The 288,358-nt window shown below is 50.7% G+C and overlaps 1 protein-coding gene across 5 annotated transcripts; it reads right to left on the bottom strand.

Annotated features, from left to right (window-relative positions):
• Positions 1-94,196: 94,196 nt before the first annotated feature.
• Positions 94,197-282,324, bottom strand: TNS3 (tensin 3). 5 transcript variants are annotated; one of them, XM_079932348.1, is made up of 31 exons: positions 282,232-282,324; positions 275,103-275,214; positions 263,088-263,125; positions 245,032-245,070; positions 221,596-221,648; positions 219,694-219,865; positions 217,836-217,886; positions 216,150-216,296; positions 212,592-212,656; positions 209,874-209,957; positions 200,920-201,032; positions 200,764-200,824; positions 199,849-199,924; positions 188,991-189,120; positions 188,586-188,651; positions 187,543-187,647; positions 167,170-168,429; positions 150,613-150,776; positions 149,499-149,625; positions 149,327-149,410; positions 122,146-122,317; positions 120,253-120,851; positions 119,475-119,561; positions 115,351-115,482; positions 111,794-111,889; positions 111,001-111,078; positions 109,789-109,866; positions 101,193-101,361; positions 98,913-98,981; positions 98,784-98,810; positions 94,198-97,031 (listed from the first exon to the last, which is right to left on the bottom strand). In XM_079932348.1, the coding sequence occupies exons 1-31, from the start codon at positions 282,307-282,309 to the stop codon at positions 96,887-96,889; spliced, it is 4,677 nt and encodes a 1,558-aa protein (XP_079788474.1). In that variant the 5' UTR covers positions 282,310-282,324; the 3' UTR covers positions 94,198-96,886. The 5 variants fall into 5 exon arrangements, 4 of the variants coding, with proteins under 4 accessions (XP_079788476.1, XP_079788474.1, XP_079788475.1 ...); XM_079932349.1 differs by having other exon boundaries at positions 216,150-216,272; XR_013829912.1 differs by having other exon boundaries at positions 96,941-97,031; positions 97,128-98,810.
• Between the last annotated feature and the right edge of the window lie 6,034 nt (positions 282,325-288,358).

Raw genomic sequence — 288,358 nt, 5'->3', positions numbered from 1 at the left:
GAAATAACTCTTAGGAAAACTGGCTCTAATTATTTCCATTTAGAAATCTATTGACAGCAACAATCCCCACGATTGTGCTTAAAAATGAACTGTACAACAAAAGCTATTCCACTTACACAGTCATGTTCAGGAACATTGGCAGCTTGGAGAGTTTTGTCATTCCCTGTAATTTCCCTTCAGTTTTTACATTATTCAGTGATTCTCCCTGCTCTCCCTTGCAAGAGCAGCTGAAAACCATCATGAGATAGTTTTACTTAAGAAAGTTGTTTTGCAATTGCAGGAATCCCCAAATGTCATAAATCAGCATATGAAATGGTCTCAGGCCACAGTCCCTGAGTCCCAGTATTTCTTTGGTCCTTAGTTGACTATGTTAGGTCAGGAAGGGTGACTTGGCTTGGAACAAACAGGAACAGGAGGAAAAGGGACATATTTCCAGTAGAGGGAGGAACGTGGGCAGTGGGATGGAGAGGCAAAGCTGCCCATGAGTTACATAACACCGCAGAGGAGGGTTGGTTGGATACTCTTGGGAGCAGCCTTGAAGAGGTGCCTGGCTAGAGTTTGTACCATATATTATAGGCAACAGGGATCCAGCAAAGTGTCTGAGAAGAGGGATGTGATCAGGCCTTGTTTGTGAAAGATATCATGGCAACTGAACCACTCATCTGCGGAGGGAACATCTACTAGGCTAAAAACAAAACCAAAGGCTTTAGGAGCCCTCCAGATGAAGAGAGGGCAGTGGTAATGAGCAAAGAAGTAGGTAAAACAGGAGACATATCAGAAGTAAAGTGAGCCAAAGTCAGTGAGAAGGTGGGACGTGAGCGTGAAGGCTGTGTTGAGCGGAAGGGATGTTTGCAGTAGGATGGGCCCTTGGGACCAGATGCTGCTGACTAAGATGCAATCACAGGAAAGACGGCATGTTTGTAGGGAGGGCGACGGGTCCATCTGGAGCTGTTGTGCAATGTCCCTGTGGAAATGTCCTGCAGGCACGTGAAAATTTCTAACTGGTGCACACAAGACACTCTGGGGGACAGAGGGATATCTTTCAGTTATGAGTTGAAGGTGGCTGTTGAAGCCAAGAGAGGCTGAGATGACTTAGTCCATTCAGGCTGGTGCAGCAGAAAGACCACAGACTGGGCAGCTCAGAAAAAACAGACAGTGATTTATCACAGTTCTGGAGGCTGAGAGTCCAAGATGAGGGTGCCTGCAGATACGGCGTGTGGTGAGGACCCTCTTGCTCATAGACAGCGCCTTCTTGCTGTGTCCTCACATGGTGGGAGGGGCCAGGAGCTCCCTGAAATCTCTCTATAAGGGCACTAATCCCACTCATGAGGGCTCTGCCCTCATGCCTTAAGCACCTCCCAAAGACCCTACCTCCTAATCCCATCACCTTGAGAGTCAGGAGTCCAACATGTGGACTTGGGGGACACAAGCATTCAGTCCACAGCAATAAACTAGAGAGAATATACAGGGTGGGAAAGGAAGAAGTCCGAAGCTGGAAATCTGAGGACAGTGAGATTTAAGGGGTAGGTGGAGGGGATGGAGAAAAGCAGATGTAAACCAGAACCAGAGTTTCATGTGCCAAAATACAAGAGCTTCATGAAGGAAGGTATGGTCAGAACTGTAAAATGCTACAGGGAAGCTGAATGTGATCAAGGACAAAAAGAAATGGAATAACCAGGGGATATGGGGATATATGTATATGTATAGCTGATTCACTGTGTTATACAGCAGAAACTAACACAACATTGTAAAGCACTTACACTCCAATAAAGATGTTTAAAAAAAATAAAGTGAATTGCAATTTTTACTTGTTAAAAAAAAAAGAAATGGAATGGAGTAACCGGAAAGTCCTCAGTCACCTTTGATGGAGCCTGTCTAGTCACACGGCTCTGCAGCTGGGTGCGGAGATCAGACCCAGTTTAGCTGAGGATTCAGAAAGAAGTCAGTCAGTGGAGGCAGCACGTGGCGGTTCTCGCAGGAAGTTTGGTGTAAGTTGAGGTAGAAGCAGGTTGGAATGAAGTGCAGTCAGAGTAGGGAGACTGCAGCCAATGGCTTGTCCCTTCACCGTTGCCAAAAATATCGTAGGAAGAGTCACTTTTTGCTTAATTGGAACCTCTGATAGATTCCAGAGATTTCCTTCCTAAAATGGTTGTGTGTCTTGAGACCCTCCAACCAGATCTGACTTTTCCTCACTCTGGCCCAAGTTAAATAGGCTCACCAACCCCTGTGTGCGTGTAAGAGGGCCCCGGGTGGTGAGTGAGAGCCAGTCTGGCTCAAAGTTAGTGCCTAGGATAAGTTCCCCCCAACTAATGATGAGGTGTTTTAGAGCTGCGGTCAAGCTTTTTATAAACTAGAGCTGAGACCACACTCTATTAAGTGCAACATGTCTGTTAATAATTACTTCGTGTCCAGGGCCAAGAAAGTATTTCTCACAAAAAGTGTCCTTGAAAAGAGGACCATGATACTGACAACGCCAAAAGCTAAAGGGCTTTCTTGACTAAGCTATGTGCTGAGTATGGACGTACAGCTGAGGCTAAGCCAAGGTCACCTCAGTTTAGAATGAAGGCTTTGTCTTTCTTTATTTCTACTACATAGAACAAATAGTATTTCTTTTCTTTAGCAAGTGAGGGGGGGAGGGTGGTTACAGAATAGATTAATGCTTTTTTGTGACTTTTCTTAATTAACAGCTATTAAGAATAAGTATTTCCATATGTTTAGTGGTCTTTCTAGTTTTATATTACATAGATTTTTTTAAATTTTGAAATTACATAATACATTATCTGTAATGTAAGAAGTATATAAAAATTACTCAAAATCCCAACACCAGGGAAACACATTTTTAACATTGTATATATTATTTTCTGGATATTTCCGGATACAAAAGAAAAACAAGTGAAGACATAAAGCAAAGAGATTTCTATAAAAAATTATTTAATAGCTACATAGTATTTTATTGTTTGGATATTCCATATATTATTTTAATCATCTTATATTGCTGAATATTTAGGGTGAATCCAGTTTGTTACTAGTTTCAGCAATACTGAAAACAATTTTACACATAGTTATTCATATATTTGTATAACATTTCTTTGGCATACCGCTTATGAGATTGCTCAGAGAAATAATAAATGGTATTTGTAAGCACTTACTGATAAGACACGATTCCTAAATTGTATTTTCAATTTCTAAATAGAGACATTTTCAGTCCCTCCATCTATAAAACAAAACAGAAGAGAAGGAAATCATTACTGTCAGCAGTGTGTACTCTGCTGGGGAGGCCTTTGACATATATTCCTTTCTTCAATGGAGTTACTGTTTCCCTTTCTAAACTGCAAGCTGTTTGCAAATCCTGATGATGGAGCAAAGATTTTTGTGAAAGAAATCATCTACTTACCCACTGTGGCTGATCTTGGGTCCATTTCCTACCATGAGGGTCAATTATCAAAGATTTCTATCCCTTACAAAGAATCTCATCTCCACATTAATCTACTCCCATGGAAGTTTGGTGGGGAGAGATAAAGAAAACGTCCACATCCAATGAATCCATGAAGTACATGAAATATGTGCATGTTTTCCTTCTTTATTTGGACTCAGCATCTGGGATTCAATCACGCTCGTGTCCTGCAGAGTTCCCGGTACGCAATATTAACTCCATTTGACCTAATCACTTCATTTGATCATTGTAATAACTTTGTAATATTAGGAAAGGCAGATACTACTTTTCCTATTTCACCAATGAAGATGAAAGTTAGGCAGGGTAGGAATGCAACGAGAGTAATACAGTGAGTCTAAGAAGAAAGGAGACTCATTCTTCTGTAAGGAAGGAACAGAGAATTCTATCTGATTGGAAAAGAAAAGATACATAGATGAGAGCCAGCAGACAGTTGCCGATAAGATGCCAGAAAGCCCAGAAAATTAATTCCAGGCCGAAACGACGGTTGCAGGTCAGACCATAGGTAAAAGCTTTAAGAGGGAAAAGACCCTGAGGTCCTGCCCCAGCTTTGTGTCTTATCCATGCAAAGACGTGTGCGAGTACACAGTGTTACATGGCAGTAGATGATGAGCAAACCTCCTGTCCAACCCGAGCTGTCATGAAGCGTTTCCTCTGATGGTGTGGGTTTTGAGTCAGGTGTAAGGAGGCTCAGAAGATCTGTGCCATGTGCTCAGACACCTGGTGGGAGGCGTGGCTGTAGGGGTGAGAGGTAGACAGAGGCCAAACCGTAGGAGAAACAATGTTTATTTCAGATTATGCAGCCTTTGTAAGCCCCCTGCTCTGCCTCCTCTGCCGTTGTCTCACACTCACTCTTTCTCACGCTCAGTCAGAGGGCACAGGAAGGGGCCAACAGCCTACAGATGGTGGCTTATCAGCAAATATAGGCACTATTAGAGTCCCACGTACACTTATTTATCCCCTCCCCCAATGCCTCCCGCCCAACACTCAAGACAGTAAAGAGGAGATATTAGGTGCCCAGCAATTGGATGCCCTATCACCTGAAAACGCTCTTCCACAGACACGCACATGCACCCACACAGGCTTTCCAACAGAGCACCTGGGACCCTCCACCTGGGCCTATACACACCACCATCTGCACTAAAGGGCAGGCAGTTCCAGGGAGAGGCTGATGACTTGCCTGAAGCCACACAGGGTAACGGCTCATCATCGCACGCTACGGATGTATAGTAAATGACTGCAGTAGTCCAGTGCCACAGGACAACCAACGTTTAATTTGCCTCACATCTGTGGGTCAGCTGGGCAGTTGTGTTCTGAGCCAGGTTTGTGAGCCCCACTCACGTGTCAGCTGTGACTGAAGGTCATCTGTGTGGTCTCCTGATCTTGGCTGGGCTCTCCCACATGTCTGGGGGGTCCAGCGAGGACAGGCGGTAAAAGCGGAGAAGAAAGAGAGAACACAGAAGTGAGCACAGCCTCTTGACGCTGACGGCCCAGAGGCTGCGCACCATCAATTCCTTGAATCCTATTTGTTGTCCATATTTAAGAAGTGGGGAGGGTCACGTGATCTCTGGATGAAAAGGGCTCCAACAGTCACGTTGCAAACAATATGCATACAGGAAAGTGTGGAGAACAGAAACCATTTTTGCAATCAATCTACCACAGCATGAAGCATACCTGGGCTGGTCTACTGGAAGAAGAGCCAGTTGTCCACGTTGGGGCCATATTAGATGAGTCCACACCCGACAATCACCAAGCATGCAAGAGATCCATGTACCAGATGTGAGGGATCCACAAAGCAGAACTTCCCTGCCAAGCCCAGCCCAGAACCGCAGAACCAACAGACTTGTGAGTAACATGTAAATCACGAACACACACAGCAAGTGATTAGATTTGTGCCATATATCTACGTCTTTTTCTTCCCAAACAAATGTTCTTACTCTAAACTATGCTATCCTTAGTAACATATTTTATGTTTTGGCTGCACAGCGTGGTATGCGGGATCTTAGTTGCCCGACCAGGTATCGAACCCATGCCCTCTACAGTGGAAGCATGGAGTCTTAACCACTGGACCACCAGGGAAGTCCCCTTAGTAATATTTTTTGAATGAGTTAACAAATGAAGAAACATGAATCAACGTGAATAACTTAAAGTCAAATTCTAAAACAGTAATTTATAATTCTAGCTTGCCATAATCTCCTCTGAGATGTTAACTCTATATGGTCAGTGATTTTCTGTCCTCAGTACCTAAATCAGTGACAGCCACGCAATAAATATTTGTGTTTCTGTTACAGGTTTACATGAGTGAAATTCTCTCAAAACACATTTGCTTTCATTCTTTTTATTCCAAATAGATTCACATTAAATTTCTCCCTTTAGGAGTTAAGAAGCACAATAACACGTGTAAGGACCACACTCTGAGGACCTCCTGGGTTCCCAGACCCACTAGCACTGCTCCCTCATGCAAGGTCTCCCCCAGGGAGCACAGAATGAAGAGTGGAAACTGACAAAAACCAGGCTGAGTGAACAATGCTCACCTCTTGGCTGTGTGATTGATCCCTAAAAACCTTTTATTGCGAATAGCATGAATTTAGGGGGTCAACCACAAATGCCAACTGTGATGGTGAAAAGATGCCGCGGCTACTACCCCAATACAACAGATGATGAACTTATTTACTTCAATTTTTATTTACTAAGAAGTGTCTCTTAAATTCATTTATTAAAAGGGTCAAGGGGAATCCAGAAAGATTTCCAGGTACTTACTACTTCCATACTTGGTATTTAAGACTTATAAATCTTGGTGAAAGGACAACACTGTTATGACATATAAATGATCACAAACATTGGCATCCTCTTATGTTACCTTTACTTATCCCCACAGTGTAGTAACTGTCCATCAGCTTACTTATCGGTAAATTAGAAAAAATTAAAGATTTTTGTTTAGACACCAAGAGTTTTCATAGCTTCGTCTTTTATGTATAGCAATAAAAATTGTTTTTGACCGCAAAGATGTCCAAATTTCTTTTATTGCCAAACACACACACATGCACACACACACTTGAGAAATGAAAACATAGAGTAAAATTAATACAATTATATGAACTCAGGAATGAACTACAAAAAGGAATGGTATTGTTCCTGTGTAAGAGACTCCCATAATTTATCTAGAATATAAAGTGAACATGAATTTACAGAAATACAGTTTTAGGATAAAGTCCATATCTTTGGAAAAGTGATGGAATGCCTATAGTAGAATGAAATAGTTTGACAGTTTCAGTGTTTACAGGGCACCTGAAGCCCCCTGGGTCCCCACTCACTCTCTCCACCTTCTTGTTAATGAACTTTTGAGTCCCAGACAAGTATAAAAGTGCAAAAGTTACACAGCCCCACGATGACAAACCAGTTCTCAAATCCAGGAAATAACAGTGTGACACCAACTTTGCTGCCCCCAGATCCCATCCTTTATTTTTGTATATCTATTAACAAATGCACATGGCATTTGGGTATAGGCACTACATAGAAGTCATAAAAAGCACTTGGAAACCTTCCAAATGCTACATACCCCAACTCTCATTAGAGTAGCAGTAAAGTTCTGGGAGCTCTGTGCTTTTGGACCTACCATATAGTTGTTAAAAGTCTGACATCCACTGAAATTATATCATGGATGGAAAGAATTTTTCCTTCAGGAATTTAGAAGTCCTTATTCAGGTTCTGTAACAAGACTAATTAAAAATAAAATTCATAAGATCAAAGGGTAAAAACAGCAGCCAGATTTGTTCTCCACTAGAGAACAAATGTTTATGTTTTACTCAGTCCCTGTCCTGGCTCAACATGGTTCTATAGTCCCTGCTTCTTGAAATCCCAGACACTCTCTTTGAAAAGATGGGAAGAATCCCTCCCCTCATCCCAGTGCACAGACACTCCATGGGAGCTGGTGTCCTCCAGAGCCTGGTGCCACACAGGAGAGCCCGCCTGCATCCCCGATGACAGCCAGAAAGGCCGCTCTCAGGAGAGGGAGGAACGTGGGCCCGGGAATCAGGAAGACCTGGGCTGAAGCCAGCTCTGCCTTGCTCTGTGACGTCTGGCCATTTGTGTCACCTCTCTCAGGTTGTGAAGAATAAATAAATAAACCCCTGTGAAGCATTCGGCCAAGGGCTGGTGCACAGTAAAGTGTTTAGTTTTATCACCTTTAAGTGAAGAGCCTGGCAGAGCCCCTGGGGCCCCGAGGTCCCAGAGGAATGGAAAATCCATTCTCAGTTGAACGATGGTTCTGCCTGTTGCTAGTCCATTCTACCTCACAACCCAGAGTGAGCCATTTCTCCTTGGTCCAAACTTTCACCACATCATTTTTGTGGAGGTTTAAACATTTCTCAGACCTTTCTGTTGTTCTCTACTTATAACAGCTTTCCACACATATCTCAACAAGAGAAATAATGAATCATAAAAGGAAATTCAAAAACATCCTTGCAATCTAAATTGTTTTCCTTGTGGCTGACTGCTCTGGACCTCCAGGGTTCTCTGTTGCAGTCATTGAATGGCAACTGGGCATTTGGATGCTCTTATCATCTGTAGAGCAAAACAACAGCCCCTCTTTCAGAGGTGTAGCGTTCTGCATGACAAATATGGTGGAATCATGTTTTGCTATATTCACAGAAGCATATTTTATTCCTGATGTTTCCTTCTTTCCCCTTTTGACATTCGACTTAGAAGATGATATATTTTTGTGCCCAAGAAGTGTTTTCATAGCAGAGCATGGAACACAAAAGAGACAATTCTCAAAAGTCAACAAATAGGGGACGACTCTCCCTGCCCTCCAGAATAGGAAAAATATTCCCCAAGTTGTGGGAGGGAGAAAGAGATGAGGAAGAAAAAGCACAGGAGGCTCGAATATATAATTGACTTGGGGGCTGAGCCCGAGTCCACATCAAGGCAGGGCTAGGATGAGACAAGAAGGGGCTGGAAAGGTCTGGAAAGCCCGAGGGCAGAACCTTGACAATTCATCCCACAGTCCAGCCTAGCAAGGGAGCAGCAGCTTAGAATAGTCTGGCGCTACTTCTAGCCACCAATTATTGCAGAAACGTAAATGGATTCCTGCCTGCCCCCAAAATAGCATGGAAATATAAGAAAGTTTAGCCAAATCCAGAAGACGTTCAGAACCAGAGATGAGAAAAGGGTCACGAACTCTGAAGAACACAGTCGTGACCATGTGCACCTACAGTCAAAGAATGGGCAGAATGAAGAATCCCTCCCTGGCTACCAGCCCAGATAATCTCTACTAAAAATCTTACCTTGAGACCGGGACATCCCCTGGGAAGTAAAGGGGAGGGTGAGGAGATCCTGTGGTGTCAAACATTAAGGTTCAGAAATTAAAGGACTCAGAATAGAAATTGTGTTCAAGGATGCAAAAATACGTTACATTCATCGCACACCAGAATTTGTGGATTGAAACTCATATGCAACATAAGCAGATACATTTCTTTAAACATTGGGATATCAGATAGGCAGTTCTCTCCAAGCACAATTAAGTTGTCCTTTGAGTTCATGAGCATGTGCCTTTGAAAAACCAAGGAGCAGAGGACAGAGCTCTGCTGGGATTGGGCAAATTTTGGCTCCCGATTCTCTGCCCTGACATTCTTGTGGTGCTTCTTCCCTTTTCCACTTCATGTCGTCATGCAGAGCTAGAATGATCTCTTTCTTATCTCCAGTTGTCAGGATTTTGTCTGATATGAAATGCTAGGGGCACAGCAACGGGTCTCCAATAAAGTCACAGTGGATTACAGTCTACTTACCTCATTTCTGAATAGCCAATACGTCATGTTTGCTTTTCAACAAAACAAATACAAAGCATGAAAAAGGCAAGAAAAAACACATCCTGAAGCGACAAAGTAAGCTTTAGAATCAGACTCAGGTAAGACACAGATTTGGGAATTATCACACAGAGAACTTAAATTAACTATGGTCAATATATTAAGTGCTCTCATAGAAAAGTGGACAACACACAACAAATGAATAATGGCAGCAGAGAGAGAGAAATTCTAAAGAAGAATTAAAAGAAATTTCTAGAAATTAAAAAGACCATAACAAATTAAGAATATTTTGATGGGACTCATCAATTAACTGAGCATGGCCAAAAAGCAGTACTCTTAAAGACAGTTCAATAGAAACTTCCTAAATTAAAATGCAAAGAGAAAAAAAAAGGAAAAAATACAGAACATCCAGGAATTTGGGGGCAATTTCAAAAAGTATGACATATGTGTAATTCGAATACCAGAAGGAAAAAGAAGAGAAAATGGATCAGAAGAAAATTTGAAGCAGTAATGACTGAGAATCTTCCAAAATTAATGACTGACTCCAAACCACATATCCAGGAAGCTCAGAGAACAATGAGTAGAATAAATATTTAAAAACTGACACCTAAGCATTTCATATTGGAACTGCAGAATACCAAAGACAGAGGAAATCTTGAAAGAAACCAGAGAAGGAAACACGGTACTAACAGAGGAATAAGGATAAGAATTTCAGTGGACTTTTCAGAAATCATGTAAGCAAGCAGAGAGTGGAGTAGAATATTTAAAATATTGAAAGGAGAAAACACCAACCTTTAGAATTCCAGGTTGGTGAAATTATTCTTCCAAAACAAAGGATAAATAAAGACTTTCTCAGACAAACCAAAATTCACTGCCAACAGACCTGCCCTGTAAGAAGTGCTCAAGGCAGTTCTTCAGGCGGAAGGATAGCGCTCCAGGTCAGAAACTCTGATTTACATCAAGAAAGTGCATCAAAGAAGGAAAACATGGAGGTAAACAAAGCACTTAATTTCTCCTGTTCTCAACTGAGTTAAGAAATAAATGTTTAAAGTAATAATAGTGACAGTGTATCAGGTGATTATAGGCAATTGGATAAATGAAATGTGTGACAGCCATGGCGTAAAGGGCAGGAGGGAGGAACTGGGAATATTCTGTTATGAGGTACCTGCACTACATAAGCAATGGGATACTGTTATTTCAAGAGGGGAATTAGATTAATTTAAAATGTGTATTGCAAACTCTAAGAAAATAATGTAAAAGTTTATAAAGAAGTATAATTGATACACTAGTACAGTAAATAAAATGGATTTATAGAAAATGCTTAATTAAAACCAGAGAAAGAAATTTTTAAAAAAAAGAACAAGTGCAATGAAAACAGTAAACAAATATGACCTATATTAATCCAACTATATCAATAATCTAAGAAAAATTTCAATATACCAATTAAAAGATATTGTCAGAATAGATGAAAAAAACCAAGACCTAACTCGATGTGTCCACAAGAAATCCATGTTAATGTAAAGACTCAGAAAGGTTAAAAGGAAAACAACAGAGGAAAAATAAAGCATGCTAACCCTAAACAAAATGAATCTGGAGCAGCTATATTAATTTCAGACAAAGCAGACTTCAAAACAAAAAAAAAATTATCATGGATAAAGGAGGGTTTTACCTAAATGATAAAAGGGGTCAATTCTCCAAGAAGACATAAAAATCCTAAACATCGAAGTGCCTAACAACACAGCATCAGAATACATGAGCTAAATCTGATAGAACTGAAAAGAGAAATAGATTAATATACCATTATGTTTGTAGAGTTTAACACCCTCTTTCAGCAACTGGTAGATCAAACAGGCAGACTATCACTAAGGATGTAGTTTACCCAAACAGCACTATCAATCAGCTGATTTAACCGACATTTATAGACCAGTCCAGCCAGCAGCAGAAAACACAGTCTTCTCAAGCTGATGGGGAACATTAACCAAGAAGAACCACCACTGGATCATAAAACACCCTTTAACAAATTTAAGAAAATAAAAATTATACCAGACATGTTCTTAACCACAATTGAATTAAACTAGAAATCTATAAGAGAAAGATAGCTGTAAAATACTCAGATATTTCGATATAAAACATACATCTAAATAACACGTGGATCAAAGAATGTCTCAAGAGAAATTAAAAATATTTTGAAGTAAATAACAATTTTTTTAATTATCGAAATTTGTGGGAGGCAGCAGACCAGTGCTTAGAGGGAAATGTAGAGCAATGCATGCATATATTAGAAAAGAAAAAAGATCTGCAATCAATAATCTAAGCTTTTGGATTAAGAAATTAAAACAAGAAGAGCAATTTAAGCCTAAAGCAAGTAGAAGAAAACAATAAAATTTCCAAAGGTATAACTGAAAATGAAAACAGGAAAATAATAGGGAAAAAACAATGGAATCAAAAGCTGGTTCTTTGATCACTGAAAGTGATCAATTTCCATCCGGCTTAATCAAAAAGAAAAGAGAGAGCGAGATAACATACAAATTATCAATATCAGAAATCAATTAGGGATCATTGCTATTGATCCCATGACCAACCAAAAGATAACAGAGGAATACTATAAACAACTTTGTTACTTGATAACTTAGATGAAATAAGCCAATTCCTTGAAAGACACAACAACCAAAACTTACACAATGATATTCTGAATAGGCCTATATCTACTAAAGAAACTGAGTCAATCAATAATTAATAACCTTCCAAAACAAAATGAACACCAGGCCCAGGTAATTGCACAGGTAAATTCTACCAAACATTTAAGGATGAAATCACACCAATTCTCCACAATCACATCTAGAAAATAGAAGCAGGGGGAGTACTTCGTAACTTGCCCTATGTTGGCAGCATTATCCTAATACCAAAACCAAATGAAGACATAGCAAGAATGGGAAACTATAGACCAAATATTTCTCATATGCATAGATGCAAAAATCCTCATCAAAATATTAGCAAGAAAGAAAATATATATTAGCAAGTTGAATCCAACAATGTGTAAAAATAGTTATACACCACAACCAAGTTGAATCCAACAATGTGTAACAATAGTTATACACCACAACCAAGTGGATTTATTTTAGATATAGAAGGCTAGTTCAATATAAAATCAGTCTGTGTAATCCACCCCATAAACAGGCTAAAGATGAAAAATGATATAATCTTATCATTTCATGCAGAAAAAGGACTTGACAAAATTCAACTCTCATTCGTGATAAAGACTCTCTGCAAGGAACAGAAGGGAACTTTCTCAACTTGATACACAACATGTAAAAATACCCTATAGCCAACATCATACCTCGTGGTGAGAAACTAAATGATTTCCCCCTAAGATAAGAAACAAGGCAAGTGTGTTCCCTCTCCCCATCCTTATTCAACATCATACTGGAAGTCCTAGCTAATGCAAATAAGAAAAGAAAATGAAAGCTATAAGGTCAGGAAGGAAAAATTTAAACTGTCTTTGTTCATAGATGATACAATTGTCTATATAGAAAATCCCAAAGGATTGACAAAAGGACTCCAGTAACTAATAATAACAAAGTCAATACAAGTTTAATATACAAAAGTTAATTGATTTCCTATATGCCAAAAATGAATAATTAAAATTTGAAAATCACAAAACAGTTCCATTTACAACAGCAATAACAAAAAAGAAATACGTTGGTATAAACCTAACAAAATATGTACAGGATTTATATGTGGAACACTACAAAATTCTGGTGAAAGAAACCAAAGAAGATCCAAGATAAATACAGAAAAATCCACGTTCACAGATTACAAGACTCAACATTGTTAAGATGTCAATTCTTTCCCACTTGTTCCATAGATTCAGGGCAATCTCAACCTAAATTCCAGCAAGCTGTTTTGTAGATATCAGTAAAATGGTTATGATATTTATAAAGAGAGGCAAAAGACCCATAATAGCCAGCACAACACTGAAAAAGAACAAAGTTGAAAGACTCACTATCCTATTTCAGAATGTACTATAAAGCTACAAAAATCAAGACAGTGTGGTATTCATGAAAGAATAGACACATAGAGTAATGGAACAGAATACAGAGACCAGAAATAGACCCACACAAGTATATTCAACTGGTCTCTGATAAAGGACAAAAGGCATTTCAAGGAAGAAAGGATAGGATATTCTTCTTAACAGATGGTGATGGAAGTGCTGGACAATTGGTGATCAAAGTCAACAGCAACACTGATAAGCATTTGGATAATACGTGCCCTTGATATGATGTGTTGAAAATGATATTTTACCTGTGTAATGTTCTTTAACAGCAAATAAATTCCAGTTGTGGGACATTCCACAGAATACCTGACCAGTACTTCTCAAAACTGTCAAAGTCACCAAAAACAGGGAAAGTCCAAGAAACTGTCACAGCCAAGAGGAGCCTAAGAAGACACTGCAACTGAATGCAATGTCTGTAATGTAATGTCCGGGATGGGGTCCTAGAATAGAAACACTAAGGAAATCTGAATAAAGTATATACTGTAGTTAATTGGTTCATTAATTTGTATTGGTTCATTAATTTGACAGATGTACCATACAAATGTAAGATATTCATCATGAGGAAGGCTTGATACGGGGTATATAGCACTCCATCTTTTGTAATTTTTATATAAATCTAAAACAGTTCTAAACAATAAGGTTTATTTAAAAAGCACTGGAGGAAAAGTTCAAAAGGTTAGAATAGAAGGGACTATTCCTGGATACACCGTTTCCCTGAAAGAAAGCTGAGCCCCAACTATGGGAAGGTGCTTTATCAGTCATGGTATAACCTTACCAAAACACAGGTCTCTCAGTCTCCATCCAGCTCCTTTCCCAGATGCTGCTATATCTCTTTTGACATATTTTTTTTTACTTTTCTCCTTTTTGTACTCCTCTTTCTGACTGCTGGGTTTATGCTGACACATATTTGTTAGAAGACTTACATCTTCAACTGAGGAGGATTTCTTCACACTGTGTCTGAACCAGGCCTCAAAATGCCATTGCTCACTGAAAGCAGTCACGTCTCCTGGAGAATAACCAAGTCTGGGCCTGAGGCAGGAAAATGCACAAGATGAGCCTACAACACATTGTTCTACCAAATAGCAGGAAAGCTCTCAGAGGTGCTGGGGTATGTCAAAAGTAGCCAACTGGCCAAGGATGGAACACTTTGAGAATCAAAAGAAATGATAACTGCAATGGTTACAGCAAATATACGAAAATCCTTGAGTTCATAAACATGCATACACACACAGCTCTCATTGTCACTCCGTGAAGACAGAGAATGAAAGAAAGCAGAACTCGTGATCCTGAAAACTGTTTAAAAATAAAGAAAAATACATTTATCTTGCTTTCTTAAGAACTGTACCTCAGTTGAAAAATTTAAGCCAAAATGTTCAGAAAGAATAGAATTAGACTACAACTGCCTTGAAATTCCTAGTGAAATAGATATGACAACAATTACTAGTGGCTGTTCAAACCCTTAGGTAAACAGCTGGTGGGTCATTTTGTAAAGGATGGATCAGGTGACCTCATCTGTACCTGTGATCACACTCAACATTAGGAAGCAATTCTTCTCCTTCCCACAGTGCCAGGGGGTGTACACAGGGACACAGTTGGCAAGAATTCCTGCCAGCGAGGAACCTGATCTGACCACACCAGGTGGGAACAGACAGGAGGCAGGAGTGTGGCCAATTTGACCAGAGGGATGAAAGCAACGTCCAATACTCAGGAAAGATCACAGGACAAATGATCCAGCTTCTTCAACAAATAAATTGTGAAGAAAAAGAAAAAGAAGAGAGGGAAGATGACCACAAAAATTAGAATAATGAGGACTTCCCTGGTGGCGCAGTGGTTGAGAGTCCGCCTGCTGATGCAGGGGACATGGGTTCATGCCCCGGTCTGGGAGGATCCCACATGCCGCGGAGCGGCTGGGCCCGTGAGCCATGGCCTCTGAGCCTGTGCGTCTGGAGCCTGTGCTCCGCAACGGGAGAGGTCACAACAGTGACAAGTCCACGTACCGCAAAATATAATTAGAATGATGAGAGAAACATGGGTCGGCACAATGTGTGGACCACACAAGCCCACTGAACAGAATGTTGATGAGGCATCTGGGAAGATTTAAACATTGGCCAGACATGTGTTAAGGGCAGGAATTGCTGATAATTAGTTGAAGCATCATAAAGCATTATTTATTCTGTTTAAAAAGACACTTTGTTAGATAAGATTGAAAATGGGGGGAATTCTCTGGCGGTCCAGTGGTTAGGACTCCGTACTCTCACTGCCGAGGGCCTGGGTTCAATCCGTGGTGGAGGAACTAAGATTCCACAAGCTGCGCGGCCAAATGAAAAAAAGACTGAAAATGGGTAAAATGATATGAGGCCTGGGATTCGTTTCACGATAAATGCAATGGGTGGGAAGGTGTGGGACATAGACGGGACAAGACTGGTCCTGCAGATAATTGCTAAGTTAGGTAAAAGAAACCAAAGTTAGTTAATTTGTTGGAATTCTACAACAATCTCAAAACTTGAACTGTACCGTGACTATTTAAATGCATGTTAAAAATATTTTACTGAACAAATAATCTATGCTTGTGATAAAAATGCAAAATAATACAAATAGATATACAGTGAACCATCTCTCTCGAGTGACCTATGAACGCTCTCTTGTGTGTTCTTCCAGAAATACCTTGTACATATACAGGCAAGTAGCATAACTAAAATAGGTAGCCCCATTTTACACAGATTTTTTTAACATTATCCACTATTCTGTACCTTGTGTTATTTTTTACTTAATATATTTGGAGGTTATGCTATTTCTTTTCTTTTCTTTCCTTTCTATTCTTTGGTTCCTAGTATACAGATGATCTGTAAATTATTTACCTTCTCTGTTAGCTACGCAATTCCAAGTATTCTCTAGTCTTCTGCTATTACTGAAATGTGGTCAACACTTTTGCGATTAAGTATTTGCACATGTGTATATCTGTAGGAAGATTTTCTAGAAACAAAAATATTTACATTTTAATTTACATCAGTACTGTCTAATCGCTATCCAATGACTCTGTAATAATTTGACTCAGATATGTCAACATATGACTCAGATTGCTACGCGTGGGCAAAGTGAATGCTGACATGGCCTAGGAAACAGTAGCACACGGTACAGCTGGCTCAACTCTGCATGTATGTGTTAAAAGTCACTTTCTAGTAGTTAAACTTCTTTATATGCTTTGTGTGTACGGGAGTGCTTGTCTAATGTTTCACCCGTTCTCATCAGTGCTAGGAAAGAGGTCATGCTATCCAGAGATCTTCCGTGAAAATAATCACAGGAAACATTTCATAAAATATTGCAAAGATGAAGATGTGAATGAAAGGACAATCCAAATGTCCATGTTGGCAAAGGATCTGAATAGAATTTCTCCAAAGAAGAAGAAGGTATGTATATGGCCAATAAGCACATGAAAAGATCTTCAACAGCATTAGCCACCGAAGAGATGACAAAACCGCAATGAGATATCACGTCACACTCTCAAGGGTGGACAGCATCAAAAAGTCAGATAATATCAGATTGGCAAGAATGTGGAGAAAGTGGAACCCTCATACACTGCTGGTGGGAATATAAAATGGTTCAGCCACTTTGGAGAATAGCCTGGCCGTTCCTCCAAAGGTTAAGTATGCAGATACCACGTGAAGCAGCATTTCTGCTCCTTGGTGTATAGATCCAAGAGAAATGAAAACATGTGTCCCCCCAAAAATCTGTACGTGAATATCATAGCATCATGATTCATGATAGATAAAAAGTGGGAACAGCCCAAATGTCCATTAAAGGATGAGCAGGTGGACAAAAAAGTGATATACCCATAAAATAGAATATTACATGACAATCAAAAGGAAACACACTTCTGACACATGCTACAACATGGTTGAACCTTGAAAACATGTCAAGTGAAAGGAACCAGTCACAGACAACACACATGGTATGATTCCATTTACATGAAATGTGCAGAATCGGCAACAGAGACAGGAGGTAGATGAGTTGTGCCAAAGACTGAGGGTTGGTGCGTTGGAGGGCAATGTTGGGGGTAAAGTGGAGGAACTGCTAAGGGGTACAGGTTTCTTTTGGGGGTGAAAAAAATGTTGTAAAAAAGATCTCATTGGATGCACTACTCTGTGAATACGCTAAAAACCGTCAAATTGCACACTTTAAATGGGTGAATGGGTACGGTGTGTCAACTGTATCTGAAGAAGCTGTCTACAAAAAAGATTAACAAGTGACAACTAAAAAGGTAAGGTTTTGCTTTCTTTCTTCTAACCTTATGAAATTAAATTGGCTAAAATTTTCCCCAACTTTAATCTTTATGATAAATAAGAAAAGGAATACTATTTTCTAGAGGAAACGATGTAACTATCCAATTCTATGCCAAGTCCCCAGGGTAGAATCTGAAATGCAAGTGTTTCTCTCTGACAATCAGAAGCTGTAAATACTTGTCACAAAAAAATTGAACGTAACATCGCGTGCCCAAGGCTGTGGTCCTTGCCATGGTCTGCTCACATCAACCATGGTGTCCTGTGCCTGACACCAAAATCGGCTTGTGTCTGTCTCCCAGTAGCAATGCTTTGCAGCACTGACCAGCACGGCTCAGGTGTGGAGTGCTAACCAGACAAGAGGGACCTGTCTAGGTGGTGTTTCCATAAATAACCCACTTATTGAGGGCCACTGCAGCAGAACCGCCAAGTCCAGCCAAGCAGCTGTCAGGGGCCACTGTGGCCATAAGAATGGCGCCCACTCCCGCAGAGCAGGTGGCCCCGTGTCCAGTATCTGAGACAACAGATCTCACGCCAGTGACTGACCTCACAGGGCATGTTCCCTTCTGAGTAGGTGGGTCTTTATAAGAATCAGGGCAGTGCGGCAATGTGTTTTCCTTCTGCCTGGCTCAGAACTTTCCATCTTTCACAGCTGAAAATCCAAAGGGCTTTGCTTCACTCCAGCGATATGGACCGTTTTCAGTGCCAACGATGGACAGTTATGTTACTAGCCTTTACAAGGCATTCTCGTGTCCATTTTCCTCTTCCTGGTGGCAATGGACCACATGGACTTGCCCCAGACACACACCCCTGGTAGTTGGTGACTCTCCTGAACGTGACTCTGCTTGTCTCTCCCCCTTAGGAGTGATGACCTCAACGGTACAAAGTAAGTTAAATGTATTCTGACATTTCAGGTTATACTGGAACTAATTTATTCTAAAACACAAACCCAAATACGCACGAAAATTTAGCCGTAATATGCCTATACCTCAGTTCTTTGTACTCGAAAAAAAAAAAAGAAGATGAGAATACTTAAGTGCCCAAGAAAACAGACTGCTTAAAATAGAACTGTGATGTAATGAAACTAGATTTGTGTAGCCATTTTAAGTTATCCTGTAAAGGAACGTTTAGTAACCTGGGGACCTCGTATCCCATGACGGCACACAAGCGGCATCAACCCCTTCCACGTCTCCAGGCACTTGAGGGGATGCTCTTCCAGTGCCTTTGATCACGTTCTGTGTCACAGCTCTCTCTTAGCCATCCTTGAGAACTTCACTCAAGGGCTGAAGTCTTCCTATTCCTTCCAAGAGCCCCTCTGCTCCATATCCCCAAATCTCCTTCATAGGAGATATCTCTCCAGCACTTACTGCCTAGAGCTGTGATTATATCTTATGTACCTGAATCCCTCATACACTGTGAGCTCCCAGTCAAGGCCATTCAGGAATAACACAGCACAATGGCTTGCTGGAGCTGCCGTAATAAAAGACCACAGACCGGGGGGTGGGGGGGGAGGGGAGCTTACACAACAGACATTTATTGTCTCCTGGTTCCAGAGGCCAGAAGTCTGAAATCAGGAAAGGCCACGCTCCCTCATACACCAGGGAAGGATCAGCTTCCAGCTTCTCTCCTGGGCTTGTAGAAGGCCAAGTTCTCCCTGTGTCCTTATGTCATCTCCTTTTTATAAGGACACAGTCGTATTGCATTAGGACCCACCTGAATGACCTCACCTTAACTTGATCCAGAACCCAATGCTTTTGCATTTGTTTGCTGCTTTGAACAGGAATAGTTGGGGCCACATTTAACTTCACACACGCAGTCCTACTCAGTCAAGTACACACAACTGAGATGTGTAATTTTAGATATACCCTCAAGTCAAACTTTGTGGACCCCCGAATTTCCCACAATTCCCATTTCATTGTAAGTGCACTGTTGGAGTCACGTCCTCTCCAGCGCCTCCTGGTCAGCCTGACAGTGGGTGACATGTTCCATCTGGCTGTGCTGCAAAAATTTAAGGAGGGAAGTTGCGTGAGGTGTTGCCGTGCGTGTCTCTGTTGCAGACTCAGACATGCTGCTCTGATCCACGCAGGGCTTTGCAAAATATGCATGATTCTGCCCATTTTCCCCGTGAAGCCTGAGGTCCCCCGGGGAAGCAGCTTTCCCCCAGGGCAGCCCAGTCACCCAGGGCCACTCCACCGGCCACCGTGCAGACTTCCAGGTCCTGGAATGAAGGACCACACACAGTAAGGTCGGGGCAGCCAGGACTCCGCGAGAAGGCAGCCAGACTCTTGCCCAGAGCTCAGTCCAGGACCCGAGTGAACGCCCCTCATAAACACAGAGCATGGGAGAGGGCAAAGCAGAAGCAGCTTCCTCTCTCATTCTCTATTCCCACTCGACTTCTCCCCGTGGGCTTTGTTTTCAGAGAGTGAGGCCTGTGTTTTTTGCCCGTTTAGGCTCACTGACTACTGATAAGGACCTCGCGTGGAACAGAGCCCGAGGTCCCCTCCCATCCAGGACAGCCCAGGCTGAACCAGAGACACCGCAGTTGGGGTCCCAGGCGTAGAGGTATCCCTGCCCTGATGAAGGGTTAATCCAGGGAGGGAAACCAGTGCAACAGCACAATACCAAACACACACACGAGAGAGACCAAGAAGACAAGGCAAATAATACGATAGAAAGCTGAGAGGAAAGAAGGCTCAATGACAAAAGAGAGAGAACGGGCTGGAACGGTCCTGGCTGTTGCATCCTTGCATAAGAAGCAGGATGCGTGTCGTGAAGATGGAACGGAGACACCAGGGTCCCCACGGGTGGGGAAGGCCACTAGTTGTGTTTCTCACGCAGGAAACATTCAAAGACCAGCGACTGGACAGAGAGCAGGGTGGATGCTGAGTGCTGAGTGCGTTGCTTGGATTCAGACCATTTTAGTTACGAGGTTAGAGCTGGCACAAGGGCCTGGGACCCAAGACGGAGGGCGTCTTACTGTCGATAGAAAACTTGACCTATTTCTTTGGGGGTGAGGGCAGAGTGCCTGTGGGGCTTCTGAGGCTCTTTCTGGGATTTGGGGACCACCCTCCCTACCCAGCAGTACTTCACACATCTCCCAGCGTGGAAGCAGGACAGGCCGGTCACTGCTTCCCAGCCCATGCAGCTCAGGAGAACTAAGCAGGATGTTTACTTGCCTTTAAACAGGCATTGCCAGGGCTGGTGCCGCTGCACTCAGTTCTTCAGGAGGGGTGCCTCACTCAGCACAGACACCAGCACATGTACTCTCCAACCGTGGGGAGAATGGTCGATGTGAACCAGAGTCCTCACCGAGGGACCTCTGCGTGGAAATGGTCCTTCCCTGCTGCTACGACAGAGTTACAGAGCCTGCCTGCACAGCGGGCCCCCGGGCTGTCACTGCAACTTCACAGGAGAGTACAAATAGACCATAAGTGAGTATAGAGACAGAAGGGGATAGGAGGGGAGGGGGGAGGACAGGAGGGAAGCCCTATGATCCATGGAAGAGCCCGGTGGGTTGAGAAAGAAGCCCCCTTCTCCTGTGACAAAGTGAGAGAGAGGCATGGACATATATACACTACCAGACGTAAACTAGATAGCTAGTGGGAAGCAGCGGCACAGCACAGGGAGATCAGCTCGGTGCTTTGTGACCACCTAGAGGGGTGGGATAGGGAGGGTGGGAGGGAGACACAAGAGGGAGCGGATATGGGGATATATGTATAGCTGATTCACTTTGTTATAAAGCAGAAACTAACACACCATTGTAAAGCAATTATACTCCAATAAAGATGTTTAAAAAAAAGAGAAAAAGAAAAAGAAGCCCCCTCCTCTCTGCTTGTCTTCCTCCCAGGGAAGGAAACTAGCAAAAGCCACCTGTCCCCCAAAACCCCATCAACCCCGCCCTCCCCCATCCCGCCTCCACCCTCCACTGCCACCAAGAGTCCTCAACAGCTGAGAGCATATTCACCAGAGGTCTTTGTTTTCTCTCTGGAAAGTAACCGGACCTCCTCCCCATCTGGAGGACCCAGGCAGAGCTGTGCCAGTAACCGAAAACACAGTGTCTTTTTAAAATTTTCTTAGAAAATGACAAGATGAAAATCAGGATGAATCAGGAGTAGCCAGGCCTTAGATAACCTTATCACCTAGGTAACTTTGAATAAAATATTCCTGAGATGATCTTGAGACGGCAGTGCAGTGATGAATCGGTGAGGAATTTGACATCAAAGGGCATCGTGTTCATTTGGCAGAAACCGAAGAGAAATACTCACATTCAGTCGTGTGAGAGAAAGAATTTCCTCTTCATTAGACAAGTCGTCCTTAGGGGATAATATACAACATTGCCTAATTTGGGTTTTCTTGAACATCCCCAGGAAAACTGCTCTTTATAGGAAGCGGTTTCCCATGGTGGCTGGTCCGCAAGATTCCTGGTCAGAGACCGCCATCTGCTGGACAGAGGATGGGCCAGAGGCTAATGGTTTCTGTTGTTTGGGGCTCTGAGAAGGCAGTGTTGGGAAACAACTACAAATGAGTTACTCTGGAGAAGAGTTTAGACAGATAAATGTGGCTCAGCCACCATCTGATGCCCAGCCGGGAGTTCTAGAATCACCTGAGCTTTCCCCAGGGCAGTGTTGTGGAGAACAAGCCTTCACAACTTTCCCAACCGTGAGCAGGTTGTTAAAATGAAGATTCCCCAGCCTCTCCCTGGACAGTCCATTCCAGGAGGGTTGGTGGGGTCCTGAGACTCAGCGTTTGGAGCACACCCCCCAGGCAATTCCATCATCGCCCTGGAAAGGAAGAGAGGTCATGAAAGGGATGAGGGCTGTGGGGTGGGACCCATCTGGACTCCTGCCACCGCTCTGGGACCTTGGACTAGCTGACACCCCCAGGACAAGGACAGAGATCCAACCCCATCACCCCTCTGCTTTCCCGTCCACTGCAGGAGAAGGTCCGAGTTCCTCAGTGGGACATAGAGGCTCATCTGGTCTCTTCTGCCCACTCTTTCTTCTCCCTTCTCCAGCTAGCCCCGTTCCTCCTCGTGTCCACTGGGAAGACCAAGCCAGGGTGATGACCTGTCCTACACGCTGCCCCTCAGCAGCCCACCTCGACACAAGACACGGACATGCCTGGGAGTCCACAGACTTTGGAGAAAAGAACAAGAAACGGTCCCCGGGCCCCAGAGTCACAGCCCATGCAGTCGACATCAACTTTCCCTTGGTACCTCGAAGAAAGCCCCCCCGGTGATGGTAGATAGGCCAGGTGGAGGCTCGTGGGTGCACCGATCATCACATGTTATATAGGACAGCGGTTCACCGTACACGCGTCCCACGCAATTACTATTAAGGTTCCCCTTTGTTCTCAAACCCAGGGACGGTGAACGTTTTCTGAAGATGGTAAGCATTCAGGCTTTGGTCTACTCCACTGCCATTGCATCAGTACTGGGGGAGGGGGAGGGGGACAGCCCAGACTCTGTGCAGCCGACATGGTTGCATGGCTCTTCTCACAAAACTCTAATTAGGAAAGCAGGTGGGGACCGGATGCAGCCCAGGGACGCAGTGTGCTGGCCCTGACGTAGAGACCTAAGCACACACTGTCTCCTCCCCTACCCTTCTGTCTGTCTCCTTTCACACCTGCTAGTTTTGTGTCTGACGGTCCTTCCTTCTGAGGTGCGGCGTGGATGGAGCAGTGTGGCCAGATGGCCCTGCTGCAGGGCGGGTTCTGGCCACTGCAGAAGGGGATGGTCTTGGCTTTGAAGGACAAGGACCTTGGCGTTACTGGCACGACCATGAGGGATCGGCCTTGGGGTTATCGCCATCACCTGTGGTACTCTCTCTCCGGTTAAGTCAGACGTGCTGAACCGATGAGGAAATTAAGGCTCAGAGAGGCTAAAGCACGAGTGACCTGCGTGTCTGACCTGACAGCGTGCGTTCACCAGAGCCTGAGGCTGAATTCTTCCTGAAGGGAGGATACCTGCCCTGGGAAGAGCACTCTGTCCACTTTCGCTCCATGATTCCTGTGGGCCTGTCCACGTGGACCTTATTTATAGCTTCCAAATATCAGCCCCCCAGCTACCTCCAGGCTTGCCAGGTACTTTCTGAGGGAGAACACAGCTCAGCGTGCTCTCTCGCTCTCTCTCTCTCTCTCTCTTTCCTTCTCCCTCTCTGCCTCTCTGTCTCTCTCTCTTTCTTTCCCCAAAGGCTGTTTCTGTGTCACCAGCCCTTCGCCGAGGGGAAGCTGGGAACACCAAGACCAACGCCAGCAACGTCTTCAAGCCTTAGCCATTCTGAATCCAAGGGCACCAACTTCCATGGAGTGTATGGGATGGTTCGGAAAACTCAACATCTTTAAAAATCTTGCATGCAAGGACTGGCCCTCACTGACCACACATTCAGGGAGAGCACTTCAGTGCCCCACGCAAGTGCTAGGGTACCACCCAAGGATGGACAGACTTAGTGGAGTCCTTCCTTGTCTTACCACTGGGGCATGTACGGCCCTCGTGTTACACAGGATTCACGGAGCCTCGCCCAGGCGTGGACCACAGCCTGGGAGCTGCTAGCACTTGCAGATGGAAGAGGTGCACCCCTTATCTCCCTGCACTGGTGCCCAGCACAGTGAGAGACACAGCATCCTCCAGGGTGCCCGGAGCCATCTGGGATCCACCGAGGAGATGCAAGCCGGACACGGGACAGGAGCGGAAGTGTGCTGCGGCCGGCCGAGGTTGCCTGTGAGGTCCTGCCCAGGTTGGGAGGAAGGAATTCTTCCACATCTCCAGCTTCTGCTGTATTAGCGGATCTGGGGCGAGAGGCCCAGAGAGCCCATCAGAGCGAGCTGATGTTAAGACAAAAGCGGAGCATTTCCTGCTCTGTGCCGTGGCCCACAGCTGGGAACAGACCGGGGGTCCCTGCTGCTCTCCGGCCTCCAGCTTCTCCTGCTGTCCCGGCCCCCAGCACCTGGAGGCACGGCGCCCCTCCCCGCGGGTGGCTCCTTCACATTCCGCCCCCTCAAAGCGTCACTCGATGCCTTTGTCCTGTCACTTCACCTGGCTTTATTTTCCCTGTTGGGCTGGCCACTATCTGAAATGATCTTATTTGCTTCGGTGTTTAATTGTTTACTGTCTGATTGCAACCAGAAGACCCGATTTCTGGTTCGGCTGTCCACACTCAGGGCTTGACCTTGGGTGAGCGGTTTCCCTCTCTGCCCCATCAGCTAGTGTACCTGGCATGACCCAGCACAGTCCTCCGTGAGCCGCCAGGTCTTCCCTCCATTTCCATCACTTCTCTTCCTTCCTTTACTGCATCCCCGAGGGAAGGACGTCCTGAGCAGGCAAGCATTGATAGGGACCAAGTTCATCACTCGGGGAGACATCTGCCGTCTGTTTCTCAGCAGACTCCAGAGAAGAGGAAGCATAAAAATTCATAAAGGAACAGGCAGAACTAGTAGAAAATTTAAACCAAAACCTCTGTGGGTGTGCTGTAGAGTCCAGGACTTTAAATCCCAGAACCCTTCCTTCCAGAAGCAAGAGGGCTATCTAGCTAGAGACTGGGGTACAGTCCATGAGGGACATGGGCCAGAGAAGAATCCCATAGATACAGAGAGAGAGAGACACAGATAGAGAGAGAGAGAGAGAAAGGGGGAAGGGACAGAGAGAGGGACAGACAGAGAGAGGGAGAGACAGGTTAAGATGGGAACAGAGATGGGGAGAGAGCCTGGGGTTGGCAGGGCAAAGGGGTCATGCTATAGAACTAAAATCTGTACAGACTCATCTTTTCACTCACTCACATTCCACTCCTGATTTGTGGCTGGGGTGGAAATCACAGGGGTGAGAGGGCTGCCACTCTGGGTGAACTGTGTAACTCTCCACTTTTCCTCCCTCCACCCAGGAACTGGATTAAAAGAAATGGTCCCACTGGGCCTGGTTTCCTGCCCGCACACCCATCACTGTGAATTCCCCCTGGGGAAGTGGTTCAGTTTCATTCATCAAGTGGGATCTTAGCTTATTCTTCAACCCAGGGCCTCATCCATCCCTCCCTACGTATGTGTGCTCCAGGGCTGCAGCCCATCTCTGGATCTCCCGGAGGGGCCTGTGTGATGACTGGACTCCGGTCTGGCCCCAGGGCAGACCCCGTGGCCAGCACCTCTGGAAAAACACAGCCCACCCTGTGTACAGAGGACCTGCCTCTTCTCTCAGGCCATCTCCCAATCTTCACCCTCAGCAGTAGAGATGTCACCTAAATTCTAGCGTCTTACGTCTAAACTGTATCCTCTACATTCTGTCTTGACCTCAGAAGCAGCACATAGGTTGTCTTCTGCATCGTATATATAAGGAGAAATTTAGTACTGCTACATTAAACTTGGCCCCTAATTAATAGTTTACTACTACTACTACTATTAAATTTGGAAAGCAGCTTTCACGTTGATCTCACACAAAAGCTTTTTTGGAACTTGATGCATGGCATATTGCTTTAAGAGTTTGCGTTCAAAGGTCAACCAGATGAATCCCACCCCATGTGCTGAGACCCTGACCAAATAGCGAGCCTGCCTGAATGTTGGCTAGGCCTCTTATTTATGCTATTGCTATGTTTACTCTTGTCTTGCCTTTATCAGAGAGTTCCACTGGATTGTGACACCTTGCATAGAGCTCATCAGCAGGTCTCTAAATGGTTCTCCTTTCTGTAGCTTTGATTTCTCTCAGTTTCCTATGGGGTTGTTTGGTTTTCCTTGCAGAGACCCTGCAAGCAAATCCACTGACTCACCAGATTCGAAACAGGTGCCCTACCCACCCGTCCATCCCCCCACCTCCACCCCACCCCGCCTGTTGGTTTGGCTTTGCTTCCCAGAGCAGTCAGCCCTGCAGCTGTCCCGTGGCTTGGAGCAGAGCTTCCACCCAGGTGGACACATCTGTTTCTGGCCCGTGAATCACACATTCAGCCCAAATAATTGGCCGTGGAGCATGGCGTTAGCTGTGAAAGCTATGGAGCAAAGGGATTAGTGGCTTCCTACCAGGTGCGAGCTGCCAGCCCCACCAGAGCGCGTGGCACACTCCCTGAATGCCCTCCCTCACAGCGGCGGGGAAGAGGAGAGAGAGACGCAGGGTGTCCTGCGGACAGGAGCCCTGTGCCCAGCACTGGTCCCCAGTGCTCTCAGCTCCACTCACGCTGCCCTGATGATGGAATCGCACGACTTCCCTCCAGCTCCCAGCAGGTTTGCTCAAATGCGTCCTTTCTCCTACAGTGGATCCCGTTAACCCAGTTATGTGGGTGCCCCCTGCACCCAGAGCTGCCCTGGGGGGCCCAGGTTCCGGGTGGGTGTTGATTTTCTATGTGTCAGACACCTGGGATCACCTCCCTCCCCACACTGCCTCCCCTCCCACAACAGTCCTTTATTCGAGACCCCCTCACCACCCTGGCTTTCTAGTCCATCAGTCCCCAGCCATCCAGCATCCGTATCAGCAGTCCTACCTTTCCACACCAGGCTCTGGGTGTGTGAGCTGACACTGTTAGGTGGCCCAGGGAACGTAAGCTGTGCACTGTCTGGGAACATTTCACAGGGGAGGCGTCACATCAAAGCCTCCTGGCAAATGGACGGAGGTAAAGTCTTGGCCCCAGGGCATTTGGTCAGCTGTGGCCAACAGCGTCCTTCCCTGGGCAGCTCATCACGACAGAGAGAGGGCCAAGCCAAAAGCCCAGCGCCCTGGAGTCTGCAACGGGCTGCGACACTGAACAAAGCACTGGCCTCTTCAATGTAAAGGGAGGCTGGCCTAGAGGCCGGACATGGGGGCCAATCCCACTTCTGGGCCAACTCGCATGGTTGCTGCTGTACCCCTCAAGCGCCATGAGCCTAAGAATTCTGTGACCGGATGTGTCCACAGATTCCCAAAGTGTTCAACGTCCAAAAACACTGTCCTCAGCGGGGAGACGTGAACATATATGCAACATAGGCCAGAGATCAGTAGCTGCTTGGTCCTTTTTCTCCCTGGCTGCCATCCTGCCTTCTCTCAAGTTGGAAACCTTCAGAGAATTCGTTTTCTTATTCCAAAAGGCAACATGGTAGAGTAGAAAAACAGAGTCAATAGGGATCAGTGAACTGGGTTTAAATTTCCACTCTGCCACTTTGTGGCCATGTGACGTCAGCCAAGTCTAAGTGAATTTCACGGACTTTAGGAAATAAGTTATGAAATTGACTCTCAAGGCCATTTGCATTCAGGGTAGCTGAAGAGCCCCTAAGACTCTGCAGGTCCCCGCTAAGCCAGACAGTGTGCATTGTGCTCTTACATAAGTTATTATCCATGAAATCTACGTTGCAGTTTCCTTTTACCCACATAAGCCGAAAGAGAGGGAACAGCCCTGGCAACCAACCTTTCAGCTGTCTGGGTGAACAGATGTGGCCAGACACTTAGTCCTCATTTTGACCATATTGGATGGCCCGGAAGCTCCCTAGGAAAGATGGGAGCAAGCAGGTGTCCCGCCTTGTCTGATGGACGCAGGCGCTCCCCAAACAGCCCGAGGGCAGGGGCCATGCCTTCCAAACACCTCATAACCGATTCTGAGTCACAGGCCCAACGACCCTGTCCTCAGGCCTCCCTCTGTCCGTGATGGTCCAGGTTCCGGACAGTCTTGCTAATTTCAACAGTGGGAATTAGATTAGCCTCCTCCCTGCAGCGTGAAGAGTTTCCCCTAAGCTGAAGATGGGCAGGAAGGAAGCAAGCAATTTTAAACGGTCCCCCAGGTTTCCCTCATGTTGGCAGTGAAGGCATCCCTCAAGCAAATTTCTGATGATGGGGCAGGAAGGAGATCTCAGCAAGTGAAATGGCATGTCACACACTCACTGGAAAACAACCGCACTGAGCCACTGATATCTAAGTTTGCCACCTCTTCTTCCTGAAAATAAGTGAAATGCTGCACGTCTGGGAATGACCGATACTGATGCCCAGACACCTCCAAATTTTTTTTTCATTTCTCCAGTCTGGAACCTTCCACCTTAAGGATGCCAAAGGTGAAAGAATGGAAATGCCCCCAAATCCTAACTTGTACTTTTCCCGATGTCCCAGGGGTTTATCACTCCTCTTCCATCATTGAGCACCTGCCATGTGTCACACCTGGGGCTGGACATGTCACGTGTGTTACTTGCAATATTCACAAGGATTTTGGGAGGCCGTGTTTATCATCCTTGTTTCAGAGATGAGAACTGCGAGACCTTAGGGTTAAGGAAGATATCTGAGCAGTGGGGTGTGGGAAGGAGAAGTGGAGGGAGGCTGGAGAGAGGAGGCTCCTGGGGAACAGAGAACCAGGAACTCCACGCCTCTTGTTGCCACAAAGACCACAGGACAGGGACCACCCTCTCACTCCACCCATTGACTTATCCATTAACTCATCTGTTTATTGGACAAATTGTTACTGTCTCTTCCAGAGATGGAGGGACAAATGAAACGTCGTCCCTGCTCTTGACAGCGGAGCTCAGAGTCTAGGAGCCGAGGATGCACGGGACACCAGGAGCACACACCTAGTGGGGCACAGCTCCGGGACCGGGGACCACATTTCAAGAGAACTTTATGTAATCAGTTCCACAGAGAAGGAGCTATGATTATCAATCATCCACATTATTGATGGGTTCTTCATTGGCTTGTTTTTAAAATCCTGATTAAAGAAAAGCATTTGGGGAATTGTTAATAATAAAGAACTAAAAAAAAAAACGCTGGGTCCCAGTTTATAATTTATACTTACTGATTTATACACACAGTGGGCACAGTGAGCATGGAGAAACTTCCAGAACCTGAGGGCATGTGATTCCATTTGTGCTAAGGCCCAGATGCCAGAGAACACCTGATTTCAAAGCTCACCTTACAAAGTATGTGGGCTTGAAGACACAGCGAAAAGGGAGCAGCGAGCCTCGCTTACCCCATGCTTTCTGCTCTGTGTTTAGGGCACTCAGTCCACATCTCCCACCCGGCAGCTGTGGCCTTTTGGGGGTCTTGGAGGACTTAAAAAAGGGACCATTTAGCTTTATGGTCTTTAATTTTTTTCACCAGCAGATGAAAGACAAAAGCTTATGAGAGTCAAACAAGATCCCTGAAATAAGTCTAATTCAAAACAAACAGCTTTCCCAGAGGCCTCATAAGCTGCGTCACTCCAGCTTACACACGAAGATGGACTTCTGATGAATCTCTCCAGGGTTTTGCCTCTTTGACTGAGAACAGGCTATGACTCCCCATGTCAAATATCAAAATTCCACACCACCGAGATTCCCTGCAGCAGATGGGGAGACGTACCACCGTCAGCAATCCTGCTTCACTGATTTGCTGAAGCCATGAAGAAGCTGTGAGACAGTAACAACAGACAGTAGACAGACGTATGTCCCAACCAGAGAGGAGATCTTCTAACCTTCCAAAGGGGGTTAGGAGGACAAGGGCCCGTCCATGCAGACCCGTTAAACTTTATCACAATGTTAGATGGCAGCCCTGAATGCTTTCCTCCGGTTTGGACCTTTAGATCACATATCATTAGTGTTAGAGCTCAAACAATTCTTCATATGATTTCTCAAAGCACATCTGTACTACAGAGCTTACCATCTCACACGGTGATTTATTTTGCATGTCTGAGCCCCTTTTCCACTGGGTCGGAGACACACGCATCATTTCCCAGTTCCAATCAGAGAACTTGGCATAAAATAGACCTTCAAGGAGATAAATGATCTGAGGGGATGGATGAGTGAATACAGAGCTAGGGAGAATTCGAACTTCTTGTGTAGGCAATTCATTGGTAAAAAGTCTTTCAAAAGAGGAAGTCATTTGTGAAGTTGTCACAGACAAGGGCCATCCGCACGAGATCCCCACCTGTCCTGTCTGACCTCTCTGGTCGGGGGTCCTGTTGTCACGCACAGCTTCTCTGCCCTCCTTTCTCCAGAGACACTTTCACCCAAGTGTCCGAGGCCAATCTCACCCACGTGGTTTCTGCGATTTCCCTCTACGTCACTCGGGCTCTTCCTTTCAATCCATCACTTGGTGAGGCAGTCTACACAAATGAAGTAGCTTGGGCGGTGTTATGGACTGAATTGTGTCCCTCCGAAGTTCATATTGCGAAGCCTTAGCCCCCAGTGTGACAGCACGTTGAGATAGGGTTAAATGAGGTCATCAGGGGTTCCCTAATCCAACAGGACTGGTGTCCTTATAAAAAGAGGAAACGATACCAGAGCTCTCTTGCTCTCTTTCCACACACCCACAGAAGAAAGACCAGGTGGGGACACAGTGAGAGAGTGGCCATCTACAAGCCAGGAAGAGAGGTCTCACCAGAAACCAGCCTAGCTGGCATCTCAATCTGGGACTTCCAGCCTCCAGAACTGAGAAAAAAATGTCTTGTCTAAGCTCCCCAGTCTGTGGTGCTCTGCTGTGGCAGCCTGAGCTGACTAATACCGATGGGGAGCGTGAGAGGTGTGGGTTACAAAAGAAATGCTACACGAGCTGAAGAGGAGGACTGTATGGCAACACGTGAGAACCCAGTGGTAGAGCATCCTGTGCATTCTTCTGATTTCTCCTACGTCCAAGACCGTTTTGGGCATCCTTGCCTCCTTCCCCGGAATGCTGGGCTTCTCCGGACTCGCCCTCGATCTTCTTGTTTGCAGGCTACACGTGCTCCCTTGGTGATCTCCGTGTCTCCCACTCTGTGCTGATGACAAGCTATCTATGTATCACGCACAGCCCCCTCCCCCAGCCCCCAGCCAGTGTCTCCAGCTGCTTACTAGGAGTCCCGAGGTATTGAAAACTCAACGCATCCGAAACACTCTAGAGTCCCGAAGAAGCTGTCTTGGGCTGACTGCCAGCTGGATACTTGGTACCACCACCCAGCTGGTGAACCAGGCAAAAAGCACCAGATCATCCCTGAATGTTACCGCCTTGTATGTATGTGTCCTTAATGTCTTTGGTCCTCCCCAGTTCACTCCACCCCATGCCACTCTCGCTGAGGTGGGACAATCTTTAGTGTTATTCTGTGCTCTAATTCATTCCCCACCGGTGATGGTGGTGGAGATTGATGTAAACGGGCTGGAGTGAAGCTGAGAGTTCCAACGATACATTCAAATTTGTCCTTGTCTTAAAGACCATCTTTGGGGATTCATCTGTGTAGATTGTTCCTGTCTCTCTTCTCTCAACCTCTTCGATTGATTTCTTAAAAGTGGTACAAGCCTCCTTTGCTATGGAAGGTGGCATGCTTTCTTAGATGCACTGGGCTATGAAGAGAAGAACTAGTGACTTCTAAACCTTAGGGAGAAATGTGATTCTCTTTGCCGTCTTAGGTTTACCATTTTTCAAAGTCATAGTGTTAAAATCTATAACACTAACACTGGGTGGTAAGCACAGGGCAAGTGGGTGCTCTGAGAGCCACTGTGCTTGGTTTCTCTAATGGGGTCCGTAGCCTCTTCTGTTTCCTGACCACGGGGGTGCCCTTAGCTCCATGTGGCTCACAGGGTTAAAACCAGAGGACCTTATTAGGATTTGGGGCCAAAGCCTCATGAGTAATACATAGTGTATGCATGTCTGACCTTATCCACGAGGCATTTATCAACTCTGGAAAGCTGAGTGACAGTTCGTGGGAATTAAAAACACCAAAGCCATCTCAAGTCATGAAATAAAAATCTGGATGACTTTAGTGTAAGAGCTGTGAATCAGCAAGGTCAGCAGTGCATCTTCTGGCAGGGCTCTGCATTTGTGGATTTGCCCTGTGCCTGGAGACGGCCCATGACTCAGAGACCAGTCGCCCAACCCCCCCCCCCCCACCATTGCCTTGACAACCCAAGCTGTAGAGAAGGACACGAGCCTCCTCCCAACTTTGCTTCCTGGTGCCAGTAAGTGCATTTTTCTATTTCTTTGCCTTTCTGACAGGCCTGCCTGACTCTTGGTCCCCTGAAAAGGCTCTCCTTTTCCATTATGTTCTCTGGACATTTTTGGTAGAAACATGACAAATTTCACATTCCATTCAGCCAAATAAAACGTGGATGAGTGAGAAACAAAACTGAATTTTTTTAATTGAAGTATAGTTGATTTACAATATTGTGGTAGTTTCAGGTGTACAGCATAGCGATTCAGCATTTTTACAGGTTACATTTCATTATAGGTCATTACAAGATAATGTCTATAATACCCTGTGCTTTACAGTAAATCCTTGTTGCTTATCTATTTTATATGTAGTAGTGTGTATCTGTTAATCTCATACCCCTAGTTTGTCCCTCTCCCACTTCCTCTTCCCTTTAGTAACCACAAGTTTGTTTTCTATATCTGTGAATCTATTTGTTTTTGCATATATATTCATTTGTATTATTTTTTAAATTCCACATATAAGTGATATCATACAGTATTTATCTTGCAATGAACATTGCAAGATATGTTGCTATGAACACTGGGGTGCATGTATCTTTTCAAATATGAATTTTCATCTTTTCCAAATATATGCCCAGAAGTGGGGTTGCTGGATCATATGGTAGTTCTATTTTTAGTTTTTTAAGGAACCTCCATACTGTTCTCCATAGTGGCTACACCAATTGACATTTCCACCAACAGTGTACGACAGTTCCCTTTTCTCCACATCCACGCCGACATTTGTCATTTGTAGATTTTCTGATGAAATATTGCACTTACTTTGAAGGCATTGTTGAATTATTTTCACTGTGTATGTAGTGCTTTGATTTGGCAGAAAAACTGGTTTCAGAGAAATGTGTCACAGTGTCTTGTGACAATTTCCTAATTGTACAAGAAGATAATCTGTGTGAGATGCCTGGTGAGAGCACATCATTGCCGGCAGAGTCTCAGGACCTTTTCAGAGCCAGGCTTCCTCCTGGGTGGGTTTGGATGGTCAACCACAGCACGGCCAACACTGAAGTCTATATAAGCAGGATAGATTATCACGTTTGTGCTGGATCTAGGTTTGATTAGATTACATCATGTGACAGAAAGGATATCAATAAATGGAAAAGTGGAAAACAGCAGTTCTAATCCTTACTTCTATGGTCCATGTGAAAATGCTCAGTAAACACTGGGCAGAGTTACGGTAAAGAGATTAGCAACTCCCAGAACTCAGTCTTTCCACACAAGACCTAAGTCCCTAGTTTCTTTTTCGGAATTTCCCACAGGATTAAGATACTTTGTCTAATACAGTTGGCCAACAGGCACATGAAAAGATGGTCTACATCTCTAATTATTAGAGAAATGCAAATCAAAGCTGCAATGAGGTACCACCTCACTCTGGTCAGAATGGCCATCAATAAAAAGTCTACAAATAACAAATGCTGGAGAGGGTGTGGAGAAAAGGGAACCCTCTTGCACTGTTTGTGGGAATGTAAATTGATACAGCCACTGTGGGGAACAGTACGGAGGTTCCTCAAAAAACTAAAAATAGTGTTGCCACATGATCCAGCAATTCCGCTTCTGGGCATATATACAGACAAAACGATAATTAGAAAAGATAAACGCACCCCTGTGTTCGTAGCAGCACTATTTACAATAGCTAACACTTAGAAACAACCTAAATGTCCATCAACAGATGAATGGATAAAGAGTATGTGATATATATATATATATATATATACACACACACACACACACACAATTGAATATTATTCAGCCTAAAAAAGAATGAAATAATGCCATTTGCAGCTACATGGATGGACCTGGAGATTATCATAGTAAGAGAAGTAAATCAGAAAGAGAAAGACAAATACCATATGAAATCACTTATATATATATATGTGGACTCTAATATATGACACAAATGAACTTATCTACGAAACAGAAACAGACTCACAGACGTAGAGAGCAGACTTGTGGTTGCCAAGGGGGAAGGGAGTGGGAGAGGATTGGAGTGGGAGTTTGGGGTTAGCAGAAGCAAAATATTATATATAGAATGGATAAACAACAAGGTCCTACTGTATAGCACAGAGAAGTATATTCAATATCCTGTGAAAAATCATAATGGAAAAGAATATGAAAAAGAAAAAAAAATATATATATATATGTCTGAATCACTTTGCTGTACACCAGAAACTTACACAACATTGTAAATCAATTATACTTCAGTTGTTTTAAAAAAAGATAATTCGTCTGGTTACTTGCATTTAGAATTTTTTTAATATAGAAGAAATAGAACCTAATAAATCATGACAAGTTAAAAAAATTAATATTCATTTTCTCCAGTTTTTCTCCTCTTATTCTTTTTCTCTCTTTCTCTCTCTCTCCTTTCCTTCTTCTCTCCCCTCTCCCTTCCTACCTACCTCACTCTCTCATTTTATTTTTTATGGAGAATTAACATGAAGCAAACTAATCTTAGTGTAGTCCTTCACTAATGTTAGTGAAGTTTTACATATGTATACAAGTGTGGGTACATCCACCCAGATCAAAATTTAGAAGAGCACCCAGAAATTTTCCGTATGCATCATCCCAGTCAATAAGCAACCTCTCTCCACAGCCCACCAATGGGTAATCATTTTTCTAACATCTATCACCATTAATTAGTTTTGTCTTTTAAACATTGAAATCATGGAATATTTTTCTGCATTTTCTTTTTTTCTCTCAACATAAAGACTGCAAGATTCATCCATGTGTGAGATATATCAATGGTATATACCACAAGTATATCAGTACTTAACTTCTCCATTCTTGATGGACGTGTAAGTTGTCTTCAGTTTTTGGTTATTATAAATAAAGCACATATGAACATTTATGTTCATGACTTTTGGAGGAAATATTTACTCATTTTTCTTGGGTAAGAGGAAATGAACTTTCAAGGCATGAACTTTCCACTCCCTTCTAAGAGGGTAAATGAGAAGCAATAGCACCAAAAGCAGTATTACATCTAGGGAAACCACCGACACTAATGCCAGTATGAGGTACCGGAAGGAACCAGGGGCAGGGATTCTTATCACATCCCATTTCACTACCAGTTAGACCTTGCAGAGTCCTGTGGCCCCTGGAGAATGTGCACCATCGAGACGTAACCAGGTGGGGACTCCAGCTGGAGCTGCCCAGGTGTGTTATGGCAGAGTCTGCAGAACTTGATCATCTTGACTTTCCACAAAACAACACACAGCTCCATCTCCAAGATGAAATTCAAGTCACCATACTTCATACACCTACCACGAAAAGAGAGCCACAACGCTTAAGGAGGCAAACCTGCTTTATATCGCAGTCAAAGATATTAGTCATAACTACCATTCAGTAAATCTATGCCGTGCCAGGCCCTGTATTAGGAGTAGGACAGCATTTACCTTTACAATGACAATCTTATTTGCCCCATTTACCCCATTTTGTGGATTAAAACCATGTTCATAAAAGCTAATGTATTCAGGGTCTCACAACTAAAAGCTGTTTTAATTGACTCAGCCTGAACTCCCAGCACTGACTTGAGATCTTTGAGGGCAGGAAGGATGTCTAACAATAATTATAGCAACTGTGACTATCGTATTTCTATAAAGAAGAAAAGAAAGGAAAATCTTTAAACCTAACAATCTATACTTCTCTGCATTCCTATTTTATTTGCAGAACTCACAGAAGAGCGGAAAAGACAGAGAAGTACCGACTACCATGAGTATGATCAACCCTAGAATGGAAGGGTAACTCAATAGCTCAGAGAACATAGAGAATCATCTCTCAATCCCTGAGAGCCATTGGGTCTTCAAAAGAAGAACTTGGCTTTGAAGGTGGACTATTCTTCAAATAGTCCACCTGGACTATTCTTTCAGTAAACACAGTAAAGAAGGTGGCATGTACTGACAAATTCTAAGGTTCAGCGTGAGCAAGGGTATAGAGTTACAGAAGAAAGTCTACAGAGATGATATTCAAAGACTGGTAAGCAGAGGGTGTGTGGCCCAGTGGAGTTGGAAAGTGTTTGTGTTGGGAGTGACGAAAGGAAAAGTAGGCTGGGAAGAAAGTACAAAGTGTCCTGACTGTCTTGCTAAGTAAGGAGTTTATTCAATAAAGAGGAAATGAAGAATAAGGCATGCAAACAGAGTGGGTTTCAGTTAAGTAGCTATGGAGATGGTTACACACACCCCTGACATTTCAACAAACACTGGATTAGTCAGGATAGGCTAGTTTGTACTTGATAACAAATAAGTCCAATATGTCTGTGGCTTAACAGAACAAAATTTTAGTAATCACATAAAAGTGTATTGCAGGTCTGGGCAGCCACTTTCCAGACAGAGACTCTTAAGTCCAAGCAGTGACTCTTAAATCCAAGCAGCTTCCAAAATGGGGGCCTGTCACCCCAGCACAGGACTTCCACAGGTGCCACAACAGGCAAGAGCTCTTGACTGCCACAGGTCAGAAGTGACATCTGGTAATTCTGCTCACAGCTTGTCAGCTTGAAGAAGTAGCAGGGCACCATCTACCTGCAAAGGAGCTGAGAGACAGAGTCTTCCTGTGCCCAGCAAGGGGTGAAGAATGGGGTATAATGGAGCATTAGCAATCTCTACGACAAACACTGAGGAGTTACATTTTTATTTGGTTTAGTCACTGCTGAAATGACTATCAATGTCAAACATTTCTCTATCATTTCTTCCCTTATAATTTTAATTTGTGGTTTTGGTTTCAGAACAAATCCTGCTTTTCACATATTTTGCAACTTAATTATTTGGGTTAGAGAGTGGCCTTCGTTTACTGTTCACTTGGAAGGAAAGAAGTATTTTTGAACTGTAATTATGTTGATTTAGTAGTCACACTGTTAAATTTAAAAAATTGAAACATTCTAAACAAAAAGCTTGCCATGTGGTGTAGATTGCAGATTCCAGTTGGCTTTGCACAGGGAATCTCAATACACAGAATATAGCTCCTGGGCATCTGCAGCCTCCACCTTTAACTCAGCCCACGTGTCCCTGTACCATACACTCACCTGTCTGTAAGGCGAGCGGTGAACACCCCTGCTGCTTTCTCCCCCCTCCAGCTGAGGTTTTTGTCCCTTGGTGCCCCGCCCAACAGGAGCCCAGAAGTACACTTAGCTGCTGAGTCCAAGCCAGCTTCCATGGCTGCCTTTCCAGGCCTTGACTTGGCTTTGCTCTACCTACACTCCCAAATTTTGGAAGGATCTGCCAGTGCCTCCTAGGATTCTACCCCAGCTGGTCACCTGATCGCCAAATTAAGTTCGTTTGGAAGCCAGATTTACTTGCATTCATCAACAGACTCCAGGTCAGTGTGGGGAGTTCAGAGTAACAGTCAACACTCCAAGGAGACTGAAGGAGAAGGACTGAGTACACATCCATGACCAGTACCAGGAGGGCTTCCAGTGCATGACTCATCCCTTTTGTTCTAAAAGAACCCAGCTCTGAGCTCCCCTTGAAGGAGGTTGGCCAGAACACCCATGTCACTCATTCGATCTCCCTTGGGATTCCCACTGGCTGGTTGAAAAACCAAGCCCAGGGCTCACATGTTTCTGAATAGGTGTGATTCTTCCCCCTTGATCATGGTATCTTTACCACATGTCCTTGTTCAAAGTCAGCCCTTCATCATGCCCAAGGAGGGTGAGAGAAGACCCAATCTGATGCATCTCCACCATCCCAGAGTTCCTCTGCTTAGTGGCAGATGCCACAGGCATTCTGTGCAAAGTCCAGGAGTAGCAGGTGGATGTCCAGGACTGTGGAGCCCACCTCGCTGATTCCTCTCCTGCCCAGGAAAGCCCACTTGCCAAGTGTCTGTCTGTGCCCTCTCTTATTTGAAACCCACCAAAGCCTCCTTCGACTGGATCCTTCTTAATTCGCTGAAGGGTCCGATAGCCCTGCAAAACAGAGAAACAGAGGAGTAGTTCTCACATCCACCAGTGATGGCCAAGGGCTGCTTCTTGAGGGAAGGACCGTGAAAATCCAGGTTGAGTTTGTGTGCCCTGTTGTTTTAATTCCTGTTCATCCCACCTCGTTTCCCTGCACCAGGAAAGAAGTCAAAATGATAAGACTCAGTGCCTTTTACTGAGTGCCTTTTATGCACCAAACACATTTATCAGTGTAATATCCGGAATCTTCACAAATGCCCTAAAAGCATTCCCAAGTCACAGATAGGAAAAAAGCTGCTGAACCAGTCTTGGTTCAGAGCTCACACTCAGGCCTCCCCACCAGACAGGGCTTCAGGGCCTAGGACACCAGAACCCACAGCCAGGCTGCACCTACAAGACAAGGCTGCACCTCGTACTTCTGAAGTGCTGGGAGCCTCCGTTACTGATACTTTACGCAGAAAATGCCGACAATAATCCTTATATTCGTTGGTTCTCCAGAGAAACCAAACCCGTAGGAGAGAGAGAGGGAGAGAGATTTTAAGGAATGTGTTCATGTGTTTGTGGGGTCTGGAGAGTCTGCAATTTGCAGGGCAGGTCTGCAATTTGCAAATTTAGATGAGTTGAAGTTGCAGCAGTGAATGTGAGAAACTGAAGCAGGGTTTTTATCTTGCAGTCTTGAGGTAGAGCTCCTTCTTTGGGAAACCTCGCTCTGTCTTTGCTCTGAAGAACTTCAGACTGATTGGATGAAGCCCACCCACGTTATGAAGGGTTATTTGCTTTACTTTCAAGTCAATTGATTGGAAATTGTCAATCACATCTTGAAATACTTTTCCAGCAACATCCAGACAGGAGTCTGAGCAAATTATTTGGGCGCTGTGACCTGGCCAAGCTGAACATAAACTTAACCATCGCTGTTCCTATACTCAGTGCAATACGGGGTTGAAAGCGTTTTTCTGCTCAAGATGGCTTCCCCTGACAAATGCAGGAACTGCCTGGGGTGTCACTCAGTCCCAGGTGCCGGATGAAGCCCGAGGTGAGACCTGTCCAAGGGGCTCCAACCCCGCACCAGGCCCCGCCAGCTGTCCCCGCTCAAGGACAAGCTGAGGACACCCTCCTCTTGCTGGCTTTCAACTCTGAGATTTTTTTTTCTTTCAATTTGTTTGTTTTTGTTTCCTAATCTTTGAGGATATATTTATTCTGTTTTAAAAATACTTAAGCCCTTGTAACTCTGCCATGTTTCATAAATTCCGTGTTTCTGATTTATGCTGTTTTTAATTGCTTTCCTTTTACATTCTTATCCTTTTACCATCCATCTTCCTAATCTTCAAGTTTGCCGATTTTACTTTTTTCCTTTTTTTTTTTTTTTTTTTTTACTATCTCAAAAAGATAGTAAAAGACCAATGGTCTTTTCATGTTCATCAGCTTTTCTTTATAATTATTTTATATTCATTTAGTTATTTTTCAGCCCCACAGGTATTTCTCCTTCCCTCGGTCTCCTAATCCTTTTTCATTCATGATGGATTTCTAGGCTGATTTTCTATTTCACTCATTTTAGTCATCTTTCTTTGCTCTTGTGAAGATGTTTGTTTAGCTGATTCTTATTTTAATTTTGCTGTTTTAACTTTTCTTCCTTTTTGTCATTTGTTTTAGAGCTTTCACTTTACCCACTCAATTTTTAAAGCATTTTTGTTTTAATGATTCTTTTCTCCACCTTTCATTGCCCTCTTGGAGTTTCTTTTTTACTATTTATTTTCACGTGTCTGTCGTCTCGTGAGCGCTGGGACCAGAGTTTGACGGGGCCCTCCTCCGGGTAAGAATCACGGCACAGGCACTGACAAAACCTGCATTTGCTTTTTTCTGTATTTGTTCAACTTAAGTTTGCCCTGTATTTTATACTTTGTACTCGTCTTAAATCACAGATATATATCCTCACGGAAATAGGCCAAGTGTGGCCGTGAAGACTGCCCGTGAAGAAACCATGGCAAAAGTGGACTAGCTGGGGCAGTGTTTCTCAGAAGGAGTTTGGGGAGCATCTGCCTCAGGACCACCTGGGGAGGATGCCAAACACAGCTCTGCCTACACCAGAACCTTCTTCAGAATTTCCCCAGACTGTTTGCATGTACATGAAGCTCAAGACCCACAGACTCGAGGTCCCTGGTTTAAAGGCCCCTTCTTCCCTCCAGCTGGCCTTCTGTCTTCCCATCTGTCTCCACCCAGAGTCCCCCACTTCACTCGGTCCCCCTGCAGCATGGGCATCTCTTTTCCAGGGCATTCCAGGTCTTGGCCCTTGCAGAGGGGCTTCTGAACCACTGAGGGTGTCATTTGGTCTGATCCCCACCCCTGGAAAGAGCTGGACACCTGAACTCCCATCCATTCAAGTCCATGGCCCAGGATGGGAGAGCAGGAGTGACACAGACGCCCACAGGGTGGAGAGTCCGAGGAGAGGCCGGGGCGGGGAGGGCAGCCTCCTGCAGACCTCCCGGCTACTCACCGAGTCCCAGCGCACGAGGCGGGCAAGTGAGGATGTGGCCAGGATGAACGCGGAACTTATGCAGAGGCAGCGGTGCCCCTAAACCCTGACCCAGGCTGTAGAGCTTCCATAAGTGCGAGCAGACCCTGCTCCAACTGCACGGGCACCTGGCCCATCGCAAGGCCGCATCCTCGAGCCTTCAGGCCCAACCTGGGGAGCCGATGGTATAAAATACGTGCCAAGAATGTACTATTTGAACGAAAGGGAGAGGAGGTGAGACAAAATACCCAGGAAGAGATCTTTCTTCCTCAAATTCTAACCTTCCTCAACAACCATGATGTGGGAAATCTCCCTAATTCTTCATAATCTGGCTGTCACTTCCCAGCGCCTGTCAACGTGGACCTGTCTCAAAGGTTAATAATCTTATATCCCCGTGGTAGTTTGCTAGTGCAGCCGTAACAGATACCATGTATTCTCTCACAGTCCTGGAGCTGGAAGTCCAAGATCAAGGTGTAAGCAAGGCTGGTTTCTCCCAAGGCCTCTCTCCTCGGCATGTAGATGGCCGTCTTCTCCCTGTGTCCTCACATGGTCATCCCGCTGTTCATGTCTGTGCCCTGAACTCTTCTTATAAGGACACCAGTCCTATGGGATTAGGACTCCACTTTAGCTTCGTCACCTCTTTAAAGACCCTGCCTCCAAATACAGTCACATTCTGAGGTCCTGGAGGTTACGACTTCAACAAATGAAGTGGGGCGAACCTGACTCAGCCCATAACAATTGCCGAAGGCAAACTCATGGTGCTTGTTCTCTGCCAACTCGGTGTGACGGCAGCTCCCGGAGAGTCTGGAGCGTCACTGTGAGTGGGTGTCATGCTCAGCCCTGGGACCCCTATGAGGAGTCTCTCTGGAGCCTGCCTGGCCCCTCCTGCAGGTACTTTGCTTCCTTTTCTGTCTCCCTTCCCTCAGCTGGTTCCACGCCGCTGGCCTTCTCTGCAGCTCTGGCCTCATCCCTCCTTCTTATCTCGATTGTGATTATCTCAGAAGTGTCGTTTCCTGTTTTCATGTTTTCTTGAGTCTTCTATTATAAAATTCCAGGCCAAGAACCTACAGGGAAACAAAATGATCCCTAACCAGAAACCCTGTTGAAACAGCATACAGTATTCAATTGTCCTGTGAAAAAGTGATCATTACATGAAAAATAGTTTTCAGGTAAAACTCAGTTTGAGTTTCTCACCAGTTGAACATAAATGAAAATAAAACAGAAATGACAAGGTCACATTTTCCGAATGAACAGAATAATTTTGCATCAGGAAACATCTGCACACATGCAACTGAATTCACAGCAGTCTTGAAATCCAGCATCAGGTAACATAGGTGGTAACCCAGAGTGTCACGTCTAGCCTGCTATCCCTAGACGTTTTTGCTTATCATATTTGGAAATTCATTCCCTCCAGCCTTTTCTAAGGAGACCAAGAATAATGTTGCCATTTCAGAAATTCAGTATTAGGGCTTAGTTTCTTATTTCTGGACAGGTGGGCAATGTCTTCATTTCTGTCCTTCCCTCTCCCCCGCGCTGTGGTTCTCCAGAACCCCTGTGATTTCACTGGTCTTCAGTGCTTGTCCTAACCCCTGGTTAGTCATGATTCAAGCATTTTATTCGTACAGTACACCTGCAGTATTGAGGTATTTGTGGCAAAGAAAAGTTGCTACTCGCTAAGATCAAACAGCTTATTAGCGTTGATGGGGAGGGAAGTTGCGAGGCAGTCGTGATCAAGAAAACTGCAGGAGTCCTAAGGACTCAACTGGTGGAGGCGGCATGGTCCAGGTGATGGGGCCTTCCAGCTCTGGCAACAGACGCCTGGGAGGAGCATCCTTTCCTCTTTCCCTGTTGTGTTGCCTAGTTAGCTAACCTCTCTGAGCCTCGGTTTCCCCAACTATGTGTTCATAATAACCTGTACCTCACGATTTCTGAGGGGGAGAGTGTACAGACAGTGCCGAAAGCAGAACCTTCACATTGCAGCTGCTCAACAATCCCCTCATCCCACCACCAATTTCCAAAGAGAGTCGGTTTTGGGTAAAAAAGATGTGGTCTGTGCATACAGTGGAATACCTCTGAGCCTTCAAAAAGAAGCCAGGGACTTCCCTGGTGGTGCAGTGGTTAAGAATTCGCCTGCCAATACAGGGAACACGGGTCAATCCCCAGTCCCAGAAGATCCCACGTGCCACGGAGCAACGAAGCCCGTGAGCCACAACTACAGAGCCTGTGAGCCACAACTACTGAGCCCTCAAGCCACAACTACTGAGCCTGCGTGCCTAGAGCCCATGCTCCGCAGCAAGAGAAGCCACTGCAGTGAGAAGCCTGCGCACCGCAACGAAGGGTAGCCCCCACTCGCCGCAACCAGAGAAAGCCCGCGCACAGCAACGAAGACCCAACACAGCCAAAACTAAATAAATAAATTTATTTTTTAAAAAAAGAAGAAGAAGCCAATTCTGCCATAGGCAACCACAGAGATGAACTTGGAGGACGTGACACTAGGTGAAATAAACCAGCCACAGAAAGACAAATACCTCTTGATTCACTTCTATGAGGAAGCTAAAATAGTCAAAGTCATAGGATCGAAGAGCAGAGCGGTGGCTGCCAGGAAGGAGGGGGAGATGGGGGGTTATTAGTCATCGGGCATAAAGTTTTCGGTCAAGCAAGTTGGGTACGTTCTAGAGATCAGCTGTACAACTTTGTGCCTATAGCCCACTGCACTGGACTGCACACGTAAACATTTGTAAGTGGGTAGATCTCAGGTGAAGTGTTCTTACAGCAGTAAAATAAAATTGAAGAGAGAAAGAGACAGAGAGATCGAGATGGCTGTGTGTCTCCAGGCTGTGTGCTTGCTTCTCCCAGGGGCTTTCTCTCTAAGTAGGTCAGTCTCCTTGCTTCTACCCACTCCTATTCCCTGTTCCTCCGGTGTTGCCAATGTCCCAGCACGCTTACTGCCACGCCTGACCCAGTTACAGCGCTCAGCCGTCCTCTCCGCAGAGCCAGCCTTGGCCCCAGGGGCTTACATCGCCTGAGCCTCCACTCTTAATACTCAGCACCTCAGCTCCTTACATGACAGTGTGTAGCCACCGTGAGGCTGTTACTCTGTGCCACTCACCTCCACCCCTGCCTCTCCACCGTGATACCCATGAGGCAACTTGACCACAGGCAGCTGTAACACATCATGGTTATTTGCAGCAAGACAGAAGCCTGCCCCAAACCACTGATTTCTAGGAACCTCAGTTTAGATTCCAAGAATAATATTTGTGGCAGACACCATGACGATGCCACGATTGCTGGAAGCTGCATGGCCTTGCAGCTCACAAGACAGTGCCGAGGTTTCTACGCGCTGTCCCTAATTAGGTTCAGCCCCTTCTACCATTTAGTAAATTATTTTTATGGTGAGTGTCAGAGCTAGCTGTACTCTGGAAAAATACTTCTTCTCTAATTCTGGCTCTCGCTCTAGCATAAGCCCCCAGCCTCCACCTTCTGTGAACCACTTTAGGAAAGACGGATTGTCCAGGGATGGGAAAGGGAATCTGCTTCTGTCCATGATCGGTCGTTTCTGTAGGACCGAAGCAAAGGAGGGGATTTTCTGTCTTAGAATCACAGAACAGGCTCCATTATTTGAGCCTTGCTTGTGACGTCTTGCCATCAAGAACAAGCATATTAACACGTTATTCAATAAATATGTATTATGTACCTCCAGGTTACCTGCTGGATCTTAAGACCCTTCCCTTGTTCTAGCAGATTTTAATAGAATAAAATAATGAGCAGAATAGACCTTAATGTATGTAAGAATTGGGTATATGTTAAAGGATCCATTAGAAAAAAGATGGGTTATGGACCATTTTACATTAGGAAAATGACTTGTAGTTGGTAGCCAAAAATGATAATAATAAGTTCTTACCTCATATATCTGTCAAAGTAAATTTCCAACAGAGTCAAGAGTTAAATCTAGCATTTGCTATAAAAGATATTACTTTTCTGTTGGGCAAAGGACTTGCTGATACAAAACATTAAAATAAATTAAAGTGGAAACAAAATGACAGATTGGACATTATAAGAGTTTTAAGCATCTTTATGTACCATACTTGAAAATACAAAAAACTTTCTTGAAAAATATATATGCTATTGATATATCAGAAAATGGTGGAAACGCCTCAGAGATTAACTGTGTGGTTTCCTTTACTCATAGAGCTACCTGTTAGATCTGTGGGAAAGAACTACAAGACAGAGCTGCCAGGTAAACTATGAAAAACCTAACAAACTTTTTATCTTAGGTATCGGCATATCCCAATGATCTGTACTGTTCTAGGGTGTGATGGCTGAGGAGTGAATATGATTTGAACCTAATACATTTTTAGAGGGTGTCAAGTTCAGAACCAGGCAGATCCATCTCCTGACCCTAAACATGATCCTAAAGTAAATCGCTTGAGGAAATTGGATCTCAAAGATTACAGGTGGGGAATTTTGAAGTGTGTCCATATTTCATTGGAGATCAAAGAAGCCTAACTGAAAGAACTGTGGGTTGACTCGCATGATAACTTCTTTTTGAAAGAGCTATTTTATCTTGAAGGTTATGAGTTTGGAGGAACTAAGGTGATTGGCAGTGGAAAGAATCAGAACGTGTGAAATTCCTTAAAAATGTATTGACTTAAATAACTTTGTGTTACACATAATAAAAAAAAAACGCTTTACACTTAAAAAAAAAAACAAAGAAAATAGAACACTGATCATGTGGAGAAATCTCAAATAAAATTTATCACAGGCTCATCTTCCAAGAAACAAGCACGCAGGCATGTGATATGAACCAACAGTCAGCAGGGGAGAAAATAGAGAAAGTAATAAAAATATGAATAAATTATCCTGCAGCTATTTCCTCTGCATGTGACACCATCCCTCCTTTCTCCACTGAACTTCTACTCACCTTCACAGACCCTGTGATCGTTATCATCCCTGTGAGTATTCCTCTGCCTCCCTTGGGGCCCCATAGCTATGTACAAGCTCCTGCTACTTTATCATATCTGGTTATTTAGCAAAGATTTAATAAGGATGTCCTAGGTGATGCTCTTTTAGGCACAGGGCTCAAGAGTAAATCAGAGAGATGTGATTCCTAGATTCCTGGAGCATACTTTTTTATTACAAAGGATGCATGTGCATATGTCCAGACTGAATCCTTTGAGGACGTGAATCCCATCTCATGTATCTATGCCATCATATCCCCACTGCCTGCATACTACCTGAGACATAATAGATAGTAATTTGCTGATGAATTAACTCACAGCTTGTTCACTGTCCTATGAGTACAGTGTCTTATAAATGTGTTTCTAAGCAGAAATATAAGCTGAGATACAAACAGAAAACTTTTGTTCACTGCATACGAATAACAGTAAAATAAGAACAAACTAAATGTATGTTGTAGTTAGTTTCCAAAGACAGTCACCAATGCTTCATGCCTCACTGTATTTACCTCCCTATGTACTCATCTCCCAAATGAATGAGACTGAAGGGGTGCATGTGACTCCCAAAACTAAATCACAAGGAGAATTGGAGCTTCCACCTCAGTCTCTTAGGAGGTGGATTCTGGGAGAATCCTGCTGCCATGTCCGAAGTCTGGCCATCCTGAGACCACCATGATGTGAGAAAGCCCGAGCAGCCACACGTGAGGCTGAAAGGAGAGGAAATGATGTTTGGTCGTTCCCCCAGCTGTCCCGGTCCAGCCCCACTGAGGTACCAGACATAAGGTGAACCTCCGTCTACACCTAGCCCCATTCAACCCCTGGATGATGTCAGCCCAAGTCACCACCTAAGCAGCAACATTTGAGATTTCAAGTACGAACACACCCAACTGAATGCAGTCAGCCCATAAAACTATGAGAGTTTGTTTGTTTGTTTTCTTTTGAGCCACTACATTTTGGGTTGTTAGGTAATAGAGAATCAGAACAGTAACGATCTACCAGATAGCATAGCATGCAGCATCTTAAATGATAGTTACAATAAGTTTTCAAATGCCTAGAAAATGCTTTTGGTATACTAGTAACTCAAATAAGCAGACATTAATTGCATTGTCAATATGAGCTCAACTACATAAAGGAAAAAAAGTAGAAAAATAATGGAAGGAAATTTGCCATCATGTTAACGATGATTGTCTCTGGGTAGTAAAATTATGAGTAACTTATATTCTTGTTTTTTTTTTTAACTTTCTACAATTAGCATGAAATTCTTTAATAAGCATAAGAGAAGAAAACAAACAAAGGTTGTGTTTTCAATACAGAATCAATGACTCAAAGAAATATCCCTGGCTTTACATGTTTTGAACCTAAATGTCAAAGAAGCACCTGCTCTCTTTCTAACAATAGTCATGGAAGAGATGGTCACAGTGTTCCTTGTGCCTGTTTTAATGGGCAGCACTTTGTACTGCTAAAGATATTTTATTTCCATAGGGATACATCCAGTTTATTTTTGTTCTGTACTAATCAGATTAGTTTCTACCCAAATCAGAAGGACTCTGACTCAAGTTTAACTTCTGATTCTTTCCTCAAAACCTTTCCATCTTCCTTGCCTTGAAACTTATTTTTTTTAATTTAACGGAGGTATAATTCATGTACCATGAAAATCACCCTTTGAAAGTATACAATCTAGTGATTTTAGCATATTCACAAAGTTGTACAACCAGCACTACGATTTAATTCTGGAACATTTTTATCACTCCCAAAAGAAACATCATGTCCACTAGCAGTTTCTTTCCATCCCCTGCCCCAACCCCTGGAAGTCACTAATCTAATTTCTCTCTCTCTGGTCTTTCCTATTCTGAACATTTCACATAAATGGAATCATACAAGATTCAGCCTTTTGTGCCTGACTTCTTTCACTTAACATAGTGTTTTCAAGGTTCATCTATGTTGGAGCATGTATGAGTATCTCATTCCTTTTTCCTGGCTGAATAATATTCCATTTTCTAAATATACTACATTGTTTAATCCACTTTGATTGATAGACATTCTGGTTGTTTTCACTTTGGTCTATAATAAATAATGCTGCTATGAATGTTCATGTGCAAGATTTTGTATAAACATATGAGTTCAACTTTCTTGCATGTATACCTAGGAATGGAATTTCTGGGTCATATGGTAACTGTATTTTAACTTTTCGAGGATCTGCCAGACTTCTTTCCGAAGTGGCTGCACCATTTTACATTACCACCAGCAATTGATGAGGGTCCAATTTCTCCACATCCTCATAAACCTTAGTTATTATTTGTCTTTTTTATTCTAGCCATCTTAGAGGATGTGTGGTGGTATCTCACTGAAATTTAGATTTGCATTTTCTTAATGACTAATGATGTTGAGCAGCTTTTCATGTGTTTATTGGTCATTAGAATTTCTTCTTTAGAGAAATGTCTTTTCAAATCCTTCGCCCATTTTTTTTTTAAGATGTTTAATTTTATTTATTTATTTATTTTGGCTGTCTTGGGTCTTCGTTGCTGCGCATGGGCTTTCTCTAGTTGTGGCGAGCGGGGGCTACCCTTTGCTGCGATATGTGGGCTTCTCCTTGCAGTGGCTTCTCTTGTTGCAGAGCATGGGCTCCAGGTGCGCAGGCTTCAGTAGTTGTGGCACACGGGCTCTAGAGAACGGGTTCCGTAGTTGTGATGCACAGGCTTAGTTGCTCCATGGCATGTTGGATCTTCCTGGACCAGGGCTCGAACCCGTGTCCCCTGCATTGGCACCCTTTGCCCATTTTTAATGGGGCTATTTTTCTCTTTATCGTTGTGTTTTAAGGGTTCTTTATGTATCCTGGACACTAACCCCTTATCAGATGTATGATTTGTAGATATTTTCTCCCATTATGTGAGTTGTCTTTTCTCCGTCTTGAAAGTGTCCTTTGAAGCACAAAAGTTTTTAAGTTTGATAAAGTCCGATGTATGCAATGTTGTTGCTGCTCGTGCCTTTGGTGTCATATCTAAGAAACCATTTCCTAATTCAAGGTCACTAAGACTTATGCCTATGTTTTCTTCTAAGAGTTTTATAGCTTTACCTCTTATATTTAGGTCTTGGATCCATCTTGAGCTCATTTGTGTGTGAGGTAGAGCCTCAGCTTAATTATTTTGTATATGATATCTGGTCATCCCAGCACCGTTTGTTGAAAGACTATTTTTTCCTCCATTAAATTGTATTGTCACTGTTGTTGAAAATCAATTTTATGGGTTTATTTTTGGAATCTCCTATCTATTCCATTGATCTATATGTCTCTCCTTATGTCAGTACCAAACGGTCTTGGTCACTGTACCTTTGTAGTAAGATTTAAAATTGAGAATAGTGAGTCCTCTGACTTTGTTTTTCCTTTGTAAGATTGTTTGGCTATTCTGGGTTGCTTGCATTTCCCTATAAATTCTTTGATTAGCTTGCCAGTATATGCTAAGGAAAAAAAGGCAGCTGTGATTTTAATAGGGATTGTATCGAGTGAGTTGATCAGTTTGGGAAGTTTTGCCATCTTGACAATATCAAGCTTTCTAATCCACAAACTCAAGAGGTCTTTCCATTTATTTAGATCTCCTTTACTTTCTTTCAAGGATGTTTTGCAGTGTTCATGTACAGGTCTTGCATGTTCTGTTAGATTTATTCAGGAATATTTTATTCGTGTTTATGTTATTGTAAATGGAATTGTTTTCTTAAATCCAATTTTGGACTGTTCATTGATAATATAAAAATACCATTTACTTTTGTATATGTATCCTGTATCTTACAACCTGGCTGAACGTGCTGTAGTTGTTTTTGTGTATGTCTTCAGACATTCTACATACAAGATCATGTCATCTGTAAAGTAAGATAGTTTCTCTCCTCTCTTTATAATCTAGATGCCCTTTTCTCCCTTTTATGCACAGAGTTTCATCCTGGTGTTTATTCATTCCTGATTGAAACAAGAAGAACATCGTCTAACTTACACAGAGCTTAGAGTAAAGCCATATTCCCCCTGTGGAAGTCAGGACAAGTCACAGTCTTAGCGCGCCCACACATCTTCGATCCTGAGTCACCACACCCCAAGCCTGTTCCTCAGCTGACCTCACTTATAGAATTGGGCTTCTGGGCTGGTCTTCTTCCTCTTTAAGACTTAAGTTTGGACCTCTGTCTTGTAATTCAGCAGCTGCCTGGCCTCAACCCCTGGAAGGGGTAGAATGGAGAGGACTTTCGTCCTTGTATCTGCTGGGTGGCCTCTGGCTGCCTTTAGATTTTCCAGGGCCACAGACTCTACTTATCTAGTCAGAAATGTCAAGTTACTTCCTCAGCACCGCCCACACCTCGGGTGGTGGCAGAACTCAGACTCAGACCTAACCATCTCATACCAAGAGCAGAGGTGTTCCCATGATGCACTTCTCCTCCCGCTGGGCCACTTCCTCAGGACAGGCTTCCCTGGGACCATCCCAGAGCAAGAGACAGTAGAATGTGTAGTGGAAAGGGGGAGGGGAAATTCTGCATGTTTAGAAAACATTTCAAGTAGAGGAGAGGCGAGGAAAGGGGGAGATATCCAAAAAGAGTTGAACAACTACTTAGAGCCAAGGCACCTTTACACACTTGAATTCATATAATTAACACATGGGGAGTAGAGTTGTATCCTCCTTATGAGTGCTGAAAATGAGATGGAAATTTTTAAATAACTTGCTCAAAAAATCACAGATCTGGGTTTAAAATTAAATAAATGCTCTCTTCACATCCACCTGACTCCAGGACCTGGGTTATTCCCTGTTGTACCACTAGGTGGGACTTGCCCAAGTATTAGTAATAAATGCATTTCAAACCACTCATTAGCAGGTGACATGAAACTTAGATCTTGGGAAGTTGTTTTGTGTGCGGTATGTTGAGGTGTCCCTATCAGGTTGTGTCCCTATCAGGTCTCGTCCCTAGACTTTGGCTAATGAATGAAATCGAGAACCAGTGAACTGAGAATGAGCCTCTTTTTTCAGGAACTTGTTAATGTACCAAAAAGGTACAGACATGCTCCAGTGACAAGAGCGTGGACTCAGAGCAAACAACCTTCAGGACACCTCCTGGCTCTGCCTCTTACTCGCCCTGCAAACGTGGGCGAGTCACTTACTTCCTTAGATTCCACTCCCCCAAGCAACAAAGTGGGCGTCAGGAGACCTACTTTACTAGCTGTCTGGGAGACTAGCCCAAGCTTCCCAGACATCAAGCTACATAGGCAGTAAACCCCACGTCCTTAACTCTACTCCCGGGTGTACCAGAGAATATCTAACCCCCACACACACACACATACACACACACAGTGTTCCTGGCCGGGTGTCCTCCATTCTTCCTTACAAATTCAGGCTGGAGTCCTCCCAGCTGGTCCAGGGCTGCAGCTGAGCTGCCCTCACTGTGTGTCCCCCCGGGCACTCTCACCTCCCTGGGGCATCTCCAGGAGACACAGGCATCAGCTGAGGCCTGGGCCAGACCATGCCTGCTCCCTGCAGGGTAGAGAATGCCCACGTCTCCTCCCCAGTTGACACGGTGGGGCCTGATCCGGCTGCCTTGCAGAGTTCTCAGGGACACAGACCTCCCCATTTTCTCCTCATGGCCTTCCCATCCCCAGGATCCTAGGAGCAGTGCCCAGGACATGGGCTGGGGGACCCACTCCAGGGACAGATGCCACGCTGCACACAGAACTGCCCGACCCCCAGGCCAGTCCAGTCAGCCTGGCTTCCTCTATTGCCAACAAGATGTTCCCCCAGATGCCCCTGCGGCCCATCCTGAGACAGAGCCAGCTAGAGAGAGAGAGAGGAGGCAACGTCCTCGGTCCCGAAAAGCCACAGCAGCTCTGAGTCCAGGACAAAGAGAAGTGGGGAGCCCCTGGCCCTGACCCACGGGGGTGCTCCCGGCAAGCAGACTACAGCTGCTCAACACTCACCTCCAAAAATGACCCAACCGCGACCGCCCACGCCCTGCTCCTGCCGGGGCACCAGGCACCAGCAAAGGCTCCGTCTCTGGGGACAAGGTTTGCAGTCCTGAGTGCGGTGATTCATCTCCCACTGACCCGCCCTCGGGACAAACCGGGCTCCGGTGGGTGGAATATTAGTGGCTGCACTGGGTCACCCAAGGGCGGTAGCAGGCAGCTCCCTAGGGCCATGCGGCCAGCGTGCCTGGGACAGGATGGAGTGGGGGGCATTTAATAAATGAAAGCACAGCGTGTCTTTTTATTCCTTTTTCTGTCACTTCTCTCCCTACCTTTTCATCAGGCCTTTGCTGTGGGGTATAGGTTGGAAGTTGGCCAAGTCCACTTAAAAATTAGAAGAAGACACAGTACAGGGAGAATGATCCAGTGCTTGTCAAAAATATAGAAGGTGTGTGGAATATTATCCAGCCTTTAAAAAGAAGGAAACTCTGACACATACTCCAAGATAGACGAATCTTGAGGACATTATGCTAAGTGGAATAAGCCTGTCACAAAGGGACCAACACTGTACGGTTCTACTTACATGAGATATCTGGAGTGTCAGACTCACAGAGACAGGAAGTAGAAGGGTGGGTGTCAGGGGCTGGGGGAAGTTTAATGCTTAGCATGTTTAATGAGTTTCAGTTTGGGAAGATGAGAAAGTTCTGTGTGTAGATAGGTGGTGGTGATGCCGACACAAGAATGTGAACGTAGTTAATGCCCTGAGCTTACACTTGAACATGGTTAAGGTGGTAAACGTTCCATTAGGCGTGTGTCACACAAGTTAAAATACCATCTAGGAAATCTAAGCAGAGAGAAAAATAAATCTCACCTAAGAAAAATAAATACATACATAACGTATCTACACCATATATTAATAACAGATAATCTCTGGTTAGTCGGTTTATAGGGGATCTTTATCCTTCTGTATTTTCTGAGGCCTTTTAATTGGCATGTATTATCTTTAGAATTAGAAAAAATAATAACTCTTTCGAAGAAGCCCTTTTAAAAGTGTTTGTTGTGCGCTGAACTTGTCTTTAATCATGTGCTCACCGGTTGGGAGACGGTAATGCCAGAGAGGCTGGCCGCCCTCACCTGCTGGCCAGGCTGCCCGGTGGGTGATTGACCAGGAGCCCGGGGACCCTCCTGCCCTGCTTGCTCCCTGAGCACCAGGAAAACCCCCATCCAGCCCACCCGCCACCCCCAGAGCCCTCTTTTACCTCTCCCCGCCACTGCCTCCTGTCACTTGCTTCTGGGTCACAGGTATGTAAGGTAAGACTCCCATCCACATCTGGGCCTCCAGGCGTTTAATCTCCTCCCTCTGGGACTGGAACTCGGAACTGGCAGAAAAGGAGTCACAGCCCACCCGCCGGCCTGCCCCCCTCCCCCGCCATCAGCACCACTTCTCAGCCTGCTGTAGAGTGGAGGCCTCCTCCCGCCTTGTCCTCTTGGTCATCAGCAAGTCCTCTCCAGCAGCCCTGACTCCTGCCTCGACGGGGAAAGCCGCCTAAAGGCCACCAGCACGAGCCTGGCACACGGGGTCTTCCTCCCCTTCCCGTGCCCTCTGCTGCCGTCTCCTCTCTCCTAGCCCAACACTCACCATCGCCTCTTAGGACTGTCATCAGGGTTGAACAAGGCGATGCCTGTGCAGTGTTTGGCATGAAGGAAGAGCTCAGGAACTTTTGGACATAATCCGTGCTCCCCAAGCTACCAGCACATGACTTTGACAAACGGCCACTTCTTCACATGGGCCCAGAAAGCCCACGGACGTTAGAGAGATGCAGGGGGCACGGCAGGTGTGGAATGGGGCCCTGTCGGCGGTGAGCGCCGTCGAGTTAGAGGACACAGCCGGCAGCGGCGTGCTCACGGAGAGAAGTTGTCCCCCCAGAGTATCAGGCAGTTTGTCAAACCCAGAAGGAAGGAGACGTTGTCAGAGCCGCTGGCCCTCCACGGGCAGGTAGGCAGCAGAGTGAGATGGAGAAGCCAGGGTGGCCGAGACGGGAAGGACCCCACAGCTACTAGAACTGCCGCCCTCCCATCCCACTCACGGGACAAAACCAGTGGGCCTCCTTGGACTATAGGATGGACACTAGGCCCTTACAAAATTGCCCTGCATGCTCCTAGCCTCCCCAGGGATTAAAGTTGCGTCCTTTCCTCATATGAGCTCAAGATGAGTCAACATGGGCCAGTTCAACACGGACTCCACACACCAGCATGTGCATGTATTTGTGAGTGCATGCATTGTGTGTGAGTATGCAAGTGACTGTGTGAAGGCGTGTGTCTATGCAGGCACGTGTGTGCACGTGTGTGTCCGTAAGTACACATATGTGTCAAACTCTGTACAGTTCTACTTGGAAAGGCTGTGGGTATCGGGTTGTGGTGTTATGACCTGCACGCCTTGTGTTTTAGCCACATCTCCCAACTTACATGGAATTTGGATTTTAATCCTAAATTTGTCTCTGACCCATTGGTGCGTCCTGCAAAGCCCACACTCAAGCTTCTCTTCTCTCTCCCTGGAAATCGCACCAGCCTGCCAACTCCCCACGCCCAGGACACCACTTTGGCTCGGTCAGACCACCCTGACCTCCACCTTGTCCAGTTCTAAATTGAGTAGAGATTTAGTCACCTTCTTGGAATGTTCCATTTCCTCTTTTATATCTGTCCCATTTTATCCATGCTGTGGATGTGGGAGAAGGCTGTGATCAGACCACACCGGTTAGGAAGTCTCACACTGGAGAAGCTGGAATTTGGTTTCATGATCCGGTGAAGAACACTTGTGATTTTGCAACGCACATTAAATCTTCATATACAATAAACCAAATCTAGCACTTGTTCCCTCGTGTGAGCTGGGTCACCTTCATCCCCCCATAAACTTGCAAAACCATCAGGTGCATTGCCACATGTGAAAAGACCAGTCCCCTCCAGGCTGGCCTCGAGGAACAGGAAGCCTTCTCTCAGTCTTCTATCTGTCTGTATATTTTACTCATTTCACTTTTTTTTTTAAATCAAGCAGTTCACCCCTTAATAATTCATCCAGCATAAGATGCCCTCTCTGAAGGCAGGCAGCAGTCCTGCTTGGCAACAAGACCACAGTAGAAAAATCAGGGGATGTGAGTTCATAACCAGACCAGCCCATTCACTCCACGGGCTTCTGTTTCTTCATCAATTTGAAGTGGGTTGGACCCCCCCAATTTCAGGGTACTCACTGGACCTTATGGCCATCTGAGGCCTGGGATGAGGCTGGCTGTAGCCAAACAAAAGGTTGGAGCTGGTGTTTAGAGACCAGGGCTTCATAGGGTGTAGGCATCCATTGACATGGTTAGAAACAGGAGAAGCCACCAGGGTGGCGATCAAAGCAGGCCTAGGAAAGGCTGAGGCCAAGCTGGGAAAGTTAGAGACCTGAGGACAAACAGAGGTTGTGAGAGAGAGTCAAAGCCAAAGCTCAGAGATTCATAAACTCGGAAATGGTGCACACAGTGAGCACAAGGCCTGGGGCATTTCCCTCAACTGGGCTGGAAGCTGAGAGATCCCTCTGCGGAGATTCCGGCCTCATGGTGTCTTGAAAGAAATCGGCTCGGTTGAGGCAGGAGCATTTTGCAAGTGTATGCCTCCATCATGCGAGAATGTAACATACAAGGAAACAGAACTCAATGAAAAGCATAATTTAAATTGATTTCCAACTCCAATCCATCCTGAAGGAACTGACTGACAAGTGTACATCTATCCAAAACCAGAACACAAAGAATAAACAAAAAAGGGGAAAAAATCCATGAAGTTCAGCAGTGACACCAATTGTCTCTTAAAGGAAATGATCCAGTGTTCACAGGAAAACTGTTGCTACCGCTATAATGAGCAGTCAGAAGGGCTTCAGCATGGTGGAGAAATGACCTTGGGGTATCCTGACCCATGCCCCAGATTTTGTGATGACCAGAAGACCACCTGTGCCCAGGAAATAGAACAAGGATCAAAGAAATGCACAGAATTAAAGCCAGGACGCCAGCTTCATTTGCAAAAACTCTAACATTTGGGTTCTTGAGGGACAATACCAACAGAAACAAACTGTCAGGAGAGTCTGTGTATAATGATGGTTCAGCTGGCTACTCACACCAGGGGAAAAGAACACTTCAAACACGAGAGAGAAAACAATAGGAAAAAAGACAAAAAGCAATTGGTTTTGCTTTTCATAACTATAGTGTCCATAAATCAGTTTATGGGCTGACGCTAATCTCAAACAGGCTCTGCCACTGAGAGCTCATAAGCCATGGACAGAACTTGAGAATTTCCATCAAGTCTTCCACATGCCCACTCATATCTGTAAGAATATCTGTAAGAGTACAGAAAACTTGTGTGATTTTTTAAAAATTCTAATATATTTTGCAAGTAATTAACCAGCTCAGAGAATGAAAAGACCTTTCATTAGCTCAAAAATTAGTAAGCACAGGGGAAAGAATCAAACATTTTTCCTACCTTCCCTTTATGAACTAGATAAGCATTGGGTAAGTAAACAGTAGATCAAGGAAGAACCTCTTTGAAAAAGTATTCCAACTAAGAAGTGATAAGTGCTGTAATTAGAGTCTCTTCAAATTGTAACTCCCAATGAACTGATGAATCTAGGTATTTAGCATCTAAATCTGTAAACATCACACAAAGAGATAAGCTGATATTACCAGCTGTGTGATCAATGAATAGAGCACTATCTATTGTCTTGGTAAAGACATCCAACCGGAATCTGGATAATGGAGCCCCTGGATCCATTCGGAAAGCAGAAAATACAGAGGTCTGTTGAACTGCACCATGAGTGTGCAATTAGGAAAACAGAGACTGTGGGAAACTCTACAGGTCAACAACCCAGATTCTTCTACAGATAAATTGCAGGAATAAAAAGAAATGGAAGGGAACAGCAAGCTCCTACAGTAGTAGAGCACAGGGAACTGTATCCAATATCCTGTGATAAACCGTAATGGAAAAGAATATGAAAAAGAACGTGTGTGTGCTTGTATATATATATATATATATATGACTGAGTCACTGTGCGTACAGCTGTAATTAACACAATGTTGTAATTCAACTATACTTCAATAAAAAATACATTTGAAAAAAGAGACGGGGGGGATCAGCATATTAGAAGACACTTCAAACATGTAAAGTGTTTTAAACGTACAGGACTGAACAACAGTGTCTGGCGTTGCTGTATTTGGAGGAAAAACTGCAACAAAGTGGTGGACAGTGGTTACTTATTGAAGGACAAGTTGTAACTGGAACCACATGTGGATGTGTCTGGGGTGCTGAGACAGGGCTATTTATTGGCCTGGGTGGTGATCATAAGGGTATTTGCCTTACAACAGCTTATGAATCTACATATTCAGGGTTGTTTTTTGGTGGTTTTATGTATTTGTGTTTTATTTTACAATTGAAATGTTGAAATAAGGTACTGATGTACTCATGTCATCTCTCCATCCTTTACCAGGACAGGAATCGTTCAGTAATTTCCCTTAAGCTTCACAGTAGAGGTTACCCACCTCACCTTCATCTGAAATAACTATCATAACCGTAGTGGATGAGTGCACCGGTGTCTGCCCCACCCAAACTCAACGCTCCTTCTTGCCTCAGAGAAACACCCCCTTCCGCTGAGCAGCAATGCTTATTTTGTGCAACATCACCCTCTGATCAGACTAAGCGCTGGGTTGAATTACTCTCCTTGAATTTTTTGGACATGGTCTGTTAGCATAAATTAGCCTGTTGTACTTGAGCTGGGACTATTTGATATTCATAAAAAGAAACTAAAGAATCCCAACTCGTGGAGTGTTCTCATTCCAGCCTACCTTTCCAGGCTCACTTTTTTTCACACCTCAGCTTGCAGCCTGTACTTCACACACAGCCAATCAACTTGCCCCTCCACGATGCCACGGTGCCCTCATAATTCCATCACTGGCACTTGTATTCCCTGCCTGCTGGAATGCCAGCCTTTCTTTTGACTCTGGAAGCTTCTTATTCATCCTTCAAGGCAGAACTAGCTGCTTTGTGTGTCTGGGAATTCTCTGCTGATTTTGCAGACTGTCTCCAGCCCCTGTTCTCTGCCTTTCTAGCAGGTAGTGGGAGACTACATTTTATTTTTCACACTGAGTTGATCACTGTGTGCTTACTTTTCTGACAACCCCATCTAGCATGAGTGCATTGAGGGCTGGAACTATGTGTGTGTATCTCAGACCACTGCACACACACTATAACGTTTGTAACATTTGTTATATTATATTACATTACAATAACATGTAACATTTGTTACATTACATTCGTTACAATAACATTCTCCATAACATTTGTAACAAAACAAAACAAAAAAGCCTCTTAACTAGCAGGTGATTTTCTAACGTCAGATCCAAATGCCTGTTTGGGTTCTTTAGCTATTCCATAATTATTCTGGATCTCTCTCATACTCACTTTTGTCTCCTAGAGATTTCCCAACTCTTCAGGAATGGAACATCCTGAACTTCACGGAATTTGACAGTTCTGGAACAATAATATCCTCTCCAAGGCCTCACATCCTCGTCTAGCCTAGATCGCACACAGGAATAATGACGTCAGATTTCGTGAAAGTCAGTAGCATGCTCAGGAAGTTGCTTCATTTATGGTTGTGATGGTGTTTATCCCAGTTTTTATGGGCCTTCTGTGCTCTCCCATCATGTCGACCTGGCTCTCCACTACTGTGGCCGTGTGGGAAAGGCTTAGGCTCAGAACCACAGCAGAAACCTGCACAGGTATTGTTGCCGCATGTCTACCAGGAAGTGCATGACATCACGGAAAGGCACAGGGCTGCAGGTCAAGAGGGAAGATTCACATCAGACTGCAGCAGGTATAAGCTACATAATTTGAAGAAGCTGATTAAGGCTCTCAAACTTCAGTTTTCTCCTGTAGGTAACAGGGGCCAATCACACCAGGAAAGCAGGGCAGCAGGGATGACACAATCAGTCCGTGTTCTCTGTAAGGACGATGTACTCTCCAGCTCGTGCTCAGAATCTCAACCTCAGACCCAGCACAGCTCAAGTGGAGCCATTTTAAACAGGATTGGGACACAATTCCTCACCCGCCGCTCACAGATTTTCTTAAATGACCATTTGCAGTTGTCTTCACACCCTTCCTCATTCCATTAGGTAGACACACTGTAAGGACTCATCGGAAAGTGGGCATCCCGACACTTACCCCTCCATTTGACAACGATAGAAATGGTCAGATTACATTAACTTTCTAATGATGGAGAGACAACGCCCAATCTAGCTGTTGAATACCAAACTCCAAGAAGCTAAAAGACTATCTAGTTTCCCCAGAGCTCAAAGAAATGCAAAGGAGATGAACAATGGGTGTCATTTTTATCAACCATAGTTGCAGAGTTTTTATGATACTCTCAGTGCAGATAAGGAATCGTTCCAATAGAATACACCATTGTATGTCAAAACCTCCTTTCTAGAAATATACTTAGCAAAAGGTTTCAAGAGATTTTAAATGTTCAGATCCCTCAACACACTAGATTTACCTTTTAAAACATAGTCTAAGGGATAATTGTAGATGCAAAAAAAGATATAAGTAGAAGTCTGTTCTTACACCATTACTTAGAATCATAAAACATCTAGAGGCAACATAGTCAAGCATCAAAGGAGTAACAAAAAATGATGTGACATTCAGCCAATTAAACTAAATTTTAAAGAAAATGTGATAATAGGAGCATTCATAATATTACCAATTAGTAAAAATTAGAGTACAAAATTGTACTAGTAAGGTCTCAATCTTTCTGTGTGTGGATGTCAAAATTTGGTTGGACCTTACTTAGTTCTAGAAAGTATTTCTGGATTTTGCAGGTATATAAAATACAACAAAATTATAAGAATTAAAAGTGAGGCAAAAGAAGAAAGAAAAACAAATAGCACGAGGAATGAGAGGAGAAAAGGTTCATATGAAAAATCTACAAAGGATAGGCAGCAGACTTTGCCATGCATTTTCTAGCAGCCAGGAATTATGGGAAGTTGCTTAGTATCGGATTTAGAGTCAAAAACACACACTGAAAACCAACCAGGATAAGTTACACCAGCAGTGTAAACCATAGCTTTCTCTTAATGATGACATTTCAAGCAAATTTTAAAAAATATTTTCTAAAACACCTACAGTGAACTTGTAACACTTTTAAAATCATGCACATGGGGCTTCCCTGGTGGTGCAGTGGTTGAGAGTCCGCCTGCCGATGCAGGGGACACGGGTTCGTGCCCCGGTCCGGGAGGATCCCACATGCCGCGGAGCGGCTGGGCCCGTGAGCCGTGGCGGCTGAGCCACGTGGCGGCGCATCCGGAGCCTGTGCTCCGCAACGGGAGAGGCCACAGCAGTGAGAGGCCCACGTACCGCAAAAAAAAAAAAGTAAAAAAAACATGCACATGTATTATAAATAATACAAATACTGTGGAAGTAATTATGTAAAAATGTTGAGTAGCCTCTGAAGGGAGTGGGATTGGGTACTTTTTCCCTCTTTTTCCTTCTCCTTCTCTGATAAAACTTTCTAAAATGAACCAATAGGAATGAGGACAGCTGAGGAGATGCCCACAGATGACTGAAGAAAAAAGTGAATGCAGTTCTTTCCAAAGACATGAAAATTACAAGCAACCTGGGACTACCTACTGACATCTGGGCTTCTTTGTTATAGGGGGTCATAGATTCCTATACATTTAAAGCAGTTTTTAGCCATATATCTATTAATTTCTGCCAAATGCATCGTAACTGACTCACTCCGCAAGCTTTGCTACTACCATGTTCCTCGTGAGAGTGATCTCTTGTTTAGCGTGGTTTTCTCCTACACTGACTTATTTATTTTGTATTGTCTTATGGTCAATTGCCATTACACAAATGATTCATTCACTCTCCTTATTTAAATATCAAATAGTGTTGATAAAGCCAACTGACCATCATTCTTCATCCCATTTACCTCTCTTCTAAATCCTTATCCCCAGAGGTAATCACCGGAAACAGTTAGGTGTGTATTCTTACAGACATTTTTCTTTATGTCTACAAAGCTGTATGAACTCTATACTCACATGCTGGTAAGCTCAAAGTCTACAATATGTATTACTCTTCAACTTTTTTTTTCATAAGGACATGTCTTGGAGATTAGAATATATAGATCTCCCTTGGTCTTTTTAAATGCTACATAAAGTTCCATGGTAAAATACAGCTTTATCCTATTGTGTTAGCTCCATTTCTTTTCTTCTAAAATTCTTTCTGATAAAAATTCTCAACATGTACCCACTTTCTCCACCTGACTAATTTATTTAGAGCAAATCTGAGACATCATATAACTTCACCTTTAAATGTTTCAGTATGGGTCCACAAAATTAAGAACTCTTCGCATATAACCATGACATCCTTATCATGTCTAATACACATTAACAATGTTTGATATCATGAACTAACAAGTCAGTGTTAAAATTTCTCTGTACTATATCATTTTCTTGTTTTTTTGTTTTTTTTTACAGTTTGTATGAGTCAGGACGTAAAGAACAGACACATCGTATTTAGTTGATGTATCTCCTACTTGTAATCTATAGTGTGCCCTCTCTCTTTTTTATTTTTGCCTTTTATTTGTGAAGAACCCCAGGCTTTGTACTGTATTGTTTTGTGGTTTTGTTTCTACATGATGGATTTGGCTGACCCCATCCCCCCTGGTGTTGCAGAACATGTTCCTCAGTCTTTCATTTTTTTCTGTAAACTGATAGTTAACTCTAGATGCTTGAATATACAGGGTTAAGTTTTTGGCAAGAATACTTCATGTGCTGTACTGTCTGCTTCCTGTTGTATCACAGCAGGGAGCACATGTCAGGTTGACTCTCAGTTTCTGTGTTATGATTGAAAAGTGTTATCAACCTAATCCATTCTTTACTGAGTTTTTACCTAATCGTTTTCATAGCCAATTGATCTATCCATCTAATTTTATGATTATTTCTTCAGTTACCTGCTATAAATCTATATTGTTTCCAACTTTTTTGTGATTACAAATATGTTATAATGGGCATAATGGAAAGTTCCCCTTTGTGCATATGTGCAAATGCTGTTCTAGGGCAGAAACCCGCAGGATGGAACAAAACATACATGGTACCTGCCGTCATGGAAGAGGCAGTAGAGAAAGGACATGAAACAGCATCTAACCTAATTTGGGTAGGTAGAGTGTCTAGAGAAGACCTCACCAAGAAAACAAAATTTAGTTGGAAACAAGAAGTCCATTTAGCAGTTAACCAGAGTGGAGAGAAAGAGGGAAATCCTACAGGCAGAGGACAAGAAACATGTTTTTGAAAATGAGAGACTTAAATTCTCAGTAAGAAACCTAAAGTAGTTTCCAGTAGAGAGGAGAAGAATGGTTGCTGTAAAATGGGATAGATGCTGTCATGTAAATGTGCATGGAGTACAGATAGAACATAGTGCAGAGTTATCCCAGTTCTCAGGGACTGGAGAAGACAATGCATCTGGGCAATGCAGAAAGAGTTCATTAGTAAGAGGAAAGAGGAAAATGTCTTCCAGAAAAAGAGAACAGTGAATACAAAGATCCCAGAGCCTAAAAGAAGATTATGGAGGCAGAGATTGTCAGAATAAAGAGAAAGATAAAACCCAACCACACACTGGCTACAGGAAACGCCCTTTAAATAGAATGATATGGATAGGTTAAAGCAAAAGAATAAACAAAGGTACACCTTGCAAACTCTATAATAATATAGATACTCTCACACATATTTAAAACCAATACAGAATAGCCACTGAGAACATCAACAACATCAAAATAATCATAGAAGCAAATGAAATGTCATTCCAGGTGCTACACCCAGATGATGATCATTACTTAATAGGATTAAATACACAAAAAGACCAAGTTTCCCCTCTGTGTCCTTTATATATTAGCAATTACCTAGATGTAGTGGTCTCTGAACATGCTCTGTGCCACGTGAGAGGCATTTACATCTTTTGTCTGGTTGAGAACTTATGGTCTCACCTCCCTAAATGCCCCTGCCCTTGCACCTTCCTGAGGTTTTGTCACCAAAGATCCATTGACAGGGAATTAAACCAGGAGGTCAATTCTCTGGGATGTACCCTCTGGGATACAGGTTCCTCCTGCCACCAGCTTCTCCCAGACCCTGAGACTCTTTTCTTAAACCCCATCATCCTTTCAGGTTTTTCACACATTTTATCAGTCTAATAAATAGAGACACTGAATCATTAGCAACTAAAGAGACTAGTTATCTTTTTCTAGAGGAAATGGGGGTTAATTTTCAAATAGTCTCAGAATGTAATTGGAAGTATTTGCATTGCATTCTTCTAGTGAAGAAGAAGAAGAAGAAGAAGAAGAAGAAGAAGAAGAAGAAGAAGAAGAAGAAGAAGAAGAAGAAGAAGAAGAAGAAGAAGAAGAAGAAGAAGAAGAAGAAGAAGAAGAAGAAGGAGAAGAAGGAGAAGGAGAAGGAGAAGGAGAAGGAGAAGGAGAAGGAGAAGGAGAAGGAGAAGGGGAAGAAGAAGGAGAAGGAGAAGAAGAAGCAGGAGAAGAAGAGGAGGAAGAAGAAGAAGAAGATGAAGGGGAAGAAGAAGGATGAGGAGGAAGAGAGAGAAGAAGAGAAGGGAGAGGAGGAAGAAAGAGTTCGTAACTACATTTCCACATTAAATTTAAACATTTGTATCCTGTAGAAAATGCTTTCTAAATGTTAATTCTAATCGTATGTATAGACTGTGGCACAAGACCTAAAATTTAGACTCATCCTTTTGTACCACCTTGACCTCTGGTGAAATTGGAAAGCTTGTACATGGACTAATTGCAAGTCCCCCCTCCCCACTTTGTTCCTGTGAATAAGATCCTCTAGCCAAAAACCCTCATCACAGGGACCAAGCACAGTGCCTGCTTGTCCCTGAACAGCAAATTTCAATTCCATGCCAGTTCCCAGAATTATTCAAGCAAGTCAATCACATCCTCCCTTAGCAACCAGGGGGCACCTCATCCTCTTGATAGTACAAGGTTCACTCCAGAGCCCCTGTCTGTTGATTCTGTTTCCAAGTAGAACCACTGTGTGGTCCTGTGTGATGTGTGGTGTCCTCCCTGGGCTGTGAGCATATGTGACTAACAAACTGCTGTTCATTTCATCTGTCCAGTATCGTGTCATGTGTTTAGCCATCCCCATACCAGGGTGGGAAGTACTCCCTCTACAACAGGATAAAGGAGAAAAGATCAACACAGAGAGAACCAGAGGAATAATGATTGCTGCATCTTAAGCCACATTAGTACTTGCTTTTCCAGACACTCAATTCCAACAGTAGTGATGTCTCCTGCCTAAGGGGTCCCAGAGTGAGATACACCTGTCTGGTGGCAAATCTCAGGTGATTGATTCCATCAGTTTATAGCTCTGGGAATCCCTAGAGCACTGTCAGTATAGATCATCATATCTATTCTTTGTCCACACTTTGTATAAAGTGTCTTTATAGATTTCATTTCATTCTCACAAGTTACATCGCTTCTTCTGAGGACACAGATACTTAGAGAAGTTGTGACTTCTCAAAGTCACAGTGCTAATAAATGGCAGACAATGGAATCAAACATGGGGTTCTGGTCCCAAAACAGAATTTTACCTACACTACAGAAAAAAAGCAATGCCATTTCTGAAACCAATACCCTACACATGCTTAATTTAGCTGAAAACTACTCATAATTATAAGGTCCATTTGGCCTTTCCATTTTCCACCTGTCATGCAGTGCTTGTCATATGAGGAAGAGTTGACAAACTAAGGCAATTTAATCTGGAGCAGAGGAGTCTCAGAAAGGACAACATAGATGTATTTGAACATCTAAAGACCAATCACAGCAAGAGGTTTAGCTCTGTTCTCCCTAGCTAACCAAAACGGGTGGATTGAAGACTAACTGGTTACTGTTCTCAGAAACAAATGTTAGCCCCATTCTATCTGAATAAGTTTAAGTTAGCGAAGATTTATTCATCATTCTAGAGTCAGTAATATTTATAAATATTAGCTGTCATTACTATTATTTTAAAATATAGTTTTGGAGCACCAACCTTTTGCCAAATACTGCTCTAAACAGTATTTTTAGGATTTAGGATGTAGTATCTCACTTAATCCTCTCAACAGCTCTGAGACATATCACTTCCATTGATCCACCTTAGTAGCTTACAGTATTATTAATTAGTATTAATATTCACACTAGAATGATTATTAGCCAAAAATCCATACAGGACTTGTAAGCATTGTTCATTTCTGTCTTATGAGGTGAACGGTTGTAGTTTGATGGGGCAGCTCTGCTATCCTCAGCGTGGGGCTTCTGTTTGGGTCCGTTTATCTCCACTTCCCAGTTAATGAGAAAAAGAGAAAAGAAAGAGTGAAATGAAAATAGCTGCTTTACAAAAATAAGCCAGAAGGGGCTTCCCTGGTGGCGCAGTGGTTGAGAGTCCGCCTGCCGATGCAGGGGACACGGGTTCGTGCCCCGGTCCGGGAAGATCCCACATGCCGCGGAGCAGCTGGGCCCGTGAGCCATGGCCGCTGAGCCTGCGCCTCCGGAGCCTGTGCTCTGCAACGGGAGAGGCCACAGCAGTGAGAGGCCCATGTACCGCAAAAAAAAAAAGAAAAAAAATTTAAGTTAAAACTGTCAATATTTGAATATGATATGATCATTTACATAGAAAATATAAGAGGATCAATAAATTACAGAAAAAAGTAAGCAAATTTAATAATGTTTCTGGATATAAGATTAATATATAAAATGTAATAGCATTTCTCCACACTCTAATGCAGAAAATATAAGGGAACATAAGCTACAGATTCAAATGGAATCTGTATAATGGAAAATAAGCTACAGAATCAAAACACCAACCAAAATGTAATAAAGTAGTTGTATTTTAATCCAATCAAGAGGTTGATGAGAAAAGTGTTGAATTAGAGAGATGGTATAGAGTCTTGCAGTGAGAGAAGGGAATTTTCTCTTATAAAAACTTTAGTCAAATATATTCTTTTGACCTATGATTAAAGTATAGATACGCTGCTCCAATGGTGCCAGCATTCATTATGATATGAAAACACTTCCCAGTATTTCACAGGAGCAGACAAATCTCCTGCCATTACTGCTGTCATGGCTACTTATTACAAGAGGTAGCATGGGACAAGGGGAGGGGGCAGAGGATTGTCTGATGGCAATGACTTTAGGGTAAAAACTATCTAAAACTTTGAACAAAACTGAGAGCCAGAAAACTGGTCTGGTCTTGACTCATCCACAAACAAACCTCTGTAACTTTGAACAAAACACTTCACCTTTCCATCCAGCTCCAATATTTTATAAATTTATGAGTTTCTCTATAACATTTATAATGGTGAGTCAAAACACACATTTGTTTTCCAGAGAAAGCTCCAAAGAGTGACACAATCACGTCCCAAAGAGCAGGCCATCAAGCAAATGAGAAACTACTAAAAGTCACATTCTAGGATGAGTGATGATCAAACTGCAATAATGACACTCTGTCTTCTCATGCTGCCCAATCTGCTCGATAAAATCAGAGGCAGTTGTACCAGTAGAGACCCTGAGCAGCAAGAAAAGATCAGCATGGTCCTTTGACCTTTGTTCTCTGCTTATCCACTCATCCAAGAGCCCAAAGAACAAAGCAAGAGGAGTCAAGGGAGTTGGAGAAGTTTATTTTTCCATAAACCAAGTGATTATTGTGATGTGAGGTGTTGAAATTTCATGGGAGGCTATATTTGTAGTATTTCCCTCCAGAATAACAAGTGCCAACTCTTGAAAATGAGAGAAGTCTGAAAAGATTCCCAGGCTATTCCGATATATTCAAAGTTGGGATTATCCTGGGCAGATTAGAACTGTTCTAGGTAGAACATGCGTTCATGGGCAGTCAGATGTTCATGTGATTTCTATCCTAATATGGTGAACAGAAATCCCCCTGGAAGGCTTTCTATCATCTCTTCTGATATATTTATATCCAGGAAGCAATGGCCTGAAAACAAGAACTGAATGTACTGATTACAACAGAAGTAAATCTTCTCATTAGAAATAAACAATCAGGTGCCTTAAAGAAGCAAGAGCAAATACATTGTTTAGTCCATGCCATGTGCCAAGCAAATGGTGCTAGGGGCTCCACACATGTTATCTAATTTAACACTCATGATCATCCAGGGAAGTAAGGCTATTGCTTTCATTTGATACAGGAAGAAGGAGAGACTTGGGACACCCCACTGGCTCAGATGTCATGTCTGATATTAGCCCGACTGCAAACGTGTGCCTTTGACTGCTGGGAGACCTGGGAAAGCATAGAAGAGATCAACCTAATTGCATTACTTGGGAGAAGAAAGGCCAGCTGCCATCATTCATTTATTAACTCACTCAACACAAAGTTAGTGAAGCACTGATAACATCAGTGCTTCCCAAACTGTGGTGTGCATGTGAAATGTCTGGGGAAGTGACTACAGTGGCCAGCCGGGGCGGGGCCTAATCATTTGCATTTAACAAGCTTCTAGGTGATGCCAACGTTTAGGGTGCATGGGTCACATTTTGAGTAGTAAGTGCTAGCTGGCCAGCCCTAGGGAGGCTAGACAGAAAACCAAAATGAGTAAGACATAGTCCTTGACCTTGACGTACTTACAAGTCTAACAGAGAAAGACACACGAGGCAAATATATCCACTGAATGCCAGACTCTTCAGGAAACCCCACGCCTTCTGGGGTGAGAGGTAGAGAAGACCTCGTGAAGGAGGCTTTGGAACTGAGCTTGAGACAAGGGGAGCTGTTTTCTCAGAGTGAGGCTGGGGTGAAGTTCATCCTGGGAAGGCAACAGGGGGAGCTAAGGGACAGCAAGGGCACAGAAGCCCGTTTTAAATGCAGTGCTGAAAACAGCGCTAATCGTAGGAAAGCCTGAATCCACAATCCCAGATTAACAATGAGAAAAACATCAGACAAATTCAAAATTAAGGGACATTCTACGAAACCCCCAACCAGCGCCCCTCAAACTGTCAAGATCTAGAAAAAGGAAAGACTGAGATGCTGTCAGAGACCAGAGGAGACCAGGAAGAGATGAGGACCAAAGGCAATGTGGCATCTGGGACTGGACTCTGGAGCGATAAAAAAGGATATTAGTAGTAAAACTAGTGAATTCCAAGTAATCAACTTTTCCGTCGATCTAAAGTTATTCCAAAATTAAATGTTTAGTTTAAAATTTTTTAATTAGGAAAAGTAGACTCAGAACAAAGAAAATGACCAGAAATGAATATGGACCCAACACAAGGATAACAAACAATTCACCAAGAAGATAGAGTAATCCTAAATACAGATGCAGCTAACAACAGACTCCAAATACATAAAGTGAAAATTGATATAACTGAGAAGAGAAATAGACAAATCCACAATTATACTTGGAAACTTCCACGCTCTACTCTTAGTCCTCAATAGAAAAAGGAGACAGAAATTCAGCAAGGATATAAAAGATTTAAAGAAACACTATCTAAAACTTGACTGAATTGAAATTTATGGGACAATGCACTTCACAAAGCAGAAGACATTCTAAAGCACAAGGAACATTCACCAAGATAAAATATATCCAGCTTCATAAAACTAACACTGGCAAGTGTAAAAACTTTGAATCATATATATTATGTTCTCTAACGAAAATGGAATCGACCTAGAAGTCAAAAACAAAAAGAAATCTGGAAAAATTCCCCAAATATCTGGAAACTAAATCATACACTTCTGAATAGCACATGGGTCAAAAACAGAAGTCTCCAGAGAAATTAGAACCAATTTTGAATTTCACAAAAATGAAAATACAACATATAAATATTTTGTATATAATTGTACAGGGAAATTTATAGCGTTAAATGCTTATAATAGAAAAGAAGAAAGATCTCAGGTTAGTAATATAAACTTCTACCTTAAAAATCTGGAAAAGAAAAATTAAAATAGACCCAAATCAAGCAGAAGGAAGGAAATAATAAGAGCAGAAATCAATGATATTAAAAAACAACAAAACAATAGAGAAAATCAATGGAAAAACAGCTTGTTCTTTGAAAAGATCAATAAAACTCTAACAAGAACAACAAAGAAATTAAGAAGACACAAACTACAAATACCAGAAATGAAAGAGGGGATATCACTCAGAACACACAAACAATGAAAGGGTAATAATGAAATGCAAGGATCATCTCTTTGCCTATACGTTAGATTGCCTATACTTAGATGAAATGGACCAATTCCTTGAAAAACGAAAACTACCAAAACTCGCTCAAGAAGAAGTAACTTGAATAATTCTTATTACACTTACTAAAGAAATTATATTTTTGGTTTAAAATTTTCCAATCTGTATAGAAAATTCTTAGCACTCCACAAAAACAAACAAACAAACTACAACAAAAACCTGTCAGAACTAAACCAGCTTTCTTACCCATGTCACAGGAGACAAGATCAATAAATAAAAGTCAATTGCTTTTCTATATATTAACAATGAATAATCTGAAAATGAAACTAAGAAAATAATTTTCTCTACAATAGCATCCGAAAGAATAAATTTAAATTGTACACTGAAAACTATAAAACATTGCTGAAATTTAATATCTAAATAAATAGAAAGACATCCATGTCCATGGAAGACACGATATTGTTCAAGACGGCAGTTCTCCCTAAACTGGTCTTTAGATGTAATCCAGTTCCTATCAAAATGTCAGCAGGCTTGCAATTGACAAACTAGCCCAATGTATAAGGAAATGCACAGACTCTCAAATAATTAAACAATCTTGGACACCTGAGATGTCACTGACCTGCTGTCAGGATTAAATATTGTACATAATGACCCATCAGAATACCACCTCCTAATTATGATACTTCATCCAAACTAACAGAATATGTCTAGACTCACTTGGCTTATTTATGTCAGTAGATCAAGGGCAGCCAGGAGCTCAAACCCAGAAATAGCATATATAAAACCCCAGCATGTGCCACTCCAGGATCTGAAGCTTCAGGGCTCTAAGCACTGTGCCTCTGCTTACTTTCAAGGATCTTCTCCACAACATGTGCGTCTGCTTATAAAGCAGAAGAAAGTCGGAAAGGCCTGGGGGGCTGGATGGAACCCGGATGAGAAGCAGGGAGAACTGAGGACTAAAAACATCACAACAACAGCATGAGGGACAGGACTTAACCTGCAAGGCCAGGTGGACGGCGGAGCCAAAACTTCAAGTTGCAGACAAAATGGGAACATGAGGGGTGGCTGAGACTGGGGACCCAGGAGTCCCAGGGCTGCATCGAGCCAGCCTCCGGTGGAGACTGTGGGTCCAGGGTCCTATTAATCTGTGCTCAGTGTACGGTGCTGAAATAGAGGCCCCAGAGGACAGTCTCAGACTGGACACTGTCCATGCTGACTGCTCTGATCATTTCTCTGAGGTCCTAAGCCCGCAGTTTTTAAATGCACAGGAGAGAAAAGTTTTAAATCTAGAAGTGAAAGCATTGTCTACACGCATACACGGGTATACATGTGTGTATAGTAGGATTTAGCGAGTTTGCCAGGTCTCAGGGCGATTCTGGGATTCACTTGGTCAAGGCCTTAGGAAAGAAACCAAAACTGCTTTGGTGAGTGGCCTCACGGAAAAACAGATGTTGCCAGAAAGCAAAGCAGGGGGCCCTGGGAAGGGAGAGCGCGGTGTGAAGACGGCCGGCCGCCCTTGCCCCAGGTGCCACTGGAGCGTGTTGCAGACAGGTTTATGGATTCTGCGCTGTTTTTTTGGCTTTGGCTCTAATGCCATCTAATTTTATTACAAAGGCTGCTTCCCTCCCCCCACACCCCCACAAAAAAAAAAGTTGTCTCCTGGGGAGCAATGAGGCTGATCCTTCCAAAGTCTGAATTATGTACACAGTAGGTAACGTTTCAGTTTTTCTTACTTACTTATAACCCCCAGGCATCAGCTAACTGTATTTCTCCAAATCCCCAACCCTGTAGGGTCACACTCCTGGAGCATTGAAATGGAAATGGCTCAGTGCCTTGTATCCCAAGTTCATCGGGAAACTCCATCCATCCCTTCCCCACCCACCCATCTGCAGACCTGGGGACACGCACTGCCCCTGGTGTCCTCTGCTCTGCTCCTGTCATCTCAGACCCTTCGGTTCCACAGCAGCCACCAGCACGAGGCTGTTGCCTGGGAAGCAGTTATCTGGAGGGGAGTGGCCTCTGGAGGAGACCTATCCCCTCAGAGCATCACGTAGAGCTGCAGCTGAAGGTCAGGATGGTGCTGACGGGAGCCACTCCCAGGGCACTTTTCCTGCAGGACCTCCCTGCCAGCTGTCTTCAGCTTTCTCGGTCCCCAGAGCCTCGCCATTTCCCTACTGTTTTGTGCAGAACAACTCACGCTCCAGTCCCTCCAGGGCTCATGCTGGGCTACCTTCCAAGACCTTCAACTCCGGGGGTTGGTGGGGGGGGGGCAGGGGGTGCTTTTTCTATAAGGTGGGATATAACCAAGCCATTTACATTTTACTTACATCAGAAAAGGGGTATCTTAACTCTTCCAAAGATTAACAACTTAAAAAGGATCTCCCCAGGCTCCTGTTAAATGCAAAGTGCTCAGAGGAAGGGTGTTCAAAATGAACTGGGAGGTGAAGCATCTGACCAATTGGGAAAGAGATCAGGAAGGTGAGGAAGATGTAGGGGCATCCTGAGCTGAGGAATGGGGCTGCCTTAACGTGACAGGTGGTCCTTGCAGGTGGTCAGCAGGACACCATTCATATTCTGGCCAAGGGCAATTCTCACCCCAACTGCTCTGACCTCAGCTGCCTTCCCCCCATCATCTCAGGCTGTTTCCAAGAGCAGACTCCTGCCAGACAGTGTCCACTGTCAGTGCCAGTCTCTCCGTCCTCACAGAAGTGCTGGGAGACTTCCCCCTGCCACCTGTATCACGCCTGGGGTCAAGTCCCACAGCAAGGTGCCTGGACCCCAAATGATTTCCTTGCTTGTGGAGACAGCACTATTAGCTCAGAGTCCTGCATTTGCCTCCCATGTCTGCCAGGTGGGGACAGAGAGCTCCAGGCTCCAACCCTAACAGCCCCGGCAGAACCCTTTAGCTGTGTCACACCCGCTTCTCTTTATAATGAATTTTCTTTCTGGGGCTCCCCATTCAGTCTTTTCTTTTTTAACTTATCATGTGTAAGACTCAGGATTTTTATTATGCTGCAAATAACAGATAATCCCAACTCTAGAAGCTTAAACAAGTTAGGAGTTTGTAGAACTCTAGAAGTCAATGGCATCACTAAAGAACGATGCCCCCTCTCTCTCTTGCCACAGGCTCATCAGTGGGCACGGTAATGACCGTGGGCATAGCGTGGCCATAGCACCTCCAGGCATCACACCCTCTTACAACCTGGGAGAGGGGTGGGTGGGCACAAGGCCATAGGCGGAGGTAGACCAGGTGTCCCCAGTAGAAAGCTTTTCTGAATCCCACCCACAGGCTTTGTCTTGCATGCTATGGCCCAGAACGAGGTCACAAGTCATCCACAGTAGCAAGGGGAGCTGAGAAGGCAGCTATCCCGGCCTCCAACATTGTAGACAGAAGAAGGCAAGACAAAAGAGAATGCTGTAAATGGAAGAGCAGGTCTGAGTGAGCTGCCTCGGGGATGTTGGGCTTTTGAGCACATGAGGACCATCCCGTTCATATCAAGTCAGGGAGAGGGGAGTTCTGGGCACTGGCATCCACCAGCAGACCCAGGCCGATCAGGATCCCTTGTATGTGTGTTAAACTGTAAATGCACCTGTGCAGTCTTCCCCTTGACAAGAACGAGTTTGGGCATTTTGACGGCGCCGTGAAGAGTTGAATTACCACTCCTCACCTCTCCCAGAGAAGCTAATATTCTAAAACAGAACATACAAGAGAAATGCAAGGAGAGGAACAACTGTAGGACATATGCATCAGCCTCCCTGCCTGTAATCTCATTTAGATGTCCCCATCACAACAGATAGCCTCCCCGGTAGACCAGGCGTGGGCAGATGCCACTGCCAGGGGCTGAACTCTGCTTCTGAGCAAGTCCACAGGCAGGAGCGGCGCCAGACCCAAAGCATCCCCTTTCACAAGTCACTGGAGCCACTGAAGCTACCCCCTCCGCATGTTACCTGCTGGGTAGGGCTGGGCCGGCCAGGGCAGAATGGCTGTCTCTCTTTGCAGCCAAGAGAGACAGATTCTAAAACAAGCTGCAGACCCTGTGATTTAGGGAGAATCCCTGAGCTTCCTGATCAGCAATGCTAGAATAGCATTGGGTAGTTGCAGTTTCATGAGACGATGTAGGGCACACGGGCAACAAATACTCCTGTAAAATACTGTGCTAAAATTCTGTAACTTGGCGCAAATGAATATACAGGATCGTTTGTGGGTTTGCATTTTTGTGTTTACTCATCACTCACTTTTATAAAATGATCCTGATTCAGATTGTCACATCCTCTTAGTCATCATCCCCAGATGTTTTCCTTTGTTTTGTTTCTAATGGTTATTCTGAAATTGTTGTTACAATTGACCTCTTTTTGTTGATTTTCAGAAGATCCTCGATTTAAAAAAAAAAAAAAAAAAAGTCTAGGAAAGTTGCATGTGTCCCAAACTGAGATGAGCTGTTATTTCCAAATTTGTTATTTGTAAATGTGGTTTTTTTTTTTCTTTCTTTCCTAAGCTTCTCCCAAGGGGTTACATTGTTCCAGATCTTTCCAGCATTTGGAATAGAGTCGAGTTGCACACTTAACATTCTTCTTTAATTATGAAGTTTTGAAATAAACATCAGTAGATGCCAGATCCTATTGCTGATGGGGACAAAAGTGCATATGGGCCAATGGGGAAAGGAGTGCCGATCCTTCTGAAATAAAAATGATGGATAGTCCGTGTTATTGCCCTTTGAAGGAAGGACAAGGGAGAGAGAGTTTCCATTTTGGCAATTTCTCTGTTTACAAAAAAAAGGAAGGTAGGAGAGGCCCGGGTTCCCACAAGCCCTCACAATGTTTTGCAACTTCCTTGAAAAGCTACTAGGGAACGAAGGCCTCTGCTCCCAGCTGACAGTTGGTGAAGAGATGGCGCCCTGGTGCCCCAAGAAGACCGAGCACTGGCTCTGGGCTCCCTCTGGGGTGCTGCCTGGCAGAAGCACATGGGTGGCCAGGTGCCAGAGAAACTTCAGAGGCCATCGGACTGACGTCTTCAACCACCCGTCTTAACCATGTGTCTTCTCTAGTTACAGCACTCTGGGGAGTCCCCATCTCCATAGGTGGGATTCCAGGCTCTCCTAGTTCTCCAGCTTCATCCCATCTCAGCCACTGCCCTGCAACCCTGACTCATCCCTTGTGCTTTAACACCCATGGCTGCTCTACTGAAATAACCTCCCCTCTCTCCCACAGGGAGGACATTGGTCTTCCCTTTGGTCACCTCCCCTAGGGTCCGTGGAGCCCTGCATCCCTCTGTTCAGGCAGGCTCCCCGTTGCTGGGTAACTGTTATGGACAGAGTCGTGATCCCTCCCACCAAATTCATAGGGCAAACCCCTAACATCCAATGTGACTGTATTTGGATATGGGGCCTTTAAGGAGGTAATTAAGGTTCAATGAGATCATGAGGGTGGGGCCCTAACCCAGTAAGACTGATGTCCTTATAAGAAGAGAGAGAGCAGAGAAGTGAAACCGCAGAACGTGTTTCAGGACTGAGCAGAGCATAAGTTCTTCTGTCTCAGCACAGAAAGAATTTAGGGAGAAGCAGAGTGACAGGTAAGGAAAGAGCTTATTAGTACAGGACGCTTGTGAGAGATACCAGCGGGCAGGCAAGGGAGTGCCACCCGGAAACCTGGGTGGGTTACATATTTATGATCAAAGGAAAAGTGGGGGTGGGGGAAGACCACCTTCTTCCTCATTTTTGAGTGGATGTCAAGCTTCCATCGTCAGCTTCTCCTCCACATAGGGCAGGGGAGTTTCCTTGTCCCTACCTGGTCAAACCAGGACTGTCACGGTGCTACGGAAATGAGCAAAAAGCCAGTAACATATACTAAAATGGGGTAAATCTCAAGTTTCAGTAGAATGTCACCTTCCCCCTATATTTCTGCTCTGAGTACATGAAGAAAAAGCCCCTTCTCAAGGGTCATTAACTTGCTGACCTCCATGGGCAGGATGTAGGTCTCATTGCACCATCGTTTTATTGTTTTGGCCGCGTCTCGTGCTTCTGTTGCACGGTTTTGTTGCCAAGCAAGTCTGCATGGTTTGTTGTTAAACAAGCCTGCTTTCCTGAAGGATCGTTAACTTACAGGGTCTCCCATACTTTTCCTCTACTTATGATTCCCTGGTGGGATTAAGTATTTAATCTCCTACGTTGTCCCTTTACTCTGTCCCTATCCTAAGCACACACAGAGAAAAGGGCACGTGAGGACACAGCAAGAGGACGGCCATCTGCAAGGGAAGAAGCTTCAGAAGAAACCAACCCTGCCCCTTGGTCTCAGACTTCCAGCTATGAGACCCATGAGAAGACAAATATCTCTTATTTAAGACCCTCGGCCTGTGGTGCTCTGCGATGGCAGCCAAGCTAACACAGAACTGTCTGACTCTCAAATCCGTGGTGGCCCCTCCTGACCACGGAAGAGGACATTGGGAGGCCCAGTGTGGGCAGGCCCTGCGCAAACCGGAGGAAAACCAGTAAGAAGCGAAGCCAACTACACCCGCGGGAGTTTACTTTCTTGAAGGGAAAACACGGCGAACGAAGGAACGTGATCAGGATCTTTGGGAGTGATAACAGGGAAGTGAAGTCGAGTTCAGGATGGGGCGATGTGGGTGCTGCTTCAGTCGCATTTATCCCAACACTTACCGGACACCCACCGCGTGCCAGGGATCATCCTGGGTGTTGGGAAAACAAAGGTGAACAAACAGAGAGATGGCCGTCAAGGGATGGGGAAGCCCTGCCAGCCTTCCTCAGTTGTTCCGAAGTTCTGGCAGTGACCACCAGGGCCCGTCTGAGACCCCGCTTCGTACTCACAAACCTTGATTAAACTGACAGCACTGCTGTGTTTTTTATTTTCCTTTCCCTTTCTTCCCCCGCAATTAAATCTTTTTAATCGAGTGGCCTCAGGTGTTCGTTCTCCACTGACACTACTCAGGATGCGGACTGGAGAAACTGTGGAAGATGTAACCATTTCCCCATGAGTTTTCTGAAGTCTAGAATAAAGAATTTTCTATATCCTAGCAGACACTTTTTTCTTTTATTTATTTTTGTCAGGGTACAGAACTAACTTAAGAAAATAACATTTGCTTATAGTCAAAGGAAAAACACAAAAGCTATTCCAAAGTATAATCATCTGATTTAATTTTCAAAGCACCTGTATGTTTATGGGGTCCTAGGTGGTGGGTTAGCATGGGTGATACCCACGAGGACATCAGAAGTGACTGCTGGGATGACTGATGGATGTGGGCTGTGCTCGCTTGGAATCAAGCTCCGTGAGGGCTGGAAAATTCAAAATAAATTTGGAGGAAAAATATTGGCTCTGAGCTTCTGAGTAGCCAATGCAAATATATACATAATCGGCTATAAAATGCACCAAGAGTGACCCGCCTGGTCTCAAAACGAGTCACTGACTCCAGGGACTAAGAAGACTGGTTTGGGTTCTGCCTTGGTACCCAGGACCCATTCTCCCCGCTTCTCATCTAGCTGAGTCCAATAGGGCGGCCTCGGGCCTGGCCAATCAGAACAATCCTCTGACCCCAAGGGGGGTCCAGAAAGGGTGACCCCAGTCTGACTCAACAAGAAGCCTAGAGACTGGTCATCCAGAGTGAAGTAAGTCAGAAAGAGAAAAACAAATATCGTATATTAACGCATATATGTGGAATCTAGAAAAATGGTACAGATAAACCTATTTTTAGGGCAGGAATAGAGACACAGACGTAGAGAACAGACGTATGGACACCAAGGGGGGAAAGCGGGGGTGGGAGGGGTCGTGGTGGGATGAATTGGGAGACTGGGATGGACATACATACAGTAATATGTAGAAAATAGATAACTAATAAGAACATGCTGTATAAAAAATTCATTAATTAAATTAAATTCAAAAACAAGAAGCAAAGAGACTTTGGACTCCCGGGAAAAGCGATTCTCATGTGGGGGAAGCTTGATGCTGAGAAGATGCAGGCTGGGCTGCCATGGCCGGCCGTCAGGCTCGCAGTGGGAGGCCCGAGAGGGGATGGGGTCAGTGCGGAGAAGGCAAGCCCCCCTGGAGACGCCCAACGTGGAGGCTGGGTCATTAACTCCTGGTCAGACCTGCAGAAGCAGAACATCTTTGGAGTGGGGTGAGCCTCTGCTTCTGTTTTTGTACATCTGGCTTTCTTTTGTGTTCTTTTCTCAGCCTGGCTGAGGTTGGGTTTTTGCCCTCGGCACCTAAAAGACCACGTGGGAACCTGTATTCTTGTCCCAGTTAGTTGGCCCTGCTCATGCAAGGGGACTGTGACCCCTGACCCATGACCACGTGAGGGTCAGTGCCCGGCCTCTTAGATGTTGTGTGCTTCCCGGCCTTGGGCGGCACTCTCCTCCTGTGACTTGCCAGGAATGACAGGATGGGAGCAGGTGTGACATGGGACTGACTCGAGCGGATGCCGTTGGAGGTGTTCATTCGCCTTGATGTTCCGGGGCCTCCTTTTCCGTCTGCTGTGAGAACGGGATGTCCCAGATCCGCGTAAAGAGGGAGGCCCCGTCCCTGACTGAGGATGCAGAATTGCCATGGACCGGGGCCACGAGGATCGAAGCCACTATCACGGCTGACCTGCAGCTGGAAAGACAGAGCCGCAGGCCCTGGGGACGCAGAGCGGGAAAGGTTTGCTTCTGCTGAGCAGCGGCCTTTGCTGGCTTCTGTCGCGTCCACTGATGACAGTCGAGGAACACAGCATCCTAACCCGACCCGGGTGAACCCTGACTCCTAGCAGCCCCTCACAACCCGGTCCGCTCGGGCACCCCTCGCAGCCGCTCAGAAAGCCAGGCGGCCTGGCTGTCCTTGGAAGGTGCCTCAGTCCTGGCAGTCTCCCCCCACCCTGGAAGAAGTGACGTCAGAACTGACGCCATGGGCTGCCTCAGCAGTCACAGAAACAGCATGTAAAAAACAGATCCTTGAAACTGGCCCAAACTTTTCCCTTGCTGGGGCCAGCTCCAGGTTTTGAATCACATGACAGAAAGTTTTACTACCTTAAAACGTGCACTTGTTCAGGAAAATACCACAGACTGGTGGCTTTTAAGAAATATCTGTTTTCAGAGTAAGAGAAGAGAGGGTAGAGAACATGAAAAAAAAAAATCTGTTATGGGGTAAGAAAAAGTAGGACTCATCCCTTTTTATGGCTCACTGGGGAATGACATGATTTTGAAGAACTGTCAAGTTCCACAGAGCCAAGACACCATATTTAATGGAATTTGGTTCATTACGAGAAATACGGTGCTTGCATAAAAGAGAGAAATAATTTGCCCTAAAATGGAATTGAATACACCGAGGGACAATCCACTCCAGGGTTCTTCCACCTCACTCACTGCCCTGGGGTTGAGTGACGCTGTGATTTATAATAAGAATATATATATATATATTCTTATTTGGGTTTTGTCCCCATTTCTGGCACAGAGCTCCTAAAAACTTTGGAATTTCCTAAGTGAGAAAATCAATAAGGGTGTCTTTTGTTATGTTAATGAGGTGATTTTGGACCGCTCTGGGGCGTGGGAGATGGTTGCCAGTGGCTCCAACCCTGTGATTAGAAGGTTAGAATTTTCAGTCCCACCTGCCTTGACCTCCAGGGAATCAATCAATCTATTGGCCAATAGCCAATGATTTAGTCAATCCTGCCTATGTAACGAAGCCTCCAGAAAAACCCAGAAAGTCAGGGTTCAGGGAGCTTCCCAGTTGGTGACCAGGTAGAGATTTGGGGAGAGTGGGGTGCCTGGAGAGAGCATGAAAGCTCCATGCCCTTCCCCACGCCACACACACACACACACACACACGCGCGCGCGCACACACTGGGTGCAGAACTTTAAGTCGCTATGCACGCCTTCACGTAAATTCTTCCTACACCTTGAGGAGTATGAGAGCGCACATCCCAGATCAATTAGTCCAAACTTCACCTTGTACAGATGAGGACCGAGGGAACCCCTGTGTGAGCCCCTCCGTCAGGTCAGTGGTCCAACTGGAGCTGCAACCTCTCACAGGCAGCAACGCACAGAAACCCCCTTGTTGTCCCGTGAGGTGACCGGCGAGCAGCAGTGCCCCAGGACTGATGCTGAGCCCACAGCAGAGGGGAAGGTCTCGCTGGTTCTTGGGATTTGAGTCCCATGTGCAACTTGCTGGGTGGAGAAGGCCACGGTGGGAGCAGCCGCGGTACAGAGCAGCCCCAAGGGGGGCTTTGGTGGTAAAAGTACTACCTTATTTCAGAAACAACCGATGAAATAAAATTCATGTTTTCTGGCAAGATGAAAAACAATTGAAACATAAATTTTTCTTTGCCCCTTTGGGCCTCCTCCCTCCTCTTAGGTGTGTATTGCCTATTTGCGTTAACCGGAACCCCTCAGGAGAGAACCTTCCTTCTGAATCCTGTAAGGGGCCATGGTGACCCATGACCCACCACTCGCCTTGTACGTGTAGATGTGGGTTGTGTAAACGGTCAATAACGCATCATTTAGCGTACAGCCCTCTGTCTCAAAAACTTACATAACTGTGCTTTGACCTCTAATGGGCAGAACAGTTCCTGGAGCTCTCTGAGAGGCTGTTCCTGGGATTTTAATCCTCAGTTTGGCTCAAATAAAATTTTCCATTTATTTCTTAGATCTACTGATTTTTTCGTTGACTCAAGAAAGGGTGACATCATGTGAGAGAAATGAAGAGGAAACCCCAAGAGTCGGCAGGGCCAGGGCCTCCCAGCCCCCAGGGACAGGGGACCGGGAGAGTGTCCCCGGTGCGGGATGGATGGCCCAGCGTAAGAGCTGGAAGGAGCTGCCATCTGGAAGTCACCCAGCCCAGTCCGTTGGGAGAGAGACACTCTCCCAAGAACTGAACCCACAGCTGGCCGGCACCCAGGGGCAGGGCTCAAATTCTCACCCTTGCCGTGGCAACCCCCACCCCAGAAATACAAAAGTAAAACCTGGAGTCAATGTGCAGCACACCACCCAAGTAGAGACCCCGAGACATGACCCCCCAGGGAGATGGCCAAGCCCAGAAACACCTGGGAGGGGGACACTTCACCAGAAGAGGGACTCAGAGAGAGCGTTCAGGTTGTCAAAGGCCATGAAACACAGCCTGGGCCCCAGGGACTGGGGGAGACGACACCCAGGAAAGCAGAGATCACAGAGCAACGGAGCTAGTGCCTCTGAAAGGGCCAAGGGTTGAGAGGAAATGTCAGCATGCACAGGACGGGGCCAGGCGGGATGGAGCACCAGGCGGGATGGAGAATCCGCGGGAATCGCAGACTGTCAGACACAGTCATTGGATAAGAACAGAGCAGACAGCGTAAAGACATGCACCAGGCTCCATTTAAAAGAGGATGGAAGGGGCTTCTCTGGTGGCGCAGTGGTTGGGAGTCCGCCTGCCGGTGCAGGGGACACGGGTTCGTGCCCCGATCCGGGAGGATCCCATATGCCGCGGAGCGGCTGGGTCCGTGAGCCATGGCCGCTGAGCCTGCGCGTCCGGAGCCTGTGCTCCGCAACAGGAGAGGCCACAACAGTGAGAGGCCCGCGTACCGCAAAAAAAAAAAAAAAAAAAAAAAAAGAGGATGGAAGGAGTGGGAAACAGAACAGGGAAAGACTGTACAGCGAGATGAAAAGGTCAAAGGGGAAGGGGGGGTGGGGGGAGAAGGATAAGCCCAGCTCTAGGTCACAGCAGTTCCAGAAGGGAACAGCTCATCACACTGAGTCACTGGTGTCCTGCTTCCCTCACTGGACAGGGGTCTGTGTCATCCTCCTTGTGTCCCCAGCGTCTGACACAGAGCACGCACAAACGGCCTTCTGGGAGGTGTCTGAGGGCACACAGCCAAGGGACGCCTCCTGGTCTCAGAGGAACAGCTGCCTGTGGAGGGGCCGGAGGACAAAGATGCCAGTGGGCCCTCGCGGTGGGGGACAGAGGGAGGGCTTCCCCGCCTGGGGCGGACCCACCCAAGGGAAGCGAGGTCAATTTTAAGGGTGATGAGGCTGTAGGTACTAGTTAGTCCCATCTCCAGTCACTGTCAGCGTGTCCCCCTCCCCTGGCAGGAACAGAGGCTCAGGGTCACTCTACCAGCTGGGGGCAGGGCCCTCCCTGGTACCCAGCCCCGGAGACAGCTTCTGCTTCTAGTAACATCTAATACAGCTGCGGGGAAAGGTCAGGGACATGATTTATGCCTCCCCTAACGCTGAGGCGGTTGACCCATCTCCTCCTCCAGTCCAGGTCTCCTGGGAGCAGGAAAGGGCAGCAATGACACTCACGCTGGGACCACAGGCCTGATGCAGGCGGCCCTGGGCTGGCTGAGCTAGAGGGCGGCCACCACCTTGGATCCATGACCTTTAGCCTCAAGGGTGCCCGAGCGCCTGTGTCAGTCCTTTCCCACCCCTCCAGGCAGCCTCTTCTGCTGACAGATGACTTGCACCTTCCTCCGCTGTCCCACTGCTAAAATAAAGTCCAGCCTCCCCCACTAAAGAAGACCCGCCTTCACTTTCTTCCATGGACAGCATCAGGCTTCAGACACCCCAGCCCCACCCCGTCTCCAGGTGTGATAGCCACGACTCTGGCAGTGGGGAAGCTGGCATCAATGGGGTGCTCAGCTCTGGAACCCCACTTAGGGGACTTCCCTGGTGGTCCAGTGGTTAGGACTCTGCGCTCCCACTGCCGGGGCCCTGGTTCAATCCCTGGTCAGGGAACTAAGATCCTGTAAGCCTCGTGGCTTATCCAAAAAAAAGAAAAAAAAACACTTAGAAAATGCCACCTTCCTCAAAGCCTTTCTCCTTCCATGGCCACCCGGACAAGGCTCCCTGCGTCACCAGGACAGTCGGCAGGCTCTGTGGATCCCCCAGCTCCAGGTTCGCAAACTTGAGGATTTCAGCCCCACACCCCATCAGAAACAAAATGCCCCCTTCCTACGCGCTGAGCAAGCCTCTGTGAAGGTGACCTGCTGTGTTGTTGCTCTTCTTGGACACCAGCACTGTCTCAACGAGCGTCCTCAGAAGATAGGAGAGACATTGTCTACCAGCTAATGGTTGCTCCGAAAGGGCAGAAGGAGCCCGTTCCCTCCCTCTCTCCTTTCCCACTTGCCTTCCTTCTTCCCTTCCTTCACTCCCCCCCACTTCCTCCACTCTCTTCTCCTGTCTTTTTGGCCTCCTGATGCTCTAAATGCCAGGAACTCTGCTGGTTGTTTGACATTTAACTGGCATCAAGCCATGGCCCCTGTGCTCAGGAAGCTCAGACATGGGCAGCGGGAGTCAGCCTGCCCCCCCAGGGCTCCCTGCTGGGGGGCTGGAGTCGGGCCCAAGGCGGCAGCTGCCTTGCAACCTAGGCACCCCTATGCCAACCTCAGCTGCGGCCCCAGTCAGGGTTACCAGAGTCAGCAAGTAGGAGTTCAGGAGGCCCAGCCAGACTCAAACAACTGGATGACTCAAGATAAGCCATCTGGTTTAGCAGAAGCCCTCGTGGGGGATTGTCAGAACTCCAGAAACTACAGCATGGGGTCCTCTCCCACAAAGCCATCCACCGTGAGCTGGTGAAGGAACGGGTGATGTCCCAAAGGACAGCCAGGCTAGGGCCAGGTCACAGGGTTCACGTGCCCTGGGAAAGTACCGTCTTCACTCAGAGAGAGGGAATCAAGGTGCGAGAGGGGACGTGGGGTGCCGTAGCCCAGGCCCCTTCCTGACCCTGCCCTGCTAGGGTGGGGCGACCGTCCTCCTGCCTGCAGCATCACACCGTCTGCTTGCACTGGCATGTGAAGCAGCTGGGCTGGGCAGGCGCCCACTGGGGTCCTTACAAGTGACCTTACAGGGAAAGGAAGCCTTAGTTGCACAGCGAGCCCTCTGCAGGTTCACAACCTCAGTCACTACGTACAGAATGCTCCCCTTCTGCTTCTGTACTTAAAACTCAGGACACGTCACGGGAATCGCTTTTCTTCCCCCTTTCTGCAGAGGTGGGGAGGTTGGCGGGGGCGATGTGAGCCCCCCAGGACGGCGCGGGGGTCCCCAGCAGCCTGGCCTCCCCTGTGGGATGGAGACGCCTTGTGCAATTCCGCGAGTTAATCGTGCAAAGCGCCGACACGTGCCAGGGCCCAAGAAAGCTCTGTGGAGGACCCCCGCCACCTTCTCCTTCCGCCGAGCGGACGCCCGAGGGGTTCAGGCGGGGCTGAGAGTTCCTTACGGTTCCCGTCTATTCCGGATGACGAAGCCCTCCCCCGGCCAAGCATCCCGTTTCCCCGGCCCTGAGGTCCCGTTGGGGCCCCATCGCCTCCCCGGAAGGCTCTTCACAAGGCTGGACTACGGAGCCAGGGCTCAGGCCCGAGGGGGCGGTCCGCGGACCCCAGCACCTCCGCGCGATCTCCCTCCCGGGCTGCCCCAGGACCCGCCCCCGTCCCCCGCGCAGACCACCCACCCCTCCCCCAGCCCCGCGCGAGTCTCGGTTGGCGCGCGCCCCCTGCAGGCACTCCGGGAAACTAAGCAGACCCGGCAAGGAGGCATTTTCCTTAATATAAAGCTTTTTTAGCATTACAGCCGATTCTGAAAATACCCGCCCCCCAAAAAAAGACACCCCCTCCAACTACAGCTATCATTTTGTGTTTTTCTCTCAAGCCTTCCTTCCACGGTATTTGTGCTTCCACATATGACGGCAGTAACAGGAAAGGTCCCACAGGCAGCAGTCGGGCAGGTTGTAGACACCGGACAGTGGTCGTGAAGTGCAGGCTCTGTGCGCCGCTTCTCACACCCCTGCCCGGCAGCGGGAAGGTCCTGGGGTCCTACGTGACCCTCCCTGCCTGGTGGCTGCCGAGGGGCAGGAAGCCCTGAAACTCTGTGGTCCCTGTCCGTCCTGGCCCACCGCGGTCACTAACCTGCAGGGCTTTGAGGGTGATAAGGAAGACCTCCGATGCATACACACACATACACACACACATATACACAGCAAACATGCACGCACTCACACATACTCTAGAGAGCAGACCCCTCCTCCAGAATCCCTGGGCCCAGTGGTGGCAAGGGGAGGAGAATGATGGACAGGGATGCAGCCCTCTGAGCCTGGGGGCACAATCCCCTCCAGGAGGAGAGGCTTCCACAAAGCCAGGAAGAGAAGGTGTCTTCCGACAGCAATGCTTGCAGCCTGGCACGGCTCCTGCTGTTGGGAGCACAGAGGGTCCTCCAAGACACAGAGAACAACGGTCAGCGATCGCCTTAACGTCCACCTTCTCACCCTGGTAAATGTCTGTATTTGTACAAAGCACGTGCGTCCCTTGTCTTATACCTTGGCCTGGAGAGGCGTGCCTCTGTCACCTCCCTGGGTGAGGGTGCCCCATAAAGCAGGCGGGAGAGGAAGGGAGTGGGACGGCTGCAGACGGCAGCGCGCGGAGCGGTGCTCAGGCTGTGAGCATCTTCTGGATGACCTGAGCTCTGCTGGCCGCTACTCTCTGAGCCGCCTTCAGGTCCTCAGCCCTGCAGTGGGGCTTACCTCTGAGAATCCACCTCAGTGGGGTGTTTTGAAGATTGGAGGAGATAATGCCTGGCACAGAGTAAACGCTAAATGAAGTTTAAAGACTCCTATTGCTCAGAAAACTCATGGGCCTCTGTCCAGAAATGAGGCCTCATATCCTGTATTTATTTTAATTTACATACAGTGAAATGTCTCTCTTGTTGATGTACAGTTCTGTGAGTCCCCACAAGCGTGTGGAGTCACGTAACCACGGCCACGAGATAGGGAACAGTTCCACCCACCTCTCAGACGTCCCTCGTCACCCTGTCCCCAACCCCTAAACTGGCGTGTTCTCCCTCCTGCAGTTCTGCCTTTCCCGGAAGGTCACGATCATACAGTGGGTAGCCTGGAGCCTGGCTTCTTTCACTCGCCATAGCTTTTCTGAGATTCATTCAAGTTGCTGAGTATACCTACAACTGTTCCTTTCTCGCTGAATACATTCCTTCACGTGGGTGTGACACAGCTTGTTATCCCCTCATCAGTCTAAGGACGTTGGGTTGTTTCTAGGTTTTAGCAATTACGAATAAAGCTGCTCTAAACTTTCACGTATAAGTTTTTGTGCGTACGTAAGCTTTCCCTTCCACTGGGTAAATGCCCAAGACTAGGATTGGTGGGTTACGTGGTAAGTGCGTGTTTTAAGTTTATAAGAAATGTTTCCTAAGTGGTTGCATGCCTTTTACGTTCGTACCAGCAATGGGTAGGAGGTCCTCCTGTGCCCTCACTTGGTCTCCTCGGCATTTTTTTAATTTGACCACTCTAAGAGAGATGGAATGATATCTCCTTGTGGTTTTAATTTGCACGTTCCTAGTGACTAATGACGTTGAGATGATTGTCTTGCGCTGATTTGCCATTTGTATCTCGTCTTGGTAAAGTCTCTGTTCAAATCTTTCCCCATTTTTTTCCAATCTTCACTCTTATGTGTAACTATGTCTATTTTCCACATATGTTTTCCTGCTTTCCTTTGGATAACTGGACAGATGATAGGCCCATCTAAGAGACTAAGCATATGTAAAATGCAAACACATGTTGATGTTTGACTATATGCCAGGAGATCTTGTAATTCTCCTTCCTTACCAAGGGGGCAAGCAGACGCCCCGGAGCCGCACTCACACAGCGAGTCAGCACTCCTCAGCTATTTCACGCTGGTTACCTCTGCCCCTCCATTCAACTGGGTCTGGTGGAGGAGGGAACCGAGTACTCCCAATCTGACCCCCATGCTCCAACTCTTAGGAAGCAGGGTTGGGGACTCGTCATACCTGACATCTCGTAACAGGAAAGATGACAACGATGACACTGACGTTGATGGGGATGGTGACGATGCTGCTGGTGGTGGTGATGATGACAGGCATGGTGGGTGACAATGATGGTGATGAAGATGCTGGTGGTGTTGGTAATGGTGACGATGATGGTGACCACTATGTTCCAGGCTTTGCACTGGTTTATCTTGTGCAAAACCTCATTCCATCTTCATTGCAACCATTTGAAGAATTGGAGTCTGAGGCCCGTGATCACACTGTGGGGACTGAGCAGCCCGACCGCACCCACGTGCAGAGCGGTGGAAAACGTGGAGATTCATCAGTGCACACCTCTGAGACGTTGCAGCGCTCTGCCACCCAGAGCCACCATTCCTCTTTAAGTCATTCCTGTTTAAAGTGAAAACACTTTCAAAGTACTTCCTTGCTTTGCTTTCTCTTTGTCCTTAAATGCTATGGGGGGACTTCCCTGGTGACACAGTGGGTAAGAATTTGCCTGCCAATGCAGGGCACACGGGTTCAAGCCCTGGTCCGGGAAGATCGCACATGCCGCCGTGGAGCAACTAAGCCCGCGAGCCACGACTACTGAGCTGTGCACCACAACTACTGAAGCCCGCATGCCTAGAGCCCATGCTTTGCAACAAGAGAGGCCACCGCAATGAGCAGCCTGCGCTCCGCAATGAAGAGTAGCCCCTGCTCGCTGAAACTAGAGAAAACCCATGCGCAGCAATGAAGACCCAATGCAGGAAAAAAAAAAAAAGCAATGAGATCAGCAACTATACCTTCACTGCACTTATTTGGTTGGCCCTTCTCCACCATCCAGAGAGGTGATTTTCTTGGTATTTCCATCTTATAGACGAGGAAAGCCTTCCCCTCCGTCACCTTGCTCCTCTGTTTCCCAGGACTGCCAGGTCCCGGGCCGTGTGTGTGCAGCACACCTGCTGGGATAGACACGGCTTCTTGGCTGTCACCTGCCCGCCAAGGCCAAGCAGACGTGGAGCAGGCAGGGCCCATGGGGTCATAGCACAGCAGCCGGACTTTTGTCTTTCTTTTTCCTTCATGTCAGCTCAAGGGGAGCAGGCACTTGAAACTTCAGGAGGACCCAGTGACTACTCTGGTCACGTTTATACATAAAATGTCACTCTTGCTCAAGGAAAGATCCAACTGGTGTTGAGGACATGCAGGCCCTCGTAAGAATTCAAGTTTCCAACCTAACTCAGAGTTGTTCACCTTCCCCCAGGATTCATTGCTGGGCCCTTAGGAGGGGCCTTGGGAGGGAAGAGGGAAGAGAGTGAAAAGGCGCTCATAGCTGGGCTCTGAGCTCCCCGTGGCCTCTGACAGGTCTTCACAGCCTGGATGCCCCACTGCCCTGCACCTCCCTGGACCTGGGCGAAAGTTCTCTCTTTCGAAAATCACTGCCGCCCTCCTGGGCCCCGATAAATCCGGGCCACCTCCAGCTTCTCCTTGCTCAGACCTGTCCCTCTGGCCGCTGAGGTACGTGCGAGGTTGAAGGCTCTCTCCCGGCTACAGGTCTCCTCCTGCAGCAAAACCCGCAGCCCAGGCCCGAGCCCACCCACCTCCTGGTCAAGCCCGAGCCTCTGCTAAATTCTCACCAGTCTCCTCTTCACTGTCATCAAGTTCTGCCGCCCCCAGTTTCCCAATGACAAAAGGATGACCAAAAACACATCAGACTCGGGCTTCCGTAGTGACGCAGTGGTTGAGAGTCCGCCTGCCGATGGGGGGGACACGGGTTCGCGCCCCGGTCCGGGAAGACCCCACATGCTGCGGAGCGGCTGGGCCTGTGAGCCATGGCCGCTGAGCCTGCGCGTCCGGAGCCTGTGCTCCACAACGGGAGAGGCCACAACAGTGAGAGGCCCGCGTATCGAAAAAAAAACCCCAAAAAACCCACATCAGACTCCTCCTTACCTGGCTTGAAGCAGTGGTGCCCACCTGTGTGCCCCCAGGAAGTCCTACCTGCTGGGGTTGGATTTCTTAATCTTCCCCTCCTGTCTCTCAGCTTCCCTTCCCCCACCCAGGTGTCCCCCCCACCCCCCACCCCCGGTTCACTTCGCTGCACAGGCCGCCCGAGGGCTCCCATGACACAAAGGAGAAGGCCGGCCCTGCAGTTACAGGTTCGTCCTCTGGAGGCGCTTCGTATTTCCCAGCTGGAGAGTGTTGGTCAGAGAAAGCACATCTGCGCTTGCTTATCAAGTTCAGGTCCTGGAGGCAGCTGCCTCGGGTGGCGTGGCAGGGCCACAGCGGCTCCTGGGCTCTCAGGCTCGGTTCCCTGGCTCTCTCCACGCAGGGATGCTTGGATCGCTGTCTATTTCTCCCAGGGCTCTCTTAGTCTTGTAGATTCTTTCTGCTTTTACTTTTATAACAGCTTTATTGAGATACAATGCACACACTACACACTTCACCCATTTGAAGTGTAAGATGCAATGGTTTCTCGTATCTTCACCACAATTCACTGTCAACACCATCAATTTTAGAACATTTTCAACACCTCATAAAGGAGGTTTCCTTTGTTTTCATTCCTGGTATTTCTTTATACCTGTGCTCAGATGGCAAGGATGGCTGGGACGTGGGTGGAGGGCAGAAAGGCCGGCAGGTGGGACAGGAGGGAAAGAGAGTGTGGCGCACCCTCTCCTTCCTGCAGGAGCTTTGCTGGCTCAGCCGCTATTCATGCTGAGACAGGGAGACCACCAGACCGCCACGTTAGTCACTCCGGGACAGAAACCTTCTCAGCCCCAGCAGTTTGAGGCTCATCCTGACGTTTTTTCTTTACGCCAGTGCAGCACATCTGCCCTTACTTGGCAAAGTTTTCCCACCCTTATTGTAGGGGGTCACTGCTACAATGGATAATGCCTCGCTTTTTATTTTATTTTATTTTATTTTTTTGCGGTACGCGGGCCTCTCACTGTTGTGGCCTCTCCCGTCCGGACGCGCAGGCTCAGCGGCCATGGCTGAGAGGCCCAGCCTCTCCGTGGCACGTGGGATCTTCCCGGACCGGGGCACGAACCCGTGTTCCCTGCATCGGCAGGCGGACTCCCAACAACTGCGCCACCAGGGAAGCCCCTGTCTCACTTTTTGTACAGTGGGTCTCAACTTTAATCCACAAACACCATCAATCGGCCTATCAAGGATTAAAGACTCTAATAATATTTTTTAAGATAACTATAGCTATGATTGAGTGCCAGTCCCTAAAGAATTGCTGTTCTAAACTGTTTACATGGGTTCCCTCATTTAATTCTCAGGACGACGGAGAAAACTGGTCTGGTCAAGTAGCTTGTGAAAGTCACAGAGTGAACAGGCAGAAGAGCCAAAATTTGAAGCCAGACAACTCGGCTGCAGCATCCACGCTCCTTGTATTAATCTCTTTTCCATTCCACACGCTCTCCATTTGTAGGTTAACAGCTAACAGACACCGCGCTGGTCTTTGCGGTTTTGCCTGCTGTAGTAAGCGATGCTGCCACCAGGGGGAGATGCTGCCCACGATATACTCAGCCACCACCAGATTCAGCACAAATCCTGGGAGACTGCGGGTATCCCTTCAGCTAGAATCTTCCTGTCCAAATGGAAGGCAAAGTGCAGAAGGAGGGAACCAGTTCACGGAGATGGCTCACTGGGGGAGAGTGTGCAGGGATGGCTTCTCAGGGCCACAGGGAGGACACAGGCTCTGGAATTGCCTGCTGCCTGCTCGCAGCCTGTGGTCAAGTCACTACGCTTTTCCCACCCTGAGCTTCATTCTCTGTAAAAGGGCAGACCCCACTGCCGGCAGCTATCTGCAGCTGTTCATTTGCAGCAGCTAAGATCACCTGACTTGTCCCCGCCCCATTTGGGAGCTGTTGCTGTATCTTGAAAAAGGTAACCATAGCCAGCTTCCATAGCTTCCGGCCGAGGCTGTTGGCAGACTCAACCCATGCCTCTCGGGGGGTTCTGTTTGGGGCTCACATCCTGGCCCAGTCAGCAGGAATCACGCTCCCATCCAGCCCCACTCTGGTTTGTGCTGGGTGGATTCCTGGGCTCTTCAGCGGAGGGGAGCTTGGCCCCATAAACCAAGCTAACTGGCAAGTGGTTGCCCTGCACTTGGCAAACAGTAAGTGCTCAACCAATGTCTGCTTTATTGTCCTAACCAACTCTCCAGGTTCTAGGCAACTTGACATGGTCTGTGAAACCCTGAAGCCTCCCCAGAGAGGACCCACGCCCTTTCCAGGATTCCCCCCCCCCCTCCACTTTATGGCTCAAATTCTGGTCTATTTGGTGAATGCTCCATGGGTTCTCAAAAAAATGTCTATCTTGCTGTTGAGTGGGGTTCAGGATTTATCATTTAGATCCTGTGACTGTTTGTATTGTGCAGGCTTTCCATATCCTTCCAGATTTTCTGTCTACAGTAGTTCTATCAGATGCTGAGAAGGGCATGTAGAGTCCACACCTATACTATGGATTTTTCTGTTTCCTTTTAGCTCAACCAGCTTTGGCTTCATGTTTTGAGCCTCTGCTGTTTGATGAGTGTCCATTTAGGGTCCTCATGTCTTTCTGGTGGACTGATCCTTTTATGACTGTATAATGTCCCTCCTTGTCTCTAGTAATATTCTTTGCTTTAAAGTACACTTTATCAGATGTTGGTACCGTGGTTTCTGTATTTTTAAATTAATGTTGGCATGATACGTATTTTTCCATCCTTGTAATATCAACTTACCAATGTCACTGAATTTGAAATGTCTTGTAAACAGCATGTAATTGGGCCAGGCTTTTTGTTTTTGTATTTTCATTCTGCAATCTCTGTTTTTTGATTGGTGTAGTCCAAACATTTACATTGAAGGTAATTACTGATAAGCTAGGGCTACATTCTGCTATATTATTGTTTTGTTTTTGCCTTGTTTTTGTTTCTCTGTTTCTGTTTCCTTGCCTTCCTTTGGTTATTGTTTAAAAGTTCATTTTGATGTATTTAGTGCTATTAAGTATAACTTCTTGTACAATTTCTGTGGTGGTTGTTAAATCACTTATTTAATCACTAAATATATGTGTGTGTGTGTGTGTGATTTGTCATTTTCTGCTGGTATCAGCATTTTACCACTTGGACTGATATGTGGAAACGTCACCTCCATTGAGGTCCCTTCACCTTCCTCACTTTGCAATGTCACTGTCTTGTGTATCGGATGGTGGTGTAATTTTTGTTTCAATCATCAAATCATATCTGATTTATAATACCTGTGAAGAAAAGCAGAGTCTATTGTTCTTTCCATGGTTCCTTTCTCTTCCCTGATGCTCCAAGTTTCTTTCTTTCATCATTTCTTTTCTGTTCTAAGAACTTCCTTTAGCCAAATTGTTAAGAAGAGGCCTGCTAAAAACTAATTCTTTTAGTTCCTTCAGCTGAGAATGTCTTTATTTTCCCTTTATTCCTGAAGGTCGTTTCACTGAACATAGAATTCAAGGTTGACATTTCTTTTCTTTCAGGCTTGAAAACTGTGTCACTTCCTTCTGGCCGTCATGGTTTAATATGAGAAATCCACTGTCGTCCTTCAGTATACATAATCCACCACTCCTTTCTGGCTACTTTCAAGATTTTTTCTTTGTCGTTAGCTGTCCTAAGGTTCATGACGATTACGTTTTGCGTGGACTTTTGTTGTTGCTGTTTCTCCTGTTTGGGGTTCACTCGGCTTCTTGAATCTACAGGTTCATGTCTTTTGCTGAACTTGGAGAGTTTGGGTCATTTCTTCAAATACTACCACTCTCCTTCCCTTCACCTTCTAGGACTCAGTGATACAAAGGACGATTGTCCCACAGGTCCCCTCATCCTTTTAAAGTCTCTGCCATTCAGCTTGGAGACCTCGTTGCTCAGTCCTCAAGTTCTCGAATTCTCTCCTCCTTCATCCCCACTCTGCTACTGAGCCTCCAGTGGGCTTTTAACTTGTTTCATACATGTTGGTTCTGTAATCTGTTCGGCTTTTTTCATCACTTCCAGTTCTCTGCCGTGTCTGTTTCTGTTTCTCCGTGCATTTGTGACTTGCTTGTTGAAGCACTGTTGCAGCGGTTGCTTTAAATCCTCACCAGCTAATCCCAACACCAGATTCCTCTGGAAGCTGGCCTCAGTCAATTGTTTCTCATTCAGCTGTAAATTTCCTGGTTCCTGGTGCAATAGGTAATTTTCTGTCGTATTCTGGATACTTGGGCTGTTATGTTAGGAGACCCTGGGTCCAGATTAAGTCTCATGTGTCAGCGGGCATGGCCCTGTGTAGGGGCAGCACCAGGTCCCAGCCGCTATGGGCTGCGTTCCCATCAACCGTTCAGGCTTTTGCTCAGCCTGGCTCACCTGCTGCTCTGAGGCTCTCACTGGCCCCCTGGGACTGCCTGAGGGGAGGAGGGGGTCTCAGTGAGGGAGGGGTGGCAGGCCTGCGGCTCAGAGAGCCTTCCCTGGCCTGGCATTTGCTGTGGGGGACCCCCTGCCTGTGGGAGACACAGGGTGCTTCCTGGATGGGGCAGGACCCTTGGCAGTGTCCCCACCACTCCAGTGTCTCTGGGCTGGGGAAGGCAGTCTCAGGTCCATGGGGACAAGAGGCTTTGGGAGCCAGGTCAGTTGTGGCAGAATCCCTTTTACTGAACCACCACAGGTGACAGGCTTTGGGGGAGCCCATCCCACCCCTACTATTGCTCCAGCCCAGGCTTGGGCTGTGGTCTGATTCCTCAGGAACTTTAAGGCCATTTGTTCTTGGACCTTTTTTCTTGTTACCAATTCAACAACCCTGCGCCTCAATTGTGTCCAGATACAGCCCATTCCCAGGTCGTAAAATGTCCCTTCCCAGTACCCCAGGTGCGCCTGGAAACTCCAATTCAGCCTTGACCCAGGCTCCATTGCCCTTGCTTTGTGAAATGTGACCCCTGGGCCATGGGGGCAATTTATCCGACGACCTATGAAACCACACACAAACCTCTAGGAGACAAAACACCACGACGACAAAGGGTCAGAACTGATGTCCCCCAGTGGGCAGGTGAGGGGCCTGTCACTGATGGATTCAGGGCCTGAGTGGGCAGGGTGGAGGGGCCGTCACTGATAGGTCCAGGACCCGAGTGGGCGGGCGGAAAGGTGGTAACGGATAGGTCCAGGACCCGAGCGGGCAGGGTGGAGGGATATATCCAGAACCTGAATGGGCGGGGCAGAGGGGCTGTCACTGATAGGTCCAGGACCTGAGTGGGCAGGGTGGAAGGGTGTTCACGTATAGGTCCAGGACCCAAGCAGGCGGGGCAAACGGGCCGTCACTGATACGTCCAGGACCCCGAGTGGGCGGGGCAGGGGGTGTGGTCACTGATAGGTGGCTAAGTGATGAATAGGGAGTGTGACGTTCCCCACATGGCAGGGGCCCGTCCAGCAAGGCTGGGAGTGCGGGGTCTCAGACAGTCCTCTGTGCAGCCTGGAGCCGTGGTGACAAATCCAGACAGTGTCCTTGAAAGCGCACCCGTAAGGGCAGTAGAACCAGAGCTCCTCCCACTTCACTCTCTGCTGTGACACTGATCAAGGGTCCAGGGCCCAGTGGGAAACTTCTGTTGGACAAGACTCAACCCATCTCCGCCCGCTCTGCCTTCCACTATTGGCATCAACCCCGGGGCCACTGCAGCTCCCCCTTCACAGCAGAGTCTCCTGGGCACCTCAGTAGAGCAGAAAGCGAAGCCCGCACAGGCTCACCCTGCCGCGAGGAAATGGAGTTTGGGTGAGGGAGCCAGCTCCTATCTGTCCATGACCAAAATGGGCCCGGGCTCTGTTTCTTTCCTGAGCTGGAACAGAAGCAGCCATGCGGGTTAAGCCACGTGGATGGTCAAGCCTCAGCCCTGAGCCACATCTGTGCCAGAGCCTGCAAGAGGAGAGGAAGGCAAGGCCAGGTGTGACCCAGTGTGTGTGAAGCTCTGGGGCCTGGCTAGGATGCAGACTTGGGCCAAGGCTTGTCCAGTGGCCACCCGGCATCGTGCTATGATAGTTGCTCCAGGCCTTAGGACGCAGAGGAAACGAGGGCAGCAGAGTCCTGCGTCCATCACCAAACAAGGGAGGGAGGTCAACCTCGGGAGGGGGCCCAGACCTGAGAGGGCAGAAAGCCAGCACAGTGGGGCTTCACCTGGTTGGGGGACGAACCCCGCTAGCCCAGGAGAGCGGCAGGGTGGCGCTGGGACTGTCACCAGTATCTACTGAAAAAACAGGTGAACCCACCACACATCTTATATTCAGGTTCAGCACCCAACTCGGTAGACACCTGGGAAGTCCCGTCAGAGGCTGATCTACACGGGTAGCTTTCTCCTACAGCTACTGGAACAGGGGCTTTCTATCAACATCAAAAATGTAGCAGCTCCTATGATCAGTACCACACATTATTATGAAATTCTTAGAATCTCTGAATACAATTTTCAAAAGTCTCTGGGCAGAAATCAAACTATAATCCACGGATCCATAAACAATCCCCTTCAAACCCCCACATACACACACACACGGGCACACCCAGACCCGCACACGCATGTCCACACCCGCACACGCCTTCTGGGGTCTTCCCGTTCAAAACGACAAACAAATGCCTGCCTCACTGAGGCTTCCCAAGTTTATACTTTTATTATACTCTGAATAGAGATGGTATTTAAAGAGCAAAGAAAATGACTATACAAAGGATTTATAGAACATTCATTTACATACGGGATACATTCTTTACAATATAAGAAAAGTAAAGATATCCACTACTAGGTAAGGCAGATAAGGAGACACGATGAGGTCTTTGATGCCGAGGATACACACGGAGACCCTTAAATGTGGTGACTTAACACAGTTATAGGTTAACACTGGAGGAATACAGCGTAGGTTAATGAGCAGGTAAACAGGCCCTGGCTATGACACCTGTGGGGTGCAGTCCTCGTGCATGCCCCAGGACAGTACCCCTGTGCCCACGGGCACCCCAGAAGCCAGATGCCTGGGGATGCTCCTTCCCCCGCCTGCCCCAGAGTCAGTGTTGGCGGTGGGGCTGCCTGAGGTCTGAGCACGAAGTTCATGGACTCGTTCCATTTCATGCATATGTAACACACTGTCGTACCAGCTCCTCAGAAGACAGGGAATTGGCTTCCTTTCATTCCACCTCAGAGGGAGAGCCATTTGCTGGGAGGACACCTGCTGATGCCTTTGACTACTGAGAGTAAAAGTCTCAGCTGCCAGTCAGTTTCAAAAGCAAATGTCATGGCTTGTATGCTCTGGACGAGGACGGCCTCTGTGATTGGGGTGGTTGACGTTTCCAATCCTGCACCCCTCTCTTGCTCTGATTTCAACATGAGCCCTCTCTACCTTCGTCAGAAGGATAAGGGACCTGGCCTGCGGTCCCTGGGTCAAATCTGGGGACAAGCATCTCAGGAGGAGGCCCCTCTGGGGGACAGCACAAACCTCCGCTCCCCCTGGCTGAGTTCTAGCTGTGAATGAAAAACGGAAATGCTAGACACCCCCAACCCCGGGTACCAAGGCATCAGGCCTCTGGAAGATGCCGGCACGTTCTCCTTAGCCAGGCCGCCCTGCGTCAGGGTAGAGGGTCCGCGAGGACCAAGGCAAACATTTGGCACAGAAATGAGGCACTTGTGTTGGTGCATCAATAGGAGCTAAACAGTGGACTCACCCACCTGCACACACTCACACTCATACAGGCGTACAACGCCCACTGCGACTCGGCCAATCCCACCTCTGCTGTCACCGAGTCTGTCTCTGCCCCACTTGAAAACAGAAGCCACAAAGCACGTTTCCAAACGCCAGCGTGGTGACCGCCACAGTGATTCCTGGTGTTTGAAGAGCTGGTGCTTGATTTGCGAAGTGGAGGAGACGGGCAGTTCACGGGGGATGGAGAGCCATGGTGCAAGTGTCTTGGGTGACGGGGAAGGAGACTGGGGCCTCTTGCTATGGGATCTTGCAGGACCATTGGCTTCTTCTCCCAAACCTCTGACCACTGCCGGATTCAGGTGGACAGACCACGGCTCTGCGATATGCACATCAGCGTAAAGAGCACAGCCGATTAGGTGGCTAAGATGATGCAGAAGAGCTGGAAACAGCGCGGAAGGACTGAGATTCGTCCTCATCTTCACCCTGCTCAGGGGCCAGAACACAGGGATCCCGACGGGCGCCAACAGGCTGGGTGGAGACAGACCAGTGTTCCCTCAGGTCAGTGGTTCTCGGGATGATCTCTCCCAGGCCCCCGGAGGGCCGAGAACCGCGACGTGGAGGACGGCTGAGTCTCCAAGTAAGCGTGTCCCACCCCTCAGGACCCTTCCCCCCGCAGCGAGGATGTACCCACAGCCTGGAAAAGACACGTGGATGGTCAAGCGTTCGGGAAGGCGGCTTGAGGCAAAGTCAGCTTTCGGCAGCCGCCCGCAGGCAACGACGGCCCACGGAGCGGTCAACAGAGTCCGCACCACCCGTCTTCGTGCATCCGACACGGGGACAGATGCTCCTCCCGGAGCCCCGGCGCGGCAGGCGGCAGCTTTTGGACACCAGTACAGCACAGCAATGGCAAACCGTTCTCATAAATAACTTGGCATTACGTAACACATAAATTACACGGAAATGGGGTTTTACTCCTATCTTCTCACTTTCCCCTCTCACGGCCCAGGGCGCCGTTCAGCTGAGGCATGTGCGCAGACGCGGGGAGCCGTCCCCACGCCCAGGCTCCGGCCTCACAGTGGCCGCACGACCTCCCTCGTGCTCACCGCCCATCACGTCGTCCCCTTGTCCATGATGCCCCAGTGCCCCGGGAGAGCCTGACCCGCATAAACCTTCATCCAACATGCATCCCCTTCTCAGGTTAATCAGCACCTCCGTCGTGGGAGGACAGAGGCCCTGAGGTGCCCGCTGGACGGGAGCCCTCTGACATGACAGCGGCAAAGCACAGCCGGTCACTCAGGGCCACTGAGGAGCGGGCGGGCTCCCCTCCTTCCCACAAACACCAGAGTTCGAGGAACACAGGTCCCCACGTCCCCTTGCATGGTCCTTTCCTGCATGGGGACCGGGCGGGCACACCCGATGCCCAACTTCCTCCACCTGGAAAGCACTGGGCTACAGAAATGCGTCCATGAGCAGTGGCTCTCAGCTAAGGCCAGCTGGTGGCAGGGTTGTTTGTTTGTAAGGTTGGAGGAACCCCTTTCCCTCCTGGGCCTGGAACGTCAGGGTCACACAGGCCCTTCTGGAGTCTCCAGGCTGTGGGGGCTCAAATCTTCTTAGGGGAGCCGATCATGACCTTGGACACGAAGTTGACGATGGCACTGGCCGGCTGCTCGGGGTCATGCTCTGCAAACAGGTGGCACACGTTGTCTGTGGCGCTGCCCTGCTTCCGGGCCACAAATCCAAAGACCCTGCAAAAGGAAAGCCAGGTCAGCGTGCCAGCCGAGTCCTGTCCACCCCACAGGATACAAACCTCCGCTTCCTGTCGCACCACCGCCACCTCTAACCTCTGCTTCTCCAAAGTCTCAGGGGCCGAGTCCCCTGCCGGACACCTCCAGACGCAGGTCTGCGTCCTCTCTGCCTCGCAGACCCTGCAGGGAGGATGCTGTGCCCAGACCTCACAAGGGAGGAACCTGACGGGCAGGACCGAGGAGTGCCAGTCACGGGTCTGGGACCTGAACCAAAGCCGCTGCTCCAACCTGGCCAGAACCCTCCGGTTCTGCCAGCTCCTGAGCTTCACTCCCGAGTCTCTGATGGGGAGGACCCTGGCTCTACCTCAGGAGCCGCCTACTCCCTGCTCACACCATCAGAGCAGACGGGCACACAAAACTCCAGGCTCAGCTCCTGGGGTGCTGGGGGCTCTCCCTGGATGCCCACGATCCCACCCACTGGGGCCAGAGGATGGGAGGTTAAAAACACGCCAGGGGCTCCCTTCTCCAGCCTCATACCCCTGAGTTACAAACTACGTGCAGGTGAGGAAACTGTTTAAGAGCACGGAACAGGGCTTCCCTGGAGGCGCAATGGTTGAGAGTCCGCCTGCCGATGCAGGGGACGCGGGTTCGTGCCCCGGTCCGGGAAGATCCCACATGCTGCGGAGCGGCCGGGCCCGTGAGCCGTGGCCGCTGAGCCTGCGCGTCCGGAGCCTGTGCTCCGCAACGGGAGAGGCCACAACAGTGAGAGGCCCGCGTATCGCAAAACAAAACAAAACAAAAAAGCACAGAACAATCTACTATTTTTCTTAGAAGAACAGAAGCCTTTATCTGAACAAGCTTTCAGAAGCCGCAAACTTAACACAATAACTACCATTATCCAAATCCAAATCCCTGGACTTGGATAATGGTAGTTTTTCCTTATCTGAGGTCTTTCTTCTCCTTCTCAGAACAATGAAGAATTTTTCTGTATGAGCTGAGTGGTTTCCACACCACGGGAGGGACTGGCTGACAGCACTCAAGTGACCCCCGCTGGGACCACACACTCCACACGGCTGGGATCCCCGTGGGCCCTGTGAGCCAGAGCGGCCTGGGGGCACCGCCCCCCCCCCCGGGGGGCTCCGACCACTTTATCAGATGCCAGGACAAACGGCCAACGTGAAACTGGAATCCTGGGATTGGACCCCTGCAGTTAGACATTCGTGGTAATCAAATTTAGGTGACGCGGAGGACGCCCACCTGTGGGCATGCAGACAGCTCTGGAGGGTTCCGAGGCTGCGTGGCCACCGCAGAGCCTGGGCCAGGGCAGAGCCGTGCTCCCTCTGCGCTGACGCCCGCTGCACTCAGGCAGCGCCCCCTTCCAACACCACGGCCTCAGCGCTGCTGCAGACTCTACCCCTCCTCAATGGCCAGAAACGCTGTGCAATCTCTTCACGCTATTTATACCATATTTTATGGGTCACAGGTAAGTACTGCTCATTCAGAGAAGAGCAAGCAGAAAAGTTAACCCTTCGCAGGCCCTTTCTGCATAAAGAGAACACTTTCATTTCTGTTTAATGCCAAACGCACTAACACAACATTGTAAATCTATACTCCAATAAAATTTTTTTAAAAAGGTCACACCCAAACCCATCGGCATTATTTAGTCATTTTCCTCTTTGGAAATCCGGGGCAGAATTCAGCTTTGGAGGCAAGCGTCTACTAAGAAAGAATGAAGACAGGCTGGCAACATACCTTGAGCAAGGGCCGTCTGTGATCCACCTTGCAAATTACAGAATAAGAGAAGAGTCACGTTAATTTCTTCATTAACTCAAAAAGCAAAGGAAGCACATGCACTGCTTAGTACAGATACAGACGTCTTACTTCCTGTCTTGTGGATCCAACGCACAGAAGATCACGCCGCTCACGGGGTAGTGCCTCCGGAAGAAGAGCCTGCCGGGACAGGGAGAGGGAGAGCCCATGACTGGGGTTTTGCAGTGACAATGCTGCCCTGGGCAGACCCCCAGGAGGAGGTTCGGTGCGGGGGGAAGAAGCCTATTTTATGCTTTTACTGGTGGTCTGGAGAGAAGAGCAGAGTGTACGTTTGTTAGAAATCAGCAGACCTACGAGGCTGGGCAGAGTGGTTCCGGGAAAAGTGGGCACTAGGAAAGGAGTGCGTCTCGGGGCGAAGGGAAGCACCTTGCCGAGTGAAATGGAGAAGCGCCAGACGAGTGGAGGGCGGGACCAAGCTGAGTGAGGCCCTACCTTCCTGCCCTCATCCCAGGAAAACACCAACTGTCTACAGCCCTCGCAGCTGCCTGTGAAGAGGGCGCCTGGTACAGACCACCACTCTCCCAGGACAGGAGCCAAGTCAGCCCCAACGAGGCATCTGACAGCATGTTGTAGACTGTCAAGGGCTGTGCACGTGAAACCCACTGGGAGGTGCTACTACCGCCGGGCCAGCACAGCCGCTGGGGGACCCACCAGAGGACTCCTCTGTCCTCGGTCCCGGCTCCTGTCACTCGTCCTTTGTTTCACTGTCAGCCCTCCCCACTCCTCTGAGCATGGCCTGCCCTGTGTGCCCCACTCCAGCTGGGCAAGCGCCCCTCTCCTCTTGGGGGAGGTGGTATCCCCAGAGGCTGGTGGCTTTGATCTGGGCAAGGAGAGAGCTCATCAGGAGAAGGAAAGAAAGAGGCCAGCGTACGGGAAAGGCACAGGCAGAGCCGGGCATCTTTCAGCGGGAACACGGAGGACACAGCCTCTTTTGTCCAGCGTCAGCCAGGCTGAACGCGCATTCCGTCTCCTGCGACAGGGAAGATCCCGGGTGCCACGGACGCGGCCCACCCCCATGGTTTTTTAAGGACACAGGGAAACTAGAGATACAGAAAAAGCACACAGGTAGCAGAAGAAAATAGAGAGGCTGTGAAGGAAGGAGCCGTGCTTTCCTGCCCGACCCCCTGTCCACGCTTCAGCTGAGCCGTACCGGCACCTGCTCATGGATATCTCATTCGAGTCACTGACATCCCAAGACGGTTACCTCAGTGCAGCTTGAGAGGAGAGGAAACCGAGTGCATGGCATGAGGAACGTGCCACGGTGGCCCGTCGGGTAAAGCGCGGGGAGCAAGGACCCCAGTCCGAGTGGCAGGACCCACGCTGCACCTGACACTCCACGCCCACTTCATCCTGAGAGCAGTGGGTGGGAGCTCTGGGTCAGGGACCCTCCCAAGCCCAGGACTAGCTCTGGAGCAGGGGCCGTGGCAGGAAGAGCTCCAGGGCGCCGGGGTGAGCGCTGCCCCACCGGCTGGTGCGGGGACTGGCCGCCTGCCCCTTGAAGCTCCGGCCATCACTCTGCTTTGAGGGTCGCTGACCTGCCTTCCTCATTAATCACAGCAGGCTGTTTACATAACAAATAAACAATAACTGCCTCTGAAATGCCTTGGATCCTGAGGTCAAAGGCTCTGCTCGTGGGAGGAACACGCTTGCCGTTGTTCCGTCCACGCACCTGACCCTGCTCTGTGCTCACCTGGAAACTGAAACAGCATCTACTGTCTAGGTGTTCAAATGTTGTTAACTAAGATACAACAATAGACAATATCTAGATGATAGTTAATAATTAACATTAATTATTCTTATATACTATATTATTATTACATAATAATTAACATTATCTAGATACTGAAATAATATCTATCGAGGTCACATTCTCACCTGAAATGGGATGACCAAGTGTTAGAATGGGATGACCAACGATACAGAAGCAAAGATGAGTGGATTCTATCATAGTCTCTGAGTGTTTTTACAGAAATGACAAAAGATTTTTGCATTTGCAAACTACACACACGCACACACACACACGTGTGTGTGTGTACGTGTGTGTGTGTGCGTGTGTAAGAGATACTCAAAGATCCATGTATCTTTTTAAAAATTTTACTGACTTCTAAAAAACCAGCATTTGGGCCTAATGTCAATAGTTTATATGTGTCTCTGGGGACATACAGGACCAAGCACAGAGTGACTGGATCATTGATTCGTTCCAGGACCGCTGAGCTTTGCCGGGGTGACCACCGCACGTCCAGGGGCCTGGGCAGAGCTGGTGGAAGGTCTCACCCCAGGCGGGGTCAGAAGCCCCGCCCACCCCGCAGCCTGGCCGCCACACACACTCACTTCCTCTGGTTGTCCGTCAGGGTGATGCCCTGGGCTGACACCTTGAAATGCACGACCGTGGACAAAGGAGGCGGCTCTTGGACCAGGGTGATGCTCAGGGCCTTCTGGATGGCTTGGTGGCCCGTAAGGGATTCCATCTCCACGGAGTTCAGATACCACACGTTGCAAGCTGGAAGACGCAGGCGGAAGCGGCGTTAACGCGTCTGCCAGACACGAGGGCCCCGGGGTTTACGAACAACATGCACATATGTGTGGCCAGGTATGTCTGAGGCAAACGCCCTTTACCCCTAATTCCCAAGGTGTGGAGTGACCCAGAGATGCACACGCCCCAGGGCCAATGCAGAGAATAACAGCCCGTCCCGCCCACCCCCAACACACACACTGGAGCCGAGGAAACTCCTCCCAGTGGCCCAGGATGCGTCTCCACCCCTGCGGCATTATTTACACCTGGTGTCCCAAAGGTGGGCTGGAGGCACCCTCCCCCGTCTCAGTGTGGGTCTGGGTGGGATAAGAACCCCACCACACCTGCAGTTAAGGAAACGTCCCCAGAGGGGAGCCTGCAGCCTGGAACCCCAAATATCCACCCCGCACGGAGTTCTGAAAGCAGCAGGCACCCAGAAGGAGTTGCTGTGAACGAATGACTTGCAGAGACTAAGAACACGGTCTGCGCGCAAAGAGCTGGGATGGCTTGTCCCGTCCACGTGCTGCCAAGGGGACTGGGGTTTGTCCACCGCCACCTCCCCTTGGGGGAAGCAAACAGCTGAGTGCGAACGAGACTTTGTAAACAGACTGATGGCCCTTTGAGCCTGGATCCCTGCAGCTCATGCAGAAGCTAACGTGGGACTTCGAGGCGTGGGACATCTGTGTGACTGTGGGACATTCAGACTCTCCCTCAAGCTCAGTCCTGCGGGAGCTGTGGCTTTGCCTGGCCACCCACCAAGGACGTGTCCCCCCAGGAACAGAGCCGCTCTTGTTCCCCGCTCTGCCGGATGCAGCCTCTGCAAGTGAGTGGGCTGTCTTAACTCTATCTCTAAAGGTCTTTAGATTTTCACTAAACAGAAAAGAAAAAGCTTCCCCTTGACTGGAGCAATAAGGTGAGCGCTGTGCCCTCGCCTGCACCATTTTCCTTGGGAGAGTCTCCCGGAGGCCCAGCCTCGGACGGGCTCCGTCTCCACCCCAAATTCTAAGACTCAGCAGCGGTCACACCTGTTGGCAGGTGTGCTACCGCAGGCCCGCAAAGATGGGTTAAGAAGAGCGGAAATAACGTACAATGTCCCTGGTGTCGAGATGCAGGGCCGCTTAGGAGCTGCCAGCCCTCTGTTCTCTCCACGGCCATGGCGACAATCCACAGGTACTCTTTAAGAAGCTGAGAAAGTTTGAGGATTTGGAAACTTCCACTTCAGCGAGGACACGATGATGAAGAAAGAAAGCAAGGCCTGGGGTGCGTGTAACCAATTCATCAGAAGAACGAGGCCCCTCCCTTTACCCTGGGTGGGGGCATCAGAAGCGGGCAGACCGGAGCCGGGAGCAGCTACAATCCTCTGATTTGCCGGAAGAGGCCTGAGTGGAAAGGCTGGGTCTTGAGGGAAGGTGGGAGATACCAGAGAACCGCCCAAACGCTTGTTAACTGAGAGTTTCATCCCAGACACCAACTTCCCTCTATAACGTTTACTGAACAAGTCACTTTTACTCTCTGAAATAGAGCTTCGTATTTCACTCCCATAATTATTAAAATGACATGGTGCCATTACGCAGTCTTCAAAGAAGTTCCCCAACACACCAGTTTTCATTTCTCTGAGCTCCACCTGACACGGCTCATTCATTAGGACACTTACTCTGTGTCAGGCCTCGACCGAACGTCTGAGACAGACTATCTCATCACATCTGCATCAGGGTCCTGTGAGGAAGATTCTGTTATCATCCCCAATTTACAGACGAGGAAACTGAAGTGTAGAGAAATATGCCAGAAGCCTGGCAACTCCCCAGGGGGCTTGCTGTGATACCCAACCTTCGTGCTGGCTCCTGCGGTGCTGAGGGACCTGGTACCACCAGGTACCAGGTGCCAGGTAGAGAACACGGGCTCAGGAAGAAATTTCGCGTACCATTCCTGAGGATGAGCTGTGATGTTTTCTTCTTTTTTTGAGCTGTGAATTTTACTTCGAGACATTCCTCAGCCATAACGACGCCCGCCAGCAGCCCCATGTGATTGTCCTGACAGAGTGGCATCTTTTAAGCCACTGTCCCTCCTGCACATCTTGAGAGGCAGGGAGAAACCAGAGAGCCCTCCCTGAACGGCTGAGCTGCTGTGGCCACTGCTGTCCTCTCTGCATCCTCTTGTCCCAGCCGGCGGCACTGCCCCATCTGAGGACGCCGGGCAATGAGACACTCCGGGGAACTGCAGGGCTGGAGGCTGACCTGCACTTCAGCTCCTGTCTGAACTTGAGGGGTCTACTTGTGTCATCTTGGGAAAGAGAGTGAGTTGGCCAAAGTCTTTAAAATTGCAGTTGCCCAAAGCTTTGACGAAATCGGGTGCTTTTATGAAATGCTCACGTCCACCCGGACAGCCTTTCTGGAAGATGATTCGGCATTATTTGTCAGGAGGATCTGAAGACCTGCCTGCACTCGGTAACCTGGAGGTCCCGCTCCGAGAGACCTGAGACAGGAAATATTCCATAACCAGCTGAGACAGCTAACCTAGAGGTGAAGATATTTGAGCCCCATACTCATTTGGTGGGAAGTTAGTTGGAAACAAACTACGTCCAAAAGGAGGGGAATGGTGAAATTAGCCCCTCAATGGAATACCAACTAACCAGCAAATGGTAATCACGAACCCTGTATAGCAACGTGGAAAAATGTTAGCGGTTTCTGGGAAAAGCAGAATAAAACTATCTGTGCCATGATGAGACCTATACAATGAAAGGCCTGTGTGCCTACGAACGGTTGGAGGTGTGCCTGGAAAATTTAAGACGGTTTGAGTTTAGGAGGGTGAATATTCTGCCTTGGATTTCATTAGTATTACTATAATGCTACTCGTGCAGTTACAAAAGAGAAAAAAGAAAATTCTGATCTAGTCACAATGAAATCCCAGAAAATTGGCACGAGCTGAACCTGGAGCGGGCGCACGTCTGCCACGACCCAGACTCCTGCTTCCTTGTAGCAGCACAGATCGCCTTTTGAGAAGGAACAGCCAGCCTGGGGGGCATCTCCCCCCGACGCAGAGCGGCACTGTCCCTCCTCGGAGCAGAGAGGGGAGCCCTCCCTTCTCCCAAGCACGTCTGGGGCAGCTCTGCTGAGCCCACGCCAGCCCCTTCCCTCCCCAGCAGAGGACAGGTGGGCCTGCTGTGCTTGTCCCCCGGGGCCTGGCCCAATTCGTCCAATTCCACCTGAGGGTGCATAGCTGTGGTGCGATGCTGAACGGGAAAGCGCCCGTCAAACCCGCGGCGGGAAGCAGAAGTGTTAAGGTCACAGGTTCTCACCCAGTCCTACCGCTGCCAGAAATTCAGGGTCTGAAGGTCACAATTCAGAACTCAGAAAAAGGAAGTGATGCAGAAAGGTAGCCTCCCAGTGCTGTCTGTGGTACTGAGAAGTTAGACGCACGCTTACTGGGCAACCGTAAGGGGTGGAATCAGCCGGCGGACGGTTCCTCAGCCACTGAAAGTGAGACCTAGGCTGTGTCTGCCAAAAACATGGGTAAACCCCTTATGCTAAGGGGGAAAAGGAAAACAGCCAGTGGTTGTACCTGGGCGACAGGTCTGTGGGGAATTCATTTCTCCCTTTTCTGTGTCTTCCTTTTTTTTTTTTTTTTTAAACTGGAAGAATTCCTATTACTTTTATAAAGAAAACATCCTTTACAGTACGGTACGTTAAAGACACAGCCCTAACGTTTATGGGATATCGTGTGGGGTCTGGTGCCAGGGCCTTCAGCTGCATTCCACTGCTTCAACAGAACCAATTAAGAGCTGACACTAAAAACATGAACAGCAATTCTTTTAGAAACTGCAGCAACTCACAACGGCCTCGGTATCAGATTCGAAGGGATTAAACTGAAGAGAACTGAACGCTGCAGACACCCCTGAGTGTCAGCGCCTCACCTCCACGCAGAGGACACAGGCCAGAGAATCTCGAGGAGCCCTTGCAGGGCCAGGGGTCTGGGATTCTAAGTGAATTCAGACAACAAATGAAACTTAGTTTAAGGGGAGAAAGAACCACTCAGTTTCCTTAAGGTGGTCAGAGACCGGACAGCCTGATCATCTTCTCACCACGGTCACTCTGCACTTTTCGAACCAACAGCTAGGACCCAGCGCTCTCTGTAGCATCCTCACTCTTCCAGCTACATATCTGTGTCCTGACTCAATTCCTTGCCTTGTCAGCCGTGAAGGCAGCTGGATGGACATTTAAACCTTTGGATGTGTTCTAGAAACAAGAGATTTTAAAAGGACCTAAGCTCAGGGCAGTCATAATTTAACCCCCAGACATAAATGCCCAATCAGATGATTAGATAAGACCTCCAGGTTCTGCGTGAAGTCCTGTCCCTGGGAGGCTCACCCTTTAAAAAAGCAAAGCTTTCAGAGTTACTGATACGTGCCATAGATTATCTGAAAAGACGATAGAGTGTAACTAAAAATTATAAGCCACAGCAGAAGAAAAAGCTTTAATATCTAAAAATAAAGGCTATTATAGTTCCATTAGGATCAACTAATTCATTGATTCATTTACTAATTCAACATGTATTGGGAAAATGTTAGGTAACAAGGAAGCTTAAGGAGAAACATGAAATGCTGCTTGTAATGAGATGATAGTGAACCAAAGTGCAGAACCCAGAGGCGTGTGTGCCCCAGTGCTAACTGCCTGGGGTGGGTGAGCAGGGCTGTAACCCTGAGACACCAGGTGGTGCTCCGATGGAAGCCCAGGCTCTGCCAGCCTCACAGGGCACGTACTCTGGAAGGGTTTGCTGCCATCATTCTGGAGCACTTTTCTTGAATGAGGTTGATACATGAGGTTGCAATTTAAAAATCATTAATGACATGTTTAAAAATTTTTTAATACATTTTTTTAAAGGTGCAGCTGAAACAAACATGTCAATCGGAGCAGACCTGATTTCACAGCCCACCTCCAAGGTCAAGTGCATGGGTGAGCAGTTCACCAGTAAGGCCTGCAGTAAAGTCCAGCATGTTCCCTGCAACTTTGCTGGGACCCAGAGACATGGGGACAAAGCTGCGGCTTTAACGTAAGGTAGCAATGAGCCCTAGTGGGCTCCAGGGACCCCCTGAAACAACCTGCGGGCTGTGAGCTCACGGTCTTTGGCGTGGGGACAATGCCTCGCAACGCTGCTGTGGGACCAGCCCTTTCAATCGCGTCTACGTAGGAAAAGGATGAGGCCACTGCACAGCAAAGGCCACTCCTCTTGGGCCAACACAAGTGTTTTCACACGAAAGCAGAGCGGCAGGAGCACAACTACAGCTTACGTGACCACGTTACAGTTCCCAAGGCATTTTCAACATCCTATTCAACTGGTCCTGCAGCCACTGTGTCGGGGACCGATTATTATGATTATGTTGAGGTCTGCAAGGCTAAGTGACCTGCCAGAGGCTGAGCCCCAAGTGGCAGGGCCTGGACTGGAACCCAGACTGGATACAGGCAGACGCTTCCTTTTGAGGCTTCAAGTTCTAGCATGCTTGCTATCTTGGACAAACTCCTGTCACCTTTGTTCTGGCCACGGATAACTTATCCTTTAAGGATAGTCTATGAAGAGTTCAACACTAAAAAAAAATTCCTTTTGAAAACAGAGGGATTTGACTTTAGCTGGGTAATAGAGTCAGTGATGTATAGTTTTACAGAGAAAAACTGCACAGACGAATAATGCAAATTGTACAGAGGAAGCAACAAGAAAATACCTGTATCTGCATATTCCTTCATTACGGAGTCACAGCTATAAAGTACTCTACAGACGTGAGGCACAGATAGAAGTACTTCTAGTCAGTCCTCCTGCAGACTCAGAGAACCCCTCTCCAACATTTCTGAGAGTAAATGTCTACCTTGAATGAAAGACCTCTAGTGGGGGAACTCAAGGTTTGGAGCCAGGGGGCCCCATAATTCTCTCCAGCTGTGTCTCTCCCTCACAGCCACACACCCACAAGAGCCCTGTGGTCTCTGGCTCGTCCACAACCCTCTTAAGCTGGGGTCACTGGGACTGCCATCTCATGCTGCAAAAATGACCTGGCCTGAAACTAATAAGCTATTACAGCAAGGTTGCAGGATACAAAGTGAATACACAAGTCAGTCACTTCCCTATATAACAGCAGAGAAAAAGTGGAATTTGTAGTTAAAAACACAATCCCATTTATATTAGCACCCCCAAAATGAAATACTTAGGTATGAATCTAATACAGTATGTATAAGATCTATATGAGGAAAACTACAAAACTCCCACTAATAAAATCAAAGTAAATAAACTAAATATTCCACATTCATAAATAGGAAGACTCAGTACATAATTCTGATGTCAGTTCTGCCCAACTTGATCTGTAGATTCAATGAAATCTCAGTCCAAAGTCCAGCAACTTACTTCGTGGATATCAACAAACTAACTCTGAAGTTTATATGGAGAGCAAAAGACCCAGGGCAGCCGACACAATATTGAAGGGGAAGAACCAAGTCAGAGGACTGACACTACTTGGCTTCAAGACTTACTCTAAAGTGACAGTAATCAAAACAGTGTGGTAATGGTGAAATAATAGACAAATAGATGAATGGAACAGAATAGAAAGCCCAGAAATAGACCCATAGAAATAGTCCATGGATCTTTGACAAAGGGACAAAGGAGATACAGCATTGCAGAAATAGTCTTTTCCACAAATGGTGCTGGAACAACTAGACAACACGTGTGAAAAAAACTAGACACAGACCTTAAACCCGTCACAAAAATTAACTCAAAATAGAATGGCTATAAATGTGAAATGCAAAACTATAAAACTCTTAGGAAAAAATTTAGATGACCTTGAGTTTGGTGATAACTTTTTAGATACAATACAAAAGACATGATCCATGAAAGGAAGTATTGATAAACTGGATTTCATTAAAATAAAAAATCTTTTGCTCTGAGAGACACTGTCAAGAGAATGAGAAGACAAGCCACATGCTGGGAGAAAGTATTTGCAAAAGACAAATCTCACAAAGAACTGTTATCCAACATATACAAAGATCTCTTAAAATTGAACAAGAAGACAAACAACCCTATTGAAAAATGGCCAAACAACCTTAACAGACACCTTGCCGAGGAAGAGATGCATATGGCAAACAAGCACATGAAAAGATGCTCCACATCATATGTCATCAGGAAAATGCAAATTAAAACAACAAGATACCACTAAACACCTATTCGGAATGGCCAAAATCCGGAACACTGACAGCACCAACTGCTGGTAGGATGTGGGGAAGCAGGAAGACTCATGCATCACTGGTGGGAATGCAAAATGGTGCGGCCACTTTGGAAGACAGTCTGATGGTTTCTTACAAAATAAACATACTCTTACCATGCGATCCAGCAATTGTGCTCCTTGGTATTTACCCAGAGGCACTGACAATTACGTCCACCCTGAAACCTGCATGTGGATGTTTATAGCGGTTTTATTCATAATTACGAAAATGTATAAACACTCGAGATGTCCTCCAGTGGGTGAACGGATAAACAAACTGTGGTACATCCAGACAATGGAATATTATTCAGCACTAAAAGGAAACAGCTCTCAGACCATAAAAAGACATGGAGGAATCTTCAAGGCATACTACTAAGTGAAAGAATCCAATCTGAAAAGGCTACGGAGACTGTATGATTCTAATCATAAGACATTCAGGAAAAGCAAAACCACGGAGACAATAAAAGGATCAGTGGTTGCCAGGAGTTAGGGAGGAAGGATGAAGAGTTGGAGCACGGAGGATTTTTAGGACCTTGAAACTACTCTGTGTGATGCTATAACGGTGGATACACGTCATCAAATGTTTGTCCAGACCCATGGAATATACACCAAGAGTGAACAGTAATGTAAACTATGGACTCCGGGTGACTATGATGTGTCCATGTAGGTTCATCAACTGTAGCAAATGTCCCACTGATGGGGGATGTCATGAGGGAGACTGCGCATGTGTAGGGGCAAGGGCTATATGGGAATTCTCTGAACCTTCCTCTCAATTTTGCTGTGAGCCTAAAACTGCACTAAAAAGTAGTCTAGTAAGAAGAAACGTGCCCCGGGGAGCTCGCTGTCTGGAGGTCTGTGTCACCCTGGGTCAAACTGCGGACTCACTGATCTCTTTAACATTTCCAGCTGGAGGGGCAGGTCGCCCACATTCTCCCAACTGAAACACAGGCTGTGACATTTACTCCACTGAATTTGGTCATCTTTGGCCTGCAGAGTCCTGGCCCTGCTGCCAGGACACTTGAAGCCCCACCCAGCCCAGCCCTGTGGCGGTTTCCACAGAAGGAAACCTCCTCTGACACAGCAAGGAGAGGAACCCAGACCGAGGTAAGAAAGGAAGCTGTGTCCCTGAGCCCGTCTCTGCCCAGGAAGCTGGAGGAGCGGAAAGCGCAGCGGGGACTGACCTGCCCCCTGCTTCAGCAGCTCGGCCGCGGAGTTGGCTGCCGTCTGCGGAGAACTGTCGGCTCTTTCCTCCAACGGGTCTGCAGGAAGGAGCGAGAAAACGCAGAAGTGAGTCCACCTCCCAGGCCAAGAATGACCATGACATTGTGGATGCTCAGGACCGAGGCCCGGACGGTGATGCACAGGCTCTGCAGAGCTGGGCCTTCCTCCTGCAGACAAGGGCCCAGCGCAGAGAAGCATCACCACGTTCCAAGCAAAAGCTGGGATGGCGCAGCCCAGCAAAACAGCTTTCTCACCTCCGAATTAATTAATGTGAACAATTACATTTTAAGAGGTAAGTCAGGGCTTCCCTGGTGGCACAGTGGTTGAGAGTCCGCCTGCCGATGCAGGGGACACGGGTTCGAGCCCTGGTCTGGGAGGATCCCACATGCTACGGAGCAACTAGGCCCGTGCACCACAACTACTGAGCCTGTGCGTCTGGAGCCTGTGCTCCGCAACAAGAGAGGCCGCGATAGTGAGAGGCCCACGCACTGCGATGAAGAGTGGGCCCCGCTCGCCGCAACTAGAGAAAGCCCTCGCACAGAAACAAAGACCCAACACAGCCAAAAGTAAGTAAGTAAGTAAATAAATAAATAAATAAATAATAAAAATAAAGGAATTGCCTTAAAAAAAAAAGTTAAGTCACATTTGCCTGTATTTTAAATTAATGATGTTTCTGGAATATAATACAATTATGTGAACTTGAGATTGTCTAGGAAAGTGGGGATATGCCTGATCGCCTGCTGTGGGTGCTATTTTTAAAAATCTTTTCACCATGAATATTTTGAAACAAACACAAAGGTAAAGACAATAGTTCATCCAGCACCTGACGTCAACAATATCAACATTTTGCTGATTTTGTAGAATTCTAAAATTTAAATGTAAATGACCTGGAAGGTCTCTGAGCCCAGGCATTTTATAACTTTGAGCTACAGAATCTTGGCTCCAAGGAAACTTTTCACAAAGCCATGACATAAAGACATGACTGGAGGCTGCAGGGGCAGCAGGCCACCTCTTCTTACCTGACCTGGGTAAACTATTCAGGGTTTACCCACAGAGTACGTGATGGCAAGGAAGTTCTGGTCTGATTTTTCTCAAGGAATCTCTTCGGATCCCAACACCCTGCGGGTGACCCCACACAGAGCCAGAGCAGCCCTCAGGCCCCGGCAGCGTACCTCTATCCGGAATGAGCAGTTTGCAGGGCAAAGCCAAGGGCGTGATGGAATGCTGACACACCAAAGCCGTCAGGCTCCCTGTGAAGAGATGAAGAGCAAACAGGCGTTAGCACTGCCCTAAATAGCCAATTTATCTCCTGAAAGGAGGCTGCTGCAAAGGGTGACCCCTTATAGTTTTAGCACCCAACGTGCCCCATTATTGTGGGAATTTGTGCAAAACGTCAACGAAGCCATAAGTTCAGCAGACGGCAGAGGGGCAGATAAAGGGAACTGCAGGTGATTCTCAGCAAAGACACTTCATCACCAATTCATAACGAACAAGTCGCACAGTCTGCTGAATCTGAGGCAGCTCCCACCGGTACCACCGAATCATCTCTGTAAGGTGATGCTTTTCGCTCAAGCTCTGCCTGTGAGCTCATGCCGTCTTTCGGACATGCCCGCGGGGGGCGGGAAGGCTCTTGTCTTACAGGGCGCCTGTGCTTCTCTTGTGCCCGGAGGGTGGGGTCACACTCAGGCCCCAACCTAGTCCACCCTTCTCTGCCCGCCTGCCTGGACCGTACCTTGTGGAATCTGCATTTCCAGTCCCAGCGCCGTGCATTTTATTTGCTTAGTTTTGAGAAAGTTTTTAAGAAAATTTAATATCCAGTTTATTTTAGAGAGGATAATTGAGGAATCTCTGAATGGGGATGAAAAGTAAATGCTCTGCGTGAAGCCCCAGCGGAGCGATGGCAGTGAGCAGAGGCAACGCGTGCGCGTGGGTTCAGAACACCAAGTCAGGCTCTCAGCCACTTACCAAAATACGGTTCGTTGGAGCACCCTTTCAACCGCACCCCTTTTGGGGTGCACTCGATCAAAAAATGCCGAACGAGTTCATTGGCCAAATCTCCAGCTGTGGTAGAGGTTTAAAAGAAAGAGAAGAGAGTTTTAAAACATGAGAGCAGGGGAGGATGAGAGAGAAGGAAGGAGAGTCTGGCCCCCGCAGTAGGTTGGCTGCCAAGAACCACTCTAGGAATGGTAGCTGGGCTGCAGGAAGGCTGGCTGAGCACTGCCCGATGGGCAGCTAGAACCCCCTCCAGTGACTGCGCTTACAGGTGGAGGAGTCCTTAGGAGACAGCCTCAAATACTGCAGAATTCCCAGCGACGGAAATGAGCAGCTAAGAACTGGGAACATGGACCTCCAGCTCCTTTGCCTCCTAAGAGGAGAACTTAGAAAGACCCAGACACAGCATGATGACCAAGAATGAATCACTGGAAAGAGCGGGAAGGGTGCCAGTCTTCTGGGTAAGATTTAGCCAGGAGTCAGGTACACAAACCCCTGTAATCATATTGCTGCTACACAGACCTGTGTTCATGCCAGCCCACGAGCCCAAAGAGAAAGTGCATCACGAAAAGCCACAGAATGGCAAACTGTCTGATGGTGGAAAAGTACTGCACTATGCTAATGAGTCCCACAGACATTCACATTCACACTGCGCAGTGTTTCCGTCCTGCCTCGTTCAGCACCCTCCCTGGGAACGTGTTTCCATGGGAACGTGTCTCCATGGGAACGTGTCTCCATGAGAACGTGTCCCCATGGGAACATGTCTGCCTGCGGTAACTTCTAACATTTCTGATGGCAGGACCTGCTAGAGGTGGGTTTGGGCTCCACACCTGGGCCATGGCAGGCTCCCCAGCAATGCTTATTTTAAACAACAGTGACAAATATCAACAACATCGGTGTCAGCATTTCACAGGGGTAGTATAGCTGGTAGGAAAGGAGATGATCAGATTCCATAAAAGGCAGTACTGAATAAAAATGGGGACAAGAACATTTTGCCATTCAGTTGTGGGAGGAAAATGATCCACGGCTTCCAAACTGAAGGCAGACACAGAGTGTGGTCTGGATGCCAGTGGTGAGAAGTGAGTCAGTGGGGAACCCAGCTGCATGGGGATTCGGAGACCAGCACCCCACACATCTGTCGCTGTCCCGTCTCCGGGGTGCCAGGGGTGGGTGGTGACTTGCTGGGCTTTTTCCCGGTCAACTGTCCTCTCAGATCTATCCTTAGACTGTGAAATCCAAATGCCAAATCCAGGGGTCGGGTGAAGGCAAGGCAACCAGACAAAATTTCGCCCAGAGGATGCGCCTGGCAATGTTGCATGTCCTGAACTCTGCTATTCTAACATCCTCTATTTTGTTGCCTTTGCCTGAAGATTGAGACAAAGTGGGCCTTAGAGGTGGGATGCATGTCTGGAGGTAAGAATTATACACCACCATCTGTATTTCCAAAAAGATAATGCATGCAGTAAAAAAAAAAAAAAAAAAAAAAAAAAAGTTTTAAAAGCTTCAGCTGAAACCGAGGAGCCTGGGAGCTGCCATGCACTCACTTCTGCTCCCTCATCACCCATCCCTGAGGTTCCGGTCCTGAGTCTTTTCTGATATAATCATCACTCAGCATGTTTCCAAATACTGCCAAGTGCCTTACATCCTCCACAATCAGGGCAGAGTCAGCTCCTGAGCTACAAAAGCCTCTATTTAAACCACTCTAAAGCCAGTGGAGTGTTTGGTGGAGCTTCTCATGCAGGAATTCTGGATGCCCTGGGGCCCTACTTCCGAGGCTCCCCTGTTCTGCCTGATCTGCACAGAGCCTCCTCCCCCTTCACTTCCAGACATGACAATAGCCACAGATCTGGCCTCTGAATCACCTGCTCCTCTCAGCCTCATCCCCCCCCCTTCTATTCACACAACCACTACCTTTGCCCAAACCGACCATCGAAGTTTCCTGAAAACCCCTTGGCCATGCCTGAAGCCGGACCCCTTGGAAACCAAATCTCATTCTTCAAGGTGTAACTCATTCCAAGGCAATTTTCTCCAGGAAGCTTTAAGCAGAGATTTCATCCCAGGATTTGGTACTGGGCACAGAGCGTGAGTGAAGCAGGTGAGTGTCATTTGGTTTAAACACCAAAGGTTCAGAATCTGTGCTTATTCTGATCTACCCTCGCCCCACCCAGGTGAGCCCAGGTGCCCTAGGAAGAGCCATGTAACTTGCTGACATTCCAGTACACAATCTCCATTTAGGGGAAAAGAATCTTTTCCCTTTCCTTAGAGTTTGTGGCATAGTTGGTTAAAAAAAAAAAGGGCAAGGAGGGCAGGGTGCAATAAAAAGAAAAAAAAAAGAATAAACCAGAAACCGCATATTAGGGGACAGAGAAAGGGAAGAAGTGTATTGATTTGTTGGGAACCGAGCTCATCCCTGAAGGAGAGGTGAGAAAGGACCTGGTGATACTGTATGTGAACGGGTGGTATCAACGTGAGCTCAGGAATTTTTTAAAAGGATACATTCCCTAGCTCAGGTCCTAGAGAGAAGGAGTGGTACTCGGATAGCAAAGAGCAAACCTAGCGATTAGATCTTGGTTTCTAGATACCGTTCCCCAATAAAAAGAACCAAGGATCTTTAGAGAAATGGCTGGGGCAGGGAAAGTACAAAGTAAGCCTAAAACACGTCTGCTGTTTCAGAAAGCTGGCGTGCTCAGGGACTAATGGGGGGTATGTCAGAAGGACAAGGGGCCGCTGGAAGGGCCTCACCTAGTCAAATCCAGGATCCTTGGAAACCAAAAAGTCATGGTGGCGATGGATTACAACACACAGGAAAGGGCATGTAGGGGCTTCCCCACAAGGTTGTGGCCTATGTTTGGGTACATGCATGTCTGCTTCATAGTAATGCTTACCTGTGCATGCAGGCCTCGCAAACTCTTCTATACATGGTTATGTTCATGACAAAAAGCATTAAAAAGGTAAGAAGAAGCCTTGCCTGTATTACACGTTATTCGGCTAGTATTTGCCCCTTGTGCAGTGTTGGACCAGAGAGGAAGAAGGCTTTGTCCTTTCCCCTAAGGAAGGATAATCTCATGACTCCAGGCTTGCACTGGCCTCACCTTCAATCCATCAAAATACTCCACTGGGTGTAGGAACAAGAACCGTGTATATAGTATGCCACATTCTATGTAAGCTTAAAGGAAAAATGCATGTGTGTGTGTGCATTGGACAGATAGTGAGAAGAATTTATTAGAGATGTCTACCCACAGGAAGCAGGAGGGAACTGAGGCATACAGGGCTGAAAATGGGAGCAAAGGTGCCTTATCAGAGGATTTGGTCCATTGTTCTCACATCTGATCACCCATCAAAGCAATAAAAAAAAAATAACAAATAATTAACCTTCCTTCTTGAGCCAAGACAGTACTTACCAAAATACACCAGAAAAAATAAATAAGAAGAAGAAAACCTATGAGTGTTGTTCCGGGTCACCCACCACCTCACGGGCACAAAGGTAACTGACAGGCGAGGTGCCGCTGAGAAGAGCCGGCGGGACCCACCTTTCTTGTTCAGCTGCAAGACGGAGGGCGGGGGCGTGGCCACCTTCATGGCCAGGCCATAGGCGCCTCGGAAGGAGTGGCTGTCCCTGACGATAAATGACCCGGGTTCCTTGTCCTTCAGCATAGCGATGGCTGCAGAGGGGAACAGAGAGACTTGATGTGTGCCGGGGGAGGCCACGGCCTGTCTCCACTCAGGGCCGTGACAAGGGTGAGGGAAGCCTCTGTGATGACCCGAGGTTTCCTGGGGGCCTGACTGTAAAGGACACAGGGGCACAGGGTGGCACGTCCCTTTAGATCACAAAAGTGCTGCCTTCACACACGACTCCTGTTAACCCCGCAGCACCTGTGAAGGCCAAAGGAGGACCCCCCACACACACACCTGACAGCCCAGGAAACCGAGCCTCACTGGCTCAAGTGCCCAGACCAGGTCCCGGTACACACAGTGTGACCCGGCAGGAAGTCAGGCGGGGCCGCCACGCATTCCCCGCCGTGGCCCTGCCCTACGTCTCCCCGCGTGGCATTTTTCTTAGAGATTTTAGAAAGTGCGCTTTCAACTTTCCAAAGAAGGTAAGAAGTTTCCAACCCCACTTTCTGAAGACTGTGAGAGTATACCCCAAAAGTTACTGAATATCTAATACGAATTCCACGATTTGCCCCAGGGGGAGCGTAGGTGGCCCTCCGTCCCGTGGCTCTGAGGCAGGCGTGGCAGTTATGGCCAATTGCTTCCAGCCTGGACGAGGCTGTGGACCCGTATTCGATGCGGCCGTCACCAGCCAGTCAGGGCCACGAGCTGCACCTGGCACTGCACCTTCCACCTGCCCCTGGTGAGGCTGGGAGGCATGTCACGCTGTCACCTATGAAGAACATCCCTCCCCTTCAAGCTCAAAGTCTGGCTGCCCCAGGTCCCGTGCTCAGGATACGGGAAGAAATCGGGGTGGATGGATGGGTTAGGGTGACAGTGACCTCAAGGCGACGCAGCCCAGACACCGGCGAGAGTTTTCTCTAGTAACCAGAACATCTCTCAGAATGTCTCTTATAAACTTTACATTTTACAGAAAGAAAACTAGGGATTTAAAATATAAGGCACTAGAAAATTACAGCCGTGGAAATGCCGCCTTTCTGGAGAGCCCGAGGCCCTGTCTGGAGCAGATGGGGGGCCCGGACATACACTCAGGAGTGGCAGGAAGCCCCGTCACGCCTCAGGAAATAACCCCAGGAAGCCCTCTGTCCCAGGCCCCTGTGCATCCCGACTCCAGCCCCAAGCCCCCGGCATGGCATTTGCTCGGCTGCAGGATGAAACAATTGGTTGCTTGTCCCAGCCCCTGCCGCAGGACAAGGCCGTAAGGCAGGAGCCTGTACACTGACACACATAGGGCACGAGGGACAGGAAAGCACAGCACTCTCCAAGGGGAGCGGGTTTGGTAGGACCCTGGGGGGTGCAAGCCTGACACAGTGGAGTGAAAGCCCACCTGCTGCTCCAGCAACTCAAGGCCTGGGAGGGGAGGGTGGGTGGACCCCACGGGGCACCCCAGGCCTTCGCAGCTGGTTTTATCTCATAGCATGTTTTCTAAATATGGGTGCTGAAGACCTATTATGTTTTTAAAGTAGGGGAAAGACCACTTACAGAAGTTATAGTTTTCAATTGTGATAACCTCACCAGAGCTGCTTCTTTGTAAGTCATGATTTTACTTCACTGTGGTGGAAATAAGCGCCCCAGCCTCATGGGAGGCCGACTTCTGGGCAGCAGAGAGAAGGCCAGCTCTGCTCCAGCCCGTCCTCCCCTCCCAGACCCCATCCCTGAAGCCAGGCCAGCTGGGCACAAGGGAGCCGGGGTCTCACGCGCCCGCAGAGGGAACCTGAGGGCGATGCTGGGCTCATTGTTTCTGGAACAGAAATGAGCCCGCATTGAGGGTGTGAGAAGGAGCTCGTGCACACCCACGGGATCGTCATCGCCTCTCTCCCTGCAGCTGGTGTTTTCAAGGATTCGAGGGCAGAGGCCTGAGAGCACGGCTGGAACAACCATACTTAATTTCTACTTTACTTTCCTCCTACGGTTTTTATGTTCACCTTTAAAAAGTCCCAAGGTCCTAATCTTGCCATAGTAATATGTGAACAATTGTGCCCCTGAACAGGCTATAGGGCTTTTTTTTCCCCTCCTGAATCTCCCTGAAATTTCAGTACAGTTTTTCCAGAAAAAGGCACATCCCAGCAGTTACAACAAAACCCAGGGATGGCTTTCTTCCATCTGGAGAAGTTGACACACCCAACAGAACATTCATCTGTGTAGGTGTTGTCTATACAAAATATCTAGAAAATAGAGGAAGTTATGCTTTTGGAGTTCAACTGGAAAAATCAATGCCCAATGCACATATTAACTATTTTGAGATGGAATCCACCCCAAAGAAATATGTATATATTTTTTGCGGTACGCGGGTCTCTCACTGCTGTGGCCTCTCCCGTTGCGGAGCACAGGCTCCGGACGCGCAGGTTCAGTGGCCATGGCTCACGGGCCCAGCCGCTCCGCGGCATGTGGGATCTTCCCGGACCGGGGCACGAACCCATGTCCCCTGCATCGGCAGGCGGACCCTCAACCACTGCGTCACCAGGGAAGCCCCCCAAAGAACTATTTTTAAATGTGTGGCTAAGATTAGGCAAATGACAACAGTAATTGCTACCGCCCAGCAGGTACCACCAAGGGAGGTCCCCTCCACCCAGATCGTCTCCCCCAGACCCCACGCGGAAGGCTTTCCCATCGCCATTGTGCAGGACGACCCGCCTAGTGCTCTCCAACCAAGCCTGCCTCTTCAGGAGCCGGAGCCTGGCTGTTCAGTCAGAGAAGGGGCCAGCCCAGCCCAGCCTTCACCCTGGTCTGAAAGGCTGAGCCACCAGAGTAGGAGGGTCTGCTCAGAATACTCTTGGGCAGGGTCCCCAACAAGCACTTCTCAGGGTCTGTCGGGCTGGATGAGACAGCTGGAGCTAAGGGCCACAGTCCTGGGGGTTCTTGTGACCAGAGCAGGGAGGGGACGAGGAGGAGCATCTGGCCGCAACAGAGCCTGGAACGTGGGGAGTGCACGGCACAAAGGCCAATTCAGGGACTCAGAAACCTCTCCAGGCCAAGCGAGCTCCCCTCATAGGAAATGACAATAGGTCCATTGAGCTCATGGGAAGAAAGACACATTCTTACCATTTTTATTATCTGCCTAATTGAGTAGAAGAATTTCAGTGACAACGTTGGACAGTGCTGTTTTCCAGCCATTTAACTGTTCACATCCAGGCACTTTTGAGAAACACTCCCCCGGAGAGCAGTTGCGATTTCTTCCCCACTGGCTGAGAGCAGCCCCTGGGGTATCTCCTTTCTGGGTATCCTGGCCAGCATCTGCCAGCCCCAGCCAGCTCCACGGCATCCTCTCTCGGAGGGACGTCCGGGAGTGATGAGCCCACCCACAGGCGGCCGTGTCGTCACCCCCAGGGAGGACGGTGGCTCCCGTGAGCGGGACCAGCACGTCGCAGGGATCCCACGAATTCTGCCGGAGTGAGTGCTGTTCGCCTGAAGGGCTGCCCCAGAGGGACCACCACCGACGGCATGCCAGCGTCCCTCTGGGACACCTCTTCTATTCGTGTTCTAGTAAAAAGTGACACGCGACTTCGCTGCTCAAAGATATTAACCATTTCTCATTTTTGCCAGCTGTCTTCCGACTGTACCGCGCACCCAGAGCTGCTGTGATGCGTGTGACATGCTGGACTGAGTCCGCCAGCAGCTTGTCTTTCCAGCGTGACACAGGCAGGTGTGCCCATGAACGGTGTTAGAAAGACACCTCTCCTTCCCCCACCGGCTGGGGCCCATGATGTCTTCTCATCACGTCATCATTGGCAACGCTGGCCAAACCTTGTCTGGTGGAAGCCACCAGAAATTACACCCCACACACTAGAACGATCGTGGCCGGTGCCCATCCCGGCCGGCTCCCTCATTAGGACTGAGCTTTTCCAAGAAAAACGTAAAGGTTGTAGCCTTTCCCTCAAGGCGAGTCACGAAGTGACTTCCTCCAGCTCATCCGTCCCACCCTGACGCTCCCACCCCCGCGGTCCTGCTTCCCGGATGCAGAGCCCTTGTCCCGCCCACGCACCTTGCTCTCTGGAGATATCTGCCTTGTACCAGAACTTGGATGTATCTTGGACAAAGTTCACGGACACGTGCTTATCACCTGGATTATCTGCAAAACAGAATTCAAAAACAACTGTGAAGGGCGTTTTTCATTGCAACTCTCACCTCAAAGGGACCTAGAAATTCAAAGTCCCACCCTGGGCGAGGACGGGGTGCTCTGGGGAGAGCGCTCTCTTTAACTACAGGGGAGAAGCCTGACTCGGAGCAGGGAGTGGCTGTTTCATAACAGAAAACACAAAGACAGCAGGACACTGCTATCAGGCCTCTGCAACGCATTTCAACAACACGTAGTTAGAAAGACAGGAAGCGCACAGAGCAGAGCTGGTGTTGCTTTACTCCTGTCAGTGTCTTATTATACCTTTTACATTTGAAACATTTCATAATTAAATTTCAACGGTATTTGTTTCATGTTTTGTTTTACAGTTACTGTCACAGAACCCTGATTCCAAGTCAAAGGGGAAAAAAACAGAACCACCACAGATGTCTGCATTTTCTGCTGTTGGAATGAATCTAACGTGAACGAACGCACAAGCCGGATGAATTGCGAGGTGGTGTTGTGCTTCGGGCTAGTGAGATGGAAAAGACCCCTTGAAGGCTCTGGATTCTTCTCTCAAGCCGCTCAGCCCAGCCCTAGCACTGGTGCTCACTGGGCAGGCCCAGCTGTAACCCCAGGGTCCGTCCCTGCCCAAGTGCACCTGTGAGCACAGGGGTGGGCCCCCTACCTGTGGAGACGCGCCTACCTGGGGAAGGTGCAGCTCCCTCCGCAGCCTTGGGAAAGTCCGGGAGGATGTTTGGGAAAGGGATGCTCATGGTGCTGCCGCTGTGGGGGCTGGAGAAGCCGCTTGAGGATGGAGACACCGAGCCGAAAGAACGGTCCCCCTCCGAGGCCCGCTTCTTCTCGGGAAGGGGCGGCTGCCCGGGCAGGGTCAGCCCCGGGCCCTGCAGGCCGGGGCTGTGGTGGCTGCTCTGTCCAGGTGCCACCGTGAGAAAGCTGTGGGACAGGAAGCCGTTGTCGGCAGCCTCAGCTGCTGTCCGCGGGGCGCTGGGGGCCTGGGACGCTCCGTGGGAATTGGCCAGCAAGGCCCCCGGGTCCTCGCCGGGGGGGAGCCCACCTCCTTCAGGGGCAGTGCCGAAGCTCAGGAAGGCCTGGCTGCCTGGGGGGCCGAGAGCTTCCGGCGGCTCCGCCAGGGACAGCTCGTGGCCGTGGAAGGACGTCTGGAGCTCGGCTGGCGGGAAGTGGGGCCGCCCAGGGCCGTCCTTGCCGGGCCGGCTGCTCCCCAGCAGGGTCAGCGTGGACCTGGGGCTGGTGTCCACCCACTGGTGCTCGGCCGAGGAAGGGCTGTTCAAAAGACAAACCGTCAGGGGACGACACGTCCAGGGAGATGCCTGGAAATTAGCAACGGTTCCCACATGGCGGGGGGCAGGGAGGCTGGGTGCCGAGGCTCCCCCGGCAGGAGCGCGAGACTCCCCGAGTATCTGAACTCAGGCCCTGCCCTTCCAGCCTCCCCCCTGACTGTTGACCCCAGATGCTCGGTCTACAGCCTCAGGGAAGGGGTGGGGGGTGGGGTCCGACCCTGCCTCCCCAGCCTGTGTGCCTCTTCCTTCCTCGCTGTTCACCTGGCAAAGTCCCCTCTTCTCTTCAGTTCAAGACGTAGCTCAACTGTGTCCTGACTTTGAAGCCCGTGTCCACGTGCGCACAGGGGTTAGCTGTGTCCTCCCTCTGGTCCCACCACGCAGGCACCAACCATGGGATCTGCTTAAACCTCCCTCCCCCCGTTCTCTTTTTTTCTTCCCGATGCCCAACACCAGTGCCTGACACAGTCAGTTATCGTAAGTGCTTGCAGGACAACCAGCTGATAAAGGATACATGGGAGATTGCCATATCGAAAATGGGAAATTCCAATATTAAGAATATTGGAAATTACTCTATATTTCGAAATATAGGAAGACAGCTAACACACTAGCAAACATGTATTTGCTCTGTGTGTGATGTCGAGTCCCGATACGCAATGTCCCCCTTTTTTGTAAAGAGAAAGGAGGTGGAATTAGGGTGGTAAATAACTGTAGGCCAATGTGCCCACAAGTAAAATACTAGGAAATGATTCCTACCCTGAGCATCTGAATTTGCTCAGCGGCAGTCCTTTGTGAAGGAGAAATAGGACATTTCTCTCTGGCTGTCCGTGGCCCATCCTTTCTGTCCTCCAATCCCACTGCGGGGTGTTCCTGCACCCCCCATGCTTTCCCGAACACCTGCACAAATTCCATGTCTCCGAGAGCAGCACGTCCTGCCTGCCCTGTCCACCCCAATCTGCAGCCCCGGGCAGGCCCCTTCCCAGCCTGGCCACTGCACCCCCTTTCCAGCCTCAGCTCAGATAACGTTTTCACAGATGCTCGGTCCTGAGCTGGCCACTGCGCCCAGACTCTAAGTGCAGTGTGTTCCTTGAGCACTCCGCCTGCTAACAGTGAGGGTGGACTCAGGAGTTTTTATTTTGACTGCATTTTTGAAAAGTGATGGTGGTCAATCCACAAGGCAGCCCGGTGTCATGTGGAGGACAAGCCCCCGCCTTCCCTCCGTGGTGCTTGGGTTTGGGGTCTGTAAGAGCAGCCTGTGTTTGGTTCAAAGACCACCTTACCTCCCCCTCCGCTGGCTGGGGCTGCGGCCAGAAATCGTGCAGGAGGACGTGAACGCCCGCTGGAAGGAGGGCGCCGTGGGCATGTCGGCCCGGAGCGTCGCAGGTTTGGGTCCAACGGGGCTCTCTGACATCCCCACAGAGTGACCGAGAACCTCAGGGCAGCCTCGTGGTTCTGGATCAAGGAAACACGAGCAGGCTGTAAGAAGCAGTGCCACTTCCGAAGCTTTCTGCAGCAGGAGGAGCTGCCCCGGCTCCGCCAAGTGCAGCGTCCTCGTGTCTGGCACATTTCCAAAAGGAGACACACCTGACCAGTCCCTGCGCGCGGCTTTCAACACGTACTGATAACCACCACCCACTGACGATGTGCGTTTACAGTGAGACGGGAAGGAGCCCAGTGTCTCACCCGAGGAACAGTTTGCCCTGATATACTTACCGTGCTGATGAGGTAAGCCATTTCCCACCCTAGAAAGGGCAAGGCCTCTGTGCAAACCACAGAAAAGACCCGCTTTCCATAAAGTGCCCGCCCAGCAGCACTTTGTGCCCCAGGTTGGGTCGCATGCTTTCGGCTAACGCTTCCCTCCACCAGCACGGTCCTGCCTGCGGTGTCTTCACCCCCAAGAGGTGCAGAGACCACTTGGCCTGACCCCTGTCACAGGAGGAGGAGAAGCTGAGCACCAGGAAAGCCTGCCTGTCTGACACCCACACACCACAGGGAACTTCACACGATCCGCTGACCAGATGTCCGTCCCGCTCGCAGCCTAGCATCTCCACTATTTCTGGGTATTTTTTTTTTTTAATATTTTGCCTTTTTTTAAAAAACTAAGCTTTGAGAACTGGACAAATCTACCATGGTCAATAAAATAATATTGTGAGAAATACAGGTTATTTTGCTTTCTGTCTTAAAACAAGGGAGGACTGATCAGAAAATAATAAAGTTGAAAAAATTCACATCACTCAGTTCCATCTATCATCGATCGATCCATCCATCCACCCATTTATCCATCCGTTTACCCATCCATTTATCCAACCATCTGTCACCTATCCACCCATCTATCTATCTGACATCTATGCATCTATCAATCTACCTACAATTTTATGGAGATAATATCAAATATTTAATTTAAAAAAACTGATCAGGCATGCCAGGTAACAAAACAAAAACATGAAAATGAAAACAAAAAAATGAAAAGGAAAAACACCCACAGCTAATACAAACATTGGAGTTAAAAGATACAGACTTCAAAATAACTAAACTGAACATGTTTCAGAAACAGGCTCCATGCTCACAGGGCAGGAGAAGCCCCCAATGTTCACTGCTGGCCCCTCCACTGAGCTTGCAGCTGGTGGGAGCTTCAGATCAGTCATGCTATGAATTAATGAATGAGTTAACAAAAGCACCGACGGAAAAGTACAGGGCAGGGCCAAGCATGGAAATATGGTTCAGGAGGCTGGCCCGAAAAGTGGGAGGAGGATAGAGACGCCAAGCAGCCCCTACGACCCCACGTCAAGGAGCAGCACAGAACCATGGGATCAGAAAAACAGTTTCCCCATCAAGTCCAGCGCACCCGCCTTCGGGCTGTTTGAGCGTGTCACGGCGCGCCGGAGAGCACGTGGCACGGGCATGCACACAGCAGCGCCTCGCAGGATCAGTTCCTCCAGTCCTGAGGCTGCTCTCCGTGCTCCCCGTGCAGTGACGGGAGCCGTACGCTGGCCCAGTCCCAGGGCCGCGGCCACCTCAGGAATCCTGCACCACACTCCCACGGCGCCCAAGAGCCCCAGCAAAAGAGGAGAAGCCGAGGGGAAATAAGATCCTGCTTTGTGCTGTTATCATGCTGCCTGTTCCAGAAAACAACCAGCACAGTGCTTCCCATGAAAGTGGCTTTGTTCCTAACTCAGTTAGAGCCAACTCCGGGGCACGTGGCTGGGTTCTGTTCCCTCTGGTCAGATCGCCCTCTGCCCCCTGCCCGGGCAACAGGATTTAACCCCTAAGGGGGCGGCCAAGCACCTCAGAGTGGAGGCCCCGGCTTCCTGGCCCCTCCACGTGCTCAGAGATGCTAACAGCACGGGGAGTGGGAACCTCGTGGGAGGTAAGGGTACACCCTTCACTCTCCAAGTGATGGGGCGCTGGCCACCGGCCCTGCTGGGAATCCAGAGACATAAGAACGGGAGACCCACGTGGCTGGAGAACGACCTTGAAATCGGACTCCAAGCCCAGGCAGAGGCACCAGCTGCGCGAGTCGAGCCTGCAGACCCTTCTGCGTGGATTCCCCTCATTTCTCGAAGCGCACACGCCCGAGAGCAGACAGAACGTGTCCTGGTTGGGGGTTTTCTTTTGTTTTTTTTTTAATTAATTTATTTATTTTTGGCTGCGCTGGGTCTTCGTTTCTGTGCGAGGGCTTTCTCTAGTTGCGGCGAGCGGGGGCCACTCTTCATCGCGGTACACAGGCCTCTCACTGTCGCGGCCTCTCTTGTTGTGGAGCACAGGCTCCAGACGCGCAGGCTCAGTAGTTGTGGCTCACAGCCCAGTTGCTCCGCGGCACGTGGGATCTTCCTGGACTGGGGTACGAACCCGTGTCCCCTGCGTTGGCAGGCAGATTCTCAACCACTGCGCCACCAGGGAAGCCCCACCTGGTTGGTTTTTGTTCAACTTGCACATTTGCTGTTCACGGTTGAACGATAGGTGAAATTTCCAGAAGGACGACTGTACGGGAGCCCCGTTGCCGGGTGGAGGTGGGGATCGGGGCTCCGTCTTCTCAGCTCTGGACCCAGAAGGAGGCTCAGGGGTGCGGTGACGGCCACGGGAGCAGAGGAGAGTTCTGACACGAGGGAGGTCCTGCAGGCGACAAGCGTGCAGGCGTTGGTCCCGGCTGCCCTCCTCCCGCCTGCGGCTGGCAGGCTTTCCTTGGCTCCAGATGCCACAGAGAGCACGTCTGTCTGTCCTAAACCAACCACATGAGGGGCTCCAGGGTAGTCAGACTTCTGGGGTCACAGCCCCCATTAGGGCGTGTCCACAGAGTCGGGGGACTGGGGACCACACGGACCCTGCTGTACACCCCGTGCACGTCAGAGCTCTGGTGCCCAACCCGATCCGGGCTCTTTTGGGTCCCTGGCACCGTCCCGGCAAAGTGGCAAGTCTGTTCCTCCTCTCACCACATTCTCACATTTTCCCTTTTCTGCTGACGCCCAGAGGAGGCCGCATAATACCTTCAGTGGTTGGAAATCCATCGACCGCCTCACTTCCTGGTTTTCTCTGTGCAGATGGTGCGTCCTGGGCTGAGGGCTGGGAGGAGGGGCCTCCCTCTGGGCTCCCGGGATGTCCAGCCCACCATCTCCTCTCTGCTTCCCCTTCCTGCACTTCCTTTACCCAGAACAGGGTGAGAGAGGGTCACAGGCTCTTTTCCAAGAGGCCTATTTTTAGGCTCCATTTGGGCCGCTACAGGAGGTTCTGTGGGAAGCTGGGTGACATTTGCTCTCTGGTCACCACTATTTACATCACATAGTATAAGTTAACAAGAAGAAAGGGAACCCTCGCTGCTCTCAGCTCACTGTCATCCAGACCCCGGTGCTGAGGCCTTCACGGGAAGGGAATGGGCGGGCAGAAAAAGTAAAGGAGGCGCCCGCACATCAAGGTTCATCCCGCATGCCTCTTGTCCTGGATGTAGGAACCACTACTTGCTAACAAAAGTCAGGGCATGTGACATTTAAAAAAAAAAAAAAAAAAAAAAAATCAACATTTTCCTGTCTCCTAGGTACATAAAAAAATCTTTAAAACGTATAAAAATTATTCACTCATATAATACTTACTCTTAATAGTCACAAATTGCCAATACATTTTTATATGACCTTTAATGAAAAAGAAAATATATTTAGCTGAGGTCAAGGTTATTCTTGCCTATCCAGGTGATGACACTTGAGTTTTGTTATTTAACTATCTAAACCGTCTCAACCTTTGGCTGGCATATTCACAATAAACCTTTAGAAGTGAATGAGAAAATCTATTGATGGAATCCTGGAAGGCTGGTGGCATTCTGATAGACCAAATGGTACATGTGTACGCATCTATCTATCTATCTATCATCCATCTGTCTTTTTATCTATCTGTTCACCTTTCATCTATCCTTTATCTATAGCTATCTACCTATCTTTCACATCTATATCTATCACCATCCCTCTGACCTTCTCTCCTGGGATGATGTAGTTAACCAGGAAGTTCCCTTCTCCACCATTTGAGAGAGTTCTGCAAAATGGAACACTACCAAACCTTTTTTTCTCTCTCACTCTAGTGCTAGGTGTGAAACTGGGGCTTCTGGGGAAGGAGCACACAGATTCCCAAGTTCTAATCTGGGTTCCACCACAAGTCATGGACCACTGAACACACTCTCAACCTCTGGGACCTTAGGTTCTTCATTCACAGAATCCCATCAATTAGGATCAGAGCAGATGATTTCTTGAGTCTCTTTAGCACTAAATTTATCTCTCCATTGTTTCTTTTTCCTTCTGGTTTTGTCTCCTTTTGTAAATTGGTGGTTTCCACCTATGGTGATTTGCTCAGTCCCCCCTTTTATATGTGTCATGTCTCAGCTCTTGATTTTTGCTTTATGGTTACCACGAGGTTTACATAAAACATTTCATAGGTAAAACGGTCCTTTTTCTGTTGTCTACCTCTAAATTTAAAGTATTTTAAAAAGCAAGATTGCATGGGAAGTTCAATAGTAGTGATTTTTTAAAATTATTTATTAGATATTTAAATTTTGTAGGCTTTATACCGTGCACTTTTCAAACTATTTATTTATTTATTTATTTATTTTTTGCGGTACGCGGGCCTCTCAGTGTTGTGGCCTCTCCCGTTGTGGAGCACAGGCTCTGGACGCGCAGGCTCAGTGGGCATGGCTCACGTGCCCAGCCGCTCCGCGGCACGTGGGATCTTCCCGGACCGGGGCGCGAACCCGTGTCCCCTGCATCGGCAGGCAGACTCTCAACCACTGTGCCAACAGGGAAGCGCTATTTAGTTATTTTTATTTTTGGCTGCCTTGGGTCTTCGTTGCTGTGCGGGGGCTTTCTCTAGTGGTGGCGAGTGGGGGCTACTCTTCGTCGCGGTGCTTGGGCTTCTCATTGCTGTGGCTTCTCTTGTTGTGGAGCACAGGCTCTAGGTGTACGGGCTTCAGTAGTTGTGGCACGCGGGCTCCAGAGTGCAGGCTCAGTAGTTGTGGCGCACGGGCTTAGTGGCTCCATGGCGTGTGAGATCTTCCCGGACCAGGGCTCGAACCAGTGTCCCCTTTGTTGGCAGGCGGATTCTTAACCACTGCGCCACCAGGGAAGTCCAATAGTAGTAATTTTTAAAGGGAACTCTTATCTTATAATTTTTTAGTTATTTGTGTATGAACAACAGACCACTTAACCAATCTTCTTGAAAGCAAGGGAAAGATGGGCAGTCAGCCAGATATAATGTCAATTAAATAGAGAAAAACCCTGGAAGACTGAAAAAACAATGCTGCGATAGATGCTTTTTGTCAAAAATCAAAGTCCTGCATCTCTGGCCCCAGAGATGCTCTACAAACAGAGAAGGAAATGATCAACGGCCCCCATATGGATAAACACATACTTTCTTGATCTTGAATTTTTTCTTTTGTAAATCTTTGTCACAATCACATCATACGAATGTGTTCTACGGGTTAAGGTCACCATTTTCAGTAAGTACTAGGAGTGCTCTCCCAAGGATGAACTGTCTCTCTCTCTTCTAGAAGCATCAATGTTCTCATGCCCCCAGCAGACCCAGAAGTGCCCCAACCAGCACTGCAGTCAGGGCCCCTGTCTGCTAACTGACAGGGGATCCTTCTGTGAAGTTCTCATCCAAACCGGAATTACCCCCTTCAAAAAATATATGCCACAGTTTTCCCTTTACTCAATAACACAGAAGAACCAGAAAATGCAGATAAAATAGCTCACTACAAGCAGGACCTTGTTTCTTCTTATTCTTTTAAGATGTCTCATTTCTATTCAGAGGTTTTGATTCAAGCATGCTGGAAAGAAAACACATTTGCCCCCATTGCATTGGTGTTGTGCGGGGAATTCTAATGTGGCAACAGTGGCAACAGTTTTTTCTTCACAATTGAGTCTTTCCAGGCAGTTTCTACTCTGATGATGCACTAAGCAAGGCCAGCTTCTCAAATGACTAACAAGGGCTCTTAGCAACCTGTAAAGAATGAACATCCTTCCAAAATGGGCTTTGCAGTGAGCTCTCAGGAAAACAAACCCCATCCTTCCTGCTAGACTTCAAGGAAGAATGGCATTGGGCCTGGAGCTCCTGAGGATACCTGAGACCCCCCAGAGCCCAGGGATGAGGGAGCCTGCACACAGAGCTGAGAAACTGGGGGTCAGGGTGTGAGGCCTCCTGACACCAAACTCGAGGCCGGAACTGCCCTCTGTTCTGGCCTCACTTACATTTCCGTTTTTTAAAAAACTGAGGTGGAACAGACATAACACACGTTACCATTTTAACCATTTGTAAGTGTGCAGTTCAGGGGCATTAGGTACGGTTCACATGTTGCACCACCATCACCACCATCCATCTACAGGACTCTCGTCATCTCGCCAAACTGAAACTCCGTCCCCATGAAACACTCACTCCGCATCCCTCCTCCCCCAGTCCTGGCACCCACCCTTCTCCTTTCTGTCTCTATGAATCTGACTTCTCTAAGTACTTGATATAAGTGGACTCATACAGTATTTGTCCTTCCGTGTCTGGCTATGTCTTAAAGGTTCATCCACGTGGCAGCATGTGTAAGAACTTCCTTCCTTTTCGAGGCTGAGTAACATTCCATCGTGTGGATGAATCGCATCGTGTTCAGCCCTTCATCTGTGGGCGGATACTTGGGCTGCTCCCACCTTTTGGCTTCTGTGAATAGCTTCATGTCCTCCTTTCATGTTCCTTTGCCCGAGATTGAGTGGGGACTGGTTACTTGCACCAGAAAGCAGCCTCAGGGATACAAGAGCCTTGCCTCAAAGCTACTTCCAATCCAGCGGGAATCCAGGTAGACAAGACTGATGACGGCAGCTGTCAGGCTATGGGGAGAGATGGCGCCAGAGAGAAGAAAAGAGGCATTGACACAGGGAAGCTTTGCTTGGGCTGAGCCAAAAAAAAAAACCACCAGAGGGAGTGTGTTCCAAGCAGAGGGAGAACCTGTATAACTCATGTGCAGAGTAAGGGGCTGATGAGGGCGACAGTGCGGGGAGCCACGAGACTCACCCAGGAACGGATAAACTGTCAGCAGGAGGCACAGAACATGCGAGATGAGGCCCGATCTATCTTGGTGAAGATGCTGTACCCATGACCCCCGGTTGGTTAGAAGTCTTAGGTTCTCAGAAAAACCGCTTTCTTCCTTCAGGCAGAGTCCCCAGTGGCTCTGGCTTTCCTCTGGAAATGGGACATGGCCTTCATGCTAAACTTTGTCCTGGATCTTCTAAGGACAGAGCCATCAGCCTGGAGAAGATGGCTGACACAGGAGCCCTGAAGCATCTTCATCGGGATGAGAGCTTCCTCTCATCAGGACCGTACCATGGAGACTTAAAACCACGTTCCTGTAATCTCACAGAGTGTCTTGTTGTGAGTGGAAAGTCCTATTTCCTGTGGAAGACTTAAAGGCATCCAAGACATCCTCATAGTATCCTCACCTCTCAGAACCCCTAGGGCACCAGGGGGACCCGCATCCATTAACCTCCCACCCTACACAGTAACTGGGGCCCTAGGCGGCCAATTTCTCCCCTAATTTCAGAAGCCAGAAGTCTGCTGTTTTCCAGAGATTATCACTGCTCAGGTTCTAAAACCAGGTCCCTTCCCAGGCAGTGGTGTCTTCGCCCGGTCCTTCTAAATCACCCCGATTACACAACGTACGCAGCGCCGTGAACCCCTCGTTAGGTGGGCACCAGCCCTCTCGGTTCACACGGGCGGCTCGCTGCAGTATGTGGCACTGCTGCGTAATTTAACTGGATTTTCCCAACGTGTGCAGAAAAAGCAAGCTTTCTTCATAAATTTCCAAGACACTACTACTAATTACTACCTGGGGGGTACCTAACAGGCTTCCTCGGCGCTCGAAACAAGCCCTCAGGGGCATCATGTCCTGGGCAGACCCACGAAGCTAAGGCTCAGGGCGTGCTCTCTCTTACACCCGGAGCACACACTGTTTCCTCCTTCTAGTGCCCCAGAGATCCACCTGCCTTGGATTCAATGTAAGAGACCCTCTCTCGTTCCCAGGGTGGGCATGGCGTCTTCCCACGGGACAGGGCATCTTCCAGAGGAGGCGGCGCTGAGGGACGGGTACAAAGGGGCTGAGTGTCCCTGGCCCGGTGGAGCCGGGTCCGTGCTGCCCCTGACCCCGCAGGAACGTGAACCGATGGTACCCCTTCCACGGGGCTGGGGCGTGCTCTGGAGAACTCGTCATCAGGGGTCACGGCCTCCCCACAAGATGACCGTGGGACGCCACTCCCACTTCCTGCCCAGGAGATTTCTGGGGCTGTGGTCTTGAGCCTCCCTTTCTTCCCTCTGGGCAGTGAGGTGGCAACAGGTGGTATTCTTTTGTTTTCATCTTTTTATTATAAAACTCTGCCCATGTGCTACCTCAACCCCACCTGCTCTAGGAAACAGGATTCTGTCCCGAGCTAAGGCTTCACATTCCACACAAGGATCTGATTACGGAAGGCCTTCTACTAAATTCCTCTTCCTCACTAACTTCGTTATGTATCTCCTGAACTTGCGTTGGATGTTTCAGGCGTCTGTGCATCCCTTCTCCAACCAGCCAGTGAAGTCCCTGCAGTGAGACGCATGCCTGCTTCACCTTGGTTTCCACGGTCACCCAGCACATGGTAGGTGTCTGTGCGGTGAACGTTTACCACATTAGCAATGCCGAAAATAATAATGTTGGGGACTTGTGGTTCCGGCCAAGATAGAGTAGCCCCACTCCCCCCCCCCGGTCCTTGAAGTTACCACTGCAGCCCTGGACATCACACAACCACACGCACAGGGAACTCTGACAGATGGAAAGAAGGACCTGGGCACCTGGGGAGGTGAGGAAGGACACCGTGGTGAGTTCCTTGGTTTCCTTACTGCCTCCCATAGATCCCAGAACTGTCAGACAAGAGCAGCTCCAGGAAAAGCCTGCTCGTCTAGCCAAAGATCCAAAACCAACCCATCCGAAAAGAGCAGCCTAACAGCAGAAAACCTTTTCGGCAATACCTGTCCTATTCCAACCAAACACCCACAGGACCCCCATCCCCCAATGCACAGGAGGAGGTGGTCCTTGACCTCCCCACCAGGCAGGTGTCAGCCGGGTGCAGGGTGAGCCAGCCTCCTTCCCCACCCAGCCTCAGGCCCCAGTGCAGTTGTGCGAGCAGACGAGCTGCATTTGCTCCTCGCCTGTGTCAGCAGGGCCAGCGGGAAGGTGCAGCTAAACATCGAAATGTCCACGTGGCCCTGGAACTGCACCTGGGCAGGAACACCGCCTAAAACGAGAAGACCGGATGAAAGAGAATCGAGAGCTCACAGCACAGTATCAAAAAAGTCCAGGGTAAAACCTAAAAGCCACTTATCACACCAAGAACCAGAACGTGAACAGGCATCAGAACCTACAGGACAACTGGAAAACTGTGGGAGCTTCTCAAAGCGACTGCTCTGAGACAGAGGGACGGCTGGGTGACATCAGGTCTACTCCTACCAACAGACGCACCAGGCAGGGACCCCGAGACCCACACCTTCCAGGACCAAATCTTGTCCTGGGGGAGATTCTGCTCTCTCACCTTCTCAGAGCTGTCAAGGAGCCCCATGACATTCTAGAAGCTTCTCTGTGTACATTCAGTCACCCAGGAAAGCCAGCTGTCCCAAGATGCCTGGGTCCTCCACCCAGTTGTGTCCTAATCATACCCTAACCCCAGTCCTTCCAACTCATTCCGCTGTCTCCCACTCCAAGTTTGTAAAATCCTACCACGTGCCCTCCCTGCGGCTAAGCAGTCTCAGATATCAGAGAACACTGCTCCAGGCCACAAGTTCCCTGGTATTTAGTGGCAGAACTGGAAGCTGAACTGGTTCCCTGAATTCCACTTCGTCCAGTGCCCTTAAACTTCCATCTGCAGGATAAAGTGGGTGATGGCCCTAAAGGAGGAAACAGGAGCGTAGTCTGTGAAAGGAGGTCTTCTGGAACCCAGCTCCTCTGTAAACTGGGATTCAGTTACCTTTAAGTCACAAGAGAATGCCTGGTATAAAGACTGTCTCAGGGGCCTTCTGCAAAGTGAGTGGGACCGGGGACTCAGAACCAACCCTGGACGCGCCACTGATGGCTGAACACCGGCTTCCATGTCACTTAACACCTTTCAGCCACACACACAAAACCACCGTCACCAGCCAACCTGATTCCAACTCACCTGAGTGGCTTTACGCCTTTGGATGTTATTTTACTGTTTTCTTAAAATATAGGGAGGGGAAACTGAAGGGTAGGAGAGAAAAAAGACAACGTGGGCGACAGTCAGGACGACGGTCAGTAAACACTTCTTAATGTGTAAACTGCTTGCCTAGAATTTATGTTGATCATCAAACCCAAGTCCTACTTTCTTCATGCTTTCGGAGCAATGCTGCGGTGGCTACAGGTGCAGATCTGAATGTCCACGACTTGTAAATCACAGATTTCTCAAAGATGTTTTAAAATCCCGCTTATATCATGCATATCAACATTCTTTACAAAGAGAACGATAATGGAAATCAGAATAATAGCTGCTTTTCGCTGAGTACCTACGACGACATGCCAGGCGCTGTGCTAAGCTATAGGTAGCCATCATCTGATTTATCCTCAGAAAAAGGTTTCCATGTGCAAATTTATCACCCCGATCTTATGGACGTGGAAAGAGAGGTGCTGAAAGGTGAGGTGAAGAAACTTGTTCAAAGGCAGTCGACTCATCTCTATGACTGGGAAGCTGTGTTCTTTCCACAAGACACCCTTGCCCCGCATTAGGGAGATCTCAAAGTCAGCAGCCTTAATGTAACAGAATAACCCTGTCCTAAAGTCACTGCCTTTTGCCTCCAAGTATAGCGTAACGCTACCTCGGAGGAGCCTGCTGTGCGAGTTCCCCGCGTGCAGAGAAGGCTCGGGGCCTTTGGGAGTAGTCTGCAGCCCTGGGACCGCAGCTCCCACTTAGAAAGAGCGTCTGTAGGAAGTGCCCCAGAAGCCGGCTCCTGGGACCCCACCAGCCACCGTCACCCACAGAGGAAGAGAAAGATCTCTCTCTCCTGATAGAAACGGACCAAAACTCTCTTAAATACACCTTCGGAGTTGGAAAAGTATTTCCATCCTAACCAGATAATTTGTAACATATTGATATGCGTACGGAATTCATGGAAAACTACTCTCGTGTATATACTGCACTAAAATGTCAGGAAACATTTGAACAGACAGTATCATCCACTCAGCTGCGGAGAAACCTCCCAGTCCTAGAAGGGAGAACTTACAAGACTTTCAGGCCGGAAAAAGTGAGAAGGCAGACCGCTCACTGGCCTGCGCTTCCCTTTCTTAGAGGGAGTGTTCCTCTGTCTCCCTCTTGATCACCCTCATCCTTCCAGCTAAGACACACACACAGCGCTGTGTCAGCCCAGGGTCAGCAGAATGCTGAACACCAGCGGGGTCCTCGGGCACAGATGCCCCAGGGTGGCCACCCTGATCCAGGCACGTGCCACCCTCAGAGGCTGGGCCCATGGTGCTGGCCCGGCTCACCTCGGACGTTTCAGAGGTAAGATGCATGGAAGGGCCCAGACACTCTACCGTCTGGAAGCTCTGCTAATACTGTGGGCAGGTTATTTCAGTGACCGTGTGTCTTGTTTCACAGTCATGGACTCTGAAACCCTCCCTCTGATTGCTCCGAGAGTGGGCAACACGACGGGCAAACTCATTTTGAAACCCCAGCTTTGCTCCTGAGGCCGGCTTGCTGCATTTAGTAAAAGCACTGCTTCCCCTAAGAAGCAGGGGCACCTGGGTACAGCCTCGGGGCCCTCTGCCCTCGGGGCAGCCCAAGATCCCTCACGGGCTCTGGGGGTGGACGGACGGCCCTGGAACCGGGCGGGCAGGCTTTCTCGGTTTCAGCAAAAGAATGTGCTGTGCTGGGAAGCAGCCCCGGCTCCGGAAAGCCGCACATCTGTACACCAGGCTTTCCTCTGCCCCAGTGAGTCTCGGCAAAGACAAAGCATGGCTTTCTCCTGGAAGGAGGAGCCCTCCAGGCTCTGGGGCTGCGGCGCTTTGTCCCACAGCCTTCGGACCTGAGGGCTGTCCTCAAGTGACAGGAGACACTGGAAGGGTCACCCTCCTCCCAAGTCCGGTCTCCCCTGCTTCCTGGCCCGGGGACTCTGCATCCCATCTCCTCCCACTACCCCCGTCCCCGTCCCCTCCCCACCCCCCAACCCCAGAGATCAGGTTTCAGCAGCATCGCCCCCGGAGACGTGGCCAGAGGCTGTGGAGGAGAGCTGGGGCTGAGCGCGGCGCTTACCTGGGCACCTTGGGGTGCTGGTCAGTCCATAGACGGGCCCGGGAGGTCAGGGGCCGGGCGGAAGGCGCTCCCAGGGCTGTCCCCAGCGGCGTCCCCCACCCACCGGGGCAGGGCGACTCTGGGTTCCGGCGTCCCGGGGGAATCGGGGCGGGACGCGGAACGGCCGCCTCTGAGGAGGCCCATTCAGAGGGCGGCAGGGAAAGAGCTCGTCCGGGGAAAGAATCCGGGCTTGCTGGGCGGCCGCTGGCTGTCGCGGGCAGCCTGCCCATTGAGTGCCTCCAAACGAAAGTGGCCCCGCCTCGCTCTGCTGCGCAGTTTGCTTCCTTTTCATTTCTTTTCCCCTTTTCCCCTTTCCCTGCCTCTAATCTCTTGCAAACTCCCAGCTGAAACCCTCTGCAGCTTAGTTTCAGCCCCAGACCCAGCACTACTCAAGGGACAAGCAGCTTGCGCGCACGCGCGGGGCTGGAGACTCCTGGGGGTCGCCAGCCCCCCCAAACCGCCCCCTCAAGCGGGCCTCCTGTCCAGGATCTGCGCCTCAAGAGGCATCTCCCCCAAAGGCAGACCTGCTTCCCCGGGATCCGATGCTCACAAAAGAGAAGCTTCCGCAACCGCCGGAGTCCCTGGTCAGCTCCGCACTCCACCCCTGCCAGCCAGGGTCCACGCCCCGTCCCTTCCCCCCGGGGCAGGGGCATTGCCTCTCCTCTGCCCCAGTCCCCAGCCCCACGGCCTTCACTCCATCCCCTGCCCAGGGCAGCCTGGGGGACCTTCCTCTTGTCAAACCCTGCAGGTTTTCCTCCTGGCCGCAGCGGCTCCCATGCCCTACCACTCCCAGTTTGCAGAGTCTCTTTTCTAACCACGTAGCCTGTTTCACCTGGCTGGTAGCTTAGTCCACCAACAGGCTGTTGGTGGGTCTAAACACATTCTATCCCTTTCTTCCCTCTTCTCTGCTCATGTTCTTCCGTCTCTCTGAAAGGCCAGCCCCACCATGCAGCAATCTGGTGGACTCCTATATACTCTTCAAAGCCCGTTTCAAATGATCCCACATTTTTATAAGACTTGGGACACTATCCCCCTCATTCAGATGAGTCCACGCTCTGTCCCTCGTGACCTGAAATCTGACAGTAACAAATCTCTATAGCAGAGTAGAGAGGCTCTGTCCCGTGTGTGGCTTTTGCGGCCGAAGCTCCAGGCAGTAGATACGTGCATTACTAGGTTTACACCCACCAAGCGCAGCAGGGAGTGGGCACTCGCCCCTTGCCTCTCCTGCCTTTCGGGCTGGGCACCGTCCCACTCATCTGTTAAATCCTGGTGCTCATGTCACATACCCTAAAGTCTTCCCTGAAAGAGAAGGCCCCACACCCCTCCCGGGAGGCCCCTTTCCTGCTCACGGGCTGGCACTGGCACTGCCTACAGCACACCACGATGGGACCAGGTGCCTGCAAGCAGGCTTCCAGAACACGCTCCAACCACACTGTGCGGAGTCACACCCGCCCCGCCCTGGTGCGACCCTCGGACACACTCATGAACCCGGTGACAGCTGACAGGTACACGCCTCTCAGCAGGAGAGACAGGCATGCCTGGGACCTGCAGGCTGGCTCTCTAAGTTACAGGCCAAGAAGATCCCAAGGACACTCTGCCCCAGAGGTCAGAGCAGGGCACATCCTCCAGCCTGTTTATGTGCCAGCAGGGCAGTGGCTCCTGCACAGGATCTGTAGGAAATGCCTGACCACAGCCCAGGGCAGCCCCAGCCAGCGGATGGACAGGCCTCTCCCACGGCCCACCGCTCCCTGAACAGAGAGGAAGGCAGCCGTCTGGCAGCCAGGCCCAGGAAGGACAGTGACGCAGCAGCGCTCCCCAGGGTGGGTCCTTCCCTTCATGCCGGTGGACTCTGTGGGCCTGATAAGTCTGGGGCAGCCCATGGCCGGGTGGAGGGGAAGAATGCCGCCTGCGCGCTGCAGCATCTGTGACCAGGACAACTCCGGTGGGGATCTACAGACACTTCACAACCTTCTGGAGATCTGTCCACCCCTTTGCCTTCTCTCATGCTTAGCTGGAGTGGCAGGGAAAAAGATTTCGTGCTTGTGCTGCAAGTGGCAGCAATTCTGATGAAAAGTCACGTTCGGAAAACTCTTCCCCTAAGACTATGCTGCCCCTACCTAGCACCTAGGATCTGGGTCAGCGGGAGCTGGGTACCCATGGGTGCTCACACCTGCAAGGTCACCCACGCACCCCTAGTGGAATCACGGATCAAGTGCAGACAGACTGTCCATTGTCAGCAATGCCAACCCTCCCCTGCACACGTCGTGCCGGCCAGCGAGCCATCGGCCCCTGCTGCCGTCCTCCACACTCCTAGAAGCCGTGTGCCTGCTTCCCTTTAAGTAAAAGGCGTCTCTCTCCTACTCACTCACTTATTTACTCACTTATGAGAAAACAGCACAAACTTTCATGTCGAACCTTATCTATGTTAGATGCCGGGACGTACTGATGAGTGAAACACAGACAGACAATAGTTTGGAAGCTACAGAGGGAGAGGGACATAACCCCAATCCAGGTCCCCGTTTCCTGCAGGCTGGGTCCTTACGGAGCCCACCCCACTGGGAGGCACATCCCAGGGCGGGTGAGGGCCGGCGGGCTGTCCCAGGGACGGCCTGGGACCCGCTCCACCGTGGCAGGCGGGGCCGGACGGTCCTCCGACACACTGCATGGTCATGGCCGCATCACGGGAGGTGACCGCGGAACCGTGAAACACTGCTGGGGAGGGAAGGGGCAGAGAGCAACTGTGGGGCAGGAGGGCGAGGCCTGGGCTGCCGTGAGAGGAGCGAGGTGGCAGGGCAGAGAGAGAGGCGACGTGAGTTCCTCTTCCGGGGGAAGCCTCAGAAAGCCTTAGCCATCTGGGATGTGAGAGGGAGGGCAGAGAAGCGTGAGGTGAGCCACGGACGCCAAAGTGATGGCTAAGGCACCTGGAAGGGCACGTGGAGGCCAGCAGGGTCCCCCTCGACGGCCCCCTCTTGTGTCTCCAGAGGGGCGTGTGCCGTCCAAAGGCACCAGCTGGTCAGTGTCTTCCAGCCCCCCAGCCCCTGACGGGCCTGCCGGCCTGACACGTCCTTACGGGGGCCATGTTATCACCTCTCAGCACTCCGTCCCGCCCAGCGTGCACTCAATGACACGGAATCCAGGGCCGCTGCTCCCCCAACAATGGGGTATCTGCAGGGTCTCCCTTAGGACTCGGTACGTGACACAGCAAAGGAAGCTCAGAAGCCTTATGAGGAAGCTCCTTCAGAGAAAGGCGGCCATGCAGACAAACTGTGGGCTTCTCCCGTGTACACAGGAGGGCAGGGCGGGGACCACCGAGAGGAGATTCCCAGGGACCTGCACGTCTTCAGCACAGGCTCTGCCCTAGTGAAACAGAACGAGAAGGGATCTTAGAAAGACCCCGAATGACCAGTACATCAGACAGGGATCCTCAGGGCCACTCTGACACCCTCCTGCTGCTCTCCCAGGCATTACGTGCCCGCCAGCACCCAGGGAGGCACTGCTCTGGGCTTCTTAAGGTCCAATTCAATGGTCTGCTTTTGCAGAGAAGAAATTAAAGACAAACCCAAAAAGCCATCCCCCAGGACCTCAGTTATACACTGACTTCACAGCAGCCCAACCTCACACTCCTCCAGGAAATCTAACTGTAACATCACACGGTCCGTCTGTCCCAGGGCGTGACCCACGGAGACCTGAGGACACACGACATTCACCCCAAGATGCCCAGCAAGTGCCTGCCGGGCCCTGGAGCATAGGAAAGGTTTTCCTTTTCGTCAAACTATGGAATTCTCATATTCCCCTGGCTTTTGTGTTTTCCATAAACTTGCTCTTTCTCTACACAGGCACCTATGTAAGTGCACGGCACGTGGTAAGAGCTCAAAAAGCAATGAATTCCTCAGTCCGAGCATGACTGTGAATATATACATCCAAGGTGCAGCTGAGTGCTCTGCAATATGTATATGCAAAAACATACCAGCCCGTGACAGGATTTCAACCAAACACAAAGCTTCGTTACCTCATCGCGGTGGTTTGGCCGGTGCCCCTCTCTGTCAAGGAGGCACCCTAATCTGGGGGTACCAGCTTCCAAAGGCACTGAGCCGGGTGGACCACAGACAGTAACCAAGGGTGAGAGGCAGATGGCAGATTTAAATCTTCACCCTTCTCAGGTCTCCTAATCCAAAATCTTCCCAAGCGTATCCAGCAGAATGTGGAGTTTTCACCGGGACTGCCAGCCTGAGGTGACAAGAGTCACAGATTCATTTACCTCACACCATGCTAGGAATCCACGCGGGGCAGGGGAGCGCCTTTGTAAGGAAAGGAAGAACTGCAAGCGGCATGGGGTGAGTGCTTCCAGTAAGAAAACACCTCAACTGCTACGGACCAAGGCTGCACGTGCATTTTCTTTCAAGTCGTTCCCAGTTCTCAGAGGCGTCCTATCCCCATTCAGAGGGAAGGTGAAAACACACAGGGCCCGAGTGGTGGCTGGGTCTGCAGGCCTGCAGCCCACTCCAGGGCCGAGACCCACCCACGTCTCCAACCCCGGGGCAGAGCACAACTTTGATAGACAACGAGGCTTTGGAAACGCTTTAATGACAAAGTCCGTTTGGCATTTAAAAACTATATTGCAAGACAAGTCTCTGGTACATTCTCATGTACGTTATCACATACAAATCGATGTACATTTGGTACATTTTCATATATATGTAAGCTGAAATCTACCTTCATTTCTAAGAGATGACACCATGCACAGTACTGCTATGATTATTTTGGCTTAAGTTTAAAAAATGTCTTAAGAGGTCTGCAACTTGTACGAGAGGTGTATAATGGCGACTGTGGGCCCACATGTGTCTGTCACCAAGTCTAGGGCCTGGTCCCAGGTTACTGGCCTGAGGGGCTCAGAATCAGGACAGCAGCAAAAACCCCATTGGAAGCACATCAGAATAACTTTTACACGCTGAGATTCGAGAACAGTCCACCAGAGGGGGGATGAAGCGAGCTGATAAATAAATTTAGAGGGACTTCCCTAGTGGCGCAGTGGTTAAGAATCCGCCTGCCAATGCAGGGGACACGGGTTCGAGCCCTGGTCCGGGAAGATCCCACACGCCACAGAGCAGCTAAGACCGTGCACCACAACTGCCGAGCCTGCGCTCTAGAGCCCGCGAGCCACAACTCCTGAGCCCGCAGGCCACAACTACTGAAGCCTGTGCGCCTAAAGCCCGTGCTCCACAACAAGAGAAGCCACCGCACTGAGAAGCCCAGGCACCAACACAAAGACCCAATGCAGCCAAAAATAAAAAAAATAAAATAAAAAATCTAGAGAAACAAAGACGCCTTTAAACTCAGAGCACGCAAACAAAAGATGCATTCAACGCGGTTGGGAAATCATCGGCTCACGTGGGGACACTTCCAAGCCTGCCTGTTTGGTGGGTGAGGTGTCAGCACAGAATGCCAACATCTTGTATGTTCTGAGCTTCATCCCACTCGAGTGAATGAGTGCTCTCATCTCTGCAGACTACTGCTCGCTGCACAGGCACAGGCCAGCACTGCACACTGAGCTCCAGCAGCCCAACACTGATGTTTATTTTTAAATATAGTTTGAAGCTATCAACCTTCCTGTTTTCCATTTTCTAAATCTGGGGCAGCCATGGGGGTAGTAGCAATAGTTACTAACCATGTCAGTCACACGGGGTCACATTCACCAGCAGGCGTCCTTTTGCACAAATCGGAGGGCAAAGTGTATCCCATGTGTATACAGATGTGGATATTCCTATACGTAGTTATACACACATACGTACCTAAATATAAACATGTTATAAATACATATATAAATGTATGAGCTTTGTAGGTTCTGCAAAATTCAAAGTCATCAGGGACATCTATAAATGTCACACACGTTCACATTCAGTACACGCTTTTATTCCTATTATAAACACTCTCGTTAAGTTTGTAAAATTTCAAAAGAAAAACTGAGCTGGGTCCAGGAAGAAAGGGGAGGTCTGGTAGAAACATTTTACAATGTGTCAAGCTTTGAAGAAGGACAACTTTTTTTTTAAAACAAAAATAAAGCATTGCCTCAAAGTAACCTCTCTCTTTCTCTCTCTCTCTCTCCCCCTCTCTCTCAACAAGACTTTCCTGGATATCCCTTTTCTTCCTCCCTCTGGCAAAACATCACCCATTTCTACCCTTTGAATCCAACTCCAAGAGGTCGCGACAGCACTAAGCAAACCCTGTACCCCTCAGGCCAGGGCCTCCTTCCTGCCAGTTCAGAGTAGCCCTGGGTCAGAGGTCCTCCTCCACCTTCAGTCCCTGCCCACAGCCCCAGGCAGGGCCCTGAAAACACCAGTCCTTCTCTCCAGAACAAGGGTATATGAACTAGAAGCTGCAAAATGTATAAAGGCCTTCTCTTTCAGTAAACTAACGTTACAGTTAATGGTGCTCATTGAAGCCAAAAGTCCCCAAATGTTCCCTAAATCCCACTTGTAAAACCGTCAGGGCAAGACAATGTTCTGGAACTAAATAAAGATGACGGTCCTCCACGCAATGAACCGTTCACTTCAAATCGGTCACTTTATGTTATGTGAATTTTTCACTTCAAATCGGTCACTTTATGTTATGTGAATTTTACCTCAACTAAGTTGGAGGCTGAGATATAGCAGAAACAAATTTTTAATGAAACCTTTCTTCATATTTTTTCCCATTTATTTTGAAAATATCGTCAAGACTCCTTAGCCTTTCAGCTACGAATGACAGAGTAATTTAGATCTTGAACTTCACAATTTTCTCTCTTTTGCCTTCATGAGGATTGAGATTAAATGACCCCTTTACTTAAACTCTTACTAATATTTTTGTTTTCAAGAAACACATTTCCTGCTGAGGCTCTAAGATGTTCTGCGCCCAATTCAATGTTGGGGGTGGTTCCCCACACCAACAAGCAACGCTCCGACACCAGCCGGGGGTCCTACAATTCAACTCAACTCTACCTGGAGACAGCGTCAGAGCCCACAGGCTAAGGGCTCCGTCCCACAGGACTGCCCTCCCTTCAGACCAACCGGCTATATAGATCAGAGGTGGTCACGACCCCTTCCTCAGCTTCCAATAATTTGCTAGAGTGGCTCAGAGAACTCCGAGAAACATTTTACTCACTAGATCAACAGTTTATTCTAAGAGGCTATAACTCAGAAACAGCCAGACGGAAGAGATGCACGGGGCAAGGCATGGGGAAGGGCGTGGAGCTTTCATGCTCTCTCCAGGCATCCCACTCTCCCCAAATCTCCACATGGTCACCAGCTGGGAAGCTGCCTGAACCCTGTCCTTTTGGGTTTTTCTGGAGGCTTCATTATATAGGCAGGATCGACTAAATCACTGGCCACTGGCGACTGATTCAACTTCCAGCCCCACTCCCCTCCCTGGAGGTCAGGGGGGTGGGACTGAGAGTTCCAACCCTCTAATCACAAGGTTGGTTCCCCTGGCAACCTGCCCTCCATCCTTTCCAAAAGTCACGTCATTAACATGACAAACATCGTTATGCTCTAATCACTTAAGAAATTCCAAAGGCTTTAGGAGCTTGGTGCCAGAAATAAGGAAAACCAAATATATATTTCTTTTTACAAATAAGAGTATCACAGACTCACATCTGGCATTTCTAAGGATGGTGGCCCCGGAGACATGTGTTTCCTGGGGTGTCATGTAGGCTGTGTCAGGGATGCACTGAACATACAGTCCCGAGGGCGGCCGTTCCAGGCTCCTCCTCGAGGGTCCCAGGTGGGTAGAACCTGCTGTCTCTCCCCATGGAGCTCACGGTCCAGCCCCTGGTGCCAGCTGTCCTCCCAGCACCTACCGCCGCCCTGCCATCTCCCCCCGCTACCTGTCCCCAGTCCTTCAAGTTACGGCCTCCTCTTCTAGTTACAACACACTGCTAGGAGAACTCAGCAGTATGTGAATTCATATTTAAGTGTTCATTATTTGAGTAAACATTTAAATATCCCTCACTCTCCTGGGGCAGGTACCGTAATTTAAAAGAGGAGCTTGCCAGGCCCAGGCCCAAGGCATCAGGAGCACATGCTGGGGAAGGGCAGGCTACTCTGGGCTCTGGTCCACCCATCACCAACCTCAGCTTGCTTTGTTTACTTTGCTTGTTTACTGCAGAGGTGAGGGGTTGGTATGAGCCGCCTGTGGCAGCGACGAGCCAGGCAGGCTCCCGGGACCCCGGCACTGGAGTCTGGGGGCTTAAACTAAGTGCCACAGGACCTGGAGGGACACAGAACAGGATGTGTGCTACCCAGAGCAGAGGGCAAGAGCTGCAGGCAAAGGTGCACTGCCAGGTTCCAGGGGATAACATGGGCCTCTCCTGAGACAAACTCTCCCTCCCTGACCAAACCGGAGATAGGGTCCTGGAGCCTCGATCTTGGCCTTTGATGTCTGTCCTCGGAGGGCCCAGCCTTTAGCAAGGATTCTGCTAAGTCATCCCCCCTGCCTGCTCTCTGATCAAGTTCCTCAACTCCTCCTTGATGTCTAAGCCCTCTGCCCGTCCTCAGCAAGATCCTGTTGGGCCAGTTTGGCAAGAATGTCCCTTCCTTGATGCTCCTTAGTAACTTTTCATCCCCGGACCCTGTCACTGCTCTTTGGCTATATCTGCTGCATTAGGATTTGAGCTCAGCTCCTTCCCCTGCTGCAACAGTACCAAATAAAATCTGTCTCTACCACCTTTCACTGGTGTCCTGCTCTGTTTCTCCCCGACATTTGTCTGCTGGTTGTCTGGGAAATAACCCGACACACCTGGGTTTACACTGACTAAGCGGGTACCTAGTTCAGTTTGATGTAATAAGACACACAGAGGAATTTTATGTCCTTAGTGTTGTACTAACTGCACACTAACTAAAAGAAGTCAGAACACAGCTGCCATCGTAATATTAATAGCAACGAAGTCAGAAATCGTTACAAAGGCCCCAATCCATTCTGCTAGGGTCAGCTGATCACACCACCTGCATCTCCCACAAATCCAACCCGCCTCCTCCCACCATTTCTGAAATCGTTTTGATGCTCTACCCCACTGCCTACTCCGACTCCGGATCAATGCGTGAAAACAGAAGTCTGAGCAGTTGTCTCCCCGTCTCAAGACATACCCCATCTTCTGTGGCTGCAGAGAACAGCTGCGGCTGGGCCTTCTCTCACCCCTCCAGTGCCCTCCAGAGCCCCGTCTCCATCCTGTCCTGGTCCGCAGTACCCTCTGCCACAAGGCCCGCCCCTGCTTTATCTCCATCCCAAACGCCCCCCTCCATTCACCTAGTTAGCTCCTACTTACCCTACTCGCCCGTCAAACCCTCAGCCCTCCTCACCAGGTAAACAACCACTACAAACTGGCAGAGTGCCATCGTCCTGTCCTGGGCTCTTCCCTGTCGTGGGATCACTGGGCGCATCCCTGCTGTACCTACTGCACTTCCAGGAGGGCAGGCCTGGGTCTCTGGGTTCACACCAACCCAGCAGAGCACTGCGGAACAGAAGTGCTCAATAATAAACACGGGCAGACTGCACCCAGGTCCACTCCACACCAAGTATTCCTGCATTTTATACTTTCACGTTTCATTATAGAAAATTCCAAAAAATACGAAAGGAGACAGAGTAGTATGATGAACCTCTGTGAAGACGTCACCAGCTTCAACTACTGTCAACTCACAGCCAATAAATACTGTTTCAACCACAGCCACACCATTTCCCCCAATGGGATTTAAATTAAACTTTTAATGTTGAGATCATGGTACAGTCACACGGAGATCCCCTATACTCTTTATCCAGTTCCCCCCGATGGTAATATCTTACTAAGCTATAGCAGGATGGTGATATTCATACAGTCAAGATAGAGAACATTCCCACCCCACAAGGACCCCTCCACTCCCCCTCCACCTTTACCCCCTCCAAACTCCTAGGAAACACTAATATGTTCTCCATTTCTATAATTTTGCCATTTAAAGGATATTACGTTAAGTGGAACCATGCAGGATGTAAACTCTGGGGAATGGCTTTGCTCTGAAGATTCACCCAGGTGTGGCACCACCGCTGCATCAACATTCTGGTTCCTTTTCATGGCTGAGCTGTGTTCCATGGTGTGGATGGACTGCAGTCTATTTATCCACCTGCTGGAGGACACCCAGGTTGTTTCCAGTTTGGGGCCATTTAGAATAAAGCTGCTATAAACATTTCTGTTCAGGTTTTTGTGTGAGTATAAGTCTATTTCTTTGGGACAAAAACCCAGGAGGGCAACTGCTGAGTCACATGGTGGTTGCATGTTCAGTTTCTTTAAGAAACGGCCAAACTCTTTCCCAGAGAGGCTGCACCATGGTCCGTTCCCACCGGCAGTAAATGAGAGTTCCAGTTTCTCCACATCCTCACCGGCATTTGATGCTGTCACTATTTTTATTTTGAACCTTTCTGACAAGTCTGTAGTGATGTCTCACTGTGGCTTTAATTTGCATTTCACTGAAGGCTAGCAATGCTGAACATCTTGTCATGTGATTATTTGCCACCTGTACATCCTCTTTGGTGAAACGTCTCTTCGTCTCTTTTGCCCATTTTCTAACTGGATTGTTTGTTTCTTTATTGCTGAGTATTCACAGTGCAAATATTTACTCCCAGTCTGTAGCTTGTCTTTTTATCCTCTTAACATGTTCTTTCCATATAGCAAAAATTTTCAGTTTGAATGAAGTCTAATTCATCAATTTTTCCTCTTACGGATCACGCTTTTGGTGCTAATCTAAGAGCCTTTGCCCAGCCTGGACCCCAAAGATTTTCTCCTATTTTCTTGGTAAAAGTTTTATAGTTTTCCATTTTCCATTTAAGTTTTTGATCCATTATACATTAATTTTTGTATAAGATGTGAGACTTTGGTTAATGTTCTTTTTTTTTTTTTTGCCTGTGGGTGCCCACTTGCTCCAGCATTATTTGTTGAAAAGGCTATCTTTCCTTTACTGACTTGTTTTGGCACCTTTTTCAAAAAAATCAGTTGGGCATATTTGTATGAGTCTATTTTGGGGTTTTCTATTGGTTTCTGTGTCTATCCCTCCACCACCACCACACAGTCTTACTTACTGTAGCTATATAATAAATCTGGAAATTAGGCAAATCCATTCTTCCCACTTTATTTTTTTTCAAAATTGTCTTAGCTACTCAAGTTCCTTTGCCTTTCCATATAAATTTTAGAATTATCTTGTCTATATCTACAAAAAAACCTTGCCAGGAATTTGATAGGAATTGTGTTAAAACTATGCATCAATTTGGGAATAAATGACATCTGTACCAGGTTGAGTTTTCCAACCCATGAACATGTCTCTCCATTTATTTAGATATTCTTTTATTTCTTTCATCAACACTGTGTAGTTTTCAGCATATAAGTCTTGTACACGTTTTGTTAGTTTTATACTTTAGTATTTCAATTCTGATCTATTATAAATGACGCTGTATTTTAATTTTTTTATTAACATTTTTTTTTGATGTGGACTATTTTTTAAAGTCTTTATTGATGCTTCTGTTTTTATGTTTTGGTTGTTTGGCCGCGAGGCATGTGGGATCTCAGCTCCCTGACCAAGGATCGAAACTGCACCCCCTGCACTGGGAGGCGAAGTCTTATTAACCGCTGGACCACCAGGGAAGTCCCGACACCTGTATTTTAAATTCAGGTTTCTACATGTTTGTTGCTACCATATAGAAATATAATTGATTTTTGAGTGCTTATCTTAATATCCAACAACCTTGCTGAATTCACTTATTTGTTCTGGGAGGTTTTTTAGTAGATTCCTTAGAATTTTCCCCATGGACAATCATGACATCTGCCAAAGGGACAGTTTTACTTCTTCCCTTCCAGTCTGTTATCTTTTATTTCCTTCTCTTGCATGGTGCCCCTGGAGAACGTCCAGCATCATGTGGAGCAATAGTGGTGTTAGCTGTAGGATGTTTGTAGATGCTCCGTTCTATTTTGCTGGGGTCTTTAGTCATTAATGGGGTGAATTTTGTCAAATTCTTCTTTTGCATCTATTGACATCATGTGATTTTTCTTCTTTCTCCAGATAATACAGTGGATCGCACTGATGGATTTTCAAATATTGAATCAGTCGTGCATCCCTGGAATAAGTCCCACTTGGCCATGGTGTATACTTCTTTTTATATATTACTGAATTCTATTTGCTTCTATTTGGTTAAACAGTTTCGTGTCTATGTTCATAAGGGATAATTAGTCTATAGTTATCTTTTTTGCCATTGCCTTTGTCTGGTTTTGTTATCAGGGCAACATGACCTTCAAAGAATGAATTGGAACGTGTTCCCTCCTCATCTATTTTTTGAAAGGGATTATGTAGAATTAGTGTTAGTTCTTCATTAAATATCTGGTAGAATTCCCCAGTGAAACCATCTGAGCCTGGAGATTTCTTTTTGGGGAGTTTTAATAAATTACCAATTCAATTGCCTTAATAGTTACAGGGTATTCAAACGGGTATTCAAAATTTGTGCTTATCATTAAACACTACATAAGTTGTCTGTAATATTCCCTTATTGTCCTTTTGGCTTCTACAGGGTCTTCAGCAATAGCCCTATTTCATTCTGATATTAGCATATGTGTCTTCCCTCTCTTTTGCCAGTCTTTCTAGAGGTTTGTCAAATTCTTTGATCTTTTCCAAGAATCAGCTCTTCGGGTTATTTTCTGTTTCCCCGTTTATAATTGCACTGCTTTCTGCTTATATTTTTAGAAGAGGGGTGAATGTGAGCCACCACCATCGCTGTGCCTCAGGGGTCAGCCACCACCCGCCCCTCGACTGTGCACAGCACACGGGGCCCCCAGCCAGGGTTGTGTGTGTGTCTCTGAGCTCCCCCTGGGCTAACGTCCTCAGGGACTGCCGAAATGAAAACACGGAAGACTCGGAAGGTGTTCTTAAGATTAAACGGCTCCAATTTCACATGTTTGCTTTTTGTATCTGAAATCAAAGCCCTACTTCTTCCAAGCGGACACCTGCACACCCAAGTTCCTTAGACACACGGGCTGCACAGACGCCTAATCCACACTGGATGTGCAGGGCCGCACAGTCACACACGGACATGCTGGCCCACGCAGCCCACGTCTGTCCCAGGGCCTGATGCTCCAGGCCAGGACGGTCACCCCGCGGCGCACACAGGGCACGCCGAGCTCGTTCAGCCCCCAGGCCCTTCTCAAGTTCAGGAAGGGCTTGTGACCTCCACCCAAGGGCCCTAGCGGCCCACATTCGGAGCTGTTAGTGAGTCTGAAGGTTTTCTCTGGTACTTTCCTTCCTCAAGCTTATCATCCACCCTCTACTGCTGTCACCAGCATGTTTCCAGTGAACCTGGTCTTGGAGTGGTGGGATCTGACTGAATTCCGTGTCAGAGGCTGGGCTCTAGCCGGAATCCACTAAATACGTTCAAATTAGCCATTAATCGTGGTCGACTCCGGGAGGAGGGGGCTGTGTGGAAATGGAGGCATGGCCCTCTGCTTCTATCTAAATTATTAAAACACAGAAGAACAGACACACGGCTTCACGTGTGTGAGTCCGTGCACCACACACACAGGAACACAGGCACTTCTCATGCTGTGCTCCTACATGTACAAACAAATGCACCAACACAGCACACATTTCTTCTTACCCTTCATTTCAGTTACACCTGCTAAGAAAGACGTGCAGTTTAATTCTATGCTAAAAGCAAGCATCTTTGGGAAGAAAACTGGCCCTTCTCTTAAATGACACATGGATCTCGTTTTCTCTGGAAAAAGAAGGAAAATGGAGCTAGCTGTCATCACTACAACCTCCCCTGCGTAAGAGGTGGGATTTAAACACAATGTCTGCTTCCCCCTCCCCCAAAAGTGCATCTAATGAGCAGAAGTGGGAACCCTCACTCAGCTTCCCCAGGGCAGAAAAGCAGCCGCATAAGGAATCCACAGTTACAGAGAAGAGCGATTTTAAAGTGTAAGTTCAGCTTGAGCTACGTCCCCTCCCCTCCTGCCCGGGGCCAGGCCCGTCCTGGACTCTCAAGGCAGGTGGGGAATGTCCATACCAGGAAGGGGCGCTGAGGAACCCACCACCGCTGCGTTAACTCCCTCTCCGGGGCCGGTGCAAAGACAAATTCGACCCCGCAAGTATGACACGTGCCCAGGGAGGAAGCAGACCCGTCCAGAAGCGGCCACTCGCTGGGGAGATCCAGGATGGTGGCCGAGAACGTAAGGGGCCAGGACAGGTCTGTGTGAGCGGGCGAGGGCAGCCGTGCCACTCAGAGCAGGGAGCTCGCTGCTCTCTGTGGCCCCCACCTCCTCTGAAAAGGGAGGGTCGGGTGTTCCAGCTTCTTCTTTCAACTCCAAGTAATGCCACAGGGAGTTGAAAAGCACCGATGTTCGGCTGCTGAGAGCACCATGACCCTCCGCATCAACGCTTGAAAGTGCTCAGTGAGCAGAAGAAAACAGAAGCACACCTGCAGGACGCCAGGCAGAGATTCAACACCACTGCTAACCCCAGCGGACTACACCGCAGTGTCCCTGCACCTTCCCCAGCCACAGCCACAGCCACATTGCTGAGATGTGACACACGTGGAAATATTTCTGCATGAGAGGACATCCAGAGCAGAGGAAAGGAGATGGGTTTCTTACCAGGAGCTCCTTTGTACAGACCACTGGGGCTGCCCATCTGCGGCCCGGATGGGCTGAACGGAGGAAAACGTGGGCTTCTTGTCACTGGAAAGAGAAAGCAGAGTGACGAGCTGTTCCCCTCCGCTCCCTCAAGGGGTGGGATTGCACGCTACGAGCTCTGCTTCTTTCTTACCATACGGCATTTCTGGAGACACAGGAAATGCTGGTGTGGGAGAGATGGACTCACTGCCACTGCTGGTTGGACAGAAGATCCTGCCGTCGATCACACCCAGGTCTGGGGGATACGTGGTGATCACCGCCTGAAATCGGCAGGGGGCGTTGGTTAGGTGAAGGCCACTTCCAGACAGCTGGGGGCCCCTGGCACCCACTGAGCCAACCCTCGTCTGAGACTGGGGACAGGAGGCAGCCATGGAAAACTGGAAGAAGCTTCAATAACAGTCAAGGTAGAGGAAAGTCTCTTGTGGCCAACATTACACAGCTCATAAGTGGAATTAGCAGAGAGTCTGTGCAGCAGAGGGAAAGTGAGCGTTAAGTGAAAAAGGCAGGGTAAAAGAATTGTCACCTGTGGTGTGTCCACAGATACGCAAAATACCCAATGAATTAAAAACACAGGCACAGAAAAGAGGCTGGCAGGACGTAGCCCAGATATTAACACTGGTTCTGTGTGTGTGTGTGTGTAAAGACTACTGGTGACTTTCTTTTCTCGTCTATTCTAGGTTCCAACTCTTCCACCATGAGAGTCGATGAAACCCTAATTTCAAAGGGTTCATCGTTCGGGGGTTTGCCAACCTGTCTTACTTCAATTCTGAATAAAAGCCTTAAGTACGCCTCCCCAAAGATGCTATGTAGATCTCCCCACGGAGCACACATCCACGCGGACCCACTTTCTTCCTCCCTCCCGGGGACGCCGGGAGGCCTTGGGTTGGGGACTTGGGGTCCTTTGCGATGACTTCTGTTTGCCCTTTGCTGCCGCCGTCCAGCCATGGAGCTCTGAGACCTCTACCCTCACGGCCCACCTGCATGCTGGGCCCCTCATCCCCATTCTACAGATCAGAACACAGAGGCTCAGGTGACCCCAGTGAGTGAGGTGCACGCCCACACGGCTCTCTCGGGAGAGCGGGGATCCCACCCAGGATCCCGGCTGGTGCACAGCTGGGCTCCCCCCAACACCACCTGCCTTCAGGGAGGAACGTCGTGTGTGAGACGGGGGCGAAGGCGGGTGGGGAGCTGAATTGGTGACTTGGGACGGGGCTCAGGCCAGGCTCTGGGTGGCGGGGTGCGTATACCTCCTTGGCGTTGTCTGAAGAGAGAAAAGGCGCCAGGCTCGGGGCCTGTTCCGCACTGGTAGTCTTGCCCCAGCCGCATGTGGAGAAGGCTGGCTGCTCCCCAGCATTGCTGTCATACTGCTCGAGGCTCAGCTTCCGGAATCTTCCGCCCAGCGGCTCGTCACCTGTTAGGAGAGAGACACGTGGGCCGCAGGCGTTTTCATCATGGAGGAGAGCACTGACCCTCAGTTAAAACTGACTTTAAAACTTCTCAGAGGCATTCTTTGTTTTATTTTTTCCAGTTCCAGAACATTTTCATCACCCAAGATGAAACCCTGTCCATGCCCATTAAGGGGAGCGTTCACTCCCCGTTCCCGACCCCCAGCTCCTGGCAACCACTAATTTACTTTCCGCCTCTATGGATTTGCCTATTCCGGACACTTCATGTACACGGAATCACACACTCCACGTCCTTTGCTGTCTGACGTCTTTCACCCAGCGTGACCCTCTCGAGGCTCATCCTGTTACTGTGTGAACTGGCCGTTGTCCACGTTCCTGGCTGTTTCTCCCAGCGTCAGCTCCACCAGGGAATCGTGCCTGGCCGGTTCCCCAGGGCCCGGCACACAGGAGTGCTCAGGAAGCATAAGGGACAGAGAAAGGCTGGGACCCAGGATCGAGGCTTCTTTCCCCTGGCTAAGCGAGCAAGACAGATTCTTGGTGGTGGTCAAGCTTCACAGAACCCAGGGTGGGCCCCCTGATGGCCACAGGCCCTGGGACTTAGTCTGAGACCTCTGCCCACATAATCCGTCTTCCCCTTCTCAGGGCATCTGTGGTCAACTTTGGGGTCACAGTGCCTGCACCTTGCCTTATGACCACCAAGGAGGTAACAACCACTCAGACCAGAGACACAGAAATCTTTCCTTGAGTCACATATCCATTTCCCTACACAAACGGTCACCTTCTTGATATGTTGTCCTGCATCTTTACAAAAAATTGTATCCGTTCTTTGTGACCTCTATGAATCACCTATTTGTTTATGCTCAATCCCAGGATACAGGTATAGTGATATCAGAATTGTTAACCTGTACACCTTTTATTTCCAAGTGTCAGAGATACTTCGTATTTCATAGCTGGTCCACACTGGCTGCTCAGGGGAGCCACGGGGGCTGCTGCACGTGGACGTGCAACCGAGGGCATCCTCAGACTCACGGGCAGGGAGGAAGCAGCCCCGGCGCCGGCCTACTCCCTCCGGAACCGGCTTCTGGGCAGGACCAGGCACTAGGACGGCACCCAGGGCTCTGGGATACGACCAGGCTGGGTGTGACCTACAGCATGCCAGAGCTGTGTGCGAGCCCTGTCTGCCTGCGCCCCGTCAGGGCCAGAGTGGCCCGAAGGCCACACCACCTGCAGAGCTTCAGGGCTGAGTGAGGACCCTGCACGTGACACCCTGACGCTTAACAGCAAGAAATCCTGGGGGGAAAAAGAGCTTAATTCAAGCACCAACAGTCGGCATTCACTGTCCCACTGTCCAGTGCAAGAAATGTCACAGATCCTCAGCCCTGCTCCAACCAACTAAGACTCACTTTATGGGGGATGGGGGAGGGGTCGGGGGCTGCAATCGATCTGTGGACTCTCACGACTGGTGGTTTGGGAAACCTGCTGCAGGCTGTTAGGATGGCAATGTTTCTATCGATGATATCCTCCGAAAATTCAGACGTGTTAAGGGTTTCCCCTACAGTTCAGATTTAAGCGATGTAATCCCTACAACTGTGACGGTCACGATGACACTGCATTTAAAGGTGGGGTTTAAATTACCAATGGCTCATCTGGAGAGACTCTGCCCGCTGCTGTGAACACGCTGTCACGTGAGCACCCCGGCAGCATCATGCCCCTCCCTCAGCAGGGCCTTTCAGAAGCTGCGTGGAATTCAAAGGCTGCCGCATGAAGGGAGCTCCGTCCACAGAGGGAGAACACTCAACAGCTGTGCCCAGTGAGGAGAGGAGTGCGACTCCTTCGCGGGCGCCCCCCCCCCAAACCCTCCAGCTTCCCGAAGGTCCCTTCCTCGGACAGAGGCCAGCCAGGCACAGCCCTCCGTGTCACACGGGAGGACATCTGCTGGGTGCCATTCAGCTGGTGACCCAGCGGGCGAGATCTAAACCCGGTCTCCGAGTGGCCGGCCCCTCCCAGAAGAATCCTTCCACCCCTCCTGACATCCTTCCTCCGTTTCCAACAGCTGACCGCTAAGACCTGGCCTGGAGGGGCGAAGGGAGAGGGCATTGGGATTCGGGATTTGGAGGCTCGTGTCCACCCTCACCAGCTGGAGGACCAGCCGCAGGGCATCCTCCAGCTCCCGTTTCATTATGTGAAAAACGAGCACAATGCTCGCCCCCTTTTCTCCCCTGCAGAGAAAAACTGGGGTGAGGATGACATAAAATGGGTTTAACACATGCACACTGACACAGCGCCACCGCCGTCCTGCGGGCCTCTTCCGGGTCCCTCCTCGGGTTCCCGCCCTCCACGAGGCCGGCGCTGCAGGACTGGCCCGACGGCCACAGACCTGCCCCTGGATGGGCATCTGGAGGGAGCGGGCGCCGGGAGGCGTGAGGCCGCAGGGAGAGGCTGGCCCCCCAGAGGATCGGGGCCCAGGCACGGGCTCGCGTGCTGTCACCGGGGCAACAAAGGTGCAGAGTGGGGACAGAAGGGGCCCGTGCGAGCCTGGCTGCCCTGAGAGGCGGAGCGCCAACGCCCTCCTCCAAAGCTGCAGGGTTACACAGAGCACGGAGCACCTCATCCAAAGAAACACCTCCACCCAGATCGCGCACTGACACCTGCAGCCCATCACAGCCAAGAGATCCAGAGCCCGCGCTGCCCCAAAGCCTTCCGGACAAGGGACCTGGGGACGGGAAGACAGCTTCTGTCCAACATGCAGGATAATAAATGGTGTTCTGTGGAAACAGCACATTGCCATCACTCCAACACGCTGTGTGGCGTGAAGCCCCAGAAAGGTGCGGAGAGTGTGGGCATGCTCCCCGACCTCAGTGCCCCGTGACCTCAGCCCTGACCTTTGAACCAGAGGGTTCCAGGAACTGAGGCCCCATTCCGTGTACGGCCCTGCGTATAAAAACCAGCCAGCACAGCCTCGAGGATGTACTGCAAAGGCCCGGCTATAAAAACATGTCCAGGTGGCACCAGGGCCCAAGAGGGAATATGCAGAACTGAGGAGGGAGTTCCAGAGAAGGAAGCTTAGATTTGTTTTTTTAACTGAAGGACAGTTTACAATGTTATGTTAATTAGACTTTAAAAACCTCTCTTCAGGTTTCCTGTAACAGTCCAGTTTCAGAGCAGCTGGGGAACTCAGTCTGTCCTTTCAGCTGATTCAGAGCCACATGTGGCCTCAGTCCTGGGCTTCCTCCAGATGAGGCCCTGAGACAGCGTCTGTGAGTGGCCCCAGAAATGTCCCTATGGAACACAGGGGTTTGCAACCATTTCTTGATGTTCTCTCTCTCAGGCACAAATGAAGATAACAAAGAGACTTTTCTTCACGTAAAAATCTCTCCTGGGGCTTCCCTGGTGGCGCAGTGGTTCAGAGTCCGCCTGCCGATGCAGGGGACACAGGTTCGTGCCCCGGTCCGGGAAGATCCCACATGCCGCGGAGCGGCTGGGCCCGTGAGCCATGGCCGCTGAGCCTGCGCGTCCGGAGCCTGTGCTCCGCAACGGGAGAGGCCACAACAGTGAGAGGCCCGTGTAGCTCAAAGAAAAAAAAAAAAAATTTCTCCTGTAAAGTGTTCTTCGTATCAAATACCACCTCGAGTGCCTTCACTGAACCTAAGTAATAGGGCATGTGGTTCAGCAGTTAGGGGTTTCATTCTTCAATAATCAAGGATCAATACTTCTCCGCTCCCCGGCCTGCAAGAGTGTGGTCGCAGGCGGCCACCGAGGGTCTATGCCAGGACCAACGTTGAGAGCAGGGGTCGGGGCACGCACACAAGCTCCACAGGGGACCCCGTTTCCAGGCTGTGACCTGCACAGAGCATCGCTCTCCCCGCAGAGCGTGTCTTCCCTTCCCAAAGAGGCAAAGATACAGGCACCACGGTCATCAGAGCCCAGGCCCCCGCAGGCGACAGACCCTGCCCTCCTATCAGACTGCAGTGTAGACAGGAGGGTCCCCAGCACCACCCCGACCCCAGGGTGATGCTCCTGGAGAAACGATGGGGGGTGCACGACGCAGCCGTGGCGCCGGGATATGCCCACATGTGCCCACCTCTGCCCGGGAGGAAAGCGGGAAGCAGAGCCCGGCCGCCTCACAACAGCCAGGCGGTGTGCTGTGTCGTTTCTGCCGACGAGGAAAATGGGGTCTCGAGTTGAGACCTGCCCCATCCCACAGAGCAAGCTACAGACAGGGGTTTAGTGCGCCGCGGAGCCGAACAAAAACCCCCCACTGCACACTCCACTCCCCCAGGGCGGCTTGTCCTCGCCCACCGGTGCCAAGCGAGGGGCGGGTCAGCCAGGAGGTGCCACTGTCCCCTCCCACTTCAAAAGGCCTGCTCAGTGCAGACGGTGGCCCACAGGCCTGGGCGGCGCGGCCCACCCACACAGACGAGTGGTGCTGTCGGCACCTCAGTGATTCATGATGGCTAACGCGGATGACGGAAGGGACACCGGCTGAGATCGGGGACCCTTCCTTCTGCCCATGTGCCAAGGGGCAGTGGACGCCCGCTTTGCTTCTCAAATCCTTCTACCCCTCAAGTGAATTTCAGATCAACAATGGCTTCTTCCTTACGATCTCTGGAAACGACCCCTTTGGCATTTGAGTAAAAACACTGGCTGGGGGTGTAGTTCCCAGAGCAGGTGAGCGCAGAGCAGCCTGGACCAAAGGTAGGAGGAGGCGGGTTTTAAAGGCCTTCCTGTCCGAGAATCGTTGGTCTGACGGTGGAAGTGGGGCTGGGCAAAGGGCATGTGACCCCAGGCCCACCCGCTGGCAGACGCCGGCTCCCCGGCCCGCTCGGGCAGTCCGCCTCTGGCCAAGCGCGGAGCAGGTCTGCCTCTGTGCCCACTGGACGGTCCGACAGACGTCTCGGGGATGAAATGAGGACTGGTCCAGGCTCGACGAGATAATGCAGCAAAAGCCAGTGCAGGATACAAGCCCACAGCAAGAACCAAATGTGAAAACTGCGCCACCAAACATGCCAGAGGAAGATTCATGCGGTCACTGAAAATCCTGTTTGATGGAATGTGAAGGGAGAAAACATGCTAAAACGTTACGTGAAAAGAGCAGCGTGGAAAAGTGAGCATGTGGCATTCTATCTATGAATTCATTTTGATTTTTAAAAATAAGAAAATGTACCAAAATGTTCACAAGAGTCTGTCTCTGGGTCGTGGAATTCTAGGCACTGTGAAGAGTTTTCTTTTTAAATATCTAATAGGTTGGCCAAAAAGTTCGTTTGGGTTTTTCCGTAAGATGTTACGGGAAACCGGAACGAACTTTTTGGCCCACCCAATATATCTTCTAAAGTGTTCACTAATAATAGGTCTTACTTTTAAAATGAGGAACACAAGATCCAGATCATTTTTAAGAAGAATAAGTTTTCTTCACATTTTGTAGAACTCTGAGTTGACCTCACAGACGTCCCCAGGTCCTTCTCTCCTAGTTCTAATTCTAGTAGAACTAACTGTGTCCTAGTACAGGCACCCTCATTTCACTGCACTTCGCAGATGCTGTTTTTTACAAATTGAAGGTTTGTGTCAACCCTGCATCACGCAAGTCTATCGGCACCATTTTTCCACGGCATTTGTTCACTTCACGTCTCTGTGTCACATTTTGGTAATTCTCACCATACTTGAAACTTTTTCATTATTATTATATTTGCTATGGTAATTTGTAATCAGTGGTCTATGATATTACTCCTGTAATTACTTTTTTTGTTTTGTATTTTGAAATTAAGGGATGTATACTTTTTTTTAGACATAATGCTATGGTACACTTAATAGACTACTGTATAGTGTAAACATAACTTTTATATGCACTGGGAAACCAGAAAAATCTGTCTGAGTCACTTTATTGAGGCGATATTTGCTTTATGACGATGGTCTGGAGGCCAATCTGCAATATGCCTGAGGTCTGTGCCCGTATTTAGTCTCTATGTGAAGCTCCACAAACACAAACGTGTTTGGTGTTTGATTAATCTATCATTCTGACAAGTCAGCTGGATCTTCTCATCCGATACAGAGACAATCCTATGGGAGGTGGCTTTCTGCACCAATAAGCTCAGAGGAGCTGTACAAGTTACCTTAATTTAAAGAGAGAAGGACTAGGGTGTCCGCGAGGTTGGGACGTGAGCACCGCTGGGTGGGGGCCCCCACCCCTCGGGTCATCCAACAATGGCCGGATGCAGGCTGCCCACCCTCCCAAGGGAGGGCCTTGATTCCATTTCACTCGACGAGTTGAACTGTATTCAAGAATCCACTCCATAAATCCGGCCATGACCATATTTCTCCTTCTCAGTAGAGAAATCAGATCCAAGAAAAGAGGAAACGGGAGATTGAATGAAAGCAGGAAAGAGTCGCTGCACTAAAGCCCTGTGCCTGTGCCGGCTGGGACCCTGCAGGTGGCTCGGCAAACTGCCCCCTCCCACGGGCCTTCCTCAGGCAAAGGGCAGCTGGAGCCGGTGCCCCTGCCCCTGCCCTGCTCGGCCCAGGTGCGGCCACTAGAAAACGCCCCAGGACACCACCGCCCTCCAAGTCACAGAAGCAGTAGGGTTCGGTGCAGAAACCGTGGCAACCTAGGACCACAGAGTTACCAACAATCTCCAGTGACCCGCACGTCCCCGCACGAGCCCCGCTCACATTCTCGGCCGCGGTGCCCGTGGAGGGTCGGTGTGGGAGCAGCTCTTCCTGTACAGAATGCTGCCTTCCAGTCTCGTGCTCGGGGTCTGCTTTTTTCCGCCAACACGTGGCATTGTGACGTGGTCTGCAATGGCCACACAACCAGACACGGCCCACTCCTGGCCAGTCCCTACGCTGGTCTTCGGACCTCTCTCCTTTCCTCCTGTCACCGGAACGATGCACTTCAGGCCTCGGCACCCACCTACCCAGGCTGGAAAGGGGGGCAGGTGTCCCCAGGTGTTCCCCTCACTGCCACTCCCAAAGACCTGAAAATCTCAGCATTTTAACAATTCACTTTACTCACAGGTGGAGCTGGGGTCAAGGACACGTGCTGGGCCTGAGGGCATCCGGCTTTTCCAGGCACTGCCTTAGCCCAAGCCAGGCTTGGGGGGTGGGGCTGAGCTTCCCTATGGGACGTAGGAGCTCGCTGAGCCTGAGAGACAAGCAAGGCTTGCTCGTCCGGTCATTCAGGCCACTCGTAGGGATGGAGCCCTGCTGAGATCGGGGTCGGGTACTGCAACCTTACACGGGCCACCACAAGAAAGTGGCATGGGGTCAGTGCGGGAAAGTTCGGGGGTGCTGAGGACAGAGCAGGAGGGCCAGTCCTCATACAGGGGCACCCGGATGCCCCCACTAAGCCCTGGAGACGTGGGGTTTTCAGGTCAAGACTGCGGGGTGCCCGTCAAGCACTCAGCACCTAGCACTGAATCCAGCCTAATTCGGGAGGTGGGTGGCATTGTGTTCACCAGTTTACCCCTGATCCAACAGAGGTACAAGCGGCGACTTTCTCGGACGACTAGAAAACTGTAAAAATACTAGAAAACTGGATTTTACAAAGCCAGGAGCCCCTTGGCTACTCTGCACCGAAATACAGTGAACTCCCAATTATGTAACAGAGTGCAGACACAGGGTCGTAGGTAACTCAGAGCACACCTGTATTTTCCTTGCACTGTGCTAGGGCAGATTCAGATTTATCCGGGCAACTATCTGATCCTACTTAAAGAGGAACTTGAGAAGCAGTGAGGTGGGGTGACAGCACCCACTCTGCCTGCCCAAACAAAGCTTGCACCTGCAGCAGGGCCAGCACAGGGAGTCACTGCCCAGACCTCTGGCACAGGATACCCGCCTGTCCTTGAAGCTCTACAGCAGGGGGAAGTTCTCCTGCCTCACCAAACAGTGGGTCAGCCTCCAGGTGATTGGGACACAGGCCCGGGATGAAACACAAATGTGAAACAGTGATTCTCAAACGGGGCCGCACACCAGAATCACACTAAAAATGCGACTCTCGGGCCTCACCCCTTACCTGTGAAGTCACAACCCGCGGGAGTGAGGCCCAGGCGTCAGCATTTTTTTTAAACTCCCACGTTTCCAATACACAGACAAGCTCGAGAACCAGGGCTGGTCTCAACCCTGGATTCACACTGGAGTTACACAAGTGGGGAGCATTTAGAAGAATTCTGACCCCCCGAGCCACGACCCAGGCCAATTCAACCAGGCCTTTCGGAGGCGGAAGCTGCGTGGACACTCTCAGCACCTGCGTTTTGTCAAGTTCCCGGGCGAGTGCACTGTGCAGCCAGGCGGCAAACGCCTGCCCTGACAAGCAGGTGGAAACTCATGAGCTCCTAGAACATGACCTTCATCTTCTATCTGGGCCACTGCAAGCTGAAGCACCCTTAAGCTATTTATTTATCTTTATACGACTGTATAAGAATGAAGCCTGCATCATCAAGGCTTGCACGGATGGGTTCTGGAAACTTCCTCGAATTCCCAGGAGCAAAAACAATCACCAAGGATTCATTTTGATTACTTGGCTCCAGAGTTAGTCTGAGGCCTCCTGACTTCAGCTCATTCAAATAAACATGTGCATCCTCTAGAGAGAGAGTGGAAAACGGAAAACGACAACAAAAAGCCCAAACACTCTTCCCAGCTTAAATGTTCCCAGGATGACTTAAGGAGATTTTCCTCCCTTAAGCTGAAATAGGGATTGATTCACCGGCAGGGTATATTCTTGAAGAGCTGGGTGACGTCTGTTGGAAATCCCTAGTCAGAGTGCAGAATGATGTTAAAGACCTCGGCAGGAGCAGTGGTTCTGGGGTGCCCTCTCTGACCCGACCGACCCCAGAGCCTTAGGAAAGCGTACAGGAACGAGAGCGGGCTCCAGCAAAAGCACACCAAGAGGCCGAGTAAAAGAGACTACCTTTCGGGTTTCCCTGGTGGCGCAGTGGTTGAGAGTCCGCCTGCCGATGCAGGGGATGCAGGTTCGTGCCCCGGTCCGGGAAGATCCCACTTGCCGCGGAGCGGCTGGGCCGCTGAGCCATGGCCGCTGAGCCTGCGCGTCCGGAGCCTGTGCTCCGCAATGGGAGGGGCTGCAGCAGTGAGAGGCCCGCGTACCGCGCAAAAAAAAAAAAAAAAAAAAAAAAATCCTACCTTTTGGATTGCAAAAGTGAAAACCCTTTCCACTGGGGAACTCCAAAGTGCTTGGTTAGGTGGTAGCATTTCCTCTAGAATGACATATTTAAAAGGAAATGATTGTGTCCAAAAAGCTAGGAAGGATACCCTTCTACTATAAGAAATTTCAGGAATACGCTCATGGTTTTTTTGTTTGTTTTTGCTGTACGCGGGCCTCTCACTGTCGTGGCCTCTCCCGTTGCAGAGCACAGGCTCGGACGCGCAGGCTCAACGGCCATGGCTCACGGGCCCAGCCGCTCCGCAGCATGTGGGATCTTCCTGGACCGGGGCGCAAACCCGCGTCCCCTGCATCGGCAGGCGGACTCTCAACCACTGCGCCACCAGTGAAGCCCTACGCTCATGTTTTACTCAAAGTAAGCTTGTAATATAAAGCACAGATGTAAAAAGCCGCACAGCAACCAGAAGGCAAGGTCACTACTGGCCTCCAGGGGTCTCCAAAGCGGACTTTCAAACATCTGAGGGGGCAGCTCCTCGGCAAGGTAACAAAAGAATTGCCACGTGGCCCAGCAGTTCCACTCCTGGGTATTACCCCAAAGAACTGAAAACAGGGGTTCAAACGAATACTTGCACGTGAACGTTCACAGCAGCTCTATTCACAACCACCAAAAGGTCACCATCCAGAGACGACTGGACAAGCGCAGTGTGGGCTGTCCATGCAGTCGAATATCACTCAGCCTTAAGCCTGCAAAACCTTATGCTGAGTGAAAGAGGCCCGATTCAAAAGGCCATACAATTCCATTTATGTGAAATGTCCAGAAGAGGCAAATCCCTAGAGACAGATAACAGATTAGGGGCTGCCAGGGGCTGGGGGAATGTGGAATGGGGGTGACTGACCATGGGTACAGGTTTCCTTTTGAAATAACAAAAGTGCTCTGGAGCTCGACAGTGGTAACGGTTGTACAACCTTGTGAAGGTACTTAATGCCGCTTAATTGTACATTTTTAAATGGTTAAAATGGTAAATTTTACATTAGGTGCATTTTTCCCCAATAAAAAAGATCTGAGGGGGTGATTTCTGTTTCCTAGGCTGGCCTGCCCAAGGGTTTTCACCTTGAGAGGCACGTTGTTTTATTTTAAATTGCTTTCTTTTTATTTATCCTTTAACACGAGTGTTAGGGTGTTACATAGGTTTTTTTAAATTATGTTTAAGTAGTTTGCATCAGCTATGACTGATTTCAGGGTAGTGAAGATGGCATCAGAAAACAGATGTTCTAAGAACAGGACCATGGGCTTGAGGGGTTGAGAACCCCAGCTGCAGGCTGGCCCAGGCGGTTCAGAGCAGGCAGGAGAGGCCACAACTCCAGGCCTTTCAGGGACGTCGGAAGATGTCCGTCAAGGTGACCACGTGGGGCACCCGAATCTGCCTGTTTGTGTGGTGAGGGTCACTGCAGCGAAAGGAACTGATTCATCAACTCTCAGATTTATAATGTGCCTTTTTTTTTTTAATTTATTGATTTGTATTTATTTTTGGCTGCACTGGGTCTTCATTGCTGCTGCACGGGTTTTCTCTAGTGGCGGCGAGCAGGGGCTACTCTTCGTTGCGGTGCGCGGGCTTCTCACTGCGGTGGCTTCTCTTGTTGCGGAGCACGGGCTCTAGGCGTGAGGGCTCAGTAGTTACGGCGCACGGGCTTAGATGCTCCGCAGCATGTGGGATCTTCCCGGACCAGGGCACGAACCTGTGTCCCCTGCATTGGCAGGCAGATTCTTAACCACTGCGCCACCAGGGAAGCCCCTTTAACATATAATTTAAACTGACAGGTTTTCCACTATCAATTACTGAAAGTTGATATATTGTGAATTTCCTTCAGCATAAATGAGCTCTCTGCCACGGAGCACTCATGCAGGGATGTCTGTCTGTCTGCAGAAGCACATGGGGAGCCCTGGCACAGTGTCCTAGTGCCATCTGCAAGCAGAACACGGGGTCTGCCAGGGTCCGACAATTGTGTGTTGGGGGTTGATGTACCATGAATAAAATATTTTGACAACAGGAAACAAGGAGCCCATAGGTATGAGGAGAACAGAGCTGGCTTCCTGCCATCCATGGATTCATAAACTTCACAGATTGAGTCATTTCTTTTGTTGCTTGGGTACTATCAGTTGAAATCTCCCCTCATTTAAAAAATGTGATCCAAGAAACCCACCGCTGAGCAGGGCTGCAGTGCAGCTGGGCGACCTGGGGGCTGGGGCGGCATGAGGCCACAGCAGCGCCCAGACGGGCTGTGGCTGAAGCACGGTCTGGTGTCAGCCCAGAGCAGGGGAGCTGCAGAGGTGCTGAGCGCCTACGGGGAGTGAAACGCCACCACATCTCAACCCATTTTACAAGGTCTCCCAGGGCTTTCTGAGACCCCACCTCTGAGGGGCCACTCTCGCCTCTGGGTGGGGACTGGCTCCCTACACTGCCCATGATAAACCTCGCTAAGGTCCCCGTGCCAATTCAGCAGAGACACATGGGTCTTTGGAGGGTCACCTGCATTTCCACCAACACCAGATCCCCTCTATTTACAAACATTCCACGTGTCAGGAAACAAAATGAGTAAGTCACTGGCACTGCCCTCCAGGGGTTTTGATCTTGTGGCAAAAACTGAGTTTAGTGGAATAAGGGCTCAGCCATGAGATGCATAGTGAGACAGATGGACGCTGTTTACACATTATGGTGGGCATGTAGGTCAGGCGTGATGCAGACAAGCTTCAACATAGCGCCTAGAACAGGGCAGGAGCTGTGTGGCAGTGGTCACTATCATCTTTACCATCACCATCACCACCATCATCATCATCACCACTACCATCACCATCATCACCATCACCACCACCACCACCATCATCACCATGACCACCATCATCACCATCACCATCACCACCATCACCATCACCATCACCATCACCACCATCACCATCACCACCATCATCACCACCACCACCATCACCATCACCATGACCACCATCATCATCATCATCACCATCACCATCACCACCATCATCACCATCATCATCATCACCACCATCATCATCACCATCACCATCACCACCATCACCATCACCATCATCACCATCACCGCCATCACCGCCATCACCACCATCACCATCATCACCATCACCACCATCACCACCATCACCACCATCACCATCACCACCACCATCATCATCACCATCACCATCACCATCACCACCATCACCATCATCACCATCACCACCATCATCACCATCACCACCATCACCACCATCATCACCACCACCATCATCATCACCATCACCCTCACCACCATCATCACCATCATCACCACCATCATCATCATCATCACCATCACCCTCACCACCATCATCACCATCACCACCATCATTATCCCTACCACCACCACCATCCTCACCAGTATTATTATTGTGTTGATAGCAAGTACACTTTCTCAGAAGATGCTTAGCCTTCACAAATAATTTTCATCTCAGAAATAACCAGAGCCACAGTGGGCATGCTGCTGCCTGCAGGGCTGGTGCAATGTGAGCTGTGCAGGACATGCAGCCGTCCCCAGAAGGAGCTCCAGGTAATACCATTCCCAACTCTCTACCACCAGATAAGTGGTGGTCTTTCTCATAGTCAGGACATGATCTGCAAAGAGTGAAGGATTTCAGTAACTTCAGGGTGCTGAGGTCTCTGCGACACACCTTTATTTACAGCCAGAATTAAGACACTGTGCAGCAGTCAGCATCTGGGGGCAAGATGCAAGGCAGGCCAGGGAGGGTCTCCCGTAGAAGATACAGTGTCTTGGAACTTTCCGGCCTACTTCCCATTTGTGTGCAAGACGTGAGGCCACTCTGGCCAGGTACTGCCCCACATCAATAGGGCTGAGCCTCAGGCACACAGACATGGGACAATGCATCTGGGGCATGACAGCCACCATCCTGGGAATGTCATGGAGCCTTTCAGATTCATCGTCTTCCTACTCAGCACGGCAGAACCGAGAGCCACATGTGGACCAGCTCAGCTCGGCAGCCCTGGCCTCCCCCACCTAGGGGATGGATGTGTGACATCTTCCAAGCACAGGGTTCCAGCATCCCCAAACCTTCTGGAATGTTCCACAACTCAGAATCAGTTGGTTAGTGGTACACTTTTATGACTTTCCGTGCCATCCAGTGATTTTTTTTTTCTGCTGCTGGCTGATCTAGCTTTTTGCAACCGAGAGGTGTCAATACTGACATTTAAATATTAAAATCAAAAGGGCTCCAGTGTCCTCTATACCAGCCAGGGAGGGAAGGAAGTTCTCTCTCCACCTCAATTCAAGTGGCCGAAAGCTACAGACGTGCACATTCTTTTGATGGGATTTCTATCGATACAAGATGTCCCGGAATGAGAGCCAGAAGTCTGCATGCAGGCTGTTCTGAGAACCCTTTACACCGTCCAGATCCTTTTCATCAACGTACTGCAAGTCTCAAAGGCACTACACTTCCCGGCTTGGCACTCTCCTAAAACAGGAGCTGACTCTGGAGTTGAAAGCCAAGCTCCGGGTCAGAAGGCCAGTCCTCGTGCTGTGAGCTATGAGCTGCCCCGCCGGCAGGTGCTCATCGCTGCTCAGGCCTCTTACCAGAAGCTCACGTGCGAATTTCAGAAAGGTCTCAGAAGATTAGCACACACATTGCTTATACCTAATCTACTGACATCACCGTAGTTTTAAAAGTATAAAAGAAAACCGGCAAAAGCCCGAGGTTCCTATCAAACATGAATGGATTAATAAACACTCTAACTGAATTTGCATAATTAATAACCTAACGTGCTGAATGTTACGGGTCTGTTGAAATATTCAAGTCCTTTAATTTAAAAAATGTCATTATTTTTATAAGACAAGGAACTAGAAAAGATCTAAAATTAATATTCCAATAATTACAGTGATGAGTTTATCAGGTAATTTAAGAATAGCTAACGAAAGGGTGGAGGAAATGAAGAGACTTTCTAACATCCCAGGCTCTATGTTTTATTGCTACAAGAATAAAGGAGAAGTTGTCACTAGGGACTGAGTTCCATCAACTGGAAAACAAATGAACTAAAGGAGGCTGTCAGACTGTAACCTGAGCCTTGGAATCCTTTTCCCCCTATACACTCAGCTGCCTCCAACTGCTTCCAAATCTCAAAGGAGGTTTTAATCCAAAAAAAAGGTTTCTGGTTTTAATTTTTCCAAGCAATTTCTTTTAAGTAGGTTTGGTGAGATAAGAGACAGGATGAAGATAGCTTTGTTCCCAATGAAACGTTTGTTTTTTTTTTTAAAGAAGACGTTGGGGGTAGGAGTTTATAAATTTATTTATTTATTTTTGCTGTGTTGGGTCTTCGTTTCTGTGCGAGGGCTTTCTCTAGTTGTGGCAAGCAGGGGCCACTCTTCATCGCGGTGCGCGGGCCTCTCACTATCACGGCCTCTCTTGTTGCGGAGCACAGGCTCCAGACGCGCAGGCTCAGTAGCTGTGGCTCATGGGCCCAGTCGCTCCGCGGTATGTGGGAATCTCCCAGACCAGGGCTCGAACCCGTGTCCCCTGCATTAGCAGGCAGATTCTCAACCACTGCGCCACCAGAGAAGCCCTGAAACCTTTTTTAAACTCAGAATCTCCTGAATGTGTCTGATTCCATGAATTCATACATCCAAACCCTTCCAACTATTTAGATGCTGCTATTACTACCGTTGTCCTACGGCTACAGGGTAAAGTCTGATAATCTACTCCCAGGAGGCTCTTCCAGCTCCGTCCAGCTCCAAGTTACTTGCATCCAGGGGCACAGGTACTCCGGGAAGAGGGGATGCCACACACTTATGATCCAGGTACCCTACAGGGGCGTGCGGACCAGCACGTCCTGCACTTCCACCAGCCGGGTACGTGATAGGGTTTCTTTTAACAGATAGAGCGAACAGAAATTCAGAGACTACATCCTTAACCCAAAGCCACACAGTCAGCCAAATGCACAGCTAAGCAGGACCAAGGTCTGCAAAGCTCAGGTAACCCAGGCCATCTGGACCCGGGGGGTGGGGGTGGGGGTCTGAAATCCACTCCATCTGACTGCAAAGCGGGCAGGGCCTCTGGGTGCAGCCACAGGGGCTGAATCCTGCTCTACTGCGAATGACCTATGTGACCTTGGGCAGGCCACTTCCTGACACCTCTGGAAACTCAACTGTAAGACAGGATCCGCCCCTGTAGCCGAGGGGCCTAAGAAGATGAAAGGGCCCCGAGAACAATGCCTGTGGGAAGAGCGGCACCCCTGCCCCATCATTATCCTGGCTCGGCACTCAGGGTCAGACCCGGGAGTAGGGGGAGGCGACAGAGCTCTGTCACCCCTCCTGTCTTTACTTTTAGGGAACCAGCTGCTGCCCCAGAGGTGGACGCACGCCAACACGCCGACGCGGGAGGGCCTGGCCTCACTCTCAGCCCCGAGGTGACCTCTGGGTCCTTGCAGCGCCACACCTCCCCCAGACCCCAGCAGGCTTGGACGTCTGCCTTGGCCCCATCCGCCTCCTCTGTGTGGAAGCTTCTAGATGGACACTCCATTCCTTGACCCGGACACCCCACCTCTGTCCCAGTGCCCCCGGCCTGCGGGGCACCCTCCCAGGCCGCCCTGGCCAGCTCTCCAGGGCCCACAGCCTCTGCTTCACCAACGTGGAGAGCCAGTCACAGGCCGGATCCCAACTCCCTGCCCCACGTCCACTCAGCCATACACCCAGAGGCCACCTCTGTCCGCCACAGCTACCCCCAGCCCTCCCAGGTCTCGCAGGTGGGCAGGAAGGCCTGGCCCTGGCCTTGCACAGCCGTGCCCTAAGGGTGAGAGCCTGCACAGTGCCCACCTCCTACCCAGGACAGCCCCCAGAGCTGCACACAGGGACGCCCTCAGGGCCCGCGACCCTGCAGCCGGGCCTGGTGGCCGGGATTCCCGCCGCGCCTCTCGGCCCCGACTCTCCGGAACCTACCCCTCTGGCATCCCTGCCACTGCCCGCCTCCAGCCACCCCCATGGCCCTGGCTCTCCAGCTCGCAGGCTGCTGCCCCACGGACAGCCTTCCCGTCCCCTGCGTGGCCAGCCAGGAGACATCTTCGGTACCTGGAGTGCACGGTTACCTGCCTGTCCCCATGAGGCTGTGCCCAGGGCCCCAACCGTCCTCCTCATTCCCCTCCCCCGGACCCTGCGTCGAGCCCAGCGCTCTTCCATGAATCCCCATTCTGCAAAACCCAGACCCGGGCAAGCATGCATCCCACGGAACAGCGGCTCACCTTGCCTCGCGGGGGCCCTGCCAGGGCCTTCTCCCGTGTCCTGCAGGCGGCCACTCGCCCGCAGACCACCTCCCACACCGTCTGGGGCTGCGGGGCCGTTGGCCTGGCTACCCAGCATGTTCACGTGGGTGGGGATGGGCTCAAAGGTGGGGTCCAGCTCCAAGATCAGCCTGTTGAGCTGCTCGATGGACTGGTCGATGTCCAGGGTGGGTGAGCCAGGGGAAGGGTCTGTGCTCAGCTCCGGGCCAGTACCATTCACGACTCTGACATCTGGAATCCTGGGTTTGAGCGCTGCTTTGCCGGGAGGGGGTCTCTGCGTGTCGGGGGGATGTGGCCCGGGGCCTATGCCCCTCTGGACGGCCACTCTGCTGCTGGTCCCCCGGGTAGGGGTGAGCGGGACCCTAGGCTGGGTCTGCGCCAGGCCGGAACCATCAGCGGTGCCGCGGCCGCCGAGCCTGGCCTCCCCGTCGGGGGTGAAGCTGTACTGGTGAGCGGCCACCATCTGCTGCTGGCGCACCCAGGTCTGCGTGGAGTAGCTGCTCTGCCCGTAGGCCTGCGTCGGGGCGGGCACGGAGGGCTTCCTGAGCACAGGCTGCGGCGGCTTGGGCTCGCGGCTCCCGAAAGCCTGCTCGCGCTCGTACGGGGGCTCCACGGCGAGGCCCAGCTCTGGGGCAAGAGCGCCATGCTGATCGTCACCCGCGGCGCTGCTGCATCCATCAGACAGGAGGGAGTTCTGGCTGCTCTGGTGGCAGGTGAAGGGGCCCAGGTGGGCTGACTGGTGGCCCTCGGAGGAGGAGAGGGTCCCGATGCTGTCCACACTGTGCAGGTCGTGGCTGGGCATCTCGTCGTCCAGGATGTCCGTCTCTCGGTCCTTGGGGGTGCTGTCTCCGTTCACGTGGACCTGGGCCGGTACGACGTGGCGGGTCCCGCTGTACTTGCTGCAAGCATCACTCATGTCCTTGAGGGGGCTTCCAGAATCTTCGAGACCGAAGCCACTGAGCAGCTGATCCAGCTCGGCCTTTTCTTGGGGGCTCAGGCCCCTCTTGGGTCCCGGAGCCAGGTGCTCCTCGGTCCTGTCGGTCCTCACCGAGGCCGTGGAGTGGCCCGAGTCACTGCTGACAGACAGGGTGTGGTCGCTGTGGTCTGGGCTGCTGGCGGCCGGGACAGCGGGGGACCCACCTGGGACACTGGGATCCGAGGTGCTCTTCTTTCCCACCTTGGCATAAAGGCTGCCGTCGACAGGGCCCTGCGTGTGCACCACTGGTGGGGAGAAAAGGAGAGACGGAGAGATGGACTGTAAGTCAAGGACGGAAAGGGGCTTCGCACTCTTGGAACAGGCCTATGTTTCTGTCTGAACAAATAAACGGATTCACAACAGACAACTTAGAACAATCAGGGCCAAAGATGCCTCTAGGGTCCCCCAATTCTACACACACTCCTGCGAAGCAAACGCCAACGAAAAACACTGAATAATCAAACATTTTCAGGCCCTGAATTGCTTCTACATTTTTATGCAAAGAGAACGGTCATTTAGAGAACCTCTGGGCCTCTCCACACTGGACTCGTCTTGCCTCGAGGGCTCACTGTTGATGGCGTCCTTAGTTTGAAAGCTGAACACGGCGCTGCCCACAAATCTCTAAGACTCAAGGATGGGTGGCGCCTGTGACAGGAGAGAGCTTCTGTCAACATCTATGAAGCGGCCTCCAGGGATGCGGGTGACAGTCCTTGGGAAGCGGAACATCTGATTTAGGAGCCTGCTGTCCTCAACCTTCTGAGATCCTCTGAAACCTAAATATGCGACTCAACGAAAAGAGAAAATACAGGACTCGTCCCGGCCCTGCCTCCCCGTCAGGGCAGCATCTCTGGGCCAAGGAGGTGCTGATAAAGACAGGACCTCAGGGCAGCAGGACCTCAGAACACAGGACGGCAGGACCTCAGAACACACAAGGGTAAGCACTGATCTCCACGCGTCAGGACGGCCGAGAAAACAAAATGAGGCCTCAGAGGCAGATGGGAAGAGCGCTCCTATTAGTCCTGGCTGCGGCAGTCACCACCCCCTGGCTCACAGCAAAGAGCCGGGAGGGCACCCAACAGCATGAGAGAGCTTGAGGTCAGCACCTCCCTCCCGCTCCATCCTCCTCTGCCTCCCTGTTTGCCCAACTGTGAAATTGCCGGCATACCACCGCAATAACGGAGCTGCAGAGGGCTTGACCCACGCTGTCTGGGGTCCTGGGAGCCACTGCATGCCGGCAGCAACCGGGCCTGGAGCCGCTCTGGAGGGACCCGGCTCGGCTCTGGCCCTGGTGGGCTGCGTGCACTCCACCATCAGCAGCTTCCGGCTTTTTTAAAAAAACACCGGGGGGACACGCCAGGACAGAGATCTGTGGGGTATCTGGGGGTGCTGTGCTGAGAGCACATGCGAGCCCGGCTTCCTTCTTATCTCAACTGTGCCCGAGAGGAAGAAGCGGGGCTAGAAGTGATGGGGGATGGCAACCAAACACCGGAGTGCAGGCCGGTATGAACCTCAGCGACCCTCACCTTAATGCAGCGCCTGGAGGGGAGGGCTGGGGGGAGAAATGATACATAAAATACGGTAAATAAACCAAGTTTTCAAGGCAGGCAACTGGTGACGTGAGCATCTAAGTCAGAGGCAGGAGCTGGATGCAGCTGCGGGGTAACTGGGGCAGGTGTCAATGACAGCTGGTGACCACAGAGCACCTATCACGGGGTGTGCACTCAGCACATTTCCTCTAACCTTCTAGCATATTCCCCTTCTAAAGAAAAAGAGTTGATGCTGAAAGAGCATCAGTAACTTGCCCAAGGTCAAGGGGAAGCCCAGGTGGGACCAGAACCCATGCTCTCTGGCTCTGCAGCCTGGGAGCCCTTGGCCGCCCGGGGCCCTGCTCACAAAGAGGTAGCACTCGGTCATGATGCTCTGCGTGGGGTCAGCGAGTGACCCAAAGGTGCCAGGGGGAGGACCTGCTGCACCCAGCTTTGCACACAAGGACCCCGGAATGAGCGCCCCCAAGTTACAGGGCACCTGCAAACGTCACCCCTACAACCGTGGAGGTGCAGAATCAACCCATGTGTGAGCCACTAGGTCATCACGCTTAGGACGCTGCTGGGCTCACGCAGAACGGCCCGTGGGTGAAGCGGGAGCTGGAGCGTCAAACAGACACCAGTTCAAGTCCTGGCTCTACCCCAGCCCGGCCTGGGGCCACCAACCCTGTGTCGGCCCAGCTGCACAACAAGGGTTTGGCTGTGCTCTATATGAAGCTCAAACACGGGCACTGAAAGTCACAGCACACAGACGAGTGTCCTTCCAGCCCTTCTAGCCTTCTAACGTGGCTTCTGTGGGAGACCCTCTGTGGCCAGGAAAACTCAACTAAGGCAAGACCTGGGGAACCAGGTGTTTCCCTTCTATTCTGCAGAGAGAGCAGGAGAGCACACTCCCCTCTGTAAGACTCCCAGTCCCACCAGAGCGGAGGGGAGACCAGGACAGACGACCAGCACACAGCCAGCCAGTGGGGATTTCTAGAAACAGATGTCCATGCGTCCATGACTCAAGTCCTTCTCCCTGAATCTAAATGAAAACGGACTGGCGCAATGAGTTAAGGGGAAACAAGGAAGCCAAGAAGCAGCTGTACAAAGATTCTTCTGATTTAAATTCACGCAGTGCCCGTTAATCATTTTGAGTAGAACCCCGTGGCGACCCCACGTGAGGGACAGTCCATAGGGCCTGCAGGAAACGGAACAGGACATTTCCCCTTGGCTGCGAGCTACGAGTAATCCCATTCTTATTATTTTTATTAGTAGCAGAAATCTTAAAATGATAATAAACGCATTAAAAAACAGCCCGCTTGCCACGGACTAAACACTGGCTCTGTGCGAGGCCGGGCGCTGGGCACTTCGGTCTCGGTCTCACGGGCTCTCAGAGCTGCTCGGGGGGCGGGGGGTGGCGAGACACCACCGCAGACCCTTTGCTAAACGCCCTACCACACACACGGGTGACTGTCTATGTCAGAAAATGTCCGGTAAATGGTATATCTATAGGAAAAGGATACGAACCATCTCCGAGAACCCTCAAAGTCAGACTCGCCCAAACTTCTGAATCACTCTGTAGGAGCTCAAATCTTCCCAAAGGCACAGGGCCTCTGGGGGGCTGTCCAGGGGCCTCCAGAGACACCCTACTGCACCCATGCTTTGTGATCCCGGGGAGTGTGGGAGTCAGACTTGGGGTGAGGAGGAAAAGGGGCCTCCGGTACCCGCTGTCGCTGCCCTGCACTCTTTGCAAAAGGACTCGGACTGAGTTTCCCTGCACCCGGAGATGGACTCCTGTTCTGCATTTACTCTGTACTTTCCTGGTCAGGACATTTAGACTGTTCGATCCCCTGATTCTTCACTTATAAAAGGGAATAATTAGTCTTATCTTTCAATGCACTTATAAGAATTAGAGAACATATATAAAGAACCCAGGACCTAGGCTCCTGAGATGGGTAGCCATAATTATCTTTTTTTTTTTAATTTTATGTATTTATTTATTTTATTTTTGGCTGCGTTGGGTCTTTGTTGCTGCGCACGGGCTTTCTCTAGTTGCGGTGAGTGGGGGCTACTCTTCGTTGCAGTGCACGGGCTTCTCATTGCGGTGGCTTCTCTTGCTGCGGAGCACGGGCTCTAGGCAAGTGGGCTTCAGTAGTTGTGGCTCGCAGGCTCTAGAGCGCAGGCTCAGTAGTTGTGGCGCACGGGCTCAGTTGCTCCGCGACATGTGGGATCTTCCCGAACCAGAGCTCAAACCCGTGTCCCCTGCACTGGCAGGCGGATTCTTAACCACTGCGCCACCAGGGAAGTCCTGAGGGTAGCCATAATTATTAAAAGCCCCTTCCAAGGTGGACAAGGCCTGGCATTCCCTGACTGTGCTCATTTCTTCCCTGTCCACCTTGCTGCTCCCAGACCACAGCAGGCACTCCCCTGCCCCAGGGCCTTTGCTCGTGCCGTTCTCTGCCTGCTGGGTGTTTGTGTGTGGCACACACCTACCTTCAGACCTACTGCAGACTGTCTCCCCCACAAGAATGTGGGCTCCAGGAGGGCAGGGTTTGTTTTTTGCTCCCTGTGGTGTCCCCAGCATTAGGAACCAGCCCCTGGCACCCAGTGGGCACCGAGTACTGACAGACTGAATGCTCTGGCTTGTTCTCACAGGACAAAGCCTGGGGAGCTATTTTGGAAAGATGTTCAGCTGCCTTAGCTGGTTAAAAGACTAAAAATAACTAACCAACCTTCTGAAGGTAGAAGTGCCCATAGCCCTTGGCCACCTGCAGCCCCAGGGCCTCCGCTCCCCAGACGTCATAACCACCTCTCCCCCAGGTAGACCGCACAGCCCCAGCGAGTGGGCCTTCAAATGCAACCCGACTGGAAAGACGCCGAAGTCAACGAGTGGATTCCAAAATGTCAAAGAAAACAAAAGGTGCAAACCTAATTGTGACCCAGTGTGCAGGCAGAGGGGCAAAGGTCTGAGGGACGTCTGAGCACTATCTGTGCGGCCACAGGACTGCGGGTGTGAAGAGGGCAAGACAGAGACCTGGCATACAGTAGGTGCATAACAATGGCACCGCATCTTTGCCATTTCCCGTCTCCTCCATCCTCCTGCCATTGAGATGGACTTTCCCAAGCAGGTTCGTCCCCACAGCTGCAGGGATGGGCGGGGTGCACCCACCTACTCATGGCCCCCCTCTAAACCACATCTAGAGAAGGACGACCTCGCCTGCGGGGCTGGTGTTTTGTTTTCTGAGACCCCATGTGAAAACTGCAGGGTGAGAGCAATGAAAACAGAATCACAGCCAGGGACAAAAGTTATCTGGGGGGCGTGGGGGAGGGGGTCACTGCACGACTGACTGACTGCCAAACCCTCCATGGAAAGTGAGACGCAAGCCCCAGCCTTGGTGTGTGAAGCCCCCCAAAACTTGGTCAGTCTCTAAGGACACCCTGACTTAATTGATGGTACAGTGCCCCTTTTAATTCAGATTTGGAAAAGTGATGCAGAAAGTAATTTTCAGAGAACCGATAGAGCCAAACTCCCTCTGTGATCCCTGGCACGGCTGGGGTCCCACTGCCACCACCAAGGGCTCCCAGGGGAAAGGAGGTGGGACCCCTGGGGTGAAGGAGGCTTGTGGGTATGAAGCTCAGCTCCATCTCGGAGCTCAGAGTGCTATCAAAGCTGGGGTGAGCGCGGGGCCAGCAGAAGACATCTGGAAGGCAGTCACTTCATCCGCCCCTTGCATCCTTTTGTAGATTTAAATGACCCATTTTAACTTTGTGCTTCCAGCTCAAGGGGAGTTTGGGGGAACTGAATGAATCCTCATTCTGCAGATGAAGACCCCAATCTCCAGATAGAGATGTGACCCGCCCAGGACCCCCAGCTTTTCCACTGCAGATGCAGGACAAGAGCCTTTGCCTGTGCCAGTGCAGGATCAACCACTTGCTCTGTGTCCTGTCCCTTCCCGCCATCCCTGCCCCACCGACCAGAACCCAGGGCCCCCTCCAAAAGGAGGCCTGTGAGTTTTCTGGTAATGATTTCCCTGCATCCGGGGGCCTAGTTAAAAATCAAACAAATGTTAACTACGGCTCTGATCGCTTCCGCTGAATGACACACCAGGAAGGTTCCCATCTGGAAAAGAACCAGAAGAAAGAGAAGAGCCAGTGGACATTCTTGCCTCGTTAAAGGGCAGAAGCCGAAGCACGGACTCCCCGCCCCTGCTCCGCTACCGTGTGCCGGTTCCCTGCCCATTCCCACCCGACTTTTGAAACGGGGCTATCTCACAAGAAGGAAAAGAGACACCCCCCAAATATTTCAAAAGTAAGCAAAGAAAATGAGGCAGACCTAAAAAACAAAAAAAACCGAAAACATTCCTTCTCATCCTGGCTGAACGCAGATTAACCGATGCCCACCTGTGCTCACAGGTATGCGCTCACAGGTGTGTGAAGAATTAGCCAAAGGGAAGGCAGCATCTCAGCTCCACCGCCATCCGAGCACCAACCACTCGGCTACCAAGAAGGTGTAGAACTGATCTGCAGTCGGTTCAGCTGTCCCCTGGGCCTGATGCCAACACAGAAAATCCATTTCAAACCAAAGAGCAAACCTGAGGGCTTCGTTAAGCTCGCTGAAATCTTTCTTTCTTCTATATACTGACTCTATGCATCTTATGTTTTACTTTTGTGAAAGGTTTGCTTGAAAAGCAACTTTTCATTTCAAAAGAGCTAACAGGATCCTCCCTGCAAGTCTTCAACAGAGAAAAACAGAAAACTCCTCTCCAGGAACGGTCGCACGAGTTTACTGCGCACTCGCCACGGCTGCTAGTGAGTTGTTGACGGAGATCGAAATGGAATACTCAGTAGAGTCCCGACTACATGCTGGGATGAACCAGCCTGGGGAACAGGGAGAGGGGTCAAGATACGGAGGGCGGCAGGCACACTTCACGGCATCTGACGGGTTAGCAGAGGCAGAAAGAGAGAGCAGGATTGCAAGAAGGGATGCATCTGGGAACAGCGGCTCTCAGGTGAGGCTGCAAGGAATCGCTATTTCTATCATCAGAGAAAGAGAGAATGCAGGAAAGCCATCTCCTGCAACGGGGCTGACACTGTAAAGACAAAGGCTCTGTTTAAGCACCTCTTACGTGCCAGGACGCTGTCACGCTCCAGGGATGGACCGCACTTAATTCCCCAAGCAATCCTGTGAGGCAGTAATCGACAAGCCCATCTTATAGATGAGAAAACAGAGGCTCAGAGAGGTTATGCTAATATTTAAGATAATAAAAGGCTACTGAATAGATCATCTGGAATTCAAACCTACCTCTGCCCTACTCCCAAATCCATGCTTTCTGTTTTTTTAAAACACTGGAATTCTAAACCTGACCAACCACTTTCATGTGAAATTAACAATTTAATTTCGGAAAGGAATTTCCCTAAATGTTTTCTTTTTACACACACACACACAAACACTCCTTAGAAACTACTTAAGCACTCTGTTTTCCTCCCTAACTCCCGAAACGGTGCACCGTCGGGACAGGATCCTGTGTTCTGAGGCTGCTGGGTTGATGACGGCAGTGTTATGTCTGCTTCCTAGGCTACAGCAGCAAGAGCCATGGCAGGCTGTGCGTTTCTGTCCTTACAATGAATGAGCTGTTCCCGGGTACACCACTTGGTCCCTGCCTACCGCACCCACAGCCCCTTGGGAGCTCTGATAAAGGGAAGGCTCCCTGCCCACGCTGACTCAGCAGGAGACAGGCTGCGTCTCAGGGCGCAGACTGCTGAGCAGTTGGTCACTCCCGCCTCCTGCGGCCGGCCCCGCATGGACCACCTCCAGCTCGCCCCTCCAATCGGCTCACTCACTACTCGAGGCCACTCAGCTAAACCAACTGACCCCATCAAAATGTCCCAATACCAGACGCCATGAGTCTACCAGCCGCGGGCTTCCCGGGAAAAGTGTCTGAGAAGAAAGAAAGACAAATGATGCCATCAGCTGCAACTACACCCAAAGCACTGAGTGAGCAGCCGGACTCCAGACGCTTCCACTGACATCCTGAGGGAAGAGATCGGGGGCAGGCACTGGGCTCGCGGCAGGGAGGCGGCTACAAAGGGCCACCAGGGATGATTGGGGTGACAGACGTGTTCTTTGTCTTAGCTGTGGTGGGAGCTGCAGGATAGGAAGTCAAACCCCTAGATGCACAGTAAACAGAGTGAACTTTACTCTGTGTATGTATTGGGTTGGCCAAAAACTTTGTTCGGGTGTCTCCATGCTACAAAAAACCCAAACGAACTTCCTGGCCAACTCAATAAATTACACCTCGATTTTTAAAAAGGTCATGAAATCAAGACAGAAATGAGGCTCACAGTGCAATGGGCCACCCCCCATGCACTGTGTCCGCCTGCCCCCTCCTGCCCCCCCATCTCCTTTTCTCTCTGCTCCCGCCCCCACCGCCTTGAATTCCTCCACTTTCTCCCTCTCTTCCAGGACCTTCCTTCCTCCTCCTAGACTCCCTGAGATGGTGAGAGCTCTCTCCTCTTCGGGATAGTTGTCAGGGTCCCTTCGTGCCCCCCTTGTGGCATAGAGCTTGTTTTAACTTTTTCACTGGAGTGATTTATGTGCACATCCTCAGTCCCCTTCTGGACTTTCTGGCATAATCCACCTGGGTGTGAATCCTAATTAAAAATCCTCCCCGCGGCTGTGTGACCTTGGGCCAGTTACTCAACCTCTCTGTGCTTCACTTCCCTTATTGGAAAAGTTGCCAGGCAACAGGTGTTTGATGAGGTCTGCCCCAGGATCACCATGGCGACTCGGTGAGACCAAACACAAAGGGAAAAGCACAGGTGGGCACTGGGTGAACACTGTCCCTGCCCATCCCCACAGTTGTCCTGGTGATTCAGGGTTCCTGTCCGTGTTCCCTCCAGCCCAGAGCCTGGGGAATGATAAGAATGCCTCATGCTGTCCCGTTAAGGAGTATTCTTGACTCAGCCTGACTGACCTTACACTTCGGAATTATGTTGAAGAATTGCTTTTTAATAGAGACCTAAAGTAAAAGACGGAATTTTACAAAACCTACCTGAAGGTTCTATAACCCAAACTGCACAGCGCGGCCCTCCGGCCGGCCAAGCAGCCCACCTCCAGCTCTCACCAGCTGTAAAACATTGTTCGAGCCACGTGATCTGCTCGGCTTCTCAGCTTCCTCTGGGACCAATAACCACGAGGACAAAAGCGGTAGCAGTAAGCTAGCTGAGTGACGCCGAGGGCCTCTGCATCGTCTCAGTGGGCTCACCACAAACTTGCCTCTGCTGAAGCCGCGCGGTCGTGGGAACTGTGCCCCGTTCCACAGGGCTCAGAGGCAGGATGACAGCCACATGGGCGGATCTTCCAAAGCACACCCAGGGGCCTTCCTTACCTCTGCACATCTCGGGACCCTCACCCTAGTGGTTAGAGACCGTTTCTCCCAAACCTGCTGCAGCGGCTCTGACTGACCAGCTGTGGAACCGGCGACAAACTGCCCAGCTTTCAATTTTGAGAATGGGCCCTGGCACTGGCCCAGCCCTGCAAGATGTCGAGAAGCGGGCGAGCATCTCAGTGCCTGCTGTGTGGTGTGCAGGCAGACGGGGCACCTGAGGTCCCAGTCTCTGAGGCCTGGCGAGCACTGCCACAGGGCAAAGCAGCTGGAAGGGGGATGGGCCCAGGGCAGGAGGCTGGGCTGGGCGGGGTCAGTGACCCTCAGAGCTGCAGGTGGCTTTGGAAGTGTCCCAGGGATGCCTCTTCCCTTGGGGGCCTGTGGAGGCTGCAGAACCTTCACAATCAGGAGAAACACCCAGGCTTGGCCGGCGTCCCTCTCAACGGAGTCCTTGTCATCTCACCAAGTCAATGAGACTACCCTGTGTTTGTACTGAATTAGTTCCTATTCCAAAACTATCGAGAGCTAAGAAAGGATGGCCACACTGGGGCCTCTGAGAATATTACCTTTAGCCTACAACAGCACAGACGGTGACTGATACGTCACAGGGGAGGTGAAAGGTGCCTTCTACCCCTAAACAAAAAGGCAGAAGATGGTGATTAGCTGCTAGGAACCCCAGGGGTGTGAGAGCCTGGCCCAAGCCCCTCCGCAGGCCGAGTTCCAGAAATAACTCCACAGAGCACGGCGCGTCTCTGGATACGCTATCCTCATACCTTGCGAGCAAACGCCTGCCCGAACCCCCGAACCCAAAACTACCCCACTGAATGCCAGGCGGGGAAGTGGCACCTGGCCTGCCAGGAGGGCAGATGGAAACCGCTCCCTTTGGCGCCAAGTCGAGCTCTGTGTAAATGTTTTCTAAAACCGAGGCAGGCTGTAAATTCTTGAAAAAAACAGTGAGAGCAGGAGGGGGGGCGTTCCAGCCAGAGAGGCACACGGCTGTCCAGGGAGGGACGCGCCAATGTCAGGGCCCAGCACCTGGGAAGCTGGAGCCACACCGATTCCAAGCGCTCCTGGCGGTCCCCTGGGCGAGGCCCGGAATGCTGTGATAAAGGAGCGCTGGGCTTCACAGTGGGGAGGCAGCAGGCGTGTCCCGGCCGCAGTGACCATGCCCCAGACAACCATGCCCCAGACACGATGCTGGCAGGACCACTCCTAAGGGGGCCCCTCTCCTGTCCAACCAACACCCCAGCTCGGGCCATCCTGTCGAGGGCGCTTATCTTGGCCACCGATTCCCTTCCAGGCACTCCAGTGAAAACAGGAGGTCCTGCGGCCCCACTCTGAGGCCACCTGGGCCAGCCAGCCGCAGAGCCGGCCACGAGCTTCTGCACATAAACCCCACTTCAAACCATCACTGAATCTCCAAGGGCAGAAGCAGCTAAGACTCCTCTAAACTGCAAACAGTCTTCCCGGAGGTCTCCCTGGCCTCCCCTCTTGCCAGGTTAAAACTGCTGTTCAGCTCGTTCCTCACCAACGAACACCCTCTCCTCTCCCAGGAGCGCCATCCTATACCTCTGGTACTTTTTCTGGCTGGCAACTCTCTGGTCTCAACTGAGGGTCTCTGCAGCCTAGCAGAAGCCGTGCACACGCGCGCACACATGCACACACATGCTCCCTGCTCACCTTCCTTCCAGACAGCCCTGCGGCTTGTTCAGCCCACATCTGTTGGGCCCTGAAGAAAGCCTTCAACCCCAGAACGCAGCATTCCGGGATGGGGGCATGTGTCCCCCGCAGGGACCCAGCCTCCCTCTCTAGGTAGTGGAAGGTGGAAGATCTTGTTAGCTAAGAAAAGGACTTTGGTTCCACCCAAAAAGGCCAGTGCGATGTAAACACGAGGGCGGGGTTTCCTGCAATCAGGTTTAGTGAAATTTGAACCCTGGAGGCTCAGGAGGCGGGGAAAAGGCTTCTATTCGAGAGCCACCCAGCGGGACCAGTGTTCCCTTCCAAGCTTCCCGGGCTGACAAGCTGGCGTGCAGAGCCAGCACCAAGCTGCCTGGGTTTACAAAGCACAGTTTCAGCATCGCTTGCTTTCTTCGGCATATCTGCCAGGAAGTCTTAGCCTTTACACCCTCCATCTCCTGGGGCTGTGTCTCTCTTTCAAGCTCGATGTGGCCAAGTTCACTGTCAGTGTTAACTGCACACGGCCTATCTTTCGGGGATTCCTCGCACACCCAGACCTCCACGTGCTGCCCAGCAGCACCGCTGCACCTCAGGCCTCTTCATGTGCAACTTAGGTGGGCTTCAGCGCACGGTTTCCCCCTGTGCTTTGATCGCGTGTTGGTCACAGCACAGCCAAACGCTCCGAGTCTTAAATGAACCTAAGACACCAGAGCAAACAAGCAAAGCCGTTCTGATGCCTCCAGGGTCCCACAGCACAACTGGAACCTTCACAAACGTCACCACCCAGTCAGCCTGAGGGGGGACACGGGACAGAGCCAGCAGGTCCCAGACACAGATTTCCCCAACAAACCCCCAAACGGCCACCAAGGCACAGGTTACACCTGTGCTCAGGAGAAAGCGTCTCTTTTATTGCGGAACACAATGCACTGCTTGTGCAAGAAGGTCTATTCAGTTTGGTGTTCAGCAAAGGGTCCTGACCAGCCCCCGTTCCTGTCGAGGGAACTGACATCATTGTGCCCACTCTGCAAATAACACGGTCACTGCAATAAAGGAAGTGACTAACTGATCACACAATACTTTGCGTCAAAGAATTCACATCAAAAGAAAAGACGTTAGAAACGGAAATCTGAAAGATCTGCTTTGAGGACTGAGAAAAATGGGGCCTGGCCGCGTTGCAGCACGTCCAGAGGGCGTGGAGGTCCTAGCCTTCTACAGGAGAGAGTCTTCAGGTCAGACCTCTGCATCCCAAAGCTGACAATCGTGTGAAGAAAACACAGAATAAGGTACCGACAATGAGGAAGAGACAGAAACAGCCGTACCCCAGCCAGTGGTCTCTTTTCTCCATTTCTAACAGAACGAAGCTGCGTGACTAGCTGTGTGTCAGAAGAAGCCTGGCCTTTCGTGTGGCTCAGTTTCTACTGCGTGGGGCGCAGGGTGGGTTTTCCTCATGTTGACGGCAGCTTCACAAATGAACCACGACAGCCTCCATGAATGCATGGCAACTGGCACCAGTGTGACCTTCAGATCTTGGCAGTTGTGCGGCTACTCGCGCCCAAAACACCGTCATGTTTCCTCCGCTCCCACCTGTGGGTTTCCATCACACAGAGCCCATTCAGGCTGTTAGTGTCAGCCTCTCCTGAAACAACATGGTCTTGGGACACTCTGCTGATGTGTGGCCAAAAGGGAGCCCTGTGGCTCAGTGTTTTTGAAAGGCCTCAAACCTTTCAAAGCTACAGAGGTAGAATTTTGTGCGTGGGGTGACCTAACTGATACTGAAAAAGACTTGGTGGGTTCCCGAACGTGCCTGGGAGGAGTCGGCAAAGTGGGACAGGAGACCCGCAGAACGTTCAGTGTCATTCCTGGTGTAAGACCAGAAAGACAGAAGAAATATCCAGAAAAGGAAAACCAACTGGGACTAAAAGAAGTGGAAATCTCACAAAGTAGTAGGAAACATCGGCAGTGTAAGAACAGCCCAAGGTCAAAACATGTATAAGAAGGCTCACAACAGCATTAATCACAATAGCCAAAAGGTGGAAGTAACCCTCATGCCCACCTGCTGATGAATGAACCAACACAATGGGGTCTAGCCACACTTTGGAACATTATTCGGCCGTGAAAAAGGAGGGAAGTACCGAAACAAAATGAATGAACGCTCAAATCATCAGGCAACGTGAAAGACACCTGTCACAAAAGCCACACACTGTGTGAAATGTCCAGACGAGGGAAATTCACAGAGAAGGAAGACGAGGTCGCCTGGGCTGGAAGAGAAGGACTGGGGAGTGACTGCCAGTGGGCACGGGCTTTCATTTGGGGCTGACAGAAATGTTCTGGAATTAGAAAGTGGTGACAGTTGCCTGGCCAGACCCGGCCCCAGGCCCCAGAGGGACAGCTGCCCACCACGAGGCCGGAAGAGGTACCTCTGTCCCCGCCCCACTCCTTCCAAAACTCCTTTCCCTCTGGAAGCCCATGCTTTCCCTCCAGCCCCTCCTGAAGTACCTGCTTGGACTCCTAGAGCTACAGGACGTAGAGTCTGACCCCAGGAACACCCTCATTGCCACCATCAATACCGTCGCCAAGAGAGCATCCCAATAAATGGCAGAGACCCATTTATTTAAAAGGAATAGGCACGTGATAACTGTCTCTACAGAGACAAAATAAAGGATTTTCCCAGCTGCCCCTTCTTACAAAACACCTCCCTTTTCCCTTAATTCGTGGGGAACTTTACCCTCTTGAGGACCCCTGGGTCCGCTCCAATTTGCAGCCCTTTGCAAAGGGAACGTGTGATAAAGTCACATCTGTGGGATCTAAAAGCCCACCCCCTCCATTCGGTAAGTCTGAAGAGATGGGAGGCAGGGTGACACTGCAACCACATCAGGCACGAGACGGAAGGAGGGGATGCGTGCACGTGCTGGGAGGAGGACGCTCACGAGCAGCTCAGTCCCTTTCTCTCTCAGGCTTTTGCTTCTGGTGGTCAAACACTTCAAGTCTGGAGTCATTCCCGTATTGGTGACATTGCCAAAATGCCTGAGCCCTGTCTTGGCAGAAATGCACCAGCAGGCTCTGCAGGGAAGGCTGCAGTCCTGCCCGTTATTGAGGAAGTTCTCCCCACGGAGGACACAGAAGGAAATTCACCAGATTGGATCTGAGCTTAACTCACCCAGCCAACGTGCCACTGTCCAGGCTGGGAGGGAAGCGTCTGGGAGGGGCTCGACTGAGATGCAATCTGGTAAAAGTGGGTCTGCAAGAGCTTTTAAACAAGGGGACAGGAAACAAGCCCCTCCCCACGCCACATGTACACACGCTCTGAGTTCACTCTCATGTACAAGTTGTGTGACTTGGGGTTTTAGGGAAACCAGGGGGTCAGGCCCACTTCTAGTTTCATCTCTCAGAGAACCCACGAGTTGCTGGTTCCCAAGGCAGGGCGCCAGTGACAGAGTGCTCCAGAGACGGGATGCAGGGCACGGGCGGGGATCCCCGGGTGCCTTCTGCTACAGCAGGTGCAGCATCGAAGGGCAGGAGCGATGCCGACGCCAGTCATAAAGGGCAGGAGGAAAAAGTGAGAGCGGGATAAACATGCACTTGGCTGGAGTCTAGGGAGGTACTGGAGCTGCGGGCAGGTCAACAGCCACCTGCCTTTCAGAACGCTGCCCCAGAGCACAGGACACGCTCGCTCCTGCGGTGGGTCCCACAGGACACGCTCGCTCCTGCGGTGGGTCCCACAGGGATGGGGGCAAGTTGGGGGCCAAGGACCCCGGTGAAGTCAAGCCAGCTCTCAGTGCCTCTGTTCACAGTCTGTCCTGGGGTAATGCTACTTAATGCTTCTAGCCATCCCCGGGAGACTGACACGGGCTACTTCATGCAAACTCGTCCAGGACGACATGAATTCTGAGTCGATCTCTCTGACACCACTTGGGCTAGAAAAGCAATGGATTCTGAGATGGCAGCTCAGGGCCGGTCATGACTCATTACCAGCTTCTGACATCGCACTTAACTCTTCTGACAGGATCCAGTCCATTTCAAAACGCTAACGCCCGAAGGACTTTACGGTTCTTAGCACAGATGGTGAGACTCTTGTATTTCAGATAAGATGAAGGCCCTCCATCCCAACTGCTGCCTGAAATCCCTTATCAGGGGAGGATTAACTCTGGGTCAGGGGTTCACACCTGGAAGGGGACCTGGCAAGGCCAGGGGGTCAGAGGCTATAAATCAAGAGAGCACAAGGAGGGTGCTTGCTGAGGTCCGAGCGAGAGGCCCACCTCATCCATCTAAACGCAAATGCCATCAGCATTTGACACAGCGTGGGCCGGGTCAACGCCGTCACTCTGCTCTGAACCGTCAAAGCAAGCCATGCTCGGAAAAGCCTGGCTGGGCGCAGGATCTAAGCAAGTTCTTCTCAGTCTGGATACAGAGAGTGGAGGCGTTCAGTGAGTGGTGGCCGTGGCCAGACACTGATGACACATACACACACGTGCGCGCGCACACACACACACACATGTACACATAAACACACATATGTACACACGAACACACATACACACCATGTATATTATACACACACACATATGCACGCACACACATGCACACATACATACACAAATACACACATAGGTATGTCTGCTTATTTTCTCTCCCTGAGCTCAACACAGCATCAGAAACACGGCAGCCCCTAAGGAAATATGAGACGCGTGAAAAAGGGCAAATGTATGTAGAATAGAAAAGAACTCCCAGAGCTGGGGTTATCTCTAGGATGATCTAATTAAAATAGGCCATTTCAGACAAGGACGTGCCTCGTCGAGCAAGACAGAAAGAGCAGGAGAGCAGCCCCAGAGCCGCAGCCCTCGTGGGAGAGAGGGGCGGGGCTGTGCGCACTTGCTTTGCTGGGATCCTGCGTCACTCCCGGCCTCCAGCGGGGGCTCAACACTGCCTCTGGGCGTGGCACCCCGAGTCCAGGGACCCGTGCGGTGCGGTGGGCACCCCCCCAGCCATCACAGCCTGCTGGCGCAACGCGCTCTGTGCCACGAGAAGTTGTAGCAGCAGCGACATTCGTCGTTGAGCAGCGTCAGCGCCAAGATGAGAGACGGGAAGAGAAAGGTTTTCTGGGTGGAACAGAAAAGTCACCAGAGCCGAGAGCAAGGCCCCACTTGGTGTCGCCATGCTGTGCTGCCACCCGACCGTGCAGGGAAAGACAGACACGTGCTTCTCCCACATCTCAGGGTGCCACACACCTTCACCGACCTCATGTTACACCAGGGTCTCCATCAATCTCTGGGCTTCAGAGGAAGTGATCACACTGTTTATAGGACCCCGTCATCTGAAGGATGTGCTCAGTGCCTCGTGCTGACCATTTCACTGCATCCTCTCAGCAGCTCTGGAGCTACACTATTCCCACCGTGCAGAGGAGGAAAGGACACAGTAACTTGTCCAAGGCCACACAGCACAGGCAGAGAGGCAGGAAAACAAACCCAGGCAGCTGGGGCAGAGCTGTGACGCTTAGACCTCCCTGGGACGGGCCGGTTGTGGTCCCTGGGCGCAGAGGACTTAGCCCCGCGGGAGGGACAAAAGGAACAGAAACAGTAAGTACAGCCAGTCCCCATCATTCGTGATTCCATATCTGAAAATTCACCTGCTCACTAAGAATTCCTTACTTGTAACCCTCAAATCAATACACACAGCATTTTCGTGGTCACTCACTGACATGCACAGAGTGGTAGAAGTTTCCCGGGTCCCACACACAGGCTCGTAGCTGTGGTGGAACAAAGGGACCCCTGCCTTCTCCTTTCAGCTCTCACACCATGAAGTGGCCTTCTCCAGGCCTATTTCATGCCACACTTTTTGCATTTCCGTGCACTTTGTCGGTGCTTTTTCTATTTACAGTGGCCCCCCAGCAAAGCGCTGGAGCGCTGTTCCACAGAGCCGGAGGCCACGAGGTGCCTTATGGAGGAAACACGGGTGTAGATCAGCTCTGCTCAGGCACGAGTTACAGGGCTGCCAGCCAGGAGTTCAATATTAATGAACCACCAATATAGGGTCGGTAAGGGGTCTTTAGACAGAACGGCGCTCGCTGCCCTGTCCTGTCACCCGACGCAAGTGGGGCCGCCCAGCGCAGCTCAACTCCATTTCCTGGGCCCCGAGCAGACGGCTCACCGTGCAGCCGGGGCCCCGAGGGCAGCGCCCAGAGACGGTCAAGCCCACTGGGGTAGACAGTCACATCTGTCCAGAAGCTCGCCACCCAGTGCCCTAGAAATGTATCTTTTCTCTTCAAACTGTCTAGAGGGGATTATGCTGTCTGCAGGCCTCACCCTGGCCCAGGGACCAGCAGGTTTTCAGCTGGAAGGATGAGGTTTGCACCAAATAGCAGTGGGGTCAAACAGGCCCAGACTTGAGTCCCGTTTCCACGGTCTCTGTCCTGCGTGATCTCGAACACACAACAACTCACCCAGCTTCACCCGTGATCACCAAGAGTACACAACCCCGAATGGCTACCAGGACCCCTCACCAATGTCTAGCTTTTGATTTCTCTTGGGAACTGCCCCCTTTATCTCTAAAATGGGTCACAGGTTCGATGTGGATTAAATAAAATGGCATAGGAGAGGCTCCGGCAGGCTGCCCCGCTGTCTGCCCTCACCCCTCCCAACTCCTCTCTCCTTGAAATAGCGCCCCACGAAATGCTGATGGGGGAGCGGGACCCCCATCGCCCTGCCAGGGCCACAGAGCCAGGAGCGGAGGAGTGACTCTCCACAATGAAGACAGGACACTTGGAATCACTTGTCCACATCCTCACTCAGACATAACAGGGGGGTCAAGGTCCCTGACAGAAGGCCACTGTGGAGGGTCCATTCCAGGACAGCAGGGATTTCCAAAGATAAATACAGCTTACGTAATGCTTCTGTGTGCGTGCGTTTTTTGGTTTTTTTTTTTTTTTCAATCAGTAGGGACTAGGGATGGAAGTGCAGACAGAAGAGGGCTGCAGCATCATTTTCTAGCCAAAAGACACGGTTCCACAGGCTACCAAACCCTGGAGAGAGTTTTGTCCTGATGGAAGCATGGCTGAGACTCTGTTTCCTGCCGGCCAAGGGCCCCGCCTTTGCAGGTCTGGGGGCCCAGCTGCGCCTTCCTCCAGGGACCCAAGCAAGGGGCTGCAGCTCCAGGTGAGAGCTAAGGGCATCAGGAATGAGCTCGCCGATGCAGGTCAGCCTCACCGAGGAGCCCTGGAGAGCTGGGGGAAGGGAGGGAACTTCAGGAAGGGTAATGTTTCCATGTGAGGGAAGCTGTGTCTGCTTCCTGGAAGGTGGCTATGCAAGGGGCTGCAGGGCCTTGGCAGCAGGGGCCACAGAGGCAGCACTTAACAACCATGAGAACTCGGAACGCCACGAGTTCCACCGAGATCAAGTGCAATTGAGGAGGGGCCAGATCGGGGTAGGGTATTAAGGGGTACAAATTATTATGTATATAATAAATAAGCTACAGGATATATTGTACAGCATAGGGAATAGAGCCAATATTCTATAATAACTAGAAATGGAGTATAACCTTTCAAAATTGTAAATCACTACGTTGTACACCTGTAACTTATATAATATTGTACATCAAGTATACCTCAATTTTGGCTTCCCTGGTGGCGCAGTGGTTGAGAGTCCACCTGCCGATGCAGGGGACGCGGGTTCGTGCCCCGGTCCGGGAAGATCCCACAAGCCGCGGGGCGGCTGGGCCCGTGAGCCATGGCCGCTGAGCCTGCGCGTCCGGAGCCTGTGCTCCGCAACGGGAGAGGCCACAACAGTGAGAGGCCCGCGTACCGCAAAAAAAAAAACCAAAACAGTATACCTCAATTTTGAAAAAAAGTAGATTCGAGCGGTCTAAGAAAAAAAATCAAGAGCTCCCTCTGATGGAGTGCAGTGTGGTGGGTGTACCAGGCACTGGAACAGTGCTTAGAGGTATGTGCGGATGCTTGTCAGGGGCTCCAAGGGAGCAGTCAGGTGATGAAACCAGACAGGGGCCACCCCTGCCGTGAAACACACAGACGGCATTTAGAAACCGCGCCTGAAGTACGATAGTGACGCGGGCTTCACCTCTAGACAGCAGAAGGGTCTGCATCGCAAAAATACTGACACGAGCCCAGACATCCCCGGTGGACAAGTAGAGGAGCCTCACGCCCCCTGGCGTGGACCGCAGACATCCCCAGCCGCCGGTCCCTGCGAGCCCAGAGATGCACAAAGATGGGCACTGGCGGAGTTACCTCCACAAGACTTGCTTTTAGCTATTTAATGTCTGGATGAAAGTAACTGGACAAAAATGTTTTGATTTTTCTCTCCCAAATCAGGTCTGTTCTCAATTGGTGGTTGAAAAAGTCGAAAGGCCAGTGTTCTCAAGTGCCTAGAAGAAGACTGATCCCTCTTCTTTGAAATCAGCCTCCAGGGGCTTCTTTCTATAAACCTGGCAGACGCCCCCCTTCATTCCTTTCCTCCTTCATGATACTTGTGACCCAAACTGCATATCCCGTGGCAAAGAGAGAATATGTTTGAGAGAGACAGACTCACAAAAACAGAGATTAAATGATGCAGCCATACAACCAGGACACCAGTGCAATGAGCAAACAGAAATAAAACCAAGCCTGATTCCCACGAGTGCCCTCAGACTCACAACGGCAGGGGTCCCGGACGGCAGGGTTCCCAGCCTCCAAGCAGACTGCAAGGAGATTTCTGATCTAAACGTGAACGGGCTGCTTTTTCTGGGCCCTATTCTCTGGTAACTGACACAAGGTAACCAGACTCACCTTCACCGTCTGCACTCAGGTTCTCGTACGAGTCCCAGCGGATCAGCGGGTCTGCCGTGTTGAAGTCCACAATCACCCCGTGGTCGTTTTGCAAATGCTCACACCCTGCAGGGCGGTGGGATGGGGGTAAGTTAGTTAGAGAGAAGCCGGTGCCTCTGGGCATCTGCCAGCGAGGAGGCAGAGAAGCCGCCGCATCTGAGTGTCCAAGCCCAGCCCCCTCCCACAAGCCCTCCAGTCATCAGAGCTGCTGTGCACTGTTTGGGATGAACTGAACAACAGTGAACACCACTTGGCAGAAAGGAAAGACGAACATCGGTCCTCCACCCCACCGGGGACGGGGCTCTGGGCGCTGTCTCTGCACTAAGGGATCACCCGGATGGCTTGGCAGGTCAAGGACCCAGAGGATCGGCCTCAGGGCAGGTGGGCGGAAGGGGCAGGTTTGGGCCCTCCCTCGAGGCTCCCTGATCATTCTGAGGCTGTCAGGAGGGTTCTCACCGCACAGCCTTGCATTTAATAGTTCACGCCTAAATTTATGGCACTGGGCACAGAGGTAGGGTGCTTCTTTTCCACAGCTATTAAAAACTGAATTAAAACTTTCACGAGTATGGCTCTTGGTGATGGAAATGAACCATTTGCCTCCACGACAAAGGGACTGATTTCCCTTTAAATATATTCTTAGAAGGAAGGAGAGAGTCTGTTTTGCTCATAAATATTTGCAGTCTACTATATTTCTAATCCTCTGTAAAAACATGTCGCTGTTTGTTGAGGGAGAAGTACACAGGGCATCAAGACACAGCCCCGGTCCTAAGGTTGGGCCCTTCCTTGGGTGAGTCACACCACCTCTGGGGTCTTATTGACCCACCTGGGCCCTACTGTCTCTAAGGCAACGCCCTCCCACTGTCTAATATCCTACTATTTTTTAAAATATATTATATTTCCAATTATGTGCAGAGGTGGGAAGCCAGACAGAGGCCCCAGCCTATGCATCGCCCAACCAGGTCAGCATCCTGCCCCCTGGTTGCAGCATTCTGCATTCTACCCACCTTGAATCTTCTCAGGAGTGGCTGAGAAGACTAACTCAATCTTCCCATTATCAGGAAAACGGTCATCTAAAAAAGAAATCCTATGTCAACAAATTTGGAGACAATGAGACGGGAAAGGGTGGATGAATTTTGTCCTCATATTCCAACCAGGACAACACCCTTCTCAAATCTCCAACAGAGCACCAATGACAGAGGAAGTATCAGTAGTTTCACCGTTTCTCTAGAAATTTTTCTTTGTTGGGTCAGTTGCCAGTCTTTTGTGAGACTGGTAATGATTTTGTCAATAGGTTGACTTACGGGTGGAGCGGGGGAGAACAGTGAAAGAAACACATGAGGCCACCAGGGGTCGCCCGCCTAGGGTCCACTCCCCATACCCACAGTCTGGACTCGGGGCAGGGTCCTCACCTTTGCTGGCGTTGTCCAAATCCTCCTTTGCAAACACAAGTCCATAGCCCTGAACAGCCCCGGTGTGAAACTGCAGGCGGAAAATGACGTCTCGGGTGGCCGAGCGGTACTTCTTGTGGTAGCACTTGACCTGGGGTAAAGAGGGTGTGTCCTCAGGGGAGCCCGTGCCCGAGGAGGGCGCTCGTCGGGGGGTACACAGGCCGCTCCCTTCCAGGAGGGGCTGGGAGTGCGCGCAGCCGCCAGCAGCTCCCAACCCAGGAGACGGGCTGCAAACGTCACCGCGGCTTTGGTCCTTCCGGAGGACACCTGCGCTGTCCCAACAGGACAGGAATCCCACAGTCCTCCGTCCTCAGACGGCCCACACCTCTGCTTTGGAAGACGGCTGAGGAATGAAATTCCGTGGCCTCTTCCTCCTCGTTTCATCTAAACTCTCCATGTTTCAACTTAAAGCCTTTCTGTTCTCATGAAAGGAGGAGGTGGTCACCACTTTCTGGACTACGCTCAATATTTATGTTGCGTGCTATAATTCAGAGAGAGAGAGAGAGATGGGGAGAAGGGAGAGGAAGGGAAGGGGAAAGGGAGAGAGGCCTTGGAATTGAAATTCCACTGCTGGGTTGTCCAGACATCCTGAAGGGCCACTTGAGACCAGTCTCCAGAATCACCAGGGATGTGATTTGAACTCAGGCTGTGGCTCCGTGGCCCTAGGTCCCTGGGAGCAGCTCAGGCCCCTGGAGTGACTGTGCTGCCCCGGAGGGTGGAAGCACCCCTTCCTGGCACGTGGCAGGGAAGGGTGGGCAGGGGAGGGGCCCTGGCGTCATCTCCCACCTTTACACGGGGGCCTCCCTGCCCCTGCCTGAGGGGTCTGTGGATGGCGCTGGCCACGAGGAGGGCTCGAAGGTCACGGCGGGGTGGCGTGCTGCAGGAGAGGGGACCCTTCCTCCCTCCCCCGGCAGGGCAGGGCCCCTTTCCAGGGTCCCCAGGGGGCCAAGACCAGAAGCAGGCTGGATCTTGCCCTCAGACACTCAGCAGAGGTGGCCACTCCGTGCACTGAGCGTGCCCGGGAGGAGGGGAGTCTGGAGGTGCAGGGACCTCAGAGGCAGCCGCGCTCACAAGAGAGACTCTGCTCGGAAAAAGCCGGGCTTCAACGATTCTGTGCGAGGCCACTGCCCGTCCAGACCAGCGATGCGGGAGCATGCCTCCCGCGACCGGTCTAGAACCTTCACCAGTGAAACCACCAGTCGAGAGAAAAAATAAAGGCCCAAGGAGCCGCGGCCGGCGTGTCAGGAACTGTGCCCCTTAGGGTGGACCCAGAGGTCGTCTACCTTTGTGCTATCTACAAGGAGACAGTCTGATGAAAAAACGTAAACAGACCGTCAGGGGAGTGTTTCACGTTGACACACACGAGCTGAGCATTGACGAGGCGGGAGGTGCCAGGCGGCCTGTGCACACGCGGCCGGTGGGGATCGAGACTCAGGCCTGGCCTCCGGCCCCTGGCCAGGGAACCGGCCAACGAGAATTCTGCAGAAGCGTGAAGCCTTCAATTTGCTTTCCAACAGCAAATGGATTGCGGCCGCAAGTCCTCTCCCGCCCCGTCTGGGGTCTCTGGATCCTCAGCAAGGCCCCCTCAAAGGCTGTCCTCTCAGCCTTCCTTCCAGAGTGTGCTACCCGCATCCTCACCCCTCCAAGGCCCTCGCCCCACACTGACCGCGCTGACTGCTCAGCAGAGGTCCCACACGTGCTGCGGTGGAGCCTCCCACGCAGAGGACGTGCCCATCTCTGTGGGGTGATGGACCCCCCCCCCCTCCGTTTGCCTTTTTCCACTGGTACCTTGGAAGTACGAGGGAAAAAGGGGAGAAGACTGGAGAGGAAAGAGAGTTTCAGGCGCGCACCAGTCTGGCCCTTGAATCTTTATCGATACTGAGGGGAACTGAGGCTGTAAAGTAACCCAGCAAGGCCTCCAGAAGCTGACATCCACTGAGGGAAGCAGCCCCAGGCCAGCCCACGGGGTCACGCTGCACAGAGCTGGCAGCTCCCCCAAGCTGGCCCCAGGTGGACACGGGGGCGTCGCAGGCGCTGGGTAGAGGCATACGCAGCCTCGGGCAGTGCAGAAGGCCCAGCGACAGCTCCCTTACAGGGACACCTTCTCCTGCTCTGAGTTAAAGGGTTCATCTTGCAGACAGCTCTTGACAGCAGCTCATGCCAACCAAGAGCCCCCGGGCCCGGCTCCCACCTTCCCCAGAACGCAAGACGTTCTGTGGGCTCCCCTCCTCTGGTCTCACCATCACTCATCACAGCAGACACACACACGCGCGTGCACGCACATGCACGCACGCACACACACACACACGAATCCCAGCCCACTCCAGACACCGGGCAGGGGAAGGCAGAGGTCACCACACGCCCTGGGGCACGGGAGGGACAGCGAACGGGTTCACCCTCCCTAGGCTGCTAGCTCCCAATCATTCTGGGGCACCGGCACCTCCCCAGGCCCAGCATGACCCTAGTGTCTAAAGACTCCCGGTTTTTCACACGACAAGGGCTCAGGGTGGGAGGAACAGAGGGGCATCCCACTGCCGCAGAGCAGCCGCCCTCTGCGCACACGTGCCCTCGCCGCGGGGTTTCCGGGGCTCCTGACAGCCCTCGCTGGCGGAGACCTGAGCCTCCCACACTCCCACCCGTTGTTTCACCGCGGACTTCTCTTCCCACTGCTCAGGATGGTACCCGCCATCCCCTCCAGTCCTCCTGGCCACCTCAAGAATGACCCCCACTGTCTCCTGAAGGCAAGAAAACCGCAGACATCTCGGTCACATGGGGTCCTGGCGGCTCCAGCTGGAAAGGAGACGGACCCACCCAGCAGGAGCCCCGCCCGGGGGCCTCTGGCACCCCCTGCAGAGCCAGCAAGGAAGCATCATCCGCACCAATAAATCTTCGTAGCATCAGTGACAGGAGCCCAGACTCAGGCTCCTAGCACTCCACGGAAAGAACCGTCAGCATTTTGCTTCACAGTAGTGCCCAACATGCGCCTTTTAAGGTAGGAAGTATTGGTCACATTTTGCACCAATTAGAGATTGAGGTCTGTAATACCCCCTTCATCCCTCCAGCTTAGCAGTTCTATTTACCTAGGTCTCCCCAGAGAGTTTCTAAGAGCACATCCATCCTCTGCCTTTGGATCTTAGAGGATCTGCATTTGAAACAACAATTTCAACCCGTTTTGCTGGCGGCCCCGGCGGCCGTCTACACAGGCGTCAAGGAATGTGCGTGCTCGAAGACGATGCTACAACCACACAGGCTTAAAGGTTTAAGAAGCTGGACGGCTGCCTACCTAAGTCAAAACACCTGCAGTATCCAGCGCCAGCACTAACCATGATTTCACTTGGAGGTGAAAATGATTTCAGAGGGTGGCAAGGCTGAAACTCGCTTCCTAAACCGTTAGTAGGTCAGCAGTACTGGCTGTGAAGGAAAACACAAGTAGATCCGCTGGGCTGAGATGCAGAACGGATCAGGCCCGATCCAGGTCCAGGAGACCCACGGCACAGCGACGGAGAAGGATGTACACACAGCAAGTCCCAGGACAATGCGGCACAACAGAAGTCCTTTAACGACCCCCGCGGGAGCAAGTCCAGAGGGGCCTGCGGACGCCTTCATCTTCCCTGATCTTACGTAAGTGCCCTTAGCGAGAAACAATAAACTCAGGTGCTGTTTGTTTGCAATGGCTCCTTGAGAAAGGTCCCCTCTGTTTAGACGTCGGGTCGCTGGAGTCAGGTCACGGAGCCCCGCCCCACAAGGACAGAACGTAAGTGGCCACGGGGTTTGCACAAGCAGAGGCGGCAAGACGAGGCATGTGGCTGGGAAAGTGTTTACAAGCCCATCAGGGCTCTGGACCACAGCCAGGCTCCTGACGGGCCTGCGGCCCATGCGAATTCCTTAGCGAGGTTACATAATGACACGGCTGTGCTCGCCAACGCCTCTGCCCTCCCACCCGACAGAAGCATGTTTACTGAACACCTGAGGCTCTGCCCTTTAGAAGTTCTGGGGTGGACTCGAAAATCTGACCCTCGGTGCAAGCACATCGCAAAGACGGGCGGGTCAGGTGTGCAGTGGGAAGGTGCCGGCAGTGTCCAGGCAAAGCTGGACAGCGGGTGGGTGTCACCATGGCCCCCAAGTCGAAGGAATGACAGACGGAGGCCCCTCCGCTTTCCCACGTAGCATTCTCAACCCAAAGAGCTCACGAGGCCTTACTTCTTGTAAACGGGACCCCTGTCACCTCTGTTAACCAGTCTCAATGCAGAATCCCTCATGAGGAAAGAGGCAGGTTTATCTGGGTAGGAGGCTGACATCTACCAAAATCAAGGAGGGGAAAAAAAAATCAAAGGAGAACATTCCGCCTCACAGGATGGTGAGCAAAGTGTCAACCTTCCCTGGGAGCTCCCTTCCACTTTGCAGAGCAGAGGCAGGCTCTGCAGACGCCAGCCCAGCCGAGCCCTCTGCCGCTGGGGGGGTGGGCAGCCTATCAAAGCATTCTCTGCAGCTTAGGATTCTGTCCAAGTCACAATCATTGCCAAATTCTTGATGAGAAATTAAACCGCCTACACATTTGAACCTTTACACAGAAAAGGCCCTGAGACATTCCCCATCCGCAGCTTTCTCCACTGAAGGAACGCCCATCGGATTCGCAGAGGTGAGCACCAAGCTATGACTCCCTAAAACTGAAGGACGGGGCAAACCGCAGTGCAGGGGTCTCCCACGGTTCATCTGCGCCCAGGGGCTTCTCCCGCCTGGAGACTGGAAACCAGAGCCAACCTGCACAGCAGGAGGGGAGACGGCTCACGCTGCTCCCCAGGAAGCTCGGCAAACACCAAGGAACGTTCTGCCGCCCAGCTACTACCCTGTGTTGATCCCTGAGGTCATTTTCAGGTTGAACCAACAGCCCTGGGATTCCAAGGAGCCCACAGATCATGCAGCATAATGTGTCCCCCAGAGATTATGGTCTGAGTGTGGGGATGCCCTGGGCCCGTCCTCCAGGCCGGACAGCACGGCCTCAGAGACTCTCCTCCTCGGACACACTGGAATCCTCTCTCCCACCCGTGGACCTTCAGATCCTGCCTCTGTGCACTCGCGCACACACCAAAGCCTACTTGCACGAGAGTGATCTGCCAGCTCATCTCACTCAACAACTAGAACCTAAACTCTTGGAAGTGGGACCTGTGTGTGATTCCCGTTCACATCCACCATGTTACCTGTTCAGGACACACGCTGTGGGGAATGAACGAGAGAACGAATGACAAATCAGAGCCTAAGGTGCCGGAGAACCAATGGTACCTGATCTCACTATTAACCTTACTAGAATAGGTTTATTCTAGAATGGGTTTATTCAATGGACACAGGTATTATGGGCTGAATTCTGTGCCCCCAGAATTCATACGGTGAAGTCTTAAAGGTGGTTAAGGTAAAGTACGGTTATATAGGTGGGCCCTAATCCAATCTGACTGGGGAGATCAGAACACAGATACAACACACACACACACACACACACACACACACACACACACACACACACACTCTCACACGAGGGAAGATGATGTGAAGACACAGGGAGAAGACAGCCATCTACATACCAAGGAGAGAAGCCTCGGGAGGTACCAGCCCTCTGACACCTTGATCTCAGACTTCCAGCCTCCAGGACAGTGAGAAATGTCTATTGTTTAAGCCACCCAGTCTGTGGTACTTTGTCATGACAGCCCTGGGAAACGAATACAAGAGGCTAGAGCTACTTTTGAGGCTTCTTAGAGATCAATAGCTAAACTAAACCTCCTAGGTAATCATTTCCACGAATAGTGCAAGGAAAAATTACCCTGTGTGATGGAAAATTACCCATGTCCAGCTGTAACCCGCATCGTCCTTCTCCCATCTGATAACGTTGCAAAAAATAAGTGCAGAGTGTACAAAAATGAACTGTAAACACAGGAAGTATAAATCAAATAATAATTCAGTCCGAAAATACTCCATGTTAAGAACATGGTGCAGGAAGGGGCTGGTTTTATCAAGTTAAGCGTTTCCTGTGAAGAGATCCCTATTTGCCGGCCTTTCCAACGAAAGCAAAAGTTCACAGACAGGGTGACTTCACGGCCCAGAACATTCCCCTCAAGAGACCCCATGGCGACAGGACACCTGAATGCCAGCCCTCTCGGGTTCCTGCAGCATCGCTCAGGGCTCATGCAGCCGGCTGTCCCCTCACGCAAGAGGCAGCTTGCAGTTCTTGCTGGGGTGTGGACTTGCCCAGGGACTCCCGCTTCAGGGGCAACTCTGGGCAGTCAGCTGGGGACGATGGCACACTGGGCACAGGGTCCCCTCCTGGCTCCCAGCAAGCGTGAGCCGCCACCCCTGAGGAGCACAATTACTGGCTCGGGAGAGGCTGGGACCAGTCAGCCGCCTGCCTCAAGGGCTGGGCACCCACTAGGGAGGCAGACGAGGTACCCAGCCACGACGCATCATCAAACACGGCCTCGGGGAGGGCACAGCCGTGTGCCCCAGTCGTGCCTGATGTGGGTGACACGGGTGCGAGGCATTAGCAAGACCCAGAGGAAAGGGCCATGGGGCCGTGTGCAGAACAAACCAGATAATACGGGATCTCTGGGGCTAAGTGATTGAGGGCGCAGGACACCCAGGGGATCCTATGCCACATACGGGAGCCTGGACCCTCTCCTCCCCCCGCGGGGAGGATGGTGGGCCACGGCTGCGGAACGCCGTGCTCGGACGGGGTCACGCTGCGAGGGCCAGGGCTCAGGGATTCAGGATCCATGTGGGGAGAGGATCTGCACGACTGACGAGAGAAGTGGAGCCAGGGGACGCCAGGACGAAGCTCCCACGCGGAGTCTGGGGAACCGGTGGGGACGGTCCTAGAAAGCAGCAGAATGGAGGCCGGGGGGCTGGCGGGCACCAAGGGCTGAACCTGAGGCCCGAGGACCGAAGGCAGAAGTGAAGAAGAGGCAGTGTGGACCCAGCGAGAGAGACACGGGGCCAAGAGGACCAGCACTCGGGGGAGACGGATGCCCAGAGGACAGCAGTGCGGAGACCCGCCAGGAGCCGGAGGGGAACCGGCAGAGGGGCTCCACAAAGAGAAAGGGCCCACGTGACAGGGAGTGCCACAGAGACGGCCACGGGGACGCGGTCCCTGGGATGCGGCCGGAGGGAGGAGAGAGGGCGCGCAAACCATCCTTTGCTAAAACCTGGCCAGGAAAGCGGGCAGGCAGAGGCAGGGGTGCCCACGGGGGAGGAAGGGCCTGATCGCCGGGCTGAGAGGGGCCAGTTCTTCCTCCCCAGAACCTCCGAGGAGGGCTGCAGCCCACGTGCTGAGGCCCACACCAGCCTTCTTGCCATTGCTCCCACTTGGGCCTGTGCCGCACCCCACCTCTGTGCCCCCGTGACCGTGAGGGCCCCTCCCAGCGCTGTACGAGGAGGAGAGGTCCACCCACTCTGACGGCTCTAGGCCGACGGCCCCCTAGCCACACCGATGTCCGCCCTTCACCCTCCCCACCCGGGCCTCGTGCGCCTCCAGAGGTCTCGGGCAGGTGCTCCCCCAACCCTCGCTGGCCCGACGCCTTCACCTGCAGCTGGTGCTTCGGGATGTGCCGCTCAGCACCGAGCAGACGCACAAGTGTCCGCTGGAAGGGAAACTTTTCGAGCAGGGCCTGATAATCACACTTGCGGACTTCCCGCAGAGAAGTAGCAAAGCAGGCACAGGGAAGGGCGAGTCCCGTTTGGCCACTGGCTCGAAGCCACTTACCAATATACCTGAAAAGAGCCATGGGCTGAGCACACGCGGCGACAGGCGCCTTTCACGTGGCCATGGGTGCCCAGAGGCACCATCTTTCATCTGCAGACGGTGCAGGCGACCGCATCCCAAACTCCCAGGCCGGTGCCTCCCTGCTGCAGCAGGGCCGGCTTCGACAAGCTCGCCGTGTGCCGGGGGACGGCTCCCAGCGCCTGCAGCGGCACTGGCTGGCGGACACCGCGGGGTCCAAGCATGTCTGCCAGCGCCTCCTCCCCCAGCCCCGCTTCCCAGCTCCCCAGGGCCAAACGGCAACCACCCACCTGGCTCCCCTCAGAACGACCCCACCCGCCTGCTCAGACCACATCCCAGCTGAAGCTGGGTGCACGTGATGCTCAGGTAGGCACCCTGCTCGCAGGCGGCGGTGCCGACGTGGGCCTAGGACAACAGTGAGGCGCGTTAGGCGATCGCCCGGGGGCACGGGGAGGTGGTGGCCACCCCCAGGCCAAGCCTCAGTGGGCCCTCGGTCACAGCGCGAGGCCCTCACCCCCCGCCGGCTGCCCCAGCTCATCTCATCCCCACGACGCTCGCCTACGGTACTCATGCAGCAGAAGGGGGCTCGAGCGTGGACAAGACCCGTCTGAGGCCACCCAGTCCCCTTAAGCCGTAGACCTGCTGGGAGCCCAGGCGTGGGACCCAAGCCTGCCAGGCTGCGTGATGCCCCTGTTGGGCCTGCAGCTCCCAGTCTGCTGTCGCTCGTACGTAGCTGCAGGGCTTCCTTCCTTCCACTCGAGACCAAGGGCTTTCTCCCCCGCGTTCTCACTACCTCTCTAAGTCACAGTCCTATAAGGGTTACTCTCAAGGGGTGATTCAGGGCATTTTTAGGACACAGAAAAGAGCTCTGCTAACACCACGTGTCCCAAAAGAAGACGGCAAAATCCAAGCCCTGCACGATCTGGCTTCAACCTCCTGGGACAAGTAATTCCCACAAGGTCATCCTCAAGGCCTGGGGACTGCTGCACCCCCTGCCCAGGGCCTCACGCACACCTCTGAGGGCGCTTCCGGCTGGACCCCCCAGCCACTGGCCCCAGCCAACAGGACCCACGCTGTGGCGCTCTCTGGATGTCCCAGCTGCGAGACGTCCACCTCCCCCGCCAGGCTCCTTCAGGACACAGACGTCCCTGCGTCCCTCCCTTCCTTCCTGTGCTAGGGCCCAACTCAGACGTTCCGAAAGCTCAAAACGGGACCTCTGGACAAATAACAGTACGAAAGGAAGCAGGGAGGGAAGAGACAGTGGGAGGGAGGGAAGGAGGAGGAGGGAAGGAAGGAGGACGGAGGAGGGAGGGGCAGGGATCCGGGGCAGATGAGGTGACTCGCCACCACCGGCCTCTGGGCTGGCAACCTCCTGCTGCCTCGGGAAGACCCTGCAGCCACCAGCCCGCAATCAGGTGCTCTTTCTTGGAGGCGGAGCCCCTCCCTCGGGTCATCATGAAGGGACCCGGCCCACTACTCATCACGGACCCCAGGGAGCACCCAGCCTGGCCATGCCGACTCCAAGCCCTCTCCCAGACCAGGGGCAATGCCCAGCCGGGCGCACGTCCCAGCAGCAGCTCCGCCCTCTCGCAGACGCTCTGGGTCTCTTGGCCTCCTTTTTAAAGGAGGAAAACTAGACCCAGAGGACAGAGCTGGTGAGCGACAAAAGTCACAGCCAGGTGAAGCCCTGGCTGGCGCCCGGCACACAGCAGGGGCCCAATAAGTGCTCAGCCCTTTGCCCAACAATCCCGGGAGGTCCAAGGAGACTCGGCCAGGGCTGCATGCTGGGTAGAGAAGCACAAGAGCAGGGGCGTCCCTCCCCTGCCCCGTCCCTCCCCCCTCTCCTAACCACAGAGATGGGGAGGCCACGAGCTGCTGTGCAGAGCCAGGAAGGAGAACCCAGCCCCAAGCCCTCCTCCCTCGGGGCAGCGCAACACCGTGGCTGAGAAAACAGGCTCGTGGAAACGTAGCAACCACCCTGCGCCTCGGCTTTCCCACCTATGAAACGGGATACTGGCTCTTCCATCGCAAGGTCGAGGAGAGGGTGAAAGACCATGACTGTAAAGTGCTCAACGTGCTGACTTGGAAACAGAGCCGTCTTGCGGTTGGTCTGCTTCTTATTCCCCCTCATGCGCCTTCTGGGCCTGCAGGTGCCTCTCTGGACACAGACCCCTGAGGCCTGGAGGTGGAAGGGGCGCCCCCTGGGGAGCCCGCCAAGGGGGCGTCAGCTGTGAATGTGCCCGGGATCTTTACCTTCGAGAACCTTCCTGAGAACGCAGGATGGGGCAAGGCGGGAGTGCACCAACCACGAAGAAAGGGTGGAAAACCCAAAATATTAGGAGAAGTTAACGAGACTCCTCAAAGACACTGGACGAGCCACTTAAAACAATAAAAAGCCAACTTGTGAACCGTCTTATCTTCTCGTCATGGGGTGTCCTGGGGCTCAAACAGATTACAGGAGAGCTATTCTGTGCCCGCGGGAAGCACGCACGTGCCTTAAAGGTTTTCCTGATTTCAGACAAATTTCTCTTTTTTTAGATGCATGTACTTTTTTATATTCAAGATAGAAAAAAGGCGAAGGTGGAACAGAGCAGGGTGTTGCTTCTGCCCCAAGAATCAAAACTATCTGGAGAAATCACTGTTTCAGTCATAAACCAAGCTGCAATACACTAGCTGTATTTCCCACCTACGCCACTAACGATAAAAAAACATTTTATGTCTATGCCCAGCCCTGGAAGGCCTAGGTCATGTTAAGACTGCACACCGTGCTCAGGTAAGTGGAACCCTGGGAAGCGCAGTGGCTGAGCTAGGACTGTAATTTCAAGGGTGCACACAGCAAGCGGCTCTACCAATTGATCTGTTCCTTTCATTAAAATAGGTTCGCTCAGAAAATTAACCCACTGCCTTAAGGTAGAGGCGACTTTCCATTCTTCCCTCGGGTTTTGTCGGGGCCGGGGTAGGGTGGGAGGCGGCGTTCATGTTCTTGCTTTAAGATGAACTTGCTTTTACCTTTCCAGGTATGATTACTGGCAGCAGAGGCAAGGCCGTGACACTCACCATGATGTCCCCTTTCAGGAGCTGGGCTGGCTCTATGGCGATATAGATCCTGCTTTGGTTTTCTGGGCCGACGTTGCTTTGGAATAAATGAGAAGGTACATCATTACGCGATTTCATGATTTAATGGAAAGCATACGTTCTGAGAAAAGCAACCCCACCATTGAAATTAAACAAACTATCCTGCTTGGCCCAGGAATCCAATTCCTCAGACTCTCTCCTATGAAAATGAGTCCAAAGAACGTATGAAAAACCAACAGGGCCAGGCAGGGCCCTGAGAGCAACGTCACAGCCAGTGCCCGCCGGCCCGCCCCAGGCCCGTGCACGATGGAGCGCGCGGCGTAGAGAACTGGCATGCCGATGCCAGCAGCCTCTGTGGTAAGCAGAGGGGGAGGCTGCCCGAGCTTCACCGGTGCCTGGGTCCAACAGGGTCCGGACATGTGATAACAGTTCATTCTGAGTGAGGACACGTGCTAAGAACATTTTTTACCTTTATTCATTTTCCATTGATGTGCATAAAACGCTTCTCCAAACAAAAAAAGCAAATAAGTCTAGAATTAGTACATATTCTGGAAATGTCTGCCTGACCTTTGTCTAAACTGCAAAGGGGAGAGAAAGGGAGACCACCGTGGCCCTGGCCCAAGACCCCGATGTGTTTACTTCCACACGGTGTGCGGGGCCCTCTCCTTCCCCCAGGTCCCAGCGTCCACGTCCCTTCACAGAGCCAACTGTGTGACTGCGGCGAGACACCTGCTGGGCAGGATGACGGGGGCATTGCACCCACGGCTCCCCTTCCGTCCCCTGCTCTTAGCTCACCTGGTTTCCCCCCCCCCACCCCTCCAGAGGGAGAGGCAGCCGGGAGCAGGCGCCCTCCCCCCCGGGCCCTCCGGAGGCCCCCAGGAAAGCAGCCACACTTACTAGATCCCCGACGTGTACATAGGCTGCATGGCTTGGTAGAGCTTGAGAAAGGGCCGGCATGCTGAAAGACACGCAGAATCGGCTGTCAACACGCGGAACTGAGGGCCAGCGCCAGGCGGCGCGTCTCGAGACCCTCACCCCGTGGGAGACACCCACCTCCGCCAGAGTCGAAGTTGGGGGTCCCATGCAGGATGACGAAATGCAGGAACAGGGGCGAGGCGTTCATCTTCACCGTTCCCGACAGGAGCCCGCTGAGGAACTGCACGTACCTGCGAAGGGCAGTCAGCTCAGGGCCCCTGCACAGCTCCCAAGCCCAGGTGGGGCCGGAGGGCAATGAGGAAACCCGCCTGCACTTCTGGGAGAGAACCCATCCTAACCGCTCACAGCAAGGAGGGTGGACGCACCCCAGGCCCCGGCCCACGCTCTGCAGAGCACGGCCGAGCCCACAGCCCACCGGGCGTCTCTGGGCCTTGCACGCTGACGTGGCCGATGACCTGGAAGCACGGCCAAGGGTGCTTCCTGAGCGTGAGCCCTCACACGCGGCGCCTCTCGCTCTGCACCCCGAGTGCAGGTGGCATCGCTTCTGTCCACGGAACCCACAGCCAGGCAGGGCTGGGCCACGGGGCTGGCACGGTCTCCCCGCAGAGAAGAGGAAAGCAAGAGACCTGCCGTCCCATGGGCGCGCTCTCTGAACCAAACCACACCTCTGAGGGCATGAAGGTCACTCGGCTCAACTCTCAGTCCTACCCACCCCGCCTTCTGCTCACACTAGGAAGCCTAGTGGGAGGCTGGAGTCCACACTCCAGCCCACAGGAAGCCTTCGGATGCCACAGCCCACTGTGAGAGCCTCCCCTACCATAAAGGGCACGAGCCCGCCTGAGCTGCACTGCCCTCCCGTCTTCCGGCTTTTCTGTGCCCTCCCTCCTCAAGGCCCATCTCAGCGGCAGAGCGCACGTCTGCCGTGTGCCGGGAGACCTGCCTTCTCTCTGAACACCACACACAGCCTCGCGCGCCATGCTGACGGCCCCGCACCCTGCGTGGGTGCCTGGCGGCCTGGAGAGAAGATTGTACCCTGGAAGCATTGCCTCCCTGGTTCCTCCCAGGGCACAAGGTGGCAGCTGTGACCCCAAGTGGTCACACACCTGCCAAGCTCTCAGATGCCGCCTGGCCTCGGCCTCTGCCACCACCTGGAGTGTGTGACTCCGGAGCAGAGCCAAAGCCTACCCTATCCAACATCTCTGTGCACCTCTAATGACTACACAGAGCCGCGCAGGCGCAGGAAGGAAGCGTCCACTGAATCACCAGGCTGTGCGGCCAGCACGGCGTCCTCTATACCCTCCAGCCAGCCCACCGCAGTCCACCCCACTAGGAGGACCAGGGACCACCCCGCCTCCCTAGGACTGAAGGCTAGTCAGGCTCAACCTACTTAGCTTAAAAAAATGCTGCTTTTCTCTCTCTGGCTTATTTCACTTCGCATAATGTCCCCAAGGTCCATCCATGTTATCACAAATGGCAGAATTTCATTATACTTTATGGCTCAGGAATACTCCACTGTGTGTGTGTGTACACACACGCGCGCACACACACACATGCACACACACACGCGCACACACACGCATTTTCTTTATCCATTCATCCACTGAGGGACACTTGCGTTGTTTCCGTATCTTGGCTATTGTGAATAAGGCCACACACAATAAACACAGGAGTACAGATATCTATCTCTTCAAGAGCCTGTTTTCATTTCCTTCGGATATATACCCAGAGCGGAATTGCTGGGTCATGTGCTAGTTCTATTTTTAATGTTTTAAGGAACCTCCGTACTGCCTTCCATAGTTGCTGCACCAATTTACATTCTCACCAAGAGTGCACACAGGCTCTCTTTTCTCCATGTTCTCGTAACCACTTGTTTTTTCTTGTCTTTTTTGTTTTTTTGCGGTACGCGGGCCTCTCACTGTTGTGGCCTCTCCTGTTGCGGAGCACAGGCTCCGGACGCGCAGGCTCAGCGGCCATGGCTCACGGGCCCAGCCGCTCCGCGGCATGTGGGATCTTCCCGGACCGGGGCACGAACCCGCGTCCCCTGCATCGGCAGGCGGACTCTCAACCACTGCGCCACCGGGGAAGCCCCTTAACTTTTTGATGACTGGCATTCTAACAGGTGTGAGGTGATATCTCCTTGTGGTATGATATCACTCATAATATATGGAATCTAAAACAGCCAAACATATAAAAGCAGAGAGTAAAATGGCAGTTACCAGGGGCCGGGGGCTTTGGGGACAGGACAGAAATTTTAAAGGGTACAAACTTGCAGTAAGTAGTAAATATGCCCTAGAGATACAATGCCCAGTGTAGTAAATATTGTAGTATAATTATCAAACTTGCTAAGAGATATAACTTAATTATCCCAACCACTAAAAAAGAAATGATAATTATTGTAACGCGACAGAGGTGCTAAGTACGGTTACAGTGGCAATCTATGACAATACGTGAATGTAACAAATTAACCCCGTAAGCCTTAAATTTACACAATGTCATTTGTCAAATACACCTACATTTTGAAAAATATCGAATTTACACCAGCAATTCCGATGCAGTCCGTTATCTCAAGCAGCTGACTTTGCATACAAAGGAAACTGAACAAGAGAAATCTCCTAGGAAATTTCAAAACCAAAGTTTAAAAACTCTACTTGAAATCTATCCTTTTAGAAAAAAATGTTAGAAAAGAACATTCACTTCAGCTTAGGGGCCCCTCCCGGTGTTTCAGTTTTCCTGGTGGCAAACAGCTCTTCCCTTTCAGAAGAGGACAAAACCTCACCCAAGTCACAGAGTCCAGACGCAAGCCCTGGAGGGCCCGGGAGGCCACGTGGCCGGGCCGTGGCTGCAGGAGCCTGGCCACCAGATGGCCCCACGTGCCTTCCCATTTTATCTTCTATCTCGACAGCAGACGTGCAGACACGAGAATATTCAGGTGACCTGTCCAGCTACTTTTTATCACCTAAGTGCCACGCACTGCAGATTTCTGGGTTCTCCGGCCACCCCCTCCCCACCGCCGGGTCACGAGCACAGGAAAAGGGATCACAGACGCTGAGTTGGGGCCATGAGTCGCCACCTGCTCTGGACAGCAGTCTCCCCTCCTCCAGCACTGGTCACCAGACAACCCGCTTCCTCGGCCTTGTCTGTGGCCCGGCTGCTGTGTTCACTCTGTGGGCGCCTGGCCGTTCGCTCCTTCTACACTGACCTCAGGTGGCCCTTCACTCTCTGGACATCCAAGGGACCCACGAGCACACAGACCGGGCATCACGGAGGGGGGTGAGGGTCAGTTTCCGTTTTACATTTTGATGCAGCCGTGGAGGGTCCTCCCCTTGCCCTGACACAGCCTGGCCGGCGCCGTTGCCCAGCAGCCAGAGGGGATATGAGAAGGTGCTTCTATCAGGTGGCGTGTCGGCATGACCACAGAAGAATGCTGATTCCCTGCAAGCTCCCGAAGAAGGAGCCGGAAGACGAGGGCCAGCCCTCACATGGGGTTAGGGACCGAAGGGAGGGAGTGCCCAGTCCTCTGCCTGGGACCCAGACACGGACGCCTGCCCTCCTGACCAGTCCATCATGGAACCAGTGCAAAAAAGCCCTTCTCATCTGCCCTTTAGAGAAGTCTGCTTTATATCGATTCCCATTTTAGGTAAATCAAAGACGTCAAATGTTATTATAAAATGCAACTTACTTCTTCCTTCACATGCTTCCTTGATAAGGAAAAAATATAAAATTGTTTTATATTTCACGGCACTTTCTATTAATGAAGCGCTACTTTCCAGCAATTATACTGCCTACCTTTGTGGAGCTAAAGTCATTTTGGGTGCTTGTTCATAGGATGCAATACAAGCACAATTTCTGAGTCCAAGTTCTGGATTTTGTGATCCTGCAGAAGTTTACCATAAGGCTCGTTAGCGGCATGACTGAGATCAGAACAGCCTTTAAAGAAAACCTCACGCCAACCCCATCACCCCACCATCCACCTCCTAAGAGAGGGACAGGTGACAAGGGTCCTATAGGTACTAACTTTTGTAAAGCATATGGACAGAGTGGAGACAGCACCCTTGTCCCTTCCTTCCAGCTGTGATGAGTACAGTTCTGTGGCTGACGGTGGACATAAATGAGCCGGACGTAAGCCTGGGGGTGCCTCACCTGTGACCCCAGCCCACCACCGAGCACCCAGGCATGTCAGCATGGCCACCGGGGACAGCACAGGCCCCTTGCTTATCTCCGGGGCTTTCCTCCAGGGCCTGCAGGCAACTACCGGCAAATCCGAAACTCCAGATCGCACAGCTGAGCAGCCGTCGGCCCTGGCTCCCCCGGTGACTGTGGCCTCAGCCCAAGGGGCACTCCTGGCCCCCTGGGGGCTCATGGCAGCGGGTGAGGGGACACTCAATGTCATAAATTAAGCCTATCTCCCCTCTATGCACCACCGATGAGTGTGTGTGATGGGGGAAGAGTAAAGAAAACCTTTGTATGGGAAAACACATTTTTCAAGAATTTTTCATTGGCGTGGCCTCATCCTCCTGTTCCCAGAACCCTTTCACACCCTCATCGGTCCCTCTGACCAGCAGGCTCAGAAGCTCTGCTGCAGGCCATCCGAGCGTGACCCGGAAAAGAGAACGTTGTTCTTAAGTCCCAAAGACACCACATACAAAACGCCCGATAAAAACAACAAAGTTCATTGCTAATATACGCCGTAATTGCTGCTGCAGTCAGCAGTGGAGCTAGCCACCGCCTGCACCGTGGGAGAGAGAGGACAGGTAAACAGGGCCCGTGTGGCAGGAAAGTACCTGGAGAGCCACCATCACTCCCAAAGAAAAACAATTCAGGCCACGGCTGAAAATAAGAGGGAAGAAGAGCAAAGGCAAGGATTCCACAATTAGTTCCTCCAGAAAAGTGTGGCAAGGATGAATGTCAACTCTTGTCTATGTGATATTCACCCACAGCACTGAAGGAAAGGTGTGTACGAATGAACGGACAGATGGCCTCTCAAAGCCCATCCCAGTGTCTTACCCAAAACAGAAAGTCCTCCCTGGTCAGCGCAGCTCTCACAGCCACACACGTCAGACAGCTCACCTGTCTCCCAGCTGTGCTCTTCTTTCTTTCGAGGGAAATAGATCCCTGGGGATGAGGTTTTCCCCACTTCATCGCAACTAGCAAGTACGATTAAGAAACCAAGCTTGCAGCTGGCAGGGCACTAACAGAAGAGCACACGCTTCCTTCAAGTTCCAAAGCAGCTGGAAATTTGCAGTTGCTCGTTGCATTATTTATAACCTCTTTCCAAAGCAGAAACTTACATGTGGAGTTTCCCTAAATCTTCCTACATATGTGAGTTGTACTTGACATACGCTTAAATATCCCTGAAAACAAGTGTGAAATGATACTTTTGTAAGCAGAAGGAGCCACTGTGTCGGCCCATCTCTCCCTAAGGCTTCCCGGTGTCACCTCCATACACTCAGAGTGGCTACAGCTGCAGGGGAAGCACGGATGGCGGGGAGACGGGGGCAGGGCCCCATCAGCTCTGGCCTGGGCGCCAGACCCAGGCTCGCTGGTTACCTAACGTTCCCCGGCACTTCCCCGCCCCGGCCGGGCTGGAAGGATAACACACCTCAGACCTCTTCCAGGCGACCCGCTGAGGGATGGCCCCGCTCCTCGAGCCCGCCCTGCAAGCCGGGGCAAGAGGACGTGCGGAGTGGACGAGGCACAGGGAGCCTGCTGGCCTCAGCGGCCGCACTCCCTCAAAGACACATCCTCGGAGGAAGGATCTGCGCATCTGCCTCTCTCGGCAGCCTTCTGGCTTCAAGTTCAAGGTTCTTTCAGACACTCAAGGCATCATGTCAAAAACTACAGAAATATCAAAACCCAAATAATGCTGTAATGTTGGGGAACTTTCCAGCAATTAGAAACACCCAGGAATCCAATCCTGGTGTCTGCATGCCCAGACTTTTGGCCTCCCTTCCCTCTACCTCATGGGACACAGGAATGACCCCCGCCCAGGACCTCCCTGGGCTCCCTTCTTCCACACACCCTCAGGAGAGGTTTGCTGTCCCCAAGAAAAAGCCGGTTACCTGTCATTTTCCCCACTAAACCCAAAGGGATGGGACCCACTTGTCCCAACTCCTTCGTGGAAGGAAAGGAAAAGCGGAGAAGGAAAGGAGGTCAGAATTTCATTGTTTAACTCATCACTTCCATGATGCTGATGATAACTAATGCTGGAGGAGGATTTTCTTTAATTACTTATCGAAGTGAAAGGGCCTCCAAGTTAACGGGAGCCTCTCTGACACAGCAGGCTCAGCAGCCCTGCAGGAGGTTACCTCGGGGCCTCCACAAGTTGCTCCTGGGGTTTGCTCAAGGCAGCAGGTGCAGGGAGAGAGAAGCGCTCTTGCCGGAGGAATTCTGCTGGAAGCGAGCAACCTCCAATGGGCCATTGCTGGCCAGGCTGCTGCAGGCCAATGGCTCGGTGGCTTTTAGGAGTGAGGCACAGAGTGACAGAGAATTTGCCGCCTGTCAAGTGGACCTCCTGCCTCTCGAGCTCTTAAACCCAGTATTAAGTGAAGGGCGGAGGAGGCTTACTGCTGAGGCTCTAAACTTCTTGGACCACAAACCCAAGCTCTCACCACAAGATGGATTTTAAAATGGTTTCTTGAGTTCAGTCCTAAAACACCCTGCAACGCTCCCTCCCCCTGTGGGCATTTGGGACCACGGCGATGGGTCCCATCACCACTGTGCCTGTCCCCACAAATGCGGTCATCACACATCCTCCGGGTCTGAAATATTCCTCCAGAGGTACTTATACATTCACTCAGTCGCTCACCCGCTTCATTACGAGGTGGCAAGCGTCTTCCGATGCAGGCGCTGGGCGGGCTGGCATTCCCCTAGTCTGTGGGTGCGGGGAGATTAGCCTCAGAATGCAAAAATTAACCCATGCCACCCTCATAAAATGTAAATACTACAGCTTCCGTCGTTCAATGATGCAGGAGAACCATGGGCACGTTAAAGTGAGATGTTTCCCTTTTTCCACACTCCTTCAATGGTATTAAAAAGTCTGAAGCATGGGGCTTCCCCGGTGGCGCAGTGGTTGAGAGTCCGCCTGCCGATGCAGGGGACACGGGTTCGTGCCCCGGTCCAAGAGGATCCCACATGCCGCGGAGCGGCTGGGCCCGTGAGCCATGGCCGCTAAGCCTGCGCGTCCGGAGCCTGTGCTCCGCGACGGGAGAGGCCACGACAGCGAGAGGCCCACGTACCGCAAAAAAAAAAAAAAAAAAAAAAATGCTGCAGTAGGTAGTAAGAAGAAAAAGAAGAAAATGAGGCAAACACCCTTCCCCGGTGCACGCTGAGTTTTGGGGTGGGTTAGCCCCTGTTTACCCTCACGTCTCACAGAGGGGCTCACATGAATGTAACCATTTTGGAAACTGCTCAACCAGGAAATGACACTTAATAGTTCGAAATAGCTCAAGGGTCTGTTTAACTGTAACACTAATAAAATGCTGGTTTTTCCCAGGCAGCTCACATGCCCTGTGGGATGGCCAGGGCACGGCCAAGCTCTGACCCGTGGGTCCTACATCCACCAGACATTCTGGTCTGAACACAAACAGACCCAGCCATGGGAGACACCCGGGACAAAGCAGGAGGTGCCTCTGGTGGTCCCTGAAATCCCTTTTTTCCCAAGTGGAAATACTGAGACTCGGCTCTTGACCAAAATATACCTGTGACCCTACCTCCTGGAACCTTCAGTCCACCCAAGACCGCAGGTCCAGCCCTCTGGCACTGGGGGGAAAGATGCGAGGCACAGGAAAACCATCTTGGCAATTGCGGGGACAATGCTTGTGCAAATGCCCTGCCACTTGCTTTAAAATAAATATGCAGGGCTTCCCTGGTGGCGCAGTGGTTGAGAGTCCGCCTGCCGATGCAGGGGACGTGGGTTCGTGCCCCGGTCCGGGAGGATCCCACGTGCCGCGGAGCGCCTGGGCCCGTGAGCCATGGCCGCTGAGCCTGCGCATCCGGCGCCTGTGCTCCGCAACAGGAGAGGCCACAACAGTGAGAGGCCCGCGTACCGGAAAAAAAAAACAAAAAAAACCGCAGTGTTCTTGGTTCCATGCCCCCATCTGCAGAGGAAGTGGGTCTGGAAGGCAAGTGGCTGCTGGCTCGTCTCAGGCCACACACCTGACCCTCCTCTGGTTCTTCTCCACCTGGGCCTGGTGACAGCGTGGATTCGCCTGGGAGCAGGCGGCAAGAGGAAGTCTGCTCCCCAGGGTCCCTCTGCAGCATGTGCCAGGGGCCTCGCCGAGCAGGAGAGAAGGGGAGGTGGGCCAGGGGGCGCCGAGGAGAGAGAAGACTCCTGGGCCTCTGAAGCTGGCCATCAACAAACTTGCGTGTGTCGACAGCTTTACTGGACATAAGCCGCTTTCACCTGCTTCCTACTGCCCACAGACCCTGTTAGAGTGGCCGTGACAGAGACCACGTGACCTGCAAAGCCCAGAGCAGCCGCCATCCAGACACAGCTCACAGACCCCTGGTCCAGGAGACACCAGCCAGTCCCAATACAGAAATGGCACCAACACCAGCAGAGAGCTCGGAAGACCCGATGGCTACGCGTGTGGGGAGGGAGCCCTGCGTCCACGCCAGAGCCAGCCAGGGGCCCCCTGGCACCCACACGCAGGGTGGCTCACCCTTCACCACTGGACACCGAGAATCCCTTCCCTCCTAATCTTGGCTGGTCAGGGGAGGCGCGTCTTCCGTCCCTACATTTTTTTTTTTTTTAAATTGGAGCACAATTGCTTTACAATGTTGTGTTGGTTTCTGTTGCGTTGGTTTCACTGTACAAGGAAGTGAATCAGCTACATGTATACATATATCCTCTCCCTCTTGGCCCTGCCCCCCGATCCCACCCATCCGGGTCACCACAGAGCACCCAGTGAGCTCCCTGCACTATACAGCAGGTTCCCGCCAGCTCTCTGGTTTACACATGGTAGTGTACGTATGTCAGTCCCAATCTCCCAGTTCATCCCAGCCCCACACACACGCTTTTAAACATAAAATCTCATTCACTTTTTCACTCTGGCTCTGGGACAGATACATACCGTTTCTGGGACGGCTGCATTAAAGCTGAAAGTTTATCATCATAAAATTTCTTCATTGCAAATCTGTCGAGGGCTTGGTCAGCACTGGGGGGGAGAGAGAGAGAGAGAGAGAGAGAGCGCACACGCTTTAACTCCATGGCCACCGCAGGAGGCCGGGTTGTGGGGAGTGACATAAGACAGGCCCCGAGGCTGTTCTGAGTGGCTGGCACCCACTAAGAGCTCCATTTTGCTACACCCCCTCCCCAGGGAAAATCCACTTTAGCCTCTCTTCTAGGGCCTCATCTCCCCCAGGAAGACGTTCAGGGCCAAGTGGAAGCCAGGCTTGCAAGGTCCGGAGTCCCCCCTGCAACAGCAGCACCCGATCCTAGGATGTGGCATTTTCTGTGCAGCATGTCCGGCAGGTGGGGGAGTCACCTGCCTGCCTTTTCTCACCTGTGGGCACAGGCCACTGTCCTATCTAAATAACCATCTAAAATAATAACGTTGTCTAAATAAGGGGCTGGGCTGGCAGGGGTGCACAAAAGCAAGGGTCACTTAAGAACTGAATATTTAACATACAGAGCATGTAAGTTTTTCAGAGTAAAAAGTATAGTTCCATATTCACCTATACATTTTATTTATTTTTTTTTTTTGATGTGGACCATTTTTTTAAAGTCTTTATTGAATCTGTTACAATATTGCTTCTGTTTTATGTTTTGGTTCTTTGGCTGTGAGGCATGTGGGATCTTAGCTCCCCGACCGGGGATCAAACCCACACCCCCCTTCACTGGATGGCGAAGTCTTAACCACTGGACCGCCAGGGAAGTCCCTCACCTATACATTGAAAAGTATTCCTTTTTCTGGAATTCACTCGTTTTATTAAATGCTGATAACGCATTTTGGTCAAGGTTTACGTTCAGCATTAATGTTGTTATCAGTATTCATAATATTAGCAACAACTCCATCTTTATGAACTCTTATCTTTCTGGTGCTGGTACCAGAATGTTCTTCCTACTTTACTTTGTGACGTGAAGTGTCTGTTTGGATCTGGACAGAGTTTGTGACAAAGGCCTTAAAAACGTCTGCTCGCTATGATTACTTCTGAGAACAGTAGCTAAGGGGAAAATAGTAGAAATGATCGAAGATGTATCGAGGAGAATTTGTTACCACGGCATGCTTGAGCGTACAAGGTCATTAGACGGAAGCAACTGAAATTCTAAAGAAAACCTGCAAACGACCTGGATAGGCAGAATCGGTAAATGCTAAAATACATAATATTCTATTCATCTATTCATACTGTTAGTCCTACTAGTACCAGCAGCGTTAACAGCAGCTAATACCAGCACCGATGCTATTCCAACTGTCTTACGCGAAACGACACACTGAATTGTCACAAAACCCTGTGAGGCACAGCCATCATCCCCGCTTCCCAGGTGAGGACCCTGAGGCTTAGAGCCTTTCACGTGAGTTGCCTGACACGTGAAGCTGAGACACACTTCGATTATTCAGAAAAAGTGGTGCGTTTAGAGACAGCGTCATTGATAAGCTGTAAGCGACTAAAGCTTAGCCTCTATGCTTTCCAAAGATGCCAGGACTGCCCATGGCGCATGGAACTCTGGTTCCACACAGAGCTGCGCTGTTGTGAGCAGGTGAAGTCTGCTCTCTGACCAAATGTCTTTGGCTCAGCAGAGGGATGTGACGTGACCAGGAATCTCAATTTGTCTGGCACGCACACAAGTACTTATTATCACCAAGAAAGGATCTCATTTTTGCTCTGGGGTTGGGTTTCCTGCCTGGCAAGCCATGGGCTCCCCAGTTTGTTTCCAGAGAAAACATTGGGAAAGTCAAATTTCACTCCTTAACGCTAGAAAGGAAAGGGTTTATCGGCTAATGTGAATAGGCTTATATTTCCTCAGAATGGAGCGGTTCATGCTTCACAAAGTGGCCATTGAACAGAGGGAGCCGACGCAGATGCAAAACCCATAAAGAATGATATTTCTGAACTGGGTCTCAGTGTGAGCGGAGACGTGTGCTCGGAAAGGGCATCTGGGTCCACCAGCACAGCCAACGCCAGGAGGGCTGGCACGCGGCCGCTGCCTCACTCGCTGGCCTCGCGGTGCCTGTCGTCCCCAGTAGACGGGACCGGCCTCCTGCTGGCGGCACCCACACGCCCACGGCGCACCTCCTGAGAACCGGGCCAGACCAGGCTTCCCGCTCACGGGCCATGAGATCATGAGCAAGCTGCCTAAGTCCACCAAGCCTCCGTTTCCTCATCTGTGAAGTGGGAGCAATGACTGCTCGCTCCTAGATTACCTGGGAGGATTGAGCAACAGAAAGGAAACGAGCAAAGTGCTTCCCAGAGGCCCACTGCATACAAACATGGCAGCCATGCATGCAAACCATGGCGGCCGTGGCCACGGCCACGTACAGAATTTGAGGCATCCAGGGAGACAGCACTGCTCTTCTTTACTCACGGTAATGTTTGTCCCTGTTGTTCTTGTCAGAGAACGACAGTGCACTCACTTTATCTTTGACGCCTCCATGAAGTCTTCAGTGTGAATCACTGCACACCTACGACAGTGTCTTTCTCACAAGTGCAAACCCTTAGCTGCAGCTGAGCTTCTAGGCACCAGGGACACGAGCCTCGGCCTCCAGGTCAGCTCCCAGGCTGACCGCCCCCTGCCCACCCAGCCTCAGAGCGTCCCGATGCCCACGGCGGTGAGGACGCTCCCCTCTTACCTGGCCGAGACATTGGTGAAGTGCATGTAAGATGATATGACCACGCCGATGCGTCCCTTTCCGCCCTGCAGGAGACAAGAGAGGTCATTAGAACAGGAAAGCACTCGTTCATGCACAGGATGGCAAAGAGCCTGCCTCGGAGGGGAAGCCAGCGTTACCCCCCTCTGGTCCCTGTTCTGGGGGACGGCAGCACCCAACTCAGCAGAGAACACACATATGGGGTGCTGATGGCGGGAGCAGGTGCTATCCGGGACACCCGAGGACACCCCCGAGGGCAGGTCTGCACAGAGGCGGCCAGTCAGTTCCTCATTTCCCAGTGAGGCTGGAAAAAACCGTGTTGGGCAGAAGCCATTAGCGTGACTTAATCACCCAGGTGAGAGAGACCCGAACGCCCCACGCACAGGCTGAGGGCTTTGAGGGCTGCACACAGAGCCCTGAGACGTCCAGAGTAGCAGGACAGCAGATCCCAGGGTGCTGCCAGCATCACTGTCCCCACCTACCCAGCCCTGCCCTGTCACACACGGGGACCCCCATCCGAGGCAGCGTCACGGAAAACGCATCACTCGATCCGTAACCACAGACATGCACAGCCCGGACAAGGCAGCCCGGCAGGGCCTCGGACCAACATTGCCAACAGGAGAAGGTGCCTGGGAGCACCGCAGCTCCGTGACCTCGACCACCACCTCGACCAGGCCACCTCGACCAGAACTGTGGACTGCCACCTTCTGAAACACACTGCCATGACCCAGAACGGCGGCCAGCGAACCACAGCCCACCAGCCCACTTCTGCCCACCACTTGTGTCCCTACGAGTTAAGAGCCACCTTAACATGTTTAAACAGTTGAAGAAAAATCAAAAGAATAGTATTCCAATGACACATGAAAATCATACGAAGTCCAAATGTCAGTGTTCATAAATAAGGTTTGATTGGGACCCAGCACGCCTGTTCGTTCAGGAGCTATTTCCACACGGCAGCGGCAGGTGGAAGGAAGTAGACTGTGGTGCCCCAAAGCCTTGAAAGTCCTGTCTGGGTGTTTCAGGAAGAGGCAGCAACCCCTGATCTAGAGTCCCATGAGCCACCATGGCTGTGACAACAACGTGCAGATCGTACGTCTATTCTTGAAAGGGAACGATGGAGGAAATTCAGGTCCAAATCTGGCATGTGACTGTCACCCAGGAGCGATCTCCTCTCTGTCTCATCAAGGGCATGCCTTACAGAAACTCAGTGCAGACACACACTCAGTCCTTCACTGCTGAACCCTGGCACCTGCAGTTGCCACTGCGCAGCTACTGGTATGTTTCTTGTATAAATTCACCTGCAAGTCAGGCACGCGGGGCGGCTTCACTGCCCCCATCTCCAGTGCTTTTCGTTACGTGCGCACAGGAAGTCTTCGAGCGCAAACAACGTTCTTTAGGACCAGAACAGCTTTTGTCTGCTCTTACCAAAAATCAGAATCGCTGACTACACAAGTCCCAGCGAGTATCCTCCGCCAACAGCTCAAGACTAAACCGTGTGGAGGTGGGTGAAACCGTCCGGAAGAACCGCAGGCAATTTCTACTCCAAACTAGTGTGAGGGGGGACTTGGGAACAAACACCACCCTTTGTATCCGGCAGGGAGACAGGGGTCTCACCGTCTGGCCTTAGTCTGCCCTCCCCAGGCCAAGACGGTATTCCTGGCGCTCCTGGCAGGAAGAGCACATTCTGCAGGGCTGGCAGGTTTTGGGGAAAGTCAGCAATCTCACCCCCCGCAGCAACTATGATGAACTTCCCTTAATGTCAACATCTGTAAGTTCAAATCACCAGAGGGCTTCTCTCTCATGGCATGTTTTCTAGCTCATCTTGGAAAGGGTTCATAGGTCACCAGAATTAGGGCAAGAGATGAGCAAACTGTTCCCCAAAAGTTTCAACATGTTCCAGTTTAATCCCACCAACAAGACTTTTCCCAAGAGGCAAGCGTAGTTTAGAGGAGGGACACGTTTTAGAGAACTCTGTGAGCTAAGTTCATCACTTGTGGCCCGGATGTTGTAAATAATAGTATAATTTGTTTCATGGTGAAGGGGGTGCGTCTCAAGGTCCAGGGACCAGAATCCTCTGGAGACACAGCCGGCAGCAGTCTGGGTGCACCGGGCGGGCATTTCTCCCCAGGGTCAGGCACTGCGGCTGCTCCGGGTGGGTTAGGGGCCACTGCCTCACAGGCCTGTGAAGGGATCTTAGGCAACAATGGCCCCTCAGTATTATCCTCACTGTGTCAAAATCACCAAGCCAAGCCCAATGAAAAATACAGACGTTTTTTAATTGACAAGAATTGTTGTTTTTTTTTAAAGTCTCTTTAAGTTTTCACCAAAACATAAATGTGGAGAGAAGCTCCTCAATATAACACAATCGTTGAATAAAAGCTCCGGTTAACTTAATTTAGTAAGAGAACTAACGGGACTCCCTGGCTGTCTGAGGGAGAATGTAATCAAGTTAGATGTCAGAAGAAGGAACAAAAGCAGAGAGCAGCAAACGCACTGTGTGTACCCAGCGGCTTTTCCTCCGGGCCGAGTGACCCTCAAATGCCCCAAGTGTGGGAGCTCTGAACATGGTCGGCCCTGTCTACTCTCCTCATTCTACAGGCAGATCTCAGTGCCCTTGCAGGAAACTCACACAGCAAGTCTGATCCTTCGAAGGGAAGGTTCTCTTACACTAAGCTCCCTAACGCAAAGGGTTTTTGTGCAGCTTTTGAGTGTGAAAAGTCTGAAGGAAGAAACACTTTAAGGTGGAAATGTCTATTTTTTCGAGACGTCCTGATGGTCATAAGAATTTGGTGTAAAATATACAGGGCAGGGAGAAGCCCCCTTCTTCTGGGAAGGAGACCCAGCCACTGCACTCCCCGCCCCCCCTTCTCAAAGCATTCCTCCCACACGCTGCATGAGCTCCAGGTGTCTGGGCAAACGGATCAGATCTGAGGAATCCAGGGTAGTGCAGGAAAAGGCTACGGACAATCCAAGGCAGTTGAGAAACTGGAGAAGTAAGAGGAGAGGTAGGTTCCAGAAGATGGGAGGGCGGTAGGAGGAGGGAGGGGTGCAAAGCAGGTCAGCGCAGCCAGGACGATGCGCTGCTGTGCTCACAGCCAGCCCCGGGCACCCTGCAAGGGTAGACATGTCACGTCCCCTTCGGGCTGACCTGCTTGGAAAGGACCAGAAGCCAGCTGCAGCGGCATCGTGCCCACAATGCCAAGCCAGTCGACTGGCACACCTCAGGCGGCACAGAGCCCAATGCCGTGCACCTTAAGAGCCCCCTTCACTTTTTAAAAAGCGCTTCCCATGCAAAACAAAAATGCATGAAAATGAAAGGATTCCCTCCCAGGGGTCCCTAACCTTAGCTTCACCATGTGCAGCTACGCATGCAGGGACCTCCATCCTATACACTCTGAAGCCACACTCTGGGAGACTGGATGACTCTTCCCCGCCCCCCGACCCTTAGAATAAGTATGAAAACCTAACCACAAACCCCTAAAGAAGCTGGAAGTTAAAGCGATAAAGGTGGGCCCCCTGGGCCCCCGAGCGGGTGCTCACCCTGCAGTGAATGACGACCACGTGCTGGGGGTCGCTGTTCAGCCAGGCCTCCTGCGCCTTGCAGATGGTACACACCTTATCCAGGGGCGGCGCGTGCAGCTCTGGCCAGCCCACGTCCAGAATCTGCGGGGAGAGAGAGGAGGGTTCCTGGTGTCCATCTCCAGAAGCCCTACGAAGCCATCTCATGACGTTTTTTTTTATTTACCAAAATATTTCATTTTAGAGTAAAGAACAAGGCTGCATGCTCCTTTTCTAAAACTCAGTGGGAATTATGGCTCCTTTACTGGAAAGAAAAATATGAAGGATTATGTTTTCCCCAGGAGACATCTACTCCCGGGTCTTATCTGCTTTTCTGCAGCTGGAATGACAATTCTAGAAAGGGCTTTCGGGAGCCGCTAATGGTGCGTGGCTCATGGGGAAAGAGGCCCAGGTCTGGCAAGATCTGAAACAGGAGTTCTCCGCAGGCGCTGCCAAAATTCCTCCCTTCAGACTAAAATCGCAGTTTGGGAAAACGCTGAGAGCCATTCCTCCACACAAAGGGCAGATAACTTCTCAGAGGGAGATGCCTATCACACGTGACACTCCCCAAAGGAGAGGAATGTGCCCAGGAGGGAGGGAGGAAGGCCTCCAAACCTCGGTTACAATTCAGGAACAAAGAAAGTCATCATCACGAGATAAGGAACCTGGCAGGTCTGTGGGCAAAACATGGCATCTCTGAGCCACCTGACACGTTCCCAGCTCTAAAGCTGAGGGCCACGCAGTGCTGTTATTTTTGCTTTCCGTTTACTTTTTTAAGAGGGGAGGGGAAGGCAGAGCTCTGTCTTATTATAAAAGCAATAGAAATTGTGTAAAATGATGGAAAAATTCAGAAAACCGCTGGAAGCAGGGAAAGGCCTACACCCCTTCCACCACTCAGAGCAAAAGCCTGTTCTGGTGAAATCCTTACACTCTTTTTCTATGTACATTTAGCAAATACATAAATTCTATACTCTGCCCTTGTTAACGAGCATTAAAACAGGCAATTCCCCATGTTACTATTTTTTTTATCCTAATGGCTGCAAAATGTTCCAACATATGGAATACGGTATGCATACATATACCATATATACCATAACTTATGCTTATGCAATCTTAAAAATTTCCCCCTCAATCTTTGCTGTTAAAAAGAGTAACGGACGGAGAGGGAGTGCATGGATGTAGGGAGGTGGCAGGAAGATCTTTGAGGTGAAAATGTTCTGGATTTGATCGCAGTGGTGGTGACAGAAATCTACATATTTGAGATGGTACAGAACCACACACACACACACACACACACACACACACACACACACACAGCTGCTGCACGTAAACCCAGCGGAAGTTGCATGCAATCTGTGGATGGTACCAATATCAACTTCCTGGCATTAATATTTTACTATAAGTTATGCAAGACAGTACTACTGGGGAAGACTGGGCCAGGGGTATGTGGGATCTCCCTGTATTCTTTTTGCATTTTCCTGTGAAGTTATAACTATTTCAAACTAAAAAGTGTTAATAACAAAAAATAAGCCATGGATATGAACAGTTCCTAATACCCCTCACTAAGTCATATTCCACAAAGACTTGTTACAAACCCTTTTTGCACAAGCAGGATAAGCATCGTGGACCTTTAACAAAACTCAGAATATAAAGGGCTAAGATGCATACCTTTGGGTTAAGCTTTGTAAGGTCATATCTCTTTTCCGAAAGGTTTAACACCTACAAAGGGGAAATAAGAAGCTATTAGACTAAACACGGTCCTCAGAGATCAAAGAGGATACAGTTGCATTCTCACACGCTACTTGCTTTCTAGATATAGAGGATTATAAAAGATTGGAATGTACAGATATGTAATTGTCACAGAATGAAAAGCAAACAAAATAAACAAAGAATGACAGCACACAGATCCTGCGGAACTGGACTGGGCCCCCAGAAAGCATGGGCTTCGTCAGAGGAAGGACGTGTGGGAAGGAGGGCACCTGGTCCTCAGGGAGCCCAGGCCCTGACACTCCGAGGCAGCCCAGAGACCCTCGCGCTCACGGAGAAGCAGAGCTGCCTGCGAAACCTGACCACACCTCGAGGAAAGGAACAAATGAGGACAACATTGGAGCAGAAGGGGCTCCCCAGCCTTCTCTCTCCAGAGATGGACACTGCGGAGAGCTGAGAGGAGGGGTGCTCCTGGGGTGAGGGCCCGTGGTCCCTCTACCCCAGAACAAGCTGTCTCCTACACCTATGGACCGTGGGCCCCGTTAGAACCTTCTTCAGAGGGCCGAGGCCTGTGGCCTGACAAGACAGCTGTGGGCAGGGAGGAGTTCTGTCCCCACAAGCACCTGTCAGGGCACACAATTCAGACGTACACGGGGGAAGAGATGCACTCACTCCGGGTTCTGAACTCAGAAGCCATGGAAGACACACAGGTGTGTCTTTCTTCAGATTGTTCAAAAAGGTCCCTGTCCCCAAACAAGGTGAGCACCCGGCAGCCTCGCCATTGTGCAAGGGGGCCTCTGGCCAGCGTGGAGGGAAGAACTGCCCCAGCTCCCGGGGCCCAGGCCCCAGGCCTTCGCGGGCTCAGTGAACAGCGCGTGGGGCAGGAAGGACAAGGCGTGGAGGGGACCCCCCATCCTGGGTCAGGTGTCAGGACGAGGACACCATTCCTGCAGGGCAGGCGGCTCTGGGAGCGAGGATGGGCTGGGGTGATCTCAGGGGCTGGACCCCACCTTCCCTGCCTGTCACCAGGCCATGCTGAGGACGGGCGGGCGTCAGGGGGAAAGGCCACTGGGCCACGCAGGGGCTGCTGGAAGCCACCCGGAGGTCACCTCCCCCTGCTCTGCTTCCAGGGCCACCCGCCCAGCCCTTCCAGGAGGCCGATAAGGATGGCAATAACTACCCTGTCGTTTAAAGAGGTCTTACAGGCGGGTCTGGAGAGGTGCGAGAAGCTGTCATTTAACTCAAAGAGCGGAAGACGGAGCCGCAGGGCCCTGCTGCAGGACCGGCACTGGCACGGAGGGAACACGCAAGAGCAAGGGGCGAAGGAGGCCGTCCAGGAAGACTCTGCTCTTCCGCGGTCTTCCTCAACTGGGGGTTCCATCCGACAGCCTCACGTGTGTTTGAAGTGGGGCCGGGACAGACGCCGGCTCCTGGATGCCCACCCTCCGTCCCCCGATTCCCTTCAGCAGGAGGGAAGGAACGGGGCTTTGGAGACGGGGACGCCAAGCCCAGCAGCCGGGGCAGAAGCCGGCGGCCCTCGGGGCGCAAGTGCGGAGCCCAGACGCCCCAGACCACCGCGGGCCGTGCGCGGCAGCCAGTGCGGCCTCTGTGCGGTGCGTCCCCCTCCCCGGCACCTCTCCCCATCCACCAGGCCCCCAAGGGCGCTGAGCTACGCAGGGATCGAGACGCCTTCCTGCCCACAAGCTCCTCAGTCCACGCATGTGGGCGCCTTCGCCAAGTTTCAGCCAACTCAGTGTCCCCCAACGTCCCCACCCTTGGTGTCCCCTCAACCGTCCTCACGCTCTGCGTCCCCGCTCACCAGGTAGTTGTCCCCATGCTTGGACCGCAGCATGCGCGTCACCTCCTGCAGGCTGTGCAGGTAGGACTCCTCGGAGCAGCCCGCGGGGAAGGACACGGCAATGATGCGCTCGGTGATGTAGGTGAGGTCCAGCTCGCGGCCGTCCTCCATGGCGGGGCTCAGCCCTGCAGGCCTGGGAGACACGCGGCAGGCTGTCAGGGGAGGGGCCGAGTGCCAGGACAGCAGAAGTCGAGGGACCTTCGCTCACTGTTCGCACCTGGACCTGATTACAGGCATCTGGGAATTTACTGTGCCCCATCCCAGGAGGGCACACATCTCAACTTCCTTAACGGTCACGACTGGGGCACTATAAGCTACGAGCAGGGAATACACAGAGGAAGAGAGGCTCGTGGCAGAGCAGCAGGCCTGATGGAGAACCTGCAGAGGGAGGGCCTCAGTGGGCGGGCGCGGCTCAGAGAGCCTGGACCTGGGAGGGAGGAGCCTCCCTTGCTCTGGGTATCACGGCAGGAGCAGGCAGCAGGGGAGAAGCTCATGGCAGAGCAGAGGCCAAGACTGGGAGACACCGGCAAGCGACTCGTCACGTCGACATGTAGCATCCTGCGGCAGGTGCGGAGGGCCCGCGGGCCCAGGCAGGAGGCTGGCCTGCCCTGCAGGGGGGATGAGCTGGGAGGGAATCTCAGTAGCTGGGAGGCAAGCGCTAGCGTCTCTGAGAAGGGCTGTGCGCAGGCTCTGCTGAGACCGCGCGTGGGTTAACCCGGGGCGTGCAGACAAGGGCAGGCATCAGGTATGGGAGGATGGGGCCTGGAGGAGGGTAAAAACGCCAAGCAATGAAGCCAGCAGAGGGGAGGGCTGCTGGTGTGGGGAGAGCCCGGAGCCTGGTGAGCCCGGGCTAATGCTTCCTGCACACAGCATCCAGGCTCTGCTTCACTCATCACTACGACGGGGCTCTGGGGACCACGGGCCCCAGAGCCCCTCCCAGGAGAGGGCCCTAGGACTGCGGGTGGTGTCAGGGACGGAAGGTAAAACAACCAGCGGAGGGGTGCCGGGGTCAACCCCAAGACAGTGACAGCCCACAGTGAAACTACAGAAGGGTGCAGGACAGTCACGGGAGAGCGATTTTCGTCCATCAAATTCCCCACCACCAGCTTTAGGGGTTTGTACTTGTTGTTCGTTTACGACTCTTGTTACATGGGTTTCTCGCCTAATTCTGAAAAAATTTTAAAAATACACCAAATGGTTTTAACAAACTTCCAGGCACCCAGTCATCCAACTTCAAAACTCACACAGAGCCAACCTTTTTCCATCCACACTCCCTGCTACCTCCTCCATCACTTTGATGGCATTGAAGAAATCCCAGATATTATATGTCATTTCACTTATAAATATTTTTGCATTTATGTCTAAAACACAAAGATATTTTTAGAAATATCTACAATGCCATGATCACGCCTGAAAGAAACAATATTTTTAAATACCCATTATCATAAATGTATTTTTTTAATTGGTTTATTCGAATTCAAACAATCACCGAGATTTTTCTTCTCTACCTTATGCATCAGACATGCACGTAAAAGAGTTTTGTTTACTTTAAAAAATCAAATCACATTTTTTGACACTGGTGTTAAAAATTAAAGAGCTCATCCCCAATGTTACGTTTCACAATCCAATCACAGCTACCCAATTATTTATTGAATGTTTCCACAACCAGCGTTTCTAATGCTGGGAGATTACATCCAGAAAGAGACATAAACATGATATTTATCACCTTTGAGCATTTATCTTTAAAAATGAAAACGACATTAAGCTCACTACAGAATAAAATAACACTGTGCCCAGGCTTCGTCTGTGAGATCTGACCCAAGGCCAGAGGCACACGAAGGAGTTTCGGTGATGGCCACTCACCTGGGTGGTTTGTCACAGCACAGAGAGGCAGGTGGTGAGGAGGCCCCCGGAGTCTGCAAATGACAAAACAAGGGTCATTCTCAAGTCCCCTGTCCTGCCAGCCCGCACATCGCAAACCTCACCACGAAGGAGGGATGGGAGCCCGATCCTCTCTTTAATCATAAATGGTTCAGACCCTGAACTACTGGCTCCTCTTATCCCCCGGGAGGGTCGACAGCTCATCAGGTCATCTCGGCCCTAAGACTCCAGATCCCAAGTGACGCAATTCCATTAACCAACAGCAGGACGGCTTCCCACGTGGGACAGCACAACAATCCCCGTCGGGCGTCGGGGCAAGGTGAGCGGTCCCAGCACATGTAAACGCTTGTCCTGCGTGTCCTGGTATACAGGAGGCGCTCAGTCAACATCGGGCATTATTACTATCATTATTGTTAATATTGATATCTACTTGAAAGAGCCAGTTAATGACTTTGAGAAAATTCTCAATTTTTTCCACTCTTTTTTGTAAAAAAGCTTATCCAACAGGGAAAAAAAAAAAACTCAGGTTATAATTACTTTACAGTTTACATAACCCTTCCCTGTGTGTGTGTGTGTGCGCGTGCGCGCGCGTTGTAAGGGTTACGTTATACTCTAAGGCTATATATACACTCTTTCAGGAGATGCATCCAGCAACTTTGTGAGGAGGAATTATCCCCACGTTTCAGAAGTCGGGAAACCAAGGCTCTGAGAGGTGTGAGATCTTGTCGAAGATGGCAGAGGGGGAGGAGAGCCCAGACGTCCCCGTCTCATCTCCCCGAATGCCTTCCTCTCAGGAGGCTCCTTCCTCTACTGCCATCTGTGAGCTCCTCCCTGCCCGCTGCGTCAAATGTATTTTTTAAGTATTGGGGAAATGTAAACTGATTCAGCATTTCAGAAAACAGCTTGTCCGTAAATATAAAATGCCCTTAAAAGGTCTGAAGCATGTGACTTAGCAATGTGAGGAATGACGCTGAGGAAATTAATGGAAAAGTCTGTGAGTCTCTATGGACAGGGACGCTCACTGCGCTGTGATGTGTGTAACAGCAAAAAATAGACAACAGCCTAAGAGGTCAACCACGGCCCCTCAGTTACATTAGATAAACCACGCTACCCTGCAGACGGCGACACGTGTGTGAGCCTGGAGAGAGGCCGTGACCTATGACGGCAACAGCGCTGACGACCCCAGACGGCCACATGGCCGCTCACCGGTGCAGAGTATGATTCACACACAGACCCACTCACTCCTATACACGCACCCCTGGCAATGTGTGGCCAGAGTGCAGGCTGACGGGGCAGAAGTTTGCTTCTGGAATGTCCCGTTACATTTTTTCTTCTATGTGCATTTTTTTTCCTTTTCTGCTTAGAACATAGCTCACTTCTGTAACTGGAGAAAGTGTAATGCCTCCAGGGTCAGCTCAGATGAAGTTCCAGCTCCTGGTGTGGCATTCAGGCCTCACGGCCACAGTCACAGAACTCAGACGCCCTCCTGGAAGGCAAACAGGGAGGAAGCCGCCAACCTGGGGGTGAGTACGCAAAGCTGACTGGAGACCGCTGCTCCCTACTACCAACCAGCACAGAGGGACTGATTCTGTCTTCCGATACTTACAAACCTCTCTGCGTTTTCACTCTGCAAACTCCCGTCTGTGCGAACACACGTGACAAAGCAAAGCAGGAGAGAAGACAATACCCCGGGGGGAGGGAAGGCCACGGGGGCCCTGCGGACCAGCCCCACCTGCTGACGTCCAAGCACGGGATGTGACCAGGCCAAGCTGCTCGCCGCCAGGCCGCCCCCTCCTCGCTGCTTAGCCGGAGAGGGAACGTCCCTTGTCATTCCTGACACACGGAAGCTGAGTTTCAAGGGGGCCACAGAGACTCCTTCCGTACTCTCTCCTGGTTTGACCTGAAGGTCGGTCCAAGAGAACCGTTTTAGTTTTGCTCTGTAATTCCCCCAGAATTAGCACAGGAGCGCGAGATACTTCCTGCTCTAGAAGGCAGAGAGCTGGGCAGCTTCCGGGCCTTGGGAAACACCAGGCCCCAAGAGGGCAGTGAGGATGGGCCTGGAGGGGTAGCACCCACACTCCCCGCAGCAGCCTCAAGGCTCAGCAGCTTCACAGAGGGTCCGAAACAGCCCAAACCCACAGCAAGTCCTGAGCTCCACCACCCTTTGCATGATGGATGTCAGCTAGATAGACGATAAATACACAGCTAGATGGTAGATAGGCAGACAAATAGATTGGATAGGTGACAGATACATGATAGGGTTAGGTAGATAGATAGATGATAGAAACATACACACACACATACACGCATGAAAGATAATTACACAAATACATACATACGTACAAGCAATACAATCAGAAGGCCAGGCCTCGGCCTACCCTCCCAGCATTTCTCAGTTCCACCTGCAGCCTGAGCTGTGTCCTTTGCCAACTTACACTGAAGTAACACACACCCATTTAGGATAAGCTGACACCATCCGTAAGCGTAAGTTTGTCAATAAAGAACGAACTCCTTGAAGGCAGGCCCGCTACGCCTTCCAGTACCTGCCCCCATCACCTAACTGGATGACAGGGGCTGGGACTGCCACATACATACCGACTGTGCACCCCAGCCTGCCGGTGAGGCTCCTGGCCACTCCTTAGGTGAGAAGCCTAGCGTGGAGGTGGGCTGAGGGACATCACATGAAGGCGATGCCACTCGGGGGGGTGTGGCCAGTGCCAAGGCCCTGCGGTGGGACTGTCTGCATCTCAGGGACCAGCAAGGGAACCAGTGAGGCCAGAACAGGTACACGGGAGGGGAAGAGTGAGGAGGGGATCTCTAGGATGAAAAAGGGAGGCCCTCCGGCAAGTCAGGGCCCCCAAGAGGCTGGAGAGAAAGTCCCTGCCTCCTTTCCTCGCCGTGCTGCCCCTGCACCCCACAGCAGCCAACCGTGCCTGGGGCGACAGGGCCTGGGTCCATCGACCACGCAGCCCCCCGGGCTTCACTATGGGAGGCAGCAGTGTTCCACCGGCACTGTCCTGTAAGAGGCCGCAGGTGACTGAGGTCAGGAAGCAGACCCACTCGTGGTCGGCCACCTGTTTCCCAGCAGGAACCCCAGGACGGAGATGTGATTCTCCTCACTTCACGGTTTGGGAAAAAGCACTCAGAAGTACCATTAGGTGTCTAGAATATCACAGTGAAGATGCAGTAGCAACTTCTGACACCGAAATTCTGGACTCTTTCGATCCCCCGGCCCCCGATGGTCCACAGCCCACCCTGCTCAGCCTGTCCCTGGGTCAGACTGGAATCACTGAAGTCAGCGGAGCTCTTCCCTGGGGAGCTAGTCTAGCCCTACGCTTGGAGGATTAGAGCAACCGTGAGCAAATTACCACTTCTAAGCCAGTTTCTGAGATTTGATGTGCATGAAATCCTGCAACGGGAGAAAACTTCATTCTGGGGCTGTATCTGGAACCAAGCAGATGATACGCAGGGGACGGGACCCCGGATACACTGGATAGAAGCCCCTTGGCTGCCCGGGGAGCTCTGCCGTGAGCAGATAGAGAGGGGCACGCCCCACGCCCAGTGGAAGGGGCCTGACCATGCCCAAACACCGTGCTTGTCAGGAAGTTGACATGTGATGTCTCTGTGAGTCTTTACTTGGAAGCAGAGAATTTATCTACTTTGGGGGCTAAAAAGCCAAAGTCTCCCTTTATCATCACAGTATATTTCATGCCTTAAGAATAACGGAGAGGGCTTCCCGGGGGCGCAGTGGTTGAGAGTCCACCTGCCGATGCAGGGGACACGGGTTCGTGCCCCGGTCCGGGAAGATCCCACATGCCGCGGAGCGGCTAGGCCCGTGAGCCATGGCCGCTGAGCCTGCGCGTCCGGAGCCCGTGCTCCGCAACGGGAGAGGCCACAACAGTGAGAGGCCTGCGTACCGCAAAAAAAAAATAGTAATAACTGAGAACCAACGTACAAAAGATTCTTGAAGACAGTCCCTTGCTCATGAGAAACCCTGCATCCTGAGCTCGTGGAAGTCTGAAGAAGCCTCTCTACTTGTAGCCCCCTGGCCCCCGACCTGTGCTGCAAACGACTTTTCTCCTGCTGTTTTGTGAGAAGAGAGTTGTCCGCCAGGCTTCCTGGGGAGCCTTCGGAGGCTGAGGGCTGCAGGCCACCACCGCTCTCCGTAGACCTGTGCCAGCGCCCGGGGTGACAGCAGCACAGCACCTGCCGCGTTCCTCCTGGTCTCCAGGGCGATGCAGCACCATCCCCACCTGCCTCTGCCCTGCCCAGCCTCCTTCACCTGTGTCCCCTTTGGCACATGCTTATCACAGCTCTCAACTTCTAAATGTGCTAAGAAAAATAAGGGCAAAGGGAAGAGACACAGGTGGAATCCGTGCTAAAGGTTAAACATACGAAAGGTAACCCACAAAGCCTGGGCTGCTCGAGGGGCTGCTTCTCCTTAAAGGTGCTGCTTGAGGCCCAAAGCTCATCTGCTTAGACCACTATGTAGTCCTGGGACCCCAATGAAGTCACTGGCCTCCCTGATAAAATGACAGCTTTGGATCCAGCGCTTCGAAGGTCTGGTGCAGACCTGCAAACCCTGAGTCCACGGATCCAAAACAGAGAGGAGTGAGCCATCCACCAGATAAAGAACTAGATGACCTGCCCGGGGGCTCTCTCGTTTAACATATTTTTCAAATTATTAAAACTCATTTATTTTCCTAATGAGGTTATTTTTATATTTGAAATAGATGTAGCAATAGCAATTCTGCAATCATGTGGCCATCTTTCAAGAGAGCACAGTGACCACCATGACATTTGCATGCCGACACAAACTTCTGTTATTAAAAGAGAATAGAGAGGGCTTCCCTGGTGGCGCAGTGGTTAAGAATCCACCTGCCAATGCAGGGGACACGGGTTCGAGCCCTGGTCCAGGAAGATCCCACATACCGCAGATCAACTAAGCCCGTGCGCCACAACTACGGAGCCCGGGCTCTAGAGCCCGCGAGCTACAACTAGTGAAGCCCGCGCACCTAGAGCCTGTGCTCTGCAACAAGAGAAGCCACCACAATGAGAAGCCCACGCACCGCAATGAAGAGCAGCCCCTGCTCGCCACAACTAGAGAAAGGCCGCGCGCAGCAACGAAGACCCAATGCAGCCAAAAACTAATTAGTTAAATTTTTTTTAAAAAAAGAGAGAACAGAGACTGGTGCACCATTCGCCAAGACCAGGGGTAGCTCAGTCCAGAACACATGGTGACACTGGCCCAAGTATCGCTGGGAGAGAAATACTTTGCCACTGATAACGGCGCTTTTCTAAGAGGGCAGACCGCTGGAAGGAAGGCTGGGGTTCAGACAGGCACTCCACCGTTTGGGAGCAGACGAGGGACAGCCACGTACTTCCAAACAACAGAGGGAGAGAACAGTGGGGTCCTGGGGTCCTGGTGGGGACGACCGGCGTGAAAAGGCCACTGGAAGCTCGCGGGGGACGAAGGCCAAAGCACGTGTCCAGAGTGGGAGGGCAGCTGCTCCCCGGGCGCACACCCTGCGGGCCCCGCCCGGGCTGAGTAAAGACAGGCACCCACGGTGCCCGGCGGGGAGGTGGTCCCCTGCGCTCACAGACGTGCGTGGTGTATGGGGCAGAGGGGGAGGCGGGATCCTCATCCACTGGGCAACACCACCTCCCAGGAGCCGCTGGCTCCCCAGGGTGCGTGGGGCTCCGGGCCGCCGGGCCCCCAGCTGACCTGAGGCTTACTTGATTCAGTCAAACATCCTGCACCACCTCAAATCTACAGCCGAACCTCTGCTACCCTGACAGGAGGCCAAGAATTACTAGGGGCCCTTGTATCTTATACTTTTTCAAGGAAAAGATGTAGTCGATGCATGACAGTAAACAAACCCCTGAAGACCTTACTCTGGATGCAGAATGCGCCGTCGAAGGGTTTGGGGGAGGGTGCTGCAGTCAAAGCCAGCAACCGTGTCCAGGCCAAAGGACGCCAGGCTCCGCGTCGCCAATAACCAACCATGAGAGGCGGATCGCTGGCTTCCTGTAGGCTTCCACGAAAAGCGCTTGACAAGTCCAACGCGGCAACGACACCGCACCCACGCCACATCGCCAAGGGCCCCAGCAGAGCCTCGGGGACAACCTGAAAGGCTTACGTGAGGGATCGGATTCAGGGTGCAGAGACAACAGCTGCTATAGGCCATGTGCCCCGTCACCCTCCAACGCAAAGGGCAGGAAAGAGGAAGGGAAGACGTTCGGAGTAAGCCCCACTACACAGCAAGTAAGCAGTGCGGCCTGGGCTAGAACCACACCCACACTGCTCACCATGGCCACCCTCCGGGCATCTCCCGGAGTCCCTTCCGGCCCTGGCGGCTGTGAACGCAGGGCCACACAGGGACAGCCGGCTGACCCACGGCCAGGGTTAGCCACGTAGGCTGTCCCTGCATTACCAGGCCCTGCTCTCCTTCAGATGAAGGCCTCTAAGTCCAGGTAACAGAACCCTGAATGCTCCAGCTGTGTGACCTCGAGCAGGCAGCATGCCCTCTCTGTGCCTCATGCTCTTACCCATAACATGGGCTGATCACTACGGCAACCGTCCCCGCAAGGCTGCTGTAGAGTGAAAGCAGCAAAGGCCTGTCACGGACCCACAACAGGGCCCAGCACAGAGTAAACGCATTGACAGCATTTACAGCGACATATTCTCATGTGTTTTCTGGGAAAGCATGAAATGGTGTGAAAGGAAAATGAGAACAGAGAAAGCAGTGCCTTAATGAGAACCACTCAGGGGTCAGTGAACGCATGTCGGCAGAGGAGAGGAAGCCACGGACACTTCCCCGTGAAGACACAGCAGCACCCATGCCTGTCACAAGCACACTTAGACACACACACACACACACACACACGGTGGACAGATCAAGCCTGTGCTGCAGGGGTTGATGCTATGCAGCGTTCTCATGTCCCCTTGCCACGGGGTGAACGGTGGGGACTGGCCTGGCTCAGGAGGCCCTGGGTGAGCCCCAACCCAGCAGCCTACCTCATGGAGTCTCCCTCACTCTCCATCCTCACCTCGCAGCCCTCCTTTCAGTTCTCCCAACACATTCGCTCCCTCCTGCCCCAGGGCCTTTGCACATGCTCTGCACCCACTTATTCAAGCCCCACCTGCAGCTCTCAGTTCAGATGTCATCTCCCCAGCAAAGGGGTCCCATATGCATGTTCTGTCTACCTTGGTCTTCTCGACCGCACTGACCTCAACTGCACAGAAACAACCAGGGTGTGAATTCTTGTCTAAGCTCTACATTCCCCCCTTGAAGACACAGCAGAGGCACTGGCTGCTGGCTCCCAGATGCAGCTCAGCCCTGGGAGCGGTGTCCTGAAGGCAGCAGGCAGCAAAACACAGAGGCCTGCAGGATGAAGGAAGGAATAAACCAAGCAATAATTTCAAAGAGTCAGAGGGGTGATCTGGCCATGTTAAGAGGCAGGGGGATACTGTTTAACATTTCAGTAACGAATATCTACCTAGCTTTATTTTTAGGATAACAAAAATAAATGGGGGACTTCCCTGGTGGCACAGTGGTTAAGAATCCGCCTGCCAATGCAGGGGACATGGGTTCGAGCCCTAGTCTGGGAAGATCCCACATGCCGCGGAGCAACTAAGCCCGTGCGCCACAACTGCTGAGCCTGTGCTCTGGAGCCTGAGAGCCACAACTACTGAGCCCACATGTCACAACTACTGAAGCCCGCACACCTAGAGCCCATGCTCCGCAACAAGAGAAGCCACTGCAATAAGAAGCCCACGCACCACAACGAAGAGTAGCCCCCGCTCACCACAACTAGAGAAAGCCTGCGCGCAGCTACGAAGACCCAACGCAGCCAAAAATAAATAAATAAGTAAATAAATAAATGTATAAAAAAATAATAATAATAAATACATGGGGTACATTTACTATTTAAGTGGCTTAAACAGACTCATCATCTAAAAGAATAGCAGTCGGGCTTCCCTGGTGGCGCAGTGGTTGAGAGTCCGCCTGCCGATGCAGGGGACACGGGTTCGTGCCCCGGTCCGGGAAGATCCCACGTGCCGCGGAGCGGCTGGGCCCGTGAGCCGTGGCCACTGAGCCTGCGCGTCCGGAGCCTGTGCTCCGCAACGGGAGAGGCCACAACAGTGAGAGGCCCACGTACCGCAAAAAAAAAAAAAAAAAAAGAAAGAAAATTTAAAAAGAATAGCAGCTGAAGAGTAGCAACTCTCTGCACCGCCCCAAGGTTATAACATATGGACTCAATGAAAGGGGGGTGGTTGGTTATTAGGAAGAAATTTTCCATTGCACAGCCAGGTGGTGAAACACCAACTTCAGACAACCCATTGACCATCAAGTACAGCCTGTCCCCACAGACCGTCAAATGTGGGTTCTTCTCATATGCTGCGCCCACCCGGGTACTGGCTACTGTGACACACGTGCTCACCAACAGGATCCTCCAGATCACCCCGTGGAAGCGTTTGGTGAGATCCCCGCAAGGTGAAACCGGAGCAGGGGCCATCCTCTCCAGGCACACTGCCGACCGTACCGGGGAGCTGGTCGCAGCTCTCACCAGGCTCGCTCCCTGCACCCGCTCACGGGGAGAAGGGTGGCACCGGGATCCCTGGGCTGGAGCAGGTGAAGGCTGCACCCCTGCTTCCCACCTCCCCTCGCCCCCTCTGGCTTTCGGGTGAAGAGCAAAGAAAGAAAGACCTTTAGCGAATGCCATACCGGGACCTTGGCGGGCCTGAGGACACATCAAGGGTGCCAGCTTCCCCAGAGCTGCCGGACCTGTGTGCTGGTCCCAGCCACGCTGACCAGCCCCGAAACTTGCGTTGTGAAAGGTCTTATAAAAAGGAACAAAAGGCACGTTGCATAACCACAGCCAGATTCACAAGGAAGCACGGGACTTGGTGGCAGTGCACAGAGGCCACCGCCAGGCTGGGGACTGGGGAGGGGGCTCCATTAAGATCAGCTGAACATCTCTGTACATTCTGTGTTTGTTTCTCCAGGAAAATGGAGTTAAAAGTACATTTAAAAACTTTTTGAGGGACTTCCCTGGTGGTCCAGTGGTTAAGACTCCACGCGTCCACTGCAGGGCACATGGGTTCGATCCCGGGTCAGGGAACTAAGATCCCGCTTGCTGTGGGGCAGAGCCACAAAAAAAAAAAAATTTGAAAGGTAACAGCTACCCACATCCAGTTCAAATATAAAGGCATTCATTTGTTCACTCATTCATTCACTCACTGCCCGGATAGCAGGGTACAGGGGTGATGTGCACCTGCTTTGGAATCCTAACGCCTAGGTGAGGCCCCAGCTGTCTGACCTTCAGAAATTACCTCTCCGTTACTCAGTTTTCTCATCTGGGAAGTGGAGGTATTGGGAGGATTAAATAAGGAAACATGTGCAGAGCTGAGAACAGCACCTAGCAGGTAGAAAGTGCTAAATGAATATCAGCTTTGCACTCGGGCACCAGGCAGGGATTGGCCCCTGAAACGCAACTTCCCCACAAGCCCACATCAAACACAGTAACCATCCAGGACCACAGCGCCATTCAAAGAAATAAGACTCTGGGAAAGAAATCTTCCCAAAGTCAGACAGCCAGCAAGACACCGTTCCCTTCCAGAACGAGAATACCAGAAAACAAATTCATTATCAGGACTGCCCACCTTAAGAATTTTTTTAGGATTGCCCACCTGAAGAATTCTTTTCTTAATGCTCCTACAGGTGAGCAGTGATTACGATGAATTACTAGAAAATACACACCCCTCTTAAGTTAGGAAACTAAGGTAACCCCCAAGCTCAACTATGAGAAGCAAGGTTTTGTTCACACTGAGATTATGTCTGTGCTTATTTGTCACCAAATAATCAGAATTCTGAGCTGCATAGGCTGGTCTGAACCATACGTAACCCCGAGGCTGATGAAGGAAGGGAGGGAGGCGTCCCCAGGGCAGGAGGGTGGAGACAGTGCTTTCACAATCAAGTCCGATGTCCCCAGAGGGGGTGATGGGCAGAGGTCCTCAGCTCCGGCAGTGGCCGCCCCCAGGAAGCAGAGGGCGGGGGGCAGGGCCAGGGCTCGGTGCTCCACGCGACTTTCACTGCCCCATCGCCACCCAGCGAGGACAGGGGCAAACAGAGGAGAGACGCCAGGGACAGACTCCGTGCCAAGTGCAAGTGGAGGCCCTGCAGATCCCTCTGGGGAGGAACTCACTGTGCTGCGGAGGGGCACAGGCAGCTTCTCCTTGCAGAAGCAGCTCCCTCCTCGCGCCCTGTTCCCTCCCTGCCACTGGCCTGATGCAGGCGTAGGAGTGGTGACAGGAGGGGTGGCTGGGAGCACAGTCTCAGGGCTGCAGCACAGGGGCCCCAGCCCCACAGCGGAGCAGAGGGCTCAGTGAAAGCACGTAGGCCTGCGCTCAGGGCAGGGACACGGGCTCTGGCTGAGGGCTGCCTGCCAGGGCCCTGCAGGGACCGCAGAGGGACCAGGAAGGACCACACAGGGCGGGGAGCCGCGTCCTGCTGGCACTGCCGAGTCCCACCTCCCTGGGGTGCAGAAAGGTTAGGCCCATCCTCGTAAGTTCCCCCAGGAAACTTGCCAGGGTTCCTGGGAAGGCAGGTGTCCCAGAAACTAACAGGTGCGTGCCCACGCGCCCGCCTGCCCTCCTTCTGCCCTTTTTAATTAGCACAAAACCAAGAAACAAACACACAAACGAAGTCAAAGAGCATAGCTGGACCAGAAAGAAGAAGCAGGCGCCACGATACCTCCATTAGCTCCTGAACTGTCACGCTCCCTGGGCCCCGAGTTTCCAGGAGGCCAAAAGGAAAAAGGAGGTGGTGGCTGGACACACGTCAGACCGTGGGGAAAACTGTGGCTGAACAGGTGGCCCAACCTGTCGAGGCTGGATTCAACCTGCTCACGGGACACCCGGAGCTACAAGAGGAAGGACAGCCAGTGCCGGGCCAGGCGCGGCCAAGAACCAGAGCCCCATCCCCCACGTCGGAACCGGGGCCCCATCCCCCACTTCAGAACCGCCCTCCCCTCCCCAGCTGTCTACCCTGGAGGCTGTCTGATGGATTTCATTTTATGAAATGGTCGGATATGCTCCTTAAATTGAGAGAGAGAGTCATGTAGGCCCATTTTATAGTTACATCTAAACAGGCATTCTTTTATTCTTTGTCAATTATTCCACAACAAGGACATTTCATTTCTTCCCATAGAGGACCACGGGGAGGGTTGTGGGAGGCTCTCACAGCCCTGTCCCTGGAAGGATGGCCAGGGGGTGGAGGGGTCCGCGCTGGAGGAAACCACGTGGGGTCTCCTTCCAGGCCAGGCGCAGTGGAGGCCCCGAGCTGAGGGGCTCCAGTTTCTGTCTTAGGCCAGCTCGGTCCCCACAGGACGGCAGGGGCTTCCTGAGAGGGGCCGCGGGGGTGAAGGGTAATCGGGCCACCTGTCCCTTTACCTGTCACGTCAGCAGGATTTTTAACTCTTCTGAGCATCGCTTCTCACGTCTGTGAAATGGGTCAACGATGGCAGCCCCCTGGCTCCATGAGAGGACCGGAGAAGTCCAGAGGCACCTAGCCCCGTGTCTCACGGCGGTATGGGCTCAAAGCCAGACTCTTCACCATCAGGGGCCCCAGAGGGAGAGACGGTCCTAGCCCAGCTCCCGCATTTCACGCGTGAGAGACGTGATTGGGAGGGGAAGTGCACTCTGGTGGGGGAGCGGACGGGGCCAGGTGTGGTGCCCCAAGGACAGGCTGTTGACTCCTTACTCCGTGGTGATGGAGAACACGCCAAGCCTGAGGATCCAGCTCTCAAAGACACCATCAAATTCCCAACAGGAGCATTCTCGGTGCCAGCCAGGGATATGAGGAGCCCAGGAGTGACGTGCAGCCCCAGGAGAGACCAGACACACTCTCTAGGAAGTAAGGACCTGCGTGATTATCGCTGGGGTAGTGTCACTCATCCTGGGAGGGCGAGAGCTCTCTGCAGAGAGAGGGCTTCAGCAGCAGTGACGTGAGGCCACTCCGGGTGGTGCCCAGTGGGGCAGTGTTCTGTCCTGTAGGCCCATCCTGCGCCAGTGCCCAAGCTTCCCACCAAGGATGGCCCCACTGAAATCCAGGGGTCCAGAGGAAAAGGCAGGCCCCCTTTCTGAGAACATCTCTGAAATGGTGTTCCCTTTTTATAGGTGAGGATAATTCCCACATTTAAGTTGCTTAAAATGAAACAGAGAGGTAAATATAAGACTGTGAATGTGGAATTAAATGCTGGATGACAATGGATCACATTCAAGAAAAAACAGGGACTTCCCTGGTGGCGCAGTGGTTAAGAATCCGCCTGCCAATGCAGGGGACACGGGTTCGATGCCTGGTCCAGGAAGATTCCCACATGCCGCGAGCAACGAAGCCCATGCGCCACAACTACTGAGCCTGCAAGCCACAGCTCCTGAGCTCGCGTGCTGCAACTACCGAAGCCCACGCACCTGTGCTCCGCAACAAGAGAAGCCACCGCAGTGAGAAGCCCGCGCACCACAACAAAGAGCAGCCCCCGCTCGCCGCAACTAGAGAAAGCCCACGTGCAGCAATGAAGACCCAACGCAGCCCCCCCCAAAAAAATTTTTTTTAATAAATAAATAAAAGACAAACACATGTTGAATTAAAATGGAAGATGAGTCTTGGCTGGAGCAGCTGGGAAGCCACGTCAAAGTTTGGGACCTACTGCTCACTGATTGGAATTTAAACTCTGTCTTGCCCTCCGAGAACCAAATAAATGAGGTCACACCATAACTGACTGGCCCCCCCACCAATCAATAACTGTATGGTCACTCCATTCACTCTGGAAGACAAATGCCTGCTACCCAGGGCTGCCCAGCCTCCACAATCCTGTACTGCCTCATCCACCAACCAGCCCACAGACGACCACGTCCGCTGGCTTCTGTCGCTGCCGAGTTTAAGGAAACATTGTGCAAACCACTGAAACGTGAGCCTCCAAAGAAAGAGATCTGTTGTTGCTACAAACACGGGTGGGTGTTCACGTCCCCGGAAACGCACAGTCATCAGCGCTCTCGACCTAACCAGGTTGGGTAAAACCCAGGGCAAATCCAGAGGACTGATGTGGTCCAGTCATCTCCTAAGTCTCCTTCAGCTTTCATAACACTTGCAGGGAAGTTTAGAGGACTCATTGTGGGTGTACATTATGCAAAAACAGGACAGGGGAGCCTCAGCCACTGGACTGAACTCAAAGACAGGGCTATCAATACACCAAGGACATACGGCGACTGTTGTCTGTGTCGACAACTGTTGTCTGTGTCGACACAGTTAAATACTAAAGTGAGTCACGGTCAGGATTCTGCGGGTTAACTGACAGGTCAATTCAAGAACCACCTACACATTCTGATCATTTTTAATGACAGGTTTGACTGAATGTGAAAGCAAATCGATGACATGTGACAACCCTCCTCATGACTGTTATTACATGGAGCAGAGAAATGGTTAAAGCCACTTATCCCAGACCTATTCGAGCCCAGACCCATCCTAGTGTCTTCCTTGCACTATCTCTCATGACCCATATGGCGGCCCCCTGAGCCGGGAACCCTTACCATCCACACTTTGCCAAAAGGGAGCTGAGGACCACATGCTCAAAGTCACCCAGCCAGTGAGAAGCAGCGATGGGACTCAGCCCAGAGGCCACCATGTCTGCTCCCAAACCTGTTTATGCCAAATGCATAAGAGGTTCCCAGCTCTTACTCACCACGGTGGGCCACCAACTTCCCGGCTACCCTAGCACCCCAAAAACCAAGACCACTCAGCCCTCCACCGTGGATTCCTCCCAGCTTGGCCTCTCCTCCTGCCCACCTCTCAGGTTTGTATGAGAATTGCCCACTGCAGGTTCGTGGGGAGGCAGCTGGGAAGTGGGCTAGGGTCTCTTCTTTCTGATGGGCAAGTGAGGGGAAAAGGTCTGAGGACCCCTAATCAATAACTAATCAATTGGGGACTCCCCTGGTGGCACAGTGGTTAAGAATCTGCCTGCCAATGCAGGGGACACAGGTTTGAGCCCTGGTCTGGGAAGATCCCACATGCCACAGAGCAACTAAGCCCCTGCGCCACAACTACTGAGCCTGTGCTCTAGAGCCCGCGAGCCACAACTACTGAGCCTGCGAGCCACAACTACTGAGCCCACGAGCCACAGCTACCGAAGCCCACGCGCCTAGAGCCCATGCTCCACACAAGAGAAGCCACCGCAATGAGAAGCCTGCACACCACGACGAAGAGTAGCCCCTGCTCACCGCAACTAGACAGAGCCCGTACATCGCAACGAAGACCCAATGCGGACAAAAATAAATATATAAATTTATAATTTAAAAAAAAAACTAATCAGCTGTAGTTCATTCAAGGTTGTCATGTTCTAAAAAGTCACCATGACACTGGCCGGCCTTCTTGTGCCTATGAGCAACAGCCATTGTAAACAGAAATCACTAACAAAAAGAAAAAAATGTGGCACTGAAAGAAATATACCTTGAAAAGGACACCTGTTTATTGATACTATTAGTCTGAAGGCTGAAACAAGAAGGCACCTTGTACAGCCTCAGCTGGTGACGTGCCCACAGGCAGCTCAAAATTTTTGCCCTTCTGCGCACATCCCTGGACAACCACAGAATCACAGTGAGTGTTGATTTGTGGATTACAAATAAAGTTTAGTAAACAGGCAAGTTTGCAAACATAAAATCCACTAACAATGAGGTGTGACTGTAATTTAATCTTTTTAAATTTGTAGGTGATTCAATCTTTGATTCACTTAAGAAGTATCTGGAAAACTTCCCAATTCTAATGTCCCCATATTTGTCACAATAACATTATGACAAGAATCATAATCACAGTATCCAGTCATAGTTGTAAGTTTATGTGATATCATTTTTTTATACCAAGGGTGCCTTATGCTCCTTGGGAAGCTAAGCCCTGGAGTTCTCCTTCCTCTTTGTTTTTTTTTTTGTTTTTTTTTGCGGTACACGGGCCTCTCACTGTTGTGGCCTCTCCCGTTGCGCAGCACAGGGTCCGGACGCGCAGGCTCAGCGGCCATGGCTCACGGGCCCAGCCGCTCCGCGGCATGTGGGATCCTCCCGGACCGGGGCACGAGCCCGTGTCCCCTGCATCGGCAGGCGGACTCTCAACCACTGTGCCACCAGGGAAGCCCTCTCCTTCCTCTTTGGAAGGTAGAGGCTGACAGGTTGATGCTGCCACGCTTCCTTCTGAAGACGTGCACTGTCTCTGCCAGAGCTTTGTTTCCACCTGAGGACTTCCGACGCCATGCACTGAGCCGCTTGGAGAGTTTTCTAGACAGAGACCCTGAAGAAGCTGGCTCTGTGTTCTAGAAAGCGGACAAAAGGACTACAACATCGTCTATGCAGGAGGGAGAGGACAAGGGCATCAGGAGGTGAGAGACTGTTCCCAAGAGGAAGGGATCTCGGTGAGGCAGCCCAGCCCACCCCCTCTCCGTCCCCCTAGGCTGCAGCGTCCTCAGTCATCCCCACGCCCAGCTCGCACAGCCCGCCAGGCTCGCTCAGCGTGGCCGCACCCCTGGAAGACATCTCCTCGTAGAGCTGGTGCTCAAACTTCAGCTGGCAGTACAGTCACTCGGCAGGCTTAGGAAAAGAGAGGTCTGGGGTCAGGGGTGGGACCAGAGGACTTGCGTTTCTAAGTTCCCAGATTCATGCTGCCGCTGTTGTTCTGAGATCACACTTTGAGAACCACTGACTAAATAAACTACCTGCATTGCTTGGTTTGGACTAAAACCTTGTTATCACATACTCTGCTGGCTTTGCTAAAGCAACCCTCGCCGTCGTTTTCACTCAGTCCCCCAATCTCCCAATCACATTCGGAATGACCACTGCAGCAGTGCTGTCAGCCTCTACTTGAATATCTCCAAGGACAGGGAGCTCGCCACCTCACACACTTCCAAGTCCATTTTTAACTCTTAATTTTCCAAAGTCCTTTGTCACATTGGGTCTAAATCTGTGCTCACTCAACGTCTGTACCTCACGAGCAAATCATATTGAAGTCAGTCCCTCTGGGGAGGAAGATGTACGATCTTCCCAAAGAGAAGAGTAAGAATGCACTTGGCTGGTTTGAAACTAACTTCACGCAGAATGACTGTTTTAAAAAGGCTTTATGAAGCAAACATGCCATTTTAGAAAACAACGTATCACCTCTGTGTCCTGTGCTGACGAACTCAGCAGGTTTTCAGTGAAGCATTTCATCAAGCAGACACAGTGTCCTTCCAGATGTCAACTAGTCAGGAGGCCACACTGGCCGCTGGCGGGCAAGCCTTGAGCCCTCAGGAAGATAACTGGGCAGGATGGGGAGCTGGCAGCGGATCTCGAAACATGGTGGGCGATTCATATGGTGAAACAGTTACTGGCCACTGGGTGTCCATCACCAGGCCACCCTGAGCTCTGTGCCTTATTACTTGCATCCTGCACTATAACCCTGGGATGTGGAGACCAGGGTCCTGAGCTTCAGGTACCACCAGCTTCCAATCCCCACAGCTCCTCACTGAATCACTGTAAAGCCAAACCCAAACGTCACATCACTTCATCTGATAAGGATTTCAGTACCTTTAGAATGAAGACTTTTTAAAAAATACAACAAAATACCAGTATCGTTAGCAATATATTCCTTAATGTAAGCAAATATGAAATCATGTTTGTACACAAATATGGAATCAATGTTCAGATGTCCCTGTCTCACAAGTTTTGTTGTGGTTTTGTTTTTTCACAGTCTGATGGTTTGAATCAGGACCCACATCAAGTCTTACAGTGTTTATTTAACCTGTCTCTTCATTTCCTCGGAGGAGCACAGGTTCCTCCTCTTCTTGCAGTGTATTGGAAAACAACTGGGGTTCTTTTTACCCAGTAGAATTTCCCTGTTCTGATTTTGCTGACCCCTCTGGAAAGATTTTTCAGATCACTCTGGCCCCGTATTTCCTGTAAGCTGTGGGTGGGTCTGGGCTTGGTGTGATTCTGGTTTGATTTCTGGTAGGGACTGGGCCAAGAGGCGGCCTGTCCTTCACGTGAGGTCCACGTGACCCCAGCAGCTTCCTTTTTGTGAACAAGGAGGTTACAGAAGGTCACAGCCTAGAGCCAGCTGTTCAGTTACTAGTGGTCTGAAACATGACCTGTTCTAACGCTATCATTTTCTCAACATTTGTTAGCGGAATTCCTCACCAAATTAAACTTCCGCCCTTTATCTATTTTTAACTCTGAGGTACAGTTCGTACAAGAAAAGAAGGTCAAATGCTTCATTGCTTCTCTCATCCAATTTCACAAGTTGGTCCCCTAACATCCCACCAAGGGTAACTAACAAAGTTTTGTTGCTTGTTTAAGTAAGTGCTTTTTAAAGTCTGTTGTACAGGTCAGAAAATGATGTCTCAAAGTCACAAAGCCAACAGCTGTTACAACGCCGATTCGGGAAATGTCTGCACTCGGGGGATCGCTCCAGACCCAGTTCCGGAGACGGGCCCCTGTGTCCCAACGTTCCTTGGGTCCCAGGAGAGGGCCGGGGAGGAGGGCCCTAGGGCATATAGAACTTGGAGAAGAATCTGACTCCACAACCCTGGGCTCCCAAAATGACAGCCAGGGTCACTCGCCCCCCTGCCATTGCTCCCGGGCAGAGACTTCAACTTGGGCGAGTTCGCCGCTGTGAGCATTTTTTAGGGAGTACTCCTCTTGCAGGTAAAAATACACTCAGGTAATTCAACTGCTATGGCGATATGATGCTTCTCCTTCGTCCCAATCCGGGGCATTAAAAAAATAAGCAGTTGTTTTTCCCCTTCAATAGTTACTGCTATTTCCACCATTGATCACACAGAACCATCGTCTTCAAGCATCCCTCCCACACTTAAAACCTGTGACTGCTGCGGAACCAGTGTCATAGAAGAGAAGAAACAACACTCCACCTGCGTTTTCTTATCCACTGCAGACTTCCAGCCCTCGGACCTGGGGACACCCCAGTCATTCCTTGAAAACATTTCCCAAGGCCCTTCCCTGGGAAGGAGCTGTCACGCTGGACGCTGCAGGCCCTGGCGAGCTGACCGCTGTCACCCCAGAGCGCTGGGCGCGGGGGCCCAGGACGAGGATGGACACGGATGATGGGCAGCCCGAGCCAGAGTGGTGGCGATGCCACGCCGTGTGTGCCACACCTGGCGGTGGATGTGCAGGGGATGCCGACGTCTGACACAAGGACGGGAACAGACACGGGGAAGCAATCGCCGGAGTGACCGTCTGCAGTCGGGGTGGGTTGTAATCTTTAGCCGGGCTCCGTGCTGCCCTGGATGCAAGCTGACCCTGAGTTCACGTGTCCCCTGCAGCCTTCTCGTACACCTGCAGGCGGGCCTGGCGGCCAGCAACACGTAGCCACCAGCTTTCAGACCCCAGCTACAAAGGGGGTGGCTTATGGCGGGGGGTTTTCTTAATTTGCGGAGGGTTGTCCCTCCTTCTCAGAAGGTCCCTGAACTGAAACTTAAGGAAAGGCTCCTGATGGCCGACCTGGAGTTCCCACTAAGGAATTGCAAACGCCGGGCCTCTTCACCGGGCCACCTTCCCAGAAATCCTGACAATTCCACCCGCAAAGGGGAACAAAGCCAGGGGCCTGGATGTTATTTCAGGTGAGGGAGGGAACGGTGAAATCAAAGCTAGCGTAGACCCAGGTTTGGCCTGGGGTAAGGAAAGGCTGGAGGCAAGTGCCTCCTTCCTGGAAATCTACGAGAACCCACACCCAGCTGTGGGGATGGCCCAGGGCCGCGTTTAGGAGAGGTGCTGACGGCAGCTGCAGCCAGAGACCGGGCAAAGGTCAGGGCCCCCTTCCCGGAACGCGAACTGGCTGAGCCCTGACCAGTCTGGCCTGGGTCCTGCTGATTCCCGGAAGGAATGGAAGGGGGTCTTCCCATTCCCACTGTGGGCTCACCCTGACTTAAGGCCAGTCCAGCACCCCAAGCTTCACAAAGGACCCTGAACTGAGAAAAGCACAACAAATGAGCAATTGAGAAAGGAAGTAACGAAGTCATCAACCCAGCCCAGGAGCCCGGCCTGCTCTGAGATGCCCTGGAGGGGCTGGCGGGCATCTGGATCACCAGTACGCGGGAACCTCAGGAACAGGGAGCCCCCGGGCCGCCTCTCAACTCAGTTGTTCAGCTTTTCCTCAACACTCCTCACTCTTCCCCAAGTTGTAAATCCCCGGGCACTCCTGTCCATCCGTACTTGCGGAAATAGGGCGTGAGGCTGTCCGCGAGCACACACAGAGCCTCCAGCAGCACCGCAGGGCTAGAACACCCCGCCTCTCCAGCGGAGATGGTGCCCCAAGCTCTGGCCTCACACCTGTCCCTCCATTTCGAGTGCTTGGGCGTGCCCCGGCCCCCCGAGTCCAGGTGTGCCTGTCATGCTTCTCCCCTCCTAACTGAGCCTTTCAGTCTCCACAGGCCCCTTCAGTGAGCCTCCATGGGGCTCCTCAGATGACCCATCCCTGTGTAGACAGGTTACTTGGAGCACAGCTATCAGATGACTTAGTTTCAAGGTTAAACTCCGGGAATGCAGCATCGTTTATACTTTTATCTCTGGGTCTCACCCGGCTTTTACCAAAAACATAGATGTTAAGTTTGGTTCTCTTGACCGAGTGGAAGACTTGGACTTTGATCCAACAGGATTCTTGAGACTTTTTCTCTACTTCCTAAAGATCAGAGAGATTAAAGAGCAAAGGAAGTTTGCACGTCTCTGTTGGCCTGAAACAAATTAATATCACTGTGATTCTGGTCAAATACGTTCTTATGAGATATACAGCCTCTGAAGGGGCAGCCGTGCGTCCCAACGTGTGTGTGCGTGCACACGTGTACATGTGTTTGTGACTTTCAGAAAACAGCATCTATCTATCGCTCAGCTAAGACTCTGCTGTGGTAGGCAGATCCATGTCTACGCTTCTGAAGGTTTACTATTGGGGTGGAAACAACCTATAAGCAGGAATAACCAGCATCCAGTCGAATACCTGCACTTATAGACGAGGACGTGAAATTCGTACAGAGAGCCTGCTGTGGAAAGGAGCCAGCAGGAGGGACCAAGCTTCCATGAGCTGCAGTAACACTTCTTTACAAATCAATATCTGACAGATAGAAACCTTGAAATGTGTAGTTGTTACCAAATTGCAATAAAATAAAGGGAATGTCATCAGAGTAGATTCCTTTCCCTCTATCTCAAACTTCCAGTTATCCAATTTGGTAGGCATTCTTTCTGAAAGAATTCAATCCTTTTGAGAGACGCTGTCACGCAGCCACTGGTGGGAAATGTGACACTGACAGCACATGCGCATGGGCATGTATCCTCAACAGTCACGCTGCCCTCGTGTTAACCTCATCGTTCATCACCACTTCCTCTGACTTTGTGAGTTTAAGCAAATGACATTGAACAAAGTCCCAACACACACACACACACACGCACTTGCACACGCATACACACACGCCAATACAGAGGTGTAGCTGTCAGAACCCAGGTTGGAACCTCCAGCCTCAGACAGTGTAATCTGATTCCTAAGGTCACCTTTGACAGAAACCACCCATTGCCTTCACTTTAATTAAACAAGGAGAAATAAAGCCATCTGAGTTCAGTAAACAGCTGACTCAAATTTCAGAAGCTATTCTTAGACAACCTCTTCTCCAGTGGGAGAGACCACAATGGCCCAGCCAAACAATGGGTGTGTGCGTGCCAGCCGCCAGGTGAGGGCCTGCACCTGCGTCCCCCACGGAGGCCGGCACTGCCCTAACCGCCTCCCGCACGTGGCCCCGAGAGGCCGAAAGGCAGACACACGGCCTCTTTCAAGGACGGCGGCTGCTCTGAAGAGAATGCACCTCTCAGACGCAAAGCAGCGCGGGGCTTCCGTAGGGCTGGATGCTCTGGGGAGGTGGCTGTGTGCTGCCCGTGGGTGCGACTCCTACACGTGGACTCACAGCGTCCCAGCGAAAGCTGCACTGGCACCTGGGAAAGAGTTTCCGTTGGTGCCCTGATATGAATCCACTCCCTTGGGTAGCCGTGGAAAGGCAGAGATAAAATGGAAAAACAAACAACACTGCCCCGACGTCAAAAAAAAGCTGTCAGGCCAAGTACAGAGCTCCACGAGGCCTGTGTTGTGGAAAGATACTGCAATCAGTCCACCGACCACCAGCTGGATGCTCTCACGCCACCTACAGCCTGACCACAGGCGCTTTTCCACGGGCTTACTGAGTTCCTCTAAGCCTCCAAATGAGGGATGCAAGAATCAAGGTCTCAGAAGTGCCCGTCAAGGGGCCATCACCCTCCCGCAGCAGAGGGCACGCTCTGGAACCGATCGAACTGGTTCTCTCCCAGCAGACGGCAAGAGAACAACCATCAAAAGCAAAACACCAACAGCAAAGGCTGCGGGAACTGAGACCTGTTATCGCCCTCTTGAATTCACCGAACAACAAATAAGGCTTTTCCCCGCTCACTGTGTACTTTCCTTGTGCCAGAGCCGGAGTTAAGAATCTTCACACGTTATTTCATCCCATCCTTATCAGCGAGCTGCGAGGAAGCGGGTCGTATCCCCACTGTACCGAACAGGGAAGTGGAGCCCAGAAGCAAGAGGGCTCAGTTCAAGGTCACTCCGCTCTCCTGTTGTCACAGCCCGTGTGGGACCCCGACCTGACTCTAGCCCCACATAATCGCTGCTATATTCTGTGCTATACGTGCATGTGAACATGTCTGTAGATCTATAGAAACATCTAGAACATACACATGACTCAGTCTTACAGAGCCTAACCACCTCGCCCATCACTAATGATCATGGTTACCTAGAAAAACAGTGATGCGTCCACTGTACAGCCCAGTAGACCACGTTCCGTGCAAGTCCCACAGGTATGACCCAAACAGGCAATAAAGTATTGGGTCCCCTTGCCTGTTTCTAAACGCCATGCCAATGGGTACGGCCACATAATGCCAACGGGTTTGATAAGCTGCCCTTCAAAGCTTGTATCCGATGTCCCTCTAAAACAATAATTCATCGCGATCTGGGCACAGGCTGGAGCATTTCTGTGCAGCTGTGGTTCAGCACCTTTCCCAGACGCAGTCAACACCCTGCGTAACTTCCCACGTGGCACTTTCTCCACTGAGTTGCCTTTTCCCTCCTTGCCGATAAGGCACATGCCAATAATGTGGTTTCCTTTTTACACTGGCTTCCAGGAATCTCGGAGGCCTGTTTGCACGTTTCATCCGCTCAGTTAACATTTACAAAGGGAGGTTTGCCTCCCAGACCTTTTTCTCAGCCCCACTGCCTGCCATTTTTAGTCGAACTTCACACCCACTTTTTAAGGCATCGCAATAAAACAGAGGATCTGCTACCAGAAAAGGCCTAGGAAAACGAGCATGGGGCAAACATCCAAGGGTTCAGAGCATGACAACCACATGAAGATTCCTTGATTCCTGTGTCCCAAACACCCCAGGTGGTCACAGAGGTGCCTTGCCCGGCAAAGACTCTCACAGAGCATAGCTTTAGCAGGTGCAGGGCACCCGTGCCATCAGAGGCACAGGAAGCAGGAAGGTGGGCGAAATCCCCACCAGGACTTTGGATTCTGCATATGGTGAAACCGGGGCCAAGGGCAAGGTGCCGCGTCCAGCCTGGGAAGCACAGGGGACGCACCTAGTAGATATCCTGGAGAAGGCGCCGGGGCACACCTGTCTCCCCTCCTCACAGGTGAGGCTGGGAAAGGCACACACTCCCCGCACAGTGAGTCACTTCCAGTTTGCAATAAGAGGGCTGTCGGCATCCTGTTGTCCCGAAAGTGCGCTGCGCCAGGTGTCCCGCAAGCTGCTGCTACGTCATCAACACCAGGCTCAACCCCCTCCAAGGGTTGGTAAGGAGGTGGGGGGCAAAGAAAACACCCAGCGGCACAATGACATTCAAGGAACATATCCATTTAAAGAGCAGACAAGAATAAAGATCTGCCAAAGTGAAAGTGTTATCACGGAGTTTACCTTCAATCTGATAGAAAGCAGGCATCGGTCAGAGCCTCTGCTCCAAAGCCACTGCATCGTGCCCTCCACGGACACCCTGGACACAAGTGCTTTGCCCACTTCTCTATCACTAAGAAAATGAACGAGGAGCATCTTTGCACTACAACAGGGGAAACTCGGGCTCAGGGAAATGAATCCCTGAAGTAATTATCGCTGCTGGGAAAGCTGGTTCTTACAAAGGAGTGTATGATTCACTCATCTTAAGGAAAGTGTGCAAACAGCTACTGCAAGGTGGTCCAGGGTCCCTACAGAGCTCTGTGAACAAACGCTACAGCTCAAACAGAGGGAGAGGATCCTGGAGGGGTCGGGAGACTCCCCAAAGAGGGCACGGCAGGAAGGGCCCCAAGGAAATGCCAGGGACTTACCTGTTCCAGGTGGACTTGAGCACAGTGGGGACTCACCACCTAAAGGGAGAAGAAATACGGTAAACAGGTGGGTTCTCTCAAGGAAAAAAAAAACGCAGCATCGTGATCAAGCGAGGCTCCCAAACCTGAAACTACCTCTGACCACATCCACACGAAGTTTCGCATCTCAAGACAAAAAAGACCTAGCGTTTACAGAGTCCAGATTTTTGTTCACTTTTGTAAAGTCCGCGTGCTTTTCAGAGAATGTCATGAAAACCATGGAGCCTCTCCCCAAGAGAGATGTCCATCGCTCATAAATACAGGACTTCCTCTTTAATGTGGAAGACGGAGCAGACTCCCAGGCTGGGAACTTCTGACTAGGGCGAGCGCCTCCTCACCAGGGAGCAGGGGGAACGGGGGCCAGGAGAGGGAGCCGGGGGCTCTGCCTGGGGGGGTCTTCCAGCTGCCCCAGGACCTCACAAACACGCTCAGGGCTCGCGTTCTCTACAAAACAGATTGCCTTTTCTAGAACTATTTCCACAAGCGGAACCAAAACCAGAGTCTAAATGTGGACGTTTCACTCTAGGCTGGAGCTTAGTGATCAGACAGTGGGGAGGAGTCCCTTGGACTCCACCCCGGGCCCCTGCAGACGTAAGCACGTTAAGACAGACACACAGGCCAATGTGATGAGGCCACAGCTGCAATCACGTCAGAAGAAACACAGTTACAGGCACCTGGGACAACAGACCCAGTGGAGATAAAGACCCCAGCTCTGGAGACCCCGTCTTGGGTAGGACGTCCGCTCCACCACTTCCTCGCCATGGGCCCTTGGGCTCTAATCGCTCTGGGCCTCTGTTTCCCCATTGGAGAACTGGAAGTTGTAAGAGCTTGTGGCGCTGAGAACAGGGGCTGACATAGGGCAGCTTCTCCTCCGGGGAACACGGTGCCCTCCCTGAGCAGAAAGGGCTGTCGGCAGGTGAGGGAATCAGACCTGCTTCCTGCAGTTCTGGAAGGCCACGATCCTGGCACCTGCAAGCAGGATTCAGCTGCCCATGGCTGCGTCCTGGCTCTCCTCCCTCCGGACCACGTGTAGCCCCATCCTCAAAGAGTTTTCTAAAAATGTGTAGTGGCAGGAGAACGCCCAGGGATCTGACTAATTGTCCTCGTGGGTTGCAGTGGGCAGCAGTGCAACCTTGGTTCTTGCCATGGTAACTATATATAGTCCTCAGCTTGTCTTACAAAGTTCCTTAAGGAGCGTGATACACACTCAGTCATTTGTCTGGGTCATATTATTACTCCACCAGGATTCTGACTCATGTTCTCGTCTGGGACAGGGGCCCTCTCTCCTGGCACCCCATCTTCTTCCCCCCTACCTAGCATACACTTAGCAGCCGCTCTCACTGTCCAGAATCGCTGAGCTCAGAGCTGCTTCACTTTACACTGAGAATTCTTAGGAAGCAGGAACAGTCTTTGGAAATAGAGGGAGCTACACACAGATGCACGTAGGATGGTGCTGGCAGTCAGACAAGGAGCCCCTGTGGTCATGGAGCACGGTGATTAATTTTCCCCTGTGTACAGTCTTCACGTGGTGCAGGCTTGTGTCCTGGGGCTTCACTGAACGCTTGACACACTGGTGAGAAGTGTGCAAGCCACCAGAGTCCTGCCTTTGACAAATCGTTATCTGTATTCCACGCAATGGAATACTAATCCAGCAATAGAAGGAAGTGAGCTGTCAGGCCATGAAACGATATGGAAGAAGCTTAAATACCTACTTGCGAAATGAAAGAAGCCAATCTGAAAAGGCGGCATACTGTAGGATTCCAACTTTGTGACCTTCTGGAAAAGGCAAACTATGGGGACAGTAAAAAGGTCAGTGGATGCCAGGTATCGGGAGAGGGATGAGATGTGGAGCACGGAGAAGCCTTAGGGCAGAAAAACTCTTCTTTGTGGTGCTGTAATGGTGGGTGTGTGTCACTATACATTCGTTCAAATCCTAGAATGTATAGCACCATGTAAATTATGGGCTTTGGTTAATAATGTATCAATATTGGCTCATCAAGTATAACAAATGCACCACGTTAATGCAACATATTAATAATAGGGGAAATTATGAGGGAGGAAAATGGGTATAGGTTAACTCTCTATACTACTTGTCTAATTTTTCTGTCCATCTGATACTGGCCTAAAAATTAAAGTCCGTTAATTATTTTTCATTCATTGTCTGGAAGATGTGCTTGTTAAGAGAACAAAAGCAGGGCTTCCCTGGTGGCGCAGTGGTTTAGAGTCCGCCTGCCAATGCAGGGGACACGGGTTCGTGCCCCGGTCCGGGAAGATCCCACATGCCGTGGAACGGCTGGGCCCGTGAGCCATGGCTGCTGAGCCTGCGCATCCGGAGCCTGTGCTCCGCAACAGGAGAGGCCACAGCAGTGAGAGACCCACGTACCGCAAAAAAATAAAGAGAGAACAAAAGCAAAAGCCCTATGCAGTATCAGAAACTTGAGTTTTAAAAAGAGCAACCACTAGGAAGACAGTCCAGAAGCCAGGCGTGTCCTGCACCTCCCGTGTCCCCTAGAGCCGCATGAAGTGCAATGACACCGACCACCTGGCATGGCCCCAGAATGTCCTCCAGAAAACGAGAGAGAGCTCTGTGCTCTGGGGCTCTCCCAGTCCCACCTCCCGGGACCCCCACAATAAGCCCCATCTGTGGCTGACATCACCAAGCGCTGTGCAGTCCGCACCCCAATCGTCTCATTTATACTGAGTGCCTTGTGTTGCCAGGCGCTCGCTGGCCTTCACGGCAATACATCAGTAGAAAAACGGACAAGTCCTCAGGAAGGAGACACTGGCTAACACAAACTGCATAAACTGTACTCTTCATTGGGAAGTGAGCTGTGGCGTGGGGTGCGGTGAGCGGGGCTCCCCAGTTCAGGGAAGCAAATGTCAAGCGGCAATTCTCTGCGTTCCTGCCAGAAAAGAGCCTCTGGTCCAGGGAACCGATTACAAGCCCTACTGTCTTGTTTTTACACGCTGCTGTGAAATGCAGACAGCAAATGTCTGAGGAAGGACCTTGAGTTAGAATGAACTTGCAAATGAAAATGCATAAGAAGTACCAACTCAGAGAAAAAGGGATGGTGGGGGGTGGCGGGGGGAAGCAACCTGTCCGTACAGAGAACACTAATGTTTACATCAAGAACTGCAAACACCTACTTTAGTAAAGATCGTCATCAAGTGGACACACGGACACGTGTCCCTTCACACCAAAATCCCAGGATGGGAACTACGTGAAAACAGACGGGATTCTTCACGTACATTTCCTCTTTCCTCCCTTCAAATAAGAAAGAGGGAAGCAGCTGACCACGGTCTGGCAGGACCACGGAGCAATCATGGTCAGGACACAGCATGTTCTCACGTGGACCACCCTGCTCGGCATCAGAGAACGTAAGCACTGTGCAGCCTGACCAGAGGGACAGGAGCGCACGGCTTCTCCGGAGGGGCTACATCCAGTGCTGGGGCCCACGTGGCTGCAGGCGCTCCACCGCCCCTCGGCTCTGCAGACCCGCCTGCTTTCCCCCTCGGGGGCTGCACGTCCTCGGGATGGAGCTACCAGGTAACCATGCCGAGGGCTGCTGTCCCGGGTTCAGGTCGGACCAGTAAGGGCGGTGCAGGCTCACCTGCTTTCTCTCCCCATCTCCAGGGCGTCCTCTGATCGCATCCCTCACAGGACCGTCTGGGTCTTCTATTTTCGTTTGACAAAAGGAAAGACAGTGGCTCTGGGTCATTTGCGGGTGGCCTTGGTCATCCTCAGCATGAAGGAGCTGGTGCCGCCTTAGCATTCGGCCTCTGCAGGGCCAGTCCCATCTCACTGATGGAGCTGAAAACCGAGCAGGCCCACAGCTCCCTGAGGGCATGGCCAGCGCATTTTTTCAGAGGGATCTGGCAGTGCCTCCCCTCGCCGAGCCCCTTGCCTGCTCTGTGAGGTGTCCTGAGCCAGTGGCAGCGGAACAGGGCTGCGTCACCTCCGGCAGGGCAACCCCCCGGGGACGCCTGCAGCTCAGTCACAACTGGGCCAGGGCACCCGCACCGCAGGTCCTTCTCCCCGGCCCCGCACAACCCGGGTAGCTGGTGAGCGTCCCGTCAGTGCCCCGGGGCGCTGAGTCCCAAAGAGGCCGGGCCACGGATCCTTCCAGGGAGGAGACGCGCGGCCACAGAGGTCAAACTCCACATTCCTCTCCTGATACAAACGGATCCCCTTTCTCACCGGAAGGAGCCCGGGAGCAGGGGGGGGACACAGGATGTGGGAGGGACAGGGCAGGAGGCAGAGCCAGTGCCCACTAGTGACTAAGGTGGCCCCAGAGGAGGCCCCGGAGGCCTGGCCTGTCTGGGCTCCAGGTAGGGCCGAGTCACCGTTACCAAGGGCAACCACAAACAAACAGGGCCGTGCCCAGCACACCTGGCGACGTGGCGCCTGCTGCCTGTTGATATCAGCAACCTCTCCCGAAGCCAGCGGGTGGACAGGTGAGCAGGACAGAGGAGGGACGAGGGGGCCCTGCACCAGAAGTGACTGTGCCCCTGGGGGATGGAAGTGTGGGTGAGTGCGTGTGAGGGGGCGGGAGGGCAGAAGGTGAGTGTGAGCGATGTGTGTGTGTCTACGTGACCGTGTGTCTGTGTAACTGAGTGTGTGAGTGTGCGTGTGGGTACACACTACAAAAGCCCAGCCCTGCACTTCACTTCCCGGGGGGAACCGTGGTGCTTTGTCTGCGGCGAGGCTCTTTCTCTGGAGGGGTGAGGCCGCCTCTGACAGCCCGCGGGGGCACGTCTACCTGCTTCTGGAGGTTAATCCTGGAGAGAGACTACAGCTCAGGTCTCCGCGTGCCTTACGGAGATTTGCTTCCCTTCTCATGAGTGCCACGAAACGATGAGCTCAGCTGTGCTGTCATTGCTTCTTATTAAATTTTACTATGGACAAAGCCATATAAAGAGTGATGTTTTCTCACCAGCTTCTCCAAAAACACGCATGCATCCCTGGTGCCCTGCCTATCACTGTGTGCACAGAGTAGAGATAAATCAGAGTACAACCTCTTGAACCATCGGGGATCCCAATTCTGCTGAGTCCTGTGAATGAGCTCCACAGAAGCCCAGACATCAGTGCCCTAGAGCGCGTGGCACGTACCACATGTTCAGCCACTACCACAAAAGTCCCCGGCTTGGTCTCTCCTCCTGCCATGTACTTAACTCTGCCCACAGCTGAATCCCTCCAGTTTGGCATCAAGCCGGCCTGAGCAGATCCGATTCACGCCAGGATCTTGGAAGGGTGGATAAGCAGCAGCTAATAGTTATCAAAGTGCATCCTGTAACTGCACACACGTGCCAAGGCAGAATGGTCCTCCAGCACGGAAGTGCAAGATGAGCAAACGGGGAGGAGACGGGGTGAGCCGACTTGCTCGCAGGGGGGATGCCAGGCGGTCTGCTGAGCTACGTCAAGTATAAAGGCATCGCTCTGTGCACACGTTGCATCATTAAATAAAATCACTTCAGCACAGTAATTCGAATTCTAACACAGACTGTGCAAACTCTGCAGTAAAGTTTACCTCTGTTTTATCTTTGCAAAGGTGATTCTTTACAAAGGAAACTCACAGGGAGATCAAGACTGAAGCACTTTCTTTCCCACATCAGCCTGTTAAGTCACAGGCCATCTTCTCCATCTCGGGCTCTGAGCCAGGAGCTGGAGGAACGGGTACGGACACACTGGCCATGAGGACGTCACACTAATGGGGGGGGAGGGTGACATTTCCCTCATCTCTGCACGGAGCAGCAGCCTGGTGGGAGGAGGGTGGGGCCTTTCCTCAAGGAACAGAAACTTTATCGTCACCTTTATCTTGTATTATGTACAGCTTTTACTTCTTGCATTTTATGATACTGATCAGTGAAGTAGCAAGGTGTTTTATGCGCCCATCACAGATGATTGAGTAAAGATAAAAGTTCAATTATTTCTATGACCCCATTTATTATAAATAGGGGGGTAGAATAATGAGAAGAGGAAAGCCCCCCTCTGCCCTAGTGCTCACATCATGAGAGAGAGCACGTCTGCTTAAATATCAGCTATCTTAGTGGCTCAGGATGCCGTAACTAACACCACAGCCTGGGCAGCTTAACGCAACAGAAATGTATTTCCTCAGTTCCGGAGGCTGGAGGTCGGAAACCAAGGTGTTGGCAGGGCTGGCTTCTCCAGATTCCTCTCTCTTTGGCGTGTAGAAGCCACCTTTTCTCCTCACCTGGTCTCCCCTTTGTGTGATCTCTTTTTTTTTTAAATAAATTTATTTACTTATTTATTTATTTTTTACTGTCGGCTGCGTTGGGTCTTCTCTGCTGCGTGCGGGCTTTCTCTAGTTGCCGCGAGTGGGGGCTACTCTTCATTGCGGTGCGCGGGCTTCTCATTGCGGTGGCTTCTCTTGCCGCGGAGCACGGGCTCCAGTAAATGTGGCTTGTGGCCTCCAGAGCGCAGGCTCAGTTGCTCCGCAGCATGTGGGAACTTCCCGGACCAGGGCTCGAACCTGTGTCCCCTGCATTGGCAGGATTCTTTTTTTTTTTTGCGGTACGTGGGGCTCTCACTGTTGTGGCCTCTCCCGTTGCAGAGCACAGGCTCCGGACGCGCAGGCTCAGCAGCCATGGCTCACGGGCCTAGCCGCTCCGCAGCATGTGGGATCTTCCTGGACCGGGGCTCGAACCCGCGTCCCCTGCATCGGCAGGAGGACTCTCAACCACTGTGCCACCAGGGAAGCCCAGAAAAATTTTTGTATTTAGCATTAGGCTGCATAGGGCCAGCTAGCTTACTCTGAATGTCCACAGAAATATGTCCCACTAAACCCACAGGCGTTCACCCTGATGAAGCTAAATCTCTATCCACGTTTACCAAATCCTGCTAATGGTGTCACTCTCCTCCCAGAATCCCAAATGGAAAGCCTAAGAACTGCCAGCAACCCTGTCCCCATCTAAGCAGGACACCAATCCTACCTGCCAGTTCTTCCCTCAAATGCCCACGAGTCCCTTCCTGCTGCCTCGTCCGCTGGACCAGGCCTTCCGCCCTCGCTGGGCACCACTAAGCTTCCAACGGGCCTCCTTCAGCAGGGCAACTCCCCCGAGAAATACTTATTAAAAGTAAAGGAGGGACTTCCCTGGTGGCGCAGTGGTTGAGAGTCCGCCTGCCGATGCAGGGGACACATGTTCATGCCCTGGTCCAGGAAGATCCCACGTGCCGCGGAGTGGCTGGGCCCGTGAGCCATGGCTACTGAGCCTGCATGTCCAGAGCCTGTGCTCCGCAACGGGAGAGGCCACAACAGTGAGAGGCCCGCATACCCCCCCCTCCAAAAAAAAAGTAAAGGAGGGACTTCCCTGGTGGCGCAGTGGTTAAGAATCCACCTGCCAACGCAGGGGACATGGGTTCAGCCTCTGGTCCGGGAAGATTCCACATGCCGTGGAGCAACTAAGTCCATGCGTCACAACTACTGAGCCCGCTCTCTAGAGCCCGTGAGCCACAACTACTGAGCCCACGTGCTGCAACTACTGCAGCCTGCATGCCTAGAGCCCGTTTTCCCCAACAACAGAAGCCACCACAGTGAGAAGCCCATGCACCGCAATGAAGAGTAGCCCCCGCTCGGCACAACTAGAGAAAGCCTGCACACAGCAACGAACACCCAACGCAGCCAAAAAGAAATTAATTAATTAATATTTTTTAAAATGCTTTAAAAAAAAAAAAAGTAAAGGAGAAAACCTCTAAAAGGACAAAAGGTTCTAGATAAAGACTCTGGAATCAGAATTTCTAACTTCATAGCCTGTACGAGGCACTCAGACCGTCTACCTCCTACCCTTCAAAAAGGAGCTATTGTGAGTTTATCCTAAAGATGGTCTGAGCAGGGAAAGGGGAGGCTGACAGCCCAGAGCCCAGTACTCAGCTCTGTTAGAACAGAAGGGAGGCCTGCCAGCTCCAGAAGTTCCTGGGGGACTCAGGAGTTGAAAGGTGCAGAGATACACAGGGCACATGAGAAGGCCCGAGTCAAAGTGCCTAGAAACACACAAAAATGAACCGTGCTGGCTGCACCCAGAGGTGACCAGAGGGCATCCCAGGAGCTATTTCTGTACTTGAAGGAAAATGGGAGGCAAGCACTTCCCGAATCCCTGCTCAAAATAAATAGCTTTACTAGAGAAAAAAACAAAGCACAGGGTGCAACTGGAGTTTACCTTTACAAATTAAAACGTGAAGCTGGCGACTCAAATGTGTAGTTGATTATTTCCATCCTGCTGCTAAAAATGTAAAAGAACTGGGTTTTTTTTAATATGAAACCTATCCTCCAGAAGTAGCTACACAAAAACAAAACCAGCAACTTGATTAGAAATGTCCTTCTTCGTGTACAACTGTAAGCGATTTCAAATGAGAGGCTCAAAGATGCCGACTCAAACCCGCGTGAAACACCTCCAAACACACGCTGGTCATCACCAGAAGTGGGCGAGCCACACTGCGGGTTCTGATCTCAGTGCTGGCCCTCTGTCCTCGGGGGCCCTCACCCAGGTGTCGGTGCTGTCCACAGACACACATGTTCAGAGGCAGGGAGCGGGTCGATGGTACTGCCGTGAGGCACAGGGTGTCCAGAGGTACGGTGGGAATGGGTCCAAAGCCAGCGCCCTGAGCACAAGGCCTGCAGAGGTCCCCAAGGCCCACCAGCGTGTCCTCCCCACAGGGAACAGGGGACCATGAAGTCGTGCAGGGTTCGGTCACCTCTCCCAGCCTGAACGTAGTGCTTGGGGACAACAGAGGGAAAGGGCAGCAGAGAGGTGACCTTGGAGAACAAGAGCTGGCTTGCACCTCCTCTACCGGGCGGGACGTGTCGCCGGCCAGAGCTGGAGCGCACCCCCAAAACCTCCAGGAACCTCCTGGAACCTGCCCCTTTGGAGACCGCACGCTAGGCCCCAGAACAGAGGGCATGGGCACGGAAGGAGGGCGCCGTGAGGACCGTCTGCCAATGCATGGAGCACACGCTGCAGCGCCTAGAGCGTGGGCCAGGGCCGGCGGGACACGCTGCTTTACTCCTATTTGTAGAGGGGGGACACCCAGGGTCACAGAGATGCCACGGGGCCATCAGGACACAGACCCAGGTCCCAGGGCCCCTTCTCCGGTAGCTCTCGTGGCTTTCGGAGCTGCTTCCAACAGCTACGTGTGGAAATTTCCATTTTCTGCTTCTATTCTCCCCAAAAGACTGCAGGTGCAGGGAAATAATCACCTATTACAGAATTTCATGAACCAGCAAATCCAGTCACTCACACTCAGAGAGGAGGGAGGGAAATCGTCACTGAGCGCTTTTTCTTGATTTTGTTTATATTTGAGGGACAGGTGCCCGCAGCAGCCTGGCCCCAGGACAGCTCTTCCTCTGCGAGGTGTCCCAGGCCGCACAAGGCACCCTCCACGGCCGGGCTCCCGCCCTGCTGTCTGACCCAGGACAAACACACACGCACCTTGGTTACTCGCATCACAAGAGTGACGTCTGCTTTGAATCGCCGGGTCCTGCAGTCCTGGGTGCCCCTGCTCTGTCATCAGAGCCCAGCTGCGTGGGTCAGATGGTACCACGCTCCTGACGCCCTGCGGGCAGGCGCCTGTCCCCGCCCCATCTCCGGCCTCAGTGAGCACGCTTGCCTGACCGCGTCTGATCATCTCCTGCGTAACTAAGTCCCCTTTGCAAGGCGGCTCCAATAATTAACTAGGATCAATGCGCTAAAAATATTCCAAAACATTACCGCGATCGGTCCTCCCGTCCCCTCTAAGTCCTACAGATGACGGGGAAGCAGGGCAATGGCTAATTTGTCACGGGGGCCTCACCCAAGTGGTCTCTCTAGAAAGGACCACAAGATGCACTGGCCGAAGATGATGGTGCAGGAAGCGCTGGGGTTTTTTTTGCTTGTTTTTATTTTTTTATTTTTTTTGGAAGCGCTGTTTTTGAAGGAATCTTCCCGAATAGACACATTTAAATGACTGCAGCTCTTCAAAAGTCACCTTGAGACACTATACACATATTCCAGTCATTGTGTTATTAATTAAAACTAAAACCCTGCTGCAACTGCCTTTGGGATCTGAGTCAGGTCCTGGAGCAGAGCTGTGACTGCAGGCAGGGGCAACCTGCACAGCGTGCGAGCACCACGATCGATCGCAGGATTCTGCAAACATCAAGTGTCCTCCCAGAGAGCACGGAGCCCCACCACTCATGAAGTCACAAAAACACCTGCTCCCAGGATTTCAAAAGGTATTCTGGGAAACTTGAGCAATGCCTAGGCTCAGGCGCCCCTCCCCTCACAGATGATGTCGCCAAGCAAGAATTTGTGACAGCTGGCCCCAGGGGCTCCCCCAACCTCGGGTTTGGCTCCAGGGGAGTCGGCCTGGAGTGAGAAGGATGTGGCTCAAAAGTAGGTTCCCAGGGCACCCCAGAGGTCCTAGTCTAAATAACAAAGCGCATTTGGACCCAGAGCGGCCCAGGCTTCCTCCCGCTGCCCTCCCCGCGCCCTGCTCAGGATGGAGGACCCCCGCCCATTCGGTAACCAGCCAGGAGGTCAAACGTGCAGCAGGTGAGTGCAGTTAAGTATGCGTGGAGGCTGCCCTGTTAGCCACTACATGATGCGGAATGAAAAGTGACGATTTCGAGAAAACAGAAGGGCCTATTTTTAAATTATATGACTTATTTAAAATAAATAAATTTCAGATGAAGATTATAATTCCCTTCTGGGCTTTTTAGGGAAAGGGCTAGTGAATCCTACATAAATATAGCATAAACGTAGGCTGCTCTAGAAAGCAAATCAGTTGTGATGGAGTGAGAGTGTCAACTACACGGCCACTCGGTCCTGTCACCTGGCTACACACCACCGCCAGCTTCAGCGGCCTCTGTTTGTTTCCCCCGTGTAAAATGAACACAGTGCCTGCCGGCCTATTCAGTGCTGCCCGTCACGGTCTGGTAAGGGCCCTGCACAGAGAAGTGCCCAAAGAAAGGAAGGATGGGCTTCCCTGGTGGCGCAGTGGTTGAGAGTCCGCCTGCCGATGCAGGGGACGCGGGTTCGTGCCCCAGTCCGGGAAGATCCCACATGCCGCGGAGCGGCTGGGCCCGTGAGCCATGGCCGCTGAGCCTGCGCGTCCGGAGCCTGTGCTCCGCAACGGGAGAGGCCACAACAGTGAGAGGCCCGCGTACCGCAAAAAAAAAAAAAAAAAAAAAAAAAGAAAGGAAGGAAGGAGGCTCCAAAACCACCTGGAACAGTGCTATTCAGGGGATGAGCTTCTCCACGTTACAGTGGCTCCGTCCTGCCGGCCACCTTCAAGCCCAAAGACCCCACAACCAACGCCGCTGTTCAGGCCCAGATTATCTGGGATTTAAAAACATTAATTCCCATACAAAGAAAACTGCCAGGTTTATATAAAATAGCACTTTCCTAGAGCAGCTGCATATGGCTTGCTGACTGAAAAGCAGACCCAGAACCCCCTGGTAGGAACGGGCACATGGAGGCCATTCCCCAAACTCTGGCCTCAGAGTAACCGTTTCCAGTGGGGCAAGAACCACAGCCGTGAATGTACCTTTAGCAGCGTGAAATGGGTAAGGTGACTCTTCTTCTAGTTGTAATGAGTCAAAAAAGGATCAGTGAGGACAGCCTATCAGGGAAGGGATCTGAACGGGAAAAGAAACAAGAATGCCCAGAAGAAGTGCAGAACTTACCAGGGCTTAATGGCTCTTCTGACCCCAGTGACAACGGGCAAAAATAAAAAACAAGACACAGAAGCAACCGAGATGTCCTCCAGTGGTTGAATGGATAAATAAACCGTGGTACATCCAGACAATGGAATGTTTCTCAGCACTAAAAAGAAACAAGCTATCAGGCCATGAAAAGACATGAAGGAAATTTACATGTATTTCACTAAGTGAAAGAAGCCAGTCTGAAGAGGCTACGCACTGTATGCTTCCAAGTATATAACATCCTGGAAAAGGCAAAACTATGGAGACTGTAAAAAGATCAGCAGTTGCCTGGGGTTATGGGGGAGGAGGGATGAAGAGGGGAAGCACTTTTAGGGCAGTGAAACTATTCTACGTGATACCGTAGTGATGGATACGTGTCATTATACTGTTTGTTGAAATCCACAGAATGAACAACGCCAAGAGTGAACCCTAATGTAAACAATGGACTTCAGTTAATAGTAACGCCTGGATATGGGCTCATCGACTGTAACAAGTGCACCACACCTGTGTGGAGGTTGATGGTAAGAGGGGTTCTGTGAGAGTATGTAAATTCTTCGTACCTTCCCCTCGATTTTATTATTTTACTATTAATAAAAAACAATCAAACAAAAGTCAACAGCCAAGCATCAAAACAGAGGCAACATCTGTCTACCACGGGTGGGTAACTGGAATCCTCTACCAGGACTGGCCTCCCTGGGTGGTCCTACAGCAGGCCAAGATGGACCTGCCGTCCAGCAAGCTACACCGGGGCACCCAGCCCAGGGCCTGAACGACAGCAAATCAGGAAGTGTTTGTTGAATTGGGCAGTTTGAAAATTAACCTCCTCTTGCCTTAGGGCAAGGGGTGGGAGGAGGGAAGAGAAGTGTGAACATTCACTGAGAGGGCAGAGAGGCCAGGCCAGGGTTTGCAGCTCAGCCCGCGTAGGACACGGCTCTCAAGTCCCATCCCCGGGGCGGGTGGTGTGACTATTTCAAGTTCCAGGGTCACCTGTAAGGCTGGGACAAAGGACACGATGCCCTCCAAGGGAGGCTGTGACGATCAAAGATAGAAAAGCAAAGGCTCAGCACATTACTGATCATCCCTCAGTACCGTAGCTGATTTCTGTTCCTTCTGAGCCCAGGTCAGAAGCCACTCACGAGCTAGATGTTTAGCTCTCTGACCTCACGTCACCCCAAACCACCCTGCGGGATTACAGTCAGCCATCGTGCTTCAAATGAGACTCTCAGGCTTGCCTGTGTATGTGGAGGCCTGGGGTGATGAACACGCAGACCCTCACGAGGCTCTGTGCTCGACCGACCGGGAGTGTTATGAAAACATTCTCACTCTTTCCTTTTTACTAATTCAGGTCATTTGTTCCCAGGAAACGATTTGTGTCCCAGGAAAGAAAGGTCATCACCAACATCCTGTGGGGAGGTAAAGACAGACTCCCCGCCCCCATTCCTTCCCCAAATGCCTCCGAAGGCCCCGAGCAGGCAGGGAGAAGGCGGCCCTGGAGCCGGGAAGGATGGGGCGCTTCGCCCAGGTCGGGGCCGGCTGGTGGGCTTCTGGGGAGCAAGGGCCTCGGGGCCTCGAGGCACAGTAGGATTTGGACATGAAGATGGGGCAGTGCCAGGCCCCCCGGGGCTGGGGGCTCAGCGCTCGGGCAGGCTGGCTTCTCCACCTCCTCTGTGCAGGGACGCGCCGAGCTCCAGCGGCAAGGCCATCGGACGTGCCCACGCACCCCGGTCAGCACGGGCCCCGCACGGCTGACAGGAACTGCTCCCGCCTGTGTCTCCGGGGAGGGCTGGGGTCTCAGAAGATGCCATGCATGTGAGGTGAGCAAAGCCGTGTGGGAGGGGGCAGGCAGGGGGCACGGATCCTCAGGGCATCCTTCACGGCAGAGAAAGAAGACGCGGGACAGGGAAGGACTCGACCCCCGAGCCAAGGGGGAGCCTTGCCCATACCTACGTGTGGGTGTCTCAGGGAAGCTGGCCACGGGGCTGGGGTTCCCAAGGGGGGCTCTGGAGGCATCAGAGCAGCTGCACCAGGTGCACAGGCCCACATCAGCTCCACGGCTGATCCGTGAAGAGCGAAAATACGTGGGGCGGCAAAAACCTGAACTTGGAAGCCCAACACCCTTGAACCCTGGCACCTGGATGCCAGGTGACAGTGGGTAAGTCATTTCACCACCGGGGGTCTCTGTTTGCTCATCCAGTGAAGGGAGGGGCTGGCCGACAAAGCCTGGGACAGCAGGCCCCAAAGGGGAAGCTGCTGCCCTTGTTACTCGGAGAAGAGAGCTGTCTGCAGACAAAGGTTAATGACCAGACATGTAAGTTAATGGTTAAAACTCATGAATGAAGCCGGTGGGTAGCTGTTGACACCCAGGAGAGACGTCTAGGGTGGTCTACGAGGAAGTCGCAGGCTGTGGCCCTCGTCCTTCCCATGGCACAGAGATGCCATCTGAAGCCAGCCTGTCTGATGAGGTCACTGAGGCTCCTGCATCAGCCACAGCCAGAACCTGGGGTCACTGGGCCGAGGGGCCAGCATGGCAGAGGAGGTGACGACAGCAGATCCTGCAGGGGTCCCGAGGCAGGAGAGGCCCCAGGGGTCCTGGGGTCGCCCAGAGCCACACCTGCCTCACATGGTCTCTCTTCAGGGAGAGGAGCCCATGACAAAGAGTTCTGCTTCTACGGGAGGTGGAAGTGGGCAGCGGGAGGTGGAAGTGGGCAGCGGGAGGTGGAAGTGGGCAGCAGAGCTACCGCGTGGTGGACGGACGAAGAAGCCAGCCGAGCCCGGGAATCCTCTCCTGTCCGGAAACCAAGTGGCAGCACCTGCAGTCCTGGTCTTTATCTCCAACAAGGCGCCCCGTCCAGGCAGGCTCAGAAAGAGAAGAGGACAGCTGGCCCCGGGTTGTGTGCTGTGCAGGCCAGGGACGGGACACAGGGGGTCCGAGGACAGTCTCTGAGCCGGCGGCAGGCAGCTCAGGGCAGAGAGGGCTATTCCACACCGCGTGTGCGCTCCAGCTCTGCCGGCTCAGCCCCTATGCGGGGCCTCACATGTGCGGAAACCTGCTGGAGGCACGGTGCTCTCGCCAGTGCACCAAAGCTCACGGAACACCCCCTCTGCCGCACCCCCATCCCCCAAGTGTCTCCGCACCAACATCTGCCTTCCTGAAACAGCCTTCTTCCTCCTACTTCCTCTTTTCTCTTGCCAGGGAGTCAACCAGGGGCCAGGAAAAAAAAAACCAAGTCACTCTGCCCAAACAGCTCATGTGGCACCCATGAACAAGCACAGCCTCCCAGGGAGCAAGACAGTTAGAATTCCAAACTTTCCAGTAATTATACGTACATTATTCTGCTTCCTTAAAATTTAAATAATTACTACTACCACAATCAACAGTTAAAAGCAAGCTGTCTCAGGTGGGTTGCAGAAGTTTTTATTGACCCATTTTATGCATGAAGAAACTGAGGCTCTGGGGAACCGGACTTGCTCCAGGAGACAAGGAGGATGAAAGCCCAGGTCTCTGCCTCCGTGTACCCTGGGACCGCATAGCCTCCCCTGGGGGGTGGGTCATACTACCCGACGGCCAGGAAGAAAGTGCCCTCGGTCCTAGCTCAAGGCTCCGTTTCCCTGCCTGAGCCCCCAGTCCATAGCTCAGCCCCTTTTCTGCAGGATGGCCCTCTCCTTCCACATCTCCTGCTCTACCAAGAGGACATCCCGGGCCTGGCTGGGAGCCTCTGATGGTGGCCCTGGCAGCAGCAGGGCAACGACAACGCCAGCGTGGTTAAACGCACACGAACACGGTCCGGGGTTCGTGCCGTGCCCTCGCCTTCAGTGTTCCCAGCGCAGAGGGGACCCACAGCCCATACCATCCCCAAGTCAGTAAGTGGATGGATGGGCCAGACGTTAGGCCAAAGCCTGTGTTTTTGACCAAAGCTTCACGTAAGCTTTCTCAGTCTCAAAGAAATCCGGGCACGCACGGTTAGGCACAGACGTGTGGTGATCAAGGACCCAGCCGTCTGCGGGAGCTGCGTCTCAGCTCCTGGGAGACTGAGCTGCCCTACCCCCAACCCCGTGCTTATCTCCAGGGGCGGCCCTCGTCTGCTCAGCAGCAATGGCATTATAGTTTTGGAATAAGAAGAGTCTTTGTTATTGCTAGTGGCATTCTCTCCTGCCATTCAAAGCTGCGTTATCCAAAAAAAAATGACTACGGATACATTTCCCCCTCCACCATGATCTAATAAGAATAAAAGCTTATCTATCCCTAGCAAACTGCCAATTACTGTGGCTAGAAATGCCATAATCAGTGATAGTTAAGACTTTTGGAATATTCTTTGAACCAAAGAATTCAATCCCCTAAGTAGCTGGCACAGGGCCCCCTTTGAGAAACAGTGCCAAGGGCAGCAGGGCTCAGTCTGCAGCTGCGGGTCAAGAATGGCCGGGCCAGGCAGAGTGTCACGGGAGGAGGCCCGTGCACACGACGCACACTCACACGTGCAGCATGACACGGGACAAGCAGGGCTCTGGCAGTGGCTCTCCCCACCGTCCGCCCCACCGGGGTGACGAGGCACGAGCTCCGCAGGACAAGGCTTGCTGCAACTGGGACCCTCGGGGGCTGGGGGCGCGTCCAAACCCTCAGCAGGCAGACGGGGGGATAACCCTCTGGGAAATCCGAAGTATTCCCCAAGGTGGCATCTTCCCCACCTCCACTGCATGCAGGAATCTCTGCTCTGACACAGTCACTTAGGTTTCAAGTACACAGCACACTGGAAAGACAAGCAATTTGTGGGCAAAGCAGACCTAGAATAACCAAGGTCAGAAATCAGTCCTGCCCAGAGGTCAGTGTGAGTAAGAATGCCTGGCCTTGGACAGAAAGGGGAAGCCTTCTCCACAGTGAGACCGCAAGTGACAGCAGAAATGTCCCAAAGCTCCGCCACGTGGCCTGATCCTGAGACGACTAAAACACACATCACGTGACACCTCGGAAGAGACAGGGGCAAGGGGGCTGCCGACTTGGGGGCTGGATAACAGTGCAGCGCAGAGCTCCATCCTATAGCCTCGCCACTTCTGCATGCGTCCCAAATGCTCCATGACGAGAAGTTTAATAAGCAAAGTCATTTAATCTCTTTCTTGAAAAATAAAGCAGGGCTAGACCCACCTGTAATTTCTCTAGCTTTGTGCGTGTGCATCTGTGTGTGCGTGTGCCCGTGCGGGTAAACTGCGTGCATGTGTGTGACGTGTGTGTGTGTGTGTGTGCGTGTATGTGGGCACGTGTGAGTGTGGACTGTGTGTGAGTGCCCGTATGAACGTGAAGCGTGTGCATGTGTGTGACTTCACGTGCGCGCCTGTGTGGATCGTGGGGACAGTGGAGGAAAGCAGGATCCTGGTCCTCACAGGGAGAACGCACGCACGTGAAGCCAGCCCACAGTTCCACGAAGCCCGCGTCCAGCACACGGTCCTTCCACTCGGAGCCCAAGGACCAGTCGAAAACTCTCAGGAGAGGCTGAGCCGTGAGGTCCAGAGCAGCAGCAAAATCCCAAGACTCTCTAAAACCCCATCTCCCTGGACCTCCACCCACCAGGGGCAGCCTGCAGGGCACCTGAGGGGGTCCCACAAAGGTGGGACCGGCCAGTCAGCAAGGAGCGACGCGTGGGCCCTGGCTCCACTGAAGGTAACATCATACCTGGAAAGCGTGAGAGGTGCAGACACCTGGACCTGCGTAGAAAACCAGGGCCCCGTCTAGGGGTGCCTGCAGCTTCCATATGCCATTTCCAGGCCTCCTCGTTCCCCACTAATCAAAGCCTTACACCCGACCCAGCACACCCAGGCCTCAAGCACTTTGTAGGGCCACCCTACCAGGGAACGCAGGACTCCGCGATTCAGGATCCCCAGACGTCCACGACAGCCTGAAAACCCCAGCCCATCTATGAACTACCCTCAGAAAAGAAGCCAGAAAAATTCTCAAGGCCAGGCATGTGCCCTCACCCCTATCCCCACCCCCTCTCTGCCACTAAAAAAAAGCAGTACGTCGATGTGATTGGAAAGAAGGGATCATTTGTTGTGGAGAAAGGGCTGTGAGACGGCCAGGACAAAATTACCGAATTCTTATCTGAAACCAAATTCTTAAGAGCTATTTTTCTATAATTAAAAACATGGATTTCATAGCTCCTCAGTTTATTCTTCAGATGAAAACTATACACCCTATCGAAAAGCATCTAGCAGCCGTTTCTTAAGCGTTCCGTTTCTGTGGCCACGGTCCAGAGCAGTCCCCTCCCATGTACATCATTCAACGCGGGCCAATTCGGCTCCAGAAGCCCCATGGGAGAGCAATGCAACACTTACCTTGGCTTCACATTTCTTGTGGCAGGAGTACTTGCAGGCTGCAAGAGAAGGAGAAAGAATGTGTGTGTGCTGAGCAGTCTCTCAGTACTTTCTGCATCTCCAAATTCTCAGTCCTTGGAGAACGTCCGGACTGAGGGAGGTTTTTCACTTAGACACCTTAGACACGACGCCGAGTTCAACAGAGTGTGGGATGGATGGACACGGCGTCCAAGAACCCAGCCACCCTCTGCAGTGTCGGCGACGGCCCAGAGGGCGCAGGTGGGGACGCTGGGGAGCAGTTACAAACACACTGGCTTTTCCAGGGGTTCAGGCGGCCAAATCAGGGCCTTGCAGGAGAAAGGCGGTGAACCTGAGCAGTAGAAAGCATCCGTGTTTGGCTGGAAATCACAGCTTCTCCCTGAAGAAAGGAGAGAAACTTGAAAGTGCCCCAGAAGACTCAGGACTGGCACCTTTAAATTAGTCAGAAATTGGACATTTGAGTTCCACGCTCCTTCCGCTTCCGGACAACTTAAGAACTGACTGTCAGAACAAATCCACGTCTAAATTCCTGCAGGGGATCCTTCAACCCAGGCCATTGTGTGGACTGAGAGAGGCATGTGTTGGTTCGGAGGCCCTAACAATGCAGATAGAGCCGGAACCAATGTGGATTTCACAGGCTCGCCGTCCAGAGGCTGCAGCTGTGCTGACAGGACATGAAAGGCTTCACCCACACCGCGGTGGCTCGGGGCACGGGGGCCTGCCTGCCGATGCTTCCAGGCAGAGGCAGCAGGACAGCGAGACAGCACAGAATGAAGCCACTGCACCAGATAAGCCCAGTGCGAGCTCCCATGGGGGCTCCAAGCGGGCATCCATCTGGCGAACCCGTGGGGCAGCTGTGAGATGGGGAACAGGGACCTGGGCTTAGGGGCACGGGACCTGGGGGCTTCCTGGCCCTGTCCAGCTGGGCTGCTCTAGGCAGGACCAGTGACCTCTCTGGGCCTCTTTCCTCTCCCAGGGTTATCGTGATGCCAAAACGGAATCGTTCACGGGACGCTGCTTTGAAACTGCAAAGCACAATGTCAACGTATAGAAGTGTGTGGTCCTGGAAGAATAAGGCCTTGGGGGGCAGGAGACGGGCCCAAAATCCTGGTTAGCGCTTCGAGGCCCAAACTTTTCACCAACACCCCCACACATACCGTATCTTCCCCCTCTCTTGTGTATGAGCTAAGGACAGAAAGCCGGAACTCGTAGTCTACCTGGGCCCGAATGAGGGTACAACAAAGTAACAAAAACAGCCCATGCCTGGGGGGTGGTCCCTGGAACTCCAGCAGGGAAGAGCCAGGGTTATTATCTTTGCAAGATCTATTTTTTGAACTCTCTCTGTGCATCTGAGGTTTGTGAAATTATTCACAAAAACAAATATTTATTCTACATTTTCTAACGGGTCCCCCCTTCCCCCCCGAAAAGGCGATGAGTGATTTTCTAATTGAGATAAGCTGGCCATGGGAATAAAAGAGGCTTTCACACCAGATTAAAATCTCAGACAGAGGACAGCCAGGGGCCAGAGGCCAGCCGGAAGGACTGAGATAGAGAGAAAGGCAGTTGAGGGGCCCTTTGGCCTTTGGGAAAGTGAAAATTAGCAGAAATGCAGGTGAAGACTTCCCCCTGCCCCAAAGGAAGCTCTGTCCACACACGCTGGATGGGGCAGGCCTGTCCACTCAGCAGGCAGGACAGGAGCACGACCTCCCGTGGCTGTCAGCCGGGAGATGGCCTCAGGGATCCTCCTGGCACCTGTGACCCCGCGCAGTCCCCTCACAGTGACAGAGCTGGTCGTGCGCCGAGGCAGGATGGCACAGGGCATGGCGAGTGACCTCCACCCTGGTCTCCCGGATCGCCCCTCTGAGGGGAGCCTGGCCCACGCTGTGAGGCGTTGAGGCAGCCCTGGGGAGGCGGCCCACCTGAAGGAACTGAGACCTCCCGCCAGCAGGCAGCTCCACTCTGCCAGCCAGCCGTGCGTGCGAGGGAGTCACCTGGGAAGTGGGTCCTCCGGCCTCGGGAGAGCTTTCAGATGAGGCAGCCTCTTAAGGGATCCTGAGCCAGCGCTGCCGGCCCACGTGACTCCCAAATTCCTGATCCACAGAAGCAGTGAGAAGAGAACCTACTGTCACGGTAAGTCACTAACTTTGGGGGTAACTGCTTATGCAGCAGCAGATCGACAAACCAGTTCAACCCAAAAAGGGCTGTGGTCGGTGGAAAGCAGGATGACAGCGGCGTGACACCTTCATGGTGGACGGCTGGGCCACGAGAGAGCCTCAGGCCGTTACAGGGCAAATCATCACATTCACAAAGCTTAACTGATCATAGTGAATTGCATAAACCACCCGCGCGCTAAGGCGGGGGTCCTGAGAGGTGAACTCACCGTTCCTGGGATGTAATCAGGTGACCCCACGGTATTATGAACTTTCCACCCAAATGCCAGCAGCGTGGATGGTCCCTCAGGTTTTCCTCGGAGTAGCAATTCACCCTCAGCTTGTGGGAGCTGTGGGCGACCCCAAGCGACCCCTTGCCTTCAATCCTCGGGACCACCATCAGAGAGAAACTGGGCAAGTGCCAGGACCCAGCAGGGCCTATGCAGGCTGGCATTCCAGCCCGTATCTGCCCCCACTTTTCACCCCGCCACACACTGCCTTTCCAACATATTATAAACACTGACGGGAACAGCGTCCAGACCCGGTTTCCAGTCCTGTTGCCCACAGTAGCAAGGGCAGCTCCTCAGCACAGATACGACATCCAGCACTCCCAGCCTCCCCGGCTCCAGCACCTCGGACACACCCTCCTCAGACTGCGAGTGCTGCTGCCTCCTCCAGGAAGCCCTCCCTCCCTCCACCCTGCCCAGCCAGGCAAGGCTAAGTGCCTGACAGGGTTGCGGGAGCCCTGGCCACATTTCTCCCTCCAGCACCCATCCCATCGTGCATCATTTCAAAGTAGTTTCTGTGCGTCCGTATCTCCTGACCAGGCCAAGCTCATCCAGGGAAGGTATCATCTGTTGTGTACCTCCAGCTTCTTGGAACAGCGACATGACAGGAGGGACAGAGGCTAACAGACTGAGCGCCCACCATGGACAGTCTGATCACAGCTCTCATCCCACAGCCACCACCAAATGTCACCATATCCCACAAAGGCGCTACAGATCTTCTGCCTAATTCCTGATGGGAGCCTGGAGCTCATGGATGAGACCTGAGGTGTCATTCCCTGGACAACGGCGTACGACCCTTCTCTGTTCCGAGTCTGCTTTCAGAAGCCAGTGCCCGGCAGGACCACACAGGGCGGGAGCCTCTTCACCCGACTGCCCCTCTGTGCAGCACAGCCCCCAGGATAAAGGAAGGCCCCGGAAGGCACCAGAACTTCCCCAACAGAATGCACCCCCCCAACTGCAGAGGCCAAAACGTACATGAAAAGACAAAGTGTACACGTTTACTCTGACCGTCAGCTTCTCATCTACCCCTTCTCTCAGGAGCCAGCCACTGGCAGCTCCTACTTTGCTGGTTTTTTCTCCGCTTTACTGAGGTATAATTGACAAAGTTGTATGTATTTAAAGTGTACAGTATGATGATTTGATATACATACACACTGCAACATTCACCACAGTCAAGTCAATTAACACATCCATCACCTCACATAGTTACCATTTTGTGTGTGTGGTGAGAACACTTAAGATCTACACTCTCAGCAACCTGCAAGTACACAGAACAGTGGTGTTAACTACGGGCACCACGCCGTACATGACATCCCCAGAACCAATTCGCCTTATGACTGGAAGTTTGTACCCTTCGACCAACATCTCTCCATTTCTCCAGCCACCAGTCCCTGGCAACCGCTCTCCTACTCTCTGTTTCTATGAGTTTTCTTTTTTTTCAGATTCCACATATAAATGATACCATACAGTATTTATCTTTCTCTGTTTGACTTAGCATAATGCCCTCAAGGCCCACCCATTATACCTGAATATTTCATTATACACACACACATACACACACCCACCACATTTTCATTATCCAGTCGTGCACTGATGGACACTTAGGTTGTCTCCATGTCTTGGCTATTGTAAATAATGCTGCAATCAGCATGGGAGTGCAGACATCTCTTCAAGATACTGATTTTGTTTCCTCTGGATATATACCCAGGAGTGGAATTGCTGTATCATACGGTAATTCTATTTTTCACTTTTTGAGGAACCTCCATACTGTTTTCCACAGTGGCTGAACCAATTTATATTCCCACCACCAGTGTATGAGGGTTCCCTTTTCTCTCCATCCTCGCCAAAGCCTGTTTTTTCCTGTCTTCTTGATGACAGCCATTCTGACGGGCGCGAGGTGTTATCTCATCATGGTTTTGATCTGCATTTCCCTCTGAATTAGTGATGCAGAGCACCTCTGCATGTACCTGTTGGCCACTTACATGTCTTCTTTGGAAACTAAACTTTAAGAAACTAGCATTTGATTTTTGGTGTAATATCAAAAGAGAACATGCTTTCTTTTCCAAATACGTATCTGTATAGAGCTGGATTTTCTTCAAATACTTCAACCAAAACAATGTTTTGTCCATGTTTTCTGATGGATAATTTTAGGTGTCAACTTCACTAAGCCACAAGCTGCCCAGATATTTGCTTAAACATTATTCTGGGTGTGTCTGGGAGGGTGTTTCTGGATAAGGAAAATATTGGGAATTGCAGACTGAGTGAAGCTGACTGTCCCCCCCCAATGTGGTGGGCTTCATCCAATCCACTGAGGGTCTGAACAGAATAAAAGGGGGAGTAAGAAAGAATTCTTTCTCCCTACCTGACTGTCTTCAAGCTGGTACATCGGTCTTCTCCTGTCTTGGGACTAGGACTCAGAAAGGAACTACACAGTGGCTGTCCTGGGTCACAGCTTGCCGACTACAGGTGGGACTTAGCCTCCATACTGTGTGGACCAATTCCTTACAGTAAATTTCCTTCTCCATATACATCCTGTTGGTTCTTTTTTGCTGAAGAACTTTCACTGATACCGTGGGGAAAAACACTGAATGCAGACACAGCTAGGAAGATCCAGCCTCTTAAGTCACACAAAGCATACGCCATATGTATAGATGCAAAACAATGCCACTCCTCTCATTGTACGTAATGAGGAGCAGGACAAAGGGGTACCAAAGACTCGTTTCTGCCATGAAAAAAGAAGTTACTGAAGCAATAAAGAAGAAAATTTATATCCACAAATAAAATATTGAGTACTATTGAAAAATCATAACTTCTAAAGAGCCAATATGTGACAATGCTTATAACAGGCAAGGTGAAAAGATATAAAACTATGTACAGTACAAACTCTGTAAAAACAGACATGTGCCATGGGCTGGTCCTCATGTGCGAACGCGGCATAGGGGAAAGACATCGTCATACTCAGTTACAAAAGGACGAGCTCCACAATAAATCATGCTGGAAAAACCAGCTCGCTCGTTAAAAATAACCTAAATAACATGAATTCCAGATGAATCAACCATGAAATTGTGAAACTGGATGAGAACTGGAAAAGCAGAAATGGATATTAGAATAAAGTACGGTAGAACATCGTTACGACCATAGAGAAGGGAAGGCATTCTTAAATAGGAACAAAAACAGAAATGAAATGCAATGACGGGTAGATTTGAATAAGCGGAACCTTAAAACTTTCACATGACAAACACTCCACAAACAAAATTAGGCAAGCAACTGCTCGCAATGTCTGCAATACGTAAGTTGGAATTGGTAAGGAACTGACGTTTCTGTAGGTCAACATCCATCAAAAATCCGCAAAAGTCCTACCTAATTTAATGATAGAAAGATTAATATTATAATATAATGAATTCTTAGAAATCAAGAAGAAAAATTATCTAAGTTTTTAAATGAGCCAAGGATTTGGAAGGCTAGTTTACTAAATAAACACGACAGACATCTTTTCTGTATTTCTTCAGATGCTGCGCCTCAGCGATAACCAGACGAATGAAAAACGTTAATAAAGCGAGACAGCATTTTTCATCCACTGACTTGCAAAAATGAAAAGCAGAGAGCAGTCAAGTGAAAGAGTGGGTTGAGCTCAAGGCCAAGGTCCAGGGTAGACTCCCTGACGCTCCCTCAGCATTTCCCATCAGGAGCCTTTCTCCACCCTGGGAGGGGGTATGTTCCCAGTGCATTTCTCATGAGTTTCCTGCAATTAATGACACACGAATCCTCACCTCCACAAGTTTGGGGTCTGCATTCCACACTCGGCTCCCTGGTCAAACAGGGGCTTCCAGCGTCATGGGGAGGAATCCGCTCCCACAGCAGCCGCTGCCCAGAGCGTCTGGCTCTGAAACGCCCCACATTGTTCCACGTTGTCTTGGAACTGCTATTCTCCCGACGTCTCCAGGAGCCTCGGGAAGCCAGGCCACTGGCTTCCAGGCCTGTCACACAATACTCTACACATATTTACCAAGAGAGAGACGAGCCCCGGGCATCACCTCTGCTTCTCCTGCCTCTGCCCTCAAGCTCCCCAGCTTATCCGCGTCCACAGTCACCAGCTACATGTGACAGGGGACCGGACGCCCACAGCAGAGGGCAGAGGGCCCAACGCCACATTCACTGCTTGGCCACTCGCTCCTTTTCCCTGCCTTGTTGGTCATCACTGCCGCCAGGTCCTGCGGTTCTATTTCAGCACCTGGCACAAAGCAGCGCTATCTACACTTACCGATCTGCCCATCCAGCCCTAAGCTTTGCCTATTTATCCCTTAGGATATGGTAGACAGTGACGGCCTGACAGACAGGACTCCCCCCTCCGCCTCGGAGCTCCCCCCTCACAGGTCACAGCTTTTCCACCTTTTTATTCTAGCGGGTGCTTAACATGTGTTCCGTTAACTGAAGGGGGAAAGTCATTATCAAATATTCCTTACAAAACCCCCTCCGTGCCCTTTTCCCTCTGGTTTCGCTCCTTTTCTCAACCTTCATTCCCTCCAGGCTCCTCCCTACGATTGAGAAGCGTTTCTTTATTTTTTTCCATTCCAGTCTGTTCTCTCCTATTCCATTATGAGATCCAGGCTTGATCTGACACTGCATCCTCTCTGGGTCCATCTCCCCCAAGGGGCCAAATCTCGCAGAACTCACAATTCTCGACACGCAGGAAAAGACTCACCCGCTGAGGTCTAGAACACCAAGAGCCACCACGCCAGTGCCCTCAAGTGTGGGTCTGGAGCAAGACCGTCCGTGGAAACTGGGCCACGTAAGCCACCCGAGGGATCTGGGTGGAGCAGTGAGGAGAGGTCACCTGTTCAAAGCCCTGGCTGGTGGGGAGGGCAGAGCAGGAACCACTTCAGCGGGGTTCTGAGCAGCAGAAGGCAAACCACACCAGACACTTAACCCATCACTCACCGGCCATCTGCGGCTTTCCCCGTAGCTACAGTTTGAGAAGTAGGGGTAAGGGAGCCTCGATGTGCAAACGACAGCTGCTTAAAAATTAAATTTTTTCGGGCTTCCCTGGTGGCGCAGTGGTTGAGAGTCCGCCTGCCGATGGAGGGGACGCAGGTTCGTGCCCCGGTCCGGGAGGATCCCACATGCCACGGAGCGGCTGGGCCCGTGAGCCATGGCCGCTGAGCCTGCGCATCCGGAGCCTGTGCTCCGCAACGGGAGAGGCCACAACAGTGAGAGGCCCGCGTACCGCAAAAAAAAAAAAAAAAAAAAAAAATTAAATTTTTTCTTCTAAGTTAACCACATAAAAAACTTGTGGCAAAATAGGTTAATAGGTGAAAATAAGGGACTTGAGGGTCAGGAAGGAACTAGAAAAAAACAGTAAAAATATTAAGCCCGAGTCACAGAAGACACACCTAGCTCTTCTCCACCATCACCAATGTCACCATGACCAACAGGAATAACAACGTCGACACGGTCGTCATCACTAACACTACTGGACACTTCCTTGAGCCAATCAATGTTCTTTGTGTTCCTCGTGCATTTCATCTGTTACTCACAATGACTCTAAAAGAGAATTCAAGCACAGGGTGGCAGGGCAGGAACCCTGGCAGCCTGTCTCCAGGGTCCATGCTCCCCTCCACCATGCCCTGCTGCTTCTCCAGAAATGAACCAAAGGAAGGGTCTCTTCGCCGAGACCTCACACAGCTTGTGCGTGGTTACTGAGAGAAGACACGTGATGTCTCCAGGCAGCACACACACACGGCCTCGACGTGCAAATGTATATGACATACATCTAAACTACAGGGAGAGGAAACGACTATACTGTCCAAGTGTTTCACGGTACCTGTACAGCTTACTGACAAAAGGAAGAAATCCTAGACATTAACTACGCGACACGCAAATTGTAAAGGTCACCAAATTGAGGGCCAGGAAAGGGGCCTGTCCAGGGCCACAGCGACTTCTGCAGGAGCCAACCACTGACCCTGCCAGGCCCCGTCTACACCCGCAGAGACTCTGCCGGGCTCCCAGTCCAGCAGCAGCCCCACTTCACACACGATGGCATCCGTGAGAGGCAGACTGTCACAACCACCCTGGGATGGAGTCTTGCATCTCCCGCACACAGCAGTTTAATTTAAGAAGGTAACGTCTAAAGGACTCCTGGCACATAGAGTTCTTTCCTTCTCAGAAAAGAGTAGCTACTGTTTATTCACACAATTATTACAGTTAGGTACATAAATACGATATTCCGTTGAGTATTCTCAAAGGTGTTTAAATTCCGCCGCGCGAAGTTCTAGAAAACCTTTTTCTGAAGAGAAATCGGCAGACATCTCACTAACAGTGATATAGGTGAGTCCCCAGCCCCTCAATGCACATGGGCCCAAGGGGTGACACTCACCACATTAGGAACGGCCTCCATGCAGGACCCAGAAATCAGGACTTGACACCTGCACGGGCACCCGCCACTGGGCTTCCTTCCACACCGCCCACTGCCTGCCCTGGAACCCACGTGGGGCCCCGGGCACACAGGCATCCCTGATGTCAGCGGGCCTCCCAACCAAGTCCTGGGCCTTGGCCCTCACGCAGACCTGCTCCCGGTTACTTCTCCAAGTAGCGCAGCTCTCCGGGGCCCACGTCCAGGCGGCTGAGTCCTTGGGCCAAGGACGTGGCTTCCCCAAGCCACACAGGCCCCAGAAGTGGCCTCTGCGAGCCAGCGGTCCCGGCCACGTGCTTCAGGGCAGCAAATGCCACCACCCGGCCACGAGGGATGGACCCAGGGCCCCTCAGGGAGAGTCCGTACACATCCCCTTGGCTGGAGGGCTCGGAACAGAGGAACGTGGCCTTGAGATAACACAAGGAGAGGCCAGGTGTGCACACAGGGAGCGTGGCACGTCTGCTGGGGCATATGCACCGGGAAGGGAAGCGTGAGAGAGGAGCTGCCCCGGGACCCGCGCCCAACCCCTGATCTGTTTCCACTGCCTCCAAACTATGCAAACCGTCCCAGCCAAGCGCTGGGGCGACACACGGGCGCGGGCGCCTTGGGGTCACGTTGTGTTTGCCCTGGCTTCCCTGCACAGGAGACCGTGGCAGAGTGTCCCTGAGGGGAAATGAGACGTGGAGATGAACCCCCCTGAGGGAGAGGGCACCTACGGGACCGTTGTCAGTGAATGATTTTCTTCAAGGAAAAGAAAACTAGGTGGGTCAAAAACGTGATCTCCATGGGGCTAGATTGTGAGATAAAACGTAACCACATGGCGATTCTTGGAGCAGAGAAGCGTGGGCCACACAGGTCACGAGACGGCACTGCACAAGGCCGGACCGTCACCGCCCTGCCGCCCTCCCGCCCTTCCGTGTTGGGCACGCACAGGGTCCTCGGGCCAAGGCGGCCCCAGGCAGCGCAGCACCCAGTGGGATCCTGAGATCTGGCTGCCCTCCCCCAACAGAATTCCAGAGGGTGCAGAAGCAGGTGCACGCACAGCCACGTGCCATCCACACCACTCCGACAGGCCCCTCGGTCCTCCCTGACATCTCACGCACTACACACTAAAAATGCCCTAAAACAGACCGTTAAGAGCCAAAGGATAATCTGGGACCCCTGCTGGCCCCTATGGGCCCGGGAAGCTGCAGGACAGGGAGGGAGGCACAAGCCCGGACGTGCACTCTCACGCCAAGCCCTGGACGGTGCTGGGGGCCGTGAGCATCCTCGGGACCCAGCAGGGAGCCAGGCCCTGGCCTGAGAGGAGAGCCTGGCTGCTGGGCACCGCCGTCTCCAAGCTGGTCAGATCTCACTGCTTCTATTTACTTTGAAAAGAATAACTGTTTCTTGTAGGTGATTAGAGCAGAGGCACTGAGATTTTAAAAAGGACATTTGGGCCTTAGTCAGCTCGGGCCTCAGCTGTGCAGAGACGAGAAGGAAACTGGCTCTCCACAGAGACAATCTGTCACAACCAGGCCGTGTTAAACGTATGTGGGAAACAGAGCCCTTGCGCCTATGGAGCTAAACCACCGTCACTTGTGCTCATGACCTGCACGTGTGGACGGCAGCCAGCCAAGGACCCCGGGTGTCACCCACGTGGGAATCGCCCATGGCACATTCAGTTGGGGGCACTGAGGAAAAAGAATCCTCACAGCAACTGCAAAGCTAAGTACCAGAACGTGGGCTAAGCACCTCACACCCGTCTCATTCGGACGTCGCACCAGCCGTCCCGAGGAGGAATGGTTACAACCCACGTCATGGACTCACAGCAGGAGACTTTGCCCCTGACAGGCTCAGAGCACCAGCTTGTGCTCCTAGCCCAGCCACGTCTCTGTCACACCCTCCTCTACGTTTCCGTGTGTGTGCATATGCGCCTGTGAGCACGTGTCCATGTGTGTTTGCACATGCACACGTGTGTGTTCGTGTACGTACACACCCATGCATGCCTGCTGATGTGGGGAGAGGGCCCGTGCTGAGGAGGCCTGGCGCTGGATCCATGTCCCATGTGCACCTCCACAGGTGACCCCTCAGCCCCCGGGGCCCGGCTCACCCTTTCTACATGGAGAGGAGACACCAGGCCCCGTGAGACGGGCTGCATCTAGGGACAAGGTGAGAGGGCCATGCACTCTGAGAAGCAGGTGTGTCAACTTTGAAAGAGAGACCCCTGGGGGGCCGGGGAGGGAGGGGCCTTCTGGCATCCCCACGAGGCCGCAGCGGGGGAAGGACAGGTGGGAGCTGGTGACGTGCTGACGGCACCAGGGCACCATCATCACTGACCGTGGAGGGGCCCTTCAGAGGAGGGGCCACAGCTGCCTCCTGCCCGCTCTTGGGTCCCAACGAAGTGTGACCATCGTGCATCCTTCCTCGAGGCTGCCCAACCCCAAAGCAGCCATCAGGGACCATGTGCCAGGGTGTCCACACGGGGGAAAGGGAGCCTGGAGGCAGCCCTGAAAACGTTCTACGGAGGAAATCCTAAACCCACCGGTGATGAGAAGCCCCGGAACGGCCCAAAGCCTTCTGCCAGGTCCCCCAACCTGCCTCCACTCTGTGACACAGAACCACGGTTCTAGGGTTCAAGGGAAACAAGAGACGTCCTGCTCACAGGTCCCTTAGACAGATTTACTAACATGAAAGCACAAAAAGTAGCAAGTTGCCTTGATTACCTGGGGTTTGAGCACCAAAGAGTGAAGCTGGTGGCTGTTTACCGACAGGAGCAATGCCTGACAACACGCTGAAAGGGCAGTAACGCGATGACCCTCACTCAAAAGAGCCGAAAGTTTTCATCTGTAAACTCTGGTAAGGGATCAGAAAGTAGAAAAACCCGAGCTCCCGACACTACAGGGCAGACGGAAGGTACGTCATGAGCCACTCATTGCTGCGCCCTCTCCCACAGGACTAGCTTTGCTCTTGCTGGAAACATTTCTCATGAGTGCATATCTGTGTAAATATGGTCAGTCCCGGTCCAGTGAGGATAGGGGGAAACTCAGGCTGAGATGGGGAATTCCGTGATTTAACTTTTGGAAACTCCTGAAAGAAGGTTTCATTTTGGTTTTTTGTTTGTTTACTTGCTTCGGTTTCATCAACATGGGAACGATAAACGCGGACTCACCTCGGCATGAAATCCCTTGACCTTCGATAATCTGTTTGCAAACCCCACAGACTCTGGCTTTTTTAAAGGCCTTGTTCTTAAAACTGTGCAGACTCGAAGTTAATTCTTCTGGCTGAAAAAGTAGAGAGAGAAAGTGTCAGCTCTTCCATTCGTGGTCCGTTTGCTCTTTCTTTTCCCTTTCAGGAGATAATAAATCCAGCCGAGTTGGTGAAGGGTTGAAACAGGAACTTGACCAGGCAAACAGAAAAGAACAAGACAGCACCCTGCCAAGGCCGGGATCCCAGGGGCCTGGGATGCCCCGTCAGCACGCCCGGTGCCAGGGCCCTGGTGGCGGCCCACACGCTACCAGTTCATAATCGCCTGGGTGAAGGGCTTATGTGATTGCGTATTAGCTTACAAACTGCAGGCTTACAGCCACTGCTTCTGTGACAAAGGAATCCACATGCATTCCCAGAATCTTAACGCTTCTTCCTCTGGAAGAAACGATCAGCAAACAGCACAATTATAGCAGAGGTCACTAACCAACTGGCCTTCCTGGCCACTTAGCCTCTCTGAACTGCTGTACCGAGGAGAAGCTGTCACCAGACCAGGGTGACAAGATAGCAGTTCCTCCTTAAACCTGGTACAGAACTGAACCCATTACATACACCGGCACTGGGACGAGGGGAAACACACACGCACCAAATCCGTGTCTGTAAGCGTCAAGGCTCACAGCTGTGCTGAGGATCTTATAAAAATTCAATTTGCCTTCGAAACCAAACACCAATCATATTCCCATTTGCTGATATGTGACAGTGTATTCTAACGTAACCTGTATCCACATGGACTCACAGAGGCCATGACTCACACCAGAATAGCTACTAAAATTCATTAAGATGACATGTTACCGAGAATGGGAGACAAATGGTACAACTACTTTGGAAAACGGCTTGACAATTTCTTATACATATTTTTAAACCTACACCAATCTTATGACTCAGCAATTCCACTCTTACAGACACCAAGATACATACGTCCACAAAGACACGTGCAATAACGATCAGAGCCACCTTATTTAAAACTGCCCCAAACAGGAAGTAACCCAAATGCCCATCACAAGGAGCCTGGATAAACAAACCATGGTATATTCATAAAATGGAATATCATTTGGGTATACACAAGAGCAAGCTACTAATACGTGTAACATCACAGATGAACATCAAAGGCATTATTACGCTAAATGAAAGAAGTCAGACACGAGCACACAGTGAAAGATTCTCTTTATAGGGTGTTCATGAACAGGTAAATTAACCTATCTAGTGCCTCAGAGGCAGGAAAAAAATTAGGTGAGCTCTACGAATGCCCCAAACTCCTACATGGAGAAAGCTTCTAGGATGCAGAGAGGGAAGGGGGAACCAGCGTACTACATGGATTGAAGGAAAGGAGTTAAGAATTCAGGCTGCGGCTTCCCTGGTGGCGCAGTGGTTGAGAGTCCTCCTGCCGATGCAGGGGACACGGGTTCGTGCCCCGGTCTGGGAGGATCCCACGTGCCGCGGAGCCACTGGGCCCATGAGCCATGGCCGCTGAGCCTGCGCGTCCGGAGCCTGTGCTCCGCAACGGGAGAGGCCGCAGCAGTGAGAGGCCTACCGCCAAAAAAAAAACTTCCTAGGATATACAAAAGCTGAAAGCTGAAATAATCTATCACCAGCTGACACGTACACAAGACATGTTAAAGACAGTCTGGGCGAAAGGAAAATGATATCAGATGGAAATACAGCTTTACACAAAAGAATGAAGACCACTAGAAACGGTAATTACATGGACAAATATGTAAGATTTTTCACTTATTACTTAAAACTCACTAAAAGAAAATTAACTGTTGAAACAAAAACTAATAATGATGTGATGTGAGGTTTAACATAAGTAGAAGTAAAATTTATGATAAAATAGCACAAAACTCAGGAAAGGAGAAATGGTAGTATACTACAGTAAGACTCTCATAATATACGTGAAGTAATAACACTATCACTTGAAGGTAGACTGTGACAAGCTAAAAAAGTATAATATAAACCTTAAAGCAACTACTAAAATAATGAGTTATAGGTAATAATACAACAAAGAAGATAAAACAAAGTTATTTTAAAAGTTCAATTAACTTAAAATGATAAAAAAAAAAGAGAAAAAGCTGTAATAAAGAACAGGTGAGAGGAATGGAAAACAAGTAGCAAGATGATAGATTTAAACCTCACCATATTAGTAATCACATTAATGTAAATAGTTTAAATCTCTTAATTAAAAGGCAGGGATTGTCAGATTATTTTTTTTTCAAAAAAGACAAAGGATAGAAAAAATATACAATGATAATGTTAATCAAAGGAAAGCTGAAATGACTATATTAATAACAAAGTCGATTCTAGATTAAAGAACATTCCCAATGATATAGAAAGGCACTGCATAATGATGGAAGGGTAAAAGCAACAAGAGAATATAACAAACCTGAACAGTTATGTATCTAATAACAAAACTTTCAAAACATATGAAACAAGAACTGACAGAATTGCAAACAGAGATAGGCAAACATACACAGTCTGAAATTTCATTACCCCTTGTTATAGACTGAACTGTGTCCCCCAAAATTTCATATATTGAAGCCCTAACCTCCAATGTGACCATATTTGAAGATGGGGCCTTTAAAGAGGTAATCAACATTAAATGAGGCCATAAGGGTAGGAAACTAACCCAAGAGGGCTGGTGTCCTTATATGAAGAAGAGACACTAGGGAAGCTTTGCACACAGAGGAAAGTTCATGTGAGGACACAGTGAGAAGGTGACCATCTACAAACTAAGGAAAGAGGCCTTGGGAAAAACCAAACCTGTCAATACCTTGATCTGGGACTTCCAGCCTCCTGAACTGTAAGAAAATAAATTTCTGTTGTTTAAGCCACCCAACCTGTGTTATTTTATTATGGCAGCCCTAGCAAACTAACATACCCTTTCTCAATAATTAATAATTATTTTTATCAATAATAATAATTGATAATTATTGCAGAAAATAAGGATACATAAGCTTTGAACAATATTATCAAAAACTTGACCTAATTGACATTTATAGAACATTTGACCTAACAGCAGCAGAATACACATTGTTTTCAAATGCATATGGAATATTTAGCAAGGTAGACCATATTCTGGGACATAAAACAAGTCTAAATAAATTTAAAAGTATTCAAGTCACACTAAATACGTTCTCTGACCACAATGGGATTAAATTAGGAATCAGAAACAGAAAGATCTCAGTAAAATTCCCCAAGTATTTGGAAACTAAATAACACACTTCTAAGTAGTGCATAAGTCGATACATCATAGCTAACTGGGTTTCTCCCAAGAATGCAAGTTTGGTTGGTTTTACATTCAAATGTCAATCAATTAACTAAAACAAAACAAAACACAACAACAACAACAAAAAACCTCTTATAAAATCTAACTTCCATTTCCTGGTAAAAAAGCCAAATAGGAATAACAAGGGACTTCCTCAACTTCATAAAATTGTCTATGTGAAACCTACAGCAAACATCATACTTAACGATGAAAGACTAAATGCATGCCCTTTAAGATCTGAAACAAGGCAAGGTTTTCTGCAATCAATATTTCTATTTAACCTTGTCCCAGAAGTTCTAATCAGTGCAATCAGGCAAGAAAAGTAAATAAGAGGTATCCAGTTTGGGAAGGAGAAAGTAAAAACTGTCTTTAATCACTGATGACATCACTGTTTATGGAGAAAACGCTGATGAAATCTATGAAAAAGCTCCAGAACTAACAAGTGAGTTTAGCAAAGATGAAGGATACAAGATCAATGAATGTACAAGCTGATTGTATTTCTACATACCAGCAATAAACATCCAGAAATTGAAATTCGAAAAATATTACCATTTATATTAGTATGAAAAATATGAAATACTTAGGGATAAATCTAACAAGACTGCAAAAGACCTCTAAACTAAAAACTACAAAACACTGTGGAAAGAAATTAAAGAAGATATAAATAGATGGAGAGATACACCATGTTCATGGGTCAGAAGACTCAATGTAATTAAGACACAATTCTTCCCATAGAATCTATAGATTCAACAAAATCTCAATCAAAATCCCAGAAGGTTCTTTTTTTATAATTGGCAAACTGATTCTAAAATTCATATTTAAATGCAAAGCACTTAAAACTCCCAAAACAACTTTGAAGACTGCACATATTTAAGTGTACAATGTGATGTTTTCTATATTTTGAAAATGTGTCTTTAGTACAAAAACATTAAAGAGTTTCAAAGAAAGTATGTTCTTGGGATTCTACATAACTAATAAACATGAGGTACTGAATGAACACCTGCCTTGAATCCTAATTTTCAACAAAGCAAACGTTCCTCTGATACTGAAAAAAGGAAAAGCAGATACGCAGCACACAGACCACAACCCCGTATTCCTTGACCAACGGCTGACAAGGAGAACCCCATGTGCAACTACTAATGGACTGGAATTGGCAGAGAACCCTTTCCGACATGCCATTCCAACTTTAAAGCATGCTTTGCCCATCCCCAAACTTTCCCCTGCTACTCAAATTGTCTAGAATGCTGGTAACTTCTAGTTTTCTATTGTGCCCATTTCTAGTCCCACCCTCCCCCAAGTCCTTCCTGACCACTTCAAGTCCCTCAGCAATCCTACAGCAGTCTCATCACTCAATCACATATCCCCTGGTGTCGATCTTGTCAAGCCTGTCAAAGGAGGCGAAGTGTCCTGCCCCAAGCAGCAGTCTTCTCGCCGGTTCTGCCACCTGCAGTACGAGCTCTATGACCCAGGGCAAGTCATACCTCTCTTCAAGGGAAAGGATACCGCCCCCTCCTACCTATTAACCAAGCTACTGTAAATAGTCAAATGCTACGGCAGGTACCAGTTATGAACGCTGGCCGTCTATGGGAATCACTTGGGCAGAGTTTTTAAAACAGCGGTGCCTAAGCTCCACCCCAGACCAATTAAAACAGATTATCTGGAGGTGGGACCAGACGACAAATTTTTTCAAATCTCCTCCAGGGATTCTGAGCTGCAGCTGGGACTGAGAGCCTCCACGACATAATGGACCACACTATAAGAAGCTATTCCTCCTACGTGGTAAGGCACTGTTATTACGTGCTTGTTCACATGTCTGTTTCTGGTTTTCTCAAGAGACGGTATACTGTTTGATAGCAGGGCTCTTGTACTCCATGCCTACAAAAGAGGGACGAAGGTACCGCTATCATGAAGTTCATGACACTGGCAGGGCCCCTCTGCACTGTAACCACTGTTCAACAAACGGGGCACCAGCATGCAAGATCAAGACCACACAGCCAACAGATAAGGGATATGGGCTCAGACCCAGTCTCCACCCGGGTCTCAGGCTCAGACAGGAGTCGGCATTCAGGTAGCTGACAAACACAGCCCTCTATCGTGATCCCGCAGCTGGTACATACTCGCCCCCTCCCTCATATTTCAGTTATTTGTTTACACGCCTTCTCTCCTGTGTCATTTCCTAGAGGCAGGACACCAGGCGCTTATCCATGTGTCTTATGAGGCCCCTGCACAGTGCCTGGCAGACAGTGAACCACGGACCCTCAATTAATATTTGTTGACTGAATGAACTGGCCGTATTCTGTGGGCCAGCGGGGTAGACTGTGACCTTTTATTCCTTGCAAATACCTTTATTATAACGAGGGAGAAAGAGGCACTGTGTTCCTGTGATAGTCTTGCGGGCTGGGCGACAGCTAGAAGCCTGGAGAAAGGAAACAGCAGAGGTGCTGTAGGGAGGCCGAAGCCATTTCAATGGCTGGATGGCGGAGGAATTCATTTCAGATAGTGTAATAACATCTGCTCACGCTTCATCTGTACATAACATCTCCATTGTGAAGTGAGCCTAGACAGGATTAGACTGCCTTTGTTTTCACCTGATACTGTGCTTTCATTTCTCCCAAAGAGGCGGGGCCAGTGAGTGCAGGGGGGAGGGGGGAGACGGGGAGGGGGGAGGGGGGAGGGGGAGGCCAAAATGCTGCAGCATTTAGCAGGCTCAGTTCAGGAATCTAAATTGCATTTAATTGTTAGGAGCAGGCAGTTGGAAGGGTAGAGAGCAAGGCTGCGGGTTCCACAAGGACTCCCTGAGGGGTTCAGGGTAATTAGTGCCGGTCTTGATTGTGAGGTCTCTTTTTAGAAAGAAAAATCTCTGCAGAATTGAGCGAGTTTAAGTGCTCCACAGCAGCGCAGAAGGGTAACCTTCTGCTCTGCGAAAATGCAAAACCTCACAGACCTCTCTGCTAGGTTCTCCGGGCTAATGTTCCCGAAGCAACAGTTACCCACACAAAGGCTAAATTAGCACAATCCAGCTATATTTTCCTTCCAGGAAAGAGGATTTAGGTGTGGGTTTTCATACCTGGAAGCTTTCAGTAGCATTCTGGGGGGGGGGGGGGGGGGGGCAGATACTGAGCAAAAAACACCAAGCAACTTGACTCTGAAGTTAAACGCGAAAAAAACTTCCTGCATAGGCAGATTGGACCTCAAACCTCTGGGGTGTTCCTGCCCAGAGATGTTTCCACCCACCAGCAGCCACAGGACCCAGGGTACAGGGACACCCTCTGCATACCACACACTGTCCCTAAGCTTCCCAGCAATAGTGTTTGTTAAACTAAAAACAGAATGCAGCACAACTCAAAGTGATGTGAAGTAGCTGACATTTTGACAAACTCTCACTCCTCAGAACCTTACATAAATTTCCGGGAAGACGAATGCAATAAATGCCTAATTATTAGACTCAGAGAAAGGACTGCTGAACCTAGTAAGGAGCCGCCTCCCGGCATCTGCTCTGTTTAATTCAAACGCCATGGAGGACCGTCCCAGGACCAGGTATCGTTACATGGCTCTGGTTAACTTACATTTCTGCAACAATGCTAGTGCACCCTCACATACCCATAGAGCTAAGCACCCTCTTCCTTTGCAAGAAACACAGGCTACGAAGCGAGTCCGCGAAATTGCCAATGTCCTACTTCCATTCCAGGAAAGGAGTCCAAGGAAGTGTGTTCAAGAGGGAGTTGAATCAGAAAATTAAGCCAGAACTGTCCCCCACCCCATGTGGGCTCACCAGGGCGCCGCCGGCCTCCCACCAGGCAAAGCCCTGCTCTCCCTCTCTCTTCCTTTCCTGCGCAAGTAACACGCGCATACACGGGCACACGTGGGGGGACACGCGCGCGGAAGTGCACACGCGCGCACAAACAAGGACACACGCGCACTCGCGGACACATGAGCACGCGCAGAGACAAGGGCACAGGAGTGAACGAACGTGCACGCGCAAACAAGAGTGCACGGGCACCCGTACACACTTGCACGTCGGCACTCAGACTGGGGTACGCGGGCACACACAAGCACACGCGCACACCAACCCAAAAGTGCCCCCACCCCGTCCCAGCGCCCGGCGCGCCCGCGTCGCCGCTCCCAGCACCCTGACCCTTGCTCCAGCGCCCCTCCCCCGTCTCGGGGCTCCCACTCACCTGGCGCCGGTGCCGGCGCACCCGCGCCCCGCGCGCGCACCCTCCAGGCGGCCCGGGTGTCAGGGCGCGCAGCCGCATGGCCGCCCTGGCCCGCGGAGAGCCGGGCCGGGCGAGGAAGGCAGAGGCAGGCGCGGACACCTCTCCGGCGGCGGTGCCAGGCAGGTATGCCTCCTGAGCCCCTGCGCCTCGGCGTCAGGAAAAGTTCGACCCCGTGAGCCCCGGAAAGAAGCGGCCGCCAACTCCAAGTCCACTCTGCCGTCAGAAGTCAGATGCCGGGAACAAAAGCCAGAAGAGTGAGCGCACGGTCCCCCGGCGCCCCTCCATCTGACACGAATTAGCCCTCCCTCCCCCACCCCAGACGCAGCTCCAGAGAGGAGGCAAAAGGCTTCTCAGCCAAACCCGGGAAAAGTGGAGAAGAAACGCCTCCTAGGGCAGGGCTGGGGGGCAAACCTTCCATTGCCCTCCGTCGCCCTCCGCCCTCCCACTGGATTTACCCCCGCCTCTGGCTGGAGTACAGCTTGACTAGGATTTCAGACCTCTCCAAGAATGCAGGCCCTGGGGCTTAAAATCAAAACCCGCAGGCTCTTTGCCTTCGGGGATTTTAAAATCTTGTATACTGTCCAGTAAACCTGCATCTGTAAGGGTCAGTATCACTGGTAATCTACACTGCTAGCAAACAGTGGCTTTGGAGTGCAAAGAAGGAAAACTCTCATGCAGAAAGGCCTCTTTCCAATTTGCTTCTTCAACTAAGGAAAGCAAGCATTAGCAGCCTTGCCAAAGAGGGTTGAGAACCAGGTAGAGGTCCCAGCAAGCTCAAAGTGAACGGTTATGGCGCCTTGCACACCTGGGGTCTGGGATCCACCGCACCCCTCCGTCCACTTCCCATCCAGAGTGCCATCCAGCTCCCAGCAAAGCACAACCCGTTTTCCTCTCTGGGTCTGTGATTTTAGAAGGAAATGAAAAGCCTGTTCTTAATGTTTTTTTAAGGAGATGGAGGTGACTGGGATGGTGGGGTCCAGGTGTCACACGAAGAGGTAGTCAGACACCTGGAAAGTGGAAGGGTCACTTCGCCTGAAGGACAGCCCAGAGGGGTGGGTGGGCATGATCCACAGACAGAATGGCCCTGTTTCGTTGCCTGTCAGACCCCACAGGACTGACTTGTCTTGGGCTGGGGTCGTGGAGCAGTGGATCTAAGCTTTCCACCATGGAAAGCTCTGGGAACCCACTCCTGGGAAATGCTCCCTTGATCGTGGACATGTTCGGCTGGGGCCACGTCCTCCCTTCCGTGGGGTCCTGTAGAGGAGGTCCATGCACAGTAGCACATGGCCTCGGGAGCTGAATGGCCTCAGCCATAGCGGAACTGTGTGCCCTAGTGGCTTGGCCGGCCTCCACGCCCAGCCCAGGGTGCGATCCTAATGACCTGTGTTGGTGTAACACTTCAGATCTTCAACTCCGCTTGCAACTCCAAATGTCTTAGCTTCGGAGAGCAGTCTGGGTGGGCTAGACCTGGGCCTTTATGGTTAACACATGTGCGAATTCCAGCCATCAATTCAAAGGCCAGCATTAACCTCTCAGGTTCTGGCACTGAATACCCATCTTTCCATTTCTGGGGTGGAATAGCAAATCTGCTCTTCAACTTTCAAACACATACACACACACACACACACACACACACACACACACACACACACACACACACACATGAAACAACAGGAACACACCATTCTGATTCCTTGCCTGGCAGCCACCCATTCATTCTCATTTCCCTCCATCCTTCAGATAAGATGATTATTCATCTGTCTCTATAGTCATTTGTTCGTTTGTTCATTAATCCATTTTCTAGATTCATTCATTATTATTCACTTTTTCTACAGAGTAGTTGAACTTTAGGTTTTGCAAACATCTCCCAGGGCTATTTCTTCATAGGTATCCCTCACCCCCATGTGACTGCAGGATCCCTAAGAACGCACATCTGTATCAGCTTCATTTGAGTCCCCAACATCTAACACAAGATGGAGCCCAGAGCCGTGTCTGCAAGCTGAGCTAGAAGCACATGATTCTGCTGTCGGGGGCGCGCGATGCAAACACTTCTTCCAGACGTCAGCTGGATCCATCACCAGTCTCACCCATGGAACCAGCAGAAGGAACCTGAATCCCAGCAAAGAACAGGTAACTCCCAGAATGATAAAGCTCCTTGAACTCGAGGACCGGGCTCCACACTCTATGGGGCCCCTGGAAATGATGGTCCTGAGCACCAGAGCTCCCAGGCCCGTGGCTGGCAGATTGGAAGACAAACAGGTGTTTCCACAGGGGACATCCGAATCTCCTCTCACTTGATCAAAAGGTACATCGTTCAGAAGATTCCCACACTTTATTACTAATAACCCGTCAGATGCATGCGACCACACCTCACAGATAATGACAACAAAGTGGGAACCAGGGACCAGAGACAGTCGTCGGGCTACAGCCCAGACCACCCCAGCCCAAGCGAACTTCCCCAAATACAAAACTGGGACCCCTGTCGGACGCCCCGCTTTGCCAGCCGGCCCCCTCTCTAGCCCCCTAACCCTCCACCCTCCTGCACCAGCCGGCCCCACCCACCCCCAGGCTTCTCCTGCTCTGCGTCCCTCAGAGGCAAGCTGAAGTGTGAGGGTTTGAGGCCAGCTCAGCCTAGGGACCCCAGGGGACCCCAGGAACCAGGGCAGGTACGGAGCCAGCTACTCTGGCCTCTCCGGACTCACCCACTGCTGTGCTGCCAGCCTGGCCTGCCCCTGGTAAGACGGCGGTCCTCCCTGATTCTCGCGGGCCGGACCGCCTGCCTCTGCCTTGCGGCTGCACCGAGTCCCCAGCGACAAAGGAGGTTCTTTGTGCTCAGGACGGACTTCAGGGGGCCCGGGTCCAGACCGTGCGGGCAAAGCTCCAACGCCAGGCCTCGGGGCTGCATCACCAACCCGGGCTGGGAACCCAGACTGGACTGGGGACAGAAGCCCTGCAGTGAGACCGACCCTAACACGGGATGCGAGGCTGGCCCATCCAGGACCCCGGGGTTCTCGTCCGACTGAGCGGAGGGAGGGCTGCTGCCACACGGCCCCTCGCTCACACACTCACCCAGCCATCCCGGAACGCTGACGAGCAGCCTGTGTGTGCCTGACGTCACGGGGACTCCGGTGATGAACGACTGCAGAAATATCTGCATGCGGCGTTATGAGGGGGCACTGAGCCACTCAGGGGACTTTCGGGAAAACGGGCGACGGGTGGGCTGAGACCTGGAGGAGAAGTGGACAGGAAAAGAGCCGGGGGACCAAGCACTGTGCATAAGGCAGGGTGTTTGCGTGAACTGAAGCACAGTGTGCGTTCGGGGCGTGGACCCCAGGCAGGCGGGCAGAGGCCGCATCCTAAGGGCGGGCATGGGGCTGGTGAGCTCGGTCCCGGAAGGAGTGGAGAGGAAGGGGACCCTCAGTGCAAGCCAGGGCCTGACCCCGAGGGCAGCGGGAATCTCTAGCGGTGAGCGGGAAGGAACCACGTGAACACCCTGTGTCCTGGGGACCACCTGGTGGTGAAGGGGTTTACTAACACGGAAAGGAAGAAAATGACAGTGATTGCTGTGTTGGGGGACTGGAATCGGATGCTGGTGTAACTCGTGGTTTCAACGTAGAGACACAGATACTGACAGAAATCAAAACTGATGCAAATGTGCACACGCACATGCACACACACCCATGCACAAGCATGCACCCATATACACACACGCATATATACACTCCCCAGCTCTGTCCGTGGTGGGTGGCCCGAAGCGGCCCCCAACAGTAGTGGTTACATCCAGCACCCACGTCCCGGTTTTAAAGTACTGTTTCCCAGTAAAAGAAATCAGGGCTCCTTGGAGACATGGCTGGTTTCAGATCTGAGCCAGGGATACTACAAATGAACCTGCAATGTTTTTTTTGTTTGTTTTTGCCAGAGGGTAAAGGAATGCTCCCAGAATGACGGGGCTGCATCACCAGGGGACTGGAGTGGGCTTGCAGACATTGCCCCTGGCCAAACTTGGGACAGCTTGAACATCGAAATAAATAGTGATAATATTGATTATAACCCATTCAATTAAATAGGAATTCATGAGTCCTACTGATAGAAATAAATAGCTAAATGAACACACTGTGGGTCTGATGAGACATAGATGCCTGCATGGTGTCAAGGCACCTCCGGACCTGGAGGGACGAGGGCAGGAGAGGGCGGCAGGAGACAGGTGGAGGGGGCAGGGTACGGAGATCGTGGAGGTTTTTAGCCTCTACTCATTATGGGAACTCACAGAGGAGAGCCATGAGCCACCATTCTGCCCCGTCACTCTTTGGAGAAGATTCACATAGCCTCAAAGCATTGTCCCTTATTTGTTATAAAAGGGAAAACAGCAAGTCTGCGACAGAGCCGGCTGGCCATGCCAGCCTGAGCGACCGTGGCCTTCGATGGGACACACCCACCATGAGAGCACGGCTCTACCGTCGGTGCTCCTGCAGAGGCACAGCCTGACCCTGATCTTGACCAGGTATCACCAGATCCGAGCGAGGGACACAGGGGCCAAAATCTGGGGTCCCTGGGAGCTGAGCGTGGAGGGTCCATCTGCTGGCTAGATACACCCTCATTCCCAGCCCCAGAGTCTGCAGTGGGGGTCACCAAACACTCCGGGCAAATGACTCCTGTCTTCACCCCTCCATCCCCATCACACAGAAGATCCGCCACGGGCCGGTCACACCCATCCATGGCTCTGTGACTCCAAGTGCCAAGGTGTTTCCAAGAACCACCTAAAGCACTTTCAAAAGCACTTTGCTTCTGGTAACAAAAAAGACTCTTGCTTGAGCTTTTTTTAATGCAATCCTTTTTTTAAAAAAATAAATTTATTTATTTTTTTGTTTTGATTTCTGGCTGTGTTGGGTCTTCGTTGCTGCGCGCGGGCTTTCTCTAGCTGCAGCGAGCGGGGGCTACTCTTCGTTGCGGTGCGCAGGCTTCTAATTGTCGTGGCTTCTCTTGTTGGGGAGCACGGGCTCTAGGGCGCGTGGGCTTCAGTAGTTGTGACGTGTGGGCTCAGTAGTTGTGGCTCACGGGTTCTAGAGCGCAGGTTCAGTAGTTGTGGCGCACGGGCTTAGTTGCTCCGCGGCATGTGGGATCTTCCCACACCTGGGATGGGACCCGTGTCCCCTGCATCAGCAGGCGGATTCTTAACCCCTGCGCCACCAGGGAAGCCCTCTTGCTTGAGTTTAAGGAGCTTCTGATACCAGTAAGCTGTCGCCAGCTCTCATCTGCAGAAAACTCCATGCTTCGCTTTCTCTCCTGGTCAGAAGGCAGGGACACCAGTCATGCTGGCCCTGGAGGCCCAGGGATCATCTCTAGAGGCCGGCCTCGCACGTGGGCCCCGCACAAGCACAGCCCTTGGGCGAATCCTAACTCTCAAGACCATCCGCCTCCACCCCTCCCCGCTCAGCCGGCCCCTGCTCCATCCCACACCCGGGAGGGCAACAGGACACAGTGGGCCTCGAAGGCACTGGTCGCATTTCAGTACTTCCTGACGACACCCAGGAGCCCCATGAGTCCATCTCACTGATGGCAGTAGGGCCTGTTCCTCAGACGATGAGGGAGCGCAGGATGGGGCACAGGACACAGGGGAAACCAAGTCCCCAGGGGATCCAGGGATGTGGGGTGAGGGGGCAGAAGACTGCAGAGCCAGCGAGC

This window comes from Stenella coeruleoalba (genome assembly GCF_951394435.1).
Source record: "Stenella coeruleoalba genome assembly, chromosome: 9".
Taxonomy (NCBI): domain Eukaryota; kingdom Metazoa; phylum Chordata; class Mammalia; order Artiodactyla; family Delphinidae; genus Stenella; species Stenella coeruleoalba.
Note: the sequence above shows the minus strand (reverse complement) of the source record. Positions and strands in the feature narration are given on the sequence as shown.

Bases quoted from the DNA above. Each gene is read 5' to 3' on its own strand.
- TNS3 (XM_079932348.1), bottom strand. From the start codon at position 282,309: ATGCGCGTGTTACTTGCGCAGGAAAGGAAGAGAGAGGGAGAGCAGGGC. The intron at 275,215-282,231 runs GTGAGCCCACAT...CTACTTTTTCAG, and splicing joins GGGAGGCCGGCGGCGCCCTG to CCAGAAGAATTAACTTCGAG. The intron at 149,411-149,498 runs GTAAGAAAGAAG...TTCTCTTTCCAG, and splicing joins GTCTCCAGAAATGCCGTATG to TGACAAGAAGCCCACGTTTT.